Genomic DNA, 288,358 nt, shown 5'->3' with positions numbered 1-288,358 from the left:
AAGAATTGTGGTTCACTTGCCATTCAATTCCTAATTAATGAAATGGAGGCAGTCTCCATCAATTGTTCTTTATTTGAGCGCCTTTAATACAACAGTATGAAAGCACCCCATGTTATAATCATCCACCCTCTAGCTCATGAGGCAGCTCAATTCCATTAACACTTCACTATGGGGCCAGGCTTTAACTATGTCTCCAGGTAACAGTGTGAAGCAAAATAGAGGAGCAAAAATGAGATAATGAAAATAGCAGCAGCAGAGCAGACAAGAGGAGAAGTGACTTGCAAATTCTTATTTAGTAGTAGGTGGTGGGAGATTTAAACCTATTGACTTGTTCTGATGCATTTAGGATGAGATGTGTCGTTTTCTGTTCTATTTTTTCCCCCCCTTTATTCAGATAGAAAAGAATAAGTTGCATCAGGGCTCAGGATTTCAAAAATAAGCATATCCTATTCTGGAACTTACTGCAGTCACTTTTCCCCTCAAATATGAGTATAGGTAAGACCGTAAGAATAAAATTAAAGATCATCTTTTGTTGAATATAATAGGAGGTGGGGAGGACATTTCAGTTCTAAGGATCTCATTTTCAATAACTCCTTCCTATCCTCAAAATTGTGTTCTGTGCAGGGAATCTCAAATCTATTCCATTTAAAATGTTCCCCCTTTACCCCATAGTAGAAGAGAAGTATTGTCATTATGACTGGAAGCTGCAAGTGACAGGAAACAGAATTCATCTCTGTAAACTGAATCATCCAATAAGCAAGGGATCCAGTTCTTCTATGCATATGTATAAAGAAGGAATCTGATAGATATGGTTTCTAAAAGCTATCAATAGCCATCCTGAGATGTAAGTCAGCAACTCATTCAGAGGAAGCGTTTGTAAGATCCAACTAATTCTTGAAAAAAAAATTGTCTTGGAGGTCTTTGAAAAATTAAAATCCTCCAGTTCTGAAGAAAGTAGAGAAGCACTGGATGAATAATTGAATGGGAAGGCTAACATCAGAGATTCAATACACAGTTAGTCTTAATATATATACTAGAAAAGTTATAATCTTGTAATTAAAGCAAAAATCACATACACACACATACACACAGTATTAATGTGTATCCATATCCCAAGTTTTAAATCTTAACATCTCTTTTTCTTGCCTATATATATTGAGAACTGGTTACTTCTTAGGAAATACTGTGATAGGCATCTCTATAGTGTTATTATAACAGAAGCATCTAATCTCAGACTATTTGCATCTGACCTTGGTCTTTCTAACCCTCACATTATACTTATAACCATAACATATGGATTTTTAACGATTGTTCAGCTTCAAACTACTAGATTATTCCCACAATTTCATCCATTTTTGTGACCTACTTTTGACTTTGCTCCAATTTATTGAATCGGTTTTAAGCTAATTTCTAAAAATTCCAAGGATTTTTTTTTCTTCCAATGTAGGAATTTTTTTTCTTGCTTTGCTCCTAATTCATAGCCATTACGCAGCAGCTGCAATGTAACTTGTCTCTGTCTTCTTCCCCAAGAGAGGTTCCCTGTGCTATTTCTGCATCTGGTCTCTAAGTGAGCACATTGTTTAAAATTTATTTCCCTTTATTCCCATCTCCCCAATTCAGCTGCTAAGGCAATACAGTATACATCTATGGTCATAACTAGTGCAAAACGTTCTTTGTTATATAAGTGCTAACATGCTATTGTGTTACTTTCACAAGTCACAGAAGCTTTTTAATGCAACTGCGTGTTCACACCTTGGAGAATTTTGGAGAACTTCCAATGGATCTATTCCCATTTTTTACAGCCTGTGTCCTTCAGCATTGCTTCTCCCAATCACAGCCTTAGTCCTGAGATGCAAAAATAGAAAATCAAATATTTTGGAGTAGAGCACAATAGTCATTTATTTATATTTTTGTTAGACCATGATTGTGGGAGTTTGGGGGGAATGATATTCATTGTAGTAGGTAAGGGGACTGAACAGATGACATTCTGTTGCTCCATAGGTGTTGATTGAGTCAGGGTGCTTTTCAAGAGCATTAGAATTGCAAATATAGAGGCATGATAATGATCAAAGATTTCAAAACTCACATTTGTTTTGTGAGGAACTGAAATGCTGGTGGTGTGAAACTTCTTAGTCTACTTTTATTGTTTTATGTTTATTGTAAACCAGTTTGAAGTTTCTTATAGTGAGAACTTGAATATAATTGCCTTCTATAAGTAGCCAAACATAATGGTGTTTTGAAAATTGATTCAATACAGTTTACTCCCCAATGACTGAATATGCAGTATAAGTGGAACATTTTGCCATTCAGACCTCAGCTCTGGAGTCAATGAACACTGAAAGTGAAGTCAAATCAATTATTCTGCCGAGTGCTATTTCTCTTGACAGGTAACAGCTTTTCAGGGTCCCAGACAATGTCATTCTATCTAAAGTCTACCACCATTAAAAGCAAAACAAAAAATGGGACTGCTACTTAACTAGCAGAAGCATCTGCAGCTAGCCAAGGTGATGGGAAAATGACAACACACACACACACACACAAACACACACACACACAGAGAGAGAGAGAGAGAGAGAGAGAGAGAGAGAGAGAGACGATAACATCACAGTGCAAACCTTGCCCTTTTGTGCCTGCATGCCAAAATTGAATGAAAAAACATAAGCAGTGAGATTTGCATTACGATGTGAATTTCATCACTTGCTCCCCTGCCCCTGCCCTGCCCTGAGCAGACAACAATGGAATGTGAAACAAAGGAGGAAAGTGATTTTTATGAGTTTATAGTACTTCTCTCTATACCTCCCCTCCACTGGTTTATTCCAAGGGGGGGGGGGGAAACCTTTGATTGGAATAATATGCTACACCAGCTTCTTAATCCTAAATGCCCTCTAGGTATGTGCCATTACTGAGAATCCTGGCAATTTAAATCCAAACATCTCCTAGGTGCCAACATTGGGGAAATAATGTGATACACAAACATTGCGTGTTTCTTCACTTCTCCCACTTGCTGGAGGAATTAGCAGGCAAGTGTCTTTTAAGAGCATCTATTAATACATGACTTTTTCCCCAATAAGCCATACTTTTGTTTACTGCATTGTATGGACATCAGCATGGTGACAGTGGTGGGGTAGGGAAATAAATGCATGCTACCAGATTACACATTTTAATTTTTTCTCAGACTGCCTTTTTCTCTCTGCATTGGATTTCTATCCTTATTATTTATTCAGGCTCTAGTGATAATTTCCATGACAAGTGTACCCAGTATTTAGCTATTTTCTTCAAGGTTAATTGAAGCCGTTAAGATTAATAATGGGAAATGGAAAAAGAAAGGCCTGATCAGTTACTTGGGTCCAAATTTTTTTAAAAAAGTTATGAAAACTGTAGGATTCATTTTACACAGGTTTTTTTGTCAAGACCAAATCTAACTTTATAATTTTATGAGTAGGTCACCAGTTTCATAGATCAAGAGATGTTGTGCATGTAGTATAACTTGGTCTCAGTAAACTGTAGAACAAAGTCTTTTAGGATGTATTTGTAAACAAAATGGTTAGAGAGTATTCTGGTCTGGGGGATTGTAACTGGTGGAACAGGTTCAAAGGAGAAAAGCTCTCAAACTATGTTCTGTGAGAAATCAAATGCTATAAGCATGGCTGTCTGTCCTTAACCATGTTAATGTGCATTGTGAGTTACAAGACAAGTTCTGCCATGCTAATATTTCAAGTAACATGCAAATAGAAAAAGGGCAGGGTTTATACCATGATGTCACACATGCCCTACAGTATGTGCAAGGAGTTGGGCTTATAACAAGATAAAACTGAACAAGTATAATAGAATTCTGCTGATATCTAAAAGACTTTTACATGCAAGAGGCGGTGAACTTGGATTGGAACTATTGGCAAGATATGAACACATGAGATTTTTTTTTTTTAAAAAAAAGAGATGCTTTATTCGAATATTAGGAAGTGTTTCCTGGCAAAACAAGCTATTAAGCAGTGGACTGGCCTTCATAGAACTATAATAGACTAACCCTGACTGGAGTAGTAGGATAAAAATAGTGAATTATAGAAATGTAGAGTAGTAAGTTACCTTAGAGGTTGAAAGTCAACTAATACAACCCCCTCCATAGCATAGAACTCATTAGAACAACTCTAAAGATGATAAGCCAGAGCTTCAAGAAAGGAAAATTCACCCCTTCCTTTGGCACACAGTTCACTGGCTAACAGCCTATAAAATCAGAAAATTCTTTTTACTTCTATGCAGTGCTTTTTTTTGTAAAAGAAAAAGGTGCCGGAACTCACACATGTCATACAACCCGCCTTGCCTACCCTACAAGGTTCCATCCAAAAAAGGTGCCAGAACTCCGTTCTGAGCGTTCTATGAGAAAAAAAGCCCTGCTTCTATGTGAATCTACTGTATATCCTTGTAATTTTAACTGATTATTCCTGTAGAGCAATACAGAATAAGTCCACCCCCTCCAATTTGCCCCTTTTGAACAGTGTAACTGAAACTGGACACAATGTGGTACATGAAGTCTGACCAGAGTAGAAAAATTCCTTTCCATGAACTAGACTCTATGTTCTTATCATTGCATCCCTGGATAGCATTTGACCCTCTAGCACTTGCATTATAATGAAAGTAGAGGAGGCAGCTACCTTAGAAACCCCACCTTGTGGACGATATTTTAATGAATTCCTGCAGCAAGAAGGAGGTTGGTTTATATCAGATGCTTCCTGATTCATACATTTGATCATTTGTATAATGATAGAGTCTGACATGTCCAAGCCAACCAATTACATTGCAGTGGTTGTATGTGTCCAGCTGGTTCTTTCAAATACAGAATGGCTCCTTCCTCCCTTCATGATTAAAACTTAAATCTCTCCTCTCTCTCTCTCTCTCTCTCTCTCTGTGTGTGTGTGTGTGTGTGTGTGTGTGTGTGTAGCCTTTTATCTAGATGAAGTACCAGAGCTCCCCTTAATGGGTTGCTAGAAGCATTCTTTATTAGAGTTTGCATTTCAGGAAAATTCTTGGAATGTCACCTTAGTGATGTTGCCTAGTCTTTCTTAAACCAACCAGCCCTATATACTATACATTGAATGACCTTGCTATTTCTTGTAGAACCATTACTGTTCCCAAGAACCAGTTTGGTGTGTGGTCATGTAAATATATTAAAACATCTATATTCATTCAATAATTCATGAACATGCCGGAATGAGGCCCTTCTGAAGAGAAGTGTGGAAGAGGGCAACCTGCCCAAATTCAGTCTTTCTGTTTCCCAGAAGAAATCCTATTGAAGTGACAGGAACAATGGCTGATGAATTGTGCTTTTTGCTATATTTTGACGTAAACCATAGGGTAGCTATTCATTTTGGTACATTTCAGCTGCACTGAGCATCAACAGAAACCCCAGTTTAATCCACAAAATTTTGCCAACACTTTGGATTTGAAGACCTGTTTGTCAAAATAACCTCACAAATGAAAGACTGCACTTGGTCCTCTTTTGGTAAGGATATAGTTTTGGAGACTTCCCAGTCTGCGATGATTCCTAATGCTGTATATTTAGAGAACAGTTGCTTAAGATAAAAATATCAAAACTAATTAATGTATTGAAAACTGTCTTCTGTTTCTGTGTTTCCATCTTATTCTTAAGGTGCTTGAAAAACCCTTTTTCTGGCCTCTTGAATTATGGTATGTGGGAATGACCTTAGGAGATGAAGCAAAGAGATGCTGCTTAGAGAATGGTCAGATAAGAGGAAGCATAACCCACAGCTACATAGTGAATGGAGCAAGAGACTGAGGAGGGACACCCCCCAAAAAAAAATTATAGGGCTGTAATGGTGACAGTGGAAGAATTGTACCATCAAACTTCTGTTAATATAGCTTTACAATAAAGTAAAATTAGCTTCTCTGCCTGTGTTTTCTTCTGGTCTACTTGTAAGGTTGACATGAATATACAAGAATGTCCAAGACCCTTCCATCCCTCTATTCCTTCTGTGGCTGTTCTCCAGCTATTCAGCTTCCTAGTCTGAAGAGCTTCGCAGGAGTAGTACTTTCATGACATCCCGCCTTTGGCTTTGATTGGTGTGAGAAGCAGGAAAGACTGCAGAAATATGATTCTAAGTAGGAAACAGGACACTTGACCACTCATCAGCCATCAAATAACTAAAGGATATGGGACCTCACACTCTGCCACCAAGAATTTCACCAAAACGTTTTTATTTGGGGCTGAGTGGGGGAGAAGAACAAATTCATTTTCATCAAATCCAAGGAGAATGATGAGAAACGCAGAGGAATTTTTATCACATGTTGCTTTATTGGTCAAAATCCAAAGGTGCACATATGCTCAGGAGATGTTTTTTGAACTGCCTTTTAGCCATTTAGCCATTTAGCCTTTGAAACTGTTCTGGACAGCATGGAAGAGAATTATCTTCAAGAAATACAACTCCAAAACACTTCGGCATGCATAAGCAGAACAAGAAACAGCTCCCTGAGATGCATTTATTCTTTCGTCTTTTGGCTGAATACTGTAAGAATCTTTCATATGTTTAGGTTAAATGAGTGCATGTGCATTATTCCCTCACATTTCATGTTGATAAACCATGCCATAAGCAGAGACAGATATTTTCCAAAGTTTGAACTGGATTAGGCTATGGCAGCAGCTTCAAAGAGCCACTACCCATCACAGAGGCTGAAGCTTTTATCTGTCTAGCCCTTTTTCATATTTCGGTATCTAAAAACAACAAAAATACAGGGGACAGTCATCCTGCAAAGCAAGGAATCTAGCTCCAGAATTTTCTTTATTTCCAAGAATGCCCCATCATCTCTAAAAAGTTTTTTAGAAAATAAAAAGAAGGAATTGGCATTGCTCAGTCAGTATATGGTCTGTATGTATGTCTATTAACCAGAATAAAAAGAATGCAAAGATGCTGTGGAGAGAAAGATTATGAATGGAAAAGAGCAATTCTACCAGTGTGTCTTCTTGAGAATTGAAATTTGTGATTGATCATACTTAGTGTGTCATTTTCTTTAAGTTTCTACAATACACTCTTGAAGTATCAAACTGACTCAGATCATTCCTAATTCTGCTATAGCACCCTCCTCTTTGTTCCTGCCATCCATTCCTTTTTTCTAATATTTCTTCCTTGTAATTTCCTCAGGGCAGGGACCTGTCCTATGCAAAATGCAAAAGAACCATGTAATAATAATAATAACAACAACAACAATAATAACAACAACAACAACAACTATCTTTGTCAGGATAAAGCTGCAAAAGTAGTTGCACTTCTTTCATGGGTTTTTCTGTTATTGCATTTGGAAAACTGTGCACAGACTCCTACTTTATTGACCACCAAAATCACTTTATCTGTTTTATACTCAGGACAAGCCAAAACATTTCCTACTTCGTGTTGTGGATTAATTAGCTCAGGAAATAAAGTGATTTGGAGGGAGTAGGCCTGAGGTGTATAAAAATATACACCAGTCATGGAAAAACCACACTAGAATTAGTGGTCATCCTAGAAAGCTGCCTGGAAGAGATTTCCGAAAGAACTTTATGAGTGCATAATTAATCTGTGGAATTAATTACCATCTGATGTAATGCTAATGCCACAAACATGGATGGTTTTCAAAGAGGTCTGGAAGTCAGATCAGCTTTGGTGTGGCAATCAAGAAGACTCAATATTATCTCCAGGCAAGGAGCATCAAACACCAGTTGCAGGGGAATTGTTCCTGCTTGCAAGCATCCCAGGGATATCTGGTTAATCACTGTAAGAAACAAAACACAGCACTATGCAGCAGGTCTTTGCCTGCTGCAGCAACTATATTTGTGAAGAGCAGACACCATCCTCCTTGTCAAGTTATTTATTTACATTAGATTAATCAGGTTGTTTTGATCCCTCTGAAAAAGAAATCTATCAAGACTCTCTCCTTCTTCATGGCATTAGGGAATTTTGGCGGCACCCTTTCAGGTAGGAAACTGCTGAGGGCTATTGCTTTCATGACCTAAGAATGATACTGCTTAACAATACTTTATATTATTATTAGCACTCTCTTTAAGTCATGCCAGACAGCTCTTATTTATGGAACATTTCTTCACAGCAATCGCAAGATGTGTCAGTTCCACCTACAGTCTTCCAAATCATCTGCAGTGATTAGCAAGGTGCTGATGGCATGCCTCAAATCTCTTCATAGAAACAAATTAGAATCCCATCCAGTGCAGTTTCTTTCTCCCACCTAGGAGCACACACCCTTTGAGTGTGCAAATGCATCAGAGAATCCACTTGTCAGTTTGCTGTTTCCTGTGGTTAATTTATTTTAGCAGTTTTTATTTTGGGCAATACTTAATACTCAGCCATGCAAACATTTTCACTTCGTTTAAAAGGAATAATGAACTTTGAATACACTAGAGCTCCCCCCCAAAATGTTCATACACATCATTTGCTATGAGAGCAAACATTTTTTTTTCTTTCTATGAAAAATATCCAAAACAAGGACGTTTGTCATTTTCTTCAAAATGAAATACATTTACATATTACCTGCATTTTTATCCACTGATGTATCTATAACGTACACCCACTGTAGATATGCACTACATAATTGCCTGAGCCAGATGTCCCTCTTTTATCTTTTACATTATTCTTGTTGACTCTCCTTGCTGTGAGTCACAAATTCAAGATATCTATGTTAGAAGAGCCCTGGCAAGCAGCAGAGAGAAGCAATCTGTTTCAAGTGGCATTAAGGAGACAGAGAGATTACAGGAGGTCTCATTATCTTTAATGTAGGTCCTGCATTTGGTAAAACAGTTACTTATTAAGGAGGGGAAGAGCTCAGCCAGAATCCTACCATACCTGGATCTTTCAGAAAGATACTTAAAACACTCAAGTCAGGTTTTCTTGTTTCTATAATACAGGTAAACAACTTACAATAGTGACCATACAACGGCACTGAAAAAAGTGACCTATGACTATTTTTCACACTTAGGACTGTTGCAGCATCCCCATGGCCACCTAATCAAAATTCAGACACTTAGCAACTGAATCATATTTATGATGGTTGCAGTGTTCTGAGTGATCCCCTTTTTCAACCTTCTGACAAGCAAAGTCAATGGGGAAGCCAGATTCACTTAACAACCATGTTACTAATTTAACATTGGCAATGATTCACTTAACAGCTGTGACAAAACTCACTTAACAACTGTTTCACTTACCAACAGAAATTTTGGGCTGAATTGTGGTCGTAAGTCAAGGATCTCCTGCATGACATTCATTTGGAAGATTTGTATTAAGTCTCCAGGCCTTTGTTAGTTTCAATAGCTTGAGCTATTCAAAGTTCCTTTCTAGGCTACACATGAAGTCTGGATGCACCTTTCTCTTCTCTTCAGATAAATGGTAAGGCACAGGTTGGAATAAGCAATCCTCTTTATTCACATTTATAGATTTTGAGTCAATTTGGTGCTGTGCTGATCTAGAAAACAGGAGAATGTGAGTTGTAGACCTCCCTTTGGTATTTAAACCAACTGGGTGACTTTGGGCCAGTCACTCCTTCTCATTCCAACACATCACAGAGGATTGTTGCCATTGGAAAATAGGGGGCAGGAGTATTGAATAGAACTATAGGGCAACTCCACATCATAGCCTAAATTGCCTGCCTCCCATGCTCCTCCTGGACGTTTGTTAAGCTGACTTCAGAAATTCCAGTCTGGAATGCAGTTGGTTGACATTAGGGATGGACTGGTGCTCAGTCTGGCCTGTGGCCACCTCAAGACTTGATTGGTCATTCTTCTGTTTCTCATCCATGCTGAAAGGCAGGTCTCACTGGCTAGCTCCTGTGTAAACCGATCTACCGGTCTTTTCATTTGGGGAATTGTTCCCTTCTTACTAGTCCCAGTGCCTGTCCATTGCTTTCCCACATAGAGGCATGTAAAGATGCCTCCCCCTTTCCTGCTTTCCTTTGACATTAACATGGACTCTTTCTATTTTTTCTATTTTCCTCCCTTACATTGTCACCGTGGTTCTTAAGCTTCCAGTGATCAAAGCGATAGCAAACAAGCTGTTCTTTTGTTCCAACTTCCTTTGTAGGTACATGGAAACTTTGTAGGAAGAAAGACTGAACGTTGGGTTTCAAAGGATCAAAGTAGCCATGTTCTTATGTTGCAATTTAAAGGTGTGTAAAAAAAAGAGAGAGAAAGGAAGGGAAGCTTTGCAGCACTGTGAGCAGAGGTTGGAAAAGCAAGGAGTGCATGCATCACCAACCTGAAGGAAAAAAGTGCCCAACTAGGGGAATGTAAGGAGCATCAGCTTTTGGTGTTGAGGATACCGTAGTTCATTGACTATTTCTGAATCAACCACAAGATTGTGTGTGGGGTGTGTGTGTGTGTGTGTGTGTGTGTGTGTGTTTTAAATTATCTGTTGACTAGCAAGGGAATATAGTAGTTAGCAGCCCAGCCCAGCTACTGGAAGAGAGGGTTAGGGTTAGCCATTTGGAGTGGAACTGCTACTGGAATAACAAGGAACCCTATAGGTCTTCATTTCTAAAGTAGCTATCATACTTTAAAAGTGAACTTTCATAGATTTCCCTTTAGAAATTAGAACTATGGCCCCTGTACAAAGCACTAGAGGAGTCCTCTTGCTCATTACTAGAAAAGCACTGAGATCTTTTATTTCCTCCCTGGGGGCATTTTCTTTTTAATTGGGATTGCTCATGTTAGAAAAAGGAAGAAAAAGAATAAGAATAAGAGACAGAGAAAGGATTTCCCCCCCCCAAATATTCATCAAATCCATTTCCTTGCGTTTATTATTTAAGTGTTAAATAATTAATAATATCAACTATTAATAATAATTTCAATAATTAAATTATTGCTATTAGATTATTATTTATTATTTTGAGGGGGCAATTTCTTCTGCAGCCAATGAGCTGAATTTCAAAGTTATGTATTATTGTATAGATCACACACCAGTCCTTTTGATAAGGTTGCAACGAAAAACCAGAGGGTTTTTCCCTATTTGCTTTTACATTTGTCACAGATATGGTGCCCTTTTGATCTCTTTTTTTTCTGCTGTCTTCCCTACTTTGCCTTCATCTTGTCCCCAGCTCATGAGTGAGAGGCGTTAAAGTAGCCTTTCTCCTCCTTTTCCCAACATTGTCCAAGGGCAATGTCATAGTATATAGAATCTGTACATTTTGCCAATGCAAAAATGAGGTTGCTGGGCAGGATTGCAACTAATCAGCAGAATGGGTAATGGGAAGAGGGACTTCCCAATAAAGCAGCCATTTCAAGGCAGCTCAATAATCCCATGTGCTTAAGGGAGTACCAGATTTTTGACATTAAAATGATCTTTCAGTCACAGCAATATGCTCATGAGTGGATGATTTCCTGCTGACTGATGACATTGAGAAAGTTGGAGGACAGCAAAGCCAGAGGGCTTAATCAATGGCTTTGCTTAATATGTCCTGCATCCCCCGAATCAGACATCATCAGAGACAGGCAGTTTAGGACTCAGCTGTGGAGACAGGAAATTTTATGCCAACTTTATGTGGCTCAAGAGCCAAACTAGCATTTATTGAGCCCTAGTGAGAGGGCCAGTGGCCATACAAATAGGATAGGCGTCAACAATGGGGCAGCAAATTTCATGCCAGTACAATTTACTGCTGACTCAAAAATGGTGGCTAGCATTTCAGTTCAATAGTAAGGAAAAGTTGTTAGATGACTTATTTGAGAAATGGATTTGTGTGTGTCTGTGTGTGTGTAGGATGCCTATTGGAAGTGCTAGGTTAGAGCTGAAAGCTGATATAAGCAAATGAAGCTACTTTGCTTTGTTTTTAGAAGTGGAGCAGCATTGCTCATCTACTTCACTGAATTAGCATTGAAGGTAGTCACCCTGCTGAAGTTATAGAATCAAAAACGTGAATTGTTATGCACACACTCTGCACAGCCAATGTACTGTGTACAACTGAAACACCAGCCTTGTCACTGACAGAGAGAATGGCAAGTACTGAAAGATGGTAGCTAGAAATACTCGTTAAGACTTTTCCAGCTTGATACTTCTGTTCAAAGCCATAAGCATAGAAGAATTCTGCCATTCTCTTTCATTTTTTCCATAGTAATTATAAATGACTGAAAGCAATTCATAGCCGGGGAAGGGGAATCAGGGATATGGAATTCCACATTAAAATCCTTCTATTTCCGTGTCTAAAATGGGAAGCAAGGTGTGAGATTTTTCACTTATTCACCCTTTCTAATATAGCCTTTCCCTTATAATTGGGAAAAAATGGGATGGAACTATTTCTGCCTGCTCCAGGGTGATGTACTGTGTATGTTTTCTGAGGGGGAGTAGAGGGTGGTCTGTTAGGAGAATGAGGTGATTTAGGATTGTATGAAACCACAGTTTGACTCAGCCCTCAGAACCCCCATCCTGGTTTCACCTGCCTTCAGAGCATCACAGGAAGGTTAGTGGAAGCAGCAGGGTTTCTCACTTCACTTTGCGGTGGATTCCATCCCTGGTGAAGGAGCCCTAGAACATCTACAACCTCTAAGCCAGACATGTCAAACACAAGGCCCGGGGGCCGGATCCGGCCTGCGAAGTGGTTTCATGCGGCCCGCAAAGCCATCCTGGAAACAGTGAGGGAACGGCCCCCACTTCCATGGCCCTGGCCCAGAGACCCTCCTCCTGCCAGAGACCCCCAGATATGTCCCACTCCTGCCCAGGCCCCCATAGGTACCCTTGATGCGAATGATGTAGAGCTGGCCACGCCCACCCAGTAGGCCATACGCACTCTAGCCATGCCCACCCAGTAGGCCACGCCCACCCAGGCCACACCCACATGGCCCCCTGAGGGCAACCACAATGCTGATGCGGCCCTCAATGAAATTGAGTTTGACACCCCTGCTCTAAGCACAATTTTGCAGAGGCAGGACTATCCCCTACTTCCTGGGATATATCTGCAAGTAAATCCCAAACAGTGGCTTGTAAATCTAGAAAAATACCTCAGGGACAAGATGTGATTTTTAAATAAAAGCACACTATGTGGTATTGATACAGATGGTACGTTCGTGTGACTATTTTTTTAAAATTAAAAAAAAAATCATTAAAGGGCTAGAAGTTTTTCTTTCATTTTTGGTAACCCTAATCTTTCCTAGTATCTAAGCCACAGTTGCGAAGATTCTTAAGCAACCTTCCATCTTTGAAGAGTATCCCCTAATCCAATTTAGTTTTCATTTTTCCCCCCACTATACAATCAATATAGCCTTGAATATATAAAAGCAGGTTCTCAAAGAACATAACTAATTTTTTTCCTCACTATTAGCTATGTTTCATCCAAACTATTTAAAATTGACTAACAGCTTTCCCACTCATTCTCAGTCAATTACAAAATTCCTGATTCTTTAAAAATGAATAATTTGTTTCCTGGCTCTGATGAGACTCATTATTTGGCAGGCAAACAAATGACCAGTTGATATTTGTAGTTGTTGAACACCCACTGGCCATTGTTTGTTGTATGTTTTGATGAATAATTAAAAAGAATTGATTACTTATGAATTAAGGTTCCCTGCCTTCCAAGAATGCTTGGACGAGTGCTTCTGTACCTATATTATCCAATTACACGTATAATCATAGCAGCAGATTATATAATCATAGCAGCAATCACCTGGCAGCAGACAGGAGAAACTTACTCAGATCTTTTTGATAGTCATTTCCTAGTGATGAAACAATAGCACTTTGAATTACAAGCTCCAGGACATAATACTACATAATGAATGTGTGACATAATGAATGATGAGCTGGCCTGTTTGTTTTTCTGTGTCTAAATAAGAAACTAGTCTGGGGCTTGGTAGTGAGGAGACTTCTCTGAGCACATCTATTTGATGCAAAATACACACAAATTTGGCTTTCTGTTTTTAAAGCTTATCTTTCCATTGCTAATATTTTATGCATTACTAATTTCTAAAATGTAATTTTAAGTCGAGTAATTCTTTTAGCAATTGTTTGTTATTTCTACAAAGAGTCCCAAGTGAACAAAATCTCATTTACTTGTTTAATGAGATGTTCTTCTCTGCCAAATACCTGTGGAAAGTCAGCCTGTCTTCCTCCTTACCCTTTTCAATAAAATATTGGCTCCCTCTTATCAAACACAGCAGAAAAGAACTCATTTTATCAGGTGCAGAGGAAAGAAATTGAATATGCCTCCTCAGGAAGAATAGCACTGTGGAATATTTTGTCCATATGAAGCCATATAGGCACACACAAACAAAACTGGAATGGTTTGAAAGACAGCAGGAGAGGAGGTGGCATTATAGCAGTTCATTCATATCAGTGTGTTTTGCCAAGCATTCCTTTACATGCTTTACTGAGCCCTAATCTATATATGAAAATTATTGTGAATGTGATACCAATCTATGTCTTGCTTTTACATGGCCACTCAGTAAAAGCCACCGTCCATTGTCCTTCATCAACAAATATCAACTACTATGCTGTATAAATTACTGGGTCAGGATTTTTTTCCTTGACAAACATTTTATATTTCATTAGTTTTTGTTAGATTCTATAAAGTAGACAAGTTTAATGCAATGTAAAGTATTTAAATGGTTTAAATATTGTGGTTAGTAACTTTCCTTTTCTCTCAGTCCAGTATTCCCTTTAGATGTGTACCAAAGGCTACACACAAAGCTTACAAGGGGCATTGAACAGGTGACCGACAGTTCTACAGTCCTTATTGCACACTCCTACTTAAACCATTTCTCCATTTTACATAAGGATATAAATAGCTTGTAATAATAGTATGGTCTGGCCAGTAGGAGGAGCAGAGCATTCTCTGAACTTTATTATTTTTTGTTGCTTGAGTTTGCAAATTACACATTTAACACAGATACTTGCATTTATTTATTTATTTTGTATGGCAGGCTTAATAGAATCATTTTAAATTATTTTTTCTCATGTCACTATGATGAGTTATATAAAAGAAGGATAAATAGGGATTCCTTACTGTTGTGTAGCGGGTTCTTTGGCACAGGAAAGACAAGGCAAGTGAATTCAGGAAAGCTCATGTTTATTTGCTTGCAGAATCTGAACTGAGAATTGGGCTGTAACTAGCCGCAATATATAGTCTAGCCCCTAGGCAGCAGCCAATAGGTTTGAAGCAACCATTGCCGCCTAGGGATAGCCAATAGCAGCACTGGAGACTTGTAGTCTGGGTTGCTGGAGAGCCTAGCTGCTCCAGCAACCCAATACATAACACTTACCATAGTGATTCAGATGCCACTGGATTCTTCTGTAAGCATGAGTAATTATGTTGTATATACCATAGAAGGGTCTTGCTGCCTCAGTATAAAAAAGGCCTTCCCCAATTTACATTTTCTCTGTATGTAAGACCACAGCCTTTCCAGTTCCCAAAGAGTATGGCTGTTAGCTGTGCTGGCTTGGAATTAATGTTTCCATTGAGAGGTTGTTATCCAATTGTACCAGAAGACAGAGAAGTGATACAGCCTCCCAGAATCTGCCACACTTCAGCAGTGACCCTATAGACCCATCATTCCCATCTAGTACAGCTGAAGTTGGTGGCAGTTGTGACCTAACATACTCATAAACACCAGCCTACCTTTAGGGAAAGAAAAACTACACACCTTACCAAACATTCTCCATCAATGAAAACTTGAAAAAAAGAAGCTTTTTTGTTTTGTTTTTTAGAGCAGGTGAAGTTCTGTTTCCCCAGCATGCTATAATTTGGTAAACCAATCCTTAATAAGACCTCTCCCTCTTTTTCAGTCCACAGCAGAAATAGATCTGTTGTTTGGCAAGACAGGATAAACACATGGTTAAGTTTTGCCTGTCCAAACAGGGCGTCTTATTTCTCAGCAGCACTTGGTGCCTGATACAGAAGTCAGAAAGCAAGCCCTCTTTTCAACACAAGTCAAAGAGAAGGTTCTTCAAAGATGCATTTAGAAGAGGCAGCACTCATGTCTGTGCCACGTGCCCTCTTTTAAAGAGAATAGACTTCTGTTTCCAAGTCCTTTCAATTATTTACTTATTAAATTTATAATAAATATAAATTATATAGTCTTCTTTATATATAATATAAAGAATATACAAGGTCTTCCTAGTATATCCAATCTAAAAGTAAAGAAAGGAAAGCAATTAAGTCTTGGAGATAGACGTTTATAGTAGAATGTGCCAGCAAATTGGGCAAGCTGCACATCATCAGACAATGATGAAATGGACTGTGTTTTCATTTAAATGATAATTTTTATCAATGTTGATCTATTTATAATTATCTCATTATAATTCCTCTGTTGTGGAATTCAGCATTGGTCCTGTTCTTATTTACAGTTTGCTATGGCACCTTCATGACCAGATGACACCAATCTTTCCCCTTCATTACCCAATAATGTCCTTATTGGATTCTGGGATCATGAGCAACATAGCCCCAAATCATAATTTCAAACATAAAAACAATTTTTACTACCACCCCAAGCTGGCATTGTCACTTCATAATTTCAAAGTATATTAAATTTGTAACATTTTATCAATCCTGATCATGGAGGGAAGATCAAATGATCTATGGTGGATGTGATCAGAGCTGGCATTTTGAGAGTTTAGGAAGGTGTAGGCATTCTACTTACACTAGTCTCTTTCCCAGACATTGTTATTTCTATAAAGTAGATTAAGAAACCAATGCCATTTAGGTCCAGAACTACTTTTATTAGAACAACTGTAGTAGCAAAATCTTCCAAGTCTGAATTTATTTCCCCTCCTCCCTCATCTTATCTTGTGTGAATTATAGAGGGGCCTGTCTGACACATTACCAGAATTAATTTCTTGCAATGAGTTTAAGATGTGCTTTTCTGATCATTGACTTAGTAACAACTCTGTTCTACAAGGCTATTCCTTTACAACAACTGAAGACAATGACATTTCTAATTTACATGTAAGAGTCAGTGCTAAGCTGTTGCTACCAACATTTAACAAGAAAATGTGGTAATACAGTAGATTACTCAATCAGTTGCAGAATTATAATCACAGTTTACAAAGCTCATTAAAGGAATTGGAAAAACTCTGTTAAAAGGAGTATTATTATAAACACCCAACAAACTAGAGATGAAGTAATCAATATGCATATCAGTAGAATAGTCATCAGGACTGGGAACTTTCCTGTATTCCTAGATTTAATAGTAACTTTCATTTCTTGAAGAGATAACAATTTGGCTAGATAAAAAGCTTGGTCATATGTAATCTTCAGATATTTTTAACATATCTTCTATGGTAACTTTTGACTCAACATTAAAAAGTCAGAAGCATAAATATACAAAAGGCTGATTTATTAAATCAAAGTAATTTTAGACTTTTCCTTGAGCATTGTTAATAACAGAATAATGTCAGATGCAGGACATCATGAGCCAAAGTGGTTCAGATGAATGCAGCTGCATCTACTACTCTCTATAAGAATCTGAACTACTAGTGGTCAAAGTGAATTTCCAGTAGATAAAAGTAAAAAAACAAAAACCCAAGGTGGGTAGGATTTAGATCTCTTATGGGCGTGAAGGGACTCAAGACTGATCATGCCCTTGACCCCTCCCTTGGGCTCAGCCTGGTCCTCTTCTACATCATTATTTTATTGTCATTATTTTGATCAAAAGGCCAAACATTTGCCAGGACTTTTTCCTTGATTCCAATTTCTACTTTTCCATTTTAGTTAATTTTTGTTTAGGTAATAATCACTATTTTAAAATGTTTTTAGGATTGAAATTGAAATCTCATTTGTAACTTAAAGGTTATCCAGCCATCACTGAGATGTTAGAAAGTCTTTTTATATTACTTTTATCTTAACACAACAGTACTTGGATGACTCTTAAAAAAATGCATAAGGTCATTCGTGGGAAACCTTCCAAATAAAAATTAAGCAGGACAGAGTGACTTACTGCTTTATAGCTGCTCCCCAATCATTTTAAGCCAGTGAGCATATTGGAATTTTTAGTATATTGTTGTTGTTGTTAGTTGCGAAGTCGTGTCCGACCCATCACAACCCCATGGACAACGTTCCTCCAGGCCTTCCTGTCTTCTACCATCTGCTGGAGTCCATTTAAGCTCACGCCTACTGCTTCAGTGACTCCATCCAGCCACCTCATTCTCTGTCGTCCCCTTCTTCTCTTGCCCTCAACCTTTCCCAGCATTAGTCTTTTCTCCATTGAGTCCTTCCTTCTCATTAGGTGGCCAAAGTATTTAAGTTTCAGCTTCAGGATCTGGCCTTCTAAAGAGCAGTCAGGGTTGATTTCCTCTAGGACTGACTGGTTTGTTCGCCTTGCAGTCCAAGGGACTCGCAGGAGTCTTGTCCAGCACCATAGTTCAAAGGCCTCAATTCTTTGGCGCTCAGCCTTTCTTATGGTCCAACTTTCACAGCCATACATTGCAACTGGGAAGACCATAACCTTGACTATACCCACTTTTGCTGGCGGGGTGATGTCTCTGCTTTTTAGTGTGCTGTCTAGATTTGCCATGGCTTTTCTCCCCAGGAGCAAGCGTCTTTTAATTTCTTGGCTGCAGTCCCCATCTGTGGTGATCTTGGAGCCCAGGAAAATAAAATCTGTCACTACCTCCATTTCTTCCCCATCTATTTGCCAGGAATTGAGAGGGCCCAATGCCATGATCTTGGTTTTCTTAATGTTAAGTTTCAACCCAAGTTTTGCATTCTCCTTCTTCACTCACAACAAGAGGCTCTTTAGTTCCTCTTCACTTTCTGCCATTAGAGTGGTATCATCTGCTTTCAGTATATGCATTATCTCATAAAAGTCTGCGGAGGAGAGCCAATCTCAAAATAGCTGTCATAGGGACAAAACAGCACTTTTCCAGAATATGTGCTACTGCCTCCTTTAGTATGATGTTCCTCCCAGCTACTACTCCTTTGATCTGTTCTGTACACAGAGTGCCACACATCCACATCTATCGGTCATTTTTAATTTAAAAAAATCTATGGGCCTTATAAAAATGATGGATGGTAGAACTGGGAGTTCCCGTTTTTTTAAAAAAATGTTTAAAAAGTATTTTAAAAATGGTACCAATAAGAAGTATCTATAGACATATAAGTATGCCTCAGCAATGTGTTTAGACACCAGCCTTAAAAATCAAAATTATAGGGTTACAGTTTTTCAATTTATTTCCTCAGATTATGATTACTGGTTTCTTTTTTAAATTTCATTTGTTTTGGTAGTACTTGTTTCAGATGCTTCTTGTTTAATATGTAATTGAACAGTCAAAATATTTTTATATTTTTAATTAACAGTATTTAATAGGCTGTCTTCATCCAGAGGAATTCTGAGTGGTAAACAGTTATTCCAAAATACAATCATTAAAAGCAGAAGTAATAGCAGAGATATCAGTTGTTTTATTTGAGTACTGTCCTTGTGGTTCACATCTTACAAGAATTGTGCATCAGCATCAATTTTCCATATAAATATAGTAACACTGTAAGAGATAGGATATGTAAAGGTAAAGGTAAAGGTTCCCCTGCACATGCGTGCTAGTCGTTTCCAACTCATCTCCGGGGCTCATCTCCATTTCAAAGCTGAAGAGCCAGCGCTTGTCCGAGGACGACTCCATGGTCATGTGGCCAGCATGACTAGATGCCAAAAGCTCACAGAACGCTGTTACCTTCCCACCGTAGTGGTCCCTATTTTTCTACTTGCATTTTTTATGTGCTTTCAAACTGCTAGGTTGGCAGAAGCTGGGACGAGTAACAGGCATTCACTCTGTTATGCGGCACTTGGGATTCGACCCGCCAAACTGCCGACTTTCTGATTGACAAGCTCAGCGTCCTAACCCACTGAGCCACCGCATCCCATAAGGATATGTAAACAATGACAATTAGATAGGTTTCTCTGCAGAACAGTCACACACACGGCTCGTTCTGCTATGTAGATCAACAAAAAACAGTCACTTTAAATGTTTCTTCCTTTTTTTCAGAGAGTCGAAATGCATATAAGAAGACAGCAGCAGAACATCTTGAAAAGCATCTACAATTCACCAGCAAATAAGAATGGAAAGCCGAGATGTCCACAGGGTATGATGCACATACAAAACAGGAGGAGCTTTGATTGCACGATTGTGGCCACCATCTTTTTTTTTTTACTATAACCTGCAAGTACCTGTTATGGGAAGATTCTAGGCAATTTAACCTATGTCATTAATTACAAATTATTTGGAAATTTGTTCTTAGGATATTTTTAATGAACAGATGCTTGCCAAGTTTTCAATGGTTGAACTGGAGTCACAGCTCCCTTTAATTTTCCCAGCCCCTTTTTTTCACTCCCAAACCTCTTTCTTTATCACTGTGGCAATACTTAATGATGGAATGAAGTTCAGTATCTGTTCTTCACATCAGATGGCTGGACAATTATATCTGCAATATAATTATATTAGCTTTATAGAACACAACAGTTGCTATTAAGGTCTGTAAAGAACATTGGAAACCTTGCTCCTCTAGATTACATTATGATGGTATAGACCAGGGGTGTCAAACTGCTGGCCCACGGGCCGGTTTCATAATACTGAAGGCGTGCTCATCCCATTGCCAGCAATGCAAAAAGAGTCGCAATACGGCACGACACGGAACATGATGTGGCGAGTTTGACACCCGTGGTATAGACCTTTGCTGATATTCAACCATTTTCAGTTTAAGAAAGATTAGTATATCTGAAAAAAGATGACAGAATTTCAGAAAGTGCATCAGGGCTTTACCAATCAGAGGCATCTGTCAGGAGGGGGGGAGAAATCAAAATGGATCCTCATTTAAATGGATCTGAAATTCTGTACAGAATAACAAGTTCAGCCTATACTGCATTTTTCATGGCACAAAAAAAAACAACCACCATATCATGGTTACAGATATACAGCCTGGCTGAGAACTTTTAATTGCTCAATTTATAAAGGGCCTAATCCTTTAAAGCACTCATTATTAATCAGCTGTGAATCCTGTTGTTTAATTAGCATGCCTGCTTTTGGCAAGAGCTGTGTTTATATCATATGATAATAAAATTGCCTCCACTTCACCCAGTTTATTTATTCTGTGAGAGCTACAGTTAGTCTATTTCAGTCTTTCTCTATCAGTATCTAAAGACAGAGTTCTCAAGATCCTTAGCCAAGATTGTCAATGGTCACACTGAATAGAATTCGAATACATCTAGATGGTTCTAGGTTGGTCTTCTTTAAAGCAGAGATGTGGGCTGAAAAATATTTTGTACCTCAGGCAAGTTTGGCTATTTCAAAGATGTATATTTGAAAATAAATCAGCTGTTCCAAAAAGCTGAAGCTAAATGTATATTGTACATGCATTAAAACATACAGCTGCCTATTGTCTGCTGTTTCTAACAGCCCACTAAAATAATTTTCTCTACATATCAAAGCTTCTATTTTCTTTATTGTTGAAACCTTGTAAAATTACACACACACACACACACACACACGTGTGTGTGTGTGTGTGTGTGTAATTATATATATAATATATATATATATAATTATATATTATAATTATAATTATATATATATATATAATTATATATTTGTTTTCTGAGGTTTTCGCGGGTGTTTGTATGTAGATCTTTGGTCATCCGGGTTTTTCCCCACGTTTTTTCCCATAAAAAACACACACAAACCGCTATCTGAACGCACTGTCACACCACCACCCACCACAGATCAACTCCGTAGCCAAGACACTCATCTCCAGAACAAAACACCTAGCTGACGAACAACACCTAAAAACCAAACTACACACTCTCACTAATGTACTAACAGCCAACGGATTCCAAAGAAACATGATTACCAACTTAATCTGAAGAGAGAGACCCACAAAAACCCAAGACAGAGAACAAGAAAATGGCAAAGCCCTCCTCCCATACTTAAAAGGGACCACAGACAGAATCAGCAAGATCCTCCAAAAACACAACATCAAAACAGCATTCTACACAGACAGAAAAATATCCACCATACTAGGAATCCCCAAAGACATAATTGGGTTAGAAAACCAAGGAGTATACGAAATCCCATGCACCACCTGCCCCACCACATACATCGGACAGACCAACAGAAGAATAAGTGCATGCATTGAAGAGCACAGGAACTCACTCAGAAAGGGAGAACAAACTTCATCCCTGTTCCAACACTTCAAAGCCACGGGTCATGAAATTGATTTTAAAAAAACCAGAACTATCGCCAAAATTGAACATTTTAACAACAGAATTGTCGGGCCTCGGCAGCCCGACACACGAGGGGGGGCCCCTCCACCCCCCCGGCACACCCGGCTACCCTCCCTCCGAACCCACCTGGAGACGGCATGGCCCGGAGAGCTCGGAGGCCCGCGACGCTCCCCTCGCCGCTCCCGGACGCGCCGCGGCTCCTCCCGGCCCCGCCAAACTGCAGCACGGCCCGGGGAGTCCAACGGCCCGCGGCGTTCGTCTCGGCGCTTCCGGACGCGCCGCGGCTGCTTCCTGCGCCCGGCGGCGCGTCATCCAGGGGCTCCCCGGCGTGGGAGGCTCCGAATCCCGGGCCGTCTCTTCTGGCGCTTCTGGACGCGCCGCAGCTGCAGGCCTCGCCCGCCGACGCGACGACGCGCGGTTCCCCGGCTCGGGAGCAACGGGCCCCGGACTGCAGCCAGCCTGGCGGAGGCCTGAGCCGACTTCCTAACTGTGCGGCCTGGGGGGACTTCCTGGCTGCGCGGCGCAGTGTGGCGACGCTGTCAGGGGACGGGTCCTTCCCCCCTGCGGTGTCCGGGTGGCTGGGTGACAGGGGGCTTCGGGGGTGGGTGCAGCAGGGAGTGGGTGAGGGTGAAGGGAAAGGGCGCGTTGGTGGTGACACGTTGGGGGAGCCTTACCTGCTTGAGCGTCGGGCGGAAGGCTTTGTAAGGGAGGGGTGGGGAAGTTATAGGGACTGGGAGGGCGGAGGCTTGTTTGGGTGGAGTTTGGGTGGGGTTTTTGGATGTGTATATAGCAGCGTTGGATGCAGATAGCAGCCAACGCTGGCTTTGTTTCTCGTTGCGGCTAAAGCTCTGTGGAATAAAGTGCTTCTAGACTGCGGCAGGAGTCTCTCGTTCCTGTTTTCGATATCTACCCTGTTCGTTGCAGGACGAGTTTTGACAGAAAGCCAGCGTACCCTAGCGTTGCGGCCCTACTGCCTTTCAGCTGTGTTCCCTTTGTGTGCCATGGCGGAGGGTGTGCAAGGGGCCGCGTTGGAGACCGCTTCGGAGGAGGCACCCGGGCCGGAGGTGACAACCCCTGTGGAGAGGGACGTGGAGGACGTCCAACCTGTTGTGAGGCCCAAAGTGCGGGACGTGCAACCAACAGACCCTGCGGTGGAGTCTCAGGGCGTTAGTAGCCAAACCCAGGGGGGAGAGTGGTGGCTGAGCTCCATCCTGGGGCGCACGGGGCTCGAGCAAGGGCGAACGGCCCGACCCGGTGGGGCTCCACTGGGCTGGAGGGAGCGTCGGCTTACCGAAGAGGATGGCGAGGAATACAGCTATTCAACTGCTCCCGGGAGCCAAACTATGGATGTGCTGCGCGAAAGGTTCGGAGAGGTCGGGGCACGTGACGGCGGTTCCTGGGGAGCCATGGCCCCTGACGAAGACACGGGACAGTGGTCCCTCGGGGGGGCACCCAGTCAGTCAGGACATCGCGATGGACTTTGTGGTTGAGCTACCGGAAAGCAGGGGATATAACGCATTGTGGACAGTTATAGACCTGTTCTCAAAACAGGCCCACTTCATCCCCTGTAAGGGATTGCCCTCGGCCCGTCGACTAGCCTGGCTGTTTGTTCAACATATCTATCGTCTCCACGGGGTGCCACGACGTATCATCTCCGACCGTGGGGTACAGTTTACGGCCCGGTTCTGGAGGGAGTTCGTGCGTTATATTGGAGCGACACAAGGTCTGAGCTCGGCGTACCACCCAAGCACGAACGGAGCCGCAGAACGCGCGAACGCGGCGGTGGAGCGATACCTGCGCTGTTATGTGTCGTACCAACAGTCCGAATGGGTGGACTTGATATCCTTCGCGGAAGTTGCCTATAACAATGCAGTGCATAGCAGCACTGGGTTCTCCCCCTTTAAAGTGGTATCCGGTTACGAGTTCGTTCCTATCGCGGGGTGCGATCAGGGGGCCCCGGCATCCTGCACACCTGGGGCGTGGATGCACCGATTGGAGGAGGTGTGGGGGGTGGCTAAGAAGGCGTTAGAACAAGCAGCAGAGTCATACAAAGAGCAGGCGGACAGGAAAAGACGGTCGTTTGCACCCCCCAAAGTGGGTGATCTCGTCTACCTCTCTACAAAATACCTGCGGCTGCAGGTGCCATGTAGAAAGCTAGGACCCAAGTACCTCGGACCCTTCCGAGTTATACAGGTAGTCAACCCCGTCACCGTCAGACTCCGGCTACCTCCTCTACTGGGAAAGATACACCCCGTTTTCCACAGCAGCCTGCTGAAGCCTGCTACGACCGCCTCTGCAGCGGCAGGGGAGGGTGGCCCGGGACCAGTACAGGGCAGTCACTACGAGGTACAGGAGATCCTGGACTCCCGGAAACGAAGAGGGCGGGTGCAATACTTGGTGCTCTGGAAGGGGTACCCCATGGAGGAGGCTACCTGGGTACGGGATGAGGATGTGTGTGCACCACGCCTTCTCCGTGCCTTCCACCGGAAACACCCGGGGAAGCCGGGGAAGACCCCGGGGGGGACAGTTAACCACGTTACGGATCGCTCACCTCTCTCTCCTTGCATTCCAGGTGAGCCCCTGGTAGAGGGGGCGGCATGTCGGGCCTCGGCAGCCCGACACACGAGGGGGGGCCCCTCCACCCCCCCGGCACACCCGGCTACCCTCCCTCCGAACCCACCTGGAGACGGCATGGCCCGGAGAGCTCGGAGGCCCGCGACGCTCCCCTCGCCGCTCCCGGACGCGCCGCGGCTCCTCCCGGCCCCGCCAAACTGCAGCACGGCCCGGGGAGTCCAACGGCCCGCGGCGTTCGTCTCGGCGCTTCCGGACGCGCCGCGGCTGCTTCCTGCGCCCGGCGGCGCGTCATCCAGGGGCTCCCCGGCGTGGGAGGCTCCGAATCCCGGGCCGTCTCTTCTGGCGCTTCTGGACGCGCCGCAGCTGCAGGCCTCGCCCGCCGACGCGACGACGCGCGGTTCCCCGGCTCGGGAGCAACGGGCCCCGGACTGCAGCCAGCCTGGCGGAGGCCTGAGCCGACTTCCTAACTGTGCGGCCTGGGGGGACTTCCTGGCTGCGCGGCGCAGTGTGGCGACGCTGTCAGGGGACGGGTCCTTCCCCCCTGCGGTGTCCGGGTGGCTGGGTGACAGGGGGCTTCGGGGGTGGGTGCAGCAGGGAGTGGGTGAGGGTGAAGGGAAAGGGCGCGTTGGTGGTGACACGTTGGGGGAGCCTTACCTGCTTGAGCGTCGGGCGGAAGGCTTTGTAAGGGAGGGGTGGGGAAGTTATAGGGACTGGGAGGGCGGAGGCTTGTTTGGGTGGAGTTTGGGTGGGGTTTTTGGATGTGTATATAGCAGCGTTGGATGCAGATAGCAGCCAACGCTGGCTTTGTTTCTCGTTGCGGCTAAAGCTCTGTGGAATAAAGTGCTTCTAGACTGCGGCAGGAGTCTCTCATTCCTGTTTTCGATATCTACCCTGTTCGTTGCAGGACGAGTTTTGACAAGAATAATCAGAGAAACCATTGAGATAGAAAAACGCCCCCACAGCATGAACAAACGAGATGATACCTCTCGCCTACCAGCCATTTGGAAACCCGCCTTGATTGACAGACGAGTCCCAACCACCAAGAACAATACCAGACCCAAACTCATGATAACATCACATGACATCACCACCACACAACCATTCAAAAAGCAAATCCGAACCCACAACAATAACGACACACAACCACAAAACAGAAACCTAACTACAGCTGCAACATCAGCCACTTTAAACCCCTCCAAACCACACAATAAGCAAGCTGACACCCACTATAAAAACATGGCACCACCACAAACACGGAGCCGAACAAAAGCAGCACAACTCACCAGTTCAGGTCTAAGGCTGGCAGCTGAGACCAGCCCTTCCACTCAAAACACATCCCCACCCAATCAGAACACAGCCCCCATTCAAAACACACTCCCACCCAATCAGAACACAGCTAACCCCCCACCCAATCAGAGCACACCTCCACCCACAGACCACACCCCTCTGGCAGTTTAAAAAAAGAAGAAAAAACAGCCACTACCACACACTTCTCCCAGAAGATATATATATATATATATATATATATATATATATATATATATATATATATATATGTGTGTGTGTGTGTGTGTGTGTGTGTGTGTGTGTGTGTGTGTGTGTGTGTGTGTGTGTGTGTGTTTTCTGTTTATGTGTTTTAATGTTTATGTATATGTGTATGTATATATTCTTAATAATTTTAAAAATATGAATCCCAGGCACATTTACTTAAAAGTATAAAATCTTCAAACACTGGGATGGATAAAAAACACCCGTTTATTGCTAAAAGATCATAATAAGCAATAAAAAGTAACCGTTTAAAGCATATCTACCTAATCTAAGCTTTCGCTGGTCCTCTGCCAGCATCATCAGAGAAAGCATTGAAGGTCTGAAAAACCGTTGGTAAGCCTGTTTGGTTCTGCGCTCTGCTCACTGGCCACGTGATGGACCTTGCTCTAGCCAAACGTGATTGTTCTGATGGTATTGCAATCCGGTCTTACTGTCTCTTTTTTTAATCTTTCTCCTCCCTATCTGTTTTGGTTTGAATACCTTAACTGATCTTGTTTTCTTTTGTTGTGCCTCATCCAATGTCATAGCTGTTGGTATTTGTATTTCCTTGTTCTCTGTGTCCTCCTTCTCTACCCTCCTTGCTTGTGATTGGCTATTCTGTGCTATGCCTGGGTTTCCCTCTTGACTCCCTTCCATGATTTCTGCAAACAGTTCCCTGCCCCGATTCACTTGCACGTATGTCTTTCTTTCAATGCTTATCCACTGATCTTTATCTGATCCCTGTACTAGCCACCCCAATGTTTTTTGTTTATTTATATGCTGCCCTTGCTTTCTGCTATCTGATTTAGTTGATCTTGCTGTGTTTTGGACGTTCTTTGTGTGTTTGTTGTGTATGTGTGTTGCGGCACTCTCTTTCCTTGGTTCGCCCATGTCTGTTCAATTGGGGTTGTCTTCAGATCATTCCTTGTCTTCTCGGCTAGTTGTTGCATGATCGGTATCTTTTTTTCCGTATGAGTCGCGCTATCCTCTGTTTGCTGTATTTCTTTCGATTGGTCACATGTTCGCTGGTTATTTTCCTGGCTTTGGGATGGTCGCTTTCGTCTGTTCATTGTGCCTGTCCGTCCATCTGTTCCTGTTAAGCTCCTGTCTTCCAGGTGCTCTCCATCTGTTTGTGTGTGCATTTGACGTTGTCTTCTCTTCCCTCACTCTATCCACCTCCGATCTTCGGGAGTTATTGCATGATTGCTTGTTGTCTGTTCCTGTTTTTTGGGCTCAGTGGGTTGTTGTGTTTTAGATATCTCTTCCGGTGTCCTGGTTGTCCAACTATGATTTCTTTTGGTTTCTCTCCTTTTATCGTGGGTAGACCTTTCTGTTGCTGTTGATGTGCTTTTAATGCCTGGTAGGCGGGTGGCAATTCTATTTGGCGATTAATTGTAAATTTATCTGAGAACCAGACGTGAACAATATTCACAAATATGGACACATATGATTGATAATAACCACTCCTTCGACTTTGCAGGGGCACAGACCATTGCCCAAGACACCTCCAAAGGAGCCAGATTACTTAAGGAACATGTTCGAAGATTTTATACTTCATATATATATATATATATATATATATATATATATATATATATATATATATATATATATATATATATATGCGTGCAAATTATTCAAATTGCTAATAAAGAATTTGGGAGGCTAAGATGATCATTTCGAACTCATTTATGTTCTCATCAGTTAGTCATACCCTTTATCTGAGATTCGAACCCGGGCTGATTGTATATCAGGCAGTGTTTTAACCTCCTGAGCCACGGGGTTCTTTCTCTCTTATATTAGCTGGAAGGCAAGGCAAATGTATGTTTAAGTATTTGTCAAGGCTTTTTGAATGGACCTTGCTAATTAACTCTTTCATTCCTGTTTTGGCCCGGCTCAGGGCTTATCCACAGGAACTAGTCAACTTATGACAGCTCATTATTTGTGCAAATTATTCAAATTGCTAATAAAGAATTTGGGAGGCTAAGATGATCATTTCGAACTCATTTATGTTCTCATCAGTTAGTCATACCCTTTATCTGAGATTCGAACCCGGGCTGATTGTATATCAGGCAGTGTTTTAACCTCCTGAGCCACGGGGTTCTTTCTCTCATATATTAGCTGGAAGGCAAGGCAAATGTATGTTTAAGTATTTGTCAAGGCTTTTTGAATGGACCTTGCTAATTAACTCTTTCATTCCTGTTTTGGCCCGGCTCAGGGCTTATCCACAGGAACTAGTCAACTTATGACAGCTCATTATTTGTGCAAATTATTCAAATTGCTAATAAAGAATTTGGGAGGCTAAGATGATCATTTCGAACTCATTTATGTTCTCATCAGTTAGTCATACCCTTTATCTGAGATTCGAACCCGGGCTGATTGTATATCAGGCAGTGTTTTAACCTCCTGAGCCACGGGGTTCTTTCTCTCTTATATTAGCTGGAAGGCAAGGCAAATGTATGTTTAAGTATTTGTCAAGGCTTTTTGGCCTGAGCCGGGCCAAAACAGGAATGAAAGAGTTAATTAGCAAGGTCCATTCAAAAAGCAAACTTCTTGATAATGTTGCGCACTATGGACAAAGGCAAATCTAGATCTCTGGAGATGGACTTGTAACCTTGAGATTGGTGATATTTGTCCACAGTTTTGGTTCTCAAGTCCTCAGACAGTTCTCTTCTCCTCGGTCTGTTGTCCATGCTTAGTGTGGCACACACAGACACACAATGCAAAGTCTAAGTGAACTTCTCTCCTTTTTATCTGCTTTCAGGTGTGATTTTTATATTGCCCACACCTGTTACTTGCCCCAGGTGAGTTTCAAGGAGCATTACATGCTTGAAACAATCTTGTTTACCCACAATTTTGAAAGGGTGCCAATAATTTTGTCCGGCCCATTTTTGGAGTTTTGTTTGACATTATGTCCAATTTGCTTTTTTTCCTCCCTTTTTTGTTGTGTTCCAATACACACAAAGGGAATAAACCTGTGTATAGCAAAACATGTGTTCCTGCAATACTTTTCTGTGAGAAATACTTGATTTTCTGGAAAAATTATATATATATATATATATATATATATATATATATATATATATATATATATATGGATCCTTGGTTTTTCGGGTGTGTGTGTGTGACGTTTCGACGGAATCCCATCCGTCATCATCAGGCTTTAGCTTCCTTCTTCTGGGAGAAGCATGTGGCTGCTTCCTTCTTCTGGGAGAAGCATGTGGCTGAACAAACAGCCACATGCTTCTCCCAGAAGAAGGAAGCTAAAGCCTGATGATGACGGATGGGATTCCGTCGAAACGTTGCGCCTACACCTTTAGTTCTACGCGGGGAAAAACCCGAAAAACCAAGGATCCACATACAGGCACCCGCGAAAACCTCAGAAAACAAATACACACACACACACACACACACACACACACACACACACACACATACATCTTTGGATTTTGAGAGGTATAGCTTCATTTAAATCATAAGGATGTATATAGGGTCTTTTTAAAAAAATAAATTAAATTCCCCCAATAAAAACTACATTTGTTTTAAGCACGTTTAAGTCTACCTCCATCCCATAGTCACAGTATTGCCACTTTCTTTATTCAAAGGAAATATAACTCTATATAGAAAAATATCCATGGATGTTACTTTGCGTGGATTATCAATCAGGATTGTGTACTTTGCTGTGGTTTTTCATGCAGAAAACCCCAGATTCAGCCCAGTCTTATATCCTCAAAATGTGGGCTCTTAGCCAAAAGATATCTTCATCAAATTATGATTATTGGATTTTTTTTGGGGGGGGCAGAGCACATAAGTGAAGAACTTTAATTCAGCACTAAGAAAAGACCCCCTTAAACTTAGTTTCCTCTCCTTCCTCTTCCAGAGATACATTCAGTTAACTGTTATAAATGAACACTCTGGCCTAATATATTCCATATTTGCTTCCTTTTTTTGCTATTTCAAAGCTTCACAAAGCAGACATCAAACTTTTTTAGAGGCATTCTGGCTTGAGTTATTTTTCTAGGTTTCATCGATTCAATCCAAACTACCTTATAGGGATATTGTCACAAAAGCCTGGAATACTACATACACAGTAGGACCCTAGATTTCCAGAAGAAATGCCTTTCTTTCTGTCTGGAAATAGATTTACCAATTTCTTTTTCCTGACTGAATTTATGTGCTTTTAATAACAATCTCAGCAAAAATTCAACAAGTCTTTCCAAGTATGCATGCATGTGCAATGCATATGATTGTTCTTCTTGGAAAACTTCTGATTTACTTTTAGAAACCAATAAGGTTGCCAGATGGTCATCAGTGGAAAATGTTGTATATATTTAAAGCTTTTAAAGGAATATGTAGTATTTTCCACTGATGACCATCAGAAGAAGAAATTGCTTAACTTCATCCTACTTCCTCTACAGTAAAACTGCTTAGTCCAAGTTCCATGTATGAATATATCTGACTTTAGTGACCAATGACTTAAGAAAGTAGATGTCAAATCTATATAGCCTTCTTTTTTTCCAACATTTTAAGTTGGAAGGACCATAGAAAAGTGTTTTGCACTCTGGCTATTTGTCCACCTAGGCCAATCTTCTCTAGTTACCCATAGAGTTACAGAACCTCAAAGTTGTTTTTCATTAATTAGCAATTCTAGTTAGTTGGGGATCTAAAATGCGATTATCCCAGCCACTGCTTTTGTTTTATTTACAACCTCAGATCTGAGGACCTGGGAAACCTTTAAAATTATTATGATATTGAGATATCCTAAAAAAATATGTCATCTTTTGAACCACGACATGAGCGGCATATAAATGTAATAAATAATATTGGTACAATATGAGTTTGGAAATTTTTCTTCTAGCTAATGTGCCATTATTGGTATAGTTTGTAGCGAACAAAAGGCCTGAAATTCCCAAGGTACTTCATGAAGCAATGCAGTCTTCTACTTTTAAAAAGCAAAATGTCCTTGTTGTTTTCTATATGTCAATCATTCTGGCATTTCCAATGAACTTTCAGCTACTGAGTGACATGAAGTTCTTCACATCATTTCTGCCTTCCAGCTAATATCGCATCCCCTGTGCAAAGCATCACATGGAGGCAAACTGCAGCCACCATATGCAAGTCTAGTGTAGCATTCCAATTGAGATTCCAATGATAACAATAAAATGTTTCAATATTCAGAACTTAACATTGTTTAAAGATGGTTGCAGGAGCTACGAAAGAAACAAAGCTGATGTGCTGCAATCAAAGTCCACAGTATAAATTGCAGTGTAATCTTGAGTTTAAAATGCACTCTAATTTGATAATCTCTTAATATATCTCCAGAAACTGATATATTTAAAGAGAACATTTTTTTTCTCCTTATACATACACTTGGAGAGTATCTCTAGCAAGATAATCTTATCAGAATCATGTAAATATCAGTTACACACAACGTTGTCTTTTCGTCTTTTATGTACAGCCACACTTCTTAACTCCGACTTCAAACATCAGCTGGAGGGGGCAGAGTAAAATGCTGTGATCTTCTTTTGTTTATTACAATGGAGCAACAAAGACTTTAGAAAGTATAGTACTTGTGATCCTGACCATGTTTGCACTGGGGTTGGAATGTTATATTCTGTGTTACCGTATGTGCACATTTTTTTCTTATCACCCCAACCCAGCAATTAAGAGTTAAAGAGTAATTGCAGTTATTACTGTGACTGCATATGTTCCAAAGTTGAATTCTGCTTTCCTTTGGGTGTATTTTCTTCTTATCACCATTGCTCTCACACTACAACATGGGAGCTATTTTCTCAAAGAGGAGCAAAGGAGAACAGATTAGGAAATTCTAAAGTAACTCATAATGCCAGGAAAATGAACCAATACTGTCATAAGCATAGACCTATGATAGTTCCCCCGGGCATGATGGGAACACAATAGTGTCTGTGCTGAATCTAATACTGATACTTAATGTATACACAGAGAATTTATCGATAGTATTGAGCCCTTTCAGTTAAATAAAAGTCAAGATAACTTTAATTAACAGTCACCTACATTTTGCCATTTTTTTCATGTCATGCACCTATTGGAAAATTCACTTCTTCAGTGCATTGCCTTGTTAAAATCTTCATTCTATTGGCCATTAGGTTCAATGGAAATAGTCATACTAGTGTAGGTATTTTCTTTTTTAAACTCCTTTACATTGCTCTTTAACATGGGAAAACTAGCATGCCACTAAGTGATCAAACTGATACAACTCAGACTGTCATGACTGTCAGTTATTACTTTTTGTTCCCATAAGGAAGCAAGCGCTCTCTCTCTCTCTCTCTCTCTCTCTCTCTCTCTCTCTCTCTCTCTCTCTCTCTCTCTCTCTCTCTCCCACACTCACAAATACATTGCAGTGGGTGGGGGAAATGCCATATCAGGCTCCTTGTGAAGCATTGTAGCAAATCACATAACTGTTCATTCTTTTCCATAGAATAGAGTTAGATCAGATATTTGGGCTTTCTATTTAAATGTAATTTCCTAGTGAAGAAAGCTTTCCTTCTTAAAAGAAAGAAAAACATCACTTTATAGAAATCCTTCTGTGAATTGCTTTATTAGTCTCTCTGGACACATACAATATTCTGTCACATAAAGCTACTTCCACAGAGACTATCTGATCTTTCTTTTGGACAGGTTCCTTTTGGCAATAAAAGAAACAAAGATGGAGACTTCAGCCATGCCGATCATCTCCCTAAAGTAGCGGTGGCCATATTTATGAATTAAGAGCTGCAACTCTGAGTATCCATCTTCTGAAAGCTGTCTGGTGACACTAATATCCTCAAAAGTGAAAGGTTAGGGTTAGGTTTTTTCTGCTCATGGGTTGACAGCAAAGCTGTCCTGGGGGTTATTCCCATCAATCTCCCTCCTCATCCTGGTCTTGGTTGAAGGAGTTTAAATTGGACTCCATTCTCCATTGAACCTCCAACTTCCATATATTTATTAACACATACGCACACATACACAGGTGTGTGTGTGTGTGTGTGTGTGTTAATTGACTTCATGCTAATAAATTATGTTGTATCTTCAAAGTGATTTGATTGCTCTAGGTAAACAATATTTTGGTCACAACAGCTTCCAATAAACAGAGCAGAGAACAGCAGTGCCAGAAATTAGTCACTCAGTTGAAGCCCATGTCTGTCTGCCTTCTTCCTGATTTGAAGTATGGCCAAAAGAGTGTGCTTTATTTCAAAGGGCATATCTGTCATACAAAAGTCTAGTTTTATTGTGTCTAGTTGTTCCCCACGTTCAAAAGGACTTAAGCCACAAAGAAACCACAAAGAAGCAGAAAGAATAGGCTAAAATGAAAAGACTGAACCAGAAACACACAAATGAAGAAGTCAAAGATAAGGAGAATCAGGTCTGAAACATATTACAAGACAAGTGTTCTTATGGCTTCAATATAAAGAGTAACATATATAATAAGTGAAGCAGTAACATCCTAATAGTGAGATACCAGTTTTAAATTCAATAGAGGACATATCACTCTCTAGATTAATACTTAGCTTCTGTCCCAGGAAGGGAAACATCAGATATATTGACAATCATCTGCAATGCAGCCCATGTTTATTTGCCTTAAGGTTGCAATATTTGCTATATTTTAAGATATTAAAATTAAGAAATTAATGAATAAGTCACAGTCAAGTAAATCTTTCATACATTGAAACTAGATATTGTTACTGACTTCTCAGCAGCAGAGCTATGTATGTTTTCGACTACATAAAAAAGGACAGTGATCTAGGGTGACGTAAATAACTTGTAAGTGAAATGGGGAGAGGACTGGGCAGAAAAAGTTCTCTTTTGTTACAAAACAGTACATGAAGGGTGTGTGTGGGGAAAACAGAGATCTTCATGCAGGAAAGGGGAAGACCAGTGATAACAGGCTCCAGAAAGAGGAGGCAAAGACTTAGAACAAGTGTCATTAAGTAGACCATAACATCTCATTTGGACCTGAAGACCTGGCTCTTCGAGCTCTCTGGCCCAGGCTGAGAATTTTTAATTTTAATTTTAACTGGGTTTTTATTTTCTCTCAGGGTTTCATTTAATCTTTTTAATTTGTTTTAACTTTTGTATTGATTTTCTTTTAAATATCCTGTAAACTGCCCTGAGTCCTTCGGGAAAGGGCGGTATATAAATCTAAATAAATAAAAATAAATAAATAAATTCTGGGAGGGTGCAAAAATATGGTAACAGATGGAGTCCAGAGTTGGCATTGTAAAAGGACTACTAGGCCTCGAAGGTCCAAGACTTGTTGTGAGAAAGAGGTTGCCTGTTGACCTGGATTCTGCAAGCTGTTCTAAAAGTAGACATCCTAAATAGCTGTTTGCATCCCAAAATATTCTGGGAAACAATGTTCTTAGTAATTAGTAACAGATATTTTCTTTGCCAGAAGTCTCCCTACCAAGGTCCATCATCTTGCCAGACCCTAACAAACAGCTCCAGTTCTGTTTCTTTTCTTGGATGGTTTTTAATTTTGGGCAGGTTCATCCCACCTTGTCATAGTTTGTCTGTCACCTTCAGGTTTTAAGTTTTAAAGACACAAGGACAGAAATATTTGTAATATCTGTAGTGGCCTCCAACCTTCATCTCTGAGTGTTTAAATAACAGGTGACATAACACAAAAATTACTTTCACTATGAGAACAGCATCCAGTTGCCAGGGCAGTGAATATGATTCTCCAGTTTACAAAGCTCGTGTTCTCTGCTCTTGTGTGTTTAATCTGCACTGTAAGGATTTTTTTAAACTTTGCAAATCAACTTAGTGAAATCATATGCATAACTGCTCAGCTATGATAACCATACTTCCAACAGAATCCAAGTCAGCATTTGTCTAAATACCAACTATTGGAAACCATCAGCCATATGGAACTATTGTATCTGTGTTCTGCGCATGGGCTTCTATAAAGGCATTGTTAGCCTTGTGGGGAAATAGGTAGGAATGATAGCCAGATTAGCTAATTCTATTTTATTGTAAAGCTATATTGACATAATCTTGCAAGTACAATTTTCCCCTATCCCAGTGTCCTTTATGACCCAAGAAACTAAGGAGTCTATATTCTGAGCTTCTTCTCCTGTCTATACTATTCAGCTGTGGACTATGCTACCTGGCTATTCCTTTGGCAACATCTCTTGACCCAGTCTCCCAAGGTTTTTCCCACATGGCAGGAATATACCATCTGGAATACTGTTCAAGAGAATTATATTTAGCTATCCCAGTATTTAGGAAAATAGCAAAAATGCAACTATTTTTACTACTTTATTCCTTCTGATTTTAAAGTTGTTTTCAATTTAAATTTATTGTGATTTTATATTTTGTAAGCCAGCTTGTATTCTCATGTAAACTGAAAGGCAGGTGTGTGTATATGGTACTGTTATTGCTTTACTTATTCTCTGTTCTCAATATACAGGGAAATGTGAAAGTCCCTTTTTGACCATTTGAATTAAAATAGAAAATAGGAAGTACTAGTCACTTCTGCTTCTTGTCCCCTACATTTGACTTTATCGCCAGATCAGTCCAATACTTATAACACGTGACCCTGTAAGAAATTTGGAAGTTAAAGATTCTTACATCATACAAATATGACAATTTCCCAAGTTCATATTTTTTTCAGGGAAGGAGTTAATTGTAACAGATTGAGCTCCAGGAGAACTTTTATTCTTGAAGCACAACATCCTTTTAAAAATTGACATGGAAAGAGAAATATTAAATATTCAACATCTCTGCAACTTTTAAAGGTGTGCAGTTCATCTACTTTCAACCTAGGACATCATTTTTTAAAAAAAATCTTAACAATAATAAGGCTGGTAAAGCTGTGCAACTTTTTCTTTCCATTGAGGAAGATAATTACATTGTCCCTGAGTTTCAAAAAACGAAATCAAGCTGTCTCAAACAGGCAAATTTATAATTTTAGTTCCAACAGAAGTGTATAGAAAAGGCATCCAGTTATTTTATTTGCACCAGTAATAACCCTTCTGAGTAACTTCCAACAAATGTTACTGTGTTTCCCCAACCAGTCTTATATTTTTTTGTTTTGTTCCAAAAGATGCATTAGGGCTTATTTTCAGGGAAACATGGTATCAGGGTGATGTGCCCGGCTGGGCACCCCACCTGCCCCCAGCATGCGCAGAAGAGGCAGTGAGCAGGCAGGAGCCGATGGTGTCCGGCAGCAGTACTGCCCCCCCCCCCGGTGCCTCTGCCTGCTGCTGATGCAGCTGATGCCCAGATCACCTACCTCCCCCCCGGGCCTCTGCTTGGAAACCCGGCCTAGTGGTTGCAGCGCTTGGACGTACCTGCACTGTGTGCTCTGTGGTTGCTGCCAGACACCATTGGTCCCCATGCACTCACCACCTCTTGTGATGGCCATGCCCCCCCCAGGCTTATTTTTGGGGTAGGGCTTATGTTAGGTGCACCCTAAAATAATCAAGCTAGGGCTTGTTTTCTGGGTGGGTCTTATTTTTTGGGAAACACAGTATACTTCATTTTACTTCTCCATTAATGGTGACAGCTATAACAGAAAGCTGTGCTGACACAAATGTTAATTTGTTTGCTAATATAAATGTTGAATCTGTTACCTTCCTGTATTCTCATTTATCCAGATATTTATGTAACATCTGGTCTTCTACAACCCAATGCCATGTTTGAACTATATGAGCCTTAAAGAACTAACATATAACCTCTTTCCAACTCTTCTGCAATTTGGCAGAAAAATCACCTAGAGTTGCTTGGTCAACATGGGTGGCCATATCAATCAATCAGTCAAATCCTGTGCTGGTGGAGGGGGAGATAGAAGTGACAGCTCATTCTTAACTTCCAAAAGCTTGTTATTTGGTTTCAATCAAGACAGAAGGCAGGAACAAGCCTTGTATCATTTTATGTGTGCATATTTTGTTATGACCAATCCTCTAAGTAAAGGTAAACTACAAAAGCATAACTAATTCTTTTTTTAAAAAAAGTCAGCTAAATTTTTTTTACATAAAAGACATCCCCACTCACACTGAGATACATGTCTGAGTTGGCCTTACAAAGCCAAAGGAAGTTCTGTATCTGAGACAAATTGATCCCTCCTAGTTTGGGACTCAGGAATGCTAGATTGCATTCCTGATGAAGAAGGGATGGAGAAAGCAATAAGATGGTTTGTTATGTGAATTTAGAGCCACAATAATATCCCTTCTGGAAAGGCCAGGTGCCAGCTAGAAGCCAAATATGAGTTCTTGTCATAGATACGATCTGTATATTGACAGAATAAGTGAACATTTTGATGACAGTGCAAAGTATTTCAGAGAGATTGTTGTGTCTTCTGTGACTTCAAGATCTTTTCCAAGAGATGCGAGCAGACGCTAGAGAGACTTCTCTGGTCTTTGAATTCTATAGAGCAGATGATTTGCATACAGAAACTGTCAGCAGAGAGAAGCTGACTGACTATGCTACACTTCATATTATTATTATCTTGGGGGCTGCTACTGAGATAATCAGCCATAATACCATTTAGATGCCTCTCAAATAAGCATACACACTCTCTCATCACAAACATGATTCCTATACACTTACTGCAAAAAACTATTAAAAGCAACAAAACATTCATTGTGATTTGATCACTGGGACAAGGAAGTTTAAACATGGATTTTAAAGAGAAATATAAAGTATCTTGATCATTGGGGTTGAGGAGTGTGTGTGTGTGTGTGTGTGTGTGTGTGTGTGTGTATGCATGACCTTGCAGAGCACTGGTGACTAGGTAATTGCAATTAGTTATATTTTGGTGCAGTATACTGTATTATATGAATTTATTATTCATTGTTATTGAATTTATATCCTGCCTTTCTATCTATTCCAATATTCATACGCTGACTAGGGAATTCTTAAAATTCTTAAATTTGCCAAGGTTGAAAAGCCTTGATTAATACCAATAACAAAAGACAACCAACAAGGTACACAGTGATCAGAGTATTAGACTATGGGGCCAGGAGGTGCAAGGTCTAATTTGTTCATTTATTTACTGCTGACTCTGGGCAGTTAACAAAGTAAAATCAATACACTAGCAAGATACATTAAATATAATACATAAAAGACAAATGAAAAATAAGGACTAGGATAACCAGTCAGTCACAAATACATGAACCAGCCCCAGGTCCCAATGCCTGGAAGAAAAAATCTGAGGATTTTATGGACTTTATGGAAGACCAGGAGGGTTGAGGCTAATCTGATCTTGGAAGGAATAGTTTTCCAGAGGACAGTTAGTCTTCAACTTACGACTACAACTGAGCCCAGAATTTATGTTACTAAGTGAGAAATTTGTGAAGTGAGTTTTGGCCCATTTTATGACTTTTCTTGCCACATTTGTTAAGTGAATCACTGCAGTTGTTAAGCTATTAACACAGTTGTTAAGAGAAGCTGTCTTCCCTATTGACTTTGCTTGTCAGAAGGTCCCAAAAGATGGTCACAGGGCCATGGGATACTGCAACCGTCATAAATATGAACCAGTTGCCAAGAGTCCGAAAGTAAATCATGTGACCATGGGGATGCTACAACAGTCATAAGTATGAAAAATGGTCATATGTCACTTTTTTCAGTGACATATGTAACTTCGAACAGTCTCTAAATGAACTGTTATAAGTCAAGGACTACCTGTACAGGGGGGGAAAACAGACTTCATGTGACTCACTAGATAACACTTTTTAGTTGATGGGACCCAGAGCCTACAGAGACAGTCAGAAAGAGAAGGTAGGTAGAAAATCAGTTTGGTACAACAGTTAAGATTCTGGCCTAGAAACAAGGAGGGCCTAATCCCATCCTAGGCATAAAAGCCAGGTGGGTGACTTTGGGCCAGTCACTCTCTCTCAGCCCAACCCACCTCACAGGGTGGCTGTTGTGAGGAAAAAAAGAGGAGGAAAAAGTATTGTATACGTTCACTGCCTTGAGTTATTTATAAAGGCTGAATAAAGATCTAATAAATAAAGAAAGTAATAGGGTCCCATACCATGAAGGGTTTTATGGGTGATAACCAATACCTTGAATTGCACCTAAAAGCCTATTGAAAATCAATGCAGCTACCAAACTGAAATGTAAAATGGGAACAGCATACCATGGTAGCTGCCATAAATGCTAGTGAGGATGTGTTTTAGTCTTTTTGAGACCAAAGACCAGAACACATCCATGATAGCTGCCAACACTCAGAGAAGCAGGGATTAACACTAGGTAAACAATTAAGCCGAAAACAATATCCTAATCGAAAAAACTATCATAGAGAACACCTCACCACCATCACCAAAACTGGCAGAACAGGCTACTGTATATAAACATGGAACAAATCCTACACCTACCTGCACATATGATGTTACCTTGTTGGGCAATGAAACATTTACAGGTAAACAACTAAGCCCAGAGAGCATAGTTCAACCCTGAACTATATATCCTTTCTTCTATTATATCGGGTATGTAGCTATCAGAGTTTTATAAACACATCATACTGAGATTATCTATGGTTTAGTAGAGATCAGTAGACTTCTTTATGTCAAACCAAAAGTCATTTTTACAAAAACAACCCTACATGATTTGTAACTTAGGGCTGTTATATCACTTTCATCAAAACATCTTTGCTACATGAAATTAGCTTATTTGCACAGATTGTAAACTGTCCTCTTTCCGCCTAATTGAAAAATTCTCCATCCATATGTGCCAGAATGAATTCAGTTTTCATCTCTCCCAACAAGGCAATGATGGGCACCTAATTTGTGGCTACTGTTTATTCGGGTTTATTACTGAATTCTTGGCTTGGAATGTACCTTGGAGAGATACAAGGTCCCTTCCGATTCTGTATTCTCGTATTCTGGTATGCATTGAAAATATTGGACATCTTCCTTTTATGCATCTCTAGAATGTCTTTTTTTAAAATTTAGATCCTGTAATTAGAAATACCTGGATCTTACCTTTCTGGTCTCTAGCTCCCTGCAAAGCAAGGTTGGCTCTCTTTTTTCTGACAACTCTTCTGACAGTCATAGTCCATCTCTATGTAGATGGGGAAAGGACAGCAATACCAAAAGGAAGAAATATTTTCCCTTGTTTCATAAGCTGGCAGATACACCAAAAATGGCATCCTGAGGGTCCTTTGAAATTTGATTTGCTTGCACGAAGCTTTTCTTTTTTCTCTCTCTCTCTCTTTCTTTGCCTATGAAGAGTCAAGGCTTTCATTTCAATATTCCTCAATGCAGGCTCATCTCGCTTTTCCTCTAAGCAAGAATAGCTGTGCTTGCAAGCAAACATTAGGTGAGCTGCATCAACAGGCAAGCTGTCACATGTGTCTCTTAAGAGGTATGGAGGTATCAAGAGTGTAGTGGGGTGTTGTTGTTTTTTTCTCCCTTCTCCTTCAAGATAATAACCAATAATGAAAACATTACCAGGCTGGAACAAAGCAGGAGAAATGGGACATTTTGCAATTCTGGTTCTGTTTGCTTTTGCTTTAATAGTGGTGCTTGCTGTTTAAACTGTAATAGGAGGGCGTCAGCAGCTGTTATTTGCTCTCTCTTTTGGCTTTAATGCATACTATGTTGCACAGTGTAAATAGTTATGTTGTTGCTTTCCAGAGCATGACACAATAAATAATCTTGGATTTCCAGTAAACAAAACTGTCTCCTCTAAATTTACATCTTTCGTTTTATTTCAGCCCACACCATACTTACTTTCTCCCTTCTAATGGGGTCAGAGGATCAAAACCCTGCACAACAAGCAAAAATGCCTGAACGATCTTTTTTATTTTCTCCGTTGTCCTGAGTTCCCTGTGGAAAGTGACTGAGGGGGGGGGGGAAACCCCATCAATAAGTAGCTTTATCCGGAATTAAAGAAGACCATGTAGTTGTTCTGTACCAGCCTGCTACTGGCCCTGCAGAAAGGCAAACCCTTTATAAACGGCAAGAGACTGGAATGACGTCTGCCAAATTTATTACTACAAAAAACAAACAAGACACGTACCAAGATACAGGAGCTTTGAAACACTCTCTGAGCGGTTGCTTTCTATTTTCCTTCAACCAAGTCATCTATGTGTAAAGGTAAAGGTAAAGGTTCCCCCGCACATGCGTGCTAGTCGTTTCCAACTCTAGGGGCCGGTGCTCATCTCCGTTTCAAAGCCGAAGAGCCACCGCTTGTCCGAGGATGTGTCCGTGGTCATGTGGCCGGCATGACTAGATGCCAAAGGCACACGGAACACTGTTACCTTCCCACCGTGGTGGTCCCTATCTTTCTACTTGCATTTTTATGTGCTTTCGAACTGGTAGGTTGGCAGAAGCTGGGACGAGTAACAGGCGCTCACTCTGTTACGTGGCACTCGGGATTCGACCTGCCAAACTGCCAACCATCTGATTGACAAGCTCAGCGTCCTAACCCACTGAGCCACTGCATCCCTTTTCATCTATGTGTAGAAATATATAATATAAGACAGCCGGACTGGTATAGTGATTCAGGCCTAGGAATTAGGAAACAGTGAGTTCGTGTCCCAGGCATGAAAGCCAGTTGAGTGACTTTGGATCAGTCACTCTCAGCCCAACCCACTTCACAGGGTTGTGAGGAAAACAGGAGGAGGAGGAGGGAGTAAGGTGTATCTTTGTTGCTTTGAATTACTTATAAGAATCATGACAGCACAATGGTTAGAATGCAGTAGTGCAGGCTAACTCTGCCCACAGCCTGGAGTTCAATCGTGACTGGCTCAAGATTGACTCAGCCTTCTATCCTACTTAGATCAGTGAAATGAGGACCCAGATTGTTGGGGGCAATATGCTTAGAGAGGGCTATAAAGCACTGTGTAAGCTGTAAACTGCTTAGAAAGGACTGTAAAGCATTATAAAGCAGCAGTATATAAGTCTAAGTGCTAAGTATAAGTCTAAGTTGCTATTGTATTAAGGTGGGATTTCAAAAATCTAAATAAAAAAATAATCTTCACCTCTTTTTAGACACTGGGAGGCATCATGCTAGAATGTTTCAAATTCTCTCAGTTAAAAAACTTATTGACTAATGTTAATGATTTGTAACATTCAAACAGCATGTTTTTAATATGAGGCTGGGGAAGGGCCATTACGAAAAGGCAGAATTTAGTCTGCCACAATTTTTATAACGCAACATAAAAGAGAATGATCACAACACATTTCCCAGATATTATTTGCCATGACTCTGGTTATCCTGCTAACTAGTTTTAGCAGAACCATAATTGGCCATCAAAATTATTGGTATGGGATTGGAAAACATTCCAAAATCTACTGCGGGTAGTAGTAGTGTATGTATGGCTGTCACGTGATCGATGACACTACAGCAAATGGCTCCTTTTGTAGAATACTATACATGTTTTTGTTGTGTGCTATAAAACAAATGTATGTATACTATACCATCAGATGAAAGGTAAACTCCGTCTCAAGTCAAAGTAATTACCTAGGAGTATCCTGGCAGGTTTTGGCAGGAATTTGTAGGTATTTTGCCATTCCTTCATCTAAAAGCAGACTGGACTCCTGAAGTTCCTCCTCAAATGGGCTCCAGCCATACTGTTCAGCAAATATGGAGAGTAAGTTTTTATATTATTACAAAACTTGGTAAGCACACAAGAAATCTATGGATGGCAATTGCAATCTATATATGAAAATAGAAAAAATCAGGAGGCATATGTTATTCAGTTATTGAATAGGGAACAAAAAAAGAGGAATTTGTGAACAACCTGCCATCTGGGCAACTAACTACTTAAGATTAAGCTGTGGATAATTTGAGGAAACTGTTTCATCATTTCTCCACATTCAGTTTTGCAACACAAAGGGGACAAAATACTTAATGCAACTGGAATTAAGCCACCTACACTTATCCAAATACAGTATATTTATCCCAGTTGCTTATTCTCTGTGTTACCTGACCCCCATCACTTTAGAAGCAGCAAAGCAGATCCGCTGCACTTTCTATTGACACGCAAGGCTTTAAATCTCTCTCATCTGTCACCTATTGGCTAAAAAATACCATAAGAGCAAAGCAAAAAAAAAAATGAGTCGGCTCTGTTTATTACAGATCAAGCCAATCACATTCACCTTGTTTCCAGTGTGGGTGTTATTTTTGGCAGATCCTGGTTGCAGAGAACTGCAGATGAAATTAATAATGAATAACACTACTTCTGAAAGAGATTTAGAAGCAAAGAAAACAGCTTGCAGCTACCTCAGTCACCTCATAGGTCCAACCTACATACAAACAAATTATTCATGAACTGATCATATAAACTGACTGGGATCAAATATTAGATTGTAATTCAGAGTGGGCACTAGACGAAAAAGACTATTCCAGACAACCAGCCATTCCACTGCCCAACACTTCTGAATCCAGTGCACCTGAAATTAATTCAGGCTATTCCAATTTCAGTTGGTTCTATTCCGCCATCAGGGTCTTGTTTACAATACAGTGCTTAGGCTACTTCTCCTTTAGAGTCAAACGCTTATGGCAGGTCAAGTCTCAGACTTCTCTTGCATTAAAAATCTATGTTAGATCTGGGCAAATAACTTGTGCTTTGATATATATCTATATTGCTGCTGCCCAGTCAAGCAGTTTTTCATTCACATTTTAAAATACTTAATCAGATTGAGGTAAGTATCAGTGCAGAGTTATGGAAAATATGATTTAAGTGCTAAGGTAAAGGTAAAGGTTCCCCCGCACATGCGTGCTAGTCGTTTCCGACTCTAGGGGCCGGTGCTCATCTCCGTTTCAAAGCCGAAAAGCCAGCGCTTGTCCGAAGACGTCTCCGTGGTCATGTGGCCGGCATGACTAGATGCCAAAGGCGCACGGAACGCTGTTAGCTTCCCACCGTAGCGGTCCCTATTTTTCTACTTGCATTTTTACGTGCTTTCGAACTGCTAGGTTGGCAGAAGCTGGGACGAGTAACAGGCAGTCACACTGTTACGCGGCACTTGGGATTCGACCTGCCAAACTGCCGACCTTCTGATCGACAAACTCAGCGTCCTAACCCACTGAGCCACCGCGTCCCTCTATTTAAGTGCTATAAGCATATAAAAAGTGGCTTATAGTGGCCCACTGCCATACTATGTACCATCTTTTTATAAAATAAAAAACCATTGAGTCAGCTGTTTTTGATCTCCTGGCAACTTTTCCCCTTAAAGGTGATTTCCCTTTTTAAATAAATGGGGTACATATATGTTCATTTTGGCTTTAAATTTCACAGATACAAAATCAACAAAATGAGCTTGTACTGTGAAGTTAAGGTCACTGGAGTTATTGTGGAGTTGTCAAATCAGTCCAAGAAAGGTCTCTAGAACCCATTTATGACTGTGTAAGCGTGGAGAATTTGAACAGAAGCTCAGGAGTCCCAACTTTTCTTTTTCAATGGCTGATCTGGTATCAGAGGAAATCAGAGATGAAAGAATATTTCTTATACATTTTCTAAACATAAGAATCTGCTTAGTGTAAGATAAAAGATGTTATTAGATGTTCTGCAAGGTTCCTCCAGGGTTACATAGCTGCTATGTGAGGACCCTAATTCATATCCTATAGATTTTAAAACCCTAAAATAATTTTTCAGCATGTTGCATAATTATGTTTGCCTTGTCTCTCTACAGCCATATTCACGTATGCAAGTCTTCTCATCATTTGTCTGACATCAGACATTCATGTTTCCCAATGTTAAGCTTCTCTGTCTGGCTGTGTATAGTTGATATACGTCCTCTAATAGACTTGGTGAGCAGTGAGACTGTGAGAAATAATTTAGAATCGACTAGGGAAGTATAATGCTTTTTAATTGCCATCAAGTACCATGTCACAGACATGTATTATTGATACTGATTATCCCTGTAAAGCACTTGTTTTTTCTGTGTATTCTGCTTTGACATTGATGTCTTACTGTGTGTCTTTTGTTTTCTTCCTTTGCTTTCTACTGAGTTTTTGGATGGAGATCCCATTTCTTCACACCCTGCTTACTGTTTCTCATTTTGCTTTTGTTTCTAAATGCATAAATTTCACGATGCTTGCTTTTCTGTTTCATCTCTGCCCAGGGCTCTTTCCTTCTTTTCCCAGTACAATTTTATTTCTCTAACCTCCTTTCTCTTTGTACTTTTTACTATAACCTTTTCAATTCCTCTTTTCTCCTCTTCAAATTTGCCTACCCTTGTTACATGTTTGTATACAAAGAACAGCTAATTGATCGTGCACTAGAAATACATTGAAATTAAGGAGCAAATTTGACTTTCCTGATAAACTAGGCAGCAGGATTTATTCTGTACCTAGGCACCCAGTATGGGGGAAAATAGATTGAAGGTTAAGAATTTTTTTAAAAAATCTGTTAATATGGAAAAAGGACGTTGGGTAAGGATGCCACGTCATGCTGCAAGGATGAATAAGCTTTTTTCTTACAAAAAGAAGGAATGTAAGATCCTTCTGTTATATAGTCTAACTGGGAGTCTAGCAAGGCAAAACATTACAAGCATTTTAATATTTCTGGTTTCTATAATCTAATTCAGAGCTCCCCGATCCCTGGTCCATGGACCGATACCGGGCTGTGGCATGCCAGAAACTGGGCAGCGCAAAGCCCCATCCACAGGATACAGACAGCATGGAAAACCATGCCCCCTCCAGTCTATGGGGAAAAACTCTCTCCATGGAACCGATCCCTGGTGCCCAAAATGATAGGGGACACTGATCTAATTAACAGATTTGGGAGAGAGGTTAAAAATAAGTGCCATGTAAAATATAAGGAAGAGGGACACAGTGGCTCAGTGGGTTAGGACACTGAGCTTGTCAATCAGAAGGTCGGCAGTTTGGCGGGTGGAATCCCGAGTGCCGCGTAACAGAGTAAGCGCCTGTTACTCGTCCCAGCTTCTGCCAACCTAGCAGTTCGAAAGCACGTAAAAATGCAAGTAGAAAAATAGGGACCACTCCGGTGGGAAGGTAACAGCGTTCCGTGCGCCTTTGGCGTCTAGTCATGCCGGCCACATTACCACGGAGACGTCCTCGGACAAGCGCTGGCTCTTCGGCTTTGAAACAGAGATGAGCACCGGCCCCTAGAGTCGGAAACAACTAGCACACATGTGCGGGGGAACCTTTACCTTTACCTTAAAATATAAGGAAAGTAATTATTTTTCCCTAGCCTGGCAAGGATGCATGGACTAAATAGAAAAACCAGCAGCGGTGCACCCCCTTCTCAAGAGGCCATTACTGGACCTTCCATCCTAGACAACTGTCCAGTTCTAATCTTCTTTCTATAGGGAAGGTTGAGGAAAACAACAGCTACAGAGGATCTTGGAGGAAATGTATTATTATTATATTTCATCTGGATTTCAGGCCCCGGTAAAAAATGGAAACAGCACTGAATGCAATTGTTGCATCAAAACGTGATCTTTGTTAGAGTCAGAATGAGGATGATGCATCCATACGTATGCTTCTTGATCTCTTAGGAGCTTTTGATACCATTGGCCATGGTATACCTCTAGGCTGATTGTGGGGTTAAGAATGGGGCACTGTGTTACAGAGATTCACATCCTTCCTCAAGCGTTTGTTGCAATCAGTGATGACCAGAGGGGAGATGGCCCCCGCATCTCCTCCTGCCTTAAGGTTTGACACTCTCCTTCCTCCTATATTCAATATTTGTCACTGACTGAATTTCAATTCTCGATTTTCCAAAAGCTTCAAATCATCCACATAAAGCGAATGTGAGATTTTATTACCGTAACATTTCTTTCTGTTTAATAGTCTTTTGTTAAAAAATTGCTAAAAGTGGGATCGTAGCTGTAATGAATTATAGGATAATAATTTGTTGTCAGCCTCTCCTAATGCTGACACACTCGTATTTTTCATTTCCAACCTCAAATTCTATCTTTCACTATTTCATTATTTTTTTTCTAAAAACATTCTAATGTTTTTAATGACGCCAGTTGTTTCCAAACATTTGATAATCCAACAATGTAGTAATGAATCAAATAACTTTTTATAATCAATCCAGATCATATGTAAATTGGATCTTTGGTTTTTACAATTCTTCAGAACCATTTTATCAATCAGAACTTGATCTTTTGTATCTCTGCTTTTCCTTTTATTTCCTTTTTGTACTACTGCAAGAATATTATTTTCTTCTAAATAATCTTGGATGTTGTCCAATGTTATGCCTGTAATTTAAACATTATAGGTAAGGATGTTATCAGGTTGTAGTTTCTGGGTGTTGTCCCTTTTGTTGAATCTTTCTGAATAAGATAATTTTTGCCAGGTATTAACCAATTGCTATATGCAATACATCATTAAGCTGTTTGGCTATAATTGGATGCAAGCTAGTCAGATATTTGAGCCAAAACCCACGGAGTCGATCATTTTCAGGAGAAATCCTCTTTTTAATAATTTCACTGTTCCTAAATATGATAAATAAATAAATTCACTTTTTCTGCTGTTATTAGTTCTTCCATTTGATTTTTATGACATTTTATGAAATTCATTTTCAAAATTGTTTATCCATTCAGCATTTTTATTATACACTTTAAATTTCCAATAGATCTTTCCAAAATAGGATTATTCATTTTTGCTTCATTTTCCATTTTCAGAATTTGTTTTGCCATTTATATTTATATAGATCACCTTTGGTCTGATTGAAATAGCAGATTTTGTTTAAATTGGATGATTTGTATTCATAGCATTCAATTTTCCCTACTATTGCTTTCACATGGGCAACACAAGTCAACATCAATTTATTTATGACTCCCCAACTTGTGATGTACATAAGATTAAAACAGATTCATCACCAACCCTAAAGAAATGGCCAACAAAAAAAATATAAAAGAGCAAAAAGCATTATAATCTCAATTATTACAAACACAGGGTTATACAACACCCTGGGCAAGTGCCTAGGGTAAAAGTCAGGGTTTCAAGACTATGCATCCATCTGATGTTGGCCATGGTATATAGAAAATCATGACATGGAATATAAGAGGAGTATGTTTATGAATTTATTTGTATTTATTTATTAATTTAATTTATATACCGCCCTTCTCCCGGAGGACTCAGGGCGGTGAATTAATCAATGAACTGAAAGATAGAAAAATATGTATGTCTGGGAAGCTAAGGGAAATAGATAATCTGAACAATCCATTTAATAGTCAAAAGTGAAAGGAACCATAAAGAAAAATGATGGGGTATATCTTTGGAAAAGAATGGAAAGATTTATGTTACAAAGTGCCACAGAAATGATTAGGCTAGTTAGGCTAATGGAAAGTAATTAAAAAAGGACCACTGGTGAAATGATGAAGCAAAAGCAGCTATGGATGAGAAAAATGCATATAAGAGAATAATTGCTGCAAAAAATAAGAACGGAACAAAGATAATACATAATTTGTACAGAGAGGAAAGATAGTTGTAAAAGATGTAGTCAAACACAGTAAGAAATTAATATTTAAAAAGTGAAATGCATAGTGATTTTGATGAAGAAGAAAAAAGGCAGTCCACCTGATAGAGCAGCTCTAATAGAGTGAATTAAATTAAAAGTGAGAAAATAATTTTGAATGAAATTGAACTGAAACAATGGAAGGAAAATTTTAGAGCTCTGTATAGTAGTGATGCTATGTTGAAAAATACTGTTAATGTCCAAGAAAAGAATTGATGAAAAGGAAGTAATAAATACTGTCAGAATGTTCATAGCAGGTATTGATGTTTTAGCCAGAGTTGTAACTTACTTCTGCTCACTATATTATTGAAGGCTACACTTATGTCTAATGTATTGTGGTGATCAAATCAGATGCTTCAAGCAATGCTTAATCTTTCCTACTGTACCTAAAAAGGCAGCTTTTCTTTATGAAAGCTATTTGAAAGATCCTTCGAAGTCTGGATATCTCCAAACAGTTCATTCTTCCTGTATACCAGTCATTGTTAGGTGAGGACCAACTTTTCCTCAACCCTCTAACTCTCTCCATAGTATCCTCCCAATTCTCCACTGAATCAATACTCCATGTGAGGGGTAATGCACTCTTCCAGAAGATTGATTTTATTTTTCTTCTATCCACCCCCACATGCTTCTTTTAAAGATCAGCTGTAAAACACGGTGATCCAAAATCTATGTGCTGTCCTTATACCCAGCAGTTGCTCTGATTATAGAAGTTGTGCTGTATTACAGCTGAAAAAGAGATGGATTGTGAAAGGGAGAAGAACAAAACTTAGTAACTTTTACACTGATCTCTTAAAACTTTTGCAAAAGTTTTCTTTTGTGAATTGTCAGCTGTACAGGTATGTATTTTCCAATTGCTCAGGTAGCCAGGGGACAAACCTGCAAAGGGAAGACAGAAAGTGTCACAGATCAGTCAGTTTTGTACCAGACTGACATACCTAAAAAAAAAACCCCTGATGACCACTAAATGAACACGTAATCAGAGATATCACATCAATACACTGACAAAATACAGCATGAATGAATCTTACTGCTGTTTGTGTGGAACTCAAGTCCCTTCCATAGAAATAGTTCTTAGCACTAGCCAACCTGATCAGAGCAAATAAAAAATGCACTGCAAATAATCTGTTATTATCATCACTATCCTGAGTTATGTCTGTCTGTCTTACTTTGTCTCAATCAATAAGCAGGTACCAAGACAAAAGGTAGGTTTTGATTGAACCAAAGTTAAGACTACCACAATTACAATTACTTTATTCAAATAATTTGTTTACAACTTCTGGCATCCTAGTAGATCACCTATTCTTCTTTAAAGCAGGGTCCTCCAGAAATTTTGTCCTAAAATTCCCATTAGCTTCAAATAATTGGCATACGAATAAGAATAACAATGTTATAGCTAAAGATAACTCAAAGATGTAAACTGGGAAGATGTTCATGTGACTCAGTTTTGGGTGGTCTTCATATAGTTTTAAATTCTATATTAATTATACTGTATATTTGCAGAATTTACACGGAACTACCTCTCTCAACATGGTCAAATGCAAAACATGTTGTATAGAAAAACTACTTACTATGCAAAGATTTTTTCCAGAAGTCTGAACTGATAAGGAAAGTGTCAGAAGGAGAAAAAAATCATACATTGTTTTTACAATCATAAACCTTTGTTCTTATTGGGTCCAAGGCAGGGCCTCTCCTCAAGAAGCCTGCCTTGGACCCAGCTGTCTTGAACAACTTTCGTCCAGTCTCCAACCTTCGCTTTCTTGCGAAGGTTGTTGAGAGTGTGGTGGCGCATCAGCTCCCTCTGGTCCTGGATGAAGCGGATTATCTGGACCCGTACCAATCGGGTTTCAGGCCCGGGTACAGCACGGAGACGTCATTGGTCGCTCTGGTGAATGATCTCTGGAGGGCCCGGGATAGGGGATATTCCTCTGTCCTAGTCTTATTAGACCTCTCGGCGGCTTTCGATACCATCGACCATGGTATCCTGCTGCGGCGTCTCAGGGGATTGGGAGTGGGAGGCACAGTTCTTCGGTGGTTCTCCTCCTATCTCCTGGGACGTTCGCAGTCGGTGTTGGCAGGGGGGCAGAGATCGGCCCCTAGGTCTCTCGTTTGTGGAGTTCCTCAGGGTTCGGTTCTCTCGCTTCTCCTGTTCAACATCTACATGAAACCGCTGGGTGAGATCATTCGTGGTTTTGGAGTTGGGTATCATCAATATGCTGATGATACCCAACTTTTCATTTCGACCCCAAACCACCCCAGTGATGCCCTCGCTGTGATGTCCCGTTGCCTGGAGGCGGTTCGGGTCTGGATGGGGAGGAACAGACTTCAACTCAACCCTGACAAGACTGAGTGGCTGTACATTCCAGCATCCCGGGACATTCAAAATGTTCCATCACTTTCTATGGGGGGTGAGTCTTTACCCCCCGTAGATAGGGCTCGCAACTTGGGAGTCCTCCTAGATGCACGGCTTACCTTAGAAGATCATGTAGTAGCCGTGACTAGGGGGGCTTTCGCACAGGTTCGCCTGGTGCGGCAGTTGCGGCCCTATCTATACCGGGATGCCCTGTGTACGGTCACTCATGCGCTCGTGACCTCTCATCTTGACTATTGCAATGCTCTCTACATGGGGCTTCCCTTGAAGACCACTCGGAGGCTCCAACTGGTACAGAATGCAGCCGCGAGAGTTGTCTTGGGAGTTTCCCGGTACTCCCATGTTACACCTTTGCTCCGCGAGCTGCATTGGTTACCAGTTGTCTTCCGGGTGAGGTTCAAGGTCTTAGTGATGGTTTTTAAGTCCTTACATGGCATGGGTCCGGAATACCTCGGGGACCACCTGCTGCCGGCGTCGACTCCCCTCCGCCCCGTGTGTTCCCACAGAGAGGGCCTCCTCAGGGTGCCTCCAGTCAGAGAATGTCGGCTGGTGGCCCCCAGGGGGAGGGCCTTCTCTGTGGGCGCTCCGGCTTTGTGGAATCAGCTGCCGGTTGAGCTCCGGATGGCACCAGATCTCCGCTCCTTCCGGCGTGGGTTAAAGACCCATGTATTTGAACAAGCTGGCCTGGCCTGATGGGGAATTACTTAGGGTTTTAATATTTATATATATTTTTTATTGTTTTTATTGTGGGCAATAATTTAATTCTTTTTTAACTTTTGTATTTTTGTAGTTTTAAGATATGCCCTGTTCACCGCCCTGAGTCCTTCGGGAGAAGGGCGGTATAAAAATTTAATTAAAATAAATAAAAATAAATAAATAAATTTCATTTTACAATTGTTTAGGTTTGAAAACCTCTGAAAACCTGAAACAGCATACTGAAATTTGCCCTAGTTATGGTCATAGAGTAACGTATGCAAACTTACCAAATTTACAAATGCATATTTTTCCAGATTATATGCTGCAGTTTACAACTAAAAAGTAAAATGCATAGGAAAGAAATAATTTAATACATAAATTAGGAGACATTGTACAAAATCAAACCAGATTAAGGAAAACAGTATCTGATTAAAGGAAACTATGCAAATAGTACACAGAAAATTAATAGTGTAAAATGTATAAAACTACAATTTGATTTTTGAATTGATTTAGCAAAACTGCAAAGGTTACCAAAAAAGGACAGGATGAACAAGGAGAAACGAGAAACTGGGAAAATTCTAATTGACAGATTTATCTAGCACTATTTTGCAATGATGTAATATAAACTCTGCAATTCGATAGAATTCTTCTATATTTTCTTCCATGATTGTTCAAACAGCAGCTTTCCCAGCTCTCAGGGTTCATGCAATCTAGTGTGATAGTTGCTGCAATGTGGCAGAGTTCAAGTTCAATATGTGGTGCACGGAATCAGATGAGTTGTTCTCAGTGCTTTTTTTGTAAAAGAAAACAGTGCCGGAACTCACACATGTCATACAACCCGCCTTGCCTACCCTTTAAGGTTCTATCCAAAAAAGGTGCCGGAACTCCGTTCTGAGCGTTCTATGACAAAAAAAAGCCCTGGTTGTTCTTAGCTGAACAAAAGAAACAACTACCAAGTTGAAAGAGCCAAAGGGGGAAACATAAAGTACCGAGAGATTCCACCGTGCCTTGTATGCATAGCAATGAAATTATAAATCCATTAACGTGAAAAACCTGGATGCTTAAAGTTACCCAGAACCTGAGTGATGAATCAAGGAAGGTGCAGGTATGGAAGTCCTTTTCCCTGGTGATACTCTTTCTCTCATAATTCTACAGTATTAGAAAGTAATCTCCTTTGCTGCAATATTTTTCTTCTATGAAACTATAGTACTTATCACTAATATAACACAAAAGCAATTAAAACTGCCAAAATAATTGCCAGCATCCTGCTCTAATGCTTTTAACAGCAGTCTTATTTAAAGGCACAGGGGAATTGTAATGTGTATATCTTTCCTTCAATTTTGAAGAGCCAATTGTTATTAAAGGCTGAACAGAAAACCTTAAGACATTTCTTCCCCTTGCACAACATTTGCTAGTGGAGGCTTTCGACAAGCTTAGTTTTTAATAGATTCATGAGATGCAGAAATTCAAATGTTGCAATCTTTTCTACAAGAGTTCTAGGAAAGAGAAGCTCTGACTAGAATAACATGTCTAAGCAGAAAAAGAAAGATAATACAATGTAATTAGAATTATAGTCTTCTGGAGTTAAAGTAGAAAGCAAAGCCATGGTCTCATTCAACCAAAAGAATGCAAAGGATATTTTATTTCTCATAAGAGCTTCCCCTCCCTCCCTCCCTTCCCCTTATTTCACAAAATAACAATTCATAAGCAAATAACTATGGTTCAAACTACTACCAGTTGGGTTGATACAATATATTAAACTATAAACCCTGATTCACAGATTCACTAACTAGACTCCCAGAATAGGTGAAGTTACAAACAAGGAAATCACATTTTGGTTGAGCATGGTGTATGGACTCAGCCATGGATTCACATCTGCTTTGCTGTGTATCAGTTTGCTTCTACCATCAATTTGGGAATTAACATATATTCACCATATATAATCTGCCCTTGGATAGAGAACTGTGCTTTCTTTCTAATGAATCATATGAAAAGTGAATGCTTTCATATGACATCCAGTCCCATTTTGGCCTTAAATGGAAAGATTGTGTTCAAAGAAGTCACAAGACAAGAGCGGATAACCTGGGGCTCTATTTCATAAATTTGACTGACCTATTATAGATAATCCAAAGCACAATTCAAGCCAGCTTCTCCTTTAAAAGATGACCTTGGTTGATACATTAAAACCTGATTTACCTCTAATTCTAAGCCACAGTTTGTTAAATAAATCACACTTGTTTCACATAGATTAAGCCATAAACCATGATTCATATGCTCTTATAGCTGTGTTGATACAACATGCTATGTCACAAGCCACATTATGCATGAACCATGTTACAAAAAGTAAACATGATTTTTATTAGTTTTTTTATATATGTAAAAGATAAACATGAAAATATATAAAGAAAAATTAAGGGGAAAAACTTTAAAGGGAAAAGTGCAAAGAACAGTATACATATAAAAGTTAAATAAAGAAATTACTTTCAATCTTCTTTGTAACAAGAGTTACAAACTAAGTTAATATCTTTCATCTTTAACATTACATTATGTAGTTCCTTTCTGTTCCATATTTAATCCTTTTAAATCACAAATCCAGAAATCATCATTCATTTTTTTTGTTTTCAGCAAAAAGTCCATAAAGAGTTTCCAATCCTCTGATCTGATCTATCTAATCAAAGAGGTCAATTTTGCCATTTCTGTGAATTCCACCATATTCACAATCTAATCATCCACTGTGGCTATTTATCTATTCTTGAGCATATAATGGTCTTACTGCAGTTACCATGTTCAAAACAAGCCTTCCCCCCAAGCCTTTTCTTCCCAAATCTGAATTTAAAAAAATCTGGTTTCATTTGAAGTTTTTGGGTTGGATGGACACCACAGGTGTGATATACCTCTTCTTGTATTAGAGCTTACCTTGATTTAGGGGGGGGGGAAATAAGTGGAAAAATTGTGAATCCTTTCAGGAGTTATTGATCTGATATAATGTATATATTGATCTGATGTAGTGTATACATAAAACAAGCGCAGCATCCGTATAGCATAGCCTTCCTTCCTTGTGGCCTAATCTTCACAAGGCTGCCCCAACATAACCTTCAAGGATTTTCCATATATGGGTAGGAGAAAGCAGTACGTTTGCATTTCTCCCTTATTCTCTTCCCTTTTTAATCTTATAAGGAACTTTTTTTCCAGGCACAGATATGGCTTGTTCATTTGAAAAGGCTCTTTGTTTCTTTGACATTTCTCCTTTCATTTTCCTCGGTCATGGTATTACAGCTATCCACGATAATTACAGCCTACAGTACAAATAATCATCAGAAAGGAATCCTTAAGTTTGGATGAATTTTTCAGGTGCTGCTTTGATTCAGTGGTCAGTTCTTACTCAGTTTTCCTTCCATGGGATTCCATGAGTCCTTTTTGGAAAATAAGCATTAAAAAATTGCAGCCTAAACATAAGCACTTTTTATAAGTTACTATAACCAATTAAATTCGCCCAATTAATCCAATTTTCAGGAGGTGTACAATCCACTAAACATTCAGCTGGAAGAGATTAGACAACAAACTACAAATTAGGCTAAATATGATCCAGTGCAAATTGTCTAAGTTTTGATAATTTCACTGGGAAGCACTTAAGCATATTGTTAACTTTGCCATTGAAATCAACAGTAAAGTTGATTTTACCTTTGTCTCTTGAGTACAACAAAGAAACCTGACCTTTTAAAATCCATACAGGAACCTATGCATGGGGGGGGGGGGTTGATATGCTGACTCACTGAATTCATGGACTTAATCTCTGAACTGCCCATGGCACAACCAAAGGTTTTATGGTTTTATGTTATGCTATTAAAAAAAGAATCTTTTCATAAGCCATCCAGAATATTATAAAGTTAAGCTATAACTTTGTCAACATGAAGACCATTTTTTGTGCAGAATTAGCCCTAGCAATGAAGATGGTAGAGGACAGGAAGGCCTGGGAGGAACGTTGTCCATGGGGTCGCGATGGGTTGGACACGACCTCGCAACTAACAACAACAAGCCCTAGCAATGTGGGACTCTCCTATTAGGAAGCTAATATTTCTCAGACTGTATTGTCTTACAGAGCCGGTCTCATGTTAATGTTTGATTGCTGCTTCTGCTGGCTGGCTGGACTAGCTTAAGAAAAAGAAGAAATAAAGATGAAGACTTCTTGATTTTGCCCAGTTCCTGCTGACTCTACATGAATACTTCCAGCAGTTTTCTTGGCAACAACTGAAAGGGAAGATTTGCCATTGCTTTTTTCTAGGGCATTTTTTCCTAGTTTCCAGGGGATAATGATTGAGCCTGGAGAGAGAGAGAGAGAGAGAGAGAGAGAGAGACAGACAGACAGACAGACAGACAGACAGACCCATAAGGATATGTACTTTGGAGCTTCAGAGTATATGGGTGAGCTACTAGCAGTTATCTGCAATTCTTTGAAGCAGCTGCATCTTTTCTGAGATTGCACAACTGCCTTTGTTATCTGCAACAGGCAACGATGTAGCTGATGTAAAAAGCTGAGAGATACTTTATCTGTACTCCTAAATTACTGGATTTGGATCAAGGGAGAACTTAATTGCATTTCCAAGCACAAGGTTATACTTTGAATTTTGCAATTTATAGTCAATTTAGCAATGATTCAGTTATGAAATACGCCAAGGCTATACAATATTTCTTTGCCTGCTGGGAGAGTTTTGGAAAAAATAATCATAAAAAAGAGGATAGAATATGGTCAGTCTATGCCCTAGGAATAGGTTTCTCTCTAGTGATCCAGAGAGAATAAATGTCACACATGTTGTGCATTTCATAGCGCAAGAATTTCTGGAAGATAGAAATAATGAAACAGAAACATGAAAATCAACTGCAAACACGCAGGAGTCTATTAAAGCACCTTTTTTTCCTGTCCAAAGTCTCAGATATACCGTTTGGTGCTGCCGCTGCTGTTACTAAGAGAACTGCAGGAACGTGCCCATGCAGTCATCAGGTGGAGTCACCTTTGATTGCAGGGGTTTTTCATCTTAGGAATCTGCTGGCCGGTAGAAACCCCCGAGAGGAGGAATTTATCGCGGTTGGAAAAAGAAAAAGAAAAGTATTGAAAGCTTCACGTCTCTATCGCTGGGCCCACCTCCCCAAGCAGCAGTGTTTAATCCGCTTCGTTCACACCCGAAGGGTGGAGGAGGCGGGAGCCTTACTAGCATGTTTTGCTCCGAATTTCTTTTTCCCTCTCTCTCTCTCTCTCTCTCTCTCTCTGTGTGTGTGTGTATGTCTCTCTCTCTCTCTCTCTCTCTCTCTCTCTCTCTCTCTCTCTCTCTCTCTCTCTCTCTCTCTCTCTCGCCTCCGCGTCGCTCTTCTGCAAGCGCCCTTTCCTCTCCCCCTTAAAAACGCCCAGTCCCAGGGCTGGGCCTGCTGCGTTTGAAACCACCTTAACGGAGCTCCTCCTTCTCTGGAGGCTGGCGGTGAATCTGGCAGGACTAGGCAGTGGTGTGTTACCATGACGAACGTTTTCTTAAGCTTGCACGGCTCAGAGCAGGAGGGACTCAAGTCGCGGAGGGCTGGGTTTAAAAAGACAGGGGAAAAGAAGAAGAGAAGGCGGCGAGGGGCGCTCTCCGAGTGACCCTCTTGTTTCCTTCGAGTAAACGTCGCCGAGTTTGAAGATCCCCCCGACCGGAGGAGCCTTACGTAGGACCAGCGAGTCATTATTTTATTTTTTTTTCGCTCCTTCTCCAGTTCGCGGCTTCGTTCTAAACTTCGGGAGGAGGTCGGCAAGAATCGGAAATCGAGCGGCTCTCTTTAAGGTTTCCGCTCCCCTTCCGCCCTCCCCCTTATGGAAACCCAGGGGGGTTTCCCAGACTGTGGAAGCCAGAATTGCTGGCGCTGGAGGGAAATCGGTGGGACTCGTCTCTGCCCGTGAGTCGCCACCGATCGGGCAAGAGCCGTTGTATAGCTCCGGGCTCGCATTTGGCTCGCTGCACGCTTCTTCCCGAGGCCGCCAACTTGAAGCTGCGGCTGGGTGGATTGTCTGCTTGTCTAGCGAGAGTCCCTTCGCGTCTGTGCTCCGTCTCGCGCTCCCGGGCCCACCGTAAAGCCAGGTATTTTGCCTTTTCTCATTGGCTGAGTTGGGTTTTTGGCTTTTTCCCATCGAGGAAATTAGGCAGCAGGGCAGGGCAAAGTGTTGCAAGCGCTATGTATCACCCACGCCTGTTTCTGGCGTTTGTTGGTGGAAAGCAAACTTGGGGGAGGGGGGGCGGGCGGGAGAAAAGCGAAAGGCAGATTTGGGTGGAGTAGACGGGAATTGAGTCGAAGCTCCTTTTTGCCGGCGAACCTATAAAGGTGGCTTTTGAAGGGGTTTTCTGCAAAATATCCTCGGCCCGGATTTTGTTTTACATGCATGCGGACGGGTGGGTGGGTGGGTGGGGGGCGGCGGCGAGAGAGACGAGGCTGCATAGTTTTGCGGCTATAATTAGCTCTGGAAAATTTAGGGTATTCCCTGCGTTTAAGAGAAACGTAAAACAGAACCACTGAGAACGTGTGCGAGGGTAAGGAATGCAAAAAAAAAAACTGTTGAAAAATATCTTCGGACTTTCGTGCGTGTCTGAAGTTCGATCGATTTTAAGTGGGGTTTCATAGAGTATTAAATGGTTGGTGGCTCTTACTCATGAATTAAAATCAAGAGCGGGGGGGTGGGTGAGCAGCTTGTTTTCTGGTGTTGATTTCCCCTTCTCTTCCCCCCCCCCCCACATCTCTCTGTCGTGTCGAAACTTTTAAAAAAACCTCCTGGCTGTGCAGAACCGCTGGACGGGAGAACGGTTGCTCCCGATAGATTGAGCTTGCCGGAGTCGCCCCGACAAGTCTACACCCTCCATATTATTACAACACTTCTCTGTTGGCGAAGGTGGTTAGGGGAGGGGGGGAAAGGCAAACGGAGAATTCCCGAGGGGGGAAAGAAACCACCCAAAGCTGGTGTGCGGAGAAAATCGTTCAACGGGGACGAGGCTGGCGAAAGGAGGGAAAAAAAAAAACGGAATCTGCCCGCGCGGCTTAGTTGCAAAAACGGGCGGAGCTGCCCCGCCGGAGGAGCTGTGGGGGGACCGCACCTCATCCGAGGGAAGAGAGACCCCCGTTCCGCTTTTGAGCCTCGGGGGTTGTGGTTCAGCTCCGGTGAGGAAAAGAAAGCCAACTTGGAGGGGGCCGTGCAGTTCCAGCGTTCAGTCTCCTGGTCTTTAGCACACTAACCGGATTACGGTGGGGAGCACAGTGCTGGGTCTGTGTGTCAAAGACCGTAGATCAGGGGTCTTCAAACTTGGCCCTTTTATGACTTGTGGACTTCAACTCCCGGAATTCCTCAGCCAGCTTTGCTGGCTGAGGTATTCTGGGAGTTGAAGTCCACAAGTCATAAAAGGGCCAAGTTTGAAGACCCCTGCCGTAGATGTTCAATTGGAAAGGAAAGGGCGCGATCCTTCCGCCCGCTCGCCCGCCCTCTTCGGCGGCCAGCAGCGTCTCCTATTCTCCGCTGACAAACCGACTGGCTGGCCAGACGGACAGATGCAGAAAGAGGGGGAGGCGGAGGCGGCGGCGGGGGGAATAAAGAGGAAGCGTAGAAATGCCCGTTGATCAGTCGCCTCCGAGGGAACCGGCGGGAGGCAGAGACGACCCCTCCCTTTTCGTCGTAAGGGTCCTAGCCACGGTCAGCCAGCCCCAGGCAAGGGAGATTTGTTATTAAAAACGGGCGTGTGGAGCCGAAGTGGTAAAGAAAGAGAGCGGTATCGGACGTCTAGTCTTTTTTTTGTTGTTTTTTTAAAGAAAAATGATAAAAATGCTAATTTCGGTTTGCAAAATTTTGAAGTAATGGCTAGGATTTATTTAACTCCTTAGAAGGCCAAGGCATCCAGTTTACCTGTCTAAATTATCCCAACGATAGCCAATTACTAAATTAATCGGCTCCTCATCCCCAGCTCTTCCCAAAGAAGTTTCCTCTTCAATTTATAATGAATTTACCACGGCTTTGAGCAGGTGTGAAAAACAGGAAAATAAATGGCTGGAAGGCTTTTTCTGGTGAGCCATTTCTCCTCCCTTTTTTCACTATGAAGTTTTGCATTAGAAAATGGAATTTCAAAAATTTGGCAGAAAACTAATTCAGGAAAAAAAAAGCCAACAGCAAATTAGAAACCACCTCCCATTCCCTCTTTGGATTTCTCTTTGAAGATCCCATCCACTTATCATCGATTAACATTATTAGTACATTGAAGTCAGAATAAAAGAATATGATGGGAAAGGTTCAAAATATAGGAGCAAGAAAGAGTCTGGAAAATATGGAAAGAAAGGAAAATGAAGCCAGGGAAACCAGGAGCAAGAATAAGGACAAGATGTTTTGGAATTCAGAAAGGATAGGGGCTTGGATGGAAGAAGAAGAACTAGACAAACGACTTTGCCAAGAGATGGGCATGTAAGAGTTTTTCTTACCAAAACACAGGGCACAAGATATGGTACAGGACAGCCAGTTGCTATTGCAGAAGCAGAGGTCCCCAACCTTTGGGGCACCAGGGACCCCTTATGTGGAGAGAGGTTTTTCTGCGGACCAGAGGGGGCGTGATTTTGTGTGCTGCCTGCATCCTGCAGATGGGGCTTTGCTTGTTTGTGTGGACTGGTTGCTGGCATGCCGTGGCCCGGTACCAGTCCATGGACTGGGGTGGGGTTGAGGATCCCTGCTGTATTGCATAGAGTTTTATGGCACCTAGTTCTTTCCCAGTTACTCTCTCCTCTCTCCATATATAGGGATTCAGTTTAGGGAAACAACTTCCGTTGACACCAACAAACTCACCGTTCCAGATGCTGCTCTTGATTCTCTTGGTGAGCCCAGGCACAACAGCACCTTTCCCTGCAGTTATTCCAGGAAATAGTCTGGGGGTTGGGAGAGAGAGAGAGAAAGAGAGAGAGACATCTTTTCTGTTGGAAGGGGGAAGGAGAAGATTTCATGATCTTAAGGGCCTGTCTACTAAAAAAAAAAAAAAGGACTGCAGCAGGCAGGCCCATGGTGGAAGTAACTTGGGGCTATGCCTTCATAAATGTGAACAGTAAAGAAGAAGAGTGAGTGTGTAACTTGTTCTCCTGCTAATAAGCTTCCATAATTTGAAGGGACTATCTCTTCCACATCCTGCCCTGCCCTGATCCATTCTTTTTAAAAACAAAAAAAAACATTGCTCCACTTTGCTAAGGTACATGCGTTGGTATCTCCTCTATATCAGCGTTTCCCAACCTTAGGAACTTGAAGATGCGTGGACTTCAACTCCCAGAATTCCCCAGCCAGCTATGCTGGCTGGGGAATTCTGGGAGTTGAAGTCCACGCATCTTCAAGTTCCTAAGGTTGGGAAACGCTGCTCTATATAAACCTTGTCCAAATTACAAATTCTTTTCTAGAACGAGGGTGGGAAGAAAGCAGTGACAGCAGTATTCAGCTACTCTTTAACTAGGATGATGATCAGATTTAAGAAGTAAACTGTTAAGCAATCCGGAATGCCTGCCTAAAATTCAAGGACAGTATAGTCGATTGAAGTAATAAAGAGTAACAAACACTGAAGGTTTATAAGCTGGGTTTTTTAATTTTTAATTTTATTTCTAACTGTTACAAATGTGCGTTCTGGTATGGTGAACTGATGAGGTTTGATTTCATCACTAAAAAAAACCCAACCCCACAACATTTGGGAGACGGGGTGGAGGAGGGAGCTTCAAGGACATACTAGCGACTAGAGAAACAATTCTCTGCGTGTTAAATGGTCCCTCTATGCCTGGAGTGCAGCCTATAAAACTTAATGAGGCTTATTTTTGTACTGTTAGACATTGGATGGGGGATGTTGTTTCTAGGAGATATTTTCCACCCTATGCCATTACTTTCTACTTCCTCCTCCCTCCCTCCCTGAGGTTGACCCTAGGAACTCTTTTGGGTAGCTGTGCAGAATCTCTGCAGTCTATCACATCTGATAACTTGGGCTGCCAAATAGCTTGAAAGCAGATGGGGCTACTCGAGTGCCTGCCTTCCTCCACTAGCACCAAGATAATCTTGTCTGGCTTCCTGCCAGCCCCCTGAGGGGAAAACAAAATCTCATTTGGGGGAAGCACCCATCTGTTTGTGAATCACTGCTGGGGAGTTGACTAGGTTGGTGGAATTGCTTCCTGCCCTCCCACTTGCTTTGGGGGGTCTTCCTGCTCTGCAGTCCTGGCTTTCGTTGCCCCTCCTTTCTCTCTGCCGTATGTTCAGTGTCCATAGAGCTGAGCTGAGTCTACTGCATTTTAGTTGTGCATTCCTTCAATAAAGTTCAGCAAGAAAAGAGGTGTAATACTTTAACCGCTTGAATTTATTCAGAATCATTAGAAAACATCAAAAATGTTTCTCTCTAAAAAGCTGGAAGGGGAATTTGTGGGAGTCTCTTGGCTTCTCTGGGTATAGCTGCAGTCTCTTAACAGCTGCTTCAAATGGTGCAGCCCAGCCCTATCTATCACCACTCCTGGGGCAAGAAAGGGAAAAGGGCAGAAATTAGTGTCGTCTTTGTGTGTTCCTTTTCTAAAAACAACCCTGAAAATAAAAAGAGTTGCTTTTGTGTCAGACTCAAGGTCAGCCCTCAGTGATCTATAAATTATATTTTAAGAAGTTGAGGCTAATACATCTGGAGTTTGGTAGCTTGAAGTTATAGCTGCAGCAGGTCTTTGGCTGAGTTGGGACAAGACAGAGCTGGGGCACAGAAGTTATAGTTCTCTGTCTGCAAAAGGGTAAAACAAACCACCGTGGAAGTACTGTAAGGGCTGGCCAAAAAGGAATTGACCAACCAGGGATGTTGGATCAGCAAGCAGTAGTAGGTTGGCAGCCTTGGGAGTTATCAGGATCTAAGAATGTGGTAATGTTGATTTTCTTCTCAGTGGGATTTTTAGCACAGTTTTTTAGTTTGTATCAACCTGCCAGTTTGAAGAAGCATATCACACCTCAGTAGGCACCAGCATGAATCAGCCACAGCCATCCACGTACTTGAGTCTGGGGAAGAATGTTACAATCTTATAAATGCCTAGGATCTGAGGATTTTGAGCATATATAGAAGTAGTTTCTCAATATTAAACAGTGCTATATTGTGGAGTTATGTTAAGGTTTGAACTAGCAACAAAGTTTTAAATTTTGAACACTTGTGTTTAATGAAATCTCTATAAAGCTATGTCTGAAATGGCTCAGAACTTCTAATTCTTGGAATTCATACCCAGATGCCCACTTTTTTTTGAGGAGGAAGGACTGTTCTTCTATTAGAAGAACTCTGGAAATTATATAGCTTCTAGAACAAATTATTTGTTCCTTGTCCTTAAGTAAAATCTGATTGAAATCATCAGTGAAGATATCATATATGTAATCATATGGAATACATTCATTTTGGTCTGGTTTCTGGATCAACTGTGTATGGTGTGGTATGATGAAAAGAAGCCATGAGTTGTTCCTTGGCAATTTTGAATAGCTTTCTGTTAGCCTTCCAAGTTACATCAAATGCTATTAGTTAGTGTTAGACACCCCCCCCTTTTTAGCCATTTACTTCAAATGCTGTGATTAAATATAGGTATCTGTCTGTCTTGCATCATTTGGTATATTTCTCATGAGGAGGGATTTAGTGGTTACACTGCTAATTAACTAGTGTAAAAAATACTACAGCCATTGGTGTTTGCTTGTTTTTCTTAACCCTTACCGTAGCTGGATAGTATTATTGCATTAAAAAGTAAGGACAGGTTGATTTCATACATTGTGCTACCAAAATATAGTTTGTTTGAATTGGCCTTAGCTTCTTTTATGACCCCAGCCAGTTTTGGGGGTAAGCCAGGTTAAGTTTTGACTCACCTCTGCAATTAAATTATAATTCAGCATGATGTGTGCATCTGTAATCTATCTGTATGTTTTATAATCACTAGCCCAATTTTATCATCCAAAAGCCTATATTCCTATTCTTTTGGACTACTGATGTAGTCCAAATATCATTTATTTTCACCAATATCATTTATTTTCTTACATGTGCACTTAGTTCTTCCTCCAAAATCTCACAATAGTTCTCTGGTCTCACAGCATTCTTGTAAGGAAATATAAGATGAAAAATAAGGACTTGCCTAGGGCTATATTATAAAATTCAGTGATATTTTAGTGATCTTTGCAATAAGATAAACCATCTGTGACAAGCAATTCTTGAAGAGAAGCACTAGAATTTCAAAGAATAAAAAAAAAAATGAAATGTCTGTCTCAGTTCCGAGATTTGGTTATTCTCATCATTCAAAGATTAACAAACTAGATGGTATCATTATTATTATTACTGACTTGGTTTTGTCAAACAAAAAGCAACTGAATCCGCTTTCTCCTGCCTGGTATTTCAGGGAACTGGGCAGATGGACTACAACAGCATGGATGAGCTGTAAGTTGTAAGATGAGCTGTAGAAATGCTCTCTGCCTCATTACTATGTTGGCTTACTAAGTCTGTTGTTGACTTGTGAGGCACATTAGAGGATTTATTCTCTTTGTCAGTGTAATAAATTTTGGTGCTACTAAATGTATCAGACATTACTGTAATGAATTGGTTTTTTACCCTGTTAGCTGCACTGGGTCAGAATTTGAGACAAACCTTTTAACCAGAATGTAAGTCTCTCCCCCTCCCCATTTTTCGAAGCAATGTGTAATTCACTGTATAACTGTTTTCTGTATATGTATGTATTTGTAATAATTCTAAATGCTGGTAAAGATCAACAGAATGGAAGGGGAATTTAACGATTTTCCAGATATCACCGATATCTGGAGCTATAGCAATGTTCCAATATCTAAGGGGCTACCACAAAGAGGGGATAAACCTATTCTCCAAAGCAATGGATAGAAGCTAATCAAGGAGAGAACCACCCTAGAACTAAGGAGAAATTTCCTGACAACTAGAACAATTAATCAGTGGAACAACTTGCCTCCTGAAGTTATGGATGCTCCAACATTGGAGGTGTTTAATAAGAGATTGGACAACCATTTGTCTGAAAAGGTCTAGGTTTCCTGCTTGAGCAGGGAATTGGATTAGAAGACAGTTCATCATCTAGTGTTCAGATCTTCATTTACAGTGTTGTACTAACAATGTAGATTTTTGGGTGAGGAAACGAACCTGTAATTTAGCCCTAGTTACTTGTTGAATACAAAAGTAGCAACACTATGCTTATACATTCCCAAGACCTTCTATGTCTCATGGATGACGTAGCAAGAAATACAGACCTAAAAAAAAAAGGTTCGCATCCCACCAGGCTCAAGGTTGACTCAGCCTTCCATCCTTCCGAGGTAGGTAAAATGAGGACCCAGATTGTTGGGGGCAATTAAGCTGACTTTGTAATAATACCGCTTGGGGTGTGTGTGAAAGCCCTAATAAGCAGGCATATACATAGAATGAAGGCTACTGCTAAGCTTGTAAGCCGCCCTGAGTCTTCGGAGAAGGGCGAGATATAAATGGAATTTTAAAAAAAATTGATGGATCAAATACAAATATATATATTTGACAGGGAAAATCAAGTGCATCATTGTAAGTTATACCAATAATAAAAGAGTAAGTATCTTGGAAGATTTGAAATGTTTACTGACAATAGAAAATGGATGGAAATATTTAAAGATGTGCAAATACTGGTTGAAAGGTAATGGATTGTTTGAGATATTTTATAAGGAATGAGTGTGGAAAGAAGCAAAAGTGCATTTCTATCCTATATATATATATATATATATATATATATATATATATATATATATATATATATATATATATATATATATATATATATAAATGTTAAATGCTTGTTAACTATTTAGATTACCTTGCTAGGCCCCAAACATGGGACAAATCTTTATTTCCTGTTTCAGCCTAACCAAAGGCCATCGACAGGCAGTGGTCACAACAGTGACAGCTCATATTTGTGTAAATTTTTAGATTGCTAACAATATATAAATATATATAAATATATAAATATATAAAAGATGAATGTATCAAATAAACACAAAAGTAAGCTGAATAAGGGAAAGTTGACTTCTTAATTGTGTGCTGTAAAACAAGAGATAGGGTCAAGAATGAATGGCTAATGAGTTCAGGTAAAAAATGAATAACCAGTAGAAAGAAATATGTTGCAAGTGTTTGGTTATAGTGAGAGAACAACTGGGATTGAATCACCAAAATGTATGAGGATGAGGGTGAATTATCTGAGGAAGAGGCAGCCAGAGAAAGTTGGATGAAATTAATGAAATCTTGAAAAGGGGAGATGACAAGCTTAAAGAACAAAAGGCAGTGTATAAAACAGCATTTGGATGTGGTAGTTGCAAGTAAGTCTAGATATAGAAATATTGAATTGTAATGTGTTTGTAAACCAGCTTTACCTATATGTCTCTTTCTCGTATTACTTTAATTTCTATTGCTTGCTGTACTATTGTTTAACTAATTTTATCCTTTGCAAAATGTAGCATAGAAAATGGGTATGTTTGTATGTATGATCTCAGTATTCTAATATTTTTTGTCAGTGCAGTCGGCATTGTATATATCTTAGGGGCATTTGGACAGTTGCTGAAATGGTTGCTATTTCAGTCAACAAAGTATAACCTGTTCTATTTGATTGGAATAATCTTTGATCTTAATACATTCTGATCCTGTGGTCAGTAACCATAAGAGAAGGTCCACATTCTCTGAGTATCTTTTTGAAAAGGTAACATAATTCCCTTTTTTGTACAATTTATACAAAATAAAAAAGTAATTTATTTAGTGCTTAAGTGTGTATTAACCTAAGTAAGATTGTTCATTACTAATATTTTTTTTAAAAAAATTAAAAGTAAAAGTGGTTCATTTTTTTCAGTTGGAAGAGTAAAACGGATGTGTTTAATTAGGGAGGGGTTCCATCTTGATAACATGGTGGGTTTTTTTGGTAGCATTGTAGAACATTGTACAGTAACACTCTTTCATGCACTTAGCACTTTGTTCATTAAAAATAGTTTGAGAATGTAGGATGAGAATTTTCCAATTAAGAAATGGTGAAATGAAGTTGGGAAAAACTTTGGAGTTTATATGTCAAAAGCCTAATAATTTCTCTTCATTTATGTATTATTGTGCCCCGCCTACCCCTCCAGCTATACAGCAGGAAAATGTTTAATTATTCTAGCAAGCATTTCAACTACCGTAACTGATCATCATAAGGAACTTCAAGAAAGTGAATTAGAAAGATTTGCAGAAGAGAGATGCTGGTTTCCTCCAACAGCCTTCTCCATTTAGGAAAATGAAGGCTGTTTCTTTGTAGCTAAATTGGTGGGGAGCTCATCCGATGGGGGGAAAAAAGGACAGTCTCCCATTATTATCATCATCCCCCCTGGCTTCTAAAGTTGGATGTGCAGGAGACAAACCCTCTTGATATCAAGGCTGTCAGAAGAGCAGACAGCCTCCTGCTTTATTGGTCTCTGAACTTTCCTAGCAGTAAAAAAAAATAGGGGAGGGAGGTTGGCAAATCTCTGCTTTGGAGGGCTTTTTTAACTGACACAACACATGTGTCCTGGACTGTGATAAATGTATTTCTTCAATATGTCATTACCCACATCAAAAGTGGGCCGTTACAAAAAAATGTGAAGGAATCCTGTTTAAGGAGTTTGTGCTACTCTTCCAGCTCTCTCAAAAGGATGTTCTGCACAGGAGAATTGAAATGCATGATCTGTGGACCCTCTTTAAAATACATCTGAGGGAAGCATGGCTAATCAGCACAAAGTCCTTAGCGTGGATGTTGTCTGAAGTCTGCTTGTGCAGCTTAGTGACGGGAAGGACACTCTCTCCACCCTGATTTTTTGATGAGTAAAGAATGGGCTGTAATGTATAGTGTTGCTTTTATTTTTATGACTACGAGTAAACATTAAATTCTGCATGACCAAAACTTTTCCTTAGGCAAATTCCTTTATGTGGCAGGAAACAGATGAGGTAAGACAGGCATTTGCTTGGTTTCTGAGTTGACATAGTGATTCTGAGACCATTTCAGGCACAAGATCAACTGTGAAATTTAGCAGAGAATATCCTTTTTTAAAAAATGGCTCAAAGCTTTGATTGCTTTAGTTGCAACAGAATAACAGGGACAACTGTCTAGACTCTAGAAAATGATTTAAGCTTAATGCTAATTTTCCAGGTGAGGAAATTTTGTCTCCAGGTGCTCAATGAAATGTATTGTTCCTTTACTCTGGGGACATAGGTCCAACAAAATATCTCTCTATATTTCCCTGCTATCATTTTATTAAAATGTTTCATTTAAAACAAGCTTCAATGTCCTTCAAAGTAACTAGCTGAAATTTGCCTTGGAATTTCATTAATGTTTTTTTCCTCCATGGTGGAGGCTTTTTGTTTTTAATCTTATTTTCAGAGTGGTTGAGGACATGTTTTAAATTTTCTTTCAGAGCTTACTTTATTGTGGGTGGCAGAGTTATTCTGAAGCCCTTTCACCTGCCCTCATGATGTCTCTAGGATTTAATTGAAGCCTGGGAAGCTAGAAAGGCTCAATATTAACTGAGACAGAATTGTTTAGTGAAGGAAAGGACATTCACACATATATCTTAGCCACAAATTGAGACTCAAAGTGCCACAAATCATTGCACCAATTAAAATTTCAGCAATATATCTCATACCCATGTTCAAATTCTTATTAACAGGAATTATTTGGAACAACAAGAAAGGAAGGCTAATTGGAACAGCATCCTCCTGAAATTTGGTTGGTCCTGACCATGCCTGGCTTTTGGAGGCATTAAAGGCATGTTTGATTCTCTAGGACTTGAGTTTGGGAGTGATATGACTTGCTAAGTAAGCTTTCATATTTAACTTGATCTTTCTGATTCAAATTTAGTACTTTGATAATGGGGTTATAGTCATTCTTGATATATTACTACAAGTATCCAGTAACATATTCAAACATTTCAAAGACAAGCAGACTAGATCAGTCTTTCCCAATCTGATGAGCAAGCTTTAGCTTTCAAAATATGGCCCTGGTGATTGGGAATATCAGGAGTTGAAGCCTATGTATTTGGGTGAGCTGCATAGTCTCCTCCCCAATGCTGTTGTCTCAACAAATGCTCTGTCTTTGGGATTTGTTGTTGATGTTGTTGCTTAAGGAGTTAATAGAGAGGAAGACAATTTCTCTCCCAAATATAGTTCTGAGTTTAACTTAAAGTTGTTTTATTTAATTATTCCTTTTTGCCCATTTAAAATAGGACTAAATGTGACTTTTAATTTGGACAATAGTCTGCAATAAAATTACACTCCTAGAGTCACAAAATGGCAGTTGATAGCATATCAGTTTTAGATAAACAAATGATATATTTTGCAACACTGGTAAAACTTCATGATTTGCATAACTCCAGGCCACTAGCTGATACTGCCTTCCTTTTTAGTCAGGTCATATACAGTACAACTCCATCCAGAAGAATGTAGTACTGGCTAGCTAATTAAGCAGCATTACTAAAGTCAACAGGGTTTGAATCCTTTTGGCTTTTATATTGAGTTATGTGGAAGTGAGATAATACTTTAAACAGTCTGCTTTAATTACTGTGGTATTTTATGTTCATTGGGTAGACTGTGCATTCCTAGAGGCCAGGATTGCAGTCCAGCGCAAGTGCAGGGGGTAAGTCCTTCTGTTTTTCCTAAGGGTCTGTTAGCAGCATTACATTCTTAAATGTAAGAAGAATCTCCAGGGTTACTGCCGTGATCAACTGTAGACCCTCAAGTGACTGTGTTAAAATAAAATCACAAATGCCATCCAGAGATCTAGTACTGAGTGTCTTATATAATTCATAGTTTGACTCTTAGTCTGCAAGCCTTGTGCTCTTTTTCCTTTACATGCATCAAAGCAGAGTTTGCCAGCTAATGACACTGCCTGCTGAGATGTGCCAGCTTCTGTCTACCATTTGTCTGATTGGCTATGATGGGGCTCTAATGGATGATATGTCCCTGGAGTGTTACAGTAATATTTATATTGTTGTACTACTTCTGGCTCTAGAACTGAAGTGCTGCTGTCTCTTAAATGGATTGTGGATCTTCCTTGGTATAAACTCCAAGAGTAAGGAGGTTTGGGATAGAAAAAAGAACAATAGTTGTGGCTAATTTTAATAGAGTTAGAACCAGATTTGCTTTTATGAATAGAAGAGTTTTTCCTGCAGAGCAAATCAGCAATCCTGTGGAAAGTTTCTCTAGAAGGAAGTGGGTAGATGGGAATTTTTGTCATTGCTTTTTCCATATGCCACTTCTTAAGCTATTCCATGCAGGTCAGCAATTGTCTGGAGCATTCAGGAAGAACCAGTAAAATCATCAACCTTGCCCTCTTTTCAACACAACTACGGATCTCATGTTTGAGACATATCCACAGCTCTTAACATCTGCTTTTTAATGAGTTGGGATTCAGTCCTCAACACATCTCTGCCTGATTACTATTACATTCACTTCAGATAATTTGCAAAGTTATATATCTACCACAGATAAAAGCCTAAAGGATCCTTGGCTCTACCATACAGTACTTCTTTTGAAATCTGGGTATCAAATATTGGATGAAGTTAATACTGTACAATAACAAAGTAGTTTCTTTGGAAAATCATAAAAGATCTGAAAGAAGAAAAATATTGTATTTCATTGCCAGAAATGTCAGTACTCTGAGGCATATTGACACTTTGGATTGTTTCTGGATCTTCCTTTGCAGAAATACTTGCAAAACATATTTCATTATTACAGGATTAATATAAACTTATATTTCTTGTCAACTCCATTTTTTTTATTCACAGAAGCAATTCAAAAGTAAAATATGGCCTTCCATTCAAGTATTTCTAGCTATTGATCACAGCTCACCAATCGTATTTGTACTCCTGATTTTCAGAGAAATGGAGTCCAAAAATGTGATAAAAGTTTTCAGAAGGATGAAAAGTACATGATGTCATCATATTAGAGGTTCTAAATGTAGGGCAGAGTTACATACAGACAATCGGCTTAAAATGTTCCATTCTTCAGAAGGAAGTATTTTACGCACAGGAAAATTTAACAGTTATACAGGGACTCCTGATGGTAGCTAAAAATAGATTGTCTGGGTAGAAGTCTCATCTTGGTGATTTAAGTGGCAGGTTCCATCATTTCTGGACAATGTTCTTACTGAATTGTACCCGATACTGCAATGGAACATATGTCCTCTGCTTTCCATAAACTGCTGTTATAACAATGATAAACTTAGTCAGTTCCTAAAATAAAAGATTACTTCTCCTTTCTCAATAGCAAATGGAAGAGAGATTGACTGTTAAAAAGCTAGATTACTAAATCTGATATGGATACAGAAAAAGATATTTAAACACACACACATTGACTTTAGTATCAGAGATAATAAAATTTCCATAGGATTAGAACCTTTTTTTGAAGACATATGTCTTTGTGTACAAAGACACATACATGCCAGTCTCACTCTTTCTTTATGTTGCTTCTGAAATAAACCTGAAAGACAGAAACGATGCTTTAGCTTTCATATGGAATATGAAGAAAAGAAGACTCTGTGTGCTGATCGAATAATGATGATGATGATGTCATGGCACATACTAGTATGACAGTGGGCATCTATATTATGACTCCTGTTTTACATGCCCAGAAAGGCAAGCAAGATGCTGCTGTTGTCCAAATCTGTCCTGCTGACAGAACAGTAGGGGAACCAAAGGTGTGTCAATTTGCACATGGAATGGAACACGGATGATTTTGCATGAATAATTCAGCCTCAAATACTACTAAATCTGGTTTGCTTTCTTTTTGCCTCCACAATTGCAAGATTGGCAATTGTGCTGATTCTTTTGGCATCCAATTTTACAGATATCCCACAATCTATGTCCTCCTTTTCCAGATGAATTTGTTGTACAAACATGTTGTACTTTGACAATAAAGGTTGTTGTTGTTGTTATTATTATTATTATTATTATTATTATTATTATTATTATTATTATTATTATTATTACAAATTGACTTAGCAAAATGATTACTGTACAGTATTAACTATGTATTTTAAATACAATATGGAATACCTATAAAAACTATGTAAAAATTGAATCACTAAAGTGAGAGTCTTAAAAGCATCCCCATTCAGTTCAGTATTGACATGCTGGTTTGTAAATAAATTTTATTTATTTAGTATGAAATTTATTTGCTGCCCATCCTGTATCCAATGTATCCAAAGTCTCTAGGCAGCTTATACCAAATAAATGCAAGCATCTGTCTCCTTTCTTTCTTTCTTTTTTCTGTGAAAAGGAAGCTTACTGCACTCAGCACTGCTCCTAAGTGATGAGGCCCCAGGCCAGCCTGGGGGAATAGGTCAGGGATACCTAAATTCTTAACAGTTGAAAAGCAAACTTTAAACAGTCTTGTTGAGAAATCTATCTAGCATGGTACATAAATGAGAAGGGTGGAGCATACCAAGAAAAGTCTTACATAGTTTCGGTCTTAAAAGAATGAGGCATTCAATGCCAAGACTTCTGCAATAGCTTAACTGTAGTCATTGGAGTCTGTGATCAGTAGGCAGATATTTTCTGGTATGTACACCTGTGTGCATGTGTGATTTCCCTCATACAGAAGCTTTTTGTAAATTTTGTGATGATCATATTAAAAAACCCACACTTTTTTTCTCAGTCTCAGTTATCACGACTCTTTCTGGAAGTAACATTTGAGAATCTACCATTTTTAAATTACCATTAAATCTACAATTTTTAAATTAAAAGAATGAGAAAGAGAATGAACAGATACAACTACGCTTGCAGGTCTGGGCCAGGCAGCCTACCCTAACTTTACAAATCTTATCAATCCATCTTTCTGTGCAGATACATGATTGTTGTCTCATCCCCCTCCCCACACCAATTTACAGTCTGCCAGTGAAACTTGGTTGTGAAAGCAGTGACGTTCACAGTATGAGTATTAGGAGGCTGACTGATAGCAGATATCGAAAATGCTAAGAAGCTTTTTGAATTCTTAATCCATGAGATCCATTGGTATTCTTTTTCTTCTCCCTCCACCCATCTTTTAAAAACAAGAGAAGATTAGATAAGATAATCTTTATTGTCATTTTTTTACACAATGGCACACATCAAAAATGAAATTTAGTTGCCCGCTCTCAAAGTGAAACACATACATGACACATACCTAACCATACTATATACACATATGTATAGACCCACACCCCTACATATACATAACAAATAAATATTAAATACTGTCCATCTTGAATATATAACGGAAGGAGGAAGCTTGAGAGTTCACAAGGTTAATGCTGTATGAAATGAAATTATGGCTGAATCTGGATGTTCTGCTATGGATACCACGACACCTCCTCCCAGAAGGTAACAAGGAAAACAGGTCATGAAGAGGATGTGTAGTGTCCCAGATAATCTTATGGACCCTGCTCAAGCAGCGCTTCTGTGCTATGTCCTGGATGGAGGGGAGGGAACTGCCAACAATCTTTTCGGCCATCCTCACCACTCCCTGCACCGCCTTCCTAAAGCAGTGATGCTTCCAAACCAGACTGTGATGCTGTGTGACAGGATGCTCTCGATCATCCCCCCGTAGAAAGTGGTAAGGATAGGAGAAGGAAGATGTGCTTTTCTCATGTGACACAAAAAATGCAGGCGCTGCTGTGCCCACTTCACCAGTTTCTCATTGTTGAGCGACCAAACCAGCCTACTCGTTAGCTGCACACCCAGGAATTTGATAGCCATCTGGTAACCATCTCCACAGGTGAATCATTAATGCACAGAGAAGTGTGTCTGTGCCTGCCTTTTCTGAAATCGACAATGATCTCTTTGGTATTCCTGGTATTTAAAACTGGGCTGTTTTGCTTACACCAGTTCACCAAACTCTCAACCTCCTTGTGGTAAGCTTCCTCTTTGTCATCATGAATAAGGCCCACTACTGTTGTATCATCTGCAAACTTCACAATATGGTTGGTGCCAAACCTAACACAACAGTCAAGGGTCAACAGGGTGAACAGCAGCGGACTTAGGACGCAGCCCTGAGAAGAACCTGTGCTCAAGAAAATGGTATTAGAGGTATTTGTTCCAACTTGCACATATTGGGGCCTGTTGGTAAAAAAATCAAGAATCCGGTTGCACAAAGGGGTGTTTAAGCCTAAAAGGCCCAGTTTGCTTGCTAGATGGTGGGGAATGATTGTGTTAAACACTGAACTAAAGTCGACAAACAAGATGCACTTTTAGAGAGGCATTGGGACAGATTTTTCAACTGGTATAAATGTACCTTTGCTTTCCAATTTCAGGCTGGTATGAACTAGTCCCTTGGTATTAAAATGTGCATGGGATGTATATTATCTAACTTGGAGGAAGCTCAATGTACTGCTGTTGATATATGTATTAATTAACCTGATGTGAGGTCTTTTGTGCCTTAACTCATTAGGAAAAAGTTTTGACTATGAAAGTACACCAATGTTGATAACAGTTGATGGGCAAAGTGATTGGTTCTTGAATATATTTTATATACTTCTATATTTTACAGCAGACATGTCAAACGCGCGACATCACGTGACATTGTGCAAAGTATCAGAGCCTTTTTGCCATTGCTGGCAATGGGGTGGGCGCGGCTTCTGGATGACATGTCTGGCCCGCAGGCCGGCAGTTTGCACCCCTGTTTTACAGGGGACAGGAATTGAATTTTGAATGTCTGAGACATCAGCTTGCATTTCTGTATGAAAACCTTCTTCCCAAGAAATGCTCTAGAGAGTGTAGTCCTTCTACTACAATTCCTAAAGACTTGTCATAACTAAATTGAAATTAAAATTGCAACATTTGGGGGGGGAAGCCCTAATAAACTCTTGGAGATTGTTTTGTCTTTAACTTTTTAAAAACTTTATAAAGTCATTAAGAATCCAAGTAGAAATCTATACTATCTTCCCAGAAATACAAGTATTCAGAATTCTTTTCTTAGAATTTAAAACAGTTATAAAGAAATCCAAAATGTATTTAAAACTAATGAGTTAATAGTTGGTCCCTGCACTCATGAATGATGAAACCTGGCCTCTTTTTTATCTTGTGACATTCAACATCTTCTCATAGTTAGCCACTTTAAGGTTAGTTATCTTTTGGCAGAATAACTTTAGTAAAACCAGTTTGGTGGTTGTTGCCCACTTGTTTTGCAAAAGGATTTGGCTGACTTTGTTTACAGAATTAACCTCTCACCTGATAGGAAGGCCTGTAGGTCTGTTCAGTCAACAATTTCTCTGGTCCTGCCTGCTTTGTAGGAATGTTAACCATCGTGCTTGTTAATAACGGGGTTGTTTCAAATACATGAAGAGAATGAGTCTATATAGTAGTCTACTGTTACTGCTAATCTAGAGAGCGGAAGGACTCTTTTTAGGCTGTAGTGTCTTCCACTGAAAATAGTGAAGATAGTTTGAGATAGATTCTTATATGAGGCTGCATAATAAGGCTTTGTGTTTCTAATAACATGAAGATCACCGGTCTGGTTGGAGGCCCTGCCCCTAGGGTGGAATGAAAATGCAGGAATCCAAACTAAGAAAATCCAAATTCCAGAGTTGGTAGCTTCTTGATCTGCTACCCCCATCAGATTCCCAATTCCTTTACCAGTTAAGGGCTGGCAGAAATGATAGGCAAATACCTTTGCTGCCCAGTCATATTTCTTGCCAATTGGAATCGAGTGACTGCTAATTACATAGTTGTACTATGCACAGAGAGGAATGGGGATTCCACTCAGAAAATGAGAAGTCTGCACCAACAATTTACATGAAGCATATTGTGTTGTATTTTTGTACCCTGCATAAATTTTTAAATTTAAAATTTTTGCTAATGTAAAACTAGCACATTTATTATGCCATCAACTGCTGTGAGTTAGATACCAGGCCATTCATTGTTTTGTTTTCCCATAATGAAGTCATCATTTCTTAAGGTATCCTATGACTCTTTCTCTCTGTTATGGCAAACAAACTGCTGCATTGCTCATGTCTTCACGTATTATTAGGGCACTGATCCCAGATTCAAAATGCTTTCTTCTGTGCCGTGCCCAAACTGGGAATATTTATCAGCTTTTTAAGTGTTCAGAGTGAGGGTTACTTGCTGACTCATTCAGTTCTCATATCTAAAAATAAGCTATCTATCCTTAGGAGCCCAGAGTGACTCCCAGGCCAGCCTTTGGACTTCCTTGCCAACCGGTAGAAATAGTGTTAAGCATGGCTGCAGGGCAAGACAAAAAAAAGTTGCTCTGGCTGATGAAATCCTGTGGTTAGTGCATTTTCCTCTGAACCAGTTGATTAATTAGCCATTGGTTTTTAGCACACATACATTTTGCAATCTTTTCTTATTCATTCATCTTGGGGACTATACAGTATCTGGATCAATACAGGTTTTTGGTAAAAGATCTGCAAAAAGATCTGCAAGGTGTTTTTTTTTTTAAAAAAATTTCTCTCTCTGATCTCCTTCAGTTCTGAACTGAAGAAGCTTCTTGGATGAGAAGTGAAACATCTTAAAGAAAAACTAGAAATTCCAGCTTTTGAGGCAACTATGACATGGATGACTGAGAAACTCCATAGACCTTTTAAGTTGATACTCATAGCTCCTGGTACGGATAAAACAGGAAGTGTTTATTAGAGATTTCCTGACTTCTTTCTGTATATTAGGGGGAAAAGAGCAAAAGTTCTTTGTGTATGGGTAAAAAGCTTGTTCATATTTTAGTTTAATAAGTGAAGATACAATCATTAAGATGTAGCCACAGGTTTATCTGTTATTTGTAAGAATAAGGCTTCTGCTATCTCTGAAGATGAAAAATGCTATCACAAGGAAAGATATTTAACATAACCACATAGATTTCTGGTTAAAATACCTCAAGAAAGTTACCAAGTCTTGTAAAATTGAATTACTGTAGGTAGATTAGCTTCGGTCATATAATTGTTGACATTCAAATGTTTTACTACTTTCCAGGGAATAAAATGCACCTCACCCATAGAGGACTTGGATATGATTTCCACTTTAACTTGGTTGCTGGAAAACGATGCTTTTGATAGCATAAGTGTAAACATCTTAGTTGTGAACAGCTCTTCTATTTCTTTATTGAACAATTATAATATCATATGATCTTGAAGCCTAGGGGTTGGCAACCTGAGGGCTGTATTGTAGTTTTCAGATATGACCATTGTGCCACCAAATTTTGGCATGCAATCACCAAATACCATGGATGCCGTTTCTCTCCATTTTGAATCTGGAACCAGAAATATAAAAATGTTATTAGTTTAAGGCTTTAAATTGATGTAAGGAAAAAAAAAGTTTTAAAGGCTAACCCCTATCTTTTATCCACATATATGATACAGACCCACCCACTTTGCACTATGATCCTATTTGGTGCAACTGGGAATCCCCAAAAGATGTTAAATGCATTTTGTGCATGATATTATATTTTGGTATTATTCCAGTTTCACTTTTACTAAGGGCTGTTGACGCTTGACCTCAAAGAGTGGTGTAACAAATCCATGCTCGACAGGTTTCTTGTGCTCCATTAGGATCAGCCAAAGGAAAAAAAAGTTAAAGGATGACATCATTCCTGTTTATGATATACGCATTCAGTCAGTCACCTTATTTTTGCTCATGTTAGATGCCTCTATCAAATAGTGTAAGTACAAGTAGTCTTTGACTTATGACCACAATGGAGCCCAACATTTTCACAATTGTTAAGTGAGTTCTTTCCCATTTTTACAACTTTTTTTTACAACGAAGGAATCCTGCACTTGTTAAGTGAATCTGGCTTGCCCCATTGATTTTGCTACTTGGAAGCCAGCTGGGACGGTAATAAGTGGTGATCACATGCCAGTTGTCAAGCACTTGAAGTTTGATCATGTGGCCATGTGGATGTTCCAACAGTCATAAGTATGAAAAACGGCCGTAAGTTATTTTTTTAGTGCTGACTTAACTTCAGATGTTCACTGAATGATTGTAAATCGAGGATTACCTGTATTTTATTTATTTATTTATTTATTTTATTGGATTTATATACCGCCCTTCTCCCGAAGGACTCGGGGCGGTGTACAGGGCAGTTAAAACACAATATACAAAAGTTAAAAATAAATTAAATTAAATTATCCCCAACAAGTAAATCACATTCTAAAAACTTAAAATTCCAATCCCTCAGTCCAGGCTGGCAAGCTCAAATAACCAAGTTTTCAGGTCACGGCGAAAGGAGCAAAGGCCGGGAGCCGTCCAGAGCTCGACAGGGAGCTGGTTCCAGAGGGCAGGCGCGCCCACAGAGAATGCTCTCCCCCTGGGGGCCGCCAGTCTGCATTCCCTGGCCGACGGCACCCTGAGGAGGCCCTCTCTGTGGGAACGCACAGGACGATGGGAAGTTAACACCGGCAAAAGGTGCTCCCGTAAATAATCCGGACCCATGCCATTTAGGGCTTTATAGGTCATCACCTTGCACTATTTGATAGAGGCATCTAACATTTGTATTTCAAAGATAATATTTTTTCTACTAGGAACTGCAGTCTCTTAGGGGTAGTATGTCAGTAATAGATGGGTCTCACACCAAAAGTAGGCATCTCTTTTTCTCTCTCACTAGCCTCTTCTTCATTTTTCATCCCAATACATGGTTTAAGGAGAAGGAAAAAACCTCATAAATTTGTCACAGGTCTATATTAAACAATATAGAGCATATAATGGCTTTCCCATTAGGCTGAGGCCCATAAACCCTCCAAAGCATTTCTTCCTAAAAACTCATTTGCTGCATAAAAATAGAATGTGAGTATGCAGTAGGAAGCAAAGCTCCTGCCTTATAAATGAATGGCTCCATCCTTCTTGTTAGCCATATCTGATGCTATTTGATGGGACCCCAAATTGAATGGGACTGGTCAGTTTTAAGAGCTAGCTGTCTACCTTTTATACTTGTTCATTCATCAGTAACTATCTAGTAACTGTTCAGGATATAGTTTTGATCAACTGTAAGAGGAATTTTGTGAAGCTCTATATTAACTTCATTAACTACTAAAATGTATGACATAGTACTGTTACAGTTGGCTGCTGTTTCACTGGAAATTCAAATAAAAGAATAGAGAAAGATTTTGTACATGTTCCTTCTATTGCTCTACTGCACAGATTTAGTCATTGTTTTCTCTTTTTCCAGTAATCAAGACAAATGCTGCATGGGATTAGTTTTGATCTGTTCATTTGTACTTTCCAACAGGGGAAACCATAGGGAAAAAATAAATGGAATATTTAACACATGCCTATGTTCATAATACCTTTTAGTTAGGATGATAGTTATCAAAAATAGGGGTTTTATTTTCTTGGAAGTTATGCTGAGTTTTCTCATATTTTAAGGTCTGTATTGAGGATGAGTAACCATTTTTTTAATTGGAATGTTTAGCCATTACCTTGTTGCCTGTTTTCACTTGTTACTCTGTTTGCTGCTTCCAAAATAAGGTGCAGTGTGTGACTCAGCACACATAAAGTCTGCTACGAAGAAGGGAGCAAGTCTCTGTTTCTCCTGCTTTGCCAAATCTTCTGTCAAATAATAGCTTAAAAAGTGTCTGGGACGACAGCATGAAATAAATGTTCTGCACCAGTTCACATTGATTAATTAATATGTAATTTTGCCCACTGCATTTTTGAAGAATTGAGAAAAATAGGCCTAAGGTTTAGATTACATTTCAGGAAATGAAACATTTCAATGGATACCTTTTATAGTACTTGTGTTTTAACTTTGTTCATTTACATAAGCTATTCATTGAATCCCAAATCCTGTTCTGAGGTTATGCAGCTACTATGATTGTAATTCCCTTTCTGTAGTAACCTATGCCAGTAACCTGATGACCTGCTCCCGTAAGTAAACTCACCCTTTGGGACAGACTGTCTGACATGTTCCCTAGAATATAGGATATCTGAGAACCAAAAAATCTTCTTGTAGAAGGTCAGGTTTTTAAATCCAGAGCCCTGCTGTCTTAAGAACTTGTAGTTACTAGGACATCTGCTGGATGACAAATAGAATTTAACACATGTCATTCGGAGCAGTTGAATCATTGCAATAAAACAATTGACATTCTTTTGAAAATATCCTTGTACAGTAGTAGCTTTGTACTTAGCCTTAGTGCAATTTCTGAAATACCACTGTTCTCTCCAGGGTATGAGCATGGGGAATTCCTTGTTTATATCTTAGTACTCACTGGAGAAGAGCCTAATGCTGGGAAAGATTGAGGGCAAGAGAAGAATGGGATGACAGAGAATGAGGTGGCTGGATGGAGTCACTGAAGCAGTAGGCATGAGCTTAAATGGACTCCAGAAGATGGTAGAGGACAGGAAGGCCTGGAGGAACGTTGTCCATGGGGTTGTGATGGGTCAGACACGACTTCGCAGCTAATAACAACAACAATCTTAGTACATGACATCTCTGTTTTGCATGAACCTACATAGGAAAAATTCCCAGCTCTGATGTTGTTTGTTTCCACATTGTTGGAACTTTATAGTGATGCTTTTATGAAAATATATTTAAGAACTTCCTTTATAACACTTCTAAAACTGATTCTGAATGCTGATAAAGATTCTGTCAGTTGCATCTAGCATCTGATTTTGAAGTCAAATGTTGATGCCAAAACACTGATCCTGAAATGTATTAATATTCATTTATGAGGAACCGTGCATTTAGATTACAGTTTTACAATGGAAAGGCAGTGCCACACTATATTTACAGACTTGGATAGATACACATTTACTCTCTGCTTATGAAATGGCTAGCAACATAATAGAAAGACTGATCAATATTAATCCATGTGCTCGGGCCTTAATGGTGTGTTTAAAAACTGAGCTGCTTTTATATGTCTTATAAAATATTTTTTGCCATTTCCCCTCCCCCCCTTCTCATTTTCTTTATTGTCTTGTTTCTTTATTTCTGTATATTAAAGTAAATGCTGATTTAAACAGCACACTTTCATCCAATTTTTCCCCAGAACAACTAACTGGGAGATAGTTTGGGCTAGGAGAATAATTAGTCTAAAGTCATCTACTGACCTTTTGTAGCTGAAGACAGACTTAGATCTAAGTCTCCCTGGTCCTACTAGGATACCTTAATTACTACACTATGTTAGGACTCTCCAGATTTATTGAATTAGAGCTGAATAATCATTTGGCAATTTCTCTCAACATTATATTTGTGGATTGCTAGTCATATTGGACAAGGATAAACTTCAGATTATATTGTGGAACCCTCACCCCCAATGCATTGGGCCTTTTTGAAGGCCCACAGCATGGTTGTGGGATTGCAGAGGATGTTGGTCTTATGGCTGGACAAACCACAAAAATGATAAATGTTCACAGTGAGGGAGGTAAGACGTGGGGACCTGTAAGGATCTATTTTTGGCCCTGTGCTATTCAACTTCCTTATAAATAGTTATGCATGTTCAGGCTCTCCATGTCTACATACCAGGTGCACAGGAATAACAATGGAAGAGGATCGGCCCATTCATTTAGGGGCTTTCTAAATGCATCTAGTAGGCCGCTGTGTGAAAGAGAACACTGGTTAGAGGTGGAATGGGACAACTTGCCACAGCCAACTGGCTGTGGGACAACTCACTGCAGGGCAATTCAACAACTCAATTTCATTATTTAAAATAATTTTTAAAAGGTTTTAATTTTTTTCATTCACATTTCATTTTGTCCCTCCTTTGGCATCCTTTCTTTAATGATTCTGTTCCACCATTTCTTTGATATTAGTGTAACTCTTGTCCCCCGGTGAGTTGGCCATGAAGAATTGTCCCACAATGAGTTGATTTGTAGTGAATTGTCCATTGAGGGTTGGTCATGGTGAGATGACTCTGGCGAGTTGTCCTAGATGTGGCTAGATGAGCCTTCACCTAATTTACCAGCATTAGTTTTATGTTTATCTTTTCATGCTTGTTCCATCCTACCTTTAGGTCATATAAAACACAATGTGCATATCCACAAAATACTGATGTCTTCCATCACCTTAAGGTGTTTTCACATTTTGGCTCCATTTTGGCTCTTTGTTGGATCTAATTTTAATCGATTTTCTTATTTCCTGCAGTTAGAAAGTGCTATGTGAAAGCTGATAGTGAAAAAAACCCTGCCTTTAGTAAGCTGTTTTTTGTGTAATTCCAACCCACCTTTAAAGCAAACCAAATCATCTTCAAATATGGGTGGGACTCCTGTTGCATGATTGATGTTAGAAAAATTATATGTGGGTGTTCTAACAAAGGAACTTTATGATATGCTTGTCTGTGCCATCTAATCTTTACATCACAAAGACTTTTGCAGCATTTCTCTTTGAACACAGGAGTCATAATTTATTTGTTCTTCATATTTATACTTTCTCCCATTGAAATTGCATATTGTAGATCTTTCAGAAAGCAACAAAAGGGTAGTTCTTAGATTTCTCTCCCAGGAAATCATAATCAGTTTCATATGCAAGGTCCCCCAATCTATGTCATCATTGTCTAAGTTGCAGGATAAACCCCTAGCAGTTAAGTGAAGGCCTTTTATATTTCTAGCCAGGTCCTCTAAAAGAGATGGAATGACCACACTATAGATTGTATTACAAAAGGCTTCAGCTGTTGCTGATACACCATTTCCTATTCTAGTACAAAAGAACTTCAACAACAAAGTTCACCCAAACTTACTCATGGGGTTCTAGTGTCTATCAGCTTTCTCAAAATATGACTTCTGCTTTGATTTGACTTGCTTATGCCAGTTAGATTCTACCTGGTCAATTTAAGCTGCCTAGACTTCATTGAACTTTTGTGCCTTGATCTGGCTCAGTTTAGATCCCATTGATTTCCCCCAATATATGTTAACTAAAGGTAAATTAAGATTGCCGGAAGAAACATCAACAACCTAAGATATGCAGATGATACCACTCTAATGGCAGAAAGTGAAGAGGAACTAAAGAGCCTCTTGTTGCGGGTGAAGAAGGAGAGTGCAAAACTTGGGTTGAAACTAAACATTAAGAAAACCAAGATCATGGCATCTGGCCCTCTCAATTCCTGGCAAATAGATGGGGAAGAAATGGAGGTAGTGACAGATTTTATTTTCCTGGGCTCCAAGATCACTGCAGATGGGGACTGTAGCCAAGAAATTAAAAGATGCTTGCTCCTTGGGAGGAAAGCCATGGCAAATCTAGACAGCACACTAAAAAGCAGAGACATCACCCTGTCAACAAAATTGCGTATAGTCAAGGCTATGGTCTTCACAGTTGCAATGTATGGCAGTGAAAGCTGGACCATAAGAAAGGCTGAGCGCCAAAGAATTGAGTCCTTCGAACTATGGTGCTGGAGAAGACTCCTGCGAGTCCCATGGACTGCAAGGCGATCAAACCGGTCAGTCCTAGAGGAGATCAACCCTGAGTGCTCTTTAGAAGGCCAGATCCTGAAACTAAAACTCAAATACTTTGGCTACCTAATGAGAAGGAAGGACTCACTGGAGAAGAGCCTAATGCTGGGAAAGATTGAGGGCAATAGAAGAAGGGGACGACAGAGAATGAGGTGGCTGGATGGAGTCACTGAAGCAGTAGGCGTGAGCTTAAATGGACTCCAGAAGATGGTAGAGGACAGGAAGGCCTGGAGGAACGTTGTCCATAGGGTCGTGATGGGTCGGACACGACTTCGCAACTAACAACAACAACAACAACAACAAAAGGTAAAATAGAACAGCTCCTGTTCATGCATATTCTGGTTTTCCCCTTCCCTTGTACGTGGATCCTTCCCTATTGTGTGTATACTGCATGGAACCCCAAGTCTCCCAAATCACTCTTTGAATTCCATAGATAAGTAGCAATTGCATCTGATCTCCTGGTCTTAATCCAACACTTAAATCAATTCCATATCTGAGTTCCGTATAGAGTCAGTATTTTGACATTTTTATTGCTTCAAGGCCTGTCATAAATGTTTTATAGATTTACTGAACTCAGAGCCGGTTATTGGGCTCTTTTGCCCTTGTTTGTTTTGCAATGATATTTATGAAATCTTAAATACAGATGTGGGAAGTGGCAAATAATGCAGCTGCTATATTGTTGTTCCCCAAACGTCTGCTTCCACCCACAGCATTATTGCCAAAGTTCTGTCTTTAGTCATGGTCAAGCAAGGTCTGTTTTTTCCAGAAGCTGCAGAGAAAGAAACTCCCTTGCATCTGAAAAGTATGTTTGCCTCTTCTTTTTTTGCTATGAGTTCACATATAAGAATGCAACACAAGTTCAGATGAAGGATAGTTTAGTGTTGAGTAAATTTATTTATTTATTTTATTACATTTATATACCGCCCTTTCCCGAAGGACTCAGGGCGGTTTACAGGGTGATTAAAAACAAAAATACAAAAGTTAAAAACAAATTAAAAAGAAATTATATCCGTCCCTGAACAAATAAAACCCCAGTTAAAATTATTAAAATTAAAATTAAAAAATTCTCAGCCTGGGCCAGAGAGCTCGAAGAGCCAGGTCTTCAGGTCCCGGCGGAATGAACGGAGGTCGGGGGCAGTCCTCAGCTCCACGGGCAGCTGGTTCCAAAGGGCAGGCGCGCCCACTGAGAAGGCCCTATCCCTGGGTGTCGTCCGCCGGCAATAATAAATAATAAATAATAAATAAATAAATAACCATAAGAGTCTTGGCTTTGTGCCTTCCTTTCTTATCCCTCCTGTACCACCTGTTCTTCTCTCTTTGTGTTGCATTTCCTTTCTTTTCTGCTTCCAGGCATTCTGGCAAACAGTGGCTTATACTTAACCTACAAACTTAGGAAGGATCATAGAGGTTCCATCAGAGACCACATATGTGAGTGTTAGATGCTGAAAAAAGTAGTTATTGCATTCATGGCTGTGGAAGTTTCCTTAGAGCATTGGCTGTAACAACTGTAGCTGCATTCCTGAAATCATGTATTTCAAATGTAAATCTAAACAAATAGATACTGTACTTTCCTGTGATGACTGAGAATGATTGGCCAATCTTGTAGTGACCATTTGTTAACAGCTCTCAAGTAAAGCAGACATAATCTCTTTTGTGCATCCTCTTGCCTACATCTGTTTACATTTGTTCTTTTTCTCTTAGTGTTTGGCTGTACAATTTCTTCCTTCAACTAGGCCTACCATCTGTAGCGGATCAGGCTCATCATCTCCAGATGTAAGGCTGCTTCTTTGGACTGCCATCTGGGATCACGTTGCTAGTATGTGTGGCCACTTTGTGCTGCAGAAAACTCACATTTAGCAACACTGAGTGGAACTGAACCACTCCGTGTTGGGAGGAGTTGATGGGAGAAAAATTGTTCACACCCACACACCCCTTCCCTTTATTTTCCTTTGGCTATGCTGCTGTCTTGGGCAGTCAGCTATGCAGTCCTGATGTCATTGCAGTGTGCTGCAGTTGAACGTGTAATGCATCAAATCTCTGCAGAATGCACTGATTGGCTGCAGTGCATAGTGTCATATGTATCAGTATGCTGTGGTCTTTTGCACACACAGATTTCCAAAAGGATTCTTCTCTGCAATAAAGTATAATTTCAAGAAGCGGGGTGTATGCTGGCTTTGTAATGACCCACTAAAGAAAAGATCCAGCTTTAGCTGTCGATTATGTTTCTAGGGTAGACTTGTCTTACCATAGAATTCAAACTGTTATGATTGGCACTGTCTTCCTGTTATGGTTGTGATGAAGGCAGCTGGACTTGAGGAAATCCTGTGACTCACATCTCTCCTTTGTTTCAGCTTTGTGGCTGCTATGGAAATGTAGAATAGCTGTAAGGTTTTGGTGCCTGTTGTTAGCATTCCCTACAGTTTTCAAAAGTCGAATAGAAAAGCAAGCAGTGGGTCTGTAGCAAAGGAAACAAACAGACTCAAGCAAACAGAACAAATGTTCTGTTGCCAAGGTGGCCTCTGTTTTCTCTTTGTCAACTGCTGATTACTTTAAACAACCCACTTAACTATTTGCTAGAATCGCTTTCCAAGATGCACCCTGATTAATCCCTGCGTATTCAGGGATTCAGGAAAAATCAATGCTAGAATCTGTTGGTATATGGATTGGATATACTGTAGATTGCAGTGATCTCAATCTCCTTTCCTGCACAATAGGCTAGGACAGGGGTCTTCAAACTTGGCCCTTTTATGACTTGTGGACTCCCAGAATTCCTCAGCCAGCATGACTGGAGATGGAATGAGAATGAATAAGAACAGAGAAATCAGTTGAAGATTACACAGGATATGCGCTGTGAAAACAGACTGAAAGAATGTGGGATATTTAGCCTGGGGAAAATAAGACTAAGAGAAAATAAGTCATAATATCAATGTCCATGATACATAGAGAAGATAGTCATGTATCTCAAAAAGATGGGTTGTCAGCGTGGCTTGTCCTTTGCCAGAAATAGCTTCTTCCCTGATATCAGAATGGTTCCTTCTGTCTTCAAAAACATAGTCTTTAAAAAGATGGAAGTTCCATCAGAGTTCAGGAGCCAAAATAATATGACAACTTCCTCTAGTGAGGAGTGATGCTTTAAGATTTGGTCCATTGACTGTGATTATTCCCTTTTTCCCCAAACTGTTTTATGGTTATTTTTGATAGTGCCACACTTGTTTTACATCTGAATTTACAATGATTGGAATCATATGCTACTTATGGCTGGTTGCAGTTGGAGTGGCTAATGATAGCTGCCTTTCAAGAATGGTTTAATTGGTTTTCTTGCACCTTGCAAAGGGTTGAATTAGTTCTGATGCCTTGTAGGAGCACAATTTTATGATTTTGGCACATCCTTTCCAAATAAAGGCATTGTTTTATTTTTCTGAGATAGTCCTTTTTTCTCCTCACCAAGTAGTTCCCTGTGAAACTGGGAGAAGATATTTTACAGTCTTAGAGAGTAGAAAGTGCAAATAATGAAAGCAGATACTATTGTTCAGGGGTGTCAAACTCGCAACATCACATGACGTGTCACAACATATCGTGAGTTTTTTTTTTCATTGCCAGCAATGGCACAGTTTCGCCATGACGCATCCAGCTCACGGGCCAGCAGTTTGATATCCTTGCTATAGTTGAAACAGAAGGAGGGAAAAAGTCATAGTCCTCACTGTAAAGAAGATTCAGTCTGAAAGTTCAAGATCCTTCATCCTTGCAAAGACTTATGAAGAATCTTTGAGTTAACTGATTTGGGCACGTATAACATTTGTCAAAGGGACGCGGTGGCTCAGTGGGTCAGGACGCTGAGCTTGTCGATCAGAAGGTCGGCAGTTTGGCAGGTCGAATCCCGAGTGCTGCGTAACAGAGTGAGCGCCTGTTACTCATCCCAGCTTCTGCCAACCTAGCAGTTCAAAAGCACGTAAAAAATGCAAGTAGAAAAATAGGGACAACTACGGTGGGAAGGTAACAGCATTCCGTGCGCCTTTGGCATCTAGTCATGCCGCCCACATGACCACGGCGATGTCCTCGGACAAGCGCTGGCTCTTCGGCTTTGAAACGGAGATGAGCACCGGCCCCTAGTCGGAAACGACTAGCACCGGCCCCTAGTCGGAAACGACTAGCACGCATGTGCGGGGGAACCTTTACCTTTACCTTTACCTTAACATTTCTCAACACACAAAATAAGTAACTGGTCAATCTTTCCAGGACAAATAGCTAACATTTACAGATGGAGGAGAAAATAATAAGGATGACTGAATGAGACTAGAAGTTCTCAGCATATTTACTTGGGAGTAAGAGCCATGAAATTCAGTGTGATTTACTATAGGTTAAGGATGGAGAGGTTTTTTTCTGCCTGGCCAACACAAAAGTCTTGTATCAGGATTTTATTTTCTTGTGGCAAGGAAAAGGACAAAACCCAGTTCAACATTGCAATTATCACTTCCCATATTTTCATCCAGTTTATGCAAACTTAGCTGGAAGGGCAGCCACTGAGGCACTTGACCGGGTTGTACCCTTGGGGCCCCTGACCCGGCGCAGATCCCAGCGAGCTCCATGGTTTTCCGCAGAGCTCCGGGAGATGAAGCGTCGGAAACGGGGCCTAGAGAGCTGTTGGAGGTCGAGCCGATCCGAACCCGACCGGTTGCGGTTAAGAACCTATATTAGGTCTTATCTCGCAGCGATGAGGGTGGCGAGGTGTAACTACTTCTCTACCCTCATCGCGTCCGCAGATAATCGCCCGGCCGCCCTGTTTAGGGTGACTCGCTCACTTCTTAATCAGGAGGTGAGGGAGGATCCCTTGCAGGGTCGTGCCGAGGAATTTAGTCAACATCTGTCGGATAAAATCGCTCGGATTCGGACCGGTTTGGACTCCAACTGGGCAGAGTCTGGCGATCAGGACACGAGCGGTCTTGTCAATGTTACCTGGGAAGAGTTTGATTCTGTGACCCCTGATGAAGTGGACAGGATTATGGGGAGGCTGAGCTCCTCCACATGTTTGTTGGACCCGTGCCCTTCCTGGCTGGTTCATGCAGCTAGGGAGAGGACACGAGGCTGGCTCCAGGCGGTTATATCTGCTTCTTTGAGTGAGGGTTATTTCCCCACCGTCTTGAAGGAGGCGGTGGTGAGACCTCTCCTCAAGAAGCCTGCCTTGGACCCAGCTGTATTGAACAACTTTCGTCCAGTCTCCAACCTTCGCTTTCTTGCGAAGGTTGTTGAGAGTGGTGGCGCATCAGCTCCCTCTGGTCCTGGATGAAGTGGATTATTTGGACCCCTACCAATCGGGTTTCAGGCCCGGGTACAGCACGGAGACGGCATTGGTCGCTCTGGTGAATGATCTCTGGAGGGCTAGGGACAGGGGATATTCCTCTGTCCTAGTCCTATTAGACCTCTCGGCGGCTTTCGATACCATCGACCATGGTATCTTGCTGCGGCGTCTCAGGGGATTGGGAGTGGGAGGCACAGTTCTTCGGTGGTTCTCCTCCTATCTCCTGGGATGCTCGCAGTCGGTGTTGGCAGGGGGGCAGAGATCGGCCCCTAGGTCTCTCGTTTGTGGAGTTCCGCAGGGGTCGGTTCTCTCGCCTCTCCTGTTCAACATCTATATGAAACCGCTGGGTGAGATCATTCGTGGTTTTGGAGTTGGGTATCATCAATATGCCGATGATACCCAACTTTTCTTTTCGACCCCAAACCACCCCAGTGATGCCCTCGCTGTGATGTCCTGTTGCCTGGAGGCGGTTCGGGTCTGGATGGGGAGGAACAGACTTCAACTCAACCCTGACAAGACTGAGTGGCTGTGCATTCCGGCATCCCGGGACATTCAAAATGTTCCATCTCTTTCTGTGGGGGGTGAGCTCTTACCCCCCGTGGATAGGGCTCGCAACTTGGGAGTCCTCCTAGATTCACGGCTTACCCTGGAAGATCATGTGGTGGCCGTGACTAGGGGGGCTTTCGCCCAGGTTTGCCTGGTGCGCCAGTTGCGGCCCTATCTGGACCGGGATGCCCTGTGCACGGTCACTCATGCGCTCGTGACCTCTCGCCTTGACTACTGTAATGCTCTCTACATGGGGCTTCCCTTGAAGACCACTCGGAGGCTCCAACTGGTACAGAATGCGGCCGCGAGAGTTGTCTTGGGAGTTTCCCGGTACTCCCATGTTACACCTTTGCTCCGCGAGCTGCATTGGTTACCAGTTGTCTTCCGGGTGAGGTTCAAGGTTTTGGTTATGATCTTTAAGTCCCTACATGGCATGGGTCCGGGTTAGCTCGGGGACCACCTGCTGCCGGCGTCAACTCCCCTCCGCCCTGTGCGTTCCCACAGAGAGGGCCTCCTCAGGGTGCCTCCGGTCAGGGAATGTCGACTGGCGGCCCCCAGGGGGAGAGCCTTCTCTGTGGGTGCCCCGGCTTTGTGGAACCAACTGCCGGTGGAGCTCCGGATGGCATCAGACCTCCGAACTTTCCGTCGTGGCCTGAAGACCCATTTATTTGAATTAGCTGGTCTGGCCTGACGGGGGAGTTGGGTTTTAAATTGTTGTTTTAGAATAGTATTATTGTTTTTAACTGGGCACTGATTTAATCTTTTTTTTTAACTTTTGTATTGTATTGTATTGTTATTTATATGCCCTGTGAACCGCCCTGAGTCCCTAGGGAGAAGGGCGGTATACAAATTAAATAAAACGTAAACGTAAACGTAAAATGAATAAACAGATCCATCTCAGCATACTTGCTTGAAATAAATATGACTGATCTCAGTAAGACTTACTACAGAGAAAACATTCATGGTTTTATGCTTACTGAGCCTAAACTCCCTTATACTGACTCTCTCTCTCTCTCTCTCTCTCTCTCTCTCTCTCTCTGTGTGTGTGTGTGTTTGTGTGTGAGTGTGAAAGAGAGAACAGTTGTGTATGCATGCAGAAGGAGTCTATTTTACAAATGATATAATTTATCTTAGAAGTAATTGTCATTAATTGAATTAATCCCTTAGTTTTGGGACCAGGCCTTGCCCTTTGTTTGGAATGAAGTGACCAGTTATACTGTACACATTCAAACAAGGTATATCCTACTGTGCAAAGTATTTGAAAGAGATGCTTTGGAAACTTGGTTAGCATGAACAGAACACCTCTCTAAATCATTATAACATCTGTATATTTGCAAGACTCACGCAGCTGCTTTGAAAGCTGCTCTTGGCAGTTTTTTTAAATATATTTATAAGACCACTTTGCTTCGCTATGGTGTGAGTGGAAATGTCTATCTATGTCTATATTTCTAAGGTCTGTAATACTCTTGTATGAATGCATAGACTGTTCCACTCATATCACAGCGAAACAAAGTGGTCGTATAAAAATTTATTTTTTAAAAAATACAACTGCCAAGAGCAGCTTTGCTTCACTGTGGTGAGAGTGGAAATGTCTGTGCATTCATACACATGCCCAGTCCCACCATGGATAGCTTTCAAAGGAGCTGTGCATAGGTTTTGCAAAACATGCAGCTGTTTTAGTAACTCAGAGAAAGTCATTCCGTAAGTGCTAATGCTTATTGAGAAGCTCTTCTTTCAGATGTACTGCACAGCCTGAATTACATGTATACATTTGTTGGGGGGGGGAAATCCCCAAGATTGGTTTCAGTGAGTTAGCATTCCAAGTTGAGACCAAAGGAAGCTAGGTGTCTTTCTGTAACTACTTTGTTTTCCTTTTCTGAAGGGGTGAGGGAGCTTTGGCTTAAATTGAGTATTGTTTTCCTTCCAGAAAACTGGATTACCTCAATAATCTGGATTACCTAGGGCAGGGGTCCTCAACCTTGGTAACTTTAAGACTTGTGGACTTCAGCTCCCAGAATTCCTCAGCCAAGTCTTAAAGTTGCCAAGGTTGAGGACCCCTGACCTAGGGCAAGTTTTGAGAAATCGCTAATAATAACACAACTCAGTTGAGAGTTGAATTGCTGGGTTCCTGTCACTTATTAGCCATTATAGCAGCAATGGCCAATCTTTTTGTCGCCAGTGTGAAATACAGTACAGACTATACAGTAAAGATTATGTGGCCAATATCCCTAAGATTTGGCTGTTGTTCTTTGACTCCTGCCCTCAAAAGGAAGAATTGCTCTGAGTTTTTTTTTTTAAGGGACGAATAAGTAGCTTAAGTCTTAGAAATAGAAGCACCAATTTTGCCTCATTAAAAATCCAACCAAAAGTAAAAGTTAGCCAAAAAGGTCTGTGGATGCTTGCAAACTGTAAACTAGTTTTCAAACATTCACTACAGAGATGTGCCAATGGTAGAACAATGGCAAAATTTAATGGATTTCCAATCCCTCATATGATCCAAATGATTTTTTAGAGGAAATTCTTTTCAATTTGCTGAAATTTGAACAGCAAGGATGACCAAATCTGGATTACTTTATTAGAGTTTAACAAGTTCTTGATCTCCTTCAATTAAAAAGCAATGGGTCTCTTAAAATACAGTAGGAACTCTGAGAAATAATTAAACAAAACATGTATTCTCTGCAATTCGAGGTTATATGTGTGTGAGAATTGCTAATTGTACAATTATGTGATATATCTCTCATGGAATACGTGGTTTGCTGCTGAAAATTAGGGTTCAGTTGGGAGAGCCTAGGTTTCAGCTGCCAACATTTTAGAGTGTGTGAAATTTAAAAAATTGTCATGATTTGATTTGATGGCACACACTTATCAGATATTATGCCTCCCCCTGTCCTATGGAAATTCATATCCTAAGTGCGGGAGAAATCATTCCTGCCCTGAAACTATTAAGGATATTATTTTAATACATCTTTTAAGTATCTCTGGGAAATTTTGTTGTTTTGTGGAAGGATAGTCTGAGTTAGATAACCCCAAATGGCTGTTTTCTTGCTCAAGAGATAAGACAGCAGTGTTTTGCCTAGAACAAGCTCTTCCTTTCTGTGGAGTATCTGAGAACAGAACTTCCACAGTATGCATGTGACTGATATTACCCTTTTTTTCCAACTGTGCTTCTGGCAGTTCAAAAATTGTTCTAGTGTCTTGATTGTGCTTTGAGACTGTGCCTGTACTCTGCCCTTTCTGTCAGCAGAAATGGGGGAACTCATCTGAATGCTTTTTTTTTTACTGTCTGCTTGAGATTGGTGTAGAACACTAAATGTTTTACATCTGTTTTCTTCTAGAACGGCCACTTCTTTAAGATTGATGCTCCAGGAAAATCACTTTTCACTCTCTGATTTTTATTCTTTTGCTTTCTCTTGGAAAATTAATTCATCTTGAGTCATTCGTTTGTCTGTCTTCCCCTTGAGCAGCTGAATCACATCTTTTTGTGTCTTACCTTTGATGGTAAATGATAAAAGGCTGTAAGATTTTTGTTTTTCCTAAACACACAATTCATGGGGATGATCCTGCTGGGTATGGAAATGGTCTCAAGACCACATCAATATGCTTTAGAATTACTCATTTAAATAATAAAAAGAGGGTAGGAGGAAATTGAAATCCCATGTGCTTACTACAAAATCAGTACTCTATTTTCCGTTCTACTAATCAGGAAGTTTTATGACAGATCTGCAGCAAATTTTAATATATTTATTTGATTTATATCTTACTTTCATTTTCTGCAATTTAAGATGGCATGTATAATGCTTCCTCCTCTTATTTTCCCCACAATGACTGTCTTGTCAGAGTCAATGACTGGCTGCAACTGGTCATAAATGTGAGCCAGTTGCCAAGTGCCCCAATTGTGATCATGTGACCACAAGGTGGTGAGTACAGATTGTAAGTCAGTTTTTCCAAGGCCACAAAAACTTTAAACTATCATTCAAAGAATGGCCATAAGTCAATGACTATCTGTATCTGACCAAGCCACTTCAAAATATTCTTTTCATAGTCTCTCTCACTTTTTTATCAACTCATGTTAATTCAGTACTCATTGATTCTTTGCCTTTTTGTTTTTTTATAACATGCACTTAAGGACCTTATTTTCACAAATTCACTAATGATTCATATTCATATTCATATTTATTCAACAGACCACATAATTTCTACTACCTTTCTAACAACAATTGCATGTCTTAAAATTTAGACTTCTCTTTTGCTGACTTTAAGTAGTCAGCCAAGGCATGCAAAGTCGTTTACTTGCTACTGGGTATTTTTTTGTCATTTATGTATAAATTGTAATTCCATTTCCCCTCTTAAACAAAGGCATTTTAGTCTTTGATGTATTAATTTTCAGTGTCAGACTTCTTACACTGCATTATTTAATGCTCACTGGAAATCACCTCAGTTCTTAATCAATAATATGCTGAACATCATCTGCATACAAAACTACAAATGCACTTAAGTCCCCAACCAACACACTTCTGATGGCATCACAATCATTCCTCTCCATTTATCCGTAAATAAATAACCAAGTATGCATAAGCTCAGAATGTTCACCAAATGTTCAGTTTTATACATCTTTTACTTCCCCTGTTATGTCACTTTTATTGAATTCTCCAACCACATTTCAACTCCATATTTTCATCAAACATTCCACAATTCAAGACTGTTTACTTTATCATATACTGTCTCTAAATCAACTAAAGTTTCTCTCTAACATCCATGTGTGTCTCAAAGGCTGCTGAACCGATAAACCAAAGATAATGGAACCTCCACCTCCTTCATGGTTTTCCTTGATTAAGGCTTTTTTTGTAATGTGTTTTAGTAAGATAAAAAGGTGTTGTCTAGGTTATTAGCCTTATATGTAGCTATGCTACAAATGTAGCAGCATTTCATGTTAACCCTAAGAGCAGTACCAATCTGTCTTAGCACATTTGCCAAGAAGTGCAAGCAAAGGCCAATTTAACCACAAGTGTGCCTGCACTATGGCATAAAAACTTGGCTCTAGAGACCACGTTACAACCCCCCATACTATTGATGCTTCCTTTGAAAGAGCTACATGCAGGATACAAGCCACATTGCAGGAAAAGAAACACACTGAAGACACATTTAATTACAAGTAACCACTTAAAAGTGAATAAATTAATCACCACCACCACCAATAAACAAACAAACAAATTGGGTGCACCATAGGGATAAAATTATTAAAACACAACAAAGGTCAATAAATACGGAGTGGCCAATCTTTTGTTTTACTTCCTGAAATAGTCATCAATTGGCCTAAATTGGGAGTTCTCCCTTGCTATGAGATAAAGTGACTATCTGTGGTAATTCCCTAGTTGCAGTATACTTATTCCAGGGAGATTCATTCAGGAATCTACTTTATTACTGCTTATATGCCAGGCAAAGATTCTCTTCTGTAGCCCCAAGCTGTGTAATGTTATGTAATAGTTTCATAGGTGAATTACTCATTCTTTCAAAAGAAAAGTTTTTTAAGATTATACTAAAATAATAAAACTTCTCAAACCGATACCTAAAGCTTTTCAACTAAAAGCAGGAACATAAAGCATTTTCAATCCGACCGATGTAGCCCATATTAGTAGCAGAGGAATGTTTCATTAAACATCAAAGATAAAACCTACCTGAAGGATAATACTAGAAATTACAGAGTAAAATACCTGTTTTGAACTAAATAACAGGAAACATAATATACTCAGAGCTGCCTAAATTAACATTTTCTTCTTTAGATTATTGGCTTTTAACACAATCAGCCTGAGTGTTGCTTCTCTGTGCATTTTCATGATTGTTGAGAATTACCTCTCTCTTCCTGATTTGGACTGATCTTCCAGGACTACCATAAACACAGCTCACTAGGATTCTAATTTAGTTTCCATCCCAGGCATTATTCTTCTTATAAGTATTGCTTTTTTGTCTTCTTGCGTATGTCTTTTTCTCTTGCCCTCCCTTTAATTAGCTGTCTTGTTGCATGGAACAGTTTGCAGATATATATGGAAAATAGCCTACACTTTCCCAGGAGCAGGCCTTGCTGGAAAGGGGAACTAAACAGCAAGCTAGCTGGCTCTCTCCAGAACAGAATCCTTATCCCGCCCCCGTCTTTTGCACCAGTTCTTTATAATTCTGTTTACCCCTGTACAAAGTTCAGATGCCAAATCTTTTTCTAAGCTGATTTGGCCTTGGAGAAAGAGCTATTGTAAAATTAAAGAAGCTCCTGTTTCAGTTTACATAATATCCGAAATTTTGTTTTGTTAACCAAAGCAGTCTTCACTATGTTGGAATCTGGAGAGCAAAGTTCTGGGATTTCAGAATGATAAATGTGGGAGTTTAAGTTAAGGGTGTGTGTGGTTTTTTTTAATGCTCTGCATTTTGTTTATTATATCCTGGGGAAATTTCAGGAAGGTATTAGGAATTCTATTTATATCATACACAACAGTGATTCTCCTGTATGTGTGATGATCACCTTTAAGTCCATAAATAATGCAGCAAATCCCATCAGAGAATTTGGTTCTTTACACCAAGCCATAAAAGCTTGCAAGTTTTTAATTAAAAGGCCTTGGTGCTAGTATGTATGTATGTATGTATTTTATTTATTTATTTATTTAACTTATAGGCTGCCCATCTCACCTAGAGGTGACTCTAAGCAGCTTACAATCATAAAACACCCATATAAAACATTAAAGTAACCTTAAAGCTGGTTTAGAATTGACAAAGATAGAAAAAAGTGAGCAAGATCACGTGGGGAATAGGTGGGGTCTATCTTAGTTTAGCTGTACTGTATTTCATATTGGCTGATTTTTAAAAGGTGGCCTGCTTGTTTTTATTAAATTATAGGCAAGGGGGATGAGAGGAAATACACAATACAGTTCCCTTCTAATGCTTTACATGTGGACAATACAGTGTACATACAGTGTACATACATATGAGCCAGCAGGGTGCTGCAGCTGCCAAAAAAGCCAACACAGTGCTAGGCTCCATTAACAGAGGGATAGAATCAAGATCACATGAAGTGTTAATACCACTTTACAATGCCTTGGTAAGGCCACACTTGGAATACTGCATCCAGTTTTGGTCACAATGTAAAAAAGATGTTTACACTCTGGAAAGAGTGCAGAGAAGAGCAATATGATGATCAGGGGACTGGAGGCTAAACCATATAAAGAATGGTTGCTGGAATTGGGTATGTCTTTAATGAAGAGAAGGACTAGGGGTGACATGATAGCAGAGGAACGGATGGAAACTAATCAAAGAGAGAAGCAATCTAGAACTAAGGAGAAATTTTCTGACAGCGAGAACAATTAATCAATGGAAGAACTTGCCTCCAGAAGTTGTGAATGCTCCAACACTGGAAGTTTTTAAAAAGAGATTGGACAACCATTTGTCTGAAATGGTATAAGGCCGTGGTGGCGAACCTATGGCGCGGGTGCCACAGGTGGCATGCAGAGCCCTCTCTGTGGGCATGTACGCCATTGGCCCAATCCTAGGCCTTCAGCTGGGTTTTATAAAACCTTTTCGCTTTAGGCCTCCTCCGCTATGTGCAAAAAAAAAGGTTCAATCAATCAATCAATATTTCAACTTCTCGCGGGGAAAAAAAAGATCTTGCAAAGTTGGAATTGATCGATTGGACTTTTTAGTCCCAACCAGTCTGCATTTACCACTGCAGCCATGCCCACCCAGGGGGCCACTCCCACCCAGCACCCGATGATACATAAGTGGGTTTTGGGTTGCAGTCTGGGCACTCGGTCTCTAAAAGGTTCGCCATCACTGGTATAAGGTTTTCTGCCTGAGCAGGGGGTTTGACTAGAAGACTTCCAAAGTCCCTTCCAATTCTGTTATTCTATTCCATTCTGTTCTATGTCAGGATTGCGTGAATAGCCAATTATAGTATCAGGTTTCTAATTCATGTTGTTGTTGTTTGCTGCGAAGTCATGTCCGACCCATCGTGACCCTATGGACAACATTCCTCCAGGCCTTCCTGTCCTCTACCATCTTCTGGAGTCCATTTAAGCTCACGCCTACTGCTTCAGTGACTCCATCCAGCCACCTCATTCTCTGTCGTCCCCTTCTTCTATTGCCCTCAATCTTTCCCTGCATTATTCAAATTCATATATCTGAAATATATGTAGCAATGCAGTTCTTTTACTTGAATATACAGGTTTTCTTTTTTTCTTGAATTATTATTATAGTGCTTTTCTATGAAGAAATTTTAAGTGTGCGGCCACCTTAAGGCTTTTTCCAAGAATGTTAATTCCCATACCACTTTATGTTATATATTTTTTCTCCAATATCTCCAGCAGACATAAAATCTGTAGAGCGAAGGGAAGCATGGGACTAGATAAAGAACAGTTTTGTACATCTATATAATTTTGGAGCTAGACATGGTATGGCAGCTGCAGAAGCATACATTGCATAGAATATAGGCAGGGGTAGGCAGCTAGCTATGGTGGCTCAGGAATTCTGGGAGTTGAAGTTCATGAGTCACAAAAGAGCCAAGGTTGCCTACCCTGGGGTTTGAGTTCTTTATTTATTCATGAGGGTTTAGTAGCAATGCAGGAAAAGCAGCAGGTTATTGTCTCTCCCAGTGGGATTTTGACTGGCGAACTCATTAACAATAAAATAATGCTTCCAAGGGTAATTGGACATTGATTATTCCAAGGAAGGAAAACATTTCAAGTTTTATCAAAGCTATTGCCAAGGAAACCTTTGATCATGCAAGCATTTCAGAGAAACTGCTGTGGAACTGCATTTTCCCAAGCAGCGTTTTTCTCCTGTAAGCAAACAACTCAGGAGCACAAAGGCTGTGTGGCATTTTGTTTTCAGTCCAAAATGGTTTTGCCATTGTCAAGTCTATGGTTATTTTTACCATCTTTATCCAAAATACAGAGATAATTATATACAGTAAATGCCTTATCTGGGCAAATGCACATGAGAATCCTTAAAAAAATAAGAGGCTGTTTTATGTATGATGAATATTAGAAATTAAAGATGAATTCAGCTTTAGATACAGATGTTGTGTGGTGCCTTTTGACACCTCTAGTTTTTTAATTGTTCTCAGAAGCCCTTTTTCACTCAGATAACTTCCCATCCCCTTCCCCAAAAGTTTTTAATGCCATTGATCAGTTTATACTATCCTATAGAAGGCTTTAAAGTGATGAAACTTCTTCCGGTCCAGCTGCCTCCTAAAACACTTGCAGTCATGGTTGGCTCACAGCTATTAGCAAGAAGGAAAGACACAGTCATTTTTTTTAACCCTAAGAAATTCAGAATAGGCATCACTTCACTTGCAGCCAAAAATAACTGGTGTGTTTGTAGGTTGGCAATAGCAATTCCATATGTTTGTCATTTTTCCTACTACTTTGCAGTGGTGTTTAAGTTATTTGCAGTTTGCAGTTTTGTGTTTAAGTTATTGCTGCTGTTCAAACAGAATATGGAACAAAATGTCTTGGAAATCCTTACTTAGTCTCAAGTAGCATTGCCTTAAGAGGAATTCATTAAGAATGGTTCACACAGCACATAAAGGGAATTATGCTGGTTATTCACTTGGATTCAAATAACAAGTCTATGCACTTAGAGGTAATATATAATTTCTATTTGAAAACCACTGGAGGATTATTTTAATTCCATGTAGTTCCTGGCATTGCAGTATAATAATTTGGTGTAAGACTAGATGCAACAGCAGCCAAAAAAAGATAATACAATCCTGGGTTGTATAAACAGAGGCATAGAATCAAGATCACACAAAGTATTAGTACCACTTTATAAAACCCTAGTAAGACCATACCCGGCAATACTGCAACCAATTTGGTCACCCTACTACAAAAAAGATGTTGAGACCTTGGAAAAAGTTCAGAGAAGGGCAACTAAAATGATCAAAGGCCTGGAGACTAAAATATATGAAGAACGGCTGCAGGACTTGGGTTTGGCTGGTCTAAAGAAAAGAAGAAATAGCAGTATTCTAGTATTTGAGGGGCTGCCACAAAGAAGAGGGCGTCAAACTATTCTCCAAAGCACCAGAGTGCAAGACCAGAAACAATGGTTGGAAACTGATCAAAGAGAGAAGCAACCTGGAATTAAGGAGAAATTTCCTAACAGTGAGGACAATATTCCTGTTCGGTTTCCTTTTATGAATCCCCCACCCCCACCCTATCAATTCTATAGTGTTTCAAAAAAAAAAAAACAACCCACAAATAATTGAAATGGAACCTGACTGCAGCACAAAAATCACGTGATTTCACTAGTTAGGGAAGCATGAAAAAGCATAATTCCATCTTCTGTGGTGTTGCTTCATAAAAGTCTGATCATTGTTCATCCTAATGGCATAAAGCATGAAGGATGTAGAATAGAAACCCAATTACAGATAAAATAAAATCAACAACATCTGCATTTGTGTAATTAAGAGTTTGCAAAGAATAAGAGCTTCCCAGCTTCCTAAATTAAATCTATCTATTCTGCTTGGCTCTTACATCTTCATCTTCAGAGGAAAGTAGAACAACAAACATTTTGTATGAAATTTCAAAAGAAAAGGCTAACTAAGAGGTAAGTTATGAAGATATAATGGTTACAGTTCCTTCAAACGCTCTCTAGGGAACCTTCAAATTGTCCACTACAGTGGACAAGGCAGAAAACTAAAGCAAGAAATATTGTGTACACAGTATATGGCTGGAGGAACCTATGTAGTAGAAAGAGCTATATACCTTTTCACAATGCATAACAATTCACAAAAACATATAAAATGTATATGAAAATATAAAACACCAGAGCATTATTTAAAAAAAACACAGTATGACTGACAAAATTATGAGTAAAATTAAATTATGTATGAACAGTTATTGGGGTGGCTGAACCTAGGGGCAGATATCTAAATTGGCCGTTAGACAGCCATGCCCTCGAGATAATGTATTTCATGCAGGGATCCAGGGAACCTTCTGAGGAGGCATTCGGTCACAATATGATGTAAAGTTTATGGGACATTCCCACAGTCACATTTAGGATTATCAACCAGCCTCCATTTATATTTCCAAATACAGGTCTGCAAAATCACCCACTGATGGATTTAAATATGGCAAAAGAGCACATTTTGTAACCCCCAGAGCAGACAAGTGGATCGTGATTACAGTCAGCAATAGAATGGTGACCTGTTTAGTTTGAATCCTGTTGAGTGCTGTCCAGATTTTCCTTGGGAGATCAAAGCTGAAGGGGCATTGTACTGAATCAGACACTAAATTAAATCTGGATTAGAAGTTGCCCACTCCTGACACCATGCTATCTCAATGTCAAAATCTTCTCTAATTGCTGTCCAAGTTTCCATGGCTGTCCAAAATTTGAGTCTCTATTTATATTTATATTTATTAAATTTTTATACCGCCCTTCTCCCGAAGGACTCAGGGCGGTGTACAGGGCAATAAATATTAAAATACAAAGTAGAGAAGTTAAAAAACAATTAAATAATTCTGCCCAATATATACAATAATTAAAACCATATTAAAACCCAGCCCCAAAACCCATCAGACCAGGCCGGCTTGCTCAAATAAATAGGTTTTTAGATCCCGCCAGAAGGAGCGAAGGTCGGGGGCCATCCGGAGCTCAACCGGCAAGCAGTTCCACAGGTCTGGCGCACCCACAGAGAACGCCCTCCCCCTGGGGGCCACCAGTCAACATTCTCTGATCGGAGGCACCCTGAGGAGGCCCTCTCTGTGGGAGCGCACTGGACGGAGGGAAGTTGACACCGGCTGCAGGTGCTGCCGTAGGTAATTCGGACCCATGCCATGTAAGGCTTTGTAGGTCATTACCAGCACCTTGAATCTCACCCGGAGGGCAACCGGCAGCCAATGCAGCTCGCGGAGCAAAGGTGTAACATGGGAATATCGGGAGACCCCCCAACACAACTTGCGCGGCTGCATTCTGCACCAGTTGAAGCCTCCGAGTGGTCTTCAAGGGCAGCCCCATGTAGAGAGCATTACAGTAGTCCAAACGAGAGGTCACGAGCGCATGAGTGACTGTACACAAGGCATCCCGGTCCAGATAGGGCCGCAACTGGCGCACCAGGCGAACCTGGGCAAAGGCCCCCCTAGTCACAGCTCCTATATGGTCTTCTAAAGATAGCTGTGAATCTAGGAGGACCCCCAAGTTGCGCGCCCTATCTACGGGTGGCAATAACTCACCCCCCATGGAATAATCTGAATTTCCCGGGATGCCAGCACGAACAGCCACTCAGTCTTGTCAGGGTTGAGCCAAAGCCTGTTCCTCCCCATCCAGACCCGGACCGCCTCCAGGCAACGGGACATCACGTCGAGGGCATCACTGGGGTGGTTTGGGGTTGAAATGAAAAGCTGGGTATCATCAGCATACTGATGATACCCAACTCCAAACCCACGAATGATCTCACCCAGAGGCTTCATATAGATGTTGAACAGGAGAGGCGAGAGGACCGATCCCTGAGGAACTCCACAAATGAGAGGCCTCAAGGTCGACCTCTGCCCCCCTGCCAACACCGACTGCGAACGTCCCAGAAGGTAGGAGGAGAACCACTGAAAAACTGTGCCTCCCACCCCCAATCCCCTGAGACGCCGCAGCAGGATACCATGGTCGATGGTATCGATAGCCGCTGAGAGGTCTAACAGGACTAGGACAGAGGAACAACCCCTGTCCCGAGCCCGCCAGAGATCATTCACCAGCGCGACCAATGCCGTCTCCGTGCTGTACCCGGGCCTGAAACCCGATTGGTAAGGGTCCAGATAATCAGCTTCCTCCAAGAACAAAGGGAGCTGATGCACCACCACGCTCTCAACAACCTTCGCAAGAAAGTGAAGGTTGGAGACCAGACGAAAGTCTGAATATTTGATCAGGATAATCCCTGTGTATAGATAATAATCAGTTTACCTCACAGTTTTGCCACTCCTTTTTTTAAGGCTGATTGTCTTCTTAAGATGTAAGGGCAGTACATTAGAATAGTACTGATAGCCATTCAGAAGGCATAGATTTAATAGTTCCTAATATTAGCCTCATAGTGTTATTAAGTTGGGTATCCTCTGCTTTCGTATGAGCACTGTTTAACGATATATGGCTGCACTACTCAGCTGCCGAATATACCAAATATATGTTGCCTGGGATGCCATGTAAACCAGCTTCCTTTTGGTGCATCCTTGGGCAATGTGACTTTGTCATGGCTAAATAGTCTATGTATTACGGCTACTGAATCTCACAAGGATCTCTCAGCAAAAAGCAGCAGCATGAATACTGAAAATAAAAACGTCTCTCTTCTTCTTTCTAAGAACTGAACACAGAACTATTTATTATTTAAGAAGCTTGTCCTGGTTTCCCAACAATTCACTTACTGTATGGTGGTGAAAATTTTAAATGGATTTAGATATTTGTTAGTAAAGGCTAGCAAAAAGGCCTGTGTTCTCTTTTCTATTTTTGTACACAGTCTATTGGTGACTGTAATCAGGATGCACTTGTCTGCTCTAAAGGTTACAAAATGTGCTCTTTTGCCATATTTAAATCCATCAGTGGGTGTTTTTGCAGACCTGTATTTATTGGCTCATAAATAAGCGGCTCATTCCTGAAGCTAAAGGAGAGCCTTTTATCACAGCTTTTTTGCAGTGGCTGTTTGGACCATAGTTAACACTCGGACATCAGGATTTTACATGAATCAAACTAGACGGGCTGAAGAAGGGGATTCTTGTGAAGCCTGACAAAGTGGTGAAGAGAGGGGGAGCTCAGTTTTTAAAGCACAGACAAACTGGGATCAATTCCCTGTTCTAGTAGATACCCCTCAAATATATGTTTGTGTGTGTATTTATTGTAATAATTTTAATGTGATCTTCAGTCAGAGAAGTTCCAGAATGACTTCTGAATAGGCATTGAGTATTCTTGAGGTTCCTACTAAAAGATATGATACTCAAGGAAACAATGATGGTGAAGGAGAAGGGAAAAAATATATTGAGGTAGCCTTTTGGAACAGCCGCTATGGAACAATAACTGAAGGAGGCCCAATGTCAACCAGTCTTTTAGCAGAGTCCCAGAGTAGTTCTCCTTTCTTCTACTACAGCCAGATGGAAGACATTCTTTTTTTGAAGGAATCGAGGAACCAAACCCCACAGGGAGAAAAGCATCGCTAGCAAGAATTGTTTTAAGAGTTAAAAGACAGCTTCAGTCCTACTCCACCCATCTATGCAACATATTACATTTTCCATCCACTTTCCTTTGGAGAGTAAATTGCCATGTAGATTTTGTAAAAGACTTGCATAAATAGGCAATGCTTGCCAGAATCTTTCCATGACACTGATGCTGCTTTTAGAGAGTAGCCAGTTCTCAAACGTATGCCCATCGTAGAAGGATCACAAGCACCAAATAATCCATGTAACCAAAATCAAATAGGTAAGTTGCAAAAATGAAAATAGCCACTGTTATTTTAATCAGAGAAATAAGTTTGCATGATAGAATATATTGTTTGGCTTTTCCTGAAGTTTTTTTTCTTTGTTTTAAAGTTATAGATTTCTTCTAAAATGTGGAAAGCTTCACTGCTGTCTGTTTTTCCCTCGTTGTCTTTTTCTTCTTCTTGGTTATTTTCTGTCCTCTACAGTGTTGCACAGATGAGTAATCCTGATACTCAAGTGGTTGTTAATAATTTCAGGGCAGAACATGTGGCTACGTTTGGAAGGGCAGTATGTTTCCTTGGCTCACTACCTTTGTGCGGTTGGAAAGCACTTTATGACCAGCATTCTTCTGTCCTGCTGCTTCTACCAGATGTGCTGGGATTACTACTCCCAACGCCTCCTTTAGTGTGGCATGATGAGTGGCCATCTAACTGGGAATGCAGCCCCTGCACATCTGGCAGACACCAAGCTGTGAGAGACGCAGAGACTTTAAAGCAGACATTACTGCAATTAAAATATGATGGTCTGGGCTGCAGTTGAATTATTTCTTACTTGCATCTATTCTACAGGTGTGCATAGGATAATGATGAAAGAAGGATTAATATTTTGGAACCTCTTCAGAGATACCACAGCAGCAATTTTATCAGCTCACTCTGGGGTATTACTCTGGAGAAAAATAAAGATTTTGCCAAATGGTTTGGCTTTAGCTTTCTTGTTAAATGGACTGTGAAGAATACTTGAATTGTAGTACTTTCTCCCATTCCTGATCTTTGTGTGTTCTCTATCTCTTAAGCTCTGTCATCCATGAGGCACTTTTTGACATGATCCTGTGTTACATGGCATTGCTTGGTGTCATGAATGCAAGTCATCCGTTAACATTCTAAGAGACGGATACAAGCGATTTGTTAGACTCAAATGGCAGTGGTATGAGTTTGCAGGATATTCCATTACGGGAACAAATATTCTGTTTCCAGATATCTGTATGATATTATTTTCATATAATGAAATAAGAAATGTCATTCAATATTAACTTTGCAGAGATATTTCACTGACCATCACCATGTTGTAATTAGGAACTATGAATAGCCAAAGGCAGGATTGGACCTTCTGTGACCCTAAGCCACATGCAGACCCAGTCTTTATTTGGTATATCCCTGAGTAAAATTTCAAATGCTCTGTGTAAGTGGTTGATTCAGGCCCAAGGGAAGAATGATCTTTCTTTCTGCAGCAGCTGACTGAGCTTGCAGTAAGTAGAAGGAATGAAGGCATCTGCCAATCTATGTTTTGCTTTGGTTCTGTTCATTGCTGACATGTAGCTTCTGACAACTTAGTCTTAAGAGGAGATAGCTCTCAACTGAAGAAGAGCACCCAGTAAGATACTGGCTTAGAGTCCTTTTGATTGTCCATCCGGGGTTGTTACAGAAGATACAGAGCTTAACACCCCATACAATTCAGTCTAGATGATTGCTTTAGAAAGCATGTTTGCACCAAACCTGTTTGGAATGTCAGATTAAATCATAGGTGAGGCTGTGGTTGAAGTAGGGAACCTCTAGCCAAACAGTTATAACAATTGTTTCTTGCCAGAATGCAAGCAGCTCCTTTGAAAACATTTTTTTCCCCTTTGAGGAAGACTGCTTGGAAAATAAACCCACTAAAGGTGGGGCCAAGGGTGTGGAGCTAAACTGCCAGGTATGGGTTTTCATCAGTGTGTTGTTTTTTTATGGGCAAAATGGGTGGAGTTCACACTATTTGCCTCCTTGGCCTCTGCGAATGTAGCTTTACATGTACGTCAAGGTTTGTCTGTTTGTTGAGTTCTGAGACAGTCTCTGGCTTGCTTCAGTTTTTCTCCCAGCACTATAATTATTAGGTTTATTCATTCTGTTCTGAGCAACTTGTGTTCCTGTCTTTGAGTGGTTGTTTAATTGGGGGAGCTAGGAGAGAAGAAGGACAATACTGTTAGCCTAATTTGGAGGTGACAGAAATAGTGGATACATCCCTCTGTTGCTCTGAAACCAGAATAAAAGCCAGATCTCTTGAAAGATGGTTTCTGTAGAAAGCTTAAGGAAGTTCACTTCCTACACTGGATTCAATGTCTTCATTTAGAGGGCATCAGATTTATTAAGGCTGGAGTAAGCAGTACTAAGTTAAATGAAGCAATGGCTCTATTTGAAGATGAAGCAATAAATACATAAACCCGTATCAACAATCAATTTGATTTTTTAAAAATTAATTTCCACTTTAAAAACAGCTCTGGAGGCTCCAAATTTTATTGGAGCAGCGGTGCTAGATCAAATGGATTTTATTCCCCCCCCCATTATATTTTCTTAACTACATGCATTCTGTATTATTTGACCTTTGGGAGAATACAAGTGTCAGATGAATAACATTTTATGCAGGGGTAATTTCAACTGTGTAAAAAGATGGTAAATGTTAGTTAGGTTCGGCTTTAATGATTAGATTAAGGCTGTTTCATATATTCCTAAAAGGCTTTGTACTTTCTTCTAATTTCTTTAATCCATGAGATCAACAATTTATGACCATTTTTTCCAACCTGATACCTATCAGAAGTATAACTCCCCAAATGCTTGGAGAATAACAGAATTTAAAAGCTAGCTTCTCTGGCAAGGGAAAGCGGCAGCCATAAGCAATTTAAACTTAATTAAGGAGAATACTCCCACAACCTGTTTTTCTATATTTTTCACCTGCGTCTTAGCTTGGTGTTACAGTAATAGGTTGAGTTTGGTTGCTTTCACATAAATTCTGTTTTCTAAAATTGTCACCATACTTTATCCATTCAGTTTTTATGGAGAATACAGGTAATACCTGATGACACTAACTTTGAGGATGCTTTGTATTATTTTAGCTTGTAAACTGAAAATATTGTTTGTTTGTGCAGTGACTCTTTCACTGTTCATACTTGTGTTGCTAACTCGGTTGGTTCTGTACTTTGGAGAAGTAATTTGTGAGGTGTGATGCTTTAAATATATAGATGTAGAATTTTAGATGGAAAGATTGTCTGGACAAGTAGAGTTCTTATCTGCAAGTGTTTGTGCTCTAGTGTGATGAAACAGTGAGGAGAAGACAATAGATGACGCAGTGACACTGGGCCACTGTGTACTGTATGATCTTATTGTTTGAATTCTAATTGCCTAATTCTAATAACCGGAGGTTGTGCCTTTATTCAAACTTTTCCCAGTGCAGGTTTTAATGTTTATTATTTAGCCTGACTTTAAACTTGTGGTGGTGCAACAGGAATGACTAACTTGTGGTTCTCCAAGTGAATTGGAAATTACTTTTTGCCTTGCCATTCCTGATAGAAACTGGAATTCCAACACAACTGGTAGACCAAATGTTAACTATTCTTGATATAAATATTTAATTGCAGATTTCTTTTCAGTTGGGGTTGTTTTTCTATTCAAGCTCCTGGATCACTTTGAAGAGCTTCTCTTAGAATTAAGATTTGCTCCATTATAGCTTACTACTCATGTTGGAATTCTTCCGAAGAATATTTGGTGGTTGTGTTTCATCATCTATATTACTACTGCTTTATTACTTTATGTATTTTGTACTATTAACTGACTGCTTCAGTTCTGTTTCCCCCACTGCATTTTTTACATGGGCATTTTAAATTTTTGATTGTATCCTGTAGATGTTTTGATGTTGATTGTCATACTAAAAGTCTGAGTCTTTAGTTGATTTAACAGTTTATAAAGGGAATAAATCAATTTCCCTTTATAGTAAAAGCTCAGTTTAGCTTGATTCCTGGTAACATCATAGATACATCCATTCATTGTCTTTGGCAACAGCATGGAATTAAGTTGCCATTGTCATTTTTCATTATTTTTTAACTTTTCCTTACATTAGTAATTTAAATGAGTAGTATGTATTTTCAGAGTTTGTATGTACCTCTATATTTAAAAATGGTGCAAGCTATTTGAGATAGTAATAATTTGTCCAAGATAACCTGTATTTGCAGGACACCCTGTAGTTTCCTCTTTGTTTAATTTCCCAACTGATTTCAAGGCTGTCCATAGAGCAAAACCAAGGTCAGAAGGAACAAAGAAGGAGAATATCCTCACTTCTTTAATCCTATCAGGTTCTCCATAAAGGCTATGTTCCATTCTTTGAAAAGGATTTAACCAGGCTGATTCTTCAACCAGGGTGCACCACAATAGATTCCTTGCCAGGGATTTGTCTGTTCTACTTGTCTGTTTTGCTACTAGCATATTTTATAAAAGGGACCACTTTTTAAAATACTTCATACTATCCTAGGCTTTTAGACTCACATTACCTAGTGATGGAGATATGTGGAGAATGAAAGGATAACATAAACAAGACTAATTTACAGTGAATAACAAGGTCTCGGGATGTGTGTATATCTCCATTTACTGCTCTTCTTTAATCAGTGGGTGTGCAAGAAGCTCAGATGCTTCCTTAGAGTGTAAAACCCTGGAACTGTTTCATTGTATATATAATGGAGGGTTCCCTATTTCAGAGAATGTAGAGACTTAAAAAAGCAAGGACTGAGTTCGTATATTATTCCAAGCTATAAAATTGGGCTGAATTTAGTATGCATTGGAAATTACAACCGAAACAGTGGTTATAGAAATCGTGGCTAAGTCTTGATACATCAATTTATAGACAAATGTTCCTTCAGAGAAGAAAGGGAAGTGGTTTTTGTATGGAGCAATGGATTTGTCTTGGGTAACAGATCTGAGCATGAAACCTGATTCTTCAGCATCCAGTCCATTTCCTCTTTTCTTCAACCCATGTAACATCTGTCTGATGGATATTATGAGCAATCTTGACCCAGAACTGGCATTAGGTCTTGGTGGAATGGAAATAATTGCTCATTTGGTTTTGGTTTGCAAAATTAACTTCTCCACCCTGCTTCGTACACTCACTGGCAATGTCATTTCCACTGCACCCAGTTGCAGCAGTACTAAAGACTGAGGCTTCAGATGATTTGTTGCAGATGCTTGAAAAAGGCATACCAATGCCTTAGATGGAAAAGTTTCCCCTAACAATCTTCTTGGAGGCTCCCCACACCCTTAGGCCCCCCCCTTGTCTAATGTACAGTAGTGTCTTAAGGGGAGAAAACATTGAGACAGAATTATTAGAAACACCTCTGAGTCACAGACAAGAATAATCTAAGTTGTTTCTCTACACCTGAATAAAATAGCCAATGCGCATTGGTCCGACAGATTTCTCTATATTTAAGCAAGTTGGCTCAATTTTTGTAATTGCAGAATGCTTAATGACCATGGGAAAATTGTTGGAGGTAGATTGTTTTCCTCTTAATGCCATATAATTTTAACTCGATACATGGAGAGCAGGATATAGATTTGCTTTTGTCTCTCTAGAAAACAGAATATAAATATGTATTCTGTTCTGATACCCGAAGGATTCGCTTTAGGGGAACTCTTATTATTTTTTAAAGTAGGTAGCAATTTTTTAAATTGGAGAATAAATATGCTTATCATAGGTTTATTACGTTTTATGCCTATGTACTCCTTAAGAAGCTTTTAACCATTATGGTTCCAGTAGTCTTTGCTTTTTCTTTGTCTAAAACTTGAATCCATTTGCCTTTATAAAAATTCTGCTATAGCTGGTTGGCTAGTTTCTATTTGTTTACAAATGAGGTCTGAATAGTTTGTGATCTTCATCTGATTCATTCTGACAACTCCAACGATAGATAGGCAAATTGGAGCATATCTATATTTCAGTGTAAATTTGGCAGTTCTGTCCTCATCAGAGATGCACGGTGCATCTTTTACATTTTGTCTTTACAAATGTTGTGCATGGTTTGGGAAGTATTAGTGACTCCATGTGTGTGTGTGTACACATACACAAACATATACACATACACATACATACACATACATACATATACATATATACATATATATATATATACATATACATATACATATACATATACATATACATATACATATACATATACATATACATATATATATATGTTTCAAATGTTAACTATTTAGATTACCTTGCTAGGCCCCAAACATGGGGCAAATCTTTATTTCCTGTTTTCAGCCTATCTTGAAGGCTATCGAACAGGCAGTAGTCACACCGGACAATTCATATATTTGTGTAAATTACTAACAAAGAATTAAAGGGAAACTGGATGCATTTCTGACTCCTTAGTCGTCCTCAGTCAGCTATACCCTTCTGAGATTCGAACCTGGGCTGATTGCATATGAGGCAGTGTTATTTGCCTCTAAGCCACAAGGTCTCTCTCGCTCTGTTAGCTTTTTTCTGCAAGGGAAGATATGTTTCAAATGTTAACTATTTAGATTACCTTGCTAGGCCCCAAACATGGGGCAAATCTTTATTTCCTGTTTTCAGCCTATCTTGAAGGCTATCGAACAGGCAGTAGTCACACCGGACAATTCATATATTTGTGTAAATTACTAACAAAGAATTAAAGGGAAACTGGATGCATTTCTGACTCCTTAGTCGTCCTCAGTCAGCTATACCCTTCTGAGATTCGAACCTGGGCTGATTGCATATGAGGCAGTGTTATTTGCCTCTAAGCCACAAGGTCTCTCTCGCTCTGTTAGCTTTTTTCTGCAAGGGAAGATATGTTTCAAATGTTAACTATTTAGATTACCTTGCTAGGCCCCAAACATGGGGCAAATCTTTATTTCCTGTTTTCAGGAAATAGTTAACATTTGAAACATATCTTCTCTTGCAGAAAAAAGCTAACAGAGCGAGAGAGACCTTGTGGCTTAGAGGCAAATAACACTGCCTCATATGCAATCAGCCCAGGTTCGAATCTCAGAAGGGTATAGCTGACTGAGGACGACTAAGGAGTCAGAAATGCATCCAGTTTCCCTTTAATTCTTTGTTAGTAATTTACACACACACACACACACACACACATATATATATATGTAGGTCTTGGTGTAGTCAGGTGTCTTCGGCTTCGTGGTTGTGCGAGCAAAGCGTGATCGGAGCTGCCGTCTCTCTATAAATATTGGTGGGGAAAGCCAGCATCACACATAACCCCACCAATATTTATAGAGAGACGGCAGTTCCGATCACGTTTTGCTCACACAAGCACGAAGCCGAAGACACCAGCCTGAAGATGACAAGTGGGACCTTGTCGAAACGTCGCCAAGACACTCTCAATTTTACACGGGAAAAGACCCGAATACACCAAGACCTACATACCTATACCCGTGAAAATCTACGAAAACAAATACAGGTGAAACTCGAAAAATTAGAATATCATGCAAAAGTTCATTTATTTCAGTAATGCAACTTAAAAGGGGAAACTAATATATGAGATAGACTCATTACATGCAAAGCAAGATAGTTCAAGCCATGATTTGTCATAATTGTGATGATTATGGCTTACAGCTCATGACAACCCCAAATCCACAATCTCAGAAAATTAGAATATTACATGCAATCAATAAAACAAGGAGTGTACATAGAACAATATGGGACCTCTGAAAAGTATAAGCATGCATATGTACTTAGTACTTGGTTTGGGCCCCTTTTGCAGCAATTACTGCCTCAATGCGGCGTGGCATGGAAGCTATCAGCCTGTGGCACTGCTGAGGTGTTATGGAAGGCCAGGATGCCTCAATAGCGGCCTTCAGCTCTTCTGTATTGTTCGGTCTCATGTCTCTCATCTTTCTCTTGGCAATGCCCTATAGATTCTCTATGGGATTCAGGTCAGGCAAGTTTGCTGGCCAATCAAGCACAGTAATCCCACGGTCATTAAACCAGGTTTTGGTGCTTTTGGCAGTGTGGGCAGGTGCCCAGGTCCTGCTGGAAAATGAAGTCAGTATCCCCATAAAGCTCGTCTGCGGAAGGAAGCATGAAGTGCTCCAAAATCTCCTGGTAGACGGCTGCATTGACCCTGGACTTAATGAAGCACAGCGGACCAACGCCAGCAGATGACATGGCTCCCCAAATCAACACAGACTGTGGAAACTTCACACTGGACTTCAAGCATCTTGCAGTGTGTGCCTCGCCATTCTTCCTCCAGACTCTGGGTCCTTGGTTTCCAAATGAGATGCAAAAGTTGCTCTCATCAGAAAAGAGGACTTTGGACCACTGAGCAACAGACCAGGTCTGTTTTTCTTTAGCCCAGGTAAGATGCTTCTGACGTATGTTGTTCAGCAGCAGCTTGACAAGAGGAATATGACATTTGAAGCCCATGTCCAGGATCCGTCTGTGTGTGGTGGCTCTTGATGCACTGACTCCAGCCTCAGTCCACTCCTTGTGAAAGTCCCCAACACTTGAATGGCCTTTTCCTGACAATCCTCTCCTGGCTGCGGTCATCCCTGCTGCTTGAGCACCTTTTTCTTCCACACTTCCCTTCCACATAACTTTCTATTAATGTGCTTTGAGAACTTTGGGAACATCCAACTTCTTTTGCAATTACCTTTTAAGGCTTTCCCTTCTCATGGATGGTGTCAATGATGGTTTTCTGCACAACTGTCAGGTCAGCAGTCTTCCCCATGATTGTGATTCCTACTGAACCAGACTGAGAGACCATTTAAAGGCTCAGGAACCCTTTGCAGGTGTTATGGCTTAATTAGCTGATTAGAGTGGGACACTTTGAGCCTAGAATATTGCACCTTTTCACAATATTCTAATTTTCTGAGATTGTGGATTTGGGGTTTTCATGAGCTGTATGCCATAATCATCACAATTATGACAAATCACGGCTTGAACTATCTTGCTTTGCATGTAATGAGTCTATCTCATATATTAGTTTCCCCTTTTAAGTTGCATTACTGAAATAAATGAACTTTTGCACGATATTCTAATTTTTCAAGTTTCACCTGTACACACACACACACACACACACACACACACACACACACATACACACACAATGAAAGGTGACCTTGGATCATTCACTCACTCTCAGCCCAAGTCATTTCACAAGATACCTTCTTTTGAACACATGCAAAGTCCTTGTTTTCCAGAGAAGGCTCTATGCTAGAAAAAGTAGAAGGAAAAAGAAGAGGACAACCAGAAGTAAGGTGGATGTACTTGGTTATAGTGGCAATGGGTGTAGTGTTGGAAGAACTAGGTTAGGGACAGTTTGCCATAGACAAAATCCTATGTGGTCATCAAGAGTCAACCCCAACTTGACAGCACATAAGAAGTCGTGTATGCTTCATCAGAGTATATTGTGTCATCTTAAATCTTGTCCATTTCATGAAATACAAACCTATGGCTTCATATTTATGTATTTTAGCTGCCGACCTTGAGCACTGAGCAAACACCTATCTTATACAGTAATATGCACAATTGCTCATTGGTACAAGCCACAGTGAATAGGTACTCTACAAATGTTAGTGTATAGTTATTCAGTCCTGCCTGAGGACTTATGCCCATGCCAATATGCCCTCATGGGAACAGTAATTCAGGGATTAGTAACTCACAAATTCTGTTCTGAAAGATTTACTGAGGAAACGTTATCTGGTGGTGGAAATGTTGTCAAGAGAAACCATATGAAACATTGCACCATTGCTTTTTCTACTTTCCCCTCACCAATACATTCTTAAAAGGAGTAAATGTTGCATTTAAGTGTGCTTCTTATGGTAACAGCTTATGCTTTCCATTACCGCCTCTCAAGTTGCAGCTCATCAGAAGAGCTTATGGCTGGCAGGGAGGTGTGTAGGAGTCAGTGCGATGTGGGAGGCTGAAGATTTTTGATCTGTTTCCTAGCTGCCTTTGTTCCTCCCTCTTTCAGCATTTACTGTAGACGGTAGTAGAGAGTGGTGATAGGTCTCAGATGCTGGGTATAAAGGAAAATGAAAAGGCCAGTTGTCGTGCCTTCACATCAAAGTAGGTTGGGGGAAACTTGCATGAGGCCTGCAGCTTCTCTAGCTAAATAGACAAGAAGGATTTTCTGTACCTTGTGGAAAATTGATCCAGAGAATCCAGATGGTTCAAGCACAGCCTTTCCCAACTTGTTGTCTTCCAGATACATTGGACTTAAACTTGTATAATCTCTAGGCAGCATGGATAATTGACACGGAAGTCTATCGCATTAGTTAAGTCCCAACTAGAGTGTTCCACCTGTTTCCCTTGGTTGGCAGGACCAAAAGTTAGTGTATTATTTGAACCATTCCTATGTGAAGGTCTGTATCTACTGATGCTGTGCTATATGAGCATCAGCGTAATGTTGATCACTCTTATTAGGGGGGATTCAAATTCACTTTCTGGTATATGGGCTTAAATTTCTAGCTGTAGAAATCAATAGCATTTTTGTTTCTTATTAGTTAATGGTAAAAGTTCAAATATGTAGGTATGAATAAGGAAGAGAAGGGCAAAGTCCTTTTATTATCAGTGGTTAGATTGCAACACTTCCTGCTTTCTTGAGCCTACAAAGCCTCTGATTCAAAATTTGCTTTTGTATGAACTCATTAAGTGAGACAAGCCAATGCTTCCTCTAACAGTTTTTCCCACTTTTTGTTTTATACTGAAATTCAACCATGAGGTGGAGAGCATACTTTGCTCCCTGCACTGTGTGTACATATTTGCTAACTCCTGCAGCCTGGTGCTGGCTGGTATCATCTTCTGGAAACGTACCCATAAGAAAGGTTAGAAAACCTCGCCCATCTTTGCTGCTATAATCAAAAGTGTACTTCTGATAGCAGGTTTTTTTAAAAAAGGCAATCCAGTCTCTCTCTGCCATGTAATATGCTATTTGAAATATAACAGTGGACAGTGCTCAAATGGACATCCTTACAAGGTTATTGTGAGAGAGGAGAGGGGGTCAACAATTATTCTCATTGTGGTTAGCAAGAGGCTTTCTTAAAATGCAATCAGAAGAGATTAGAGCTGACAGCCGCAACATAACTGGAGGGTGTCAGGTTTGAAAAGGCAAGTTAGAATAGTTTTTCTCTGTTTCTCTGCTGGAGTGTGAAACACACTCAATGGTTGCTATGCTTCCCAAAGCAACAGCAGACAAGTCAGGAGAAAGAGAAACCTTTAGGTGACTTTCCTAGGCACTCGAAACAAGAAATACTGGAAGAATGAACAGAAATACAAGGTACATACAGCCACCGAGATTGTTGTCTAAGCATTACAGACTCCTGATCTTACCTGGACTTCCTGGACGGAAATTCAGGTATAGCATTTTTCCTTGTAACTTGCAGGTACTGTATCCAGTACTGAATAATGGAGTGGTCTGGTATCCCAGTTGTCTTCTATCCATAGTTTACCCACCACAGAATCTTATATCTTGGGTATTCCTTTTATTTGTAGCCTTGCAGATATCAGAATTGCAGCAGGTGTATCTCAAGTTAAAAGTAAAAATTCTGAAAACAAGGCTCATCACTGCAGGGGATAAATTTTATCAGAGAAATGTCAGTTGACTTGGTTTGCCCATCTAAATTTATCCTATGGGCTCTGAGAACCATTTTCTTCAAAAGCCAGGAGCAATATTGTTTGTAATTTCATGCATCAGTTAAGTTGTGAAATCAATTCCAGATCAATTTTTTCTCCATTTGAAAAATACTTTTAATTCTGTCTGGTATTGCTTTGCATTCTCTCAACAGAAGCCTTCGTACCATTTCTCTTTTAACTTTTAATCCCAAATACCCCAATGTGAACTTGAATCTTCGTCATACAAATTATGTGTTCTCCCATGGAGCAGTTGGTAGTTGAATTAAGCTTCATTGATTTCTCCCTCTCCCTCCCTCCTTCTCCTTCTCTCCTTATCCCCCTCTCTCTCTCTCTCTCTCTCTCTCTCTCTCTCTCTCTGTGTGTGTGTGTGTGTGTGTGTGTGTGTGTGTGTGTGTGATAGCTTTAGATTTAGACCAGACTCTGCAATGGTGAAAATTGGGACCTTGCCATGCAAGAAAATTTGAAATTTCCCTTTGGTATTGCTTTCACTTAACTATTGTTAAAATCAAAATCTGCTTCTTAATTTTGGTTTGGCTGTCCTTTCTCTTATATTTGATTGTCCCAGGAAATCTCACCCAATGTAGGAAACTCTTCCCTTGGGAATTTCTTTGGTGAGTTGCTTCAGTCTTCCTTCCTCCTGTTTTTTTTTCCTTTTCTTTAATTAGATGGAAATGGTAGATAATAGAGCTAAATGGTACTGTAGATCCTTTGAAGTGGATGTGTAAATACTTAACTTACCCCACTTCCTTGTTCATAATGAAACAACCCTTAGTAGTAACTTCTAAGACAGGCAGCTCTTGATTAGCCTCTGTTCTGTATATCTGAGCTTTAACTTTCTTTAACCTCTTTTCATAAGATGTAACCAAGGCAGAGCTTTGATGGCCTTCTCAAATCTTACCTGTGACAAGGTGATTAACTCATTTAATCAGTAGCATAAAAGCAGTCTTTTGGTGTTGTTTTTTTTAAAAAATAAAGCTGGTTGTAGTCTGCTACAGGGTTGAACTCCTGGCCTCAGAGGAACAAAGGCTTTTACCTATGGCAGTATGATTGATGAAAAAAAAGTGCAAGTAGAAGTGAATGGCAGGGAATGTCAGCATACTGACCAAATATCAGGAAGATAGCATTTTGCTGCCATCTAGCATTACTCCAGATTTTTATACCCTAACATTAAAATCACCTACTGGCACTGTTCTGCTTCGGCAAATGGGTGAGGCTGCTGTCACTGCCTATCTAGAGAGTAGTTCTCTCTAAGTTCTAGGGATTTAACTGCTCTCTTACATATAACCTTTAGCTCTTTAGCTAAGGTCTAATGTTGGGGTAAGAGACCCTATAGGAGAGATCTACCTTGGGCCCATAGACCTCTATTTGTGTCCCTGTGTCTGTCTTATTGTAGGTTAGTGTTACTGACGTGTACACAGACCGAGCATACTGGAACAAGATGTACTTAACACTGTGGAGTGACATGCTTCTCTAAGGAGAGATGTCTTCGTAATCTCATGTGTGTAGGCAGTTGGAATATGAGAAAAAGACCTGTTTCTCTATGAAGTGAATGTTTTTGAATTTAAGGTTAATCTTTTCGCTCCAAACGTTCAGACTCCAAGCTCACCTGGGGAGACTAGTTTCCCTTTCCCTTTTTGTTTTGTTTTTGAGGATGCTGAGCTTCCTCTGGTGGCAGGATGGGCTTGATGGTTGACACATCCCTACAAGGCCATTGAAACAGTTGCCATAAAATTCTGCATTACTGGAAGAATAGATTAGTAAAGGATTGCTTGTCCTTCTCCCCCTTTTTCAATTAACCTTCCAAGATAAATTTCTGTCCAAACCTAATATGCAGCTTTACAAACTTACTGCTTAGGTCAGGGCTTCACCAGCTTCTAAATAAGCTGTAAGAGAGGGGGGGAAAGCATGCTGAGCTGAAGGCACATTGGGTTGTTGAATCCTTCCAATCTTCCTTATCTATTTTAGTTGATGTATATACTCTGCTTTGTTGAACGCATAGATAGTATTCCACTTCACTTACAGATGAAGTTTCTGGATCATGAAAAAGAACAGATGATCTTAAATGTTGAGACGCTGTCCTGAAGCAGCAGTGTGGCGCGACCCACCTGTTGGGTCTTGTGGAAGGGATCCTCCCTTCCCCCTCCACCCCACTCCCAGTCTCAGTTAAATGATTTAAAAGTCTAGGGGTCTTTTTTTATTTAGGCAGGTAGGAAGATATAATACAGGTGTGTTATTTATGCAAGTAGCTTCTCAGCCTTGTGAGATAGTCCAGACAGCAAGCATGCCCAGATGAACTAATTCAACTGTATTGTAAGGACACAGTAGCAGAATCTTGAAAGTCTAAAGGTACAAATCTGCCCCTTCTTCTTTATAACCCAGTAAACTAGAGAGGGGTCCCTTATGAGATGTTTGCCGCACCACGTTCTTGCTGGAGGCTCACAGCCTCTGGTTGCAGTTCTTCCCTTTGTCTCCCAAGGTCATTCTCACATGCCATTAAACACCTGGAGCATGCTGAATGAAGTGTTAAAGGGTTTGATAAAAGATCCCCTAAAGTATTTGAGCATCTTTCCATTGCAAGGTGAAAAGAGAGCATCAAACTACAGAGTGCAGCAATGTAATTCAATGGTAGAGCTCACTTGTTTTGAGGAAGGGAGTTCAGGTTTCAGGTTGGGATTTTTCCTAAATCTATCTAAAGATCTCAAAATTGAATCTGAATTTGCCTTTTCTGCAAAACAAGTACTTAATCTTTGAGTTATGTCTCTGTTCCATTTTCAATAGCTCCCACTGTCTGTTAGAGATACACTATTGCTGAGCATGGATGCTCTGTGTTCTGTGTTGTCATGGCTAATATTATTCAGTATATTTGTTCTTCAATTACTGATCGAGTGCTTCTTAAAAATCATTAATGCTAGTAGTTAATTACATAGACTAATTAATGCCTGATGTCAAGTAGTGCTTTGGTTGCTGATAGTAGTTACTTGTAGCTGAGAGTTTGTCTGTAGTGTTAGGTTTTTATCCAATGGGAATTGTAAAATTTCTGTCAGTGTTGTTTTAAAATAATTAAATGTGTGCAAATTTCATGTCATCATCATTATTCATGTCAGTTTTGTTGAGAAGACAAGCTTGGACAGTGAGTCTCTGGAGTGAAATAGACATTAAATTAACATGAATTTCACTACTGAAGTGACATTGACAGAGATCTTCAAACCCTGAGGTTATTATCTTGTGAAGGAAGAAAGTTTCTGGAGCATCCTTGATACATTCAATTTTGGATGATTTTATATTTAGGTTACTAGGCTAGTTAACTCTGGTGAAAATCCTAGGTGCAAGACAACAGCCAGCTTTTTCCTTTTTCTCTTTTTCTTATTCCAGAAGTAACATCCAGATGTAGCACATCCAAACTGTTGGATGACCACACTTCTCTTTGTTCTTCCAATTAAATGGGTGCTTCAGTTGGATAGTTATTGATATAAAATCTTCCTTTAGCTAAGACCAAGTTCCACCATAGCCGGGAAAAAGAGAGTGAAGAACTGAGAGCCTTTCCTCGTAACAGTGGAATCAACAGTGCTATCTCCACATGGTGTTCTCGTATCCAGAAATAACCCCCAGAGGTAGCACTTAACACATCTTTTCTCTCAGCTTTCTCTTTCTCTCTCCCCCCCCCATCCCCTCGGCAGTTTCTTTGGCACTTGACTTCACATAATTCTCCCCCTCTCTCTTTTTCCTGACAAAATAACTTATGCAGAGGTGAGTCAACCTTGCTTGGGACTCAAATATGTCCTGGTGCTGAGTGCTAATTAAAAGGTGTAATGGAAGCCTTGTAATCATCCTGTACAAAACAGCATGATTTGCACAGGGGAGGAAAGTATCATTACCAAAAAGCGTTTTTAGACAGAAAAGAGGAAAATATGTGTATGTATGTATACTATGTATGTTGGGAAAGTTTACGTTTAGCAAATTCTTTTGAAATACATACACCATTGAATTTATTTTTCAGTGGCTTGATTCTTTTGAAGCCCTCTTTCTGTTTAAGCACATTAAAGATCTTATCTCATATTTGGGAGAGGGTATTAGTTATAATTAGACAACACATCTCCTGTTGGATCATTGTTTCAATTGTATCATTTCAGAGATTTTTTACTTATCCAAACAGATGAACAGAATGGCTGGGCCAAAAAAAAAAAGTAGTGGAAGCAGGAGAAATTTCCAACATCCTACTGACTTCTCCACTAACTTTCCTTGTGGGAAGCTTGCAGGAAGAAAGTTAATGGGGAAACCATTGCAAGTTGCTCAAGTAACTCTCCCCCACCTCCCCAATACCTCTTTGCTCTGCCCCATTGACCATTTGTACATCCAACTCACGCTCACCTCCATGCACCCTCCCCAATCCGCACTGCACCCTCATGCACCCTGCCTCCACTAGCCACATCTGCATACCCTTCCCACTGATTTTGCTTCTGGGAAGCTGTCATGGAGGGTTGGCAATCATGATTGACTTAGACTTCCTATCATTTTCTCTGTTGACTTGTGAGAAGCTGATTTGCTTTGATTTGAGAGCATTGGAAGTGATTATCATGTGGCCATGGCTGACTACGGCAGCACATTGATGCTGAAGCAGCAACAACTTCGTCAAATTTGAATCCCTTAAGAGTAATGAGTCCCAGATTTTGAACACATTCTGTAAGTTAGCCCATTTAAAAATACTTAGTTCAAGACGTGTTGCCCTATGATATACCACCCAGTTGGAGATTACAGACAGAGAACAATTTTAGCAATATAAGATTCAGTTGTCACTGTATTAGGTTGGGATACTTTGGCCTATATCATCAGTAAGGATGGATCAGATGGATCTATATTGGGGAATTGTTTGCATAATAGTTTGCATACAGGTGACAATCAGCCCTAAATGTCAACCATGCGTTAGCCTTTGATCCCTAAGCTGAGGATTTTTGCTACAAATACTGCAGAGTAGCTCATCTTCTCTCATTGTTGGTGTCAATGCTGCTAACATCGGATGTTCTTTGTTTGACAACAGTTGGAAATGTAGCCATCTTTTCTTTTTCACTTTTAGAGTTAGTTGACGCTGGGAGGGGGGATGTGGATAAGAGTCCAGCTAGTCATAACAATAATAACTCAGGTGTGGGAATCCAAGGCTATTGCGCCCAGAGTTCATAAAGATTTGGTGGGCTGGAGAGCTGGGGAGAAAGCCCGAGCTTCAAGCTAATTGGGGAATGTGATTTATGACTGTTAATTGGAGGAGGGAATTGTGCTTTGATACTTTGTGCCCAGGGGAGGGGAATTCAGTTTTTGGCTTCAACTATATCGTGCCAATACTTTGTTTCTCGAATAAAAGATTCTTAAGGTAAACAATGCCTCGAAGTTCTTTTGAAGAGTTTCATCTGTCAGAACCATGACAGTTGGTTTGCTGGTGTAAATATACAGCCTGGAATTACAAGAAGTGTAGCTCTATCAGAAAAAACTTGAATGGGGTAAGTTGTTCAAGAGATGTTTTTGTTTGTTTATATATTCCTATAATCAAAATGATTATGTATCTTGGAAAGAATTGGAGTCAGTAACATCAATACTGTATAATTATCATAATTGTAATAAGGATTGACAGCAGAGTTAGGGAATGTTGGATTTCCATACAGTGCTAAACTATAGCTCTGAGCATTTCTCCCCATTGACTATATTGAGCATTTCAGCAGCATCTTCTTACCTTAATCTATAGTAAATGCATATATACATATATTCTCTATTTCTGAAAAGAATTGGGGATAGATGAACATTTGGAAACACATTTGCAATCACATGGCCTAATTGGTGAACATATATGTATTTCTTCCTAGACCTGGGGAGAAGCTTAACCAGCAACGTTTAATATCCCTTTCTGCAGATCTTTATATTAAGCTTTCAATAGCAACAGAAAGCAAAGTATGAGGTTGCAGGTAGGTAAAAAAAACATGCTACAACCTGGTATGAAAGTTCTAGCTTTTGGGGGAAGGGAAAGAAGAGGGCATTGGAACAAAACTTTGTAGCTATGCATTGATGAGTGACAGGCTTCTCACAGCTGTTAGTATGCCTGGATGTGCCAGACGCCGTAGTGTGAGTTCTTGCAGCCAGATTCAAATGGAGCTTCTGCAGTTCCTCAAATCCCATTTGTATTTAGCTGGTTCCTTGTCACAAGGCTGCTTTCAATAGTTATGCAATTTTTCCATGAAAAGCCCTTCCCTCTTGGAATTTTCCAGTGACTTGTATGTAGATTATGTTATTTATGACAGTTGTAGGCAGAAGCGTCTTGCTGCAATTGTATTCAAAACAAAATGCACATGCCACTTGCATTCTTAATTGTTATCCACATGGTACTCCAATTGTTTATAAATCCAGCCCAGGCTCAAAATCAGGAGACAGCTGCTTGGGATCCCAGACTTGCATCAGACGTCAGTCCTGCATTACTCATATCAATATCATGTCTGATCTGGGAAGCCAGAATTTCCCACGGTGCCTCTGGCATAACACCATTTTGGAGAAGGGTGGAAAATTGAGATGCTTCCCAATAGTGTCTGGGGACTATCACATTGCCTTAAGTTTTGTTTCTTTCCTAGCATCCAGGTAAGATTAGAGAACTGCCACCGCCACCAATAATGTATAGGAAATAGTGTCCACAAAAAGTCAGTCTACTTTCCCCATATTTTTTATGTTTTATGGGATTAGATTGCACTGAGACTAATGTGAAAAACCCAACAGCTTTCATATACTTTCCATTTTTAAAAGGTTTGTGGAAAATTATACTAAATCAAACAATATTGTTTTCTGAATTCTGTGCTTAATTGCCTAGACTTTGGGTCTCATCCATATCATTCATCTCCTGGGATAAACCCAAGATAGTGTCCTTCTTGTTGCTGCTTGTCTTTGGCTGTCTTGCATATACTGTTAGAAGGGCTTTCCCTCTTCCACGGAAATCATGATCTCTGCCTGGCGGGACAGAGGTGTAATGCAGCCTTTTATTATTCCAGGCAGGTTTGTCTGCAGCACTGCATCAGCCATCATTTTTCATCAGCTGTTTATTTCCCCTCCTCCTTTCCCCCTTTCTACTTAACCCTCAGTTGTTCTTATTCCCTTCTACTCCCCTTTCTACCCCCTCCCCCCATTTCTCATTTGGTTAGATTCTGAAATTGTAAGAAGAGTGGGTGAGGTGAGTGGATGAACATGCTAGTTGTGGAGAGACTTGGCTGCTAGCCTCACTATGACGATGGGGCTTGGTAAGAATGAGGAAGAATTAGGGTGAAGAAATGGGAAAAAATGGGAGGAGCACATAAGGAGAAATATTAATATTGTGGAAATCTGAAGCATTCAAAGCCTCTTTGATGCACATTCTCTTTTCATGTAGCATCATCCGCTTTGTTTTTCCTTCACCAATTTTTCATCATTTGAGTTAAGCCCATAACCTTCTGCAAAAAGCTATAGTAATTGTTAATGCTCCTGCAGCTTTGATTTTGAAGCTTGTCCAGCCTTTGTTTTTGCTTGCTGCAGCCTCCTTTCACTTTCGTCCTGCAGCCGTTCCTTCATGTTCATGTGCAATTCATACTCATAGACACGCCTCCTGTTGACGCTTTGCAAACCCATTTGAGTACAATGTCTTCATTTTTACATTTTGCAAACTGGTCTCCACTGGTCTTCAAATTTCCTGATCTGTCCATGTACATCCTTTGAAAATCTGCTTGTCTACCCTGAATTTTGCAAAATATCTGAAGGAAATGATTTCAGCTACACACTCCATTGCTGTAGACTGACAGCTGCAGTAATTGGTTAGCAGAGAGACTGCTTTAGGGGGGAAAAGTGTCAAGCATGCTGTAGTTATCTGCTTTTGTAAAAGAAGATTGGTGACTACGTGGAAAGCTGCACATTCCTAGCCTTGAAATGTCTTGAAATGTGTGCATCTTGCCAAATATTAACTGACTTCAGAAGTCCCTGGTGCAGTGCCTGAGGAACACCTTTTCCTTTCAAGGGGCTTCTCCAGGCCTACCAAAATCTTCCTCCTTTGTTTTGAGATCTTGCTTCATAATGAGAATGCTGAAATATTGTGTGCTGTTGTCTGAGATTGTATGAGGGTGCCTAAGGATTAAGAAAGATTGCCTACCTTCGGGTAAGTTTTGCTAGTTATGGTTTTCCAAAGATTCAGGTAGGGTGACGTTGGTTTACTTGCTGTACCTGATGTTTTCAGAAACCAGAGTGCCACAAACTCAGCCTGATGCATTGTTTGTGTGTGTGTGTAGAGAACTACTAGGTGCCTTTAGAGCAGGGGTGTCAAACTCAATTTCATTGAGGGCCACATCAGCATTGCGGTTGCCCTCAGGGGGCTGGGTGGGTGTGGCCAGGGTGGGCGTGGCCTACTGGGTGGGCGTGGCTAGTGTGCGTATGGCCTACTCGGTGGGCATGGCCAGCTCTACATCGTTGGCATCAAGGGTGCCTATGGGGGCATGGGCAGGAGTGGGACAGATCTGGGGGTCTCTGGCAGAAGGAGGGTCTCTGGGCCAGGGCCAAGGCAGTGGGGGCTGTTCCCTCACTGTTTCCAGGATGGCTTCGCGGGCCGCATGAAACCACTTCGCGGGCCGGATCTGGCCCCCGGGCCTTGTGTTTGACATGTCTGCTTTAGAGGATTCAGGTTAAAACAGGTTCCAGAAGTGACTGCAAGATTGAATTTCCCTTTACAGTCTCTACCTCTTAAAGTTTCCCATTGTCCTTAAACTTCTTTCACTATAATAATTTCCCCTTTATTCCACTTTAGTATATACCTAATTACATGTAAAAAAACAAACTCCCAACTCAAGACAGAAGATATAGGACAAAAATTAGTACCAATAAACATATAAAATTGTATCTTTAAATTAAAATTGCAGTGTCATCGTTTCTTCCCTATACATGGATGAGCTGAACTACTGAGCTATTACAGAAGAAATCTTGGTGAATTTCCACTGGAAAGAATTTGCAGTTAGATAGATTATAGGGCACTCCTCTCTCCTTTGCCTCCTGCTTTTTAAAGACATGACTGCTTGAAGACAGTGCTTGCCTGCTATTTGAAGAAGCACGTGGAATTTAGAAGAAGTGATGGTTTCTAAATATTTATGGGTTTTCTGATAGTAATATAACTAGTTATTTGAGGCGATTTGGTTTCGTGTTGCCTGATTCCACAATTTCATAAGTTCCACTGTTCTTGTGTGTTCCTCATTCCATTGTAATGCCTGTTTCCTGTGTTTCTGCTTGATATGTTGAATGAGTGTGCTAAGCTTTTAAATCATATTATTTCAACACAATGCAATTGCAAGTTTGTTTTTCTTCTATAGGATTCAAAACTACTCAGTTTGTGATGACCAGGGATTCATTCTGAAATGCAGTTATGTCTCCCTCTGTATGGATGTTTGTGTGTTGTGTATTTCTGCACCATATTCTATAAACGTATAATGCAGGATGTATACTTGGGATTTTTAAAAAGGGATTTCCAAAAAGTAAAAATCATCTTTGCATGCAAATTATGCAGAAATTGGTAAATGTTAATAGTAGTGTGTGTATCTGATAGTGTTTTGGTTACTAAAACTTTTTAAAGGATTTCCGGAAAGTCAGAAGGGTTGGGATAACTTCACCTTGATGTTCCAAATGGGAGGTGTCATATCGGAAAAGGTTTGTCTTCTAATTCCATCAGATGGAATTCCTTAGCACAAGGGTCCCCAACCCCCAACCTGTGGACTGGTACCGGGCCAGGCCGCACAAACAAGCGAAGCCCCATCCACCGGATGCAGACAGCACGCTAAACCATGTCCCCTCCGGTCTGCGGAAAAACCTCTCTCCACGTAACCGGTCCCTGGTGCCCAGAAGGTTGGGGACCTCTGCCTTAGCAGATGGGACCCACATGTCTTTCGTTGCACTTCAGCCACCTAGGCCACTCCATTACAGACCTCAAAGTATCCATTGCAGAAAAAGAAAAAGAAACTTTGACAATATAATTGTGCGAGACATTGCTAAACTCACATACAGTATACATCCAGAGAGGTTTCAGGCTATTTCAGGACATCTCAACAAGTATAATTGTTAATTGATAAGGTACTTGTAACTTGTCTGACATGAAACCTGCATCTGCATAACTATTCTGACTTCCCCTCCCTTTCCTCCTCATCACATCTCAGTTTAAAGTCTATAAAAGTTTAGCAATACCATGCATTTGAGGAACGAGGTACGTTCACAAAAGCTCATGCCTAACAAGCATTATAAGCAGTGTTTTTTTTTGTAAAAGAAAAAGGTGCCGGAACTCACACATGTCATACAACCCGCCTTGCCTACCCTACAAGGTTCCATCCAAAAAAGGTGCCGGAACTCCATTCTGAGCGTTCTATGAGAAAAAAAGCCCTGATTATAAGTATTATAAGTATTATAATCTCTGCAAAGAGATGTTTGTAATGATGTTTGAAAAGGTGCTACTTTCTGATGATTGGTTACCATAGACTAGTATGGCTTTTCTACAGTATCTCGTTTCTCTAATGAACGCATGTAAGAACAAGGTTCTCAAGAGCCTAGAGTCCTCTTAGGGACATAAGTATTCTTAGATGAAGGGCTTGTTAGAGGAAGAATACTGTTGCTTCTTTAAGCTTTCTGGCTCTGTTTAAAGATACATGACAAATTCTGTGACCTGTTGATAAGGTCATAGAAAAATAATGGAAATCATGGTCCTCTGGGGGAACACTGTTCTGCAGTTTTCCTGTCCTCCTCGCTGTCTCTCGGGGTTCCTTTCTGACAGCTGACCTTAAACATTGGCATACTAGTTTAGAAGACCATTCCTAAAATCAAACTGAAGTGGATAACATTTTCTTCCCCTAGAGAGATTTTGTTTTTAATCTTCCTTCTTTCAACCTGTGGCCAGGAATCCCTGGAGCTCTACTTTGGAACAGGAAAGGCATCTTGCTGCTTGGAATGGGAAGTTAATGATTGGTACCCTGCAGGTTCCTCAAGGGGTAATTATGAACTCCACCATCACAGTATTAATTAGCTTTTTTCCCTTTATCCTCTGAAGTCTTTTCAGAAGATGTTATTTATTACTAAAGAAGAAAAAACAGCAAACAAAAAAAGTACAGTCTCTCACTGCTGCCCCCAACAAGCTATTAAACAACAGTGGTTAGTTTAATTGGATCTGGCTTCTTAGCTTCCAAACTATGGAGAGCTTTAATGCCTTTGCACATAGATGGGTATTTGCTACCTCTGTGACATAGTTCAGGACTACAGTTTATTAATCAAGTGGACAAATAAAAGTGCAACTGTTACTCCAGCTCTTGTATTAAATAAAAACTGCTCCATGGCTTCTTCACCTTTTTTGCTTATTCCATACACATATGCTCTCCATCTCCATGCTTGGAACCTGTCCAAGAGCGATTTGGATCAGGAAACAGAAAACGTCCTACTGGTAGGGAATGAATCCTTTTTGAAGATGAAAGAGTAATACAAGACAGGTCAGGAAGGAGAGATTTGATGAAGACAAATTGAGCACTTCAATGACATATCTCAAAAATACAGTTTTAAGTATAGAATTCTCAATTGCTATAGCAATTTTTTGGTGCTCATGCTTTCTTGGTTACCGCTTTCATCATAGTGGGAAGTAATGTTCAGGGATGCTTTTATTTGGCCATATTGTATGCTGTTACAATTTCCTCCTCCATGCCTACACCAGTGAGGCAGCAATTCAGTAAGTGCCAGCTCTGAGACAGCAATTCATTTGGTGAAGTTTTCCTTATTACAACATTTTCTTGAGTGTAAAATTGTATTTGTTGAGTTTATCTGTCAAGCAGCTATTAAATTTTCCCACCACAGGACAGGACAGGAAAGCTTTTCTGAGTGGGCTTCAGTGTATTTTGTAGGCAGAGAAGATAGTACCTGTTATTTTTTTTCTCCTCCAGTTTCCTATCTGCGACTTCACGATCGCTTGACTTTTTATCACATTCTCAAAACCAAGCTTCCACCTTTATCCCTTGATGTTCTCTGTTATTCTTGCTTATTCTCTGTTTATTCTAAGCATAACTATATATAAGATATCCATAATTACCTACTTTGCTAGCATTCCATTTGGTCAGGTATGAATTGAAATTGAAAAGCTACTGCACATTTAGTGTAAATACATGGGTACAATTAGACATTGCTATTCATGTCAACTTAATGTAATCTGAGAAGAGCCTAGTGTCCATTTCTTGAATGCATGCTTTCCTGCCTCTGCCTGTATCTTGACATCCTCCTGCAGCTGAGACACTTCCAAGGGTGGCTTCAATTGCTACACTCTGAAAATTATTTCCCAATTAGGAAATCTAACTTCTGCAGCCACATTTTTAAAGGGGTGATTGACTGATTGACCTAAAGCATGCATGTCAAACTGCCAGCTCGCAGGCCAGATGCGTCATGCCGAAACTGTGCCCACCCCATTGCCAGCAATGGGGAAAAAGTCACGATATGTCACGCGATGTCATGTGATGTCGTGAGTTTGACATGCCCAACCTAAAGAATGCAAAATCTTTAAAGTGATCAGGTTGTGCCAGGCTTAACATGCATAATTGAAAGGAATCAATTATACTGAGCAGGGTATTTCCTTCCTCAGTGATTGTTGCTTCCATGGAAGCTCTGCCTTCTATCTCCTCTCCTCATGTTATGTTCTTAAAATAGTTTACAGCTTCTGTTCAGATACCCATAGCTAACCTTACCCACTGGCTGCATCTCCAGAAATCAGATGACCACTACATAGTAGCCAAGAGGTACAAGTAGTCCTCAACTTACAAAGACAATCAAGCCCAAAATTTCTGTTGCTAAGTGAGACATTTCTTAGTTGAATTTTGCCCCATTTTATGACCTTTCTTGCCACAATTGTTAAGTGAATCAATCACTGCAGTTATTGAGTTAGTAAAACAGTTAAGTGAATCTGGTTTCCCTATTGACTTTGCTTGTCAGAAGGTTGCAAAAGGTGATCACATGATCCCGGGACACTGCAACTGTCAGAAATAAGAACTAGTTGCCAAATATGTGAATTTTGATCATGTGACCATGGAGATGCTGCTGTAAATGTGAAAAATGGTCATAAGTTACTTTTTCCAGTGCTGTTGTAACTTTGAACAGTCATTAAATGAACTATTGTAAGTCGAGGACTACCTGTACAAAACCTCCAGTTCTTTGCTACCACCTACTGTTTGAGAGGTCAGACAGTCAATCAAACCATAACTTCAAGGAATGAATAAAAAATGTCCAGTTGGTCAACAATACACTTGGAAAGACAGAAAACCCCTAGCTAAATATGGATTAACCAGAACATTGTGGATGCCAATCATGGAGGAGGTTTTTAAGCAGTAGTAGATGTTGGGTTGGGCTGGGATTTCAGCCAAGTCAACCACCAGTTACATCGCTTAGATAGACCTATTGTATATGTGGATCAAAATTGTTCCCTGAAAAAGGAACAAAAAAGGGAAAGAAAGTTATTCATAATTTATAATTAGAAGGGGGAAAACCCCAAATCTTATTTTCATATCTGTGCTCCAAATTTTCGTTCTGTCTGGCAGACTCACGGGGGCTGAGGAGATAGTTGGATAGCAAAGATTAAGAGAACAGAATTCAGTTTGACCAAAGGATCACTAGGCTAAAAAATGATCCAGTCCAATGTGTAAATCAAGAATCAAGGTGTATATATAAGGGGACAAAAAGCATGGTTAATGCCCAGGTAGGAATCAATAAATCCAAATAAGCAAAATGAAGTTGAAAGCTGCAGGGCAAAACACAAGTGTAGCTGTCAGAAAAATTGTAGTAAAAAAATTAACTTAGTGTGTATGCTTTTATGTTCCTGTCAGATGAACCCATCCTGGATTCAGTCTGGACTTATTAGCATCCATGTCATTGCCAACTTTTGGGAATGTTGCTATTCCCAAGGAGTCTACCATTGCAATATAGCGCTTCTGTATCATTCTTTGCTCTTTCTCCATCAGTGGCATTGATCTAAACCCCAGATTTAGAGACTGGGGGGGTGGTATTAGCTGAGGATCATGAAGTACAGAATCCATAGAACTGGAAGAGACACAATTTGCATGCGTTGCTGGAACTTGAATCCCAAATAAGCAAGCTTTTGTGCCTCTTTCTATCCTTTATATTACATCTTTCTTTTCCTGGTTATGACTATTTTCTTATTCTCATGGTTCCCAAACTCTGTGCAAGGGTGTCAGAGGGCTGCAGCAAACTCAACAAGGGCAACACAGGGCACACAGGGCACAGTTTGGAAACTGCTAGAGGTGCCATGAGCCAAGAACATTTGGGAAGCTCCATCTTATTTTAAAATGATTGTTCATTCAAATATGGTTAATGGAATTATTTTCAATAATAAATAGTCTGATGGAAAAAATACAACTCAGATCAGAATCATGGCACAAGAGAAAGGGTAACTACTTTCCATATATAAGGAGGGGAGGTTCTCATTTGACAAAATAATACAATGAAAGATAATTTAAATTCCTTTCCATGCAGTGTTCTAATTATAAATACATCTGGAGATAGAGCTCATTCCTCAACTCTTTGCCTTCAAGTTAGTCATTGTTGTTTTTGGTCAACCCCATGCTGATTGCCAGTTTCTGAATGGCCAAACTACTCTATTTTACAAGAGCAGCTTCTGTATATTTTCCTAGGTTCTAATGTACCCACAAGTCCACATGGTCAAGGGGACCTTATTTATTTATATTTATTCATCTCTATTGAATACTGGTATTCCTCTGTACTTCAGATTTGACCAATAGCTAGCCCAACAGTATGAGCAGAATCCTTCAAACAGATGAAGTGTTATAGATGGATCCTTTTCTGTTGGGGGGTGAATGAGATACATTGACTCATAAGCCTTTACTGTTACATAACCTTCACTAAGCTGAGAATTCTGGATGCAGGAACAGGGTTGTTAGCAATCCTTGCCTTGTTATCAAGGCTGGAGGAGGATGAGACTAGGGAGCAAAACAGGGTGTCCTTTGAAGACTTCCTTGTTATCCCTCCGGATTCCACCAACATCCATCTGTCATACTTTCCCTATTTCTATCCTATTGCAACTGGCGATTTTCTTAGGCAAATTGTCATTTGCACTATTGGATGCTCTGGTACATAGCGGAACCTGGTTATTAGCTTCTGCTATGTCCCTCTGTCTGGTTCAAAATAGCAAATAATAGACTGTATCTAGATAACGGTATATTTTTCTTTAATTCAGAAGGCTGCAGAAGTTGTCATTTTCATTCTCTGTTTTAATGCAAACTTCCTCCTAAGAATCATAATGCTGCTTGGTTTCAAGGAAAGTGCTGTTGTGTAGTTTATAGATAGCTCAGGAAATTGGCAGGTTTGAAAGAAGAAAGTCAGATTACCCACACAAATACACACACTTCAAAAAGATGGATGTTAGAAGACTTAGAGGCTTTCTGTTGGGAATTCAACAGCCCATGGAGCCATCTAAATCCAGCAGCAAGATGCCCATTTTGCGGTGGTGCAATTTCCTTGCTATCTTCTAACTAGAAATGCTGTAGAATTAGTTTGCCATACTTATCGGCCTCTTCCAGAAAGTTTTCCCCAAAGTGGCCTTAACAGTGTTATTGCTGTTATGATATTCTACCTGTGAACATGCTTTTGTGAAAAAAATAAAACCGATTCCTGGCTGAAAAATATTGGCTGTTCTTGGTACATGGGAAAGTTAGATGAGCAGCCAGCATAATGAAAAGTGAATCTTTGCCATTCTTGACCTGGAAGTCTAGTCCCGTAATGAACATCAGGATAATTATGTTACCAGGCCTTCGTATCAATGGATCAGATGTAAATCTGTCTATAATAAATAAAGTGTTTTGTTTGGAACAAAAATTCAGAGGAGAAAGAGAGTTACGTGGGATCGCAAAGCAGAAAACCATTATATAATGCACAGAGCAAATGAGCCAGAGAGCCCAGGCCAATTTAACCATAAATTGGACTTAGTCTTAAGGATGATTTATTTTTAAAAGTTCTAAAGAGAATTGCTTCTTTGTTGGGAGAAAATATTTAACATTAGTTAGAAAGTCTGTTTACCCACTTCTATCCACTTGTATGGCAGTCGTGGTATTGCAAAACGTAGGGAAATAGATTAATGAAAACAATACACAGTTACAATTTAAGGTACATATTTTTAAAATTCAAATAGCTACTTGTAGGGAAGTTGATAACTGTCAGGAGAATTACAGGTGGGTATGCCAGCGGGGGGGGGGGGTGGTGGTTTACCTTTCCCAGTTGTACTATTATCCTAATGGAAACCATTCCCTGTTGTTTGTATTGAGACGCAAACTGGCTTTGACAAAAATGGGTCTTTTCAATGCAAATAGCCTCAACTTCTTGGTGAGTGCTCTTTAAAAATCATGTGTTAAAGTTGCACATGAATTTAACATCACATCCATCATTGGGCGGGGGAGAGAGAGGGAGGGAGAGAGGAGAGATAGACAGACTAAATGGATTGACTTAAAATGTGATTAATCCATCATTAAATGAATTAAAATGAAAGAGTCTTCTGCATGTAGTATGAAACTTTATCTTACATACACTGGCACAAGTTTTTGTTGGAATATTTAATATTTTGGATTGTATTTTAAACTGAAAAGCTGCAGTTGCTACTCTTCATATGGATAAAAGGATAATGCTTGACTAAACAGGGGTTAACTATTAGGGAGTCTCTCCCATGGTTACTTTAATAAAACCCCTTTAAGTGGTCAATTTAGAAGCCTGCATTTTCCACCAGCGTGTTCTTTAAACATTGCTATTCTTCCCAGCAATTTCATTCCCTGTTCTGATATTTATGCTATTGCTTTTACATCTGCTGCACCCATGTGCACATTAGCTGGCCTCTTGGGCCTCTTATTAACTATAATTTTTGCTTCAAATCCTTGTCTTGCAGTTTCGGTTGAAGACGGTATCCAGGGAACCCATTTCTCTCTCTGGGAGATGCCTGCTGGTTGTTGCTAAGGTTGCTTCCACAGTAACATGTGCATCTTGTTTACACCTTCATCAAAAGAAGTTGCACTCGGCTAGTTCCACTAGTATCATCTAGAGAGCAAGAGAAGGAAGTGCTGGATCTGCAGTCTTACAATCTTGCACTAAATCCTTTTTCCTCCCTGAGGAATTGTGTCTAATCCCCTACCAAACAACTTCACTGGACTGCATTTCATGTGGAGCTCCAAAAGTTGCATTGCCTGCTCTAGTGGAGGAAAGAGATCCATCCGGAGGTGAAAAGTAACCCACAACTTTTTCTGGGCTGTTTCCTCACTGAACCCATTCCCTTGTTGTCAAGATGACAAATAACTCTGCAGATCATCATCCTGGGAACTCTGTTGCAGAAGGCAGCTATGAAGGGGACTTTGGCTGCTCCGTTATGGACTTACGGAATCTTATGGAGCTTCGCAGTGGGGAGGCAGTGACCCGAATAAATGATACCTATGGGGGAGTGCATAATATTTGCAAGAGATTGAAGACCTCACCAATTGAAGGTAAGGAGTTTATTACCTTGGTGGTAAAACAAGTATTTCCATGGATTCTAAAGATTTGGTTGTATCTCTTCCCTCCTCCTCCCCCCACCTGCCCCATGCAAGAATTTGTGATAAAATTACTTTTCCATTGCCTTTTTCGTTGTTTTCAAATGGCTGCTAAACAAGGACTACCTGTAGCTCACAATGAAGAAATTTTCAATGGGCAGGGAGCAACCATAGGCCAGAATAGTTTTCGGGGGGGGGGATTTCTATTTTTCTAAAAATGAACAGGAAATTCCAGAACCTCTGTACTTTATACTAAGATTCCTCACTAAAGCTAGGGTGCAAAAATTCCAAAATTATAAAAGTTTTTGATAGGCCTTAGGAAACACTTTTAAAAAGTGTGATTCATCTTTTGATTCTGGGTTTTAATGTGGTGTCTTTGCTGCTTTAAATTACTGACAGTATTTATGGAAAGAAAAAACAGAGGAAATAGGTTGAATAAATAAAAAAAAGCTGGGCAGAGTAGTGGTTAATTTTTTGGTTGCTATCTAATCCAGCATAGTTTGAAGAAGAATATGCATTTCCTTCATGAATAAGTCACCACATATTAAAACACTGAATTACAGGGTATATAGCCCTCCAAGGCAAACGGTAGGTCCTTCTATATAAAAATTCCCAGCTGTCCCTGCTCTACTTTAGAAGCAGAACAGGAAATTTGTAAGTAAGAACTTTATTGTGTCTAAGTCTTCATTCAAAGAAACCCATCTGTCTGCATTTCTGGGACATAAAAATGTAATAAATGTTTTTGCCTCTTAAATATATTATGGTAGAGATGGGTACAAGTACTTTAGTTATGCTAATTTTTATCTTCTAAGGATCCCCAATGTGAAATTGACTTCTATGGGTAGTATAGAAATCATACTGAAATTATTGATTTGAATAGAAATTCATTTTCTGGAAGAGTATGCATGCTTCAAAACTGGAAGCAAAATAATTTGGACATAGAAATTATAACTTCTTATAGGGGTTTTCTGAATATTTATACTGTGGTTGTATATGTGTGGGGGTATATATACATACACATACATGAGGCACATGTACACACGTGTGTGTATATGTAATGTAATTAAATTGTACAGCAAGTTGTGAAAAATAATGGCTGCTTTTGATAACAGTGTCTGGCTGTGCAGCTTTAAAACTAGTTGTAGTCCACAAGTTCTATAGCCATTTAATTGTGAATTCTCTGCATAACATTTTAACAGTAACAGGCTGGAGAGATGTCTCCCCTCAGTCACCTAAGCTACACAGAGCTAAATAAAAATAAATTACACATAACCTAGAAGGGGTACAAGACCTTATCTCTCCTTTCCTCTTTCCAGATTTGAAATCTTGTTTGTCAAAGTGCAGTGTCAAGGGTTTTAGTTTTCTTTTTAGCCTCGTAAATGAGGAGAAGCACTTTTGACAAGTATGTGAAATCTCATTTTAATGGATTAATTGGGGGATGGAGTGTCCTACTTAGGAAAGTCTATTGCCAGAATGTACATAGCACATACATGATGACATATGATGCAGATTAGATCATTTATGTCATTTGTATCAATGTATGTAATTTGCATTGAACTGAAGTCCAACAAAATAAGTTTTCATGTATGTAAAAACTGTAAATAGCCACACCGAATTCACGGATTGTAGGTGTAATTAAGATAAAGCATAGTGGAAATTGTACAATTGTACAAAATGTTTGAAATAAGATTTTGCATTATTCAGAAATTCTCACCAAATTAGAATTTATTGGATGGGAAAGTATGATCTGCCTCAATTTTTATGGATTGTTAACCCGTTCAGAAATTTTTAACATTACTTGGTTAAAAGAAAAAAAAAAATCTAATTGCAGTTGACCTATGTTTTTTTTTTGGGGGGGGGGGAAATGAAATGAAGGATTGAATGAATGAAAATTTGTCCTTCAATTAGAATGGTGAAGTGTTCTTTGGAGAGAAGGCATTAGTACTATGAAGAAAATGGCCAGATCCAGTCATATAAGGGACATGGCAATGTAGAATGGCAGCTGCATTAGAAACGGTGAGGCACCAACTTCTGCCCTTTTCTCTGTGTGCACTTTGAAAACTTGCAGGTTATTATTAGCTCTCTGGTTTTGTAGTGTAAGCAGCAGATTAGCATATTTCACAGCTGCAATTGGGAACAGGAAGTGGCAAGGGAAAGACAATCCTAAGGTGTAATTAGAGAAGGAGGGCTGTCCTGGTGGAAATGCCAAATCTGGATCACTGAAGCATGTGTTTCCTGTGCCAAGTGATGAGCATATACATCTGGGGGTAGATCACTGGTTGGGCTATGGTCCAGCCTGGTTGTCTCATCAAGCCTGACTCATTTTCCTCTCCATTCTGCTTTCAGAGATACCCCCATTTCACCTTTAGACCCACATAGCACTTTTGGCTAATGCAAGTGGTCAGGCAGTAATCGCCTGGGAGTGGAGAACAGATTGGAAAACTGCTAGATGAAATTCTCATTGCCAAGCAGGGGTTGAATAATGATCAGGCGTTCCTGGTAACTTGGCACCCTTTCTTCTTCTATCTCATGAAAAATTGTCACAGAGCTGCCACTGTTCTGATGGTCTTTTCCACAGTGATTCAAGAGAACTAATTCTGGGCTGACCTCAGAATGCAAGTAGTTTTATGGATCAGTTGTCTGAAGAATGTGGATGCTGAGCTGTATTGGTTCTCAAGTTGGTGTAAAACATGACCATAAGAGGTGCACGAAATTGAGATCATATCACTCCAAAATATAAAAAAAGATCTGGATTGTTTAGTTGTCTTCCAGGCTCGGTGCATGTTATTCATCTATTTAAGCCAGGGGTCTTCAAACTTGGCCCTTTTATGACTTGTGGACTTCAACTCCCAGAATTCCTCAGCCAGCGTGCCTGGCTGAGAAATTCTGGGAGTTGAAGTCCACAAGTCATAAAAGGGCCAAGTTTGAAGACCCCTGATTTAAGCCTTTCAAATGGTTTTAGGACTGTTTTGTGATGAACGAACCCAAATAATTATGAGTACATCCCCTCTACCCAACAAAATGACACTCGTTGACATACAGAAAGGGCATCTTCCTGCATCCTTCCCAGACAGTGGACTGTCTTTCCTTTCTAGGAAGGATTCGCTCTCATTTTTGGTGCTGATGGTCTCCTCCATCCAAAGGAATTAAGATACATATTTTCAATTTGGCCTTTTAAATAGTAATATAATAATTTAATATGTTTTTATTATTTATGTCTTTTATTTTTTATGGTATACTAACAGGAGTGGTATTTGTTAAGCTGTAAACAGTAAATAAGTAGTGGTTTAATACTGCAATTAACAATAGTGCCTTTATTAATGTAGTAATTAAACAATTTATATAAAAGAATAAATTTAGCATGTTAGCAATGTATGTTTAATTGTAAATGTGCTCTTTCTTGAATGAGAAGATACTGATTTTAGAGAAAATGGATTTATAGTTGAAACAAATACCCTCCCTCCCCAAAGTTTTTTCCTCCTCTTAAAAGAACAATAAAAACCAAGTTTCCAAATGGATTAAAAGTTGATTCACTGCAGAAATTTGTTTTCAATATTTGAATAATGACAGTGAGGAGCGAAAGTTCCTCTATCTTATTTCTGTCCCTATCGATGATTAGTTCTTCTCCTATATATCTATATCTATCTATCTATCTATCTATCTATCTATCTATCTATCTATCTATCTATCTATCTATCTATCTATATCTGTCTGTCTTTCTGTCTGTCTATCTATCTATCTATCTATCTATCTATCTATCTATCTATCTATATACAGTCAGGTCCAGAAATATTGGGACATCGACACAATTCTAACATCTTTGGCTCTATACACCACCACAATGGATTTGGAATGAAACAAACACAATGTGCTTTAACTGCAGACTGTCAGCTTTAATGTGAGGGTATTTACATCCAACTCAGGTGAACGGTGTAGGAATTACAACAGTTGGCATATGTGCCTCCCACTTGGTAAGGGACCAATAGTAATGGGACAGAATAATAATCATAAATCAAACTTTCCCTTTTTAATACTTGGTTGCAAATCCTTTGCAGACAATCACAGCCTGAAGTCTGGAATGCATAGACATCACCAGACGCTGGGTTTCATCCCTGGTGATGCTCTGCCAGGCCTCTACTGCAACTATCTTCAGTTCCTGCTTGTTCTTGGGGCATTTTCCCTTCAGTTTTGTCTTCAGCAAGTGAAATGCATGCTCAATGGGATTCAGGTCAGGTGATTGACTTGGCCATTGCATAACATTCCACTTCTGTCCCTTCATAAACTCTTTGGGTCTTTTGGTGTTCCTTCTTTTTGAGAATGTTCCAAACAGTTGTTTTGGCCACGCCTAATGTTCTTGCTATCTCTCTGATGGGTTTGTTTTGTTTCTTCAGCCTAATGATGGCTTGCTTCACTGATAGTGACAGCTCTTTGGATCTCATCTTGAGAGTTGACAGCAACAGATTCCAAATGCAAATAGCACACTTGAAATGAACTCTGGGCCTTTTATTTGCACATTATAATTGGAGTAATGAGGGAATATCACATACCTGGCCATGGAACAGCTGAGGAGCCAATTGTCCCATTACTATTGGTCCCTTACCAAGTGGGAGGCACATATGCCAACTGTTGTAATTCCTACACCATTCACCTGAGTTGGATGTAAATATGCTCAAATTAAAGCTGACAGTCTGCAGTTAGAATTGTGTCAATGTCCCAATATTTCTGGACCTGACTGTATATATGGTCATGGCAAAACATTTTACATTGCCCGTAGTCGTATTCATGCAGCTCTTCAGACTTCTTAGCATCCGGGATGAACTAAAATTAGTTAATGTACTAAATGGGCCTTAAGTCAGTTCAGTTGTGGGCAACTTGTAATCACATTGCAATAACAGCTTTTGTTTTAATTTTATATAGCTCTTTGACAATTTCAAAAGTCCTTTGAAAGAGATTCAGACTTCAGGCAAGCCTTTTCTCTAACAATCTGCTCTTGGAAGAAAATAAAAGCAGAAGAGGGTCAAAAAGACGGGAGAAAGAAGAGGGCAGGAAAAGGAAAAAATTGATGCCCCCACTCGTTTTTGCTCTCTGCTCAACTACTGTGTGTTTTCATCTGCCATTGGCATACAATATAGTCTCCAGCAGGTTATTCCTGCAGAATGGAACCCTTGACCTTAAGTTGAAAAGCAACTGACCCAAGCTTGTCCTTTGGAAAAGCTAGAATCCCTAGCTACCTTGCTTTTTTATTTATTTTTTTATTTGATTTTTCTAAGGCAGCCCTTCAGGTGTTTTAGAAATAGAGATAAAAGATAATATGTTCAGCTATTATTTTGTGGTTGTTGTTCAAAAAGCCATCCAATTCCAAGCTTTCAGTGTTTTGGTTTATGAAAGAACATGCCAATAATTTAGATGTGAATTCTATCTGGAGATGCAACTTATTTGTATTATTTTTTGTATTTTTAGTAGAAAGTGAATGCTACTGCTGTAGGTTTTTACATACTCTATGGCCTAAAAAAGCAGCTAGGACAGGGAATGAATGATTTTTCTAAACTTGGTATCTTATTTAAGAAGTATTTGAAATGATTCTGCCAATTCTTGCACTTAGCCGCCATTATTATATCACAGGAAGTGGGGTTGTGGCTGAGAAGGGGTGTTTTGTCTACATGCACCACATTTTCCTGGAGAAAGAAGAAAAACATGACACATCAGAGCACTCCAAATGCTCCTTAATCCATAGCCAGTATGATTTACCGTAGCATTATGAAGGTTATAGTCCAGCCATATTTCAATCATACTTCAATATTTGCAGTATAGTCCAGCATACTCTGCTGCACTGGGGTTTATGGTTTGTGAAGTTTGCTTGGTGGGGTAGCCATTTACTGCTTCTCACAGCTGTGCCTCTTCCCTGACATGTACTTCATCTCCAGTGCTGTGAATAAGCACTAAATCAGCCGTGGGGACATTGCTGTCTGGATAGAGCTCTCAAGATTAGCTATCTTGCGTACCAAATGGGAGACTTGGATGCTGCTCAGATGAATTGTATGGGAAGCCCAGAAACTTTCCTGTGAGTAATGAGGAAATTATTGAGTGCATTTTGCTGATTCAAGCTGTCTGCTGAGACTTTCTGTCTTCCACTATTAAAATATAAGAGTTCTCTGTGGACAGTTTACACTGCTGAATCCTAGCCAAGCAGCCTCTATTGCCAAGAATGTGAGTGCCCAGTTCTCACCTATTCCAGTTTTTCTTTTCTTGTCCTCCTCTACTTAGCATTAAGCCCACTATAACCTTAAACAGAAGCAAAACCTTCGGTCTCTTAATTTGCCAAATTCCTGAGGTTGGCTTTTTTATGCCTCACATTTTTCCAAAGGGAAGGAAGCCAAATGTTTAGGCAGCCAGCTCTTGAAGTTTACATATAAGTAAGTGATTCAATAAATGCTTTTGCCTGTCCAATGCCCTTTTCAAGAGAGAGGTGGGAGGGGATGAGAGAAGCTGTCAGAAGCTCAGAAATGTTCTCCAGTAAATGGATAGAATGAATGGAGCATCTGAAATACCACATAAGGTAGCCTAGTGAAGCAAGCAACATTTGAGAGTGCGAAGTTCCTCATTTTGCTCAAAGTTAACTTTCCATTGGTTTTAGTTGGGCGCCTCTCGTTATCCTCACATTTCTTCTGTAAAAAAAACCCAAACTCTTGTCTCAAGATAAGATTTATCTTTTTACATTTTATAAATGATTTTTTAAACCATGCATTTAAAATACAAGCTGAATAATTGCAATGCAATTAAATCAAATTGCAAGAGTCTCCAAATAAAAATAAAATAATCTGAAATGCTGGACTTTCAGATAAGAGGGAGGTTTAAGATTCTTTTACAACAGCAGTGATGAATAGTACCTAGTATTGACTTTTATACAGAATTAATATTATTTAGAAAGATTACTCTTTCTGAGCCTGGCTGATTTCGAGAAATGGGATAGAAAAGGGGGGAGGAGGCAAGTCAAAGGTATCTGCTTCTATGGAGTAAAGACCTGCTGTGAGTCATTTGACATGAAATACTTTCTCATCTCCCTTGGGTGAAGCTAGTGTCAGCAAATAAAGGCATGATTCACCCGCTGGCAGTAATAGCTACTCTTCTTCCACTCCCCCGTTGCTTTATTGACCCCATTTCTATCTACTCCTATAACTCCATGCTGAGGGAAGGTCCATCTATCAAATGTCAACTTGCCTTTTACCTATAAGCAATATAGGATAATTTCTTACTGCAGAGGTGATAATTCTTTTAAAGAGGTTAAGATTCTTAAGTCCTGCTTAACCCTCACTGAATATCCTATCCCTAGCCCCTAACTAGAGTGCTATTTACTACCCAGCTTGACTAAACTTGTGTGAATTTTCAGTCTGGAGAGCAGGGGTTTACATGAGTCGATTGCTCTGCTGTGGGAGGGAAAGAATTCTATATATCAAAAACTTCCATGTCAAGCAGTATATGTGCAAGAATAGGAGCAAATTCAGTCACGTACCACCTTCATCCACAACTGGAAATAGTATAAGATAGGAAACTCTGGTATTCCTGAAGATTGCATTATTTGCACTTTCTGATTTTCAGCAGGAAACTAAAGGAAATAGATGATTAAGCCTCTGATACAACGCGGTCGAGAACCTCAGAAGCAGCCCATTGCCAGGCGTCGACCAAGGTCTCGACCGGGCTGTGGGAGAGGGAGGCAGGAATCAAACCAAGTGCCATCTGAAACCTTTCTGGATCCATCAGGTGCCTGGGGTGGAACCACCTGGTCGGTTCCGCCTCCCAGCAGCAGGAGTTGGCATGACGGAGGCCCAGCCGCAGGAGATGATGATCTGTCCATGAGAGGGGCTGTACAGATGGAGAAACCCCACCCAGATCATTGAGCCACTGCCCAGAGATAAAAATAAGGTCGGGCGTGTTTTCCCCCTCATGGGTCGGAACCTAAATAATCTGGGTCAGGTCCATGGCCATCATGGAAGCCATGAACTCTCGGGCCACCCCCGACGTCCCCCCCCAGGGAAGGTAGGTTAAAATCCCCCAGCACCAAAAATCTGGGAAATTCCACCGCCAACCCCGAGAGAGCGTCGAGTAGCCTGGGCAGAGCCGTTGCCACGCAGCTGGGAGAGAGGTACGTAAGCAACAGGCCCAACTGGCCACCAGGGCCCCACCTTAAGAGGAGGCACTCTCATCCACCTATCTGAAGGGCAGTGGCCTCCCGCGGACAAAGGGCCTCCCTAATAATGACCGCCACCCCACCGCCCCTACCCTGAGCTCGAGGCTGATGCAGCACACGGAAACCTGGAGGGCATAAATCAATCAGAGGGACCCCTCCCTCCGAGCCCAACCAAGTTTCCGTAATGCATGCCAGGTCTGCGTCTTCCTCCTCGATCAAATCAGAGATGAGGGGAGCTTTATTCACAACAGACCTGGCATTCAAATAAATCAGCCTGAGCTCAGGTATCTGCCCTCCCCCTTCCCCGAGAAAGCAGGTGAGAGCCAGAGGGTCGGAGCGTGCCAGAGCTCGAAAATAGCAGGGGCATGATCCCAGATTACGATATGGCCCTCTGTTCATCCATCTGCCACCATTCCCAATTGCCGTGGGGATCGCTATCCCCACCCCATCACCCCGGGCCCCAAGACTCTCCCCGGCCCCCTTATCGCTGCGACCATCAGCCAACCTAGGCTGAAATAGGTCCGGCAAAAAAAGCCCCTCATTCTGTCGGACCTGATAGCCCTCCCCCCTCCCTAACCCATTAAATTTTTTTAAAAGAAAACCCAAAAGCCGCCTTTTTGCGCCATGCCACCTCTTGGGGTCCCAAGACCCGTCATTAAGGAAACAGTGGCACAGATTGGATGGCCACATCTGAGAGGGGGGAATCTCTCAGGGTGAGCAACTCACAGTGTAAGCCATCAAAAGATAAAAGCAAAAGGAACGAGTCGGCTGGAACAAAATGCATATTAATAAGTGCACAGAGCTGGACAGTGACTCCCGAAACATGGTCACCCTCTCACAGTGACCAAGATCTTCCAATCTCAGGGAGAAACCACTATCCAGCTCTGCGTAGGTCACAGAAGGAGAAAAAGTCCGATGGCTGGGCGATAGTAAAACAGTCTATTGGTGATGGCATTTGCAGCTCCGATGATAAGCAGATGATAAGTCTCGGGCTCCAGATTCCAGGCCCAGCTGACAACAGCTGGGTCTCTCAACCTTTATTGTCTCAACCTTTATTGTCTTTTTTTTTTTACTGTGGGCACAACGGCACACATCAAAAATGAAATTTAGTTGCCCGCTCTCAAAGTGAAACACATACATGATACAGACCTAACCATACTATATACAACATATGTATAGACCCACACCCCTACATTACATAGCAAATAAATATTTAATACTGTCCATCTTGAATATATAATGGAAGGAGGAAGCTTGAGAGTTCACAAGGTTAATGCTGTATGGAATAAAACTATGGATGAATCTGGATGTTCTGCTATGGATACCATGAAGCCTCCTCCCAGAAGGTAAGAAGGAAAACAGGTCCTGAAGAAGATGTGTAGTGTCCCAGATAATCTTAAGGACCCTGTTCAAGCAACACTTTTGTGCTATGTCCTGGATGGAGGGGAGGGAACTGCCAATGATCTTTTCGGCCATCCTCACCACTGTACCACTTTCCTGTCTGAAGCAGTGATGCTTCCAAACCAGACTGTGATACTGTATGACAGGATGTTCTCGATCGTCCCCCCCATAGAAAGTAGTCAGGACAGGGGAAGGAAGATGTGCTTTTCTCATGCGACGCAGAAAATGCATGCGCTGCTGTGCCTGCTTCACCAGTTTCTCACTTTGAGCGACCAACCCAGCCTACTCGTTAGCTGCACACCCAGGAATTTGATGCTGGTAACCATCTCCACAGGTGAATCATTAATGCACAGAGAAGTGTGGCTATGCCTGCCTTTTCTGAAATCGACAATGATCTCTTTGGTTTTTCTGGTATTTAAAACTGGGCTGTTTTCCTTACACCAGTTCACAAACCCCTCAACCTCCTTGCGGTAAGCTTCCACCTTGTCATCATGAATAAGGCCCACTACTGTTGTAATCATCTGCAAACTTCACAATATGATTGGTGGTAAACCTAGCACAACAGTCATGGGTCAACAGGTTGAACAGCAGCGGACTTAGGACGCAGCCCTGAGGAGAACCTGTGCTCAAGAGGTATTAGAGTTATTTGTTTCAACTCGCACATATTGGGGCCTGTTGGTAAGAAAATCAAGAATCCAGTTGCACAAAGGAGTGTTTAAGCCTAAAAGGCCCAGTATGTCTACTAGATGCTGGGGAATGATTGTGTTAAACACTGAACTGAAGTCGACAAACACACACATGTGAGTATTTTTTCCCTCTAAGTGTGTCAAGCTCAGATGGAGAACAGAAGAAGTAGCATCCTCCGTAGAACAATTTGGTCAGTAGGCAAACTGAAGCGGGTCAAATGCTGGTGGGAGGCTGGATACTATAATGTCCTTTATCAGCTTCTCAAAGCATTTCATAATGGTGGATGTCAGTACAACCGGGCAGTAATCATTGAGGCCTGTAATTGTCGACTTTTTTGGCACTGGCAATGTGATGTCTGTCTTAAAGCATGATGGGACCACTGCCTGCTGCAATGAGAGATTGGAAATATCTGTGAGAATACAAACCAGCTCATCTGTGCATTCCCTAAGGACACGTCCAGGGATGTTATCTGGGCCTGCTGATTCCTTAGCCATAAACATGCTCTTACCAATAATAAAAATACTAAATTTTCTACTGACTGTCCTATTTTGGTTGACAGCCAAATGCAGATCTTCTGGAATATGAGTAGAAGGGGAACTATCTTGTCCAGTGTAAAAATAATTTTTCTTAAATTCCACAGGTTGATCCTCCTTCCCTCCATCTTTTTCACTTTACTCAAATTTAAAACCAGAAAAACTTATTTATTTAAAATAATAGTATCAAGGAGAGAGTGAGTTACCACATAATATCCTTGAATAGTACAGTATGTTCATACTCTGCCTCTAACTTCTTGATTATAGCAAATGCTTTTTTTATAGAATTCCTGAAGAGTTTCTAGATCAGGGCTTTTCAACCAGTGGTACGGGTACCACCTGTGGTACATTGGCACCTGGCAGGTGGTATGCGACTATCCTAGAAAAGTGGTAGTGCTGAACCGGTGGCAGCAAGAGATGGCTGGACCAGCAGGGCTGTCAGAGCTCAGTGGATCGCTGTCAGGGCTCAGCGGAAGCGCCATGATCAGCGCCAGGCTCCAGCTGGAGCTCGGCACTGATCCTGGCGCTTCTGAGTCCAGAAGAAGCGCCAGTCAGCTGGAATGTTGCAGCATCTCCAGGGTCTTGTGATTTACATTCAGATGCTTGGCAACTGATTCATATTTATGATGGTCACAGTGTCCCAGGGTCATGTGAAGTGACCAAAACCTGCTGCAACCACCCAGCAGACGGGAATGAAAACCAGCCCCCACCCCCACCCCAGCTTCCAAACCTCAACAGAAATGCTCACAACAATGAAAACCTCGGACAGGAGGAAGAACGCTGCCGGGCAGGCAGACAGGTGTCTTGCTCGGCTGTGGCTTGGGGGGGGCACTTTTTTCAGTGCCATTGTAACTTCAAACAGTCACTAAGCGAACTGTTGTAAGTCGAGGACTACCTGTACTTCATCACTTTTTTCCTTTTTTTTTTTTTTTGGTCATCAAGTTTTTGCTAGGTGACTGGTGGTAGTCAGATGTTCCTATATCCTAAAAGTGGCACAATGGGTGAAAAGATTGAAAAGCCCTGTTCTAGAATCTAGACTAACAGCAAGGATGGCCACCAAGCCAGTGCTTTCAATTTTCTTTATGCATCACCAAAAGACATTATTTGTATCTGTTTAGCTGACCTTAGCAAAGGAAATTGTACTGTATATAGAATTAAAATTTTGTTGTTTGGGAACTGATAAAATCATTAACAAATTAAAACTCACAAGGGAAAACACTGCTAACCATTTCTCTCTTGAAGCTATCTTGCTTTCCCCAAAACATACATTCCTCCCAACTTCTCTATTATTCCATCTCCAGGGCTCTCCTCCTTAGACCATTATTATTTTACTCTTTTGGAAAAGTCATGAAATTTAGTTTTATATATAATAGACAGGAAAAGTATTGTATGCACAATGATGGAAAGATCTGGCAATACCCAATGGAGGTATGGTTGGTAAAAACGATGAGACTTGCTAAGGTGGTCAAGTTGACCTGTTCGGTTAGAGAAAAGACATTTTACTTATTGCTGACTTGAAACCCCTTATGGACTTTTAGGATAAAAGAAAAAAAATGAATTTATGAAGCACATTTTTGAGGATTAGTTAGGATTATAGACAGAAGTCACAATGTAACTTTAGAGAATTGTCAATTTACAATTAACTGCTATAAAAAGTTCTGAAACCACTTTCTTATAGCTTTTTAAAAAACAATTCTACCTTTTTTCTTTTTCCCTTTAGGCTTCTCTTTTATTTCCTCCTTTTTATTTCTTTCTTACTACTCTATTTTATTTTGTATTAATTTTTCTCTTGTTTTTAAAATTTTCAGTAAAATTATATTTTAAAAAATCATTATTCCACTTTTACATGATAATGAAAGAGAGCTCATAGCACATAATAAGCCACTTGACGTTTCAAAAACAAATATCCATGTATATGAGTGCATGCATGCATGTATATGTGTTTGTTTACAACCCTACCCATCTTTGAAAAATCTTCATCTTGTTTGTATACACGCACACACACTCACAATTTCGTCTTTGAGCCCCAATCAAGGAGCATTTTGCAGGCTCAAGTCGCTACTGAGATAAACTATTGAAAATTTAGATTTTTCTCCCTTTAACTCTTTGTCAGCAAAGAGAAAATTCTTCTTTATTGCTGAGCTTTCGTCAACAAGCTGTTGCTCTGATGATGTCAACAGCTTGTTGATGAAAGCTCTGCAATATTTGTTTGTGTGTGTGTGTGTGTGTGTGTGTGTGTGTGTGTGTGTGTGTGTGTGTGAAATCTGCCTAACATGCAAGGAGCCCAGGTTCGAATCTCAGAAGGGTGTGGGTATATATATATATATATGGATGGATTATAGATTTCTGTCTTTCTCTCAACATCTCTCTAATGCTTCCTCTGTTGATGCCTTGCAGGATTTTTGCCTCATACAATTCATAATAGGATTAATGTTATTGTTCCAGTTGTTATTCTCCTCTTTATGTTGGTTTCTGTTTGTTTCTACAGCCAGATAGACTGCAAGCAACTGCACTCCAGATAACAATAAACTATTACCAGCACTACAAGTTCTTTAAATGATTCCAGTAAATAAAAATCAACTCAATGGGCTTTCTTAATTCTAGTGTTATGGTTATGGGATGCTCTTCTTAGGCAGCAGAAACTCAGAAAAATCTTGTAGCATCTTTTCGAACCAACACATTTTGTCATTCATCTACCTAAGTGAGCTAAGCTCACACAACCTTAGGCCTTTTAATTAATCTTATTCTGTAATTCAGAAAAAGTGCTACCAGAATCCTTCTGACTTTTTGCCATCATAAAACCTATATGGCTCTCTTCTTACAATGTCCTCTTAGAAGGCTGGCCTGATTTCTTTTTCCTTTTTTTATAAGTTTTTATTGATTTTCCAATATTACAATAGTATCTTTGAAAAGCAATGTGGTGTCTGGGTTACATTCGTTCCATTTCATACAAATACATATTATTACAAATCTCCAATTTATAACCAGAATTTCTTCTCTTTTTTCCTTTGATACATATTATCTCTTATCTAAATTAACATACTTCTTATTGTTATCCATCAGTTATTTAGTAGTTTTCTTACATTTTGGTAATACAGTATAATATTCTTGTTTTCATTATAATTTCCACATATTAAAAATTAGCCAAAATTTCTCCCATTTCAACATTTAATTCGTCCTTTCATATCACTACATCCAAGTATATTAATTACATTATATCATTCTTAACATATATACATCTTAATCAATTTCATTTAAACAGCTCAATATTTCAATGTAACTGTTAATATTCATACATCTGAGGTTTTTTTTAAATTAGCCACTATTTTATCTACTCATCAAAACTATCATAATCCAAGTACAATCCTGTCTATTTTAGTGTTTTCCATTTCAGGCCTCTTGAATATGTCCATTCTTCAATCTTATTCTTGCTTTTTTTCCTTTGCCATATCATTTTTTGCTTCTTTGCTTCAGGGTCATCAAAGAATTCTTGTGTTATATCATATTGAGGTGACCCTCCAATCTTCCTTTTTGAAGGGTTGAGGGGTCTAATAAAAGCACCAAATCCTCTCATTATTTTCACCTCTTGATATAATTGTCCTGGATTGTGTAATTTTTCTTCCGTTTGTTTCTCATTTTGATCTTCAAATGTCTGTGCTTGTTGAGTAGTTAATTCTTCTGTCAATGTATTTGATTGTTCAATTTCTTCTGATGTTCTGTCCCGATAAATTATTAGTTGTAGTCACAATTTGAGTTTGCTTCTCCAAGACATTTTCTAGTTTTTCCCCCAAAAGCTCTTATTTCATCACCGGCTGTAGACAGGAACTGATAAGGAATCTTATCCAGTCTCTTCCGTGCTGCTTTAATGTTGCCTGGTGGTAAGTGTGACTTTAGCTGTCTGCAGCCTAGTAATTGGCCATGTTGCTATGGCCATTCTTTAGTCCGCCGGTTCAAAGGGAATGCAGGCACTAACGGGGGGTGCGACTCCCCCGCATTTCTGCAAAAGCCCCTTCTTGCTGGTCACCCCTCCAGGTCGACTTTTCGGCCCTTTTAGGTCCCCCCAGTGATGCAAAATTGGACGTGGAAGCCGAGAGCCATTCTCCAGACGTCCATAATGGCAGCGTTGGCAAACCGGAAGTCAGGCTGGCTTGATTTCATGAGGGTATCTTTTTAACAAAAGCCAAAAATATTCCTTTCCCAGGCATTTTACCTACTTAATCTGATTGTACCTATCCCCCACTTCTTCTTAGAGGTTATTTTTTATGAGGTGGTTGTTTTAGTTCCTCATCCCCCAGAGAAACTTTATTCAAAGCCACAGTGAGGTAGGGAGCTTCTATTCTTAATTAGCTGCAGTTTAGCAACAAATCAGAAGTTTAAATGATGGCTAGTCTTTGAAGTTGACTCTGCTTTCATAATACACTTTACAATAGCATGTTTAAATAATGTGTTTGAATGTTCCCTGCACAGTTAATGGCTCCTGCTACAAGTAATTCGAAAGGTGCAGTTTCCATCCATCCATCCATCCGTGATTTGTAGGTACATTATGTGAATGCAAACCATATGCTATTTCTATCTGCTGCAGATTGCAGTATAAATGAAAAATCTAGCTGAAAGTTAACCTGACTTATCAGAAATATCACCACCTTCATTAGCATCAATTGCAAGCCATTCACAAATGGTTTGGAGGCTGTGCTTGTCTAGCCATGTGCAATGTACGAGTGTGGTACAATCACTGTTCAACATAACCATGCAATGGTGACCTGTAATATATTTTAACAAGGCAAATTGACCTGCATCAGAAATCCATAGTTAAGACAAATTACACTTTCTCAGATTTAAATACAATTGCAAGCCATGGTGAATTTAAAAATGGAAGTAAATGCTTCTGAAATCCTCAGGGCCATGCATGAGTACATTCACTTTATCATCACCATAATAAAAATTAAAGTGATTAGCAAACCTAACCTCACCATAGGCTGTGCTTCCTGCCAGTGTTTTGGCATATAGGCTAGGAATTATACTAGTCCAATACATCTAGAAGGTATCAGTTTGGGGGGGGGGTAGTTGTTTTTTTTGTATTGTTTGACTCCCAGCCTGAAGATCACCATCATCAGTGTGCATGCAGAACCTCCCTTGATGAATTCCAAGCTCTATGAAACATCTGGGTCTTTAAAGCCCTTTTTATTTATTTTAAAATTGAATGGAAAATTAGTACAGTATGCTGCAAAAGCTTAAAGGTAGTGTAGTCAGTGTATTTACTCTGAAGTCAGTCTTAGTAAAAATAATAATAGGAACTATCATCATCAGTGAATTGGCTGGATCTTTGTCCCCCTGTTCAGACAAAAGGAAACTGAGGTGGCAAAAAGTAGCCTAAGAGAATTAGGATGATAGGGAACAGCCTTACCAGTTTTTGATGCTTTTTTGGTTTATCAGTATTTGATAATGTCATTCCGTACGCTGAATAATTAATTGACATATAGAACAGCCAGCATTGTGGATCCAAGAAGTGTGTGTGTGTGAGAGAGAGAGAGAGAGAGAAAGAGAGAGATGTATTCATTTATATTAAATACTTTTAGGACCCAGGGGGATAATTATTGCTCTTTTGTGCCTCACAGACTTACAAATATTTTCTGTATTTTAATTCATGAGATAAATATTCACTAAGTTATCTTTGTGAAGAAATTTGGGTACAAGTATTGGATGTGTTAGCAAAAGATTGTTAGCAGAAAGTGGTAGAACCTGTTTCTGTATTTTAGTAGCAAAATGCTTATACATTACCTGTAGTGGGAATCCTCCCCCCTCCCCATTCTTACGTTAGAAATTATTTTATTGAGCTAAATCATCATTCTACAATCTTGATATTGTGTAGATACTGTGGAGTTCAACTCCCAGATTTATCAGCAGTGGCACACTAGCTACGGAATCTATACATCTAGAGGGCTCACAGATTGAGAAAAGCTATGATAAGTAGCTTAAACAGGAATACACCAGTACTCCCAGTGGTTTGGATCCCAAACTGCATGTTCGATACCATGGAATTGAGAGTGCTTTAAAATAAAAAAAACAGGCAATCTTCCTGTAGAGCAGTGTTTGGTCACTTGAAGATGTGTGGACTTCAACTCCCAGAATTCCCGAGCCAGCAAAGCAAAGTTGGCTGGGCAATTCAGGGAGTTGAAGTCCACACATCTTCAGGTGACCAAGGTTGGGAAACACTGCTGTAGAGTTTGCAAATGCTGTGCCAAGGTTATTTGAACACAAAAGTATTTGATTATTCTTGCTGAGAAGGGAGTTAAGTAAGAAGAGGAAAGATTGACCCAATCCGCAGGGGTGTCAAACTGCCAGCCCATGGGCCAGTTGCATCATGTGGAGGTCGCGCCCACACCACCTCCAGCAACGCAAAAAAAGTTGCAATACATCACAACACATTACGTGACACAGCGAGTTTGACACCTGTGGTCTAGTGTGTCTCTGTTAATGACCTATTGATTCTTTTCATTTATCTGGAAAGCCTATTGTATTTTTCCAGTATGATTCTGTATAGAGTTAATTGAGGAAAAGAGAGCTTTGAGAGACTATATGACTTCACTGAACATGTTTCAACCTATTAGGGGAAAAAAAGGAATGACATGGTAAGACTGTGCTTGCCTTGCTTATGTTTATATAAATATAGCCCCACAGAAATTTACAAACAAGTCTTTCCTCCCAGATAGTACGGAGTTTCATTCTCTTTCCTCATCTTCTTCCAACCCTCCTTGTTTTCCCAATGCTGCTAGATTTATTATTTTCCAATACGAAAAAGAAAGTAAAAATAATAAATAATCCCTGATGTGATTCTTATTAATAACATATAAACCTAGGGACACGGAGAGTGGAAACAAAGAAATGATCCCTCTGTCACAAAATGCCTTCAAGGGAACAGAAGAGTGCTGCTGTCAAGTCTAGCTTCTTTAGTCAAGTCCAGCATTCTGTTTCCATGGTAGCCAACCAGATGTCCATAAGAAGCTCACAGGAAGACAAGAGTGCAATAGCACTTTCCCATACATGCCTCCAATAATTACTGCTGCCTCTGGTGCTGAGCCAATACATAGGCGTCATAATATCCATAAGCAAAGTTGTATAATCTCTTTTTGGCAGAGTTAAAGGCTATTCCTAAACCATGTAATAGACAGTTCTATAGTTTCATGCTTTATGAGAGCATTAACCTTCTTTGAAGATTGCTACTCTGCCTCAGGGCCCTGGCCGTGTCTTTGGATGGTTTAGTATGATGGTATTTTTTTATTTTATTTTTTGTAAATTCAGCATCTCTTGTGCCCGCTTCACCTCTAGGATCTTGAAACACTGGTTAACATTCAAACTTTCCTTAAAAGAGCTGCAATGTTTTAGAACAGCTTGTTTTGGGTTAAAAACAAAATGTATTTTTCTCTGCAGTGTGTGTGTGTATGTGTTTTGAAGCCAGCAGATTTTAGTAATTCAAGAAGGTTCTTCCTTGACTTGCCCCTTCATGCATTTTGCGGGGGCAGGAATGTGGATCTCTGAGGAAAGTTTGACAAGTCTTCCTGAATTTGTGTGGCTGCTGGGAATCCAAAGGAGCATCCCATCTATCACAGAAACTGACACGCAGGTGGTTACTATGCAGAACCATTATTCTGACCTTTTCTGACTGAGCCAGGCATTATGCAAGCTGCCAGGAATCCGATTCTTGAATGTCAGTTCCACGTTTTAGTTGCTCTGACAGCAGAAAGTTATAACGATGATCTTGAGAGATTGAAACTTGTACAGCTTTAAGCTGCAAGAGGCTTGGTTGATAGAGCTGTGGCTAAGCACACACTAAGTATAGTATATACACGCTTTCTTTTTATGCCAAGATTTTTGCTTTCTTATCCCTGGAGAAGTCCATATACTCTCTTGAGGAATATCAGTTATGCCCAGAGGGGTTTGAGTATTCATTAAAATTAGTTTGCTTAGTCTTCATAAATAAAAGACATGGTGGTATAACAATTAGTTTGTTGAGGTAGGATCATGGAAATGTAAAACCTAGCCTATCGTAAGAAGTTGTTGGACAGATGAATTACTGTGCTCATCATCCTGAAGAAGACTAAACCCTTTTTGTTTTTAGATTTTTGGGATGACTGTGTACCAATGGAGATATGTAAACATTTTTCTCTGGTAAAAAACTAAAGGAAAAAATGGAATGTTATTCTGAAGAAAACTCAGAACAAATCAGTTCTTTAAAACTGTCATTTCATTGTAGTGAAATTACTTCAAAATATGGGTTGATTATAAAAAAAAATTACAATGATATTCCGAAAGCTAAACCTCATTCCTTCCATTCCACCCCCACTTTGTGTTTGCGCATCATGTGGGAAATGGTTTGATTTTGGTGACAGTCTATTAGGAGGACCAAAGAGAAAAACTTCCTGCGTGAAATGTTTTCAGCAATAAGTCAAAGGATAGTATGAAAGACAGAGGCTATTTTAGTAATGTTTATTTATAAAATGTTTCAAAGATTAGAAGAGTAGTGAATAGTTTAGAAAAAATATATTTAGACTTCTTAAAGTTCCCAGTGACAAACTCTTTTAGATCTCTGAGGTGTTTATTCTCTGACATTTTTCCAATCCAGTAAAACAAAATCTTCAGGAATACTGCATGTGCTAACATTACATGATTTGAATTTAGCAAAATAAAGCACTCAAAACAGATGTTTAGGTTTTACCTAACACCCTCTAAAGCACTATGATTCTTACTTGTCCCTAAAGACGAGGAAGCACCACAGCACTGCCATCTGCTTTCAGTCTACTGGTGCAATCCTCTTCCCCCAATACCGACCCATTTTCAATCTCGTTATATAAATGTAGCAAAATAAATAATTGCAAGCTTTGGATATATGTTAACTTACTATAGTGCTTAAATGCAGGTTGTCCAGTTTCAAAAATTTATAGGTTGGTGGTAAGTGTTCATAATATTGCTTGACCAAATAAGGTGATGAAATCTGAAGTGGAGAAGAGAGACAGGAGTTGCTTCACCCTTTGGCTGTTCCCATTCTTCCATTCTGTGCTGAAGAAAGTTTTTCATGTTTATTTGTTGACCATGAAATTGGCTGACCTTACATGCTGTTTTGTCAACTTTTCTCTGTACCTCGCTGATAAACTAGAGTGAACTTCCAACTTTATACAGGAGCAAAGCCAGTCACTGTTTACATTCAAACTTGACAATTTATTCTCCCCATTTTACCCCACCCCCATATTCCATACCAGGCCATAATATATCTACCTATGGGAGTCAGCTAACTTTTGGGATGGCATTGCTCTTCTGATGAAATGGCCTGGCAGCCATAAAACAAAGAAAAATGTAGACCTTTTCTGGCACAGGTATATAGGTTTGAAAATTCAGGGATGCCTTTTGGGGATCTCATCATCCTTATATTTATTTATTTATTTATTTTAATTCCATTTATATCCCGCCCTTCTCCGAAGACTCAGGGCGGCTTACAAGCTTAGCAGTAGCCTTCATTCTATGTATATGCCTGCTTATTAGGGCTTTCACACACACCCCAAGCGGCATTATTACAAAGTCAGCTTAATTGCCCCCAACAATCTGGGTCCTCATTTTACCTACCTTGGAAGGATGGAAGGCTGAGTCAACCTTGAGCCTGGTGGGATGCGAACCTGCACTAATTGCAGGCAGCTGGTGTTACTTAAGGAGGCATATAGACAGTCCTCAACATTGTATATAAATGCTTTCATCTATATCAATTTTTGTGTAATTTGCTTTTTTCCACTCACAAAACCATAAATAAATATGAGCACATCCTATTATAGCTTATCATGATGTGAGAACATTCAGAATAGTGATCTGATCACCTCTGTTATTGTTGTTGATCATAAGTTGAGGGAAAGCAGCTATTTATTTAAATCAAATTTATATGGTTGCCCATCTCAACAAGTGACTTTGGGCAACAAATAGGATTAAATTAGACTGCGTTGGCATTTCTCTGATTTTTAAGAACTGCTTTGATAACACTGTGAGATAATATGATTCAATAAAAATACAGAGTAAGCCCTATTATAGGTAGCTATTTCTATCCCTCAAGCAGTCAAAGTATCATTCTCACAGGGGAAACTCTTAATGTAAGAAAGCAATGTTTAAATACAGGAATGAATTATTTCACTTATTCTTACAACATTTGTTAGAGAATGTATGTAAGAATTTAATTTTTAAGGTGCAGGTGTACCTATTTAATATTTCAAAACAATCCCATAAATGAAGTCACTTATTCAAATAAAGCAATTTTAATTTCTCTGCATTGCTTTCATGCCGTTGTCTTAATACATTCTGTGCCACGTTTTCCAGAATCATATATATTCCACACAAGTGGGGAAAAGAACAGGTTTATAATACTTTAAACAGCTGTGTGAAAAGCAGCTTAACACCCAAGACAGATGCATAGATCACTATCAATCTGTTCAGCTGTCATTTAGTACAGTTGACTTTGGCCGGAGTTATTGGGAAAAGTTAAAATAAATTGAGAAGGATATGAAAAGAGGGTTCCCTAGAATGCAGATCATGAGAAATTTTCTCAGGCTGATGCCATTGTGATTTCTGCACGACCTTGAGAAATTGCAAATATGTTTTCTAGCCTTTTCTTCACAGACATACGGACTGAAGCTTGTTTTGTGTAACAGTGGCTTTAATTGAGTACAACCTAGCAATAGGTTGTGAGCGGAAAGTGGTAGTAACTGCTCCTAAATCTTAGTATTAAATTTATAGGGGAAATCAACATTCCCTCTAGATATATGGAGTTCAGTTCTCAGACTTCTCAGCAATGGCCACGTTAGTTAAGGAATTCTTGAGTGTTGAAATCCCAGAAGGACACCCAGACTGAAGAAAGTTGGGTCAGGCTTGGGTTCTCCAACAATGTACACTGAAATATCTGTGGGGCATAGGTAGCCTTCCTGTTTATAGTTTTAATAATGCCGTATGAGTTATTTTGCTGAAATGGAATTTAAAGTGAGAAAAGAAAACAGATTGGCCCTAGTGAAGTCTAGTGAAACTCTTGACTTATTGATTCCTATGGGAAGACCCATTGTCTTTTTGTAGAATGCCTGTTTCCTTTCTAGTAAATGGAGCAAAATAACAACAATAGCAGCAGCAGAAATTGGGGGTGCCCATTTTTCATAGCAAATATCTGATTCTTTATCTGTATAATCATAACTAATGCAGCAGAAGATGGTGCACAGCATATCATAATAGTGATGTTGTCCATGACAGACCTAAATATTGGAACGGATGCTCTGAACTGCCAATAGGTAGAAATATTCAATTTCAGAGATACTTAGGTTCTTCAGAGCTATGGTGCATGTTTTTATCTCTTTTTGTTCCGGTTTTCATTCCGTTCCCCAGGTTTTCAGCTTAATTTTAGAGAGCATTCCATGAGATTTACTTGCAGGCAGAATTTAGTACCAAAGAACACTGTTTTCACTTGCAGGAAATTATTAAGTTGTAGAAATAGTGGACAATATGGAAGATGCTTTAGAGAAAGAGATCAAAGGGAATTCATTTTCTTGATGTAATGTTTAATTTCCTTTTGCCTTGCTTGCAGGCTTGTCTGGGAACCCAGCAGATCTAGAAAAAAGAAGACAGACATTTGGCCAGAACTTCATTCCACCCAAAAAGGCCAAAACCTTCCTGCAGTTAGTTTGGGAAGCATTGCAGGATGTCACGTTAATCATCTTGGAAATTGCAGCCATAATTTCTCTGGGTCTCTCTTTCTATCATCCTCCTGATGGCGACAATGAAAGTAAGTGAACTGCTTTTTCTCAACAAACATTGGGCAGATAGAGGTATCTGCTGTGATCCAAGAAAACTGTTGCACATCCCTGCATATGTTGAAAAAGCAAAAACATGTTCAACTAATTCACTATTTCTGTCAGATTATTAGAGCAGTGCTTCAGCAGTGCTTGAAATTACAGATGACATGAGAACAGATTGGGAGGCAGAGAAGGTCAAGGCTAAGGAATGCCAGACCAATCTCTCCTAGAGCTTAAAATGGGGCCCTGGCTGGCTGAAATATGTCTTTGTTTATTCTAAGGCCGTGGTGGCGAACCTATGGCACGGGTTCCACAGGTGGCACTTAGAGCCCTATCTGCGGGCATGCACGCCGTCACCCCAGTCTGAGGCCTTCAACTGGGTTTTATAAAACCTTTTTGCTTTACGCCTCCAGCGCCATGTACAAAAAGGAAAGGTTCAATCAATCAATTTCAACTTCTCGCGGGGAAAAAAAGTTCTCGCAAAGTTGGAATTGATTGATTGAATTTTTTAGTCCCACCCAGTCTGCCGTTACCACGGCAGCCATGTCCACCCAATTGGCCACACCCACCCAAAGGGCCACACCCAGCCGGCACCTGATGATACATAAGTGGGTTTGGGGTTGCAGTTTGGGCACTCTAAAAGGTTCACCATCATTGTCCTAAGGGCTTTCTGCTTCTGAATGGATAGTTCACCTTGTGACAACAAAGTAAATTACATTTCATAGAAACAATATTTTTGAGTATGAAAGACTGTTGACTGTTTCCTAGATCCCTCTGTGAGAATATTGTCTGTGCTGAGTTTTCATTAGCTGAATGGTTTAATATTCTTTCATTCTTTGCTCTTTCACTTTGATGACTATTAAAATATAGATTTTGTCTCTTTCTCCCCTCTCTGCCCCTCAGTTGTATTTGTGCCTGGCAGTACTTTCAGCTTAATGTACAATGCTGAATTCAGGGTGAGGGTAATATAACACCTGATCCAAGAATGTACTCACTGATTTTTATTGTCTCAAGCTTCACAAACCCAGGAAATGGGATGCTAATAGGCATGTCCCATGATTGAAGTATTAGAAGATGCATAAAAGTAAGATATTCTATGTCATCCTGGTCCTACTTGATTCTATAAAGGAAATGTATATTTTGCATGATGTGGCTTTCCTTTCTTAGCTTTGATGGTTTAGCCAACATGGGTAGGCCTTAAGTCTTAAATTAACAAGTGTTGTTGTTTTTTAGGAAGAGGAGGGTTATCAATGTTCACCTGAAAATTCCTGTTCTTGCAGAGAACACCGCTTCTCTGGTGTTTGAAAAGAAAAATAATCACTAATATCACCCCTCATTACCAATGTATCTTAATGTGTTTTCCTTCTTAGGTTTTGTTATTATACTAATGATTTCTTTCAAGATGAATGCTTTTCACAGTTTTGTTTGAAATTTGTTTTTCTTATATAAACTAGATATTCCAGTAACTATATTTATTTATTACAGTGAATTGAAAGAACAGAAAAAATATTTCTAATTGAACTAAGCAAAATTTAAATAGGGACAAAGATTTTGAAATATCTAGAAGCCTCTTTATGCTAAATTATAATAAAAAGGAAAGATCCTGGATTGTTTATTTAAACTTCCTTCTCTAAGTTTATAATGAAAGGTTTAAACTACAAACGGAGACTGCAATTATATTCTGATTGCCCATTAAAAGAAATAAAACTTACATAATCTAGTACTACTGTAGGCTGTTTCTGTTTAATTTGCTTATACACATCCTTGTGCTGGTATGCGGCATGGAGGCCTTTGCCAGTAACTTTTGAATTGCTGCTCAGAATTTTATAAAAGAAATGAAGAGTTGCCTTCCTTCACAATTCTAAATAAAATATATTTAATTTAATTTAATTTAATTATGGGACTTATATGCCGCCCTATCTCCCGAAGGACTCAGGGCGGCTAACAATAAAACAAAATAAAACAATAAAAACAATAAATACAAATATTAAAAAAGATTAAATTTACAAAGCCCTATTATTTACTAAAACCAATAAAATAAAGCAATATTAAAACCCCTGTCTTCAGTCCAGGTCGGCCAGTTGGAAAAAGGTATGGTTTTAGGTCGCAATGAAAGGACCGGAGATCTGGGGCCATCCGAAGTTCTTGGGGGAGCTGATTCCAAAGGGCAGGCACTCCAACAGAGAAGGCCCTCCCCCTGGGGGTCGCCAGCCAACATTGTCTGGCCAACGGCACCCTGAGGAGACCCTCTCTGTGTGAGCACACAGGGCGATGGGAAATCGTTCCTGGCAGCAGACGGTCCTGTAAATATCCCGGGCCTAAGCCATTTAGGACTTTATAGGTAAGAACCAGCACCTTAAACCTCACCCGAAGGGCAACCGGCAACCAATGCAGCTCACGCAGGAGGGGTGTAATATGGGAGTATCTGGATGCTCCCATCACAACCCGCGCGGCCGCATTCTGCACCAGCTGAAGCCTCCGGGTGGTCTTCAAGGGCAGCCCCATGTAGAGAGCGTTGCAGTAATCTATACGGGAGGTGACGAGTGCATGAGTGACCGTACGTAAGGCATCTCGGTCCAGATAGGGGCGCAACTGGTGCACCAGGCGAACCTGGGCAAATGCCCCCCTGGCCACGACTCCTATATGATGTTCTAAATCGAGTCGTGCATCCAGGAGGACGCCTAAGTTGCGTGCCCTATCAACGGGAGGCAACACTTCTCCCCCCATAACCAAAGATGGTAAATCTTGGACAATGCAAGATGCCGACACGTAGAGCCACTCGGTCTTGGCTGGGTTGAGCTGGAGCCTGTTCTTCCCCATCCAGATTCGTACATATCACCCGTGTTACTAACATTTGATTGAAATAGATCATATACATGTCCAAAAATGGCTTAAAAAGCAGTGTTTTTGTCAGTCTGAAATAAGCTTAAATTGTAGAGTGCATAAAATCATAAATGCCAAGTTTATAAGCTCATTTTCATAAGAAATAGAAATGTAAGACATTTTAACTTTTTTATTGTTTTTGGAAACCACATTAACTAAACTTATATTGATGCACACATTAAAAGGCATAAAACAAGCCAAGTCCCAGGTAGTAAATAATGCCATTTTGTTAATTAAAAAGTAAGGCAATATTATTTGCAGTAATTTAAAGGTTTTATTTTTGAGTTTATAATGTGCAGCATATCAAACTTTAATAAAATATGAGACTATATTTGAGTGTTGATCTCCTGAAAGAGTAACTCAGTATTATGTGTGTGTCATACAAAACCATAAAATAGAAGATGGACTTTTAGCTGGTGACTACTGATCATACAATTGAAAATACTATGATCATGTTGATATTTACCTGGATTTAGGTAAGGATCAATGGTAAGATATGACACTGTAAAAGGTATAAAGAGGAAAATACATAAGAGGTTACAAGGCAACTTTGTAAGCCATGTAATTTTCAAACTCTGGGATGTGTGGACTTGAATTTCCAGAATTCTGGCTGGGGAATTCTGGGAATTGAGGTCCACACATCTTAAAGTTGCCAAGTCTGAAAAACACTGCTCTAAGCCATTTGGCAAAGAAAGAAAGAAGGGAATATTTGCTCCTTTCTTGATTGCATCAGTATTGCTGCTGTGTATTTCTGAGACCATGGAGACTAAAGAAGGACAACTGAGAAGGAAATGCTGTGCCCTCTCTAGTGATTTTTAAGATATCCAGAAGCATCTTGCTTTGAGAAGATCAGATCCCTTACTACTTTATCAGCTATTAGCTAGGGATTTCTTTAAAACTGAAACTGGCTAATTTCTGCTTGGAGAAGGCATCTCTGTGGCTGATTTTGACATGGTGAGAAACCCAGCAGAGCTTTTTACTGTCACTGAAATTTGTTTGCTTCAGTTTTCTATGGAAAATTTCCATTGGAAGTTCTAATTTAATTGTTGTAACCCAATCCGGCCATCAACCCACTCTTTTTTAAAAGGAGATGATGGAGGTAAATCCTTGGAGCTGTAAACTGAGAATAGAACAGAAAAGAACACAATAGAATAGAGCAGAGCAGAGCTGGAGGGGACCTTGGAGGTCTTCTAGTCCAGCCCCCTGCTCAAACAGGAGAACTTATGCCATTTCAGATAAGTGAATGAATGAATCTTTATTGTCAAAGTACAACCATGTATACATTTGAGATTGGCTGAGCCTCCCTTCGAGCCCTCACCCCCAACTCACAGTGACAACAAACCCTCCATCTTATTACACCATGTGAGCTAATTGCACAACACACCGGCCTCGCAAGTCAATCATGCATAAAGTTTATAAAATTATTTCCCGTTCAAAAGCCTAACAGCCCATGGATAAAAGCTGTTCTTCAGCCTGTTGGTATGGCTGGCTATACTCCTATATCTCCTACCTGATGGTAGGAGAGTAAAGAGATACCGTCCAGGGTGTGAGTCATCCCTGAGAATCTTCCTCACTCTTCCAAGGCAACGAGCCCTGGCGGTGTCATCCAGTGGTGTCAGGGGACAGCCCACAATGTCTTGTGCTGTGCTCACCACCCTCTGTAATGCTTTCCTATCCGCGGCTGTCAGACCAGAGATAGACTCCCAGAAATTTAAAGGAGGAAACTCTCTCCACACAGTCCTCCCCGATGTAAAGTGGGGCAGATTCCTCCTTTTTCCTCCAGAAGTCTAGCACCATCTCTTTCGTCTTGCCAATGTTCGGGTGCAAGTTGTTGCAACACCATATGGATAGTTTTTATACCTCCCCCCTGTATGCTGTCTCATCCCCACCTGTAATAAGACCCACTATGGTAGTATCATCTGTGAACTTAATTATCGCAGTAAATGGGTCGGATGATACACAGTCATATGTGTACAATGAGTACAGGTAGGGGCTAAGCATGCAGCCCTGTGGCGAGCCGGTGCAAAGCTTCAGGAGGGTGGATAAAGCAGACCCGACCCTCACTGTTTGTAACCGGTACCTGAGAAAGTCTTGAATCCAATCGCAGATGCAGGGGGAAAAGTTCAAGTCAATCAGCTTTTTGATGAGAGTGTCTAGTTTCTTCTTAAAATCCTCCAGTGATGGAACACCCACAATTTCTGACGGCAAGCTGTTCCAATGGTTAATTGTCCTCACTGTTAGCAAGTTTCTCCTTAATTCCAGGTTGCTTCTCTCTTTGGACAGTTTCCAACCATTGTTTCTTGTCCTGTCCTCTGGTGCTTTGGAGAACAATTTGGCCCCCTCTTCTTTGTGGCAGCCCCTCAAATACTGGAATGCTGCTATCATGTCACCCCTATTTCTTCTTTTCTTTAGACTAGCCAAACCCAAGTCCTGCAGCCGTTTTTCATATGTTTTAGCCTTGGGCCTTTGATCATCTTAGTTGCTCTTCTCTGAACTTTCCCAGCATTAGGCTCTTCTCCAGTGAGTCCTTCCTTCTCATTAGGTGGCCAAAGTATTTGAGTTTTAGCTTCAGGATCTGGCCTTCTAAAGAGCAGTCAGGATTGATCTCCTCTAGGACTGACCGGTTTGATCGCCTTGCAATCCAAGGGACTCGCAGGAATCTTCTCCAGCACCATAGTTCAGAGGCCTCAATTCTTTGGCGCTCAGTCTTTCTTATGGTCCAACTTTCACTGCCATACATTGCAACTGGGAAGACCATAGCCTTGACTATACGCACTTTTGTTGACAGGGTGATGTCTCTGCTTTTTAGTGTGCTGTCTAGATTTGCCATGGCTTTCCTCCCCAGGAGCAAGCGTCTTTTAATTTCTTGACTACAGTCCCCATCTGCAGTGATCTTGGAGCCCAGGAAAATAAAATCTGTCACTACCTCCATTTCTTCCCCATCTATTTGCCAGGAATTGAGAGGGCCAGATGCCATGATCTTGGTTTTCTTAATGTTAAGTTTCAACCCAAGTTTTGCACTCTCCTTCTTCACCCGCAACAAGAGGCTCTTTAGTTCTTCTTCACTTTATTTACATAGATTTGGTAATTATTAAATTAATTAGTGCTCTTCTTACTATAGCTATGTTATTACAAATGCACAGAATAAATTACAAGAGCTTATATTTGAGATAATGTAATACCATCATTACCAAAGGCATAACAGAAAGTTTTGTACATACGAACTTAGATAGGCAGAGATTCAGTAACTAGGCTATTAATATAAATATGTTAGCTATGTTTTTCACTATTTCAGAGGTATAACGTATTTTAAAATATTCCATTCTCCATTCTGATAAGTTTGCAGTGTTTATTCTGGTAATATGTATGAGGCACTTTAGTTTAACATTGCTGAGTGGCCATTTTCTTACTCACTGATCACTTAAGATGAGATAAATTGTGTAAATTCATTTGATTAATTTAGTCCAACATCTTGTGATTAGAAATGGTTGAGCTGAAAGCTGGATATAATAGAAAAGGCAAGGTTTAAAAGAAGAGCAATTTGTCAGTTTCTGTCTCTCACTGACACAAAACTGTCACATTAGCAGTTAATAGTCTCACTCCAAAAGAGTAGTCCTGTATCCTTTTTTTTTTTTAAAAAATCTAGGCTAGTAGATTTTACAACTATGCTACAGCATTTATAGTTCTGTGGAATAGTTGTATTTTACATAGAATTCATTTTTTATGAAGTCGCCTGATAATTCATTTCATGGAACTGTGTCCCCTGTTTTAATAGAATCTTTGGGAGCAATTCTGAATCTATTTAGCCTCATTTATGATTCATGAGATCTGAATAAATTCAACTTTATGATCATCTCTCTCCCCCCCACCACCTTTTTGGAAGGAAAGGGTTGTGGTATTATTCCTTCACTAGCAGACTGCTAGGCATTTCATTGCAATTGAAATTGTCCTTGTCTGCAGTTTTATTTCCTTTTGGTTCTCTTTTCTCAGGAACCATTCTTTTCTCTCTTTCTCTCTCTGGGGTTGAATAGTAGGCAAAACAGTGACTTTGATTAGCTGTTTTTCTTTTGTTAGCTCCCACTTCTCCTCATTCAGGAGTTTATGATCTTTCTGCTTGTTTTTTTCTGTTGTGATGCACTGGTTACTTCAGCAACATGCAGTGGCTCCAAAATCTGTTTCCAGAGCTTAGCATTCTATACTTATTTTAATTGTACATTACTTTGCTCTCATTGCATTAAATTTCATTTGACATTTTGCTCCTGCCATTTAGTTTTTTTAAAGACCAAACCTGATCAAACTTAGACTGTTATACTAAATCAGACATGTCAAACACAAGGCCCGGGGGCCGGATGTGGCCCGCAAAGTGGTTTCATGCGGCCCGTGAAGCCATCCTGGAAACAGTGAGGGAACGGCCCCCACTGCCTTGGCCCTGGCCCAGAGACCCTCCTCCTGCCAGAGACCCTCAGATCTGTCCCACTCCTGCCCAGGCCCCCTTAGGCACCCTTGATGCGAACCATGTAGAGCTGGCCACGCCCACCCAGTAGGCCATATGCACTCTAGCCACACCCACCCAGTAGGCCACACCCACCCTGGCCACACCCACCCGGCCCCCTGAGGGCAACCGCAATGCTGATGTGGCCCTCAATGAAATTGAGTTTGACACCCCTGTACTAAATGTTTCCAATATTTTTGTTTGTAACTTGTGAATTGCATTTCTTTTGCCAGATTAATTTCATAAATTGTGGCATGCCCTGAGTACACTTTTTGATTGGAATAGCAAGTCATTTTATCTATAAAACAATTTGAATGGGAAAGCAAGTGACAAAAATTAGGCAGTTAACTAGTTGCTCTTACTTTACAGTTGACGGCTGTAACTGTCACAGAAAGGAGAGTTAATTTGTATCTAGCTCACCTTCCTGAAAGTCTGACTTGTTTACATATTCAGATTTGTTTGTATGTTTATAAACATTGTCAACATATGAAATGGTTTTGGGATACAGTACTCTCATCCCACAGACAAATATCAAAATTCCCTAGGCTATCCTACCTTATCACAAATAGATTTTTTTTTTTTGCTTGATGTGTGCCAACCTGTAATAACTGCCAAGCTATTGCAATTTTCAGTTGGTTTTTCTGATTGGCTGATTATGGGCCATCTAATTGATGACAATTCTTAGTGACCACAGAGAATGATCCGTTCTCAACTGAGACCTTCAGATCTTCCAGTGAAGATCAATTGAATCCATCCACCTTACTGCTGGCCGCCTTCTCTTTCCTTCCTTTGATTTGTATTTCTTTCATTTGATTTGTACTCCTTTCCCGGAAGGATTTGCATGCATTTCTTTTTCTTGGAAATATTTATTTCAGATAACTTGGTTCTCTCAAAAAAGATAATTTTGACTTTTGATCTTCAGTATAGTTTTATAAAACATTTTTATGGTTTATCTTTAAAGTCATTCTGTACATAGAGTCTGTTAATTCTCCTTGAATCCCTTCAGTTTTCACTAATTTTTTTAATTGAAATCACTCATTGTCTTCCTTTTGCATAAACAGTTCTACAATCTTAAGTACATAAACAGAGACAGAAATTAAACATTGTGGATTGTTTTAGCTGATTTATTTTACCTAAGTAATTTATTATTTGATTTCATTTTGAGACACTTTTAAGAAATTAGTATCTTATCTTTTTCTTTTGACATACTCTGTTTAGCTTATAGCTTTGTTTTTAAATACTGCTTATTGAAATGTTGATTTTGATAGAATTAAAACATTTTTGACTGAATATAATTACTATTGAGCCATATATATATATATATATATATATATATATATATATATATATATATATATATATATATATATATATATCAGTAATCTCTCAGCCCAAGGAAATTAAACCCTTTCAAAATCAAGCAGGTATGCTTAACATTTAAACATGGCCTTGAATTAATTCTGAAAGGATAACTATATTAGGCAGCAGGAATAAAAACAGAAACAAAACAAATTCCTTGGCATTAGGGAAAGGAAATTCTTATCTCTAACGGCTCTCTTATAAGACTTTAAGAAAGACATAAATTATAATAATTCCAAATTGATTTTAGTCATCATTCCTATACTTAAATTTGGGAAATGTTGGAAAACATTGTGTGCTTCATTTTCTCTGCAGTTTAAACTATTTGATGTAACTAATTTATTGCTAGAGAAGCTTAATAGATTTTTTTCTTACAATAATTCTTCACCACATTCCTGCTGTAAAAGCCAGTATTATGAGTATTTTATTTTAATTTAATTTAATTTTAATTTTAATTCCATTTATATCCCGCCCTTCTCCAAAGACTCAGGGCGGCTTACAAGCTTAGCAGTAGCCTTCATTCTATGTATATGCCTGCTTATTAGGGCTTTCACACACACACCCCAAGCGGCATTATTACAAAGTCAGCTTATTGCCCCCAACAATCTTGGTCCTCATTTTACCTACCTGGGAAGGATGGAAGGCTGAGTCAACCTTGAGCCTGGTGGGATGCGAACCTGCACTAATTGCAGGCAGCTGGTGTTACTTAAGGAGGCATTGGCCCACTGCTCCACCAAGGCTCTTGTTTTATTTATAAATGTATATGTGTGTATGTGTATATGTGTGTATGTATGTATATATAGAATACACACACACACACACACACACACACACATTTCTTACAGTACAGATGGTCTTCTTCCACAATTTCACTTGCTGCTGCTTCACGTATTCACAGTTGGTAAATGCAGATCAAACGTCAGTTAAGACTTCTGCAAAACTGATTTTTAATTTGTGATTCCCTTTGGAGGAAGTATTCTTTTGCAGATGTTATAGGTGTCAAAAATTGCAGTTAGGCTTTTCCACATGTACATTTTGGCTATCCAGGGTTGTTAGATTGGAACGGGCACACTGCAAAGAAAAGAGCCACCACTGATATACAGTATTCTCAAGAAGCTAACAATCAGCATCAGGAATAAAAAAAATAAAGTAATGAAACAAATCAAAATACTACACGTACAGGAGTGTCTCACAGTGGCAGAATCAGAGAGTAGGGTTTTTTTAGGTGCCTGGGAAAATAAAAGGTTCCCTTTTCTTGGCATCTAAAAGACAGATGATTTGACTGTTGAGAGAACCTCCTCTTCCAAACATTGAATGCCTCAAGCAAGAAGGAGCATTTCCTCAGGGTGCTCTAGAAAATTCAGGAAGCAAAGGACTGAGGAAGGGCTCCTGAAAGAGAGACTGCATGTTGATAAGGTTTGTGGGAGAGCAAGTAGTTCCTTAACACCAAACATTGACCCTATTTTCTTGTCCACTAAAGCAGGGAGAAGGACAGATGAGTTTTGTAAAGCTTAAAATATTCTTAAAATTTTATTAAAATATTCCAGTTGGTGGCAAAACAGACCAGCTTATGTTACCTAATTTTAGAACTAAGAGGCTTTCTCTTTCTTTCAGTGTACTTTTTAAAAACCTTTCTTATACTTATTAGTGATCTTCAGCTGCTCTGGATCAGAGTCACTTTCTTCCATGCAGGACTATATTACTGGCCTACCTAGCATTTGTTTTTTGAAGAAATATTCTTCCTTACCATGTTACATAGAGCCATTCTTGATTCAATGCCTGCTGTATGAAATGATCTCTTTTATAGAGATCAAATGGATTCACAATGTGGACAAGAATTAAAAGCCTTATTTGTTCAAGTATATACATTTCATTATTAGCCACCCTATTTTTTTTAATACAGTACTATTTGGTTTTGAATTGTAATTATATTTATTGTATTATATTGCTGGATTTTTGTTTTTGAATGATTCCATTTGAAAATTGCTTTGGGAGTAATTCTAAACAAACAATCATTTCAGGGTCAGACAACCTCTGGAATGCAACAGTTTGACATTTTTTAGGTTTCTTAGATACCCTTGAAGATGTTATTAACATACTTTGATACCTTTGATTCTTCCTCAGTACTTATTATTTCAGTGAATTAATTCTCCTTTAATCATGAAGCTGATATAGATTGATAGGTTATTATTCTGTGATCACTGTTGCTTAGGATATATTTTTACGATTACCTTCAGTAGTTGAAGGCTATTATGCCCAGTGAAGTTAGTTCACAGATAAAATATGTCTGGAATCTTTACAAAAGAATTTATATTCCTTTTTTCATTTTGAGTTTTGAATGCAATGTAAATTGCATTCAAAATAAATAAACAAAATAAACAGTAAATTAAAAAAAATGGTGCCTTCTAAGTATTTAATGTTGTCTGTAGAATTCATTATGGAATGTAACAAGTGTGAGTCTGTCTAAAATATTGATTCTGTGATTCATCAAGTAGCAAATGGCTGTGGGTCTTACACAGTATCAGTTCAATATAGCAGTATTCTAAATCATTCTTTTCCTCCTTTATCTGTTGGAAGTGTGTGGAGAAGGAAAGGGCAGTGCAGAAGATGAAGGCGAGGCTCAGGCTGGCTGGATTGAGGGAGCAGCCATCCTCTTCTCAGTTATTATTGTGGTGTTGGTCACAGCCTTCAATGACTGGAGCAAAGAGAAACAATTCCGGGGTCTGCAGAGTCGCATCGAGCAGGAGCAGAAGTTTACTGTCATCCGTAAGGGACAAGTGATCCAAATTCCTGTAGCTGAGATTGTGGTTGGGGACATTGCTCAAATCAAATATGGTGAGTAACTATAAACTTTCCAGAATATTTTTGTCATGTATTGAAATTATCACTGTGATTACAGTTATCACTGTCTGATTAAAACCAAAAGGACATACAAATATTAGGACATAGATGGTGCTTCTAGGTTTTTCAGTTATCATTCACAAACCATGTGAATTATCTTTGCCAGTCATAGAAATATCTCATGCTCATCCAAGGTCTTTGCTTCCTACTCTGAAGAAGTATTATCATGACAGGGATGATCCCGTACAACATATGTGAGTCAAGATACCATGTATGTTATCTACATCAAGAAATTGCTGTGATCCTATTTTCTTTCCTTCTGCACTCCTAAGCCCAGAAAGGCAGCTTCAGTCCTTATTTCCTCAATTTTCTGCTGCTGTTCTACACTTAACTAAAATGGGATGAGAAGATCAGCAGTGTAGTTCATCTGCAGCTTAATGAAAACACCATTATTCCAAGTTGCACCATGCTAACCTTCCAGCATAATCCTCGTTCAGGAAATGTAAGAAGTGCAGGGTTTAATTTTCTGGAACAGGCACATGGGTTCAGCATCAGGATGTACCATAATGCCCCTTGGGGAAAAGCCTAGGAGGTGCAGAAAAAAAATATTTTTAAAAAACATTTTTAATTGTTTTTTTTTAAAGAATGGTTCACATGAACCAAAGTCAACCAGTTTTATAATAGTCTTGGGCCTAGTGAATGTATGGTCTCTTGTGAAAAAAAGATTGGTTAGACGTCATATTGAAGAATTGACACATAGGAAAGAATAAAAGCAGGAAAGCAGATGTACAAACTTTTCACTTTGGAGAATCTTATAGTTCTTTTTTAAATAAAACCTGTAGGAAAAAAATCAACATTGAATATGATTTTATTAATTACATGACTGTGTCCTGATGATTACCCTCTTTCAAAGCCTTCATAATATATTTGCTTATCTGAATTTCCTTATTTGTTTGTGGAATTGCAATTATGTCCCACGGCTGACGGGTGAATGAATTGCCCTCAGTTCCTAATGGAATTTTTATGTGCAAAGGAAATAATGCTTAGCAGGAACACAGCCTGTGGAAACTCAATTTATCTCTCTTTCTCAGTGCAATTGGAATTAAACTTCATCCCCCCTCCCCAAAGCAAACTAGTAGAGTACAGGCAGGAAAAATGTGTTCCTATTAAGCTGAGTTCAGCAAAATTGATGGTGTCTAATACATTCCATTTCCAGTAATAGCTACATGCCCATCTCTGTCACCAGTTAAGTTTTTTTTTTAAAAAAAAAGTTACAGAAATTAAGCTGGCTTTGGTTTGATAGATTTTTTTTTGAGCCTTGATTTGGTGGAGAAAACTTGGGTGACCTGTTGTTTTTCTGACTTTTTAGGGGACCTGTTGCCAGCAGATGGCATTTTGATCCAAGGAAATGATTTGAAAATTGATGAGAGCTCTCTGACTGGGGAATCTGACCAAGTGAAGAAATCTTTGGATAAAGACCCTATGTTGCTTTCTGGTAAGTCTCTCAGGTTGCAGGAAGTTGAATTTAATTTATTGTACAGGTCTCTGAGCCTTTTGGCATCTAGGTGTAAATATGCTGTTAATTGCCTTTATGAAAATGCCAAGAGTTGTGTAGTAAAGAAGCTGTTTTGTAGTTCTCTACAATAAACTAGAGAAGATTTTCCACATGCTTATTTTCGGAAATATTCAACATTTATTCTGTTTTTTACAGGGATCTTTGAACCACTTCATGCACAAGCTTCACTTATCTGGTCCATTCTTTTTTAATATGAAGCTGTAGTATAACATATACTATACTGAATACTTGATTCTCTTTAGCATCACTGAACTCCTACTTCTTCTTGGAGAAATAGCACAACAAAATTCAAGAATGCTTTAGTAAAAACATTAGTCTTATCCAATTCTTATGGGCCAATGAGATTCAGCATTTCATACTTCTTCAAAAAATGAAAGTGATTCAGTGTATATCATTGTACCGTATTTTCCGGCGTATAAGATGACTGGGCGTATAAGACGACCCCCTACATTTCCTGTTAAATTATAGGGTTTGGGCTATACTCGCCGTATAAGACTACCCCTCTTCCAACGCACACCAAATAAAAATTAAAAAACATCAGATTTGATTTTAACATGGTAATTTTAATTCAAATGCTTATGACATGCAGGTACTTAGTAGGAAAACTCACTTATAAACATAAGGCTGTTTGTCATCAAACATGTAAACATAAAACAGTGCAAGTGGATTAAACTTAATAATAATAATAATAATAATAATAATAATAATAATAATAATAATAATAATAATAATAATAATAATAAGAAGAAGAAGAAGAAGAAGAAGAAGAAGAAGAAGAAGAAGAAGAAGAAAGGGACCTTGGAGGTCATCTAGTCCAACCCCCTGCTAAGGCAGGAAACCCTATACCATTTCAGACAAATGGCTGTCCAGTCTCTTCTTAAAAACTTCCAGTGTTGGAGCATTCACCACTTCTGGAGGCAGGTTGTTCCACTGGTTAATTGTTCTAACTGTCAGGAAGTTTCTCCTTATTTCTAGGTTGTTTCTCTCCTTGACTAGTTTTCATCTATTGCTTCTTGTCCTGCTTTCAGGTGCTTTGGAGAATAGCTTGGCTCCCTCTTCTTTGTAGCAGCCCCTGAGATATTGGATCACTGCTATCATGTCACCCCTCACCCTTCTCTTCGTTAAACTACACATACCCATTTCCAGCAACCGTTCCCTATTTTCCTAATTCACTTTTTCACTTTTCCTAATTCACTCTAAAGCTTTCCCTGTGCAGATCCTTAAGTAACACCAGCTGCCTGCAATTAGTGCAGGTTCGCATCCCACCAGGCTCAAGGTTTACTCAGCCTTCCATCCTTCCGAGGTAGGTAAAATGAGGACCCAGATTGTTGGGGGCAATTAAGCTGACTTTGTAATAATGCTGCTTGGGGGGGGAGCCCTAATAAGCAGGCATATACATAGAATAAAGGATATTGCTAAGCACATTGATTTGTGCTTTAAATTGTAAGCCGCCCTGAGTCTTCGGAGAAGGGCGGGATATAAATAGGATTAAAAAAAAGACAAAATGGGAGATCCGCTCCAGGTTTTCCAGCCAGCCCGCCCAGTTCCTGAGTCAAATGTGTCCTTAGAGCTAAGCAGCTGCTCTAACTGCTGCATTCCCCACTTGCCTTTCAAGTTGGGATAGACTACAGCTGCTCTTCAACTTTAGAAGGAAAGACGCCCAGACCCCAGCCTGTAAAAAATCACAGACTGCAGCTTCTTCTCCAATTGGTCCCGCTTTCCCTGCGCAGACTAAATGGGAGATCTGCTCCAGGTTTTCCAGCCAGCCCTGTCCCTAAAGTTTCAGCACCTGGTGTATAAGACGACCCCTGACTTTTGAGAAGATTTTCATGGGTTAAAAAGTCGTCTTATACGCCGGAAAATATGGTATATACTCTCTTGCACGTATTATGTGCACTATGAATATTGAAGCTAGCAGAAACAGGAACTTCATGTATGCCCATACATTGATTTGAATAAGTGATCTAAAAATTGAATTTCATCTCCCAGATATATCCACATCTTTAGGTTATATTTTGAAATTAATTGTATAGTTTATCCAGTGCCTCTTTTTTTCCTTCACCTGTTCTTATTAGGCACTCATGTAATGGAGGGCTCTGGTCGAATGCTGGTGGCTGCTGTGGGTATCAACTCACAGACTGGAATAATTTTTACTCTCCTGGGTGCCGGAGAAGGGGACGAGGAAAAAAAGGCCAAGAAAGGTAAGATTCGTAAGCCATTCTTTATGTTGGTAGCATGGAGTTCCTTAGTGGACTGACATTGGAAGTTTTTGAGTTTTATAAGGAAAAAAACCCCTGAAGGTTCAAGCATCTTATTGTAAACTCAACATGTAATCAGTACAGTGCATGCCAGAAATTAGAGGGTCAACGATCATGCTGACAGATCAGCTGTAGCTCAGTAATGCCAAGAAATGGGGACAGATTGCTATCTAAAAGTTGGTTTTGGAAACAATATGCAGGTTTTCTCTATTGAGTCATCATCTTCATCAAGCAAACATGAATTTTGGAAAAGGCAAGGGGAAATAACAGTTGTGTCAAGTACAACCTGCACTTTTCCAACCTACCTCCTCCCCCCCAAAAAAATCTTTCTTTTTAGCATTGAGTCTGTTTTCTATGACAAGTGAGCATATTCAGTTGACATAAAGTTGTTTACTTCTCTGCTACCATTTAAAGGTACCTTTTTTGTTTGTATTGGTTTTGTGAAATCCTGTTGATACCTCTTTTACGTTGATATGTTTTTGTCTACCTACAAATAGGCACTTGGTAGAAACAGGGTTGCTCTTAACATCTGTGACCCTTCAAGTGTAATTTGCTCACTATGGACACAGCAAAGAACCATAGGTTTCCCATCCCAGAATAGAATTATTAAGAGGTCAATTGATTATGTAACCATTATCGTATTATAGCTCTGCACGTCAAGTTCCTTGGGATCAAACAGTAGTATAGAGGACTATTGCTTTTGTCTCTTGCTTGGATGGGCTTCCCTGAAGTTTCTGGTAACATATTTTTGATGGTGTGTAAATCTTTAGTAGAACTCTTTGTATGTACTTTCACTTTTAAAAATAAAGTTGATGTATCATGAGAATGATAAAATTCCTTATCCAAAAGATTGTACATTCAAAAGATAATTACACATTTCTCTAGGTTATTGTTTAAATCGGGACTCTTGAAACATTTACTTAAGAAGATGTATCTTGTGGGGAAATTCTATTATATTCTCCCTCAACCTACTAGCATTGATTTTGGCCAGTGTGGGGTGGTTTCCATGGCCCATATGACTATATTTTTTACTAAAAGATGAATCATTACTGCACCACTACTTAATACAAACATATTCATATTTTGAGCAATCCCCTTAAGTGTGTCGTTCATATTTTCATATTGTGAAATAAGCTCGTGCTGAGTAACAATGACTGGAGATGGTAAATATGACCAGTGTATGTGTTTATTACAAAATAATTAAATCCAAACAATTTTAACAGCCTATACTAGATGACGTGGTCTCTGTTAATTCACAAAGCATTGTGCACAGTAGCTTTAGTTTCCAAATAAGGCTTTGAAGCTTTTTCACTTTCAACTGAAGACAAAGTAACCAGAACTTTGGTATGTGATTTATGAAAACAGAAGCCTGCTTGCTGGTCTGATTTGCTCATAACATAAGAGGCATCTGAGTTTTAATTTCATCTTGGCCAGCCAAGGATGTGCAAAAAGTGACATGCTGTTCACTTCTCCAACATCACCCCACTGAAACAGTGTTAAAGGACAGGACTTAATGAGGCTAAGACTGAGGAAGGATGGTGGTGCAGTTTTGCTAGTAGCCAGATAAGGTCATTCTATCTATCCCTGTAAGCAGAAATTGCTTCTTTTCCCTATTTTTAGTTTAATGCACAAATGAGAGAAATGGAAAATATTTAGGCTGTAGCTGCTCCTTTATCTTTTCCTTTTGGGGTGGGTGAAGATTCACAGCTGCCATCCAAGACTCTATAACCTAGATCTCAGCAGAAATAGGGGTGATATGTTATCCTTGAGACCAAAGAATAAATCTGCAGGCAGAAAATTCAGAATATTAATAATAAATGAGTATTTTCTTGAAGACCCCTGCCTTTCCTTTTGATGTGGATTGAAATAGAGAATTCATCATGACAGCAACAGGGAGCATGATGTTCAAGGGAGTAGATCCCTATCTTTCTATTCCCCTACTCCACATGGCTCCACAAAGCTAGGTATATCTTGCTCCTGTCAGATTTCGGGAACTATATGAGTATATAGATGTTCTACTGTTAAGCTCAGTGTGCTGTCCTAGAACACTTTTTAAATCATTAGCTAATTGATGTTCTACCCTTTAAAAAAAACAGCTGGTGCTATGTGGTAGAAGGGGTACTTCTATGCTTAAACTACCACCATTTTCCGATTTTAGGTTTTTAACAATACATGAACAATACATGAACTATGACATACATAAATAATTGTTACCTACTTTTGGCAGTCCTATCCTGTATTCATCTTCTATAGTAGTTTTGTGGGTATTTTAAACTCTATTTTAAAAGATTATTTTTCCCCCTGAGGAAAACCTCTAGTGAAATATTTTATTTTGTATTTGTCATCTGCTCTTCAATGAAAGCTAAGTCACTTCAGCCTGGTGGTAGAAAAAAAACATGTAGTCCCCACACTGTTGAAAAAGTTTAACTTAGAGGAGTTCAGTGTAAGAACTAATCCTTAATATTTAGTGCTAATAGCCCAGTCATAATACAATATATTGTGTCACTTTGAACAGCAAATATTCCATAGATTCAAACTGGTTGTTCCTATACTCGCTTGTTTTCAGTAGAGTGAGCACAAGAATTGAAAAGAGGGGATTCATAATGACAATTAGTTGGAGAAATATTGAATTCTCTGGGCTTTTTGCATTTGTCAGTCCAGGTGGAAGTTCTGTCAAGTATAGCTTACATCAATCTCCGTGTCTGGCAGCCTGCCCATAAGAGCACTGAGTTCCCACATAAAGGTGCCCTCACCATCAGGGACATCAGTGTCAAGAATCATGCGCTCAGTGCTGCACCCTTTCTCTCTTTGTCTAAACAGGTAAAAAAACCGGAGCCCCTGAAAATCGCAACAAAGGTAACCAGCCTCTCCATCCTTTGAACCAGCACCACACTAACTACTGAGCATTCCTCCTTCCTTCTTCCCATGAGTCTGTGCTCTTTGTCGCTACGGCGGGAATCTCGCCTTGTTGTTCTGGAAGAGAGTGTCATGATTACCACAATGCTAGCCACCCACCACTCTTTTTTCTGTCCACTGTATAAGCCATTCCTGCTTGGGACAATTCCATATCTAGTACCACACAAACTTCATCTAGTTGAGTGCTGAATTTTTGAGATGATGCTCTGAGGTGGATGTCTTGATATCTGCATGCATACCTCACACACTATAAAAATTAGACCACTATACTGCAGTTTTAAAACAAAACACAGAAGTAAACCTTTATGGAAATCTCTTAGTTAAATATGCATGAAAGACTATTTGATATGAAGTGAGTTCCTATATAATTGGAATAATTACTTACTTCCCAACATTTATGTGGATTAATTTTTCTATCTCCAGTCCCAAAACTGATCTTTTTTTAAAAAAATAATAATAATCAGACCCTTGTGGTGGGTCCAGCATATGTGTTCATTGCACTCTGTTCTTCTCATGGGCTTTTGAATCAAAGTGAGTGTTTATTTTCTGATATGTATCACCCCCTGTTCTTTCCAGGCTATGGTGAAGAAGCCCATTTCTGTACCTGTCTGTTCTCCTTCTTGCACTTTGCCTTTCTCTTTTTCTTCCTTTTCTCCACAGTTTTGAGTTTTCCCTCCTTCTAATCTTGAAATCTTGGATTATTTTGGCATTGATTCTCCTCTTCCTTGCCCTTTCCCATCATGTCCATAAATCCTAACTGTGCAAATCAGTTACTAAGTAGTCCTGCCCACATTTTTCTGAACCCACATGACTTTGGGAATTGATGGCATTTTGCCTTCGTTTATCGATGAGAAATTTATATTTTAGTCTGTGCATAAAATAATTCTCAGTGCATACAAATACCCAAATGAGCAATAAATAATTAAAAGAAGTGCATAATATAAAAGCCTACATGATTTAATTTTAGTTTTTTTAAAGCTCTTATTCTGGGGATTTGGGGATTGAATCTCTGATTTTGGTAGGTAAATAAATTGTTCCAGCTATGCTGATATGCACCAGTTGAGGATCTGCCAACTGTATTTTTAGAGGTTCCAAAGATATTAAGAATGGAGTCACAGAGCTTAGAAGAGATGGGTGAAAGGGAGGTTGAATGGACTAACTGATTCATTTCTCATTGACTGATCCAGTCCTAACCTCTTTATAATTAACCTTCCTCTCCTCTTACTCCTCCCACCTTCAAGATATGATACCTCCATAAGTTTGAATACAGTAGTTTTAAAAAATATGGCATGAGGAATCTGATCAGAGAATAATCTTTATAGCTTTTGGAATTAATTTCTAGAATGTACTTTTGAAATCACAACTTTGAGAAAGAATTTATTATACGTATTTACTTTACTTTTTTTAAAAAAATAAAGACATCTCCCCCTCTGTTAAGAGTGGAGAAATTTGGATAGCCTATAGGCTTCTTTTGCATTGATTTCTCAAACCATAAGCCATCATAAAGACTGGACAGATGCTGTTTTTCACTTTCTCATCTATGTAGGCAGATGTACTAAATGCAGCTTGGTTGCTTATGCTTGACTTCAGGTCTACAACAGTGGCTTTGTTCAATAACAAAATCCTAGGTTTAGCTATGCCATCAGATTTTCGAACATTGTAGCTGCAAAGAGATTAGGTTTTTTACTTTTAGTACCTCAGGGAGATGAGTACTGATGAATGCCTTGCACAGGGTTTTGAGGTACTCAGCAAGCTAGTCCCCAAAACCTTATCAAGGCTGTCCTTCCTTCCAGATATAGGAAAGTTAACTAAGGGGGGATTTTCACAAGCTGCTTCAGTCACCAGTTCCACAGGAATGTGGAGCAGAACTGCCTGATTTTCTAGGTTTCCAAATTACCAAGTTCCCGTGAGTGCTGTTGGGGTTCCCATGCGCTGGGATTCTTTCTCTCTTACTCTCTGCCATTTTTCTTGTTCTTTCTGTGGCATTGGAAGTGTTTTACGACTGTTCTTCTCATGCACGGCATATTTGTTTCATCCTGGATTCAGCCAAAACTCAGGATGGAGTGGCCCTGGAGATCCAACCACTGAAAAGCCAAGAAGGGGTGGAAAATGAGGAGAAGGAGAAGAAAAAGGTGAAGGTCCCAAAGAAGGAGAAATCAGTGCTGCAGGGAAAGCTCACCCGCTTGGCAGTTCAGATTGGAAAAGCAGGTAAGTACATCAAATGGCTAGCAATTGTCTACTAAAAGTAGACTCAGATGATACGATATGATAAGGTTCTAGAAAACCAGAAATTATGAATCAGTAAAATTTGCAGGGACGCGGTGGCTCAGGGGGTTAGGACGCTGAGCTTGTCGATCAGAAGGTCGGCAGTTTGGCGGGTCGAATCCCGAGTGCCGCGTAACAGAGTGAGCGCCTGTTACTTGTCCCAGCTTCTGCCCACCTAGCAGTTCGAAAGCATGTAAAATGCAAGTAGAAAAATAGGGACCACTCCGGTGGGAAGGTAACAGCGTTCCGTGCGCCTTTGGCGTCTAGTCATGCCGGCCACATGACCACGGAGACGTCCTCGGACAAGCGCTGGCTCTTCGGCTTTGAAACGGAGATGAGCAACGGCCCCTAGAGTCGGAAACGACTAGCACGCATGTGCGGGGGAACCTTTACCTTTACCTTTACCTTTAAAATTTGCAGTCTCAGTTCAAATATTACAGGACTTAGGTTCTACACAGCTTTTCAGTATTGTTCCAACCAGTGTTTCTCTAGTGTATTTCTTACTGCATATGAATCAGACTCAGCTTTAGTTCATCTGGCACAACTCTCCAGGGCCCCTGATGGAAATGTTTTCTAGTTTTGTTGCCTGCCAACCTTCTCAGGTAACACATTAAGCTTAGAATATCTATATGAATGGCATGAACCCTGGTAAAGTATGTACACAAAATTGGTATTTCCAACGATATCTGGAAGACTAGAAGCTTCCTGCATTAATAAAATAGCCTTAGCCCAGATCTGCTGCCTTGCTTCCAGTTATATCCATAATGCAGTCAATCCTGTAATCTGTTGGAAATAGCCCTTTGTCACAATTTTTTTTCTCTTCCTCCTCAGGATTGATTATGTCAGCAATCACAGTTATTATTTTGGTGCTATATTTTGTGATTGATACTTTTGGGATTCAAGGAAAATCATGGCTGGCTGAATGTACTCCCATTTATATCCAGTACTTTGTCAAGTTCTTCATTATTGGTGTCACTGTGCTAGTAGTAGCTGTTCCTGAAGGCTTGCCCCTGGCTGTCACTATTTCTTTGGCCTATTCTGTGAAGGTGAGAATATGGACTCTGCAGGAAATTCTAAGGCTTTTGGAAGTAGATATGAAAGGAAGACTGGATGGGATAGGATGCACTATTAAATTACTGTACTTTGATTTTTACTGTGAAAAGGCTCAGTTTGAGTGTGGGATAAGTGATATAACATGCAATGTAATACATTTGTGTTCATTTGTAAGTTTCTTCTGCCCTGTTCCTTCATTAAGATGCATTATTTAAAAAGTAGATTTGTATTTTTCTGAGCAGATGGCAACAACTGCCTGTAATATCTTGGTTTGAAAACTAAGCAGATTGGGCTTGTCTAGAATAAGAACCTGGCTAATGTCTTAATTATTAAAAGCGATATACAGATAAGCATATAAGCAGTGATGGGATTCAAATATCTGAATAACCGGTTCTCTGTGTGGATGCTGCTCCCAGAAGTCCATTCTGGGTCTGGGCAACAAAAAAGTAGCTACCGGTTCTACCGAAGTGGTGTGAACTGGCTGAATCTCGCCACTGCATATAAGAAAGTGACATGGAAAATCTTCCTATATTAGATTTACAAAAGAGCTTTGTGAAAGCTTGCATGAGTTTTGTGAGAAGGGAAAGAAAAAAGAAAAAGAAATCAAGTTTTACAATATTATTTGAAGAGACTAACGGTCCGGATTGTTAAACGTAAAACAAATGAATATATAGTTGATTTATTTGATCAAGTTTAAGATTGATTGGTTGTTATCTGTAGTAACTCTTAATGTATTTTTGCTGATCATAACTTAAATGTTGATGTAAGGTAAGGTAAGGTACCTTGGGATATAGTTTAGATATGGGAAGAAGAGATTATTTGTCATATCTTAAGAGAAAATGATTACTAAAATTGTTTGTATTTCTGATAAAAGAGGGAAGATTTCTTTTTCTTTACTGTTTTCTTATTTTTTTTCTTCCTTTTCTATTTTTTCTACTTTTTTCCTGCATCTACTTTTTCATTTTTTAAGTTTGAAGTTTTTACTGTTATAGTTGTTATTTTTAATAAAAGTAATATTAAAAATATAGAACATAGAATTTGGATAAGGGAATTCTAGGTCTAGAGATAAGACTCAGGAGTTAAAAGGTTGAAAAACATTTCTATAGTGTTATTGAGAACATGTGATTGTGTGTGTTATCAGTAGACAAACTCAACTTGATAGTGGATTTATATTTTTACTTATGTTTTTGGATGTTTCCTTACAAAATGAGACATTATAAATGTGATTTTATGAGATGGATTTTAAAATATATTTTGAGGTGTTTTGTTTTTTTGTTGTTTTTTTTAAAAAACACCTCAAAATAAGAATGTGATTTTTAAAAATTGAAAAAGCAAAAATATGCAAGGGAGTTCTCAAAAATTAAATTAATCGTATCCTAGGCAGATATGCCTGTAGTTCTATAACTAGATAGATTTTGGAAAACACTGTTAAAAGTTTTAACATTAACAGCAGCTATACTAACCCTGATAGTTCAAATGTTTTTATCTGCTTCCTTCCCTCACTGGATCAACTGGGCTTTCTAGATACAAAGATTTAGAAACAGATATTTCTATCCATATATCGTTCTGTTTGTTAATTTTACCATATTATACAATAGGAGTTGGAAAATTTCTAGATACATTGTTGAAAGCTGTGATTATGGGTTGTTTTGGTTTGTTTGTTTTTAAAAATCTATTTTATTAATTCCTCCTTTTCTGATCAGTGCATCTTCATTCTAATTTAATTACCAATCTTCTCTGTGCCATTGAGGGGCTATAATCTGTTTCAGTATTTTTTTATGTTTTGCTAACGCAGAAAATGATGAAAGATAACAATCTGGTTCGGCATCTGGATGCTTGTGAGACAATGGGAAATGCTACCGCTATTTGCTCAGATAAGACTGGGACCCTCACCATGAATCGGATGACTGTGGTGCAAGCTTATGTGGGAGATACCCACTATCGACAGATTCCTGACCCAGAAGCTATTCTGCCCAAGGTCCTGGACCTTATTGTCAATGGTGTTTCAATAAATTCAGCCTATACTTCTAAAATCTTGGTAAGTTCCAGTTTATTTGGGGTTAACATCTTTTATCCAATCTGAAGTAGAATAATAATAATAATAATAATAATAATAATAATAATAATAATAATAATAATAATAATAATAATAATAATAATAAAAACCTTTATTGTCAAAGTACAACATGTGTACATTGAGATTAGCTGAGCCTCCCCCCGTGCTCTCTCCCCCCCAACACACAGTGACAACAAACCCTCCATCCTACCACACCATGTGAACCAACTACACCACACACCGGCCTCCCAAGTCAATTCTGCATAAGTTCACAGAGATTATATCCCATTTAAAAGCCTAACAGCCCACGGATAAAAGCTATTTTTCAGCCTGTTGGTACGGCTGGCTATACTCCTATATCTCCTACCGGATGGTAGGAGAGTAAAGAGATACCGTCCAGGGTGTGAGTCATCCCTGAGAATCTTCCTCACTCTTCCAAGGCAACGAGCCCTGGCGATGTCATCCAGTGGTGTCAGCGGACAGCCCACAATGTCTTGTGCTGTGCTCACTACCCTCTGTAATACTTTCCTATCCGCGGCTGTCAGACCAGCATACCAAACCACAATACCATACAAGAGGACACTCTCTATAGTAGACTGGTAAAAGAGGGTCATTAGCTTTTGTTCTACCCTTTTCTTCCGCAAGACCCTAAGAAACAAACAAAAGTTATGTTTCATTTAGTTCCACAGGCCCACTAAAAACTTTGGATGCTGGCCTTGGAGCCCTTGAAAAAGCTGTTTTTTAATATGACAGAAGAGCAAAATTATGAATGTTTAGAGAATATTGAGACCTCTTTTACACATGAAAACTGGCTGGGGGACTTTGGGCTGGTCACTCACTTTTAACCTAGCTTGTGAGGAAAATAGGAGGCCAGAGTATTAAGTATGTTCACTGCCTTGAGTTGAGTGTGAGGATGTATGAATGATGAAAAAAATTCTTCTCTTCCTTCTCATCTCACATTCACAATAACCAGCATGTATTAATAAAATATACTTCCCTCCTGAACATTTGGAAGTGATTTCTCAGAGAGAGAAAAACAAGTGAATAAACTCTCTTCAAAAATCCAATGGACAAATCAATCAGATAAGAAAATTCTAATATTCTGTTTTCACAGATAGAAAATGAAACTTTTAGAGATGAAAGCTTTAATTTCTGAAAAGTAAAAGATAATTAGGACTATCAGAGTTATCTGCAAGATTTCATTAAAAAGACAAAACCAGTGTTGTGACACAAGCTCTCCGCCTTTAGTGTATGTATATGTACATCATGTATAAAAGGGACAGACCTTACAGTGTAATAGTGTTTTCATCATCTATGCTTTTCCTGCAAGTTGAGTACTATCAACTTTCTGGATTTAGAGGGAGAAAGATGTTTCAGAATGTGCATGGGCACATCTATTGCATTTGTTGCTCATGCATGATCTCTGGAAAGATTTATTAAAGTGCAAGTAAGTGTAATAAAGCACGTAAAAAAAATGCAAGTAGAAAAATAAGGACCACTACGGTGGGAAGGTAACAGCATTCCGTGCGCCTTTGGCGTCTAGTCATGCCGGCCACATGACCACGGAGACGTCCTCGGACAAGCGCTGGCTCTTCGGCTTTGAAACGGAGATGAGCACTGGCCCCTAGAGTTGGATACGACTAGCACGCATGTGCGGGGGAACCTTTACCTTTAAGTGTAATATTCTTACCCATGCACACCCAGGTGGCTCTGTCCTCTTAGAATATATCAGTGCACAGCCCTAAAATCAGCAGCCATCTTCTTAACTTGCTGTTGGATTTAAAATGTAATATATTTTTTTCTCTTTGAAATTTTATTTCTTAGTGCTCAACACCTGCCAAAAATTCTATTGCATTTTTGTTATTTTCTAATAAAACTATTTGGAATTGGATGTAAGCAATGTGGGGTATTAAATGCCTCTTTTATTTAAAAAATGCATTCAGCGGAATTTATTTTTTTATTAGGATTGTGATAGGAGTGAATGAGGAAATTAGCTTCTCCCTTGCTTAAATATTGAGAAGAAGTGATCTTCCAAATCAGATTTTTATATTGGAATTGATATAAAGGCCAATATAATATAACATTGTAGTCCATTTGACTTTGGAGAGATGTCTCTTTTTTTTTTTACCTCAAGATAGCATGGACATTGATTTAGAATCATAGCATCCTAGATTTGAAAAAAAAATCTTTGGATGCAGTGCTCTATTCAGTGTAGCCCACTGCCTTGGTGGAGCAGTGGGCTAATACCTCCTTAAGTAACACCAGCTGCCTGCAATTAGTGCAGGTTCGAGTCCCACCAGGCTCAAGGTTGACTCAGCCTTCCATCCTTCCGAGGTAGGTAAAATGAGGACCCAGATTGTTGGGGGCAATAAGCTGACTTTGTAATAATGCCGCTTGGGGGGGGAAAGCCCTAATAAATAGGCATATACATAGAATGAAGACTATTGCTAAGCACATTGATTTGTGCTTTAGATTGTAAGCCGCCCTGAGTCTTCAGAGAAGGGCGGGATATAAATGGGATTAAAAAAAAAATCAGGAATCCCCAACAGTTGGCTTTTTCTTCAACTTAGGTGGCCAGATTCTCTATGCTTCATACATTACTCTATTTCTTTAGTTAGTGTGCTTTGAAACATGGACTGGCATCTTTAATATCCTAACCACTTGTTCAATTAAAATAAAATATTAATAAATATTTCACGATCATAAACATTTTTCAATATTCACGGGAAAAATCAAGAATGGGTGGATAGTGAAAGAGCTTAAATTCTGTTTTTTTCTGGATCTTCACATCTCCCTGAGGAGTATTAGTGAAGAAACCCATTGCATCCATGTCCTTTTGTAGGCTCCATTTGGAATTTTGGTTGCCTGCTAAATAGACTTCTAAACCTAGAAAAGTTTCCTTACGTTAATTATCTTAATCAGATATTTTGTCTAAGCTCTGTCTCATCGCCACTGCCCACTAAAATTTTAATCTTTTTGTTAGAGATTAAATCATTGTGGCTATGGACCAAGAAGTTACTATATTTCTCTTGTTATATTTGGTTTGGGATTTTAGCCACCAGAAAAAGAAGGAGGACTCCCACGTCAAGTTGGTAACAAGACAGAGTGTGCACTTTTGGGCTTTGTTCTGGACTTGAAGCAGGATTATCAAGCTGTCCGTAGTGAAGTGCCTGAAGAAAAGCTCTATAAGGTCTACACCTTCAATTCTGTACGGAAATCTATGAGTACAGTGCTAAAAAACCAGGATGGGAGTTTTCGCATGTACAGCAAAGGAGCCTCTGAGATCATCCTGCGCAAGTAATGTTCCTCTCAATGCTGGTATTATTCATGCTTCTTGAGACAATATTTTTAATAAGAAGCATCCATGAGATGGATGGTGGAGAATATTTTTTCTAAATGGGGAAAAATCACAAAATGTATGAATATTTAGTAAAAAAAAATCAGAAAGAACCTATGGTAGCAGAGAAAGGAAAACACATTAACTTCTCTATTTTATTTTCAGTTAGAATTCTGTTAGCATATCTTCTCTTGTGTGTTTCTAGTTCTCTACAAAAGGCTTACTAGGCTTAATTTAGACTCTTCACCTAATTCCTTCAGATATTTCACTCAGGAAAACTTTCAGCTAAGTAAATTGAGAAATGGTTGAAACAATAAGAACTGATGAAACATCTTTAATTTGCTTTATTATTGCATTAACCTTTTGTAGTTACAGACTACAGTTTGAAAAGGATTTGCACTATTCTCTTCCATTTCTGAACTTTACTCAAAAATATTTTTAAAATCTTCAGTCATTATGAGTAGAATGTAAGATGCAGCCATATATTTGTCCTCCATTTAGGATATCTTGGAATCAAACCTTCTCATCTGCCAGGATTATCTTCCCAAACTTCTCAAGCCTAGATTAACATTAAGATTTTTTTAAAGCTGTTTGAGTGTAGAGTTACATGAACTCTGAGATATTCCAATGCTTTTTCCAACTCATTGACAAGGAGTAATCAAAGTCTCTCCTTCCTTATAAATCATCTGTGAGAAGTGTTATTTAAGTTACAGATTTGTTGGTTTGTGGGTTCAGTTAGCAGTTCAAGGGTTAAATCCCTTGTATTTCCATTTGTACACATTCTGTTTGTAGAAATTCATTTTGATCACCCTTCTTGAGCCTCCATTTTTAAAAAATTCACACAATTAATTAATAATTACCTGAAAAGTAATGTGTTTAATATATAGGTTGTATACAGGTAGCTTAAGCTTTGCTTGTACAGTATGAACATGTTTTCTGAAATATGTGCTTAATCCTTTTGTTTTTTTCCCCTTAATACAGGTGCACAAAAATTTTGGACAAAAATGGGGAAACTCGATTATTTAAATTGAAAGACCGGGATGAGATGGTGAAAAAAGTGATTGAACCAATGGCTTGTCAGGGGCTACGCACTATTTGTCTGGCTTATCGGGATTTTCCTGCTGGTGTTGAACCTGACTGGGATACTGAAAATGAGATTTTGTCTGACCTTACTTGCATCACTGTTGTTGGCATTGAGGATCCTGTTCGTCCAGAGGTACCAGGATAACTTTCTTTCCTGTGTGCATATAGTAAATTGAATATTAACTTGGCTTTCCCGACCTGGCATCCTCCAGCTGGCTAAAGATTATAGCGATTGAAGTCCAGCAAACGTACGGTATAAAATGGCTATTCTTCCTTTGCTGACAGCTCACCCGTTTTGTTCTCTTAAGTCACCATTTTGGTGGTGTACTTGTTATCTTATTTTTTCCAGTCCCTTCTCTTGACTTGCTTTGCTTTTTTATTATTATCTTTCACTTTTTACTTTCCTACAGGGTATTCCTTTGTCCTTTATTTTCTTTTTTCATTGCTTTCCTTTGTATCTACTTTTTAATGCAACTTTGATTTTTTTCTTCAACTACCTGATCTTTTTGCTTTTTCCTAATTACTGTTTGTGTATCAGTGAATACCTTTAGTAGATGTCCTTCCCATCTTTACCTTCTGCTCATTTTCTACCAGCAGTTAAAGATTGTTCTATTCTTAGTTACAGAGACTTTGTCTTTATTGATAACAACATTGTGTTATCAGTAAGGTTGCTGTTTGTGGGAAGAGCCCTTGTGAGTTTAATAGCAGTTGCAGTTCTGTTCTGGTTTTGCTCTTTGGTACCTACCTAGAAAAGAGATAGTGGAAAGATCCAGCTTTTTCTTTCAAAGATTTGCAGGAGCAAAGTCGAATCTACTCTCCTTGAATTTCACCCTGTTTTGTAATTGTTGCAGGTATTGGAAACTGTCAAGAAAAGACATGTAGACATCTAGAAAAGGAAAAAGAGTTTTGACTGATTACTGCTTCACTTAAAAATTATGCATTCTCTATACCTATTAAAGAACACCAGATATATCTGCCCTAAAAATGGCAACTATAATTTACAAATTCCTTTTTAAAGCAGCCAAATATAATCCACGATGAAATTATACTTACTGAGGGAAATTGGTTTACTTCATCCTTCCCAGCCTCTGTTTTCTCTCACAATTTCTGTGGAGTGACAAGCAGACAACTGATATAACACAATAAACTAGCCTATGACTGCTGCTTGATTACATTTCAGAATTGGCCCCCTGCACATTGTTCCCATAATTAGATGCTGAAATATCTGGGATTGAAAATGGCTTCACAGATGCCTTGCATGCACTAGTCTGGAGGCAGTGATTCAGTTTGTGGATTTCTTAATGGTGTTTCTCTTCTCAATCAGTCCTTAGCGCTACTATCACTCTGTGTATGGTTTGATCTATATGAGTTAATTTAAGCAGTGGTGATCTGATGCAGTCAAGGGGTGGAAGTTAATCAGTTTCTATACTGCCATTCCACCACAGGAGAGGGATAAAATGGACCCCTAACAGCACTGTATGTTTGAAGAAAGGCAAGAAGTTATATATATCCTTATAGGCAAGAAGGATGTCTGTTCTAGAAATCATTTCACGCAAATATTTTGCCTCGCTATTTATGTTGAGACCACAATCCATCATGCATATTGTGTTGTATACGCATGCACTGAAATACATGTGTGTTGCCCAGGTGTCACAAAATTATTAGTTATGGCATGGCAGAGTAGAGGGCAGGAGAACATGTTTCACAGGCCCAGTAGAAAAAAATGTAGAGCAATTTAATGCTTGAGCATTTTCTATTAATACATCTATATAGTGCCATTCAAAATAATCTGCACTTAGCAGATTATCATGTTTGTAGTTCCTGTTGTAATTCTTCTCACTTCTTAATGGAAATATTTGATCTTCCCTTGCAAGATGCAAAATCCTTGCAAAACACAAAATAGGTTACACTGCCTTTAAGGAATTATAGACTTGGTTTCTTCTCACAAATTGTTATGAGATTTACATTAAGACTCAGAGTAAATACAGAATATTTTCCTTTTTAAAAACAAAAAATTTCTGGACATCGTGTCATATTTGCATTATCATATCAACTGCTTTAAGAATCCAGTGGAGCTAATTTAAACTTAGTAAGAGGTAATGGTTGTCCCCAAAGAGTTCCACAAGGGGCAACTGGAATCTGGATTTCCTTGGTTCTTGTTCAACACTTGATTAGCTAATTTATGCCATTGACTTGTGGTTTCATGATATAATTGTTCAGGTAAGTGGAATTGATAGTCAAGTGTTGTAGAGCAGGATGCTCTTACTTGGTATGTCAGCCCCTCTCCACCTCTGGTTTTCAGTTTTTCCCCCTCAGTCCTTAGTGCTCTTTGAATTGTTCTCCTAAATGTTTTCTGTTTCTGCAAACCCATGTTGGTTGTCCCTCCTTGTAAACAGATTACGAGGCCATGGCACAATCCATGATTGAAGAATAAATTTGCCATTACAATATAAGTTTCAATCAATTTATTATTACAGCCATAAGCCAACACATAAAATTAAACATTCAAATGTAAGGCCACACTTGAAATACTGCATCCAGTTTTGTTCACTATGATGTAAAAAAAATGTTGAGACTCTAGAAAGAGTACAGAGAAGAGCAACAAAGATGATCAGGGGACTGGAGGCTAAAACATATGAAGAACGGCTGCTGGAATTGGGTATGTCTAGTCTAATGAAGGGACGCGGTGGCTCAGTGGGTTAGGACGCTGAGCTTGTCGATCAGAAGGTCGGCAGTTTGGCGGGTCGAATCCCGAGTGTCGCGTAACAGAGTGAGCGCCTGTTACTTGTCCCAGCTTCTGCCAACCTAGCAGTTCGAAAGCACGTAAAAATGCAAGTAGAAAAATAGGGACCGCTGCGGTGGGAAGGTAACAGCGTTCCGTGCGCCTTTGGCATCTAGTCATGCCGGCCACATGACCATGGAGACGTCCTCGGACAAGTGCTGGCTCTTCGGCTTTGAAACGGAGATGAGCACCGGCCCCTAGAGTCGGAAACAACTAGCACGCATGTGCGGGGGAACCTTTACCTTTTACCTTTACCTAGTCTAATGAAGAGAAGGACGAGGGGTGACATGATAGCAGTGTTCCAATAACTCAGGTGTTGCCACAAAGAAGAGGGAGTCAAGCTATTCTCCAAAGCACCTGAAGCAGGACAGGAAGCAACGGATGGAAACTAATCAAGGAGAAAAGCAACCTAGAACAAAGGAGAAATTTTCTGACAGTTAGAACAATTAACCAGTGGAACAACCTGCCTCCAGAAGCTGTGAATGCTCCAACACTGGACGTTTTTAAGAAGAGACTGGACATTCATTTGTCTGAAATGGTATAGGGTTTCCTGGCTGAGCAGGGGGTTGGACTAGATGACCTCGAAGATCCCTTCCAACTTTTATTATTATTATTATTATCATTATCATTATTATTATTATTATTATTATTATTATTATTATTATTATTATTATTATTATATAAAACAGAACTAAACAGAACTAAACTAAACAGAACTGAACACAAGAAGACATAGCAATATATTACAATTAATGATGCTTTTAGGTTTAGGTTTTATTGTATACCGCCCTTCTCCCGAGTGTCCAAAGTCTGCCTAGTTTTACAGACGGTATAACATAACCTATCTACCTTCAGAGGGACTGAGTCATGCTGACCTGACAATAAAAATACATTGAGTATGGTCTAATACTGAATAAAAACATGTAATAAAGTTAATTATAAAAGATTATGAAAAAGATCTAAAATATTTATTTACGTTTCTGGTGAATCCTCAGTGCTGCTGTGCCAAATCTACACACAATATAAGTTATTACAGTTTCCACCCATTAATTCTTATTTCAGACATTTTTTTTTTGCCCGCTTCATGGTCCCTTGCTTATAGGTTCTGTTTTTCATGGCTTGCCAATAGGTACCTGACGCCATTCAGAAGTGCCAGCGTGCTGGTATCACTGTCAGGATGGTTACAGGTGACAACATTAACACAGCACGTGCCATTGCAACTAAGTGTGGGATCCTGCTGCCCGGAGAGGACTTCCTATGCTTGGAAGGGAAGGAATTCAATCGGTTGATCCGCAATGAGAAAGGAGAGGTAATATGAAGGAGGGATCAAAGCTGATCAATTTTCTGTCAGAGCTGAGATCTCCAAAATGTGTTACCAAATGAGGCAGGAGGGAAAATTATTTAAAATATGGAGAATAATCTCATTATTTGTATTTCATTCTGTTTTATTTCATTTAAATATAAATGAAAACATATTTTGTTTACTCTGACTCACCCCTTATATGTGTGTGTGTGGGGGGGGGATCCATGGTTTTGTTTTAAGTGATGTATTCATTCTAATATGATGACAAACTGCATCCCGAAAACATGAAAATTTGTCATCTTAGGAAGAGTTTTACTGCATGGCAAAGAAGATAATTTTTATGTAATTTAAAAAAAAACCCCTACTGATTTTAAGATATAGATCCTGGATATGACTTTATTAACTATTTTTGGAGAGTGTCCAAGTCTTTAAAAATGAAAAGATCAAGCAGTATGTTTCTGTATTTCCAAATTTAATAATTAACTTAAGGACTGAATTTATTTTTACATTGCTGTTTATAATTATTAAATAGGGGTTTTCCTTTTTTTCCTTACCATTAAATAGTTTCATTTTTATTTTTTGTCATGTCTACTTTATTTTAATCACCATAGTATATCTAGGTTTTATTTGTTTACTATACTTTTTTCAGTTGGGGTTGTAGGTTTTTAATTTCATTTAATTTCATCTTTAATTAAAAGGAAAAAAATGATAGATTCATTCTGTGGTCTCTGTGGAACCATGAATCTTTGGAATGCAAAGCAGATTAGCCATCAGAGAAAGAGATTATGAACGTAACAGATAGTATTGTAAGGCTGCAGTGTAGGTATACAAAATCTTCTTTGCCGGTCTCTCTAAAGTTGCAAGTATCTGCTATGGCCTGCAGTATCGGAGCAGCTGACATCATATATTGCTAATTTTTAAGGTATTGACTCTGCAATCCTCTGATAATATGTCAGATCCATGTTAATGTTAACAGAATGGTTTCTCCATACTACCTTCAATTGTTATGCCATTCATCATTGGTCATTAGATGAAATTCTTTTGAGAAAGTGGATGATGCTTTCAGAACCTTTTGTAAGCGGAGAGGGGAGACTGGTTCCAAAGCCCCTTTCAAAGCTAAGCTAGCTTCTCCTATTGGGGTTTTGCTCTGCAGGTGGAGCAAGAACAACTGGATAAAATCTGGCCTAAACTTCGAGTCTTGGCACGTTCTTCACCAACTGATAAACACACCCTTGTGAAAGGTATGATCAACCAAAGAGATAGCATTTGTGAACAGATACATTCCATTTACAGAGCCAGATTTGCTGAATTGACATGTATTCATGTATGATCCAGTTCCAAAATGCAATACCTGAGGCAACCTACATAGTGAAAATTGAATAGTTTTTTTTTTTAAAAAAGTAGCAAATCAGAAACAAAACAAGTATTTGTTAAACACCAGTCTGAGCAATAACAGTTCCATCCATATTTGACAGCAGAATGTTGGCAAGGGAATGTGCTATATGAACTTCTTAGAAGCAGGGAATTCCTGAGTCTGGGCATGATAACAAAAAAATAAAGCCCTTTGTATATCCCTCATATTTAAAAAAGATATCAATTTGTCTTAGTGGACAAGATATTAATTTCTTCGAAAACTATACAGTCCTTTAGGACTGGTTTTGGTTATATTCTTTAAGTCCTTACATGGCATGGGGCCGGAGTACCTCGGGGACCACCTGCTGCCGGCGTCAACTTCCCTCCGCCCTGTGCGTTCCCACAGAGAGGGCCTCCTCATGGTGCCTCCGGTCAGAGAATGTCGGCTGGTGGCCCCCAAGGGGAGGGCCTTCTCTGTGGGCGCTCCGGCTTTATGGAACCAACTGCCGGTTGAGCTCCGGACGGCACCGGACCTTCGCTCCTTCCGGCGCGGTCTGAAGACCCATTTATTTGAACAAGCTGGCCTGGCCTGATGGGGGACGTTAGGGTTTTTAATGGGTTTTTATACTGTTACTGTTTTTATCTGGGCAATTGTTTAATTCTCTTTTAATTTTTGTATTTTCTATTTATATATGCCCTGTTCACCGCCCTGAGTCCTTCGGGAGAAGGGCGGTATACAAATTTAATAAAATACTAAATACTATCATAGCCCTAGGTTGGTCAGGGTTTTACATGATAACCATATAAATTGTTTCTAGAATTTTGCCAGTAAATCTAGTGGCTCTCTGCTTATCCTCTACTAACCTTAAGCTCATTTTCAGGAATTATTGACAGTACTGTTTTGGAGCAGAGGCAGGTGGTAGCTGTAACTGGAGATGGCACCAATGATGGCCCAGCCTTGAAGAAAGCAGATGTTGGATTTGCTATGGTATGAGCTAATATTCTAGGGACTACATTGCAAACAAAAAAGGAGCAGATAATTATTTGTTGGTTTGTATTTTTGTATGATGGAACCGATAACTGTTAACACTGGCTGGCTTTAAAAAAACAAACCTGCAGCATTGTATATATGTTAAAGTTCTTTTCACTGCATTCTATTTTCTGTTTTAGCTTTTTCAGTTGCAGAAGTCAGAAATCTTGCAGCCCAAGACAAAATTTCACCATCCCTGGGCTCAGTAGGACACAGCAGGCAAGCATTAGGGAAAATTGATCACTACAGGAACCTGCTTAACGCTTCTGAGCTTTCCTGGCCTATTCTAACAGGCATAGGTTTTCTAGTCACTGACTGCCACCACGTGTCTGTAACTGAGTTTTGCAATAAGCCTCACAGCCTCCTTAATCAGATGCTATGGTTCTTCACCAACACGTCCAAGCAAAGAGGCAGTACCTAGCTTTTCCTCAGTTTTTGAACTGGAGGGAAGAAAAGTTAAGCTGATTATACAGATTAGGTATTTTAATTGTCAAAGAGCCTTGTGTTTGTTCATTTGGATCTTTCAGAAAAATAATGAAATGTTTCATATAATTTACACTGCAATGTTAGATCTGAAATGAACTGAGGTTGACCATTTTGTGGCTACAAGACTTAAAACTGAACATAAACAAATTTAATGCATCCTTTCCAACTAATTGTCTTTCCTCTGCTTGCTCTTTATTTTCTCAGGGCATTGCTGGCACAGATGTGGCTAAGGAAGCTTCAGACATTATCCTGACAGATGATAATTTTACAAGCATTGTTAAGGCAGTGATGTGGGGCCGCAATGTATATGATAGCATTTCCAAATTCCTGCAGTTCCAGCTGACAGTCAATGTCGTGGCTGTCATTGTGGCATTCACGGGTGCTTGCATCACACAGGTAACCACAGCTAAAAGAGTTGGGACTTTTTTAAATGAATATGAGATGATCTAGATTCCATTGGAGGTTTTCAAATACAACAATCAAAATGTCTTGATGCATATAAAGCTAAAAAGTTCAAAGATAAGAAGAGAATTAGATGAACAAGAACTTTACTTTCCAGAAGGAAACCAAAAGTCTATTCATTTAGCTTTTCTAACAGTGGCCAATTAGATACCACAGGCGGGTCACAAATAGAGCTGATGGAGACAGTAATTCAGTGTATAATGGACTACTATCGCTAATGGTTATAAACAATTTATTTATATTTTCATCAGAAGACTACAGTTCTTTTTGCATCACATCTATCCAAAGACCTCTACAGTACTGGAATTACAGAATTGCTACTCCTCTTTATTCAGTTGAAATTAGAAATGTGAACAACTTGAAGCTGCACAAAAGAGATGCAACAAGTCTTGGACATACTGTAACACTAAACTAACAAAATATTTAATCATCGTATTAACAATAGTAATATTGGACTACAAATTCTAGTATTCCTGGATTATCATAGTAACTCAGATGTATGAATTCAGCACCAGTCAACTCCCAAGTTAAAGAACTGGGGTAAGGGGAAGAATATAGCCATGGACTATGTTTGCATTATATTAGTTTTTGAAAGGATTTTTTTTTCCTCTGCAGGATTCACCTCTGAAGGCTGTCCAGATGTTGTGGGTGAACTTGATCATGGACACCTTTGCCTCATTAGCTCTTGCCACAGAACCCCCTTCGGAGTCTTTGCTCCTGCGTAGGCCATATGGTCGCAACAAGCCACTAATTTCCCGAACCATGATGAAGAACATTCTGGGACATGCCATGTACCAGCTTACCATTATTTTCACATTACTTTTTGCAGGTGAGACTAGAGGGCAGTGTGTAGAACAGCTAGGTAATCTGGGATCATTTTTCTGTTCTTGGATTGCATAAGGCTAAAAGAACTGGGCTGCAGAAATCCAGATGATCATTCAGCTGTAAAAAGAGAAAGAAAACTGTTTGCTATCATCCAGTGTTCTGTTTTTGCAACCCAGATCTGTGGCCCGAATTATATTCTATCTGTTTGCTTTTCCTAGATAGTGAAAAAAACTATTTAAAAGATCTCCATGATAGTTCTCAGCTGATTAATTCAATTTATGAGAGGATTTTAAAATATGTTTCTTCTTTTAGTACTTTTGAGAAAATGAAGCCAAAAAAAGGTCATGTGATTGTTTTACATATTTGATTGCATCCTCTCTGAAATAGCCACCATATCTATGCCAAGAAATAAAGATACTTCAAGATCCTTTAGTATGAATGAAATTAAATTGTAGTATGTTTATGATAGAAATAGTCAAGTTAGTAAATGGAAAGAATCTTCAAAATGAAATTTAGAAGGATCAAGTTTTATGTTGCACTAAGTGGCAATGAGAAGGCTCAAGAGGTTCCTCCTGATAAATTTGACTCCACACAAACTGGATGTTCCACACCCTATTGTGTGTTTTTAGAACTCAGTACAGCTTCAGTTGTGAACCACTAATACCTTCCAGTGAAAAATACTTCATTCTAACAGAAAGATTTATGTTTGTATTGTTAAACTGAATTCTTCCATTCATCAGGAAGCCAGATGCATAAGGTGGAAAACATCTGTATTATTCTGTTTGATTTTTTTCCCCCTGATAGACGCTTTGTGCTTTTCAACTGCTGTAGAACCAGCAGAAATTCAGTGGGCAGTATGGAAAAACTGCAGTGAAGAACAACTGCAGTTGCAGTTTGCTTGCTGTTGAAGTCTTAAGAATCTCACTATGACTCTAAGAGCCTGTTCTCTTTGGTTTTGTGGCTGAGAAATACATATATTTATAGCTCATCATTTCCATTTTAAAAGCTGTTTTGTTTTGGTAATGAAGGTTTTCAAATAATTATCTACAAACTTTAATTGATGCATAAAGAAAGGAATTCTCATTAAGGGAACAGTCTATTTTTCCAGCAGCCTCTTAGGTAATTCTAACATTGCTTAAATGAGGAGCCATTTGTACACAGAAAGTGAATTAAATATAAACTATATTCTTTTTTTACTGATTTAGTTTGAATATATTAATTAGTGATGTTGAGACTTTTTGGAATTCAAAATTTGGCAAGGCTAGACTGGCAGAAGACAAGGAAGTTGGCAGGAAGGCTAAGAGTAAGACAAAATGAAAACAAAGACTTGTTTGAAAGAGGAGCAAGCAATAGGAAAAAAGCACTTTCTAGTTATACTTAATTGCTGCCTACTTATGCTGTATTACATTAAATTAAAAACAATTGTCTTTTATTTTTTAATTTTGCTTTAATATGTGGAAAAATAGAAAGGGGTTTTTCTTTTTTTAAAGATATTTTAAAGATATTTTAAAGAATAATATTGTCCAACTGTCTGATAAATTATCAGATATTATTCAACTGAAGTAGGACTACTATATATTTTCTATAAGCTTAAGATTTCCATGGTGATTTCTAAATATTAGGGTTCTCATTATTTTGATTCTGTTAAATATCTTTGAGTAACTGTCAAAGAAACATCCTTCACTGTGGATATAAATATAAGGGGGGTCCTTGGTGCTCTTTGAACTTGATTGTTTTCTTGCAGACGTTTCGTTATGCGAACTAAGTAACATCAGTGCAGCTCAGAGTAGATTAACAGCAAGAAGGACGAGGGAGACGCGTCTTCATTCAACAGGTTTATTTTAGTCAGCCCGGACAAACAGAACAGGGAAAACATGCCTTATATAGGTAGCTGTCAAACGGGACAGCAAATCAGCTGTGGGAATTCTTCCCGCCAAGGAACCGGGGCCAATGGGTCAGCTGGTAGTTTAGAGTCTCCCCCAGTGATAGCGCAAGCGTGTTAGCTGGGGGGGGGAATCCCGTCAGCTGGTTTTGGCGGCCGGCCGGCGCTTTGACAGCTAGCCGCCGTTAAAGCGCATGCGCCAGTTTTGACAGCTCACGGCTGCCGCTGTGGGCTAGCCACGGTTTGACAGCTCGTGTCTTAATGCGCATGCGCGGCGTTTGACAGCTGTCAAACGGCCGCGTGTACTTGTAGGCCGCGGGAGCGACTGCGCATGTGCGTTACTTTTGACAGCTGTCAGTGTGGCCGCGTAAAGCGGCCTATGACAGCTGTCATTATAGTTTTAAAATATGTTGCACCCCTTTCCCCCCCCCTTGAACTGAACAAGTAACTCGAATTAAATTCTAACTGGTGTTGGAACTTGTCGGCGAACTTCCAGCCCATTCAAAATCCGTCAAGTATGCTGGCGGCCTCTTCTGTCGAGTGGATCTGCGCGGTGAAGGTCTTTCTACTGTTGCGGGGGCCTCCTCGGGGGTGATGGGTGGGAGATCGGCAGGAGTAGGGATATCTTCTGGGTAAATGGTGCTGGGGGGTTCTGGATTTTCCGCCGCTGCTTCTGGCGTAGTGGTGTTGGGGGGGTGACCTGGGTCGAAGCTGATCTGCATGTCTTCGTAATGTGAGTCCCCCGCCAACATTAATGGTGTAAGACAAGGGGCCGGTTTGATCGATAACTACCCCCTGGGTCCATTTATCCCTTCCCCCATAATTTCGGGCCCAGACATTTTGTCCCTGCGTGAATGTTTTGTGTGGCAGGTTGTTTGTTTTTTCTGCCGCTGGCCTGTCTGGGTGCAGTCTGTCAAGGCGAGTTACCAGCCGGCGACCCCATCTTAGTTCTGCTGGAGATTTCCCGGTGGTGGACACGGGGGTGGTGTGGTGTGCGAGGAGGAAGTGGGCGAGACGACGGTGCCAGTTTCCGATGACCAATCTGCGCAGAGAGTCTTTGGTGGTCTTCACCATGACCTCTGCGAGGCCATTACTGGACGGGTGGAACGGGGCCGATGTTGCGTGCCTAATACAGTTCCTCCTCGTGAAGATCTGGAAGTCACGGGAGGTAAATTGAGGTCCATTGTCAGTAATTATTACGTCTGGAAGACCATGGGTTGCAAAGACTCCCCTTAATGCTTGAATGGTGGCACTTGAGGTGGTGCTTGAAACCGGGAGAACCTCCAGCCATTTAGAGTAGCTATCTACAATAATCAAAAAGGTTTGACCCTGGAATGGTCCGGCAAAATCGAGGTGGATGCGGGACCAGGGGTTGGATGTGATTTCCCACTTGTGAACTGGGGCGTGGGGTGGGGCGGGTCTGGTTTGCTGGCAGAGATAGCAGCCGGCTACATGCTGCTCAATGTCCTTGTCTAAGGATGGCCACCAAACATAACTGCGTGCCAGAGCCTTCATTTTAGAGATGCCTGGGTGGCCCTCATGGAGTGTTTGGAGAACCTTGGTTCTGTGGCATGGTGGGACTATCACTCTGCATCCCCAGAGGATGCAGCCTAAGTGGGTAGAAAGCTCGTGGCGTTTAGCAAAATATGGTTGGACGGGGGGGCAGGGGCAGGATGATTGCCATCCTGATGTGACCCATGAAAGTACCCTGCTGAGGGTGGGGTCCCTGCTTGTGGCGTGTGCGATGTCATTTGCTGTTACTGGGCATTCTGAGAGTTCTTGTATGGCCAGGACATGGCCGGCTGGGGCTGGGGCTGGGTCTATTTGAGGCAGTGGGAGCCTGCTGAGGCCGTCAGCGTGGGACATTTCCTTTCCTGGCTTGTAGACTAATTGGTAGGAGTAAGCGGATAGAAATGTGGTCCAGCGAAGCATTCGCGGGGACAAAATTTGCGGGGTTTGGCGGTCCCATGTGAATATGCCCAGGAGAGGTTTGTGATCTGTATAGATTGTAAAAGGTCTGCCATAGAGGTAATCGTGGAATTTTTTAATTCCAGCTACTATGGCCAGGGCTTCCTTATCTATTTGCGCATAGTTGCGCTCGGGTTTTGAAAGGGTCCTGGAGTAATATGCAATTGGGGCTTGCGTGCCATCGTTGAGGGAGTGGCTGAGGACTGCCCAATGCCATAAGGTGAAGCATCGCAGGCGATGCATAAGGGTTTAGTTTCGTTGTAATGCGATATGGTTGTATCGCTAGAGAGTAATTGTTTCAGCTGTTTAAAGCTGTCATTTTGAACTGAGGTCCACTGCCAGGGGGCTCCTTTATCTAAAAGCCTATGGAGTGGCTCCGCTATGGTGGCTTTTCCAGGCAAAAAGGAGTGGTAAAAGTTCATGACCCCTAGGAATGCCTGGAGCTCCGTTTTATTTTTTGGGGGGGTGCGGCTTGGATTGCTTGAATTTTGGCATTGGTGGGGTGAATGCCTTTGCTGTCTATTCTGTACCCCAGAAAATCTGTGGAGGGAACTCCTATTGAGCATTTTTCCCGTTTTAGTTTTAACCCAGCTGCCCTGAACCTTGTAAGGACTTCGTGCAGCCTGGTTGCTAGTGAGTGGGTGGAGTCGCCCGCGATGAGAACGTCATCAAAGTACGGGCAGACTCCGGGGATGCCTTTGAGGGTTCGTTCCATGACTTCCTGGAATATTCCAGGTGCCACGGAGATGCCAAATTGGAGGCGGTTCACTTTGAACGCCCCCCTGTGCGTCACTATGGTTTGGGCATCTGCTGTTTCCCTGGTTACTGGGAGTTGCAGGAAAGCATGTGCTAGGTCCAATTTGGCAAAAATAGAGCCGGAGCCTATTTCCGAGAGAACATCCCTTACTGATGGGACTGGGTATGCATGGGGATTGAGTGCGCGGTTCAGGGTCGCTTTATAGTCCGCGCATATTCTCACCTCCCCATTGGGTTTGACAGGCGTCACGATGGGGGTTTCCCAAGTTCCGCTGTCAGTGGGTTCTAGGACTCCTAATTTGAGTAAGCGGTCTAGCTCTCTGTCTATTTTTTGTTTTAGGGCGAAAGGGACTTTTCTAGCTTTTATTCTGATTGGTCCTATCTCCGGTTTGAACTTGAGGTCGATGGGGGCTCCGTTGTATTTGCCCAGCGAGCCATCAAACACATCTGCAAAATTTTTGCAGATATTTTCTAGGGAATTGGTGTGGATACGGTTTGTCCCTTCGAGGCGAATGCCTAATGCCTCGAACCAGTCTAATCCGATGAGGCTGGTTCTGGGTTGTTTTGTTATTTGGGCTGTTAAGTGTCCTGAAAATTTTTTAAAATTGACCTTCAAGGTGGCTTGTCCCTTTAAGTCTATTTGCGCCCCTTGAAAATCTGCCAGTATGACCCTGGAGGGTTGGATGGGGATGCGGTGATTGGTTTTGCTAGCTATTCTCTGGAGGGTGTCCCCTGACAGGATGGAAACGGAGGATCCTGAGTCGACCTCCATTTCACAGGGGATTCCCTGGATTTTAACCCAAGCTCTTACTTTGGCTCTGGGGATGTTGTTAGCGGGTGCTTTTGTTAGGGAAAATACGGACCCTACAACCCCCAAGGGAGGGCGGGGAGGGGCAGTCCTACCTGCGGGGATCTCGTCAAGGTCGTGGAGGGTCTCCCGGTTTAGGCTGCGACAAGCTGATCGGATGTGGCCGGTCTTGCCACAGCCGTGGCACTTCGCGTTCCTAAACCTGCAGGTAGCTCTGGCATGGCTTCCGCCACAGCTTGCACACTTCGCCCTGGTGTTGGTCGGCATTTTCTTCGTGTTGGGGGCTGTCTGTCGGTCTTGGTTGCGGTTCCTTTCCCGGCCGGCGACCATCCGATTGAAGCGGGAGAGGATTGCATCGACCCCAGAGTCGGGCTCCGGGGGTCCTTGGTCAAGCTCCCTGGCTTGATGGACGGAGGTGCCCGAGTTTTCGCCGAACGTCTCGGTTTCGTCGCGATGGCTGTCCTCGTACGCCATTATCTCCAGAGTGAGCTCTGCGAGGTCCATTGTGGGCCTTGCCACAAGCTTCCTCTGCAGACGCACGTTTTGGAGACCGGCGATGACTTGATCGCGAATTCGGTCCTCCAGGTCGGGGAAATGGCACTTGCGGGCGGCGTGCCTGACGGCCACGATGAAAGCGGTGGAGGTTTCACCTGGCTGCTGCTTCCGTCGAGCGAAGTAGAGTCGCCAATACAGCTCTGACCGCCTTGGCATGAAGTGTTTGCTGAGGCGGTCTGTGAGCTCGGCATACGGTATGGTGGCGACCGGGTCCGGGCTGCAAAGGCCAACAGTGATGTCATATACTGCTGGCCCGCTAAGGCATAGGAGCGCGGCGGCCTTGTGGCGGTCCTCCGTGATTTTGTTCACGAGGAGGTACCCCTCGATCTGGCCCCAATGCGACTCCCATCCTTCGGGGTGCCAGACGTCGAACTCCCTCACGTGTCCTAGGTTTGCCATACTGGGTCCGCGGTACTTAGGGCACCAGGATGGTTGGCTTGTCCGGTCGGTGACTTAGCTAGTGACTTCAGCGATTGACCGGACAGCAACGGCATTGGCAACCGGAAGCCAATGCAGCTCGCGGAGTAGAGGTGTTACATGGGAGTATCGGGAGGCCCCCATTACAACTCACGCGGCCGCATTCTGCACCAGTTGAAGCCTCCGAGTGGTCTTCAAGGGCAGCCCCATGTAGAGAGCGTTACAGTAGTCCAAACAGGAGGTCACGAGCGCATGAGTAACTGTGCGTAGGACGTCTCGGTCCAGATAGGGACGCAACTGGCACACCAGGCGAACCTGTGCAAAAGCCCCCCTGGTCACAGCTCCTATGTGATCTTCAAAATTGAGTCATGAATCCAGGAGGACGCCCAAGTTGCGAGCCCTATCAACGGGGGTAACACTTCACCCCCATCGTTAGAGGTGGAATAGTCTGATTAGCCCGAGATGCCGATATGCACAGCCACTCAGTCTTGGCGGGATTGAGACGAGTAAACCCTGAATTGCAAATATTCTCCTTTATTATATAAATACATTATATCTTATTGCTTATTTCAGATTGACATTACCATAAGTAAAACCATTAAAAGTACCACAGATTTTTTTTTAACCTTTAAGGAAAATATGAATGTTTAAAAATGAATATTACATCAAGCATTATGTATTACTTTCAGGTGTTGTATTAATATCTTAAAGCAGGGGTCTCCAACCCCTGGGTCAAGGCCCACTCGTGGTTTGTGGCCTATTTGGAACCGGGTTGCGCGCAGCCCAACTTGCGTATGTTGAGCTGCGCACACATGCACACCAGCCCACCACTTGCATGGCCAGGTTCCCCTCCCCCCCACCAGATCACCAAATCGCAAAGGTTGGGGACTGCTGTCTTAAAGTATTGATTGATAATATATTAGGAATATTTTTATGGGAAGGATAGTTTAAGTTTCGTAAGTCTTTTTTTAACCTAGATAATTGTTATTGTATAATGATGGAGATTTCAAATTTTCTGCTTCAACTTTATCATTGGACATTTCTTCCAATTTCAGTTTGTTTCTGGAATACAAGTGACCCAATAAAAGAAAACTTTTGGCACAATTAGAAAGTCATGATAAAACAGAAGTTTGGCTCCACTTTTAGCAGTGGTTTTTTTTAATATATTTCTTGAAGACATATTCAGAAATTATACACAAGCATAATTTAATCCCTCACTCGCCTAATAAACTTACATAGAACATAATAAGCAATTCCAGTTTGAAAACTGCTGATAGTTTTTTTCTCAAACACTCTTCCCAATCCCCCTTTTTTTCGGTGTGGAGGGTTGAAAGTCAGGGTGAAGAAGGAGTATTCTTTGGATCATCTAATGGTTAACATGTCTTTAGGTTACTGCAAAACGAATCTGGATTGTCCAAAATTGCAAAATGACAATATAATAAATTTAAAATCTTTATTTTTTTTAAATTCACCACACATTGCTGGATCCAAGGAGGGCATCTTTAAAAGGAAGGTCTCATGACTTCTTCATGATTGCTAGCATCCTCCCCTCCAAAACAGAAAGGTCCAGTTGGTCCTATACGCCTCTCTGTTGATGGCTAGGGAGATCCAGGGTCAAGTCAATTTGCAGCCATGGAGTGCTGTCTCTGTCTGTCTTTCTCTCTCTCTCTCTCTCTCTCTGCCTGTCTGTCTCTCCCCCACACCTCTACCAAATGTGGCTGCTGTTGTGGGAATAAAAATAGAGGGTGATACAGGATGAAAAATAGAGGAAGATGCTGCAAGCTCCTAGTGAAAAAGATGGAATATAAAAGTAACTAAATTAATAACGGTGCTTGATGAAAGGACTTCGGGAGAAGCTGTGGCATCCTTAAGATGGCTTCACTTTTTGCAGCACTGACAACCATGACAGAACAATGAGCCAGCAAACAGATTGGCATCTCAGTTAAAGAGGAAAACCTGGAATCACTCATAAGTGCTTCACAAAGATGCTCCCCCCATGAGGAGACTAAGACTGCAGCTTTCTTTTTTTTTTAACAAATTTTATTGATTTTCTAATATTACATTCACATATTTGAAAAGAAACATGGTGGCTGGGTAGTAGTAATTCAATTACATACAGATATCATTAGTACAGATCTCAAAGTGCTACCATAAACATTTCCTCTCTTTTTCCCTTCATATATGCTGTCTATTTGTAGATTTAAAGACAAGTTTTATCCTATCAATCACATAGAAAATAACTTTCTTACATATATACATAGTTTTTAGTTTGTAGATCTTTGGTCATTCGGGTTTTTTCCCCACGTAGAATTGAAGGTATAAGAGCAACGTTTCGACGAAATCTCATCCGTCATCCTCAGGCTGGTGGCTTCAGCTTCGTTCTTCTGGGAGAAGTTTGCACATATTCTAATTGTTTTAACATTCAATCTTTTAGACAATTAATGACCTAATAGATTTTGCAATTTTAGTTTCCACTAACATTTAGATTTATTTATCATTCCCAAGATTTTTAGTATACTCCCAATTCATCTATCACCATTCCTCCCAAATCTAATATTCAAAATACACATTCCATTTACTTAAGACTGCAGCTTTCAATGGTTAAGTGCTCTAGAAGCTGAGGGAAAGTCAGTTTTGTTCAAGATGCAGTTTGGAGCCTTCAAGCAAACACTGAATTTGGCCACTTCCTCTCTTAATCACTTCAGGAAACTGCTTGTTAACTGCTTTTTGAAAATTAAAAATCTTTAGAACAGACAGATTTCATCACATTGGGTAAAAAGAAGATTTATATAAATTTAAGAACTTTAAAACATTTTTTTCACTCTGAAATAAAAAGCAAAATGATGAGTAAAATAATTTTGAAAACCTTTAAATGAACAAAGGGGCCAGATGGATTGGAAATAAGATTTAGAAACTAATTATAACAATCCTTCCTGTGGGTTGTTTAAAATCCTATTAAAAATATATGAAGATTTTAAACCTAAGTGTAAGCAATAATCCTGTGGGCAAATATTGTGGATTAGAGAAAAACATGATAGGAGGAGACTTTGAAGTCTGGAAATTAGAGGCAATCAGAAGCTGGTAAAGATTATAATTAAAGGAGAAGAGGCACATTAGTAAAGAATGGAAGAAAGTATTTTGACTTTGGGAGAATTCAAGAATATTTGGCACCAATGCACTCAAAAAAATTATCTAAAAATTATCTACTCTCAATGAGTTTAAAAGAGGAGTTAGGAGACAACTAACAACTTTGAACCAGGCTGCTTTGGATACAGATTTAAAAATGACAAATACAAGAATGATATGGAAAAAGGTATTACACAAGACCTACAAATGAAACTGGCTGATTTCTTAGTAATTAAAAGGGATACACCAATAATACATTAGAAGAGTGATTTTGGACACCTTGCCTTGGTCTTACAAAAGAGGTGTGCTATACTAATGAAGGAGTAGTACATGTAGTTCTTAACTTATGATTGCTTAATAATCGTTTGAAGTTATGATGGCACTTGAAAAAATTACTAGTCCTCACGTGACTATTGCAGCATCCTTGCAGTCAAATGATAAAAATTCAGGCGCTTGACAACCAAGATGTATTTATGATAGTTGCAACATCCTGTGGTCACATCATCACCATTTATGACTTTCCAAGCTGGTTTCCAACAAGCAAAGCCCATGGGGGAAGCTAGATTCATTTAACAACTGGCTGATTCACTTAATCACCATGGTAATTCGCTTAACAACCATGCAAAAAGGTTTGAAAATCAGTTTTTTAATCTTTGTAATTTTAAGCTTTAATTTAAAAATATTTTTAAAAATTGTTTGATGATGTAAATTATACCTTTAAGGTTCCTGGAGTGCAAGACATTTGCTGTGACTTCTGTTCCAGTGTGTATATGTGCCATATTTTAATGTGTAATGGCATTATAAAGGATATCTGTAGATGGAAACAATATGTTCATGTACTGTTCAAACTCTCTTTCTACAGGTGAAATTTTTTTTGATATTGACAGTGGCCGGAATGCCCCCCTCCACTCCCCACCCACTGAGCATTACACAATTGTCTTCAACACCTTCGTCATGATGCAACTGTTCAATGAAATCAATGCTCGCAAAATTCATGGGGAAAGGAATGTATTTGAGGCCATCTTCAGGAATCCAATCTTCTGTACAGTGGTGCTAGGAACCTTTGTTGCTCAGGTAAATGAAATGGGCTTGGGTGGGATTGCAGGAAAGTAGAGATTGTGAAATGGAAAATTTGTCTGTCATTCTCCGACCAAACATACTCCAAATTGTAATGTTTATTGAATATCATGGCCCTTTGCAAGGTGAATAATATAATTGTAGCACTTAGAGTAGTGCATTTTTAACCTTGGCAACTTTAAGCAAGGCTGGTTGGGGGATTCTGGGAGTTGAAGTCTGCACATTTTGAAGTTGCCACAGTTGAGAAACACTGACTTACAGTGCATGGTCTTAGGAAAAGCCACATTTTGGTGGCTTTCTGAAAAATAAACAGGATGTTTAACATGTTCCGAACAAGTGACAGCAGGACTGAGAAGATCCACCTCTCTGGGTGTATAAGAAAGGCTAATTCTTCATGAAAATAACCTTCTCCTCTACATCTTACTGGATGGACCAAAACTGTATGGTACTCCATTTAAGTGTAAGGAAAATATGCAACTGTCTTGATTGTGTTTGAAAGTTTCCTCTTGAAATGCTGGATCAAAGTAGTGGGCTGGTGTGAGGGGGGAAAAACGATTTAAAGCAGAAAAGGAAAACTTTTTTTAAAAAAAATCTTAAATTCAGGAGAATGGGAAAATTTGTTCTTATCTGGAACCCAATGTTGTTGGGTTTTTTTGTTCATGACTATGGTAAGAGATAATCACAGTAGCTTTGGATCAGAAATAGAATTTATTTGGTTCATCAGACCTGGGCTAATTCATTCTCTACTGAAAGTCATTACAATAAATTCCCTGAGTAGATCAGCTGCTTCCACTTTTCATGGTTTAGTCTGGATGTGAAGGACATCCTGTTGACCACACATTGATTAGTTATAGTGTTAATAACTTTGCTTCTTAGGATGCAGCCTAAGAGCTAAATGTTATTTCTAGCAAATATTCCTATAAGATGAACTTCCAATTTATAACTTTGGTATGTCTGAATTTTCTAACAGTTTTTGCTTCTTTATGTATTTGTTATTACTTAATCTATTAGGTATATTGCATTTTTTTCTTACATGAAAAGGATTTTATTTCTGAGCTCACTCAGTTAAGAAAACCTCCATCCCACTTGGTAGTAGTATTTATTAAAAGAGTCTGTCTGTCAACAAATAGAGTCCAAAAAATTATCTCATCCCTATGAATGTAAATTTATGTTCCCTTTCCTCTTATAACTTCATCTGAAGTTCTGGATTGTAGCCATGTTTTCAAATGTTTCAGTTAACAATATTGACTGAAGGCTTGCAATTTTTAGAGTCAGCAGGCAGGCTTATGCAGATGTTTTCTTTCATTTAAATTCTTTTCTATAAATAGGTTCTACCATTCACCCACTAGAATTGTCAGGCTCGATTTCATTATATGCATTTCAGCTTACTGCTTTGGATTGTGTTTTGCCTACACAAGTCTTATAGCCAGCCTGGTTTTGCTGGATATACTGCAATATTCCATTTCTAAAGTTAACTGGCTGGGAATATAGGGAGTTTACAGTCCCAACAGATCTGAAGGACAACGGATTGTGAAAGATTAGGCTAGTACTGTTTTAAATTGCGTAGAGCAGGGGTGTCAAACTCAATTTCATTGAGGGCCGCATCAGCATTGCGGTTGCCCTCAGGGGGCTGGGTGGGTGTGGCCTACTGGGTGGGCGTGGCTAGAGTGCGTATGGCCTACTGGGTGGGCATGGCCAGCTCTACATCATTGGCATCAAGGGTGCCTATGGGGGCCTGGGCAGGAGTGGGACAGATCTGAGGGTCTCTGGAAGGAGGAGGGTCTCTGGGCCAGGGCCAAGGCAGTGGGGGCCGTTCCCTCACTGTTTCCAGGATGGCTTCACGGGCCGCATGAAACCACTTCGCGGGCCGCATCCGGCCCTCAGGCCTTGTGTTTGACATGTCTGGCGTAGAGAATACACTGTACCAGAATATAACTGATTGGTCCGATTCCTCTTTACTGATATTTTCCCCATTGTTCTCTTTTTCTCCCAATATTTCAGATTATTATTGTGGAGTTTGGTGGTAAACCATTTAGTTGCTCTGGACTTACCTTGAGTCAGTGGTTTTGGTGTATTTTCATTGGTGTAGGAGAGTTGCTTTGGGGACAGGTAAGAAAGTGAATATTCCACATTTATATAACAACTAGTTTTGTTCCCGCATATTGTTCAGTTGGTGCCAATCTCATTTCTCTGCAAAAATCCCCAAAGGATTTTTATGTTTCTGTTTGCTCCTTTAACTGCTTAAGTAACAGTGTTATCAATTAAGTTGCCAACATAACTAAATTCAATGTGAGATTATAACAGAGTACCATTTTTTATGTTAAAGTACAATTTTTAATGCTTTGTGGCCTATTTTTAAAGTTGAGAAGTGTATCACAGAATTAGAAGATGTATAAAAATTGAAGCATAGCTGTTCCAAGCTATCTGTTACTTACAAGATAAAATTGGAGTTATTTTGTATAAATATGTGAAATGATTCATATCCTCAAATATTCCAATTGAGACACTATGAGGAGTTTTTGAACTGAGAATAAATTCACCAGTAATTCTGGAAAATCATATACTATTAGATTCTCAATATGAAAACATAGTTTGCTTTTATTTATCACCCGAATACTTCCTTCATTTCTCTTGAGAAAAATGTTTATTTTTCTTCTAAGCCTTTACATTTGTCTTTCTTTTGAAGCTAAAATCCTTTACAGAAACAAATACTCATGGAACAGCCTTTTAGCCAGTTTACTATTTCATGGGAGAACCTGAATCAGTCCAAAAGGCAGAGTAGAAATGATTTAGAAAATAAATAAAAATGTAATGATGCTAATCAAACTGAGGATGGCATGTTGCAAGTGCACAGAACTGTTGGGAATAATCACCTGACTAGATATTCAGCTTTACTGAGCAATAAATCAAACTAGCCACAGAATAATTCAGAAGAATTAATTCTGAGCATTCCATTTCTATAGTTGATCAGCACTGTTCCAACAAGTCAACTGAAGTTCCTGAAAGAAGCTGGTCATGGAGTTACCAAAGAAGATATTGCAGAAGAAGAGTTGCGTGAAGGCCTAGATGAAATTGACCATGCTGAAATGGAGCTTCGACGTGGACAGATCCTGTGGTTCCGTGGTCTGAACAGAATACAGACTCAGGTATGGCACCACTTTTTTTCTCCCTTGTGCAGTGCAGCTTGTAGTAGTGCTATTGCTTCTCTTAAGCAAGACCTGTCTAAGGACACACATTGGAAGAATATGACATCCCTGTTGCTGAAGCTATTGAAATCAATTAGCCATATGTTTAAACTCGCAGTTGTGCAGCTGGAGCTCACTGGATGCATTCAGCTGAGGAGTACTTCTATCCTTGCATTGGGGAAAGTTCTCCCTAAACTTGCCTCACAACAGATCTGTTCTAAGAGATAAGTAAATATAAGGAGAAGGGTATGCAGTCATGCTAGTTTTTAATGAGATGCTAATGCAAGGCTGAGAAGGCAATATGCCACTTAGATTTTTTTTGCTCAGCCATTATCCAGCCCTCAAATTTTAGAAAGGAAGGTTTTGTTCCCTTTTCTCCCTGCCAAAGGATGTTCCGCTACCTAGAAGAGATTACTGGTATAAAGAACAGTAAGAAGCAGGGGAAAGAGGGCAGTTTGAGGATTGAGAAGCACGGAGTTTTTTCAGCGAAATCCCAAAAGCTAAATTAATGTTAGCATTCTCTTCTCCTTGATAAATATTATAGTTTGTCATTATTATTATTATTAGGATTTGTTAAAGCTGCCCCACTCCAAAGGATTCTGAAAAGAATCTGCCATTCATTACTATAGCAGACTGTTTCTCAACCGTGGCAACTTTAAGATGCGTGGACTTCAACTCCCAGAATTCTCCAGGGAGTTGAAGTCCATGCATCTTAAAGTTGCCACAGTTGAGAAACACTGCTGTAGGAGTTTGTCTCCAAAGTAGAAAACTAGGTCCTAAAAGAAGGAACATTGTTTTGAATGTACTTATGCCTGGGAATTTTAATGTATGCCAGCTTGAAAATGGGTCTTTGTATAATAAATGATTAAAATGAAATGTATGATTATGGGTACAAATTAAAAGCAGAAGATGAAGATGAAGGCAATGAATCCACTGAAAATATCCTAGGGTGCATGTGTTCACTGAACTCTGGTACTGTCTTTTATTAGCAAGGCAAAGTCACATTTGCATGTCACACTCTGCCTGAGATATCCCACAGAGGTAATTGTGAGACCCGAAGTACACAAAATGCTTTCAAGATCAGAACTACAGAATGCTTGAACACATAGCTTGGTTTAGTACTTTAAGCCGATTTGCTCAAAATCTTTGGAAGGAGAACCATGCAGAAGTATATACCCTCCTCTTTCTAATCCAGACTCACCTGTGGATGGTAGGTACAAATAGATATAAATTGGAGTTTGTAAAACTGAGTTAATTTCTTATGATGGTGGTATTAAAATATAGGAAAAAACCCTATCAAGCTAATAAGGAGGAAGAAGGGGTGACCATGTCCACTTTGTGAAACAAGAAGTCCGTTGATGGGGCTTTCCATGCCCACTGACAAAAACACTGCCAGCTATGGCAAACACTTAAAAGTTTCACATCTTAGAGGGGTGGTTGTGGTGACTGTTATTAATAATATGGCATGCAAGCCAGCCTTGAATCTGAAAAACAAGGCTTATAGAATTGCAGTTTTCCCAAAACAGCTTACGGTATATTTATTTATTTCTCTCTCTCTCTCTCATCCTCCCCAAGAAATGTAGCTGGGATTCTTTTTTACTCCTTTCATGATTGAACTACAGAATGCACCATGTTTTCCCTTCTTACTTTTCAATCGAGACAAAACTGTTTGCTAGTAACCTAGAACACCGGGGGTTGTATCAAGACAGCAGCATTTCTATGCCTGCATTTTCAAAATCTGGAATAATAAGGTGGAAAAAAAATCTTCTACTATGAAACCCCTGCATGCTAATATGTCTTTACTGCTTTGGGATGACTTGGTCAGCTGCGATTAATTCTGCTTGGTTACTATGTTACTCGTTTCCTAACACTGGCTAAAAAGAAATGTCCCACTATGATCCCAGAGTTTGTCCCTTAGAGATAAACTTAGCACACATCACTTTTATATTGCGTGTTTTGGGCTGATGTTGGTATCTTTTAAGAACATTTGTATTAGAAAGAAACATTTGGAAATGTGTTATCCCACTGATGTTTCCAGATGTGCATGCTGCACTTTTGCACCATCTAGCATTTTGCTTACAGGCACATTTTCTCCACATCCCACTTGCAGAGTACCATTGTTTCAAATTCTTTTGCCCTGCTGCTTCACTCTGCGTAATAATGTCTAGGCACACGTATGCAGTTACATTCTCCAAAAAGTCTAAATATATTCCTAGGGTTTCTTACAGAAATCAGCTGAGCGACAGCAGAAATGTTTTCTCCCCCCCCCCCCAAAAAAAAAGTTCATATTCACATATGCAGACAGCTAAAAACTCTTAGTAGATGGCAGGTTGAATTGGGGAACTGAAGGAAAAAAGGCTGGAATCTCTTTGCTTAACAGCTTTCCCTTTGGATTAACTGCTGAAACTGGGGGGGGGGAGGTGTGTACTGGGTTTCTCCATTTTCCCCTTCCACTTTTGTTCCTTATGGTATGTATGTGTATCCTTTGTCTGTCAGCTTCCCCTTCCACTGTCCTAGTTCCTTTTCCTCTTTTGATTGTGGGACAAAGCTATCTCACTCTCTGATTCTTTGCAGATGGACGTAGTTTACACATTCCAGACCGGAGCCTCCTCTTTACAGGGAGCCCTCAGGAGACAGCCTTCCATCGTGAGCCAACACCACGATGTAAAAAATGTTTCTAGCCCAACCCATGTAGCTCTTTCCTCCGTCAATTCCACTCCCACCACTTCTGCTGCTGCTGCTGCTGCTGCATCTCCTCCTGCGGGCAGTGAGTGATAGTCTATTCAATGCATGACTTCCTAATAACCACCAAAGGCACTCGCACAAAGCTAACCAAACCTGTTCTTTTTCCCTTTTCTTTTAACCTATAATTGGATTCATGGTTTCTTGTCTTGAGAATTGGGAGGAAATAAGGGGGGGAAAAAACACAACAATTTTCTATTTCTCTGTGTATAACATTTTTGGGGAAAAAATCTTGCATCCTTAACGTTGTTTTAAAATTCTTTCTGGTTCTTTCTCTGCCTTTTGTTCTTCCCTATTGCAACTCTTTTCCTTCCTGCAGGACTGAATTAGAATTCCCATATTCCCTGTAGGAATTTTTAAAAGTCTGATGTCTGTCTTAGAGGAAAGGATGGGACATACGATAAAGGGAATAACCACCATAAATTTGAAGATATGAAAATAAAGGTGTACAATAGCAGGACTAGCTTTTTTGTTTTCATATTATTCCTTAATGGGAAGTAAGTTTGACCTGAACAAGCAATCTTCTGTATGTTTTACTAACTTAATTAACATTTACCCTTTCTGAACTTTGTGGAATTTTTTTCTGAATAAACTTGCAACATAACATTTTCTGAAAGCTTTATCCTGGACCCTTAAAAGTCATTGGACACTCCTTGCACCTTAAACTCCCAGGCAAGCATCCCAACCATAACTAGGTAGAGGGGGGAAAAAGTATATGCCACAAAGCAGATAAACCTAGCTATCCTTTTTCCTTAGATTTTTTTTTAAACAAATTGATTTAGCTAAAACACTGAATTATGAAATGCCATTTAAAATCTTTTCAGCTTTCTAGTTGGAGTGTATTGATTATTTATAAAGCTTTCTGTGTACCAATGTCAAGATCACAATTTTACATTTGGTTTCTAGTTTTAAGTTCTCTGTTGTGTATTGTGTGTATTGAAGCAGTAATTATTACTCCGTGAAGAGATGGGAGGCCTACAGCATGTGCTGCAAAATAATACTTTCAAAAGAAACTTACTGATTTTTCCCATTTTAATTAAGTGCTGCTTTGTACATCTTCATGGAACTGGCAACAAACTTTTCAACAAACTTTTCTCCAGAAAAGTTGGCTTAAAAACAAGTTTTGCATCTATGGTCATACATTTTTCCACTTTTGTTTTTTTTTAAAAAAAAATCTTTCCCAGTATGTGTTTTTATGCAACATGCGTTCATTTGTTTACCTCATCTTTCTTCAGAATTCAGGAAAAAAAATGAAAATTAGTTATATCATGCATTAACTAATATTGCTATTTTTCATTTATATATAAATATCATTTCTGGAGGAGCACACCCCTGACATTTGTTTCACTGATTGTGCCTCCAAAGAAAGAAGTAATTTATTAAAAAATATATATTCTTTTTTTAAATTTTGTGCACCACATTTAAGGAACTGCACATATTTTTCATGGCTCATAAAAGCATTAATTTGTGTATGAAGAAGAAATCTTATTTAAATGGGAATATAATTCCCCACCATATAATAATTATACAAAATACTATGCTTTTCTCTTTATGCACTGTCTATGCAGCTGTCTTGATCTTTTTTGCTACCCTTACAAAGCTACATGTCCATGTCTCTCCTTCATCTGTCTGCCCTTCCTTCCTTCCTTCCTTCTCTCTCTCCCACCACCTCTTGGAAAGTTCTACAGTCCTTCAAACAATTGCAGTGTGCTTTTAAGGTGATTTAGAAAAACAGTAAATTGCAATCGGGAGTATGTCTTGCTCATGGCAGTTTATAATTAAGGATTGTTTTCTGATAAGATTCTGAAGGAACTAATGTCCTTAGATTTTCAGAGGAGAACTAAATAGCCTGTGGCCTATTCCACTCAAAAGAAAATGGAAAATGCATCTGTTTTCATTTTCTGTCTACTAATGAAACAGACATGAGCAGATAGCGATGGAACTAATGTATACTTTTTTCCCCCTTTTGATGAGGGATCAGACACGTTGAGAAGTACAAGTCTCTTTTCCAGAAACTTTATTATTTGGAAGACTCTTTTGAGGATATGAATAATTGAAGACATCTTATATTTCTTCTTTACTTGTAGTATGTTTGGTCTTGATGCAAATGATGTAGATTTCTAGAAACTGTGTACTAATTCAGTATCCCTAAATAGCATTTATGACCTGAAGCAGAGTAGGTAGCCTATTCATACCCCACTCTTTCATATTTCATCCCATAAGGCAGGAGTGTCAAACTGCCAGCCTGTAGGCCAGATGTGTCACACCAAAACCATGCCCACCCCATTGCTGGCAATGGGAAAAAGATTGCGATACATCGTGACATGTCACGTGACATCGCAGGTTTGACACCCGTGCCATAGGCAGAAGAAGAGAGAAAAGATACTTTTCATGAGTGATGTAAGGGGAGATCTTTGTAGGAGCCAGGTGTAGTGCTGCAGTAGAAAAACAGAGGTTGTATGACCCTTTCCTCCTGTCATCAGTTACCTCAGGTGGGGAAGTCTCAGGGCCTGAATTCTCTCATAACTAAGTGGCACTTTCTGGGTAGATTCCACTGACACCAGAAAATCTCTACTGATGCCCTTGAATAGTATTTTTCATATTCTTTATCTTCATAGGACCCTTTTCATATAGTCTGCCCCCAAATAAACAGTAACCATTGCACTTGCCATGGAATCCCAGAAGTGGTTTAAGTATATATTAATTAATTAATTAATAGAGCCTTGGTGGAGCAGTGGGCTAATGCCTCCTTAAGTAACACCAGCTGCCTGCAATTAGTGCAGGTTCGCATCCCACCAGGCTCAAGGTTGACTCAGCCTTCCATCCTTCCCAGGTAGGTAAAATGAGGACCCCGATTGTTGGGGGCAATTAAGCTGACTTTGTAATAATGCCGCTTGCGGTGTGTGTGAAAGCCCTAATAAGCAGGCATATACATAGAATGAAGGCTACTGCTAAGCTTGTAAGCCGCCCTGAGTCTTCGGAGAAGGGCGGGATATAAATGGAATTAAAATAAAAATAAAAAATAAAATAAATTCAGTCAATTTCTAAAGTCGCCTATCTCAGTCAATAACTCTGGGCAGCTTACAATATGTTGCCATTTAGGGAAGTTTCTTTAGTATTTCAGAAGGTTTAAATTTTGCTGAAAGTGGTGAGTTTCATAGGAGCTTTCATCATCATTCCTTTTGTTCTTTTTGTAACTTCTCAGGCTTTTCAAAACGATCTTCCAACTCTTTGCGATAAATTTTGGGAAGGATTGAGAAGAGATTCAAGAGTAGGGGAATTACTGCAACTGCTGCCCTCTCTTTTCTGTTTGTAGAGGTTTCTCCTAATTAAAACAAAACAAAACCAACCTTTCTATTGGCAATTGAATTGACTCATTAAGAATAAAAAGTGTTGCCTAAAAGCAAAACTCTTATATGAATTAACACCTATAAGCCACTTAGCTTTTCTGTTGATCCATTCACTAGTTTGGAATCAAGATAAAGAAAGCATGCCCAAGGGAGGGGGGAAAGGAGGGGGGAAGAAACCTATTATAGATGACTATGGATCCTGATCTCAGTTTAAGTTATTGTAGACTTATGGTAGCAGGCAATATGTTCAGATTCAAATCAGGTACAGTAATCTCGTATTTGTTGACCTCTTCCTAAAAGAGCCATGCTTTTTTCTAGTCTCTTTCAGTATTTAGATAAGGTCAGAAAAATACACCAAGGAGGCAATGCTGGGCCTTCTCCAGAGATATTTAATCAAAGCAATGTTTTCATGGGCATCAGTATAAATCTGACATTTCCCAATAATTATTCACTGGAAACAATCCCATGAGATAGGTTGGGCAGAGAGATTGTTCCCCAAGTCACCCAATGGTGCTCAAGTTCAGATTCAATACTTTAACTACCCTACCTTGTTGGCTTTCAAGACTCTTGTGTCAACTCCCCTCCGCCCAGTACGCTTCCACAGAGAGGGCCTCCTCAGGGTGCCACCGGTCAAAGAATGTCGACTGGTAGCCCCCAGGGGGAGGGCGTTCTATGTGGGCGCGCAGGATTTATGGAACCATCTTCCGGTCGAGCTCCAGATGGCGCCTGACCTCCGCTCCTTCCGGCGCGATCTCAAAACCTACCTTTTTGAACAAGCTGGCCTGGCCTGATGGGATGGGGTTGGGTTTTATAAATTTGTTTTAACCTTTTTAATGTGTTCTAACTTATTCATGGGCATTTTGTTTAATCGTTTTTAATTTTTGTATCTTGTTTTTTAATATGTATTGCCGTGTTCACCACCCTGAGTCCTTCGGGAGAAGGGCGGTATACAAATTAAATAAATAAATAAATATATGGGGAGAAAAATGCTTACATGATTTTTCCCCACCTCCTATAATTCCAATTCAGATTACAGAGAGCTGAATTTTCAAATTACGTTAAAAAAAACCCACTGAAGATGAATCAATGAATTTGTTTCTCCCAATGCAAATTGCAAATGGAGAAATTACCATATGGATCAGGATCATAATAAGGCTAAATGGTGGAAGCTCCTGAATTTTCCATACTTGGATGGCAATCTAAATCAGGACCCCTCATTTACTTTTAAGTAGGAAAAAAGAACAAAACAAGGTACCCATTTCATGTTTAAAATTATATGATTTTGAGTTCCACATTATAGGACAGAAATGGGAACCCATTTTGAAATCTGATCCATGAGAAACCCTAGTTTGTTATTTCATTAAAATGAAAGCAAGTTAGAAATTTCAGGAAAGCACAACATGCTAAGTAAAACTTGACAGTAAATTTAAAAGGTTAGCAAGAGATCATTAGGAGAAACTAGAGGATAAGCAAGTAATAGACATCAAGGCAATTGAGAATTTATATACTTATTCTGAATATGAATATACTTTCTCAGTCATTTGTAATATTAAGGTAAAGGTAAAGGTTCCCCGCACATAAGTGCTAGTCGTTTCCGACTCTAGGGGCCGGTGCTCATCTCCGTTTCAAAGCCGAAGAGCCAGCGCTTGTCCGAGGACGTCTCCGTGGTCATGTGGCCGGCATGACTAGACGCCAAAGGCACATGGAATGCTGTTACCTTCCCACCGTAGTGGTCCCTATTTTTCTACTTGCATTTTTACGTGCTTTCAAACTGCTAGGTTGGCAGAAGCTGGGACGAGTAACAGGCGCTCACTCTGCTACGCGGCACTCGGGATTCGACCCGCCAAACTGCCGACCTTCTGATCGATAAGCTCAGTGTCCTAACCCACTGAGCCACCACGTCCCTCTTTGTAATATTACAGTTTCCAAATTTGACATAAACAGATCAGTCAAATGGATGAATTGTGATTAATTGTTACAAGAAATAACAATTTCAGGATAAACATTTCAGGATAAATATTTCAGTAGGTTTTGGCCATGATCGCTGAATGGATCTTCTATATTTAAAGTAAGCTGCATTTTTAGTTTTAGGATCCTGAGTGCAGAAGAAAGGAAATTATTATTATCAGAAGTTGCATACAAAGCTTTAGGCATCCCTAGTCCAATTGTATATTTCAATGAATCCCTAACAGAAGCTGACACAAGCTGTACATGATACAAAGTAAACATTACATTCTTTCACAAATTTGAATAGTATTTCAGTTGATCCAATCTTTGTTTTATTTTATTGTGAAGTTGTTAATAAGTCCCCAAATATGGTTGACATTACATCTCTAGTTAGGTGGAAGAAAAGTTACTGAACAAATACTGTCTTTTATAATCTCTGAAATTGTAATAGTTGTTCTTTCTACGTTCAACAACCATGGGCTCCTCTAAGAGCTACCTGAGATTGGAATATGAAGCTAATTCACTATCACAAAGACTATTTTTTAAAAATCTCTAAATGCACACATGCTCAGTTGCCAAGGTCAGAAGCATGTTAAAATATGGAAGTTGCATGGACTGCTGAATTACTTTCAGCAAGACTGAAAGACAGAAAATTCTCTGCTAGAAATGCCTCCAGTTTGGTCAGATCTGCAAAACAGAACCTACAGATCAATGCAAAAACCTGCTGTAAATTTTGGCATGAATAGGACTATTTTTTTTTATCCACGGTACATGATTGCTTATGTTAGAATTATCTATAAGAGAGAATTGTCAGCAGGAACTTTTTCTGAAGATGGTTCAAAGTATGCAAAGAAATCCTTGATATGCCTGAAACATTTTGGAACAATGTTTGTTGGAACAAAATTTGAAGTGTTTTTTTTAAAAAAAAATCATTGAACTATACAATCTGCCTAGGTATGCCTAAACATTTGATTATTGTTAATCATCACTTAGCATAGAAAGAATCAGAGGAGGAAGACATAGTAAGACAATTGAGTTATAAAACATTTTTTGGATTGATTGATGTAACCTGGCTTTATTTTATGTCAGTTTAAGGCAGCATACATACTTAATGCTTTCATCTCCTATTTTACCCACAACATCCATGTGAACTGGGCTGGGTTGAGACATGACTGGGAAAGTAATCCAGGTGGCTTCTGTTTCATGGTCTTCTGCTTTCTAGTTTGGCATCAGAGTTGGTTTCACGAACATAATAGATTCATATATTATACTTTGCTTAACCAGGTTTATTAAAGAATACAATCACAGGTGGTTTCATGCAACACACTAAGACATAGAGAGTAAAATAGAATCAAATATATCTTAGCACATTGTATCAATATGAGCAAAACTGAGAGAAAATTTCATGTTATGAAACTAACATAAGGGTTGGATTTGCATGTTGGGCATTAAGTATTTTTGGCCCTGAAAGTGTTTAATTAATTAGATTCATGGTTTAATTCAATCAGCTGAAATGATATCAGATTTGGAGATGTCTTTATACCATTAATATTAAATATGTTGGAAACTTCTTAATATTTTCAGGTAGTTTAAATCAGACTTTGCCACTTTGGATACCGAAACCCTATTTCTGGCTTCTTTGCAAAATATAATCCTTATAGCCCTATTTGAAAGACTGTCTGTTTCAGTACAAATCTATCATAAAGATGTCCAGGGAGGTTCCTTCTAAATATGCCTCTGCTGGCAGAGGTCTATTCATCTGGCATACTCTCAGACAGTACAAGGCGTTCTTGGAAGTTGTGTTTGTTCTCTTTCTTTAGAAGAGTATTCAAAATGCCTATTTTATCCACTCTTTTTAAACTTATTTTAATTTGCATTTTATTAGTAGTTGTTTCAAATGCAGTAGGAAGCTGAAGAATGAAGAAATAAATACCAGAGAAGCACCCTGCTGGAGGAATTCTTCCCCCCCCCCCTTTTATTTTCTTTCTGCACTACAATCACATTGCCTCCAATATTTTTGTCATAATCACAGTGCTTTAACTCTGGCTGGTAGGCAAGAGAGCTGCAGAAAGAAAGCAGTGGATAGAAAAGGCATTAAGCATTGTCCTATGACCAGCAGCATTACCCCATCTTGTGTTACTGGAAGTTGCTTTCCAGTACTGTTTTTCAGAGAAGCATTAACAACTAATATATGGATACATAAGATATCCAAGTAAAATGTAAATGTAGCAAGAGAAGACAATCCCATTGTGTTCCTTTAAAATGTCATTTTCAAAATACTGTGGAGTCTTTTAAATAAATTAATATAATTATGTATGTTATACTGCTGGATTGCCATAAGAGATTGAAAATGTTGTGCAAATTTGTTGCCACCTACCTACCTACTTCTGAGAACTGAAGAAGGGTTTGGAGAAGGCTTTTAAGTGTTGCTGCCACTGTATTTGTCATTATGATTAATTGGATATAATTTTTCCCCTATAAATATGCCTGAACAGTTATTTGAGATTCATTACACCATTTTGGTTTGTTTTAGCTCATCAGTGCATAAAATGTGGATTGCATTAAGAGGCACCATTTTAATTTGCTTTGGGGATATGTTTTGCATCCAAGTCTTGGTGGAATGCTGATAATATTGCCTATATTTAATGTATGTATGGTTAATATGAACAATAGCAAGCTTTGATCATCATGTTTGATATGTTGATTTGAGGGAGCATGATTTTCGCAGCAACATGATTCATCACACAGAGGGAAGATGTCTGAATCCCAATATCAGTAATGCTTTTTTGGTATGCATATATGATTTATATTATTTCTGTGACCGAAGAAACTGTGATCAGAAGAATGAATGGAAGGACAGAAATGTCTTAAGTCTGAGTCAGACACTATCAAAATAACCAAAGAATTATTAAGAGCATGGGATTTTGTGACCTCATTCATTTCCATCTTCCCTAAATTTCAGCTGTTGGAAACTCTGCAGGGTAACTTGTAGCCTATGGGCATTTGTTGCCTTACTCTTACCTTTAAACATTAGTGTCACAAGCTCAGAGAAACGATGGGCTCTTTCCCAGAGCAGCAGTGAGTGCTGGACATCCCGTTGAACAAGCGGTCTATTAACTGCTCTTGGAAATGAGTGGCCAGTTTCCAACCTCAAGAGCTCCTAACCTGGACTCCAGTTTAATAGCCTCCTTACTACTGCATGCTCACTGATATGCTTATCATTCTGCTTGGATTTGCTACAGTACACAGTCTTGACCATTTTTGTGTGCAACACATTTCAGCCAATTAAATCTTTATAGGTTTGGGAATTGAAAAACAGCACCATCTTTTTCCACCCCAATTTTGCCTTGAAGCAAATCTGCACTTTGAGAATGTATATTGTTTTAATTGCTTTTGAGCTGCTCCATTTGGATAGTTTTGTTGAAGAACAACTGTGCTTTGAATGTCCATGCATTTCAAAATTACTGCTGGAAATGTGACGTGTCTTTTCTTGCAGCTCCTGAAGCCTCCTGGTAGTTGGTTGCCCAATCACATGTACGGTGCCTGACTTTTGACCATTGTGGTCATCCTAGTTCTCCATATATACGCTTTCATATTGATATATATATTGTTCAAAACTATTATAGTTTTGTTGTTTTTGTTATATTTATTGCATTCTTCCTCCCCCTGAAATCCTTAAAGACTGCCTCTTGCTATCACTCACTTTTGTATCTGCTTGTTTTTATTTTCATCCCTCATCTTCCTGTGGCATAGATCAAGGTGGTGAATGCGTTCCGTAGCTCCCTGTATGAAGGCCTCGAGAAACCCGGATCCAGAAGCTCCATTCATAACTTCATGACTCATCCAGAGTTCATCCTCGAGGAAGACGAGCCTGAGACCCCATTCCTCGATGGCACTGATGAAGACTTGGAAGCTGAAGAACTTAAAAAGCAAAGTGAAGAGAGCCCAGGGGAGTCCTCACCCCTCAACACAAATAACAATGCAACGGACAGCAATATAGCTGAGGACACCATGCCAGAGCCAGAAAGCCCTTTACACAGCTTCGAAACATCAGTTTGATCTCTGAACTTTGACCTTCCTGCTTCCCCTTTCTCTAGGCAACATAGGCACCAATATCTGACCATACACTGCAGCTACTTTGGCCAATTTCCTCTCCATCCTCTCTATGATTTCTTGGCTGCAGAAACCCTGGTATCACCTGGGTAGAGTTGTATTTTCAACAAATTGTTTGGCAAAGGTGCCTCCCTCATGAAAGAAATTACCAGTGTGATCATCATCTTCTCAAGTTGGGTACCACATGTCTGTAGTAGTAATTTTTCTCCTTGCTCAAGTTATATGCTTAAATAGAAATGCTCTAGATTCCCTTTAAAAGTTTGATGTATAGCATCTATGGCACAGTTGCAAGATATTTCCTTAATTTTGTTTATGGAATCAGAATCCTAGATGCTTTTAAATGTTCTTGGGAAGATGACAATGAGTGTCATGGGAATGTTTTTAAAGGGGAGGGGGTGATCTGAGTAAGGAGTTAGATGTGAACCCAGTCTTCCACAGAGCAAGCTGGGGAAGAACTAGTATCCATCCTTTTACTATTTTGTTTCTATTATCTCTTTGTTTCCAGGATAGTGTCAGTCACAAAAGATAAGGAGGAATATTGACAGTCTTAAAATACATATTTTAAAGAGGAATAAAGCTAATCATAAGGAGATACAACAGTGCCATATATCCTGAGAGAATTAAATGTTAAGGGATTTGTTTTTTAATGAAAAAATACTTTTTATGATTTTAGATTGAAATATTTTGGAATTATATATTACCTGAGATGTGTAAGATGTTTATGTATTACATATTATTTGTTTAATTGGAATTTCATCGTCCTGAATATTAGGTGAATATGTCATCAGTAAGGTGAACATCTCAATCCTCTGATTCCAAATAAGATGGAACAAGTATGAGCTTATTACTTCTGCCCAATTTTTATTTGGACAATTAGAAGGAGCCAGTTCTTTGGAGAGTGAAAGTATAAAGGCCAGCTCTAATAAGAATCTGATAATTCTTACAGTTTTTACTGCATTTTGAATGCTGAAGAATGAAAAAGTAACAGGAAAATGTCTTGGCCACAAATATATACACAAATTGTTTTCGTGTGTATGGAAAATCTAAATGAATCAGTTCTGTATATATTTGGGTTAAATTGTGTAGCATTGTGGCATAAAGCACTTTCCTCAGTTGATAAGAATAAGATTCTCCCTGATTCTTGTTATAGGCTTTCCCTTTTTTGCATCTTGTACGGAAAGGATACTTGCTGGTCTCATCTTGATTCAATTGCAATATTGAGATGCTGTTCTAGTGGGAGTCACTGTTTCACCCTTACGGACCATAGCCATATGGGGAGCAAATAGGATGTCCTGCTGAAATTGCTTGTATAGAATTTCTGCAAGAATAGTGGGGCATCTAACCAAACATGCACTAATCTGGACCCTTATGTCAGTTGACAATGCTTTTCTTGGAAAAGACTACCTGGAAACAAAGAGAATCTAACTTTTCCTACTTCTTTTAGAAGTTGTATTGTCTGGCCATCTTCCTAGCATTCAAATGTATGCCTATTTTTGCTGGAAATTGGGTTTTTTTAAATATCTTTTCCCTTTCCTTTGGAAGAACGCACAGCAGAAACTCCTGTGCCTTGTCTAAGCACTGCCCAAAGCACTGCCTGTCATATTTTAGTCCAGTACTTTGCCAAGAGATAAGTGTTCCTTAAGCAAAGACAAAACGAACGCAGAAGGAAAGTAAATTGTCTCTTGATTCGACCCTTTAAGCCCAAAACCTTCTACCTGATTAATTGGTCATTGAATTTCATCCTGGATTCAAGATAGACTGATGAAGATTCCTTTTCCATAGCTGTTCTTTTCCAGGGTTGCTACAAAGAGGGCTTGTATGCTGGGCTCAGCAAACTGCCATTATCTGAAAAAAAATGCCTGCCCATGTTCCACCCTCTGAGTTGCAAATAAGGCCCTGAGGCATTCTCATTCTCCTTCCTTTCAGATAGATCACTTCATTCCTTTAATCTGAACTATATAGATTGGGAAGACTTAGGGAGGAGAGCTCCGTTTCTTGTTGTGCAAACTATCAGATAAGGGGGAAGGGCTCCCCTCTTTTCATTTCATTTCATTCTGTTCCAAAACATTGCAATGCTTTGAGGTCATTTTTCTATTTTAAATACTTGCAAAAACAAAAGGGGGGGTGTTAGGCACCTGCGTGAATATTTGTGATTTGTTTGGGGGAGGGTATACTGATCTTATTTTTATGTTTGGGTGGTTTTTTTAATTCAAAAGTTTTTGGAAAAAGAAGAAACTCACTCCAACTATCTGTAATTGACAGATTGCAGTGAGGTATCTGGCCTACGTTTTTATCCATTTTTTTCCTTTTTTCTGTCTAGTTTCCTCAGGGGACGGGATAATTATATAAATATTATGCAAAAAATATATAGTTTTCTTTAGATCAGAAACGTATATTTTAAAGTCAGCCATATGTATTTTGTTTAAAAGAAACAAAGCTGTGAGTTACGTAACTGCAGTGGAATGTAGTCACATGGCTGGCAGTGGAAAATGAATGTTTGGTCAGACTCTTGTCAGCTTCCTTTCTCTGAACAGCCCTCTTTGTAATAAAGTCAGTTGTGTTATACAAAACTGTTTTTTATATAAATTATGTTGATATGGCAACATGGCTTAAAGTATAAGTGTTATGACCGTGCATACATTTTTAAATGTAAAATAGTTGAGTTTTTTCCAATTTAGTTTTGGTTATAAAATTGGCTGAAGTTATTAAAGACCTGTAGTATATGCCGCCAAGAGAGAGGACTTAAGATGAAAGCAAGGAGTCTATTTACAGATTTATGGATGCGCACACTCGCCCATTGGCCACCTTGCTGGTTCCGTTAAGACTTTTGATCCTCTTCCTAGGGAAAAAGAGGGATTTCTTTTCAATTAAATCCTTCCTTATGTCAAAATAGTTCTGTCCAAAGTTGACTGCATCAGCCATCTGAGAAAAGGCAAGTAAACCCAGTTCAGCAAAGATCAGCTCTTCTGTACAAAGTGCACACTTTATTTTATTTTATGCATTTTATTTTTACCCTATGCAGCATTCTTCTGGATGTAGCTAGCATCCAAATAAAGTGGTTCCTGCACACAACTCCACTTATAAGTGTAATCTATCCTTGCTGGATTGGAGTGGTGTTAGATGATAATTTCTTACAACAGTAAGTATGCCGTTAGAAAGAAAACCTTTGCAGGAAGCAAATGATAATGGGAGGGAGAAATAATTCAAGATTGTGCCATGCCAGATGGAAGATGAGGTAGTATCCTCTTGTGCATATTGTTATGCTTGGGATGATTTATTAAAAAATGAAATGGACCCTAGAACAGTTTTTCATTTGTTACTTAATAATAGGAACATAGTGTTTTTGTTAAACAAATTGGCACATTGGTACCAAAGACATTACATTATTTGCTACGTGCAGTGAAAAATATCCATTTTCAGGAGCTAAAATTGTGCAATTGGTTCTTTTTATTCCATTGCACAGAGATCTAGTTTATTTTTTTTAAAGCTTTGTGCAATAAGTTTTAGGAAAATATTATTTTAAAAGGCATTTCTAAGAGGAAAAGAAATCTAATTGTAATTTTAGCCATGGGCAATCTAAATGAAGATTTATACCATACCAATATGTTTTGGTAATATTTGAACAGAAGTATAAAACTGAGTGTTCATTAAGCTTTTCAACTAAGGACCAACACGAACACCCAATATAACAGGAAGCAAGTCCACTAAAGATCTCCAATAATTCCAATTCAATGACCACATTTTTAAAGAAGTATTTTTTAATAGATCAGTATTTGCTGAGCACTCCTAATTCACCTTTTTTTTCTGACCCACCAGAGCTCTTGATGAGATTATAGCAATTGTTGGGATGGTTATAGCCCTAAGAACAGGCACAGCTTTAAAAAGTACAGGAAGGCAATTACAGCTTCTAGATGTGTCATAGAGGTCTTCTATGAATAAGCTTCACCAGACTATAACTCTTTATGAGGGTCTTCTTGATGGAGGATTCTTGGACATTTAGCTCTACTACTAAAGAGAGGAAATAAATAGAACTCTCACTTAAGTCCATGATGCTTTTAGAATTGCTTCAATATTACAATCAATATAGCTGCACACTAATACTCTATTCTACTTTTTGTTGTGCTTCGTAGCTGGCAATGTTCCTGTTAACCAAAAATAAAACGAGTCCAGTCTACAGATTCATGTGCCCTTTAAACCCATGGCTAAGACTACTTGTTCAGGTTTTTTTTTCCTGCCCACAAATACATACATATACAGTATTAACATAAATACTGCATATATATTTATTTAAATCTCTTCAAAAGCATGCATATAAGAATTTTAAGTTTCCCCTTTTTCAATAACTAGTATAATAAGCAATGGTATTTTTGTATTAAAAAAGAAAAAGACAAAACAAAAGACTGAATATTATATGGTATGCATGACAAAATGGTTTTTAAAAAGTGTGGTTTCAAAGCAATATGTACCCTGGTGTGTTTGCCATATTCTAGAGTCCAGCTTAAAGTGCACCTGATCTGTAATAGCATTTTTATATTATTTAATCTCTATGTACAATGTTTTGCATGTATTTATATGGTTCTTGGGATTTTTTTTCTTTTTAGTTGTTTGGTAAAGAATAAAGAGAGGGATGGGGTTGGCATGATTGACAAAAGTTTTTTCTGTACATTTGAAACTTTAAATATAGATAATGCTCTGATTGGAAACATTGCAAGGAAATTAAGCTAAGAAAGGGAAAGGGTTTCGAATTAATAAAGCTTGTTTTGCTGTTAAGCAGAATCAATGCACAAGTGCATGGAGAGAATAAACTGTGCCCACATGTAATTGTGATGTCTTCAATATGTGTCCCATTAGTTTATAAACTGATCATCTACCGAAGCTGCAATAGTATGAATTATTATAAAATATTAGCTTGGATCAAATTTGTAGTGTGAAAATTATACACTTTTTAAAAGCTGACATGATTTTTTTTAAAAAAAAATATCTCACATAGGTAATTGCACAAAACATTCTGTGTCAGTTTTCCCATCTCTGAGTAAGGTCCAGAAAAAGCTACCAAATTCTAGCCCAGGCTAAAGATCCATGCCAACAACACATGCAAAATTTCAAATGAATATTTTAAAGGTGGAAAAGGCAGAATGTTTTGCAAATTTAAATTTAGACTATTGCCAGTTCATATGTTATACTTTTGGCACGAACTTTTTCAATGGCTGAACTTGTTTTTGTATCTGGCAATATATTACATGAATATATAACATCATATCCAGAGTGCGTATAGGTTATTAAAAGAGAATACTTGGTGAACATTGCCACGGCTTTTATTGTCCTGTTGCACAATATGGTTATACTGAAAAAAAGCTTCAATGTGATATTTTCTAAAAGTATAATGTTTATGTGAGACCTTCATATTTTGGACAGAAAGGTCTTTAGAAAAAGCCCTCATTCAGTGGGAAAAAAACCCTTGATCAAGCATCCTTAATGAGAAGGACTTGAAGCTGTGTTATAGGAAAACTGGAGAAAAGGTTTAATTAGGAATTCACCCTGGCTCAGTAGTGTAGTTCTACAGGAGAAGCAGCTAAATATAAGGCCATGCTTTAAAGAATAATTTAAGTAATTAAAATGTTAAAGATAATTAGAAAGGACATAAGCCTCCTTAAGTAACACCAGCTGCCTGCAATTAGTGCAGGTTCGCATCCCACCAGGCTCAAGGTTGACTCAGCCTTCCATCCTTCCGAGGTAGGTAAAATGAGGACCCAGATTGTTGGGGGCAATTAAGCTGACTTTGTAATAATGCCGCTTGGGGGTGTGTGTGTGAAAGCCCTAGCAAGCAGGCATATACATAGAATGAAGGCTACTGCTAAGCTTGTAAGCCGCCCTGAGTCTTTGGAGAAGGGCGGGATATAAATGGAATTTAAAAAAAAATAAAGAGTAAAGGCAGAATCCAGTGTATGTAAGAAGAGGGAAATTCTACTTGGAGGAGCAGCATAAATGAGAAAGTTAAGATTCAGTGAGCTTGCTGCAAGTAAGCTAACCCATCCCCATGAGTCATTTTATCCACATTGATTGTGCATTAGAAACGTCTTTTATTGTTAAAATTGGCAACTTTCATTCAAATGAAGGGCAGGTTATGATTTTTAAAAAACAGACAAAAACAGTACAAATAGTCATAACAACCACCTAGCAAGGGAACCCTTTAAAAGTTGAACAACAGTTACTGCTTTTGAACTGAATATGGGAAACCATAATCTTTCTGAGACTTTAGTGGTTCTTGTCTGTGGTTACTCTCAAGTTTCTTTGCTGGAAAATGTGTGGGGAAAAAATCTGCCTAGGTAGATTTATCAGGTTCTTTTCTTAAGGAAAAGTTTTCTCCAAACACACTGTACATTTGGAAAGTAAAATTGGGGTAAATAATGTAGCATACCATTTGCTTCCTGAGACCACACACTTAGGTGTATGTGCTTAAATATGCTGTTTTCAGCAGAATCTTGTGCAGTTTGGCTGGTTTGAGACGTCTAGGCTGCTCCTTAAGCCAAAACAGCATGATTAAAAAAGATAACCAGTCAAATGAATTGGATAGCATAATACAGAAATCTGCTCTCTTTAAAACCAGCAAAGCAGTCTAAATAGGGCAAAGTATTTGTAGAAATTGCAAAACTTTCTAGAGATGTCCAGAGAACCATAAGTTTCTTCTACAAGATATCCATTTCTGATAAACTCTGAAGGAAACGCCTTTACTTTAAAATACAGCATGGCATATAAATGTCACCAAAGTTATCTTTGCTTCCAAAAACATCAAGTATAAATTTAAACACGATACGATTATTCAAACTGGATGCATTCCTATGCATTCCTAGGTGTCTTTTCTATGCTACCACACAAAACCAAATTAAAATTCACATGTCAGTCATCTGTTATCTGTAGTGAACGTGTTCTGTGGTTATTTGTTTCTGTACCATTGGTGCTCCTTTACATGGCATAGTTTTGTCAGATGTGAAAGCTGCCATTTTTGTGCCTTCCAACCAGCCCACCATTGCCTAGGTATGCTGATCTGTCTTCTGCAGATTTGGTAACACTAGCTATTAGCAATTACTGTTCCTTGAATTGCATGGTTTAAAAAATGTATCAAGATATTAAGGTCCTAGCCAATCCTAGTAATATACTGTATTTGGACTCAGATTTCTGAGAGAGAGAGAGAGAGAGAGAAATAGATGTATATCTTGAATATCTCTGTATGGATAAGTGGATGTATACTAATTGCCCTCTTAAATTTTACACATTTGGTAGCATTACAGATACAATTTTGCCTCTGTACCATTCTATTTTGAACTACAAATATGGAGGTTTCCTGCCTTACCAGAGGCTTCTATATCAGCAGAGGCACTCTGAATTACTGTTCTGAAAAAAGCAGATTTCTAAATTATAAGAAGAGGTTTAGGTTTATTCAATTTCTATACCGCCCTTCTCCCAAGGGACTCAGGGCGGTTAACAGGGCATATATAAATAAATAACAGTACAAAAATTAAAAGAGCCTCCAAGAGGTTGCACAAGCAATTTCTGTCAAATACATGAAGGCTGATGATTGGAAGGAACAGAGCTACTGTTCTTCTTCCCATCCTGTCCTGGGTAGATGCCATGTATTCCCAAATGCCTGAAAAGGGCCATTGAAAAATAAAGTATATGCAGACAGTTCACTAATAGACATCCATTTTAAAAGAATAACAGAACAACAGAGTTGGAAGGGACCTTAGAGGTCTTCTAGTCCAACCCCTGTTCAAATAAGAGAACTTATATCCTTTCAGACAAATGAATTGTCTAATCTCTTCTTAAAAACTTCCAGTGATGGAGCATTCACAACTTCTGAAGGCAAGCCATTCCATTGGTTAATTGTTCTATCAGGAAATTTGTTATTTCTAAGTTGGTTCACTCCTTAATTAGTGTCCATCAAAAGACATGCCTTTGAATCGGTTAAATAAACTCTAGTATTAATGCAGAGGGGGTTATGTTTTTTTTAAATAATTCTTTGTGAAAAGAAGAGATCTGAGGAGATAGTAAGAAAATATCCAAATTATATTAGATATCAATGTATGTTTTTTGAGTTAATTGATTTCATCAGACAAAACTAAAACTAGATCCAATTAAATAAAACTGCAATATCTTGCATTGACCTTAGTGCTTCTCTTGATCTTCATTGTTGCAGAATCATTTTTTGTCCTTTGAGAAAACAAAATCATTTCTTATTTTTTTGGCTAATTTGTTAGCTGCTTTTGGGCCTTGCCATTAGCTAAACTCAGCTTCCCAACCTGTTTCATTGATTGGCTGGTGTAAATTTTTACAAAATGGTATTGTAATGCCTTGTTCAGCCCATTAATTTGCCTTCTTTTAAACAAAAATTGGACCAAGTGGATCATTGGACTGCCTCAATTTGTGACATGAATAATAATTATGAATAAAGGTGAAATTGAGCAAAGCCTCAATAGATATCAGTGCCAAGTATTTGCTGCCTTTGTCCTTGATGTCTGTCATTGTCATTTGGTCCTGCATAGTGTAACACTGACAAATCCAGACTGAACTTGTGAGGCCATCCATTTATGGGCAAGCATTTTTTTAATATTGTAAATAAAAAGATACAAAAAATGAAGCCCATTTCTTTTTCACTTCCTGGTATGTTCCTGGTTTCTGGATGTATCCAACCTCTGCTCTGATGGCTGATTCTTCTTAATCTCTTGTTCCAAAAATGTGCATATCTGTAATTCACAATTTAGGATGTGAGGAATCTCATTCAAAATTACAGGATAGTGCTGTATGTATCTAGTGTGTCCTTTCACATTTTTTTCTCCTTAACCTAGTTTTCTTTAGATGTATTAGACTTCAATTGGCTCCACTTACCAGATGGGCTCATAAGGAATCCCTTTTATATTGGATTGTTGTTTATCTTTCATGCTAAAAGGCAAGAAAAGATTCTTTACTAAATGGGGTTATTAAAAGAGCATTTAAAATTAGCAAGTGTCAAATGGTTTTGGAAGTTATTTGGCTTCAGTGCCAAAGCTAAGTACATATGTACTTGCTCTGTTTACTTCAGCTCCCAAATTTTTAAACATGGCCAGTAATTTTGAGAATTAAAGTCAACACATCAGGATGGGGTCCAGGTTGGGGAAAGCTGGAGTGGAGGTATTAGAAATCTGTCCAATATTTCCTTTACAATGCAAGGATTAGTTGAAACAAGATGGTGGGCTCAATGGAAGGTTAAGTCAACATATACACTGTGAAAAAGCACAAAATGAAGAATGTATCAATGCCTAATGTGAAAGGAAATACTTTAATTCTCCCAGTACATTCTTACAATGTAAGAAAGGAGCTTTCAAATGCTGCTGTTAAATACAGAACTCCACCAAGTAAGGATACTCTTAAAAATTAAACCAGGAAGAAATCTGCTTATGAGAGTTGAACAATGACCTAGATCAGACATGTCAAACACAAGGCCCGGGGGCCGGATCCAGCCCGCGAAGTGGTTTCATGTGGCCCGTGAAGCCATCCTGGAAACAGGGAGGGAACGGCCCCAACTGCCTTGGCCCTGGCCCAGAGACCCTCCTTCTGCCAGAGACCCTCAGATCTGTCCCACTCCTGCCCAGGCCCCCATAGGCACCCTTGATGCGAACGATGTAGAGCTGGCCACGCCCACCCAGTAGGCCATACGCACTCTAGCCACACCCACCCAGTAGGCCACGCCCACCCAGCCCACACCCACCCGGCCCCCTGAGGGCAACCGCAATGCTGATGCGGCCCTCAATGAAATTGAGTTTGACACCCCTGACCTAGATGACTGTTACCAACTCTGATTGTTAATGCAGCTAGAGGCTGAAAACCCAATAAGGAAAACCTTACTCTTACAACATCAGAAGTGGGAGCATTGGCCACAGTTATCTTCTGACTTGTTTTCAGTGCCTAGGAGTCTCTGAAGTGCTGTGAGTCTAATATGCCTAATATATTTTTGATCTCAACTTGGGCAAGATGAAATTTTGAAATGAATAATTAATTGCCTGCAATCTACTCTGCTGACCCTATTAACATTTTTTAAATATGTCCTATAATTTGGCTTGTGCTGTGGCTCAACTTCTGTCTATTCTGCCCTGTAAATTGTGAAAGAGGCATCTCTGTGTCTGGGTGTTTGTATGTGCCTCACATCCCTTCATTGAATATTGGTCTGTAAGTCAAAACGTAATAAAAGGATTGGTAATTTGAATAGGCTTTTTGGCTTGGATCATTGAACACAGAGAAATAAGCCAGTTTTGTTGATCACACAGCCTCTATGATAGTGGGCCACCTGGCTTGTGCCTCCTTGCCTAGGTAGAAACGAGCTGAATCAAAAGCTGTCAGGGACAGAGGTTTCCAAATTTAAATACAACTTGATGTATTCTATCAAATGTAGAACCTGTTGCTGTTTGGTATTATCTATCTAGCCAAGCAGTCTTTTTTTCCAATTTCTATTGTGACAAATACTAATAAGGTGGGCTAAATGCTTCATCTAAATTTTCATTTCTTGTTGAATTTAATGATCCTAATCTAGTTGAAATGCAGTTCTTTAGCTCCTTTCAAAATCTTGTAACCCGATTTAAAGCAACAAATGATACTGTTAAGCAAATTAAAATACACAAATTTTACCGATGGAAAGCTTTTTCTGAGCCACACTTCCCTCACTTTGTTATTAGAATCATGCAGATTATTTGAAGGAAATTATTTTGAAAATGCTTCAGATGCAGCTTTCAGTAGGATGTGGAGAAATTGCAGCAGCAACTTTACAAGACAATAAGAACTGCAAACAACAACCACAGAACGCACATCCTGTCTGAATAAGAAAGAAGTAGCCACATTAATGACCTAGATCCTTCTGAGAACAAAAACTCAGTACTGTATTTTTTATTTTATTTTTTTGCTTATTGAAGTCAGAGGACTATACATGGTGGCTCATATACTGCAAAGTAGAAGAGTTCTCCAGTCTTGGCACCTAGGTTCTCAAACTATGGGTCAGGACTACCAGCAAATAGTGACAATTTTAAAAAGCCAGAATGCTGAGAAAACTTTGTCCCTTGTTTGACTGAACTAACCTGTAGTTGACATTGCAATTGTGTCAATTTTGAAAATACCTGAAATATGTAACTTAAAATGTAATAATTTAATTGAAGTGGTATAATGGAAAAAAATGAGTTTTAGTCATTGCATCAGTTTGGATCGAAAATAATTCCAATCCTCTGAAGGGAAGCTTTATTAAATTGCTTCAGGCTGCAAATATCATTCTGATGCTAGTAACGAACTCATTCTCCCAGAATAAACCTTCCGAAATTGTAATAGCACTATATCCAAGCAAGATATCTTGAGGAAACTAAGTTTACAGCCTGTGTCTTCCTCATGCAAACACCAAATCTTAGCTACAGCTTCCAGAAGCACTCCCAAAATTACTGCTTGAATTGTATTTTTAGACACAAGTGTCAAACTCGCCGCGTCACGTGACTTTTTTCACATTGCCAGAGCTGGAGTGGGTGCAGTATCCGTATGATGCAACCAGCCCGTGGGTCGGCGATTTGACACCCTTGTTTTATAGGACATACAGGTAGTACAATGGTAATTGGAATCAGGACCTCCACTGCTAAGTGACTTAAAGTGCAACGTACCCACACCAGCTTAGAACTGCAGTTCTGGTGGTTATTAAGTGAATCCTGTATGGTCATATTAGGTACATCACATGATCTACCATTTGTGACCTGCCAGTTTCCCTGGACTGCTTGTTGAAAGCTGGCAACATAGGTCAATGGAAATGCTGCAATGGCTACAAGCCACCTCAGTCAGTATCATCATAACTTCAGTCACCGAGTGAATGGTTATCAACTAAGCATTATGGAACAGTAATGGTGAACTTTTGCCTAATTTTGCCCCTCCCCCCTTGCACATCTAGGCCATCCTGAAGAGTAGCACTCGGCAGCAGGGCCAAGGCTGGGCCTGAAGTAAAAGCCTAGACCTCAACTTCAGCTCTAGCACCACTGCTGCCACTCAAAAAGTTTGCCTTGCATCTACCCCAAGGCACAATTGCCCTCAGAACCCAGCACTCCCCAGGACTTGCCACATCATCTACCTTCAGATGGTGGTCTCTTTCTGTTGACAAGCCCCACTTGCCTACTCAGGACTGCTCCTGGGTAAGCACAATGCCTCCTTGGAGCAGCTTTGGATTATGCTCTTCCATGGCCTTTACAGCCTCCAAAAGCATGCCCCATTCTCATGCAATTTTCAGACTCTGGAAGCCACACAAGAGCATACTCCTCTCACAGGATTTCGGAGGGTCTGGAGACCTCACAAGAGCACTGTCAGGTCTTGCCAGACCCGGCTTGGCCTCACAGGCATCATGCCATCAAAGGCTAGAAAGGGGAGTTAGGATAAATGGGCAATAAAGCTGTGTGTGCATGTGATGGGAAATAGGGAGGGGAGAATGACAGGTGATAAAGACCAGAGAAGCTTAGTACCAGTTTGCACCGGAATCCAGGCACCCTGAGAAAGAATGCCTATTACCCCAAAACATCTCAGCAAGGTCCGATTGACTGAAGACATGGGGGGGGGGGAGGATTGGGATGAGGGGAAATCTTTCTGTATCTTAAGCATGTGAAATCCAGAGCTAGCCTGACATTACTACAGCCAACATCTTTTTAATAAAAGAAACTTGCTTCAACCCCATGGAGTCGAGGGTGGTTCTTTCCTAAAGGATCAGATTGGGGCAGGTCTGTCAAGCACACCACATTGTTGTGGGGCCTCCACAGCCTCCAAAAATTGTGTGAGAACTGGGTTTGCTTTCAAGAAGTTTTTGTGTTGAATACTGGTGTGTCCAAAAAATTTGTGTCAAAGATTTGCCATTTGGATACACAAGCTTAATTCCTGTTTTATTTCTTACAATGCTTGTCTTCCAAGCATGTCACTTAGGGGCTAGGTGTGCCTCTGGTATATAGGAATGGAATTATCTATACCTTTATTACTTTTATAAATAATTCAAGGTGGAGAACATGCCTAATGCTACTTTCTCCTATTTTCTTCTCAACAATCGTGAGGTGGGGTGGGTTGAGAGAGTAACTGGCTCAAATCACCTAGCTGGCTTTCATAGCTAAGGTGGGACTTATGGTCTCCTGATTCTAGCCTGGTTACCATTCTCAGTTTGACATTCTTGAGCTGTTCCACTTAAAGCAGAAAATGAAATAATGGACATGTAGCAGTCAGGCACTTGAAACCTGTACAGAATGTTTCACAGGACAAAAGCTCATACTGAAAAAGTTGTAACCAGCTGCAAAATGCAACTGTGTCTGAGAAAGCAGCCTCATGTAACGTGAAAGATGTTTGTAACATGAGTAATCAAATTTGCATTCCTGATGCTAAAGTTGTTGAATAGTTAATAGTTAAATTAAAACCACACCAAATTAAGGTCTTAACAGCTTGCCAAAATTACCCCAGTGCATTTGTTTCAACTAGTGGCTAGAAAAAGAAATTTAGGTAAAAAAGAATGTTACATAAACACTTCAGCATGACAAGTAAAGGGATGTTACTGCTTTTTGAATATTTTTAAGTATTTTTTTTAAAAAAATATTTTAAACCAGAAGGTAAATATAGCATAAACTACTAGAAAATAAGGGGGAAAGTGATAAAAGATACAAAAAAGGGGAAAAAATAGAAAAGAAGTATAAAGTGGCATTCAATATTCTTCAGATATACGTTAAATTACGTTTTACTGTCTTTCTACAATCTGTCCTGTCCAAGCATGTTTATTTTTTCATTTTTATGCAAAAAGTCCTAAGAGACTTTCAATCAGCAATAAATATATTATTTTCTCTTATCACCTTTTAGTTGAATAATCCCATCATTTGTCTGACTATTATCTGGAAATGCTAAATCTTTCTCCCCAATCAGTTTTTTTTAAAATTTTAATTCCATTTATATCCCGCCCTTCTCCGAAGACTCAGGGCGGCTTACAACCTTAGCAGTTTATAGGTGAAAGTTGTATCTCACTGGTACAAAATCCCATTCTGTTGCTCAAAATGCTGAAGAGCCACTTCACATGAACAGTATTAAATTTTAAATACATATTTAGTTAAATCCTAGCATTCTCTTTTTTTCTTCATCCAGACTTCTACAATCACATAGTGTAAAAATATGAAGTGAGAATTGTTTGGGATTAATGTAAATAAAAAGTACTCCAAAAACCTACGGAATATCTGAGACATATAAAAGGCAGGACAAGTTTTGGCTTTGAGAGTCTTGTAGGTTAGGGTTAGTGATGCACACTGACGTTACAGAATGACCACAAGAAAGTGAAAAGGGCATGACCTTTCAAACATATTGTAATAGGTGAAAGCTCAAAAGCACTATATAGCTTTTTCTAAGCATATACCCTTAAACTGCACTTACTTCCTAATTATCCCTGCCTCTTATTCCCCTTCCTGTATTTTCCCTGTATGAAATTTTCAGTTCTAAGCCTAGAGGTTCCCTTGTATCCTCAGGGACTAAAAATATACATTGTGTGAAAGAATCGTAGAGCTAGAAAATTTGTATTAGGTTAACTATGATGTTAAAGTTATGCAAATATATATGTATATAAAATACTTTTTTTTTCATTTAGCAAGCACTTTAAAGTTAAAAATAGGTTAACAAGGAGGCCCAAAGATTATCATCAAGATAGTTAATGCATGGTAAAGTTTAACAACTGCAGAATTAAATTATCATAGGATACCCTTGGGTCTTTTTGTCACTACAACCTCACTGTTAGGATTTATACCACTATGACATTAAACCTTATATCCTGGTTAACAAATTGTGTTCACATAACAGTTAAACATATGATTTAAGGTGATGACCCAGTTCATACAATAAGCTATGGCAATGCCTGTATTATCACACGTTGAACCATGATTTACCAAACCCTAATTAAGCCTACTCTAGTCCAGTACATTTATGTTCTCTACCATCATATAAGAACAATGCTTAAAAATTTTTCTTACATTATCTTTATTTAAAACACAAATTGTTAAACTGTTTAAACATCTGATTCAGATACAATGATTTAAATAGAAATATGTACAGAAAAAAATAAGAGTATGTAAAAACTTGGTGGAATTCTCTTATGCAGAAGAGAGAAAAGGAGAAAACTAACCTCAAACAGAAGATTCTGCTTAAGCAAACTAGAACACCTGGAACAACATGGAAAATTCTTTCACACTCTCAGACACCTGTTAAGTTTCCTTTTACAATCAGCTAAAAATTCTATTGCCATTCAGTTGCTGAAGAATTATTTCCAATTTCTCGGGAGCAATATGAAGACAGTTTATTCAGGATAGCCTTTTTTTTAAAATATTCAAATCTTTTTGCGGCTTTTTTTCTCCCTAGAGGCAATACTTCAAACTGAATTGGCAAAGCACTGCCTTTTTCCCCCCTCCTTGCCTGTAAAGCTTAATATATTTACATTAGAATCAAGCAACTGCCCCCCTCCCACCCTGTGGCTACAAATATAAACAAAAAACACATTCTGCATTATTTCTTAACCCTAAGTTGTAACTGGCAGGATTGGGGTAATGAAACTAATTAGAAACAACAGTATTAATAATGGAAAAAAATGTCATATAAAACACAAGAATTGCAGGATACACAATATTCCTAAATCTTCATTTGGCCATAGCTGAGTCCATGAGAAAATTCAGAATATCCGTAGATATGTGGATGAAAAATTTCGTTAAATGAGCAACTAAAGAACCAGAGACTCTGGCAGAGATGTCTCAAGACTGTTTACGATGTCAGAGGGCAACAGTCCCAAGGTTGGTTTAAAATGACCCATGCAGCACCAGCAGTACAGGCCATCATATTCTCAATGGGGGGGGGAGAAATCTTTTGAATAAATTTTGCACATCTTTTTGGGGCAAGTTTTTTTAATTATCTCTCAAATGAATAAATTAAAACTTTCCCCCCATGAATTTCTATATGCTAGATGAAACCAGTCAAAATGGCACAAGATGAATGGGACGAAAATAAAATGTGCTATTCCATCTTCTATATAAATGTTGCTTTGTTTTCAATAGTATAAGAAGTTCCACATGTAGTAGGCTTGGTCCAAGTTTATTTTCCTTTCCTCTGGATTATAAATAGTTCTGCCATTTTTAGGCTTTTAAAAAAAATTCACATAACCCAAGAAACGACTCAAAACTGCAGAAATAACCCCCAAAAGCAAAAAGCTCTGAAATACACAGAAAATACGAGCCGCACAGCTGAAAAACAGGTATGACAATCCAGTAGAAAATATAATGATGAAAAAAGAGTTGCTGTGTAGAACTATGAGTGGTCTTGGATCTTCTCTAGATGAAATGTTCATGGTTTCATTCTGAAAATATTTAAAATGCGCAATAGTTGGGACATATCTCTGACCAGCAGGGTAATTCAAAATAAACTAATGCAGCCAAGTTCTTCAAGCAGTTTCAAGTGTGCTTTAAGACTTGTCGTATCTCCTTACTAGAAAGGGTAATCTAACAAAACATATAGCTTTTATTTTCTCTCAAAATGAAGCTGTGTAGCAAATCAACTGTCAATCATCTCAGACAGTTCAAGCAGGAGCTCATCCTCATCTTTTCCTGGATCTAAATCAATCTCTGCTTCCAGTTTGCCTCCTGAGATTTCCCAAATCAGTTTATCAAAATCATCTTCAACTGAAGACTGAATCTTCCCAGTTCCTGTTGAGCTCAGTCTGCGGGTCTTTGTTACTGCTGCACGGGAAGAACTTGGATATGCTATCTCTGCTTGCAAAGTGGAGGCAACCTGGTTTTCCATGTACAGGTCAGAGCTTCAAAAAGAGGGGAAAAATAAAACAATTACATATCTCCAAGAAGAAAACAGACATCACGTGTAAACCTTTGCAGGATTTTCAGTTCAACTAAAATGGTGTGGGATGAACCCTGGGCATAAATTAACTATAGGCAGAATAGAGATAGGTAAAGTACAAATTATGTTGTGGTAGTATCTAGGCTATTATAACAAGTCCAGGATATATAGGCTAGCAGGAAAAAAGAGGGCCTATGTTTCACAGCATGTAGTAAGAGATTGGACTTAATCTGTATTGCCAAAGTGTTAAAACTACAAGGAGGTAATTCAAGGTAGAAAATCAGGAAGAACTTTCTGGCATATTAGCTGTCAGCCAATAGAACATGCTATCCCATAATTCTGTTTTGATGGAGGTCTTCAAATAGAGTGTTTATGGAGATTCTCAGTCATCCAGGTCATGGTTGTCCCAAAGGTACTTTTTCATAAGGCAACTGGACTTTCTTTTTTCTCTTTGAAGACATTTTGCTTCTTCAGAGCTGAAGAAGCTTCTTGGAAGAGAAGCGAAACGTCTTCAAAGGAAAAAAAAGAAAGTCCAGTTGCCTCAGGAAAAAGCACCTTTAGGTCTTCAAACAGAGGCTAGATGGTATCTGTCAGAAATACTCTACCAAATTCTGCACTGAAGAGGTTCGAACTAAATGATCTCCAATGTTACCTTCTAACGCTATAATTCTACAAAAGTGCCATTAGATACTTACTGCAATATTGGCAGTAAACAGTGCCTATGGATATTTTCCACTGCATAGCCTACTGCTTTCTTTTAAATGTACATAAATTTAAATTGAGCAGTATATAATATACACCAAAGATTAAATTGCTATGGGGCATATCAGATATAATAAAAACAGCATATCTTGTAGCACTTTGAAAGTCTAATATAATTTATTATAAGATTTCTTAAGCAGGTCTCTACATCATATACAGAGGGCTAAACTGCAAAAAGAGATACCAAATGAAACGATTAGGATAGCACAGGATGTCTACTTATTACTGTACAACTACCAAAATATTGCCATTTTTTTAAAAATCAAGATAACCTACAAATTACTGTAAAAACAAATACATGGGAATCCTACAAGTTTAGTTACCAATTGGTTTAGAATAATTTTGCCTTTTAAACTTTGTTACCTGCAAACTCACAGTGCTTCTTCAAAACTATTAGCAAGTTAGATTTCACTGTAAGAAATTTGAAGTATCTATATGATGCTTATGATGCTTTCCAATCTATAGCCAGATTTAAAGGAACATTTCAGGTTTTTTTAATCACAATGACTGACTAGAAATCACTAGGAGAAAACCTTATTAGCTAGCTACTTATATTTGATTTTTAAAAATATGTCTGTAATTTATTAAAGATATTTCTTTGACAAATACTTTCAGAGCTAGCAACCAGGTACTTAGAATTTTTCAGATTGAGTATATTCATGGTTCTTACAGGATTTTTCCACAATCTGTTTTCATTGGTTATTATCCAAATATCTACTCATAAATGTGAAGGGAAAGAATATAAATATCATATGATCCAATTTATGCCTGGTAAACATTCCATTTTGCCCTCCTGTTCTATGAGAAAATTCTGATAATGTGCAATACGACTATCAAGAAATAATAATTACCTGTTATAATCCACTCTCTTAGGCATAGTGGTTATACTGTCCTTTGAATGATCTGGGGTGCTTCCCTAAGGGAAAAAATATAAAAAAAATAAACTCATTCTGTGAGGTTCACTATCACCACAGTTATTTTATTCCTGGATTTACATTCCATTGTTCTTTTTTTTAATGCAAAATGATTCATATTCTATCAATACAGAGACCTCTCTGAAGAGGTTCAGATCAAAAAGTACTCTCTCCCATCTCATAAAATTGCTACTCCTATAAGATAGAAGAGTATATATAAAACAATCTAATGTCCTCAGTCATCTCGGAATTTTAGTAGCACAGCATGAGTATGTTTTCTTACCAGAACTGTGTTTTCAGAAACAAACTTTTTCATTTCTGTGCTTGTGACAGGGCTCAGAGGCTTCACTGCAGCAACAACAGAGGGATGATTCTCTGATATTTTTCGCTTCAGTGTCTGCTTTGCTGGGGAAATGGGTTTCACTCCAGATGGTTTCACATTCATCTTGGGTTTGACTGAAATATAAAAGCAATTCAGTGAGAATGGAGTGGTAACCTCTCTGTTAATGTTGCACACATTATTTGGAAAACACTTCTTAGAAGAGACCTATTTTAATCAACTCTAAATTTTACTGTATGGAAATATTTAATATTACATTTCTAGAATGATGATAAAATACTATTCTAAGCATTATTCCCACACTTCAGTGCTTCCCACACAAAAGGAGTTATAAAAACAGCAGCATCCTGGAGAGAAAGTATGACTAGAAATGTCTCGTCATAGAGACAGAGCTTCTCAATGGGAAGAAATAATAGTTGAAAAATGAACTCAGTTTTCTGCATGCTGAAAAGGGGAAATTTACATAATAATGATTTCTGAGAACTGCTCTTATCTGTTAATAATATAGATGCTTGAACCCTTGTCCTACCAATATGAACTTGTATACATCTGAAGCAAAGTTGAAATGTATAGAAGACTGATATCATACAATATATAATGAAGTTCTACTTCCCACAGTACTACAATCAATGGTATTTTTGAAGCAATCAGAATACATGGATCCATGAATAGAAAAATTCCAGATTTATTATTCTAGAACAGGTTCAACAATATTGTGCTTATTTTCATGGGTTTAACATAAGTCAAGCAATTGCTGGCACCTAACTAGGATTATTAATTTTTCCTTATGTCCAAGACATATTAAGAAAAGGAATTAAAATATGCAGCTTGCCATTATCTCAGGAACCTGATAAATATTCAAGTATAACTTGCAGATCAGAAATGTTTTTCTATTTAAAAACAAGCAACTCTTCTGGAATGAGAACCTTACCCTTAGTTCTTGGTTCTGCACTCTGAGGGCAAAGTCTCAGCCCTTCTGATGTTCCCTCCTGAGATCTCAACAACAATCTTTTGGGAAGTGGACGGGTTTTCCCCATAGTCACTGGGGATTCAGAGTTTGTAGTCACTTCTGGCATTTTTCTTTCTACTATTTCTTCCCCAGCAAGTGCCACAGTCATCTGTAGTTCCTGGGGCTTTTCCTCTTGTTGCTGCTGCTGCTGCTTTAACCGCTGCTTCTCCTTCCTTATTTCTTCTAAACTCTTCACATAGACTTTAGAATGTGAATTACTCACACTATCATTCAAAGGCTGCATAGATGCAAGAGAAATACTTTTTTAAAAAAAGCAAATGACCAATAAGCGATCACTACAAGTCCTTTGAAAAATGCACACATTCTTACCACTCCACACAAGTCAAATATAAATCTTTATTATGGCCTTTAGGGCAGAGAGCATCACTCAACCAACATTTTTGGTCTTACACAGGTTCTTTTTTAAAAAAAAATATATGGCAACCATACATACATTTTGCTTCTTGGTGGAAGCCTAAAGTCAGAAAGAAATGCATTGTAACTGCAGTGGAGATCAGCTTGATTATAATTTCCTACTTCAGCCCTGTTTCCTAAAACAGACTGTACAGAATACAATTGTATGGAACAAAATTCCATACTAAACATCTGATATTCATTAAGAGTATTTTTTATGTTTTATAATCAGTGGTCTATTTGGTAGCATGACCTGCCACCTGTAATATGCTGCAACATCAACTGTTGGTTATTATTCATGACAATGGTATCTAAATAAGCTTAGAAGAGTAAGAATGATGTCTCTTTTATCATGTCAAGTACTCCTAATTAAAATACCAGATAGTTTCCAAATATACAAAATAAAAGCATGATACAAGGAATGTGCATTCACAAAAGCTATTTTCTTACATTACAATGAAGCTCACCTTTGTAGCAATGTCTCTTGCAGAAATTCTTGGAGAAGACCTCAATACCAGAGTTTTTTCTTCCTTTTCAGGAGCTGTTGATAAATCACAGGGATAATTCTGAAAAGAACTACAGTTGCTAGCACCAGCTTTCTATAACATTGTTTGGAATAACCATGGCTTATTTAATCATGTGCTGTCATGGTTATTGGTTTTTATTTTTTTTATTTTTTCTATATTGTGTTTTTATTGTTTGTAAACCTCCTAGAGCTTCGCTGTGAGTAGGCAGTGCTATAACTTTTCTAAATAAATAAAATAAATAAATAAAACATCCCAAGCGCAGGATGTAGGGCAGTGACTACCTCCCCATCCCTCTGGAAGATTACAGGAAAAGTCACAGGTGTCACTGAAAGCAGCGTGACCAATGTTTTCAGCCTGTTTTTTTGGCTTTTATGCAAATGGGACATATGGGCTTTTCAGAGGCAAATTATTATTTTCACTATTAATCCCCGTGTTTAAAAAGTCCCAAATTGAACTGCTAAAACTGTACTGTTTTGCTACCAAACTCCCATCTGAGTGTTGTGAAGGTCTGCAAATGAGATATGAGGATAGGAGGGCTAGATATGGCTTGTAGAGTGCCCAGAACTCGATATGGAAGAGCAAGCAATTTCTTTTACTTTTCAACTAACTTTCCCAAGTTTTGAAGCTAAGAAGCATAATAATATTACTTTGGAATTTTTCTATCCACCTTTGTGTAGTGTTGAAAGTTTGTAGCCCTTTTGAATTATCCCTATTCATACAATACTAAGATATAAAAGATGATCTGAGCTTTAACTATTTATAGACAATAAAGACACTGCGTCACAATTGAACACACTGAACCAGTACTATCTTTATTGGAAAAACTATCTGAAGTATTAGATGTCACTTTTTTTAGCAGAAATTATTTTAACCTTATGCTCAATCTTACACTTGGCTTGGGGGTATTCTGGACCACTCTTTTTTACAGAAGTGCTTCAACTGGATATTTTGCGGTAGTGTTGTCCAGAACTGCTCACTTTGATCATATCACAACATTAAGCTCAGGCTTTGAACTGGCCATTTTGAAATGTTTTGTTTTTTTCTGCTTCAGATTGTTGTAAATTTACTTGTGTTTAGGAATACATTATTTTAAGCTGAAGTAGATGGATAAATATCCTTATATTCTATAGAATTTGTTGATATAATCGACAGTAGACTTTTGTCAATGTTGTTTGCTTAATCAAAATCTCTGTTAACAAGACTAAAATGAAGCACAGATAATTCTCACTACTTCAGAATTATCTATATTTTATCTGTAATACTGAAGAGATCACAAATTTCATGACTGTATGGCCGAAAAAAATTATCATATTTAATGATTTTTGTAGTCATTCTAAATTAATTAACTAATTCTGAAATGTGAGTTTCTTAGGAATGCATTTTTCTAGTATGTCAAACAATCAAAAGCATGACTTCTTTTAAAAACAACAAATGATCAGTCTGTTCTGATTAGTAAATCAGTATCGTAATGAATTAAAACAAGATAGAAATGGTTGAGACTTGGAACCGTTAAATCTATTTTGCTTCTCAAGTTTGAAATACAGAGAGATCTGAGGAACAGTTAGTTTCCTCCATCTTTATTTTTGTCATTACTAATACATCTAAGCATACAATAGTTCTGGCACTGCTGCATTTTAAGATCCAGGCCAAGAACATTTATCTGTCTTGTTATATAATAATAGGCTTCAAAATGAAACTGAGTGCAATACATTCTGAATGCATCATTTAGAAAATTAAACATTTTAACAAGGAAAGTTTGATACCTGTCAATTTTGTAGCATACAACATTCTCCTCCCAGTTATAGTTCGTTCAGATTGTATCTGTCTCTTTGATGTGTTCTCCAAACACTGCTGCATGCGGAGAGCTTTCTCCTGCTTGATTTCCTCCAGAGTTTTGATGTGCACTTCCGTAAAGTCTTTGGCTTTGACAGAAGACTCTTCCAATTTTCTTTTTTTGGATACAGCTGTTCCCAGAAATCCTTCTTTCTGAGATTCACACTCATGCTTTGGTTTGGAAAGGGTCTCTTTTTCAGTTTTTATTCGCTCCTCTTCCATCTCCCTTTGTTTTTTCTCAGCCAAGACTTCAGAAAAGGTTTTGATCCGTACTGTAGGACTTTTTGACACTGCATTGGGATTTGTTATACAAGCCACTTCAACTTTTGGTTTGGGGTGCACTTCTCCCTTTTTTTGGCTAGCTTTCTCCAAACGAATTTCTTCAAGTGTTTTAACATAGATCTCACCAGTTGGTTTGGCAGCAGACTCTGTATCAGCAAAATAAATAATTAAAACATATACAAGGACTATGTTTTAAATTTTATTAAGATCTCACACTTTTTGCCCACTAGAAGGTTGTGTTCCCCAATGGTTCTACTGAGACAGAAACAAACGCAAAAACACATAAACTAATGCTATTCTTTATGTTTCACTTTAAATGGGTTGTACTTAACAAATATATTTTTTTCAAGCTTTGCCAGATTTTCATATAATAACCTAGAAGCTCAAAATAAAATAGATATGAAATATGATAAAAATAGATGAACAAGATTCTTCATTCCAGCAAGCACAGAACTAAAATTTTAAAAAGGGATTTAAAATACAATGCTGGTTGACTATTTTTTAAAAGGTCTATGTTACAGTTCAGTATTCAACTAGCAAGGCATATCATTCAGTCCAATAAAGATGCTTTCTGAACAAACATACAGAGGATTCAGTTGAGCAAAAATTCACTGTTGAAAATGTTGAAAGAAAACTTTATTTCATTAAAATAAAATTAATACCTGTTTCCATATTGCTTTGCTCAGATGGTAATCCCAGCCTTTCTTTAAGAGACCTGGGAACTTGAACTAAAATTAAGAATGATGAAGTCAGCTATAGTCATTTTTATTTTAAAAAAGGTACATGGCTTCTTGCAATTTATATGCACTATTACATGCATGATGCATTACCTATTACCCCACACTCTAATATATCTCAAGTATACATACTATTACAAAAAATATGATATCCAACTTTAGAATTGTTTTAGAGAAAAAGTGATTATTTTCCGGAAGACTATGGAAACATATTTTCCTCATAAAATTAAAACATTAAATTGTATCCACAAAGAATGGTCAAAGAAACTTTCTCATTATGTAAGATTTATTCTAAGATTTTGAAGTTATTTGGGTACTGTAAGAAAAGCTAGATGACACATGACGGTTATTATTTAAGCTCTCTCCACTATACATATATTAATTAAACAAATACTAAGAACATTTCTACAGCTGAGTATTATCTGTTTCTGAATATTATCTAAACCTGAAATAAATAAATTTTATTAATGGAAAAGCCATACCTCTTTTTGGTGTTTTTTCTGTAGTTTCAAGTGAATCCATTTTCCCCCCCAATCTATCAGCAAGGCTACGCTTTAATGGAATTCCAGTCTCGGTGACTTATGGTGAAAAGAAGAAATTTATGTTTCATTTTTTAAAAATCCAAAATATTTCTACTACTTTTGTATTATACAAGTCTCTAGTTGAAATTATAGACCTTACTCAGACGATACTATAATCTGCCTTCAATGAGTATGTGCCTAGAATGGCAGTGCATTTTTATATAAACATAATTTTATAATGCAAATACATATATTAACTGGGTATTTCTAGTTGTCAAGATACAATAAAAATCCATTGTGCTTCTAATTCAATTCAGATGTAATTCAGTAAGTGCTAGAAATGAAAGAATACATTCCTTGAACTTTGTATATCTATGCATTCATAAAGAGAAACATGGTTGTAATATATAACAAATGTTGTGGGGAACAGACATTTCAGTACAGGAAGTCGACTTACAGTTCATTCAGTGACCAGTTACAACGGCACTGAAAAAAGTGACTTATAACCATTTTTCACACTTATGACCACTGTAGCATCTCCACAGTCACGTGATCAAAATTCAAATGCTTGGCAATTGAGTCATATATATTAGGGCTTTTCAACCACTGGTACAGGTGCCACCTGTGGCACATTGGCACCTGGCAGGTGGTACACGACCATCCTAGAAAAGTGGTAGCGGGGGAGGGGAATGAGCTGAACCAGTGGCAGCACCGCACAAGCCTGAGCGAGAGATGGCTGGAGCTGCAGGGCTGTCAGGGTTCAGTGGAAGCGCCAGGCTCCAGCTGGAGCTCTGCGCTGATCCTGACGCTTCTGCTGAGCCCAGAAGAAGTGCAGATCAGCTGGAATGTTGCAGCATCTCCAGGGTCTTGTGATTTACATTCAGATGCTTGGCAACTGATTCATATTTATGACGGTCACAGTGTCCCAGGGTCATGTGAAGTGACCAAAACCTGCTGCAACCACTCAGCAGATGGGGGAATAAAAACCAAACACCCCCACCCACCCCACCCCTGCTGCCAATCCTCAGCAGAAATGCTGACAACAATGAAAACCTCGGACAGGAGGAAGAGCGCCGCTGGGCAGGCAGGCAGGTGTCTCGCTCGGCTGTGGCTTGGGGACGCTTTTTCAGTGCCATTGTAACTTTGAACAGTCACTAAGCGAACTGTTGTAAGTCAAGGGCTACTTGTACTTCATCACTTTTTTCTTTTCTTTTGTTTTGGTCATCAAGTTTTTGACACCTTGCTAGGCAACTGATGGTACTCAGATGTTGCCATATCCTAAAAGTGGTACAATGGGTGAAAAGGTTGAAAAGCCCTGATAAATATGACAGTTCTAATGTTCTGGGGTCATGTAATTCCCTTTTGTGAACTTCTGACAAGCAGTCAATAGGGAAGCCAGATTCACTTAACAATCATGTCACTAACTTAACAATTGTGGCAAGAAAAGTCATACAATGGGGCAAAATTCATGTAAAAAATGTCTCACTTAGCAACAGAAGTTTTGGGCTCAACTGTGATGATAAGTGAAAGACTATCTGTAGTACTTTTTCCCCCCTCATGTGATTACTCACCCATGGGAGACTTCCTTTTCCCCAATCTCTCTGAAAGAGTTAATCGAATCCGAGGCTCCTCACCTAGGACAGCAAAATACCAGAAAAGTTAACATTTGCTTTCCTATCACAAGGATAAACAACTATTTCCCCCTTCCGATACATGGAATATGAACTGAGATAGAACGTATTTATTCATGGCAATGCTACAGTGTATATTAAACAGTGAAGTTAGAAGAGTGTTAAATATAAAATATAACCAAGTTATTTTCTCCATAGGAGTCATTCATAAGAAAAAAGTTAATTACAACATGGTAGTTTTGCAGTGGCATATTTTTGTTAAATGACCGTTTTAGCTAATGATTTTCAGACCTGATGCTTGTTGAAAATTATAAATACTGCCAAATAAAGTTCCCTCATGCCTAGATTCCTATATAAATATATAATCTTAATCAACAACAAAAACTGAACTGTGGTTACTCCGCAGCTAGAAGAAATAATATAAATAAAAAAATAGAATAATTGAAACAAAAAAGCAGAGACAAATTTACCTTGCCTCGTAGATAAAGTTACAGTTCTCACCACAGTCCGTGCATTTTCTTTCTCTGGGCTTGGTTGAGCAATCATTTCAGAAGGAATGTCTGAAGAAAGCAAAAAGAAAAAAGGAAGCTATGCTAACTTTCCCAGCAGCTGCTATTTATGATTTCAACCTTATGTCTACTTTGTAAGAAAGCAACCCAACTGAGAGCTAGTTTAGTCTAATGGTTAAGACACCAGGCTAAAAACCAGCAAACTGGGAGTTATAGTCCCTCCTTGGGCATGAAAGCCAGCTGGGTGACATTGGATCAATCACTATCAGCCCAACTCACCCTGTAGGTTATGTTGCGGGGAAAATAGAAGGAAAAAGTAGTATTAGGTATGTTCTCTGCCTTGATTTATTTATAAAATCAATAAAGATGGGATAAAAAAAATCTTAAAAACTGAATTCAATAAAGTTTATTTACAACAAATTTCACCAGTGGTCCATACATATCATTCCTTGCAACTACTCTTCAATGCATATATCATGAAATACAAAATACCAGGTCAGTTTGCAGCTGAAATGGAACTTCACCTTCTTTAGTCACTAAACCTACAAGTCATTACAGCTAAAGGAAAACATAACACTGCGGTCACATTCTTCATTCCCTTAAGCCAGAGGTCCCCAACCTTTTGGGCACCAGGGACCGGTTCTGTGGAGTGAAGTTTTTCCGCAGACCGGAGGATGTGTGGTTTTGTGTGCTGCCTGCATCTTGAGGATGGGGCTGTTTTGTTTGTTTGTGCGGACTGGTTGCTGGCATGCTGCGGACCAGTACTGGTCCATGGACCAGGGGTTAGCGACCCCTGCCTTAAGCAATAGCCAAGTAAGATAGTAGCTTTATCAGATTGTATAGGAGCAACACCTTGAAACAAAATTAAGTAAACCTTCGCAATGGACTTCTTCTCAACAACGCAAACACACTCTCCAAGAAATAATAAAAGAGAACATTACATGACACAATGAAGGAAAGAAAATCAACAAACCATTTTGCTGCTTTGATTTTTCTTTCATTTTTTTTGATTTTATTTCTTCAAGAGTCTTGATTCCAAAATTCAAACTTTTATCTGAAAGAATGTAGATATCCAATTTAAAAATGCATATATAATTCCAGAAACCAAACATTTACAGTATTTGACAAGCTTGTAAAATTTTCATATCTAAGCCAAGTGAGGAAATTAATATCACCTTAATATTACATACTTTCTGTTCTTACCTTTATCTTGATTTGCACTAGTCACTGATTTCCGAGTAGAAATTACCCGCAGTCCATTTGGACTTTCTGTAGACGGTTGTTGAGCAGGCATTTTAGATTCATCACCTTCTTCAGATAATTGATCTGAAAGGAACGCTAATGTTACTTGAATTCTAATCCTGTTCCATTCATAAATAAGCAAGATCTACTGATCTTAAATCAATAAAGGGGCAGGTTGCCCTTCTTAATGTGCTTACTCATTTACTATCCATAATTTATTATTAGAAATGATATGTAACCCTAACTAAAATGTTTAATGTCTACTTTCTATATTCATGAAGAGTTAGGACAATTATTGAGCTATATCTTTGGGTTTCATACTAAATCATGAGAAGCCATAATTTACTATTAATTGTATAATTTCAGACTGCATTTAAAAATGTAAATAAATGATTAATTGTACAAGATACATTTAGACCTTCTTTAGAAGAATGGCACGCTATAAAAGTAAGTATCAATGTCAAAAGTAACTTTATATTTAAAAAACAAGTCTAATACTGAATTTAATTTAATCTAGGATCATTAATGGACTTAAATTTTGTGCATGGGCTTATACCGTATCCAAAGGTTGGTTTTTTTTTCTTTAAAGGAAAAAGCTTTATAACAGATTTTATTTATTATAAGGACCAGCTTTTTCAGTTTACAAGGAAACTCATAGTTTATTCTGATTTTTATATTGATTATCTTTGCCATTCTTAATTTTTGACAATGGTTTTAAAGTGGTAATTTGATATAATTAATATAAGATCACATTGGTACGCAATGCTAATCTAATACCATTTTGAAAATTTTATTGAACTTTATAGTTTCCATTATTTTCTATTTAAAAAAGGAAACAGGTAAGTATGACTCAGTATCCCATGAAGAAAGTCACCAGCCTGAACCTACATATATTAACTGATTACTACTATTTGTAATAGTAATAGATTCCAGGTTTTGTATGAAAATACAGAACAAGTGGCTGAGGTTCATGTTTAACTTTATATGCAAACGCATCTCGCTTAAGATAGATTGCATCCTGTTATCTATGGCCTAGTGAGCAATGAAAGACGTACCTAATTCTTTGCAAAGAACTCTCATCAGCCACAGATTTAAACTGATCCAAATCCCTGAGCTGTTAGTATTTTTCAACAGAAGCGGAGACAATGATATCTGAGAGATCATTTGCAAATGTGCTATAGAACTCATCTGGGCTTCACATCTTTTCTCCTTCTTAACTTTAACAATGCAGTTCAATTACATAAGTGACTGGACATATATGATGAACTAGAAGGCAAATGTTAAAGAAAAAACAACAGCTTCTCCAGATGAAGCCTCAACCGAAGCAACCATTAAAATCATTTGGGGATTCTAGCTGAAGCCTCTGGATTTCCTCTTTGTAAAAGGTAAAATCTTTCTTAAATTAAAGGTCTGACTTGATGAATTTGGGAAAAACAGCCCAAGCAAATAGTCCAAGAATACAACATCTTCACTTGCTTTTACATTTTATCTGCTATACTCATTCTCCCTTTATTTTAAAATTATCTTAGACTGAACGAATCATACTTAGCTCACCATCATCATCTTCATCATCATCTGCTGCATTAATAACAACAGGTGGATGTGTCGGACTGGGAACATTTTCAGAATTTTCCACCTTCATCACTCCACGCAACTGAGGTGATGGGTTGGACTGAACAGAAAGCTTGTTTTGTTGTGCAGTCTTCATCTCCTCTTCTGGAGACTCAGGCACATTTGGAAGAACAGCTTAAACAATGAAACAACAGTCAAATAATCCATTTAGTTTGGTCATACTCAAGAATGAATTCATTAAAATCTATGAGAATATAGTAATAACTGACATGAAATTCCATGATTTCAGCCAGCCTACTCAAAGAATAGCAATGCTTGAATTCAGTCCATTACTCATAATATACATAGGGACTCCTCAACTCATAGTTGTTTAATAACCATTCAAAGTTACAATGGTCTCAGAAAGGATGGTTTATGGTCCATAACTTCTTGCCATTGTAGAACACTGTGCCATCCTACTGCAGTTGGGCATTTGGCAACCGGCTCACAACAGGTTGCCAAGCATCCTGCAATAATGTGATTGCCATTTGCAATCTTCTTTGCCAACTTCCCCAGAAAGTCAATGGGAAGCCAGCAGGGATAGTTGCAAGTGAAAAGGATGATGGGGAGCTGATATCTTTCAGTGGGCTGCAATAGAGCTGAAAACTTTGGGATTTTAGCTCCATTCCTGTAGCTCCCCCAATTTTAAACTGTTGCCTCCTCTTAAAGTTTTGAACTTTTGAACTTTATATATACTGTTTATATTTTTAACATTTAGGTTCCCTCTTTGAGGGAGATGGGTGGTTCAGAAATGTGAAAAATACATTAAAAATAAAATAAAGTGGTACTAGCGTAAACTAGATTCAATGACATTTTCTTCTCCACCCACTTGTATTGATTTTGCTTACTATTTACCTCTTACTCTGCTTACTACTTCTTATTCTTATACTGCACTTTGTATAAAGTTGTTTAATCCCAAAGTGTAAAGCTTTCTTTGTGTATATGCTATGAAGTTATCTGAATAAAATGGGAAACTTTCAACACAAAAAGTTCAATTGATGAAGTTACTTTCACATAAGCAACAAAAGTCTGGATCTCTTCCACTGAACCCTGGATTATAAACCATTTATTAATGTGGAACTGGTAATTATTATAAATTGGGTCAATTTGGTGGGGCATTACAGTCCTAATGAATCCAGAATTGTTTTTGTTATTATATCTACAGAGGTATGCACACCCTGACAACAGAACTCAAGAAAATTTGTATTTAGACTAAATTACCACAATTTTCCAAGGACAAAAATTTAACTTACTCTTGCTTGGAGGTAAGAAAAGCCCATCCACAAAACGTCCCTTGTTGTGGTGGAAAGCACAGTTCAATTTCTGACAGCCCAATGGCTGATTCTCCCAATAGCATGGTATTTCGCTGCGCTTTTTCTGAAGACAAACCACAAGTTATTAATTATAGACAGAAGACCTGCAAGTTCACAGTATTAAGATAGCAGCACATGTAATGCATTTAGATGATACAAAAAGCCCCAACATAAATAATATGGTTTACCAGGAGGCACAATGCTTGTTGTTGTTGAAAATGAAAATATTGGCTATTGTTCTTCTATGCAAGGTTTAGGCCCAGGTGAATTAAATCAGGCCTCATGGAAAATGTATTGAACCAAGTCTGTGCTATGCTTAATTTTGCAGTTTGCAATTGTACTTTACTTAATATGATTTTGCTAAGCTTGCTTGTTTCAAATATATTTAGAACATAAGAACTGGAACAGTAAGAAATAGGGACCTGAAAGTAGGTGATGGATGCGGGTTCCAATGTACACGAGTATGTAGAAAGTTATGTTCAGCAAAGGGTCAGCAGAAAGTATGAGATTGCTGACCATCTGTCTACAGTCTTAGGACGGGAAAGGGTATAAAGAGTTGGGACTGGACCTGACTGATTTGCCACTGGCCTATAACTGTCCTTATTGGAACTACTATGTCACTGGACCTCATTGCAATGAGTTACTAATGTAAGTGATGTTGTTATTATGTTTGCTATGTTCCAAATTATTAGCAAAATAAACCTCTGAATCTTAAAGTAAGAATTATTGTTTTGTGTTGCTGTCTGTCTTTTTCACTGTTTTTTTCTACGACAACATCTAGAAAGATGTTTGAAGTTCTGATCATTGGTGAACTGCAATATTACATGTACAACTTACTATTTGTACTGATCATCTGTGAACACCTATGAAAGTTGAAACAAGGCCATAACTAAAGTACTGTACTTAATTTCAACAATGCATGCTTTCCTCCCAAATGCTCACCTGTACTGCTTTATTATGCTGTTATATAAGCACTTACATCAATCTCCATGTGTCTAAAACGGCAGATACTCCTGAAGCATCGACCTTCCTGCCAGAGCACACACACAGTTTCATTGCCAAGGGCAGCTTCACAGTGACGAAAAGGGCAATTATCCCCCTATGAAAAATGGTAGACAGTGAATGATTAAGATCTATGGGTGAAATCCAATACCATGCAAGTAGACTTACATACATAGCACCTTTCCCTCAGCCGATCTCCCTGCAGGACCCACACTGAATTTGAAATAAGACGCTCAAGATGTGAGTAAAATGAAGAATTTCAGCTTTAATTCAAAAGTTTGACAAATACTTCACAAACTTAACAAAACTTCACTTTGCTTACATCTTAAGTGTTTCATTTCAAATTCAGTGTGGTGGTATACAGAGGCCAAATACCAAAAAAAAACCCAAACCCTGTCATTGTCCCAATATATACAAACCTGACACTCTCACTCTCTCTCTGTTTGTGTGTGTTTGTGTGTGTGTGTGTGTGTGTGTGTGTGTGTGTGCATGTGTGAGTACATGCTATGTACTTATAAAAATGAAAAACCTAGGAAAAAAATTCTAGGTTACATAAAACAAGAAAAAAACAAATTATTCTAAATGATGAGTATAGAATTTTCCTGACTAGTAAATGAATTATGATTTAAATAATCAAGTTAAATCAAATCAAAGCTATCCCATTGAGCAATCAAATATACAAAAAGGTAGATTTAAGAAAAATATTCTTTGTAGCATAAAGAAAGCTACAATAATAAGATGGATGGAAATAATTTCACATCCTAAGAGTAATGATCCAAGATGTGAAAAGGAACTCCAGTATTCAATGATGCAATGAATAGCAATCGTTCATTTTTATGGGAGAATAGTTTACCGAATTTACTATAAATACCCATTTTATACAATGAAAACATGTGATATGAAAGTGGGTTGCTCCAGATGCCCCTTCCTCATTTTTGGAATGACAAACAAACTCAATGAAACAACACTTGAGAAACTTTCTATATATCCGTACTTTGTATATATGAATATATAATAAGTTTAGAAAATAACATAATACTTATGAGTATAATGAATACAAAAAAGCTGACTGTTGTATAATCTCTTTACTGGCATTATGTGAATACTTATATCCAAAATATAATAAATGAGAAATGCAAATTATATATTTGCCTAATGTAATTTAAGTTCCATTAACTTATTTTTATATTTCCTATACATAAGCATACTACACACTTTCCATAACTACATCAAGAAATTCACTAAAATTAATGGTGCAGTTATTGAGTTACAGATGAAATAACACAAATATGCTTAGAAGACACAAATGCTATGAAAAATACCTTGGTACAAGTAGAGTAGAAATAGAAATAACAATCATTTCCTTGGTTAGACATATTCAAATTAATTTCCTTCAAGCTTAAGGTGTAGAAACAAATGGCTGAATACAATTTTGTTATTTTTCAGTGATGGTTAATCACACTGATGTTTAAAATGGCACAATCTTCTATACGGGTTTGTCAATATCTTCTTTAAAATATAATCCTAAAAACAAATAAGAGTTTTAAATATCACTGAAAATGTTACATTTGATAGAAACATACCATTTCCATAAATGTTTAACTCTTAATATGTATTGTTTTTTAAAAAGGGGTCAAGTTATTACATGCGTTTATAGGTGCACATAAAGTTAGAGCTTATCTTGAGGAAGATATGAAAGAGCCATTAAGGAGTGGCTCAGAGAAAAGATTACACAGTCCAGAAATGGATGGAAACATGAGAGACTCAAAATAACCCCTTTTTAATTTTGTCTAATATGATTGGGCGGAGACAGATTTTCAAGATGCCCTACAACAATAAAGAAGCATTCCTAGAACCCTTGTGGCGTCTACTTCTTGACTTGGCCTATCTTGAAGGGATGATACACCCTACTTTATAGATTCTAAATGACCTATAGTGTGGTAATATCCAAATGCAAGTCAGAATACTAGCTGTTACCTACACAAGTAGCTCTTTAATTAAGCTTGAAATTACAGTTGTAAATTGTGTTGGTTGTTAAGCAGTTTGTGTGACCACACCTGATTTTATGGCCTTCTTGTGGCAGTTGTTAAGCTTAAGTGATGATTGTAAAATGAACATTGGTTGCTAAGCAAATCCACTGTCTGTAAATATAGTCAGGTAAAAAAACTAAAATTACTGTAAATTACTGTTGGGCACACCCAAAATGCAATCAGGAGACCACAGCTGAGGGATGGCTGTTGAAATTTCAAACCTGGATTGTAAGTTGCCCTGGGGAGGTCTGTCATAACTTGGAACAGCTGATAAACAGCAGGTCATAAGTCAAAGGCTATCTGCAAAACCTGTCAAGGGATAGGACTGGCTTGTTTGTGGGATGACCTTGTTGTGTCTGCTTGTTTCATGAAGTCCAGCAGGACAAGCATTCTCCAGGTCCCTTCCATTAAACAATATCATCTAAAACCTCTTGTTGCAACACCTACTCTATGGAACATCAATCTTGTTAGCCTTCTGTAAGGTATTAAGGACCTGGCTCTTTGCCAACAGTAGGCCTCTTGTGAATAATGAATTTAATGCTATTATTATTATTTGAGCTTTGCTCCATACGTGCATGTTTTCAATTTGGCTTTAATATTATTGAAGCTAATTTATTGACTGTTTGCAGCCCAATCATGTCAACCTGTAGACATATAAATCTATATAATAAAATATTTTAAAATATGGTTAAGCAAAATGTTATTAAAACACAGACTTAATTCAACAATATAGACTGAAATACCTTGGTATGATCAGCAGATACGATCTTCAAAAACTTCGTTATTTTTCTCCTGTAGGTCGAATCAACACTCAATCCATAAAATAGCAACGGGATAGAAAGATTGTTTCTTCTTCACATTGTCAAGGACACAAATTTTATCCTCATTCAAAATTCAGATAAAGGGTGAATTACAACTACTGGAGAAAGTAAGTCCATTTGAATAGCCAGAAAAACTGGAAACAGTGGTTAATTGCCTCTTCAAAATAAATAGTTCATTCAAAGAGGAACTTCTGTTTCAAAGAAGATCTGTCTTCCACAGCCATGGAATTTTACTTTTTTTTTTAATTAAAACACAGTGTTTCAATTTCTGGTCTTCAAGATCTCTTCACCTATTGAAAAAAAGAAAAAAATCTTCCCCGGTCTTTATTAACTGCATAGTAAAGATATAGTAGCTATAAGGTCACACATGTATATACACATAAAGCTGCATATTATGTGTATATACATGTAAAAATGTATACTCAAGGGCAGTATTAATAAGCTGTATTTCAACAAATCAAATTAATCTTCCATGTAATTAATTTTTAGATGAATAGTTTATCACACAGTACAAATAGGTATATTCATACTGTGTGTCAGACTTTACATATGGGTGTGCCTTGTAAGAAGTATTTTAGATTAAATGGATAAATCTTTTGTATAGTATTTGCAATCGCAAGTGCAATATATTTGGCAGCATAGCATTAATAAAGCATTTTACTTCCAGCCTATTCAAGTTTTTTTTTTTAAAAAAAACTAATCTAAATTTTGTTTTCTCATTGTCAGTGTAACATTTTCCTAAAAAAAAGATGTTGCTGCTTGTCAGCAATAAGACTGAAAGGATGCCACTGATCTAACATCCTAACAATTAATGTTCTTACAGTCACAAGCAAATGTGTTGAAAATCAGAACAAAATTTATTCTTTCAAACATCATCTTGCATATGTAATTTTTAAAGAATGTAGAAGAGTAAGCTGGAAAGTTTTACTCCAGACATAATAATTTGCCTTTGAATATTTATAGTACATTTCCCCAACTCTAAAAGAGTAGAGGGATTTTTTTAAAAAAAATTATTGTCTGTGTTGAATTTCAACAATAGGAATTTTAAAAATGTCATCTGTAAAATTGCTTTTTATTTGCATTTCTTTTTTTAATGCATAAACTTGTCTTGCTCACACAAAATGATACTAGTATTCCAGATGGAAAAATCTGAATGAAGGAAAAAGGGTTCTGTCAAATACATATTATTTGCATAATCATTCTACTTTAAACAAAATATGTATATTTTTTTAAAAAAATAGTCATGAACCATTTTAAATGGTTAAAAAATTGTTTTAGGTACATAAAGTTTAACGTGTCATAAGAAGAAAAATTAAAATAATTTTTAGGAGCATTTCATTTTCATATACACTGGATAATTTGGGGAACAGTATTATAGTACTTGTCCACTGAGTACATATCCCAAGCATTTTGCACATGTCTGTTGTAAGTAATTTAAGAACATACCATCTTTCCAACTTGGGTAACAGATGACTGTTACCCTGTGGATTAAGCCAAAACTATTGAACTGTTCCACTGCTGCACTGCATTAAAACCCCAACTGTTTTAAAGAATGTGAAAAAGATTATTTTTCCATCTTTTAGTGCAAAAATAAAGTAATTTGTATCTCTAACGGCAGGAAAGTCAATTTCTGTACTTAAACAGCATTTTTATAAAGCCTCGTAACTGAATTCAGTTGGTACAAAATCCTAAAGAGGGCCATTAACCTTTTGGAGGGGAACTATTTCTAACAATATAAAGTGAATCATCTAAAGACAGAAGCTCTCAGATTCTAATTTTTCTGCTCATTTCAACTTGCTCCACTTGACTATGAAAAATTGACAATTAGCATATCCAGAAAACACAGAATGTTTGTATGTTTACAAGATTCTTTGAAGCTATAAATATAGAACACGCAAAGCTGAGGGGCAGAATTAAGCACATTATCATCAGCTTACAATTATTACATAGCCACCAAAAGTCAAAGTCCAATCCCTCTTGAATTCCATTTACAATTATCTGGTGTTAATTTAATACTGAACTTTAGTTGATTAGATTAGATTGTGTATAGGCTTGAGCCTATAGGCTTGACAGATGCTCCTGATCCTTTGCGCCTAACACTAAATACTGAATAGCTACCTTTTAAACTGTTTAAAACAGCCAAAATTACAGCTATCATTCTGCTAATTAACTTGCCATTTCACAGCACTAATTTACATAACTGCCAAAGCTCTAAGTAAAATTTAATCAAAACTGTGAAAAATATCTGACCTTGTTTCTTGAATGGAGAGATTTGATGTCTTGAAAGCACTGGTATCCAATTTCTCAGCTATCCCTACCAATATATAGGACAGTATTTATCAATTTAAATTGCCTAAAACTGCTTTTTATGCTTTGATAATTATTGCAACTAATTAAATCTTTCCTCAATTACACTTGCCAAGGGCAGCAAAACTTTACAGCTTTCTGATGGGGGAGATTTGATTACAATAATGTTTTCGTATATCAGACTACCTCTAAAAATTATTTATAGCATCCATATTTGAGAAGTTTAGCTCTTTATGCACCTCAGAGTAAGTTCTTTTCAACTCAACTGATCTCTAAATAGATATTCATGGATTTGCACAGTAGCCTACAGAAGTTATTCCTTGAAACAAGAATCTAGGAAGCCAAAAAACACTTAAATTTGCAACCATTTCCATCCATAAGCCAAAAGTGGTTTGTTTGTTATGAAAGCCTTTTTGCATGTTTTAAAAGGGAAGAGCAATAGACTTATCAGAAATATCCAACCATCTCAAAGGGCTGAACAAGGCTCATATACAAGGATAGCATTAATCACTTATAAATTCCTTTCATATTCTACTGTCAGAAACAGCCTATAAAAATAGGCATGTTTTCACACTAAGTTTTCAATACGATATAATACAAAAACAATTCAGAATAAAATGAATGTTCTTTGTCCTATAACTACATTAGTGGTTTCTTTAATTACTACCAATCTAAATTTTACTATCACTACCAATACAAATTTTACTATCACCACCAATACAAATTTTAAGTAAAGCCCACTCTGGCTCACAAAAGTGCTTGATGTTACATATTAGCTTTTAAAATTCTATAGAATCTGTCAGTTTCACAGCACACTGCCCTTCTAGAATGCATTTCCTGTTGGTGGTGTGTTCTATGTGCCAGGAAAACAGGCCAAATAGATTAGCCATCATCATCAGGAATACCCATTTTGCTTTAGTTTTGTCACAGCTGTTTTGTTTAGACATGTCATAGACTGTCTACTCATAGCCAGCCTTTTCTTTTTATATACCCTGTACCTAATGCCTCTGTGCACTTGCTCACTAAATATCAAGCATGGAATCTTAATTTAAAAAACAAGCAATTGCAGCAATATGGTTTTACCATATTACTTCTTATATAAAAAGCTCTTCCGGATATGGCCCAAACTAGGACTTATCTACAATATAAGTCCCAGTTTAGTATATTTAGGCACAGCTTTCTCTTATAACAGTTCTACAGTTTGCTGCAGTTACACTGCTACAGAAGGCAATGACAAAATACTTTCATACAGTTGTCAAAAGCCTGCATGGATCTCTTCCTGTAGCTACCAGGCATCAAACTCACGTTGAGGAAGAAAGCTCAGATAAAGTGCACTACTCTGCTTATGTATATGTAAATTTGTGTTACAAGTTTTTTTTAAAAAAGACAGGAAATAAATCTGTTAATCTACAGCAAATACAAATAAATTACTTCCTATTAGATTAATAAATTGTTTTAGGTCTCTTTGTGCCAGCCTGCATTCTAGAAAGAACTGCATTTTCTAATCCACTATAATTAATGTATCAAAAAACAAACAATTTTTAAAAAACTAGTAGGTATAATAATTTCCTAGATGCAAAATATCTTGCAATCAAAGGACACTATTTCCTAAAATGGTATCTTGTGGAAGTATAAATTATCCTCTAATATTAACCTTCATATCCTGACCTAGCGAATCTCCAATGTCTCTATCATAATAAGCATTATTCTACTTTAAAAATATGATTATCAAACAAACAAGCACTGTCTGTAAATAATCAGGTGAGGAATTTTTAAACCCCAAAATTCAGTGTTTGCTACTTGTCCCCCCCCCCAAAAAAAAACCTTTCAAGGAACTAAAGAATGGGGTGAAAGCAATTACTTAACCAAAGAGGGATTAAATAGAAGGGGCTGGCCTAGGAATACAGCGGTAATGCTGTACCACTTACCTAAAAAGGTTAAAAAAAAAAAAAGAAGGTATTTTTTCCCAGGCAGGCTGGGATAGGGAGCGGGAGAAGAGATTCTAAATAAATAAACAAACAAACAAAGGAAGAAAGAAAGAAAGCACCGTTTGCAGAATTTAGGAATTAATTTCTGTTCAACGGAAAGTTAAGGCGAGAACGTAAGCACAGCAGTCCTCAGGAAAAGCCGGAACAGGGAGATAAGACACAGGCCGAGTCCCAGGCTCCGGGGCCTAGAGGAAGGCGTCCCTGACGAAAAGAAATTCAATAAATTAAACGCAAGGAAGCCGCTGGCCGTACATCGGAGACAGGGGGAGGAGACCCAGGTCTTTTGTCACCCATGGGCAGGGACTTTACCGAACCCCGAGAATGTGACGACGACGACGACAGCAAACTCTCTGGTTCCGCAGCAACGCACTTCCACCGCTTTTCTGCGAGGCGAAGATCAAACTCCCGTCGTCGCCGTTAACGCCGCCGCTGCCCTCCTCTAAGATGGCACCTCTCACTGACGCCCGGAAGGAACATGGCTAAAAATAAACGAGAAGAAGCCCTTCCACTTACATTACCCGCGATCCTTCGCTCTCCACATTGTGAACGAACAACTGGATAACGTCACTTCCGCTCTACACCGGGAACCTATTCAGTACGTCGGCGGGTCGCGAGCTGCGTGCGTGCGTGCGGGAAACGGAGGTCGGGTTCCCCCCCCCTTTTTTTTTTCTTTCTCTTTTTCTAAAAAAAAACAACACCGCTTCTCAGCGCTGTTCTTTAAAACTTACTGGTTTTCCTATCCTGAATCTCGGCCATGGCGTACCGCGGGCAAGGCCAGAAGGTGCAGAAAGTGATGGTGCAGCCTATCGTATCCTTCTGGGGCAAGGGAGAGGAAGCGGGCTCTGTGGGGGAAAGGGAGGGGAAAGGGCCGTGAGGGCTGCCTCAAACACCCGGGTCTCTGCTTGGGAGTTGGGGGGGAAAGGGAGGCAAAGGAAGAGAACGGGAGGCTTTCGGCTGAGAAATGGGCATGTTCCTCGGCTTTACGTGTTTTCTGGAAACACTTTGTAAAGGCGGGAAGATCTTCTTAAGCTGAAAGGCTTGATTATTCTCTTGGTGACTCGGATGCTTTCAGGGGTCTTCAAACTCGGCCCTTTGATGACTCGTGGACTTCAACTCCCAGGATTCCTCAGCCAGCATGCCTGGCTGAGGAATTCTGGGAGTTGAAGTCCACGAGTCATCAAAGGGCCCAGTTTGAAGACCACTGCTCAAGTGAGTTATTGTGAGACTAAAATAGGTTGGCTGAGAAAACCGCCTTGAACATCTGGAATACAAGATTGAGTACCTAAATATAATTAATTAATCCGGTTGGGAATAGCATTAAGGTCGAATCAGAAAAGCAGCTGCTTGTTTTAAGTAAGTTTGATTCCAGGGTGCCTCAGCCATCAAGATGCTTTCATTTTGTGTGAGTTCTTGTGTGTAAGAAACCTACGGTGCGTTCTCTATCCTGTTAACTTGGACAGTTGGAAGAAGAAATGTTGAATTTCTGTCAGAAAGAATCAATGGGAAATAATCCTTTTTATATATTTTTTTCCTAAATGTATTTGTGATAGAACCTCATTTTCCGGTACCTACAGAATGTAAGTATACACAATGTATTGTTTTCAAATTTAACAATGTGCTTGGCATAATTACTGATATTTACAACAGCCCCATTTGTGCTCTACAGTTGAGAAGTTTTGTTCTCTTTGTATATATCAGGGGTAGGCAACCTCGGCTCTTTTATGACTCATGGACCAACTAGTCATAAAAGAGCTGAGGTTGCCTACCCCTGGTATATATAATACAACCCCTCCCCCTCTAGCCTTAATTGGGAAGCGACCAATTAATGTGATTGAAGCAATTTTTGTATAAAGCTACAGTAAATACATTAGTGTGCATTTCAGAAATGTTAAAAATATCATTCTAGGTAACAAAAATATTGAGAGCTAAAAAAGTTAAAAGCAGTAATAGTGAGTTTGAGCTTATTCTTTCAGTTTCTTTCAGAATTCTTGCTTCTGATAAAATTATTTGGTGTTATAAATAGTTTTAAATTAAGATCTTATTACACCTTGAGTAAATAACTGCATTTTAATAAGGGTTTCACTTTTACTAAAAAAAAATTGAACCAGCTAGGGGTTTTTTTGGGGGGGGGGAGAGTTTCACTTTGCAATTTCTGGGTGTCAGAGCCACAAGAACTTGGGCCATGCAAATAAGATTGTAAGCCTATACAGAATTCCACAATGTGATAAAAAAGTTTCTTTGCTATTTGCTTTGCAGAGGTCCCGGATTCAGGTTTGGCTATATGAACAAGTAAACATGCGGATAGAAGGCTGTATCATTGTAAGTATTGCAATTGCTTTCACATACATGTAAAGAAAAATATAACTTAAATATGATTGCAAAAAGAAATCATTTTGTTCTTAGTTTCTTATCTCAGCCTAAATGAAAATCATTACAGTAAGTAAACATATTTTTCTTGAACAGTCATTATTTAGAGTTAATTATGAAAAATCACTCATTTTTGTGTTATCTGGGCACTTATCATTGTTGGGTTAACACAGATTGTGAAAGCCTGCATCAATATATTTTCAGGGGTGTTTAAAACTGGCGTAGCTGCTAAGTACTAATGGTTATTTTCTTTTTCTGAATGTTTAGTTACATTATTTTTTTATTGTTGCTTCATACTATTTCATTTATGATACATCATTCTATTTTAGGAATTTTGATAGTTTAAAAGAGCAGGATGAATATATTTTAAATAAAATCAGAGTAAACTCCATTTGATGAAACTAATTAAATCCTCCATTCTTGCATCTTTACTACCATCCTTGATGTTACTTCCTTCCATTAAATGTATTGTCATATTTCTGTGTCTGGTTTACAGGGTTTTGATGAATATATGAATTTAGTCCTGGATGATGCTGAGGAAATTCACTCTAAATCAAAATCAAGAAAACAGCTGGGTAAGTGTAAGCTTTTTGGTAGTATATATCAGACATCCTTTTTTGTTACTAGTAATAAAGAAATGCTTATTTAATTTTGTAAATTTCTATTTTGCATTTGAATGTAAATGAACAAGCCTCCAAGTAGGCTTGGAGCTGCCATTTCACAGTTCCATATATTTAATTGGCACATTACTTCAGATGAATAGCACCAAAAACTGCAGAAAGTCTTTCTTATCAAATATTATCCATTTACAGTTTTCCTGTAAAACTAGGCGAGGACTGAATGTGGGATTTTTTTCCCCATTTCATTGTAATAGTATTCATTATTTAATTAATCAAAACTGAAGAAAGCCAAATGAACTATATTGCTAGTCTTATAATCTAATATATAATAAAACTCCAAATTTTGTCCTTTTAAAATTTGAAAGAATTGAGTTCAGTACTTAGAATTAAGAATTTGGAACTGATTTTCTAATTTCAGTTTTGATATGTAGCAGATAATAAATCTTTTAAACCTGCTAATGTTTTCATATTAAAGTATATTTAGTGTGTAAAATTTGTTAGTGTTCAACCCAACATAATCACTAAAGTACAGATACCTTTACGCAATGCATGTGTTTAGAAAACCCCAAGCTTAATCCAAGAAAAATTGTAGTTGGTTTACTCACATCTGCTAAAACAGAGGCCACTAATTTATATGTACAGCTTCTTCTGAATACAATCTTATCAAGCCTGCACAAGTAAAGCAGAGATACTGTCCACACCAAGCAGCTTTGGTATCTAAAAATTTAGGATTTTTGTTATGTATAGATGTACTTTTATTAATAAAAGTAAATATAGTATTTATTTCTTGCCCAGCCATAGCCTGAATGAAATAATTAGTATTGTTCTAGGGCAGGGGTAGGCAACCTTGGCTACCCCTGTTCTACGGGAAAGAATTTTATCATTTTAAGAATAGTACCACAAAGTTTTTGACAACCCCTGGATTAGATAGTACCCTTCATGGATAGAAGTAGCTTTAGACAGCTATTCACCACCTGCTATTAATGATTTCTCATTAAGCCAGTGAGCTACAATATAGAAACTTTTTAGTTATCAGTGGGGCACATGTATCATGGACTTTATATTTTGAAAACAAATGTAACTTAATATGGAATCTATCCTGTATGTGCTTTGAAGCACAGTTAAAAAATAAAATCAGCATGACACAAAACAATAGCAGACACCTTGATAGCTTATCTAGAGTTGTGTAATTCTCTTCCTCAGAATCTTTACTAAAACCATCTACAACCTATATATCTGAAAATGTATTAAAACTACAATATTTCTACACCATGATCAATAAGAACTGCTTATTTTTTCTGCTGTAATTATATTTGCTTATATAGCATATCCTATTCTGAAGTGTTATTGGAATAGTCTTAAGTGAGAAATTTCTGCCAGAATTGGGCTATGGGATATTTAAAGTAAGAAAATGTTAATCTATTCAGCAAGAAATTGTATTACTAGTTCATTCTTTGGGAAACTACAGATAGAATATTATTAGAACAAATGCACATACACTTTAATGTATTACAGTTTTAATCATACTTTTTGCCTTGCAGGTCGAATCATGTTAAAAGGAGACAATATTACTCTTCTGCAAAGTGTTTCCAGCTAGAAAATACCTAGTGTTTCTGTTGTAATATTAACTTTTAATCTTTTTTAAAAATTGTTAGCTTAATGCTATCATTTCTGATTTGGTATCTGAGGCAAGAATGAAGACAGCAACTCAGCTCATGCTTCTGTAATTTTCAATAACTTTTTTACACTGGTGTGTAACTATTTCTTTACAAATAAATGGTTTTTGTTAATATGTTTACCTTCTTTATTACTATTTGGAGAGAATTTTTTCAAAACGGATTATGAGTATACCGGCAATAAACAGTTGTATTAGAAGATGCAATTGTTTAAAGAAAGTACTAGTCATATTTATAGTTGGAGAGATTAGATCCTAGTTTATGAGATACTGTGAAGGAGTATGATGCTCTCTGAACAGGAAATTTGTTCAATAGCATGAGACTAAAACCTTTAGAAATATCCCATAACAATGAAATGATAGAAGGTGTTGAAGCCACAGGAACCTTGAGGGGAAGTGATCATGCAATATTGGAATTCAACATTCTGGAAGCACAAGCAATAGAAGACAGTCAAACTAGAGCCTTGGACTTTAAAAGAGCTAATTTCAATAAACTTAGAGCTTGGGAAGGATTCCATGGATGAGAATCCTAAAGGGGAAGACAACTCAAGAAGCTTAGGAAATTTTGAAAAGTGAGATAATAAAAGCCCAGTCTAGCACAATACCAACAAAGAAGAAAAATAACAGCTCTCAAAAGAAACCAGCATGGCTGCATGAAGAGCTCTCTGATAAATTGAAAGATAAAAAGGACAAGTATAAAAAGTGGAAAGAGGGGCACATAACTAAGGCAGAATATCAGCAAACAGCCCGTGCCTGCAAAGATGAAGTGAGGGAAGCTAAGGCTCAAAATGAACTAAGGCTTGCAACCAAAGTCAAAAATAACAAATAGCTTTCAACATGTAAAAAACAAGAAAAAAGTTAAGGAAATCATTGGTCCATTAGGGGGGAAAGTGGAAAGAAGATGACAAGCAACAGGGAGAAAGCAGAACTATTTAACTTGGTTTTTTTTGCATCTGTCTTTACACAAAGGGAAAAATCAGTCCAACCCATCAAAAACAGTGCCATAAAAACAATAGAAACACAAGATAGGCAAGAAAATGGTAAGTGAGCATCTGTCCAGCCTAGACAAGTTCAAATCACCAGGACCAGATGGATTACACCCAAAGGTTCTCAAGGAACTGGCAGATGTGATCTCAGAGCCACTGAACTATATTTTTCAAAGATCCTGAAGCACTGGGGAACTACCACAGGACTGGAAAAGAGATGATGTAGTTCTTATCTTCAAAAAAGGGAAAATAGATCTAGGAAACTACAGATCTTATCAGCCTGACCTAAATACCTGGGAAGATTCTGGAAAAGATAAACAATGAATCAGCGAACGCTTAGATGCAAACAAAGTCATTACTAAAAGCCAACATGGGCGCGACCTGTCGCCTGTTTCCATACTCCCCTTAATGACGATCCCAAGCTTTGGGATTCCGAGAGGTGGTTGGGCTTAGATAGGGGCCTCGAGTCAAGATATGCTAAGAGGCCCCTGATAAAAATTTTAGCCGGTTATTTTAAGAAGTTAGTGAGGGGGAGGGAAGGGAGGGAATTTTTAACCGGCACTCAGTCTGGTCCTGTTAGAGGTCCTGACGGGACGGGGTTGGGGGAGGTGGCTGCTGGTTCTGAGAATGTGGGGGTGGGGCTTCAAATCCCCACGGCGATAGGGAACGGCAGCAGGTGTCTGCGCGGAGGGCCATATCAACATCTGGGATCGCGCCCCCGCTATCTCCGAGCGGTGGCGCGCTCCGACCCTCCGATTAGCGCCCTCTTACACGGGGATGAGGGTGATCAGGTCCCTGAGCTCAGGTTGGTCTATTTTAACGCTAGATCCGTAGTTAACAAAGCTCCCCTCATCCGTGATCTGATCGAGGAGGAACGTGCGGATCTAGCGTGCATCACGGAAACTTGGCTGGGCTCGGAGGGAGGGGTGCCTCTCACCGAGTTATGCCCGCCGGGTTTCCGGGTGCTGCACCAGCCGCGGGCTCAGGGCAGGGGTGGTGGGGTGGCAGTGGTTATTCGGGAGACTTTGTGTCCCCGGGAGGCCACCATTGTCCAGATGGCCGGGAGTGAATCCCTCCTCTTGAGATGTGGTCCTCGGGTTCAGTTAGGCTTGTTGCTCACATACCTGGCGCCCAGCTGTGTGGCAACAGCCCTGCCTGAGCTGCTCGACACCCTCTCAGGGTTGGCGGTGGAGTTCCCCAGGCTTCTAGTCCTGGGTGACTTCAACCTGCCATCACTGGGGGGGTCGTCGGAGTTAGCTCGGGAGTTCATGGCTTCCATGACAGCCATGGGCCTGACCCAGGTTATTGAGGGCCCTACTCACGAGGGGGATCATATTCTCGACCTGGTGTTCCTGTCTGGACAGTGGTTGGATGATCTGGGAGGGGGTTCTCCATCCATCACCCCTCTGTCATGGTCAGATCACCACCTCCTGAGGCTGGTCTTCCGTCATGCCATCCCCCGCCGCTGGGCGGCGGAACCGACCAGGTGGTTCCGCCCCAGGCGCCTAATGGACCCGGACCGGTTCCAGAGGGCGCTTGGGCCGATACCTATCACCCTCACCCACAGCCCAGTCGATGCTCTGGTGGAGGCCTGGGAAACGGCTGCCACCAGGGCACTCGACTGCGTTGTACCCTCGCGACCTCTGACTCGGCGCAGATCCCGTTGGGCCCCATGGTTCTCTGTGGAGCTCCGGGAGATGAAGGGTCGGAGACGAGGTCTAGAGAGCGGTTGGAGATCCAGCCGGTCCGAATCCGACCGATTGCAGTTAAGAACCTTTATAAGGTCTTATCTTGCGGCGATAAGGACGGCAAAGTCTAACTACTTTGCCTCCCTTATCGCGTCCGCAGATAATCGCCCGGCCGCCCTGTTTAGGGTGACTCGCTCCCTCCTTAACCAGGAGGTGAGAGAGGATCCCTTGCAGGGACGAGCCAAGGAGTTTAGTCATCATCTGGCGGACAAAATCGCTCTGATCCGGACCGGCCTGGACTCTGACTGGGCAGAGTCTGACGTGGAGGAATCAGGCGGTCTTGAGCACGTTATCTGGACTGAGTTCGACCCTGTTTCCCCTGATGATGTGGACAGGATCATGGGGAGACTGAGCACCACCACCTGTTTGTTGGATCCGTGCCCCTCCTGGCTAGCTTATGCGGCTCGGGAGGGAACACGAGGCTGGTTGCGTGCAGTAATAACTGCTTCTTTGAAGGAGGGTGTCTTCCCTGCCGCCTTGAAGGAGGCGGTGGTGAGGCCCCTTCTCAAGAAGCCTGTTCTGGACCCGGCTGTTTTAAACAACTATCGTCCAGTCTCCAACCTTCGCTTTCTGGCGAAGGTTGTTGAGAGTGTGGTGGCGCATCAGCTCCCTCTGTTCCTGGAGGAAACTGATTATCTGGACCCGTACCAATCGGGCTTCAGGCCCGGATACAGCACGGAGACGGCATTGGTCGCGCTGGTGAATGATCTCTGGAGGGCTAGGGACAGGGGTTGCTCCTCTGTCCTGGTCCTATTAGATCTCTCAGCGGCTTTCGATACCATCGACCATGGTATCCTGCTGCGGCGTCTCAGGGGGTTGGGAGTGGGAGGCACCGTTTTACGGTGGTTCTCCTCCTACCTCCAGGGCCGCTCGCAGTCGGTGTTGACAGGAGGGCAGAGATCCACCCCGAGGTCTCTCATTTGTGGAGTTCCTCAGGGGTCGGTCCTCTCGCCTCTCCTGTTCAACATCTATATGAAGCCGCTGGGCGAGATCATTCGTGGTTTCTGTGTGGGGTATCACCAGTACGCTGATGATACCCAACTTTTTCTTTCCACCCCGAACCAACCCAGCGATGCCCTCTCCGTGATGTCCCGGTGCCTGGAGGCGGTTCAGGTCTGGATGGGGAGAAACAGGCTTCGTCTCAATCCCGCCAAGACTGAGTGGCTGTGCATATCGGCATCTCGGGTTAACCAAGTTATCCCACCTCTAACGATGGGGGGTGAGGTGTTACCCCCCCGTTGATAGGGCTCGCAACCTGGGCGTCCTCCTGGATTCACGGCTCAATTTTGAAGACCACATAGGAGCCGTGACCAGGGGGGCTTTTGCACAGGTTCGCCTGGTGCGCCAGTTGCGTCCCTATCTGGACCGAGACGCCCTACGCACAGTTACTCATGCGCTTGTGACCTCCCGTTTGGACTACTGTAACGCTCTCTACATGGGGCTGCCCTTGAAGACCACTCGGAGGCTTCAACTGGTGCAGAATGCGGCCGCGTGAGTTGTAATGGGGGTCTCCCGATACTCCCATGTAACACCTCTACTCCGCGAGCTGCATTGGCTTCCGGTTGCCCTCCGGGTGAAATTCAAGGTGCTGGTTATTACCTATAAAGCCCTACATGGCCTGGGTCCGGGCTATTTGAGGGAACACCTGCTGCCGGCATCAAACGCCCTTCGCCCAGTGCGCTCCCACAGGGAGGGTCTGCTCAGGGTGCCGCCGGTGAGAGATTGCCGGCGGGTGACACCCAGGGATAGGGCCTTCTCGGTGGGAGCGCCTGCCCTCTGGAACCAGCTGCCGGTGGAGCTGAGGACTGCCCCCGACCTCCGATCATTCCGCCGGGGCCTGAAGACCTGGCTCTTTGAGCTCTCAGGCCCAGGCTGAGGAGAAATTTTTAATTGGGGTTTTAATGTATACAGGGTAATTTAATATTTTTAATTGGTTTTTTAACTTTTGTATGGTGGATTTTTAATTCCCTGTAAACCGCCCTGAGTCCTCAGGGAATAGGGCGGTATATAAATGTAACTAAATAAATAAATAAATAAACATGGGCTTGTCAAAAACAGATCATGCCAGACAAATCTGATTGCATTTTTTGACCAAGTCACAAAATTAGTGAACCAGAGGAATGCTGTGGATATAATTTACTTGGATTTCAGTAAGGCATTCAATAAAGTAGACCACAACCTACTACTTGATAAGATAGAAAAATGTGGGTTACACAGCATCACCACCGGATGGATTTGTAGCTGGCTGACTGGCTGTACTCGGCATGTGGTACTCAATGGAACTGCATCGACGAAGTGTGTAGTGGGGTGCCCCAGGGCTCTGTTCTGGGCCCAGTGCTCTTCAACATCTTCATCAATGATTTGGATGAGGGGATAGATGGGGAACTCATCAAATTTGCAGACGACACCAAGCTGGCAGGAATAGCCAATACTCCAGAAGATAGGCTTAAGATATAGGAGGTTCTGGACAAACTCAAACACTGGGCACTATCTAACAAAATGAAATTCATTGGTGAAAAAAGTAAGGTTCTACATTTAGGCAGGAAAAATCAAATGCACAGGTATAGTATAGGTGGTACCTTGCTCGATAGTAGTGACTGAGAGGGATCTTGGAGTCCTAGTGGACAGTCACTTAAATATGAGCCAACAGTGTGCTGCAGCTGCCAAAAAAGTCAATACAGTGCTAGGCTGCATTAACGGGGATAGAATCAAGATCACATGGAATATTAATACCACTTTACAATGCCTTGGTAAGGCCACACTTGGAATACTGCATCCAATTTTGGTAACGATATAAAAAAGTTGTTGAGACTAGAAAGAGCACAGAGAAGAGCAACAAAGATGATTAGGGGACTGGAGGCTAAAACATAAGGAACGGTTGCTGGAATATGTGTAGTTTAATGAAGAGAAGGGTGAGGGGTGACATAATAGCAGTGTTCCAATATCTCAGGGGCTGCCACAAAGAAGAGGGAGTCAAGCTATTCTCCAAAGCACCTGAAAGCAGGACAAGAAGCAATGGATGGAAACTAGTCAAGGAGAGAAGCAACCTAGAACTAAGGAGAAACTTCCTGACAGAACAATTAACCAGTGGAACAACCTGCCTCCAGAAGTGGTGAATGCTCCAACACTGGAAGTTTTTAAGAAGAGACTGGACAGCCATTTGCCTGAAATGGTATAGGGTTTCCTGCCTGAGGCGGGGGTTGGACTGGATGACCTCCAAGGTCCCTTCCAACTACTACTGCTACTTATTATTATTATTATTATTATTATTATTATTATTATTATTATTATTATTATTATTATTATTATTATTGTACAACTCCCTATAAACATTTCCTTGAGGAATATATGACTAATAGTTTCTTAGAAGAGGCATACATTTTATGTCTGAACTTGCAAACTTCTGAATGGATCAGAAATAACCAATTTGTCCTATTTTAGAAATATTGTTTTCATAACATTTGGGTATTTGAGCTTGCCTTATTAGTGTTATGTATTTGATACTAATTTAAATGATGTTGGTGTTAAAATTCAAAGTTCTTTTTTGAGAAAAAAATGTAATCACACATCCTTATGTTCATATATTGGCTGCCCTGCTTTGCTTTTGTTATTTATTGGAGGACACTGTTCTACAGAAGACTTCAAAAGAAAAGCCTGACAAGCAAAGTTAACATGGCAATATGGACTTCCTTGCTTTTTAGGTTAAAAGTTTACCTTCTTAACTGCTGCTCTTTGCATGTGATATGTTCAGAGAACTCTTCATTCCCTAGAATGGATAAAGGGAGGAGTGACTACTTTGTTGTGAGGATAGAGGTTGCTCAAGAAAGTTTTAAAAATAAAGGGCAACCAATTTCTAGGAGTGAATTCACTGAGTATACATGAAATGACAATTCATTGAGTGAACACAATTGCTAACAAGAATTTGGTAACAAAGCTCAGAATCCTTAACAAACCTTAGGTCAATAATACAAACTTGGTTGAAAGGGAACAAGAGGAAATAAAAGCTTTTCTATATGTGACACCTTGAGAAACAGAAGTAAAGATGAACACTTATTGCTATATTTGAGATTTACAATGCCCATAGTATGTTTCTGTTCCTACTTGAAAATTACCTGACATATATATAGCAAATGCAACCATTTATTTGACCAAACAAATGCACTGCAATAGGAACTGGGCAGGAAGTATCTCTACAAGGAACAGAAAGAAAGGAGCAAGTCCAGTTTTATATGCTGAAGCTGGTAAAGTGATAAATGATTCTTGGGCCATTATGTACCATTTTGTAAACATGGAAGAGGTGATCCAAAGCTGGAAAAAGAATGGCCCCAAATCCATTGACTTGAAAGGGTGGGAAGACAAGCCCTAAACCCTGGTGTAACATAGATGCGTACATATACAGGTAGTCCTTGACTTACAGCCACAGTTGGGATCAGAATTTCTGTTGTCAAGCAACAAGCTGTTGAGTTGAGCCCATTTTCATGCCCTTTTTGCCACAGTTAAGAATTGCAGTTAAGGAAATCCAGCTTTCTTCATTAGCTGCATGACAGAAGCCGACTGGGAAGGTTGCCTATGGTGATAACGACTGGGACACAGTAACCATTGGAAATACATGTTGATTGACAAGTGTCTGAATTTTGATCAACGTGACCAGTTCTTTTAAGTGCAATGACTGCTTATAAGCCACTTTTTCCTGGGCCAGTGTAACTTTGGCTGCTAAATGAATGGATGTAAGTTGAGAACTGCCTGTATCTTGATTCCTATATTGTTCACCAAGCATATGTTCATATAACTACTTGCTTGCAATAAAACAACTTATCTTCTCAATCGTGTTTGTGAATTTAGGATTGAATTTGTGGAATATGTATTGCCATTCCTGGTGAACCTTGAAATCAATGGACAGAAATTACAATCTGAAGTAAGAAATTAAAGATACTCCGGATTTAAAAGCCTCTGGAAAACCAAAGGGAATGAAACCTCTATTTGCTATATCTACAAAAGGACTTCATGATTCCATGCTACATGAAATAAAATCAAGATATGTTGGCTTATGAAATGTGTTATATTTTGGGAGCACAGATGCATGCAATTGTCAGGATTCACAAATCAGACTAATCACCTTCCTACTCAGCTATGTGGGAAACAGTTCTGTACTGCATGACATTAAAGCTCTGGGAAGGAACCTCAAAGTTACAATGGCACTGAAAAAAGTGACATATGACCACTTTTCACACTTATGACCATTGCAGCATCCCCATGGTCACATGATTTACATTTGGATGCTTGACAACTGACTCACATTTATGACAGTTGCATTCTCTTGGGATCATGTGATCATATTTTTGCAACCTGACAAAGCCAATGTAGAAACCAGATTCACTTAACAACTGGGTTACTAATTTAACAATGATTCACTTAACAAATGAAAAGTCATAAAATGGGGCAAACTCACTTAACAAATTTCTCACTTAGCAATATAATATTTGGGACTCAATTGTGGTTGTAAGTTGAGGACTACCTGTGCGTCTACTTTGGGTGATTCTTACCAGCACTACCATATCTACTGCAGCCACCCAAGTTCTGAAAATGATTCACTAAATAGTGGTCCACCTTTTATATAATTGGAATTCCAGGAACTGAGATAGAGGTTACATGAGAAGCACGATCCCGGTGCCTAGTCTGTAATATGACTCTGGCTGAATCTTTGTTAAGAGGTTACAAGCTGTGTGTCTCCGTTTCTTCAACCCATTGTCAGTGATCTATGAAAATATTTTTGTCCTCAATAGCCCTAAAATGTAATCACAAGAACAATCGTATGACCTATTAACAAAGCACAGCTAATATTTCAGATTTCAGTAAAGGCCCTAAAATACAAAAAATACAGCAAAGACAAAATAATAGTAATTTCATTAAAAATCAAGAAGTCCTAACACCTATGAACATATAAAGAGTCTGAAAAAAACCAATAACCATCATCCAAACATAAAATGCAACAGTATACAAAAGTAATATTCCATTTAGATTCAGTAATTAGTCGCATCACTATGCTGTGAAACTCAAAGTGTTCACATTGCTCATTAGGAAAAAAGTAAAGTAAAAATAAAACTGCTGCTGTTATTTTCCAAGTGTACAATTCTAGAATGAAATAAACCAGACCCCAATTATTTTGATCATTTCATTTCAAAATGCAAACTTGTTTAAATCCACAGTGAGAAAATTCCTAGATCATTTTATAATTTAGAAAAAGGACAAGTAAGCCAAATATGTAATGCATGGAATATAAGAAGGGGAATAGAGGAAAGTAATATTAACTCTGCAGTCATTCAGTAAAGTGGAATAAATGGGTGGCTGAAAATAAAAAGGCATGTTATTTTTTAATACAGTATTTATATGGTGAAAATAACTTCTAGAAAATGCAACAGCCTCCATCTTAGAATGCTTTTAAAGAAAATTAGACTGATCAATAGAGAATAAGGTTATAAGGTTATTAGTATTTCTAGTCTTGCAAGATTAGGAGCAATTATGCAATTATGCAATTGACTACCAGCTTGCTAGAGCATAAGAATGGGAAATTGATGTAACATTTTGGAAATCCCTTCTAACTAGTGGTTTGGTGGGGCTTTTTTTTTGGTAAACAGTTTATCAGACTGCCTCTCCCAAAAGTGATTCTCTGTAAATGACTCTCTCAATTGCAAATAGAGCACCCTTTTCTGAATGGAAAAAGATTACAAGATAAAGTATATGTATACTGTGTATACAGTATATGCAGTGATGGGATTCAGCCGGTTCATACCACCTTGGCAAAACCGGTAGCTAATTTTTTGTTTCCCAGGCCCAGAATGGACTTCTGGAAGTGGCATCCACACAGAGAGCCGGTTGTTCACATATTTGAATCTCAACACTGAGTATATGGTGTTTTGTTCTATTTTGTTCTTAGTTTTTTCAATTCATGCTTTCTGCTTCCATTGCATATATTTTGCTCAGTGATGTTATTTTCTTCATGTTTTTTTCTTTAGATGTATACTCATGTTCCTAAAGAAAATTAAACCTTGTTGGCTCTTGTGAGAATGGAATGGAATGGAGGCTTTGATTCTGTCAGAAAAGTTCTATAGTATGAAGAATTTCCAAAGCCTGGTAGAAAATCTAGTCACTGTTATGGACAGCAGGGGGCACACCTGCCTTAAGCAAGAAAGGTGATCCCAGTCCTGTGTCAGCAGCTTCCAATATGGTTCCCACAACACTGCTCTCTGCTGCTTTAAAGGCTCCAAAACAATCCGGAAGGAGGAGAAATTCTACCAGGTACATGTACGAAATCATATAACTGCAAAAGAGCATGCCTGACTCTTTCTAATTTACCCTTATTCAGAGATATTTCTATTTTACCAGCAAATAGACAGTAGAATGATCTCCAAAAGTCAGATTTGCTTCACTTTTTGTTTCATATTGCTTTGCAAGTTGTATTATTTCATAATGTGTAGGTTAGTTTTGTTGCTCTCCTCCCTGCAATTAAGCAAGAATTGCCATATTCATTATGGATGAAATCACTGTAAAAGAGGACCTTTACAATATGGCATAATTCTCACACGTTTCCATATATTTGCAGAAGTTGTCAATCCCAGTCTGCATCTTGAAGTTGTGGATGTAATTCATCATTTTTTTATCAATACAAATTACTTTATGGTGGGGGTTAATAGTATATGGCACATTACCCTCTACAAAGTGAAGTCATTAGTTCATCCCACTCAGTGATATTGATGTTGAATTAATCCTGGAAGGCAGATCCCAATAATTTTAGACAAAATTTTTCTAACTCTATCTGGTCCAGTTTCAATCAGGAATATCAGAAGTACATTGTCATGAATATGCTATGAACACATAGCAACTGAGTAGTTGGTTAGAACATTATTTCATTTGTTTACAAGTGAAATGAAGAAGAATGGATGCCATTCAGATTCGAGACCAGAATCCATTACCTGGCCTCTCCAACCTGCTGAATCTGAGTGTCATACAACTCCCCAATAGATAATTGGGATTAAAACCATACAGTCAGTTAAAAAATAACAGAAATATAATTTCAGAAGGGAAGAGTTCAAGTGCACATCAGACAGCATGGCAAAAGAAAGATGAGGATTAGGATTACATGATTTTACATTATATTTTGCAACTGGCTACGTGAGTTGGATGAAAGAGTAGGTTTTTCTGAGAAAGAAAAGAACCTTAAAAGAATATAATCTGGGGTTTTATTGGGATGGATATATATGGTATGATAAAGTTAATGCAGATTTTGTGAGAAGTGCCATATTATGAATATGGAATAAATATCAACCCAGGTTGTGCCCCCAGATGCCTTTATAGATCTCTGCATAGGAAGCATTCTATAGAAGAAGAAAAAACAGCAGGCAAAGGGAAATGGTTAAAAGATGAAATCTAGTAATACAAGAAGATGGTGAATTTAAGATGAAGCCAAGAGAACAATTGACTACTAAGGGATTTAGTGTTCAATGCTTTTTATATGCTCAAGAAGTTTTTACATAAATGGGAACTGAACAACATGAGACAGAATTTGAAAATTAATTATATATAAATGATGTATATGTGATTGCAAAAATGTATAAACCTTTGTTAAGATTTATAACAGAAGAGGAACAAAGACTTCATAATAAAATGGCTAGGAACTTTACTTATAATACACAGAAATGTAGAATAGAATAGAATAGAATAGAATAGAATAGAATAGAATAGAATAGAATAGAATAGAATAGAATAGAATAGAATAGCCCCCTGCTCAAGCAGGAGAACCTACGCAATTTCAGACAAGTGACTGTCTAGTCCAGAGGTCTCCAAACTTGGCCCTTTTATGACTTGTGGACTTCAACTCCCAGAATTCCTCAACCCGTGTGCCTGGCTGAAGAATTCTGGGAGTTGAGATCCATAAGTCATAAAAGGGCCAAGTTTGAAGACCCCTGGTCTAGTCTCTTCTTAAAATCTCCAGTGATGGAGTGCCCATGATTTCTGAAGGCAAGCTTTTCCACTGATTAATTGTCCTCACTGTTAGGAAGTTTCTCCTTAATTCCAGGTTGCTTCTTTCTTTGATCAATTTCCAACCATTGTTTCTTGTCCTACCCTCTGGTGCTTTGGAGAATAATTTGACCCCCTCTTCTTTGTGGCAGCCCCTCAAATACTGGAATACTGCTATCATGACACCCCTATTTCTTCTTTTCTTTAGACTAGCCAAACCCAAGCCCTGCACCCGTTCTTCATATGTTTTAGTCTCCAGGCCTTTGATCATCTTAGTTGTTCTTCTCTGAATTTTTCCCAAAGTCTCAACATCTTTTTTGTAGTATGGTGATCAAAACATTGCAGTATTCTAGGTGTGGTCTTACTAGGGTTTTATAAAGCGGTGCTAATACTTTGCATGATCTTGATTCTATGCCTCTGTTTATACAACCCAGGATTGTATTAGCTTTTTTGGTGGCGGCTGCACACTACTGGCTCATAGTTAATTGATGGTCCACTAGGACTCCAAAGTCCCTGACATAGTTACTGTTTTTGAGCCAGGTCTCGCCTAATCTGTACTTATACCCTTGATTTTTCCTGCCTGAATGTAAAACTTTGCTTTTCTCCACATTAAAATTTATGAGGTTGTCTTCTGGGGTGTTGGATATTCCTGCCAATTTAGTGTCATCTGCAAATTTGATGAGTCCCCCTTCTATTCCCTCATCTAAGTCATTTATGAAGATATTGAAGAATACTGGGTCTAAGATGGAGCCTTGTGGTACCCCATTGCTTACTTCTCTCCATGTAGCTTTAGTACCATTGAGGACTACTCATTGAGTATGGTTTGTCAGCCAGCTACAAATCCATCTGGTGGATTTGGTCTGCTCTTGAGAACAGGAGTCTGTTGGTAAATATAAGGTAGATTTTTTAAAATAGATAGATAGATAGATAGATAGATAGATAGATAGATAGATAGATAGATAGATATAGATATAGATATAGATATAGATATGTAGATAGATAGATATAGGTATGGATATAGATATGGATATATATATTATATATGGGACTGTCCATCTAATGCTAAGTAATCAAATAATTTAAACTAGCTACTTCTCAAGAAATACAGTTCACAGAACATTTTGTGTGTAACCTTTCTTCAGGCAACAGGGATGCATTCATGAGCGGGGTCTGGGATTGAAAGAAGGTTACCATGCCAAATAGAACACACTATCAGATTTCCTTTCCATCTAAAAGTGAAAATGTATTAATGAACAATGCTAGTTTCAGATCAGTGGGTGGACAGCTTTCCTGTTAAGGCCATGAACTGTTGTTTGATACAAATTCAGTTTGGTCAGATTTCCTGTGTGACTTAAAGGAAGTCTCCAAGTCTATTTTGCATCTAAGGACTAACAACACTTTTATCAGTCAACCAAATCAATTTTAATAATTCTGACTTGTATTATAAGACCTGAAATGTCCAATGTTCTCAAGCCCACATTTCCCAAAGGAAGGAGGAAGAATTGAAAAGGGGAAATCAACAATCGAATGCTTAACTATTGCTCTATGCATTGATTTTCTCCTGCAAATATGTCACTTGTGGTCCCTCCTCCCTCCAATTAGGTTCATTTCAAGGTTGCTATCCCAGCTGTTGGAAAATATTATAGAGGTCTGGTGGTACTCATGGAAGAATTGGCAGCTGGGAAGGGTTTATATCTCTTATTTATCTGACCAATTCTTCTGTACAAATAACACCTCCTTTCCATTTCATATTTGGTAATAATGTATATCTCCATGCCAATGGCTGCATCAGAAAAAATACTCAAAGGGAACTATCTCATCCAGTCCCCTGGAGCTACACCTGTTTTATCCTCATCTAAGTGCCTGAGACTTGTAGTCCTACAGTTCTAGGTAACTGGATTTTACATGACTATTTTAAGATATGAAATCCAGATGAAAGACATATGTGTTGAAGTCATGGTGAAATTAATTCCTCATCGTATCACAATATGCCTTTTTGGAGCCTACTAATATCAGCTATGTTGTGATACAAAATCATGATCCATTAAATAACCTATGAGTCCTACTTTCTTTTCTTATTGCTGTAGAGTTTTTAATGATATCTGTTAGATAATCATTTAGGAAACAAAGCTTTTCCTGCTAGGTAGATGAAGTAGAACCTAGAACTAAGGAGCAATTTCCTGACAGGTAGAACAATTAATCAGTGGAACAACATGCCTCCAGAAGTTGTGGGTGCTCCATCACTGGAGGTTTATAAGAAGGGATTGGACAACTATTTGTCTCAAATAGTATAGCATCTCCTGTTTGAGCAGGGGGTTAGACTACAAGACCTCTAAAGTCTCTTCCAACTCTTCTGTTGTTCTTAAATGTTGAAGTAAAATCAAGCTACAGGGACAGTTTGTCTGTACCAGTCTTCAACATCGTACTAGGATCCAATGATATAATCAGACTAAGCTCCTTTTTTATTATCTTCACTGGAGTGCAAAACATACATGCATGTAGCCAACTGCATTCATTTTACAACTCCCAGAAGCCCATGATTTGGGGGCATTTTCTGATTCCTGGGGGCAGAATGAATGCCTTGCAGATGCTTAAAATGCCGTTTCACCTGTTCAATATCCTAAAGTTCTTTCCCAAAACAGATCTTGGCCTTTGGGATGCAGTGCTCCTTGCCGTACAAAGCCTTCGGCAACTCACAGCGCTTACACAGTCTTACTCTTGAGCATTGTTTGAATCTGCTCCGTTTCCATGTCTTGAGGGGGGAAAAAAAGATCGAGTGCGAATTATCTAAAAGATTGATCAAGGCAGGTTTTTAAGGGCAGCAGCTTTCACATGGGATCGTGCTAGGCAGAAAGGTAACTCCTCGACCAATACATGAATGCCTATTAATCCCTTATTTCCCATTTCCCCTCCTATGTCATATTTAAACTTACAATTTAGGAGATTTTTAAGAGGGAGCGTTAGGCCTAATGACTGAATCTTGGTATGTGGAAGGGTGGGATGCAGCACATGAATTTTTGCTCTTGGTTTGATTCCCTAGCACCAAAACAAAACAAAAAAATGAAGGATCCTGCCTAGGATGACAAAATATTGAGAAATTGGGTTTGAAGCTAAAATGTTCGCTGCAGCATTTGCTGCCACTGAATTGCCTAACAACTACCAAAGATAATAACATGATTTTAAAGATGTGTTTGAAGATATAATGCATGTTTTTCAGTCTAATCGCTTGTTCTTATCCACATAAACTATAGGGGCTTTTTGCAAAAGAGGAAATGGGCATCTGAGTCATCAGGCTCACACCTATTCCTGTGGGCATAAGAACAGCTACTTTTTTCACCTCCTCTTGGGCAATCTTTTTTCACCTCCTCTTCTGCTCTCTGTGTTTTCTATTTCTTCATTCTGTTCCTTTTGTTTCCACATAGAATAAATGGTGAGCAATGAGAGAAAAGGAAATCAAATATTGGAATAACTAATTGACAGGTATATGATGCTATTGTCAGGAGAGAAAAGTTGTAATGATTTATGATTTCTCCTTCAAGTTATGTCTATTTGTTTCAAGCAATGGTATGTTGCCTCAGAACAGAACAATTTGAAGTCTTAATTGTCCATAGAATAGAATAGAATAGAATAGAATAGAATAGAATAGAATAGAATAGAATAGAATAGAATAGAATAGAATAGAATAGAATAGAATAGAATAGAAGAATAGAATAGAATAGAATAACAGAGTTGGAAAAGACCTTGTAGGTCATCTAGTCCAACCCCCTGCCTTACACCATTTCTGACAGATAAGCACTCCACTCTCTTCTTCAAAGCCTACATGATGAAGTATCAACAATATCTGGTAGTCTGTTCCATTGGTTGATCTCACTGTCAGTAAATTTCTCCTTATTTCCAGATTGAATCGCTCCTTAATCAGTTTCCATCCGTTATTCTTGTCTGGCCTTCAGATGCTTTGGAAAATAGGTCGATCCCCTCCTCTCTGTGACAGCCCCTCAAATATTGGAACACTCCTATCATGTCTCCCTTGGTCCTTCTCTTCACCAGACTAGCCATGCCCAGTTCCTGTAACCGTTCTTCATGTTTTAGCCTCCAGTCCCCTAATCATCCTTGTTGCTCTTCTCTGCACTCTCTCCAGAGTCTCAACATCTTTTTTATAGTGTGGAGACCAAAATTGATTGCAGTATTCTAGGTGTGGTCTTACTAAGGCTTTATAGAATGGTAATGGTACCTTATATTATTTTGACTGAATCCCTCTGTTAATGCAACTTAGGATTGCACTGGCTTTTTTGGTTGCCACTGCACACTGTTGGCTCATATTTAACTGATTGTCCACTAAGACGGGCCCCAACCCCTGGGCCGTGGACGAGTACTGGGCCACGGCATGCCAGCAACCGGTCTGCACAAACAAGGAAAGCCCCATCCACAGGATGCAGGCAGCACACAAAACCATGCTCCCTCCGGTCTGCAGAAAAACCTCTCTCCACGTAACCGGTCCCTGGTGCTCAAGAGGTTGGGGACCTCTGCACTAAGACTCCAAGATCCCTCTCACAGTTGCCGCTATTAAGCCTTGTTTCACCCAATCTGTATGTGTGCTTTATACTTTTGTACTTTATAAAGCAAATAGACTTTATTTTATTAATTTCTTAGCATAACCTGACATCCCAAGTGTTTCTTAAGAACTTTCTTCTATTCCTAATAGACTTTCCATAAGGTAAGATCAGCCTGTTTACCAAGATCTCTCATCTTGGCCAGGTTGCACAACCATTTGTATGATATGATATAGGTTTCCTGCTTGAGCATGGAGTTGGACTAGAAGACCTCCAAGGTCCCTTCAAACTCTGCTATTCTGTTATTCAGGTTTGATGTCTTCCTTCAGTGAAGTAGGAAATAGAAATGGCATCTAGTCACTCAATTTCTTTAATAATGGGTTTCTCAGGCATCACAATGGAAAACATTGAAAAGCCATGCAAAAAAATGAAGCTCTGTTGTCTCCCGGGAAGATCATTGTTTGTTTATTTATTTTACTGGCTACAAGCTATGGAGTTTTGCCTTATGTTTTCAGAGGGTGGGAATGCCAATAGACAACATATTTCTTTCCAGTCCCAATCCTTAGATTATGGAAAGTTGAAAAAGATGGTGAAAAGAGAAAAGAGGGAGGGAAACAAAGGAAGCAGGAAGATTCAGTCCAGTGATTTTCTAAGCTAGGTCATTTGCAGTAAGCACTATATGGTGTTATATAGAGCCTTTGCTTCTATTACTTTAATTTATTAATCGAATTTATATCTCACAATCACAAATGGATTTATGCAGCTCATTTTGAGGAAACTTTGGTGAGTTTCCAATAATTGCTCAATACTTCAGCAAAGGTGAATGAAAAATAGCTACATTTTATAATTTATAATTTATCACAAAAAGAGTTTTTGTATCTCAAAATTTCTTAGCCTTGTTCGTTCCCAGCCACCAAATTTCATGCACTATTTCAGTATGAATTGCTGAAGTGCAGCCATAACTATTTAAAATTGGGATTACTATATCTAGGCTTCAAAAATCCAGGTAACCATTAGCAGAGATATAGAATATTCCAATTGTTTGCTGTCATTTGGGAGGCATCTGGATTTTTATAGTCCAGTTATGAACGCTCTTATAAAATGCTAGAAACCAACAAGTTGCTTTGCAGCATGTTCACTTCTCGTTTGGAAAAAAAATTAAACACACTGACTTGATATGATGATATGATATGATATGATATATGATGATACAATACGATGAGATAAGATAAGATGAGATAGTGTATGAACAGAGAGCTTTGAAAAGCACTAATTCTGTTGTCTGTCAAGATGATACTTGCACCGTATTGTATTTCTGAAATCAACATTTCTGAAATCAACATTGTCGATGCACTTGTGAACAGGAAGGAAAGATGTTAATTCATATGACTTTCCACATAATGTAAAAATCAAAGATTGCTTTCCTTTGTATTTATTCTTCAATATAATCTAGGTTTTGTAATATGGAAAACATGGCTTCACACACACACTTATGTAATACTGCATGCTAGAGTGAGTCCCCCTCCTCAAAGTTCCATAATCTCTCTACTTTTGGGTTGGATTTATTAATTTACTACATTTGTGAGCAGTAGATAGATCAGGAGGAATTTGCATGTGCAAATACACAGAGGATGCTGCTATTGTTTTTGAACCTAGAGATGCAGAAGACATCAAAGGAATACATGTGAATTAAAATAAACCAAAAGAAAATTAGATTTATCTGATACGTCCACCAGTGTCTTCTGCTAGAAACACAACTCTTGCAGTTTTGTTCTGGGAACCTTTATATATTTAGCTAATGTGCTATAATACTACTGCTAAACTTGTAAGCCGCCCTGAGTCTTCGGAGAAGGGCGGGATATAAATGTAATAAAAATAAAAAATAAAAATAAAAAATAATGTGCTACTCCACGGTGTATCAGAGCTTTGTAACTCACATCAGCCTTGAAGCGATCCCTCCTCGATTGGCTTTGATTTCCCATTTATGAACTTAACTAATGGAGCCTGAAATAGACATATATTCTCTCAGTATACCAAGTATATAAATACATATACAGAAAAGACATAAAGGAAGTAGATCTATTTTCAGGTATCTTTTGAAGAGATTAATGCAGGCTCTCTCAAGCTGGTGGTCTTATGACATACCGGCTGACAATTCTGAGAGTTGTATTTCTACCACATCTAGGACACATTGCTACACCTATGAGTATTAGCAATGGTGTTTTGGTCCCTCTTATCCTTCTGATGTTGTATAACTGAGTTGTCCAAGGTAGTTTCATAATTCAAGTGTTTCACAGTTGTGGAGAATATTGATGCTTATTTTATGCTTTTGGAAGAAATGAAATGTGTGAAGATGTTATTTTGCATGCTCTAGCAACATACATATTTTATTATAGTTTATAGTACCCACAATACCAAAATTATAAATATTATATTTAATTTTTTAACGAGTCTTCCTCAACCTGTTATCTTCCATATATGCCAGATTCACAACTTACAGAATGGCCCAACACATAAAAATAAGCATTTAAAAATAATTACATTTATTTGTACAAAATCCATCAGTAACAAAACACATAATAACATCAAGACATTATCATTCAATATAATTTCATCCAGAATTGTTCTATCCTACTAAGCAAACTGACAAGTTTAAGAAATATTACAAAAGACGGCAATGGCAAAGTACTCTCATAGTGTTGTGATGAAACTACCTGAATATGTTCATGAAACTACCAAGAGCCAAGTATTACTTGAAACAAACATTTTATAATTTTTCAATGAAATCAGTTTTGTGGGTGGACCATTAGACTTGGAGACTCCATTTTTCCAATCAGATAAGTCCGGTAATTTCTAAAAAAAAATTAATCCCCTGCAACTAAAACCAGTGAAGCATTTTGTGGCCTCTTAAAATTTAACAAATTAATGATGGCAGAAAAAGTATCCTATTAGCTTTTTATTCTTTCAGACCAGTATAGTTATTCTAACTAGCATTTGTCTGATGAATGATCAATTGCTTGATGCCTTTCTACTTAGCTAGAGTCAATTGGGGATTGAACTTGGCAGCTTTGGCCTGCAAAGCATGTGTTCCACTATTGAAAGATGGCATTTACCTCAAAGAGGCGCAACTATTATAAAACTTGAATTGAACTTGCTGTCTGCAGTTTCGAATGTAAGTGCAACGACATGTCAGTTAAAGTACTGTAGTTTATTTTAGACACTAGAAAAGTTCACAACATTTTTCATTTGATTAAAAATGGTTTGACCAATAATTAATGGGAACTATTTCATGTATACATTGCATATGTATACATTTCCATATTGCACTATTGTCAGGAAAACTACATTAACCTAACATATCCCTCAAGTCACCAACAGTTAGCTCAGACTGAAAGAGATGACTTTTTCTTTATCTTCATACTTTACAATTCAAAGACATAATAAAACATTTCTTTCAGAAGAGAGAAATGTAACTTACCAAAAACATATCAAATGAAATGTACATCATATCATTTTCTGAAACATTTTGAAATATGACAAGAACAATTGCTGTTATTACACCAGACAACCTGTGAGCTATTGGCTTATCCTTTCAGAGATGTTTTCCTACCTAAACAAAGAAACAGAATGTGCATGGGTGGATTGCTATTATTTTGGTTTTAAAATTAAAGAAGTAAACTTCGTTTTAATAAAAAAGGAACATGTGTAGTGAGACAAACATAGATGCTTTTCATTTAACAAAGGATGCTTTGTATGACAACATTTATGGCTGCCATTCTTTAAGAATGTTCTAATTTTCAGTTCTTTTTCCTCAGTTTAAAGTAACATATAGCTGACCATGATGGAATGCCAGTTTCTCCACATAAATCAGCACATTTTTCATGCTTTGTCCTTGTGTTTTATGTAAAGTGAGAACAATTTCCATGTTGTACTATTGTCAAGAAAACTACATTAATGTATTCTTGAGGTCACCAGCAGTTGAGTTCAAACTGAAGGAGACTTCACTATATCTTTTACAATTGAAATACATAATAAAATGTTTCTTTCAAGAAAGAGAAATGTAAGCTTCCAAAAGAAAAATAATCAATTAAAATGTGCAGAAATTTTATTTTCCAAAAGATTTGGAAATGTAACGAAAGCAGTTGCTTTTATGACACAGACACCAGATCTTTCAGGCTGTTCCATACATTTATTTAAGTTTCAGCATTCTTTGGCCATTCGCCTCAGTTTTTCTATCTGTGACAGAGGGACTAGAATATTTTTCCATCTATATTCAGTGCAGGAATAGAACATCAACAAATATTAAGCCTTTGAAATAGCTTTAATACAAATACATATGCACACAGAGAAACACACTTGCACAGAGAGAGACATATACACCCTGAGAGTGATGTACAGTATATAAAATACAGTAAGGGCCAGATTTTTCATCAACTGTCCAGAAATGTCTTTGTTTCAATTTTATGACTCTCAAGCATCCAGGTTTACAAGCAGTTAGGTTGTGGGAGATTTTAATATGGCTAGAGTTAGGTGTATTTTACACAACTCCCTTATACAGTATTTTCTAAAGCCTCTCGCCCGCCCCTTCAGCTTTTCCACTTTGCCTTGTGGAACCTCCCTCTACCCTCTCTTTTCAATACCCCCCCTCCAATAGGTAAGGAACTGAGCACAACCCAGAGGATTCCCCCCCCCAAAAAAAGGGCTTGGAAGTATTGTTAAATACAAATCCCACAAAGAAAGGGGAAAGAGAGAGAGGGAGAGAGGGGGGGGAGGGAGGGAGAGAACCTGAGCGCAAAGGAAAGGAATGAAAGAGTAAGTAAAGTCAAACAAAAAGAAGCCAGGCTGAAACAAAAGACATAGAACAATATCCCTGAGGCAAGAGGCTTCCAAACAATAGGGACAGTGACAGCTATACAAAGGCAGCAGTGTTCGCAAGTAGACGTTATCTCACACAGCCACTGGCAGCCTCGGGCCCCCAGGCTTCTCTTTTCAGGGGTGCTCTTTGTACAGTGCCGAGCAAGATTCTTTGCATGGTTGCAGATGGGAAAATGGAAGGAGGAGAAAAATTCTGGGTTGATTGATTGTTTCCCTCCCCTTTCTCTGAGATCACCTTAATTCCTGGAAGTAGGTAGATCTCTCTCACAAGGAGGTGCAGGAAAGAGTTTTTGTTTTTCTACAGGCTGCCCTTGCGTTTTGAGATTTCAAAACATAACCGGGTACAGAGGCTCCGTAGCAGGCTTCATTCCACATATGCTTATCACCTCATGTGGGCCTCACCTGCTCGGATATGATGTGTCAACAGAAACAAGCTACTGATGCATGGCTATTGATTTCCTTTAGTATTTTCAATCCTACCTTTTGACAACTGTGATAGAGAAGGCCCTGCTGTGATAGGGGCTCATTAGGTACTAAATACACAGAACGTTTCCTAGTAGATTGTTGAGAGACTAACTGGATCAGACCTGGAAATTACAGATTAGTTTTTCTCAATCTTAGCAACTTTAAGATCTACTGTATGATCTTCAACTCCCAGCATTCCCCAGCCAGCAATTCTAGGTGTTGAGGTCCACATACCTTAAAATTGCAAAGCGGAGAGAAATATTGTTATAGACAATGCCATAGTAATATCCTGGGCTTGTTCAGTTACCTCATCTATGTTGACATATTTGTCCTTGCACTGCTTCACCCATCAGCACACCAAGTAAAGAAGCTGACCACAATGGTATACTCCAACTGTTTTTTTAATGTGCAATGCACATAAGCTTTGCACTGTTGCAGTTGCCATCTTGAGATATATATACATATATATATATATTAATCATATGCAGTGCACATTCCGGGAACCATACAAAAAGACTTGGGAGGTGCAGAGTGTTGAACTCTATGCTATTGCCCTATTTTAGAGGGAAAATCATTAACCCTGTATGGTTAAATCCTTCACGTTGCTAGGACATAATTCAAGAAATGTGTCCATAAAGACAAGAACATGGCTTTTGATAAAGCAAATGTAGCAGAGATGATAGTGAGACTGAGCATTATTAATGATCCCTGAAGAGCCCAAAATTATATACACACGAACAAAAATCTATCTAAGTATTTGCAAGGAATACGTCGTCCATTACGAGTCCCTTAGTTGACCATTAAATATGTATTTATTACAGTTATTTATATGCCACCCCATTGCAAAATTCTGAATTATTTACAATAAATAATTACAGATTGTATACATGTTGTATATTATATAAATATACAACAAAACAGTGAGATGAAATTGACAAACTGGTAGAGGGCATCCTAGGTCATCATTTTTTCTTTGAAATTCCTCCTAAATGAAATGTTTTTGTCTGCTAAGTGGAAGGCCAGTAATGAGGGGTCCAGGTTGGTGAAAACAACAGGATTTTCCTCTTTTTATTAGATGAATGAAAACAGTATTATGACATTGTGCTGCAATCTCCACCTGTTAAATAGCGGGTTCTTTGGCGCAGGAATGAAAACGAGGAACTGAGTACAGGGTAACTCATAGTTTATTTCGTGCAGAAACTGTACTGGGAGAAATGGCTGCAACTAGCTGCATTACATAGTCTAGCCCCTAGGTGGAAGCCAATAGGTTTGAATCAACCATTGCTGCCTGGAGATAGCCAATTGCAGCACAGGAGACTTGTAATCTGGGTTGCTGGAGAGCCGTTAGCTGCTCCAGCAACCCACGTGGTATTCCTCAAGAGCCCAGTACATAACACCACCTCTTCTGGGGCTTCTGTTATGAGACTGCTTTTGTCAGTCTCCCCCTTCACCCCTACCCTACAATACCATTCCATCAGGTGTATATGTATGCAAAGTCTAGTGAAGAGAATGGCTAGTCTAGAGAAGAAATGGACCAGGGAAGACATGATAGCAGATATTTGAGGGGCTGTCACAGAGGGGAGGGGTTCAACCTATTTTCCAAAGCACCTGAAGGATGGAAACTGATCCAGGAGAGATTCAACCTAGAAACAAGGAGAAATTTTCTGGCAGTGAAAACAATCAACCATTGCCTTCAAATGTTATGAGAGCTTCATCACTGGAAGCTTTCAAGAATAGACTGGACTGCCATCTGTCAGAAATGGTATAGGGCCTCCTGCTTGAGCAGAAGGTTGGACTAGACGACCTACAAGGTCTCTTCCAATTCTGTTATTCTATTCTAAGTATTTCAAAGCACTAGGGTCAGTTTGGAGAAAGTCTGTGTCCCAGTTTGGTCCCCCTCCTTTCTTGAGGACTTGGGACCTGGAGGAGCACCTCTTTTGATGATTTCACAGGGTGGGGAGAAAAGCCTACTGCAGCCCCATGAAGAACTTTATAGATAATTGATCTCAGTGCCAGAAATCCACAAAGAAAATATGTTCTGCCAAGCATCAAAATCAAACCTAATTCTTGCATTAGATGGCAATAGTCCAGAAATAGACCAGGGGAAGAAAAAAACAGTCTCATGGGGCAGTGAGTTAACCAATCAAATCAAAATGGGAAGTAAGCAGGAAGTAATCCCAGAGCCAGTGTTAAGTGCCAAATTAAAATTAAGATATTGTTAGGTAGGATCACAAGGCACACAATGAATCCTGTGTTCTTTTCTCAAATTGATGTGCTAGGAACTGTAGCCAGATTAGAAGCAAGGCAAGAAAGCAAAGCAAGGCCAGGAAAAATTACATTAAAACTGTAATGAATCTGGGTTGTACTCAGTGGTTGTGCTCACATTTGTTGTTTCCTGAGCTTCCTTTACATTTTTAATGGGCTGGGTTCACACAACAAACTGAGCCACAAGAAAAATTAACCAAATTTAGAGGGTTACATGAATGCAGATGTTAGCTTTTAACTGGTTTGTTGGATTTAATCAGAGCAACAGATGAGACCTTGTGACCCTCCAAATGTTGCTGAATCATAATTCCCAGCATCTTTTACTATTGGCCATATTGGCCAGGGCCAGTTCAGTAATATCTTGTTCTTCTACTTCTAACTTACAGCAGAGAAATGGGGTCACCAATTATTTGAATTTTGTTAAATGCATGGTGGTATCTGGCCAATTTGGTGTTTTCCCATATGGATTTATTGGCAGGCTGGTGATTCAAAATTAGGTACACCATTTAAACTTCTCCATGTGTTATGGAAATTACTGTCATTTAATTAGCGAAGGAATGTGAGTACAGTACCTCTCCTTAATTCAATAGTGGCAGGGTAGTTTCACCAGCCTTTCTGGCAACCGTGCCCAGTATAAAAATGTAAACAAGCTAGAAGCTTTACTGGGTAACATCAAGCAAGATTAAGGCACCAAAAGGACATGAACAGAAAACCAGAATGAGCTCTTTTTAAACATTGGATTTAATCAATGTTTGAAACATCCTAGATATGAAATGCACATTTTGTATAGTATAATATAAACTGCTTAGAGGTATTTCAATAAGTACGGCATAGGTGTTGATAAGTAAAATAATAAATACAAGATTAAGTATTAAAACAAATTTCACAAGCAGACAAATACAGGTAGTCCTTGACTTATGACCACAGTTGAGCCCAAAATTTATGCTGTTAAGTGAAATATTTGTTAAGTGAATTTTGCCTCATTTTATGTCCTTTCTTGCCACAGTTAAGTGAATCACTGCAGTTAAGTTAGTAACACAGTTGTTAAGTGAATCTGGCTTCCCCATTGACTTTGCTTGTCAGAAGTTCGCAAAAGGTGATCACATGACTCGACTCACTGCAACCGTCATAAATATGAGTCAGTTGCCAAGCATCTGAATTTTGATCACGACCATGGGGATGATGCAATGGTCGTGGGAAAAACGGCCAGAGTCACCTTTTTCAGTTCCAATTATAACTTTGAACGGTCACTAAATGATATGTTGTACGTCAAGGACTACCTGTAACTGAGTTGAGGTAAACCAATCTCTTTGGTTCCCATGAAAGAGTTCCTAAACACTTTCTTCACAATCTCTACAGTGAACAAAAGAACAATGAAAACAAATAATAGTGACTTCTGAAAGGGTTATCACAGCCACTACTCCTTCAGCTAGGAAATATATGTATGCAGAATAAGTTATAATAATACAGTAGCACCGTAGCTAAAATCGTTTTCAATAGAATAAACAAATACTCTAATTCACACTATTACGGTATTCCCTATTCTGCGGTATTTTTCCTAGATCTTCGACTCTCTTTGGCTTAGGACTATTCTTATCTGGATTTAAGCCAGACTTAAGATGTTTCCAATATTTCCCTGAAAGAAAATACAAAAGCCTTTAAAAGCTCACCTGAGAAGGATATCTTCCTGTTCCAGGCCAGTCATTTAGAGTTTGATGTTTCCAGCTTTCATTGTTTCTATCTACTACTTTGATGGATGGGTTAAATGTGATTGATAGATTTGGCTCCTATGGCTTCTGTGTCAAAAACCCTACTCCCCATGTGCATAAATATGTAGTAGCTATTTGTAGAGTTGTCTAAGCCATCAACCACAATCCTCTGATAGGTGCAGGGATACAAATTAAAACATTCACAATAATGGCTGTCCAGCCTTTTCTTAAATTTATGCCCCCACAGTCAAACCATTCTTAATTAGTAAATCTTCAGTTTTGCGATGGTGGAAAACAGGTCTGACCTTTAATGTCTTTGAATAGGGCTGCCATATCCCTAACAGTCTTCTCAAGATTAAACATATGCAATTCTTATTGTAGGACTTCTTAAAGCAAATCTCAAGTCAACTACCTAGGGCAACTTACTACTGTACTGCCATCTTCTATGGCAAGTGTTATCAAGCCTAGAGTTGTGGTTGTATGTGAGAGAAAGAGTGGGGTGAAGAAGGAGGGGTGGAGAGAGAAAGATAAAAAAAACAGAAATATGTTTGTTGTAGAAAAAGGTTTAATTAGATTTAATGTAAAAGAAGAGCTGCACTGTAGCACTTTGTAACAGACCTTTGGTGACCTCTGCTAGGAATGGCATTGTTCATCAATATATCTAAAGTGCTAAAATGAAAGAGCTTATTTAATTGAAAATGATCAAAAGAATGCACATTTATAATAAAAAATAGAGAAAATAATCCTCCTGCATTTTTCACCCTATGTTAATTTGATGAGGACATTAGCTGCACAAGATATGCTTCAAAAAATAATCGCTAGTCAATAGAAAGCTATTAGAACAGGGATTCCCAACCCACCCACCCACTCCCTCCCAGACCTTGGCATGCCAGCAACTGGACCCCACAAACAAGCAAAGCCCCATCTGCGAGATGCAGGCAGCACACAAAACCACGCACCCTCCGGTCCACGGAAAAACCTCTCTCCACGGAACCAGTCCCTGGTGCCCAAAAGGTTGGGGACCTCTGTATTAGAAGATTCCAAGAGAGGGCATATATATGTAAACTAGTCTACATATGATTGTTGAGCACATATCTGTAATATTTATGGCTTTTTTTAGTTAGACATACAGTACATATTCCATCTTCTGATCACATCCATGCTACAAGTCCTTTCAATGAAGGAGTATCATTTTGTGGGACCTAGGAAATGAACCTTCTCTGTCACAATGGCTGCTCTTTGGAACATCATTCCTCTGGAGATTAGATTGGCCCTGATTCTACCAGCCTTTAGCAAGGTCCCTAATTATGGATGACAGATTGTCAGTTGGAATCCATGAGATTGTTGTTTTAATTGCTGAGATTTCTTTTAACCTTGACTACCAGTTACGTGTTTTATTTTGCTGTTGCTTTTAAGAGTCGCCATGATAAGTGGCCATATAAATGGAATAAATACATACTTTCAATCTTCATCAGTATTTTCCTCTTTTATTATGTTCTTCTTTCTTGGAGTCTTTCTCTTCCTTTTAAAGGATATTAGATAACTCTGTGACCCATTGGATCATTCTTTGAGAAAAAGATAATGCAGTGTTATATGACCAGAATGAACATTAAATTTTAGGCTGACCATATTTTTTTAAACTCCAGTATTGGATAGTCCCATGATCATCTAAGAAGTGTACGTATCATAAATAGAAAAATAACTGTGATGGCAGATAATAAATCAGTATTTACTTACCTAAACAGATAAATAGAATAAACACAGGTGAACAAAAATGTAGTGGGAAGATGAGTGACTTTCAACTTCCTGCTGTCTTCCCCATTGACTTTTCTTATGGGAAGTTGGCACGGAGTGTTGAAAATTATGATGATGTGACTGCGGGTGCATTGAATTTGTGAGCACAATTTTGTGAATAAAACTGCCCTGATAATTGTGGAAATTTCAATTCCACAAGAATAATGGAGTCATGGAATTTTTAGGCTTTCTTTAAATTAGTGGATTTTAGATAACTTGATTCAAAAATGGTTGTGGTATAATCCATTATTTGGGTTAGCCTGGGGGTACAAACAGATAAACACAAGGAGAGTTTTAGTAGTATATAGGTTATAATGGCCACCAGCTCAGCCCACACC

The 288,358-nt window shown here is 39.1% G+C and overlaps 3 protein-coding genes across 7 annotated transcripts; 2 read left to right on the top strand and 1 right to left on the bottom strand.

Annotated features, from left to right (window-relative positions):
- The first annotated feature begins 57,306 nt into the window (after positions 1–57,306).
- ATP2B4 (ATPase plasma membrane Ca2+ transporting 4) lies at positions 57,307–225,754 on the top strand. 2 transcript variants are annotated; one of them, XM_083360407.1, is made up of 23 exons: positions 57,307–57,836; positions 131,742–132,330; positions 154,781–154,978; positions 166,300–166,557; positions 167,933–168,058; positions 170,215–170,340; positions 173,218–173,253; positions 175,360–175,521; positions 176,410–176,624; positions 178,427–178,669; positions 181,743–181,984; positions 183,006–183,240; positions 187,019–187,198; positions 188,346–188,433; positions 189,427–189,533; positions 190,266–190,457; positions 191,139–191,352; positions 201,723–201,934; positions 203,939–204,046; positions 204,901–205,083; positions 207,697–207,786; positions 216,915–224,700; positions 224,800–225,754. In XM_083360407.1, exons 2-22 carry the CDS (start codon positions 132,135–132,137, stop codon positions 217,218–217,220), a joined length of 3,717 nt encoding a protein of 1,238 aa, XP_083216533.1. In that variant the 5' UTR covers positions 57,307–57,836; positions 131,742–132,134; the 3' UTR covers positions 217,221–224,700; positions 224,800–225,754. The 2 variants fall into 2 exon arrangements, with proteins under 2 accessions (XP_083216533.1, XP_083216532.1); XM_083360406.1 differs by lacking the exon at positions 207,697–207,786.
- Positions 225,755–232,284: 6,530 nt separating this feature from the next.
- ZC3H11A (zinc finger CCCH-type containing 11A) lies at positions 232,285–256,390 on the bottom strand. Of its 4 annotated transcripts, none has more exons than XM_083360408.1 (19): positions 253,907–256,390; positions 251,579–251,946; positions 250,128–250,329; positions 248,783–248,902; positions 247,744–247,867; positions 246,434–246,625; positions 244,841–244,963; positions 244,611–244,691; positions 243,599–243,688; positions 243,069–243,131; positions 241,459–241,554; positions 240,902–240,967; positions 239,888–240,385; positions 238,065–238,138; positions 237,638–237,658; positions 237,106–237,421; positions 236,118–236,290; positions 235,772–235,836; positions 232,285–234,120 (listed from the first exon to the last, which is right to left on the bottom strand). In XM_083360408.1, the coding sequence occupies exons 3-19, from the start codon at positions 250,179–250,181 to the stop codon at positions 233,859–233,861; spliced, it is 2,418 nt and encodes an 805-aa protein (XP_083216534.1). In that variant the 5' UTR covers positions 250,182–250,329; positions 251,579–251,946; positions 253,907–256,390; the 3' UTR covers positions 232,285–233,858. The 4 variants fall into 4 exon arrangements, with proteins under 4 accessions (XP_083216534.1, XP_083216536.1, XP_083216535.1 ...); XM_083360410.1 differs by having other exon boundaries at positions 251,579–251,627; XM_083360409.1 differs by having other exon boundaries at positions 251,579–253,970; positions 256,204–256,370.
- A 90-nt stretch (positions 256,391–256,480) lies between these two features.
- On the top strand, positions 256,481–260,731 carry SNRPE (small nuclear ribonucleoprotein polypeptide E). Its single transcript, XM_083360412.1, has 5 exons — positions 256,481–256,759; positions 257,502–257,528; positions 258,208–258,270; positions 258,815–258,893; positions 260,480–260,731. Exons 1-5 carry the CDS (start codon positions 256,706–256,708, stop codon positions 260,533–260,535), a joined length of 279 nt encoding a protein of 92 aa, XP_083216538.1. The 5' UTR covers positions 256,481–256,705; the 3' UTR covers positions 260,536–260,731.
- The last annotated feature ends 27,627 nt before the right edge of the window (positions 260,732–288,358 follow it).

This window comes from Vipera ursinii (assembly GCF_947247035.1).
Source record: "Vipera ursinii genome assembly, chromosome: 3".
Taxonomy (NCBI): domain Eukaryota; kingdom Metazoa; phylum Chordata; class Lepidosauria; order Squamata; family Viperidae; genus Vipera; species Vipera ursinii.
This window is presented reverse-complemented; position numbering and strand designations above follow the sequence as displayed.

Excerpts from the sequence above, each read along its gene's own strand:
- ZC3H11A (XM_083360408.1), bottom strand. The coding sequence starts at position 250,181 with ATGTCTAACCAAGGAAATGATTGTTATTTCTATTTCTACTCTACTTGT. Across the intron at positions 241,555-243,068 it reads GAAAAGGAAGTCTCCCATGG|TCACCGAGACTGGAATTCCA; the intron begins GTGAGTAATCAC and ends TTTCACCATAAG. Across the intron at positions 236,291-237,105 it reads TGCAGAACCAAGAACTAAGG|TCAAACCCAAGATGAATGTG; the intron begins GTAAGGTTCTCA and ends TTTATATTTCAG.
- SNRPE (XM_083360412.1), top strand. The coding sequence starts at position 256,706 with ATGGCGTACCGCGGGCAAGGCCAGAAGGTGCAGAAAGTGATGGTGCAG. Across the intron at positions 257,529-258,207 it reads TTTTCCGGTACCTACAGAAT|AGGTCCCGGATTCAGGTTTG; the intron begins GTAAGTATACAC and ends TTTGCTTTGCAG. Across the intron at positions 258,894-260,479 it reads AAAATCAAGAAAACAGCTGG|GTCGAATCATGTTAAAAGGA; the intron begins GTAAGTGTAAGC and ends TTTGCCTTGCAG.
- ATP2B4 (XM_083360407.1), top strand. The coding sequence starts at position 132,135 with ATGACAAATAACTCTGCAGATCATCATCCTGGGAACTCTGTTGCAGAA. Across the intron at positions 187,199-188,345 it reads TCCGCAATGAGAAAGGAGAG|GTGGAGCAAGAACAACTGGA; the intron begins GTAATATGAAGG and ends TTTGCTCTGCAG. Across the intron at positions 190,458-191,138 it reads CGGGTGCTTGCATCACACAG|GATTCACCTCTGAAGGCTGT; the intron begins GTAACCACAGCT and ends TTTCCTCTGCAG.